At 32.6% G+C, this 258,251-nt stretch overlaps 25 protein-coding genes and 3 pseudogenes across 40 annotated transcripts; 11 read left to right on the plus strand and 17 right to left on the minus strand.

The window, feature by feature from the left end:
- Positions 1–6,389: 6,389 nt before the first annotated feature.
- LOC114424754 lies at positions 6,390–60,984 on the minus strand (annotated as a pseudogene).
- LOC114421396 (protein EXORDIUM-like 2) lies at positions 38,441–39,860 on the minus strand. The gene has a single exon (XM_028387291.1). The coding sequence runs from the start codon at positions 39,752–39,754 to the stop codon at positions 38,840–38,842; it is 915 nt and encodes a 304-aa protein (XP_028243092.1). The 5' UTR covers positions 39,755–39,860; the 3' UTR covers positions 38,441–38,839.
- A 123-nt stretch (positions 60,985–61,107) lies between the features above and the next one.
- LOC114424755 (spermidine coumaroyl-CoA acyltransferase-like) lies at positions 61,108–62,501 on the plus strand. Its single transcript, XM_028391589.1, has 2 exons — positions 61,108–61,831; positions 61,927–62,501. The coding sequence occupies exons 1-2, from the start codon at positions 61,108–61,110 to the stop codon at positions 62,499–62,501; spliced, it is 1,299 nt and encodes a 432-aa protein (XP_028247390.1).
- An 8,392-nt stretch (positions 62,502–70,893) lies between these two features.
- LOC114424349 (metacaspase-3-like) lies at positions 70,894–73,211 on the minus strand. Of its 2 annotated transcripts, XM_028391191.1 has the most exons (5): positions 72,661–73,211; positions 72,218–72,551; positions 71,810–71,933; positions 71,510–71,692; positions 70,894–71,078 (listed from the first exon to the last, which is right to left on the minus strand). In XM_028391191.1, exons 1-5 carry the CDS (start codon positions 73,088–73,090, stop codon positions 71,010–71,012), a joined length of 1,140 nt encoding a protein of 379 aa, XP_028246992.1. In that variant the 5' UTR covers positions 73,091–73,211; the 3' UTR covers positions 70,894–71,009. The 2 variants fall into 2 exon arrangements, with proteins under 2 accessions (XP_028246992.1, XP_028246993.1); XM_028391192.1 differs by lacking the exon at positions 70,894–71,078 and having other exon boundaries at positions 71,516–71,692; positions 71,806–71,933.
- A 2,013-nt stretch (positions 73,212–75,224) lies between these two features.
- Positions 75,225–80,769, minus strand: LOC114424306 (metacaspase-1-like). 5 transcript variants are annotated; one of them, XM_028391148.1, is made up of 8 exons: positions 80,522–80,768; positions 80,269–80,415; positions 80,090–80,147; positions 77,404–78,345; positions 76,355–76,685; positions 76,147–76,264; positions 75,890–76,072; positions 75,226–75,611 (listed from the first exon to the last, which is right to left on the minus strand). In XM_028391148.1, the coding sequence occupies exons 4-8, from the start codon at positions 77,948–77,950 to the stop codon at positions 75,552–75,554; spliced, it is 1,239 nt and encodes a 412-aa protein (XP_028246949.1). In that variant the 5' UTR covers positions 77,951–78,345; positions 80,090–80,147; positions 80,269–80,415; positions 80,522–80,768; the 3' UTR covers positions 75,226–75,551. The 5 variants fall into 5 exon arrangements, with proteins under 5 accessions (XP_028246952.1, XP_028246949.1, XP_028246951.1 ...); XM_028391150.1 differs by having other exon boundaries at positions 77,404–77,973; positions 78,083–80,147; XM_028391151.1 differs by having other exon boundaries at positions 75,225–75,611; positions 75,890–76,057; positions 77,404–80,147; positions 80,522–80,769.
- Positions 80,770–84,263: 3,494 nt separating this feature from the next.
- Positions 84,264–92,470, minus strand: LOC114421397 (probable protein phosphatase 2C 9). 2 transcript variants are annotated; one of them, XM_028387292.1, is made up of 6 exons: positions 92,214–92,470; positions 91,942–92,038; positions 89,319–89,558; positions 88,798–89,074; positions 86,108–86,262; positions 84,264–84,903 (listed from the first exon to the last, which is right to left on the minus strand). In XM_028387292.1, the coding sequence occupies exons 2-6, from the start codon at positions 91,975–91,977 to the stop codon at positions 84,763–84,765; spliced, it is 849 nt and encodes a 282-aa protein (XP_028243093.1). In that variant the 5' UTR covers positions 91,978–92,038; positions 92,214–92,470; the 3' UTR covers positions 84,264–84,762. The 2 variants fall into 2 exon arrangements, with proteins under 2 accessions (XP_028243093.1, XP_028243094.1); XM_028387293.1 differs by lacking the exon at positions 92,214–92,470 and adding an exon at positions 90,277–90,375.
- Positions 92,471–95,722: 3,252 nt separating this feature from the next.
- On the plus strand, positions 95,723–99,628 carry LOC114423185 (tobamovirus multiplication protein 1-like). Its single transcript, XM_028389837.1, has 11 exons — positions 95,723–95,992; positions 96,434–96,524; positions 96,614–96,666; positions 97,451–97,543; positions 97,643–97,714; positions 97,824–97,896; positions 98,087–98,132; positions 98,215–98,278; positions 98,440–98,493; positions 98,578–98,655; positions 99,339–99,628. The coding sequence occupies exons 1-11, from the start codon at positions 95,825–95,827 to the stop codon at positions 99,429–99,431; spliced, it is 885 nt and encodes a 294-aa protein (XP_028245638.1). The 5' UTR covers positions 95,723–95,824; the 3' UTR covers positions 99,432–99,628.
- A 1,181-nt stretch (positions 99,629–100,809) lies between these two features.
- Positions 100,810–112,281, minus strand: LOC114421399 (calmodulin-binding transcription activator 2-like). Of its 2 annotated transcripts, XM_028387294.1 has the most exons (13): positions 112,033–112,281; positions 109,399–109,518; positions 108,849–108,964; positions 108,589–108,677; positions 108,245–108,287; positions 107,405–107,582; positions 107,130–107,255; positions 106,424–106,734; positions 104,756–105,262; positions 103,642–104,333; positions 102,626–103,205; positions 101,357–101,680; positions 100,810–101,272 (listed from the first exon to the last, which is right to left on the minus strand). In XM_028387294.1, exons 1-13 carry the CDS (start codon positions 112,070–112,072, stop codon positions 101,159–101,161), a joined length of 3,240 nt encoding a protein of 1,079 aa, XP_028243095.1. In that variant the 5' UTR covers positions 112,073–112,281; the 3' UTR covers positions 100,810–101,158. The 2 variants fall into 2 exon arrangements, with proteins under 2 accessions (XP_028243095.1, XP_028243096.1); XM_028387295.1 differs by lacking the exon at positions 109,399–109,518.
- A 6,479-nt stretch (positions 112,282–118,760) lies between these two features.
- LOC114421402 (alternative oxidase 3, mitochondrial) lies at positions 118,761–121,148 on the plus strand. The gene is made up of 4 exons (XM_028387298.1): positions 118,761–119,183; positions 119,428–119,556; positions 120,161–120,649; positions 120,968–121,148. The coding sequence occupies exons 1-4, from the start codon at positions 118,881–118,883 to the stop codon at positions 121,025–121,027; spliced, it is 981 nt and encodes a 326-aa protein (XP_028243099.1). The 5' UTR covers positions 118,761–118,880; the 3' UTR covers positions 121,028–121,148.
- A 1,317-nt stretch (positions 121,149–122,465) lies between these two features.
- On the plus strand, positions 122,466–125,781 carry LOC114421401 (ubiquinol oxidase 2, mitochondrial). Its single transcript, XM_028387297.1, has 4 exons — positions 122,466–122,925; positions 123,227–123,355; positions 124,138–124,626; positions 125,345–125,781. The coding sequence occupies exons 1-4, from the start codon at positions 122,596–122,598 to the stop codon at positions 125,402–125,404; spliced, it is 1,008 nt and encodes a 335-aa protein (XP_028243098.1). The 5' UTR covers positions 122,466–122,595; the 3' UTR covers positions 125,405–125,781.
- A 2,066-nt stretch (positions 125,782–127,847) lies between these two features.
- LOC114421403 (copper-transporting ATPase PAA1, chloroplastic-like) lies at positions 127,848–146,825 on the plus strand. 2 transcript variants are annotated; one of them, XM_028387299.1, is made up of 17 exons: positions 127,848–128,377; positions 128,467–128,520; positions 129,154–129,307; positions 131,447–131,521; positions 131,667–131,944; positions 132,835–133,068; positions 133,456–133,554; positions 133,849–133,998; positions 134,923–135,069; positions 137,251–137,301; positions 137,390–137,562; positions 138,286–138,418; positions 138,758–138,867; positions 139,123–139,363; positions 139,969–140,172; positions 141,698–141,778; positions 146,114–146,825. In XM_028387299.1, exons 1-17 carry the CDS (start codon positions 127,958–127,960, stop codon positions 146,333–146,335), a joined length of 2,826 nt encoding a protein of 941 aa, XP_028243100.1. In that variant the 5' UTR covers positions 127,848–127,957; the 3' UTR covers positions 146,336–146,825. The 2 variants fall into 2 exon arrangements, with proteins under 2 accessions (XP_028243100.1, XP_028243101.1); XM_028387300.1 differs by having other exon boundaries at positions 127,849–128,377; positions 138,770–138,867.
- A 1,061-nt stretch (positions 146,826–147,886) lies between these two features.
- Positions 147,887–153,688, minus strand: LOC114421404 (potassium transporter 7-like). Its single transcript, XM_028387301.1, has 10 exons — positions 153,194–153,688; positions 152,672–152,900; positions 152,334–152,582; positions 152,088–152,138; positions 151,436–151,696; positions 150,777–150,829; positions 150,557–150,671; positions 150,196–150,450; positions 148,859–149,381; positions 147,887–148,427 (listed from the first exon to the last, which is right to left on the minus strand). The coding sequence occupies exons 1-10, from the start codon at positions 153,458–153,460 to the stop codon at positions 147,887–147,889; spliced, it is 2,544 nt and encodes an 847-aa protein (XP_028243102.1). The 5' UTR covers positions 153,461–153,688.
- A 3,104-nt stretch (positions 153,689–156,792) lies between these two features.
- LOC114421405 (serine/arginine-rich splicing factor SC35-like) lies at positions 156,793–160,991 on the plus strand. Of its 4 annotated transcripts, none has more exons than XR_003668529.1 (11): positions 156,793–156,981; positions 157,068–157,146; positions 157,235–157,314; positions 157,400–157,466; positions 158,068–158,136; positions 158,949–159,158; positions 159,250–159,466; positions 159,573–159,714; positions 159,979–160,184; positions 160,291–160,450; positions 160,542–160,991. XR_003668529.1 is itself a non-coding variant. In XM_028387302.1 (8 exons), the coding sequence occupies exons 1-8, from the start codon at positions 156,906–156,908 to the stop codon at positions 159,576–159,578; spliced, it is 804 nt and encodes a 267-aa protein (XP_028243103.1). In that variant the 5' UTR covers positions 156,793–156,905; the 3' UTR covers positions 159,579–159,882. The 4 variants fall into 4 exon arrangements, 1 of the variants encoding a protein (XP_028243103.1); XR_003668530.1 differs by having other exon boundaries at positions 160,291–160,401; XR_003668528.1 differs by having other exon boundaries at positions 160,291–160,978.
- A 2,323-nt stretch (positions 160,992–163,314) lies between these two features.
- LOC114422245 (heavy metal-associated isoprenylated plant protein 28-like) lies at positions 163,315–164,914 on the minus strand. The gene is made up of 3 exons (XM_028388502.1): positions 164,522–164,914; positions 163,799–163,871; positions 163,315–163,703 (listed from the first exon to the last, which is right to left on the minus strand). The coding sequence occupies exons 1-3, from the start codon at positions 164,525–164,527 to the stop codon at positions 163,507–163,509; spliced, it is 276 nt and encodes a 91-aa protein (XP_028244303.1). The 5' UTR covers positions 164,528–164,914; the 3' UTR covers positions 163,315–163,506.
- A 1,874-nt stretch (positions 164,915–166,788) lies between these two features.
- LOC114422244 lies at positions 166,789–167,666 on the minus strand. The gene is made up of 2 exons (XM_028388501.1): positions 167,258–167,666; positions 166,789–167,155 (listed from the first exon to the last, which is right to left on the minus strand). Exons 1-2 carry the CDS (start codon positions 167,601–167,603, stop codon positions 167,022–167,024), a joined length of 480 nt encoding a protein of 159 aa, XP_028244302.1. The 5' UTR covers positions 167,604–167,666; the 3' UTR covers positions 166,789–167,021.
- A 1,341-nt stretch (positions 167,667–169,007) lies between these two features.
- LOC114424756 lies at positions 169,008–171,740 on the minus strand (annotated as a pseudogene).
- Positions 171,741–172,821: 1,081 nt separating this feature from the next.
- Positions 172,822–175,146, minus strand: LOC114422265. Its single transcript, XM_028388538.1, has 4 exons — positions 174,931–175,146; positions 174,551–174,768; positions 174,291–174,364; positions 172,822–173,162 (listed from the first exon to the last, which is right to left on the minus strand). The coding sequence occupies exons 2-4, from the start codon at positions 174,764–174,766 to the stop codon at positions 173,069–173,071; spliced, it is 384 nt and encodes a 127-aa protein (XP_028244339.1). The 5' UTR covers positions 174,767–174,768; positions 174,931–175,146; the 3' UTR covers positions 172,822–173,068.
- A 9,605-nt stretch (positions 175,147–184,751) lies between these two features.
- On the plus strand, positions 184,752–190,488 carry LOC114423166 (pumilio homolog 1-like). The gene is made up of 5 exons (XM_028389801.1): positions 184,752–186,863; positions 186,950–187,112; positions 188,004–188,167; positions 188,802–189,060; positions 189,336–190,488. The coding sequence occupies exons 1-5, from the start codon at positions 185,218–185,220 to the stop codon at positions 189,441–189,443; spliced, it is 2,340 nt and encodes a 779-aa protein (XP_028245602.1). The 5' UTR covers positions 184,752–185,217; the 3' UTR covers positions 189,444–190,488.
- Positions 190,489–190,860: 372 nt separating this feature from the next.
- LOC114423121 (adrenodoxin-like protein 2, mitochondrial) lies at positions 190,861–194,483 on the minus strand. 3 transcript variants are annotated; one of them, XM_028389744.1, is made up of 7 exons: positions 194,334–194,483; positions 194,172–194,218; positions 193,096–193,211; positions 192,051–192,157; positions 191,497–191,546; positions 191,296–191,378; positions 190,861–191,199 (listed from the first exon to the last, which is right to left on the minus strand). In XM_028389744.1, exons 1-7 carry the CDS (start codon positions 194,389–194,391, stop codon positions 191,085–191,087), a joined length of 576 nt encoding a protein of 191 aa, XP_028245545.1. In that variant the 5' UTR covers positions 194,392–194,483; the 3' UTR covers positions 190,861–191,084. The 3 variants fall into 3 exon arrangements, with proteins under 3 accessions (XP_028245545.1, XP_028245546.1, XP_028245547.1); XM_028389745.1 differs by having other exon boundaries at positions 194,180–194,218; positions 194,334–194,419; XM_028389746.1 differs by lacking the exon at positions 194,334–194,483 and having other exon boundaries at positions 194,180–194,313.
- A 2,426-nt stretch (positions 194,484–196,909) lies between these two features.
- Positions 196,910–203,812, plus strand: LOC114421406 (protein LNK1-like). 2 transcript variants are annotated; one of them, XR_003668531.1, is made up of 7 exons: positions 196,910–197,026; positions 198,451–198,804; positions 198,917–199,265; positions 200,254–200,943; positions 201,544–201,692; positions 202,957–203,041; positions 203,239–203,365. XR_003668531.1 is itself a non-coding variant. In XM_028387303.1 (7 exons), the coding sequence occupies exons 2-7, from the start codon at positions 198,587–198,589 to the stop codon at positions 203,556–203,558; spliced, it is 1,635 nt and encodes a 544-aa protein (XP_028243104.1). In that variant the 5' UTR covers positions 196,910–197,026; positions 198,451–198,586; the 3' UTR covers positions 203,559–203,812. The 2 variants fall into 2 exon arrangements, 1 of the variants encoding a protein (XP_028243104.1); XM_028387303.1 differs by lacking the exon at positions 202,957–203,041 and adding an exon at positions 203,466–203,812 and having other exon boundaries at positions 203,239–203,374.
- Positions 203,813–205,841: 2,029 nt separating this feature from the next.
- On the minus strand, positions 205,842–209,776 carry LOC114421408. 2 transcript variants are annotated; one of them, XM_028387305.1, is made up of 4 exons: positions 209,387–209,776; positions 209,174–209,300; positions 206,737–206,899; positions 205,842–206,336 (listed from the first exon to the last, which is right to left on the minus strand). In XM_028387305.1, exons 1-4 carry the CDS (start codon positions 209,612–209,614, stop codon positions 206,114–206,116), a joined length of 741 nt encoding a protein of 246 aa, XP_028243106.1. In that variant the 5' UTR covers positions 209,615–209,776; the 3' UTR covers positions 205,842–206,113. The 2 variants fall into 2 exon arrangements, with proteins under 2 accessions (XP_028243106.1, XP_028243105.1); XM_028387304.1 differs by having other exon boundaries at positions 206,737–206,905; positions 209,387–209,773.
- Positions 209,777–212,970: 3,194 nt separating this feature from the next.
- On the plus strand, positions 212,971–222,355 carry LOC114421410 (endoplasmic reticulum-Golgi intermediate compartment protein 3-like). The gene is made up of 13 exons (XM_028387307.1): positions 212,971–213,302; positions 214,415–214,488; positions 214,953–215,036; positions 215,219–215,299; positions 216,685–216,765; positions 218,079–218,171; positions 218,466–218,645; positions 218,781–218,848; positions 219,970–220,021; positions 220,591–220,644; positions 220,752–220,838; positions 221,316–221,382; positions 221,860–222,355. The coding sequence occupies exons 1-13, from the start codon at positions 213,161–213,163 to the stop codon at positions 221,949–221,951; spliced, it is 1,155 nt and encodes a 384-aa protein (XP_028243108.1). The 5' UTR covers positions 212,971–213,160; the 3' UTR covers positions 221,952–222,355.
- A 1,670-nt stretch (positions 222,356–224,025) lies between these two features.
- On the minus strand, positions 224,026–224,160 carry LOC114424841 (annotated as a pseudogene).
- A 1,118-nt stretch (positions 224,161–225,278) lies between these two features.
- On the minus strand, positions 225,279–228,438 carry LOC114421411 (3',5'-nucleoside bisphosphate phosphatase-like). The gene is made up of 5 exons (XM_028387308.1): positions 228,002–228,438; positions 227,313–227,437; positions 226,804–227,118; positions 226,544–226,713; positions 225,279–225,857 (listed from the first exon to the last, which is right to left on the minus strand). The coding sequence occupies exons 1-5, from the start codon at positions 228,338–228,340 to the stop codon at positions 225,442–225,444; spliced, it is 1,365 nt and encodes a 454-aa protein (XP_028243109.1). The 5' UTR covers positions 228,341–228,438; the 3' UTR covers positions 225,279–225,441.
- Positions 228,439–236,916: 8,478 nt separating this feature from the next.
- Positions 236,917–238,657, minus strand: LOC114421413. Its single transcript, XM_028387309.1, has one exon. It carries the CDS (start codon positions 238,407–238,409, stop codon positions 237,255–237,257), a length of 1,155 nt encoding a protein of 384 aa, XP_028243110.1. The 5' UTR covers positions 238,410–238,657; the 3' UTR covers positions 236,917–237,254.
- A 1,579-nt stretch (positions 238,658–240,236) lies between these two features.
- Positions 240,237–242,467, plus strand: LOC114424757 (3-hydroxyacyl-[acyl-carrier-protein] dehydratase FabZ-like). The gene is made up of 4 exons (XM_028391590.1): positions 240,237–240,350; positions 240,432–240,562; positions 240,661–240,805; positions 241,833–242,467. The coding sequence occupies exons 1-4, from the start codon at positions 240,237–240,239 to the stop codon at positions 242,082–242,084; spliced, it is 642 nt and encodes a 213-aa protein (XP_028247391.1). The 3' UTR covers positions 242,085–242,467.
- Positions 242,386–243,716, minus strand: LOC114421414 (chlorophyll a-b binding protein CP24 10A, chloroplastic-like). Its single transcript, XM_028387310.1, has 2 exons — positions 243,423–243,716; positions 242,386–243,114 (listed from the first exon to the last, which is right to left on the minus strand). The coding sequence occupies exons 1-2, from the start codon at positions 243,647–243,649 to the stop codon at positions 242,565–242,567; spliced, it is 777 nt and encodes a 258-aa protein (XP_028243111.1). The 5' UTR covers positions 243,650–243,716; the 3' UTR covers positions 242,386–242,564.
- A 9,801-nt stretch (positions 243,717–253,517) lies between these two features.
- Positions 253,518–255,817, plus strand: LOC114421415 (non-specific lipid-transfer protein-like protein At5g64080). The gene is made up of 3 exons (XM_028387311.1): positions 253,518–253,987; positions 254,695–254,721; positions 255,393–255,817. The coding sequence occupies exons 1-3, from the start codon at positions 253,633–253,635 to the stop codon at positions 255,575–255,577; spliced, it is 567 nt and encodes a 188-aa protein (XP_028243112.1). The 5' UTR covers positions 253,518–253,632; the 3' UTR covers positions 255,578–255,817.
- The last annotated feature ends 2,434 nt before the right edge of the window (positions 255,818–258,251 follow it).

The following is a 258,251-nucleotide window of genomic DNA, read 5'->3' on the forward strand; positions in this document are numbered from 1 at the left end:
TTTTGACAGAAATTAATCATATCAACCAAAATATGATATTCAAATAGAGATATTTTCAAAGAAAAAAAATGTTATTTTTAATTTATATATTACTCTATCAGTTTTATTAGTCTATCAAGCTCACAGGAATTCATCAATTCAAATAAAAAGTCTTAATGCTTGACTAAATAAGGAAAGTACTCAATATTATTTATCAAAATTTTTTGTTACCAACTAACATAAAAAATAAAATTTAAAAATTAATAACGCTTAATTATTTTTTTTAAAAGGGCATATTAAAAAGAAATAAATAATAATTTATTGTGGAAAGGCAGATTAAACGAAAAATGTAACTATAATTTAACATTTTAAAAAAATAAATAATTGTGTTTGTGTGTTTGAATTAATTTATTGCTATTGATCAAATTATTAATTATATAAACAGTTGTAAAAAACATTTTCTAAAAACATCATTACTTTTTTAATAACTGTTATTTATATTCAAACGTACACTTATCAAGCAAAAATCAATCTAATAAAAACAGCTATCTTGTCTTGGCATTTATTCGAATATGTACACTTGAACAAAATGTAATAACACATCTGAATAGTACTCATCACGTTTATGAGTTAACACATTTTGTTATAGGAGAATTAACACATTTTTAATATATAATTTTATCACATCTCTATTATTAGTTAAATTTTATAAAATTATAAATGACACTTGTTAAAATAATAGTGAGATTCAGAAATCAAATTAACAATAAAATATATTTAAAACATATTACTAACAAATCTTTACCAAAAATACCTAAATTGCTAAATTCATTTGTATTAGAAAAACTTACACTTACTGTGGGAAGGAAGCTCGTTATTAAGGATGGCAAATGGGGGTTTAGGGGTGAGAGTTTAAAAGAGATTGAGTGCGAAAAGTTAAAATCCAACATATTATCTCAATTGGGGTGTAAAAACCACCAACTTTTATATATATATATATATATATAAAAAAAGATTACTTATATACTTATGTGACAAACCAAGTACGTATGAGAGGTAAAACATTTCAAATAAAACCAAAATTTAGTTCAGAAGTGTTCACAATACACTGTATGCACCCAAAATACAAATACCGAGAATGATCGCCTCCCTTCTGCCGACATTAAAAAAATGATGGATTTTCTCGCGTTGGTTTTTATACATTTTGCTTTTTAAATCTAAATTACAACAACGGAACCATTTTTGCTCAATAAATGGAGAATACATTAATGAGGGGAGGATCCTCTAAACAAACTTGGTGGTGGTCAGAACACATTAGCCACTGCATGTGATACCCGATTCTTTTTTGGTAAGGACTAAGAAGAGCATCTGATACTCGATTTATTACCCGGACATAATATCCAACCTTTTAACTTTTGTATTACAGTTTTGCCAAAAACCAATTAAGGAGTATTAGCATTTTATTATATATTTAATAAATCCTCAAGAGTATGATAGTTTGATATGATTGACCAGATTATCAACACAGATAACGACTAAAGTTAACTTAGTAGTGGGAGAATATTGAATAGTTTATACAAAATCTTCAATTTTAACTTTATTTATCGTCGTTGTGTACCTCAAAAAAGAATATCAACTGTCTGTAATTTTAATATAATAAAAATTTTACTTTTTATTTGAAAAAAATATTTCTAGCAAATATCTTAGGGACATATTTTTATTTAATAATTAAAAAATTAATTTGAAATTTTTTTCAAACAAATATTCTAAAATTCATTTAATATTTTAAACAAAGTGTTAAAAACATCTATCGAATTTCATGCTTTAATTCAATAAAATAAGTGTTAATAACATATTTCTTACAAAGTCTGTTGAATTCCATTCTTTGTTATTAATTGAATTTTATTAGAAACAACAAAAGTTCACGAGTCTCACATTATTTAATGGACTCCACTTAATTATGATTTAACTTGTAGTTTGCAATAAATCTTAACTAAAGTGTGTGTATATATATATATTGTGTTAAAAAAGTTCTTTACCCTCCTCTAACGCAAACTCATGTCACACATATCATTTACCTTCAATTTGTGTGAACAAAAAATCAACGTACACACACTGAAAGAGTTTGTGGCCCCATTAGCATTAACTTAAAAATGTTTAATATTTCGATTTAATAATTAAAAAATGACATCCACACGAAATTAGATATAGCTATAACCTACTATAGTATTCATTTGTGTTCCCATATTTTTTGAAAGATATCTATGGAATCATACGTAAGATGGCAACTTTAGACTTATTCTGTTATTCACGTGTCTGGATATAGATACATGATCTGAACTCCTTACCCACAGTTCTATATGATGAAGGATCGGAGTGGATACAAGCATAAAATAATTAAAATTTAAGTTTTAGATTCATTAATAAAAAAGTTATTATTTATTTTTATAAAACAAAAAATATCACATATGTTTAAAAAATCATATTTTTTTTAGTAAAATAACTTATCATGTAAATCTCATTTTTTTAAAAAAAATACAATATATTTTAAATCTCACTCATCGTTACATCGAACATGCAGGCATCACCCACTAACATACCCCTCAACTTGTAAGCTGGAAAAAATATATAATGAAAAAAGGTGGAAAGAAACTTTATTAACTATAACAGATTAATCTAAATCAATACGAAAATTCACTCTCATTCTTAAAGACATTATAATTTTTGTACGTGCTTTCATTCTCGGACATTTATACATCTTTCTTATTTCATGACACATATTTTTCTAAATTTTATATTAAATATTAAAAACACTTTTTTTCTCTTTACTCTAATAGTTGGTGGCATGTCAATTTGCATTGTCCTCCATTAATGACAATATTATTAACATATTTTGCTTGAAAGAAAGTGAGTGCATGTGGATGGCATTGTTGCCGTAATTCGACCGGAAATTAAATGTCTTACGGAAGTATAAATGCAGCCAGGCAACTTATATGTATATATATCATTTCAAATTAAAAGTTTGAATTGGTCTTCCTGTTTATGCGAGAGTCAATTAATTCCACATAGTCATATGTATCACAGTATCAATTCCACACATCTTTTAACTATTGAATTTACACCCATCCATACCAGTTCAACAATACAAATTGGGCATTAATTTATTAGAGGTGTCATTGTCTTTGAAATTAATCATTGTTTCTAGCAGACAAGGCTATAGGTAACCTCTCATTTAACTGGTAGATTAAGTTGAAACGTAAACCTAGAAGCGATCACAAAAGATGGTTCCATTATGTCAAAGAGGTTTGGAGCATTACTACGAGAATCATCGAGGAATTATAATAATTAGCACAATTAATCACTGCGTTTTTTTTTAAGTGAGCACAACTCACTGTACTCATAGCACAATTAATCACGGCGTTTCTCTTTAAGTGAGCACAACTCACTGTACTTCAGAATTATCAAGGAATTATTGACGGCTTTTGGAAAATTAAGTAGGTAATATCGGAGGTTAAGTGCATTTTAACCCTTAAGATAGAACCTTAAATCATTAATTATAATAAAACAAAATTTAAATAAAATATAATTACCATTATTTAACCTTAATACAGTGAGTGGAAACTGTTTTAGTAATTTAAAAATGTGTGGATAATTAATATTTTTTTATAAGAAGATTGTTAAAAAAAAAGTCTAAACTAAACTATTATTGATAAAAAAATCCAAAATATATATAAAAAAGGTATTTATGTAAATTTATATTTAATAAAATTACTATATATTACATTTAACTAAATTTATTGTAAATTTAACTTTTTTAGCTCATTTTGGTTTGTTTTTTTTACTAAATTAGAAACAAAACTAGTTGAATTTTGATAATTTTCGTGAGAAAATTATAATAAAATGAAAAATGTCTTTTTATTCTTCAAAAATCGTTTTATAAATTTAAAATAATAGATTTTAGTTATATTTAACATAAAATTTCAAATTGAAGAACTTTTGGAATTTATTACACAATTTATACTTATTCTAATTTCAACTATTTATTAATAGGAAAATATAATTTCACCTCAAATGAATTTATTAAATTATGAAAATATATTAGAGGTATAATATTTTAGTAGGTTTGGTGGACTGTTTTATGGAGTGCAGTTTCCTGGAGCATCTGGCAGCAGAGGAAAGATTTGATTTTTCGGGGAAAGATGTTGGATAAAAAGGCAATCTTGCATAAAATAATGTTCTTGTTTGGTCAATATGGTTAAAGGCATATCAGAAGGGTTTTTCATATTCTTTCCTACAGTTGAATGCAAGTTGTTTGTTAATTGATTCATCTATTTGATGGGAGTTTGTTATCTGTTGGAAGCTATAGGGTCTGTTGGATTCGTCCAATGCTGGTAGAAAGGTGCTTATAATACTCAGGTTTCGAATCTTCTCATTTACATCTATTGGATGTATATTTTAAGATTCGTTCTTTTTGGTGGATTTTAAAGGTGTTAGTTATTGTTGTTTCCTGTTTTATCAGGCCGGTTAATATAGGAGTGCTGGATTAATGATGAATTACGGTGTATCACTACTAGAAAAAAAAAAAATTTAGAATGGACAATTCCGTCACTAAGTGCTTAAAATTCCGTCACTAACTCAGTGACGGATTTTGCGATGAACCCAACTTCGTCAATAAAAGTGACATCACAAAAAAAATTAGGAATTTTGTAGCCCATCACAAATTGTGACAGAATATTCCTCATTATATATATATATATATATATATATATATATAATGGAGGATTTTTACTCTATGTAACTTGTTCTTCGCACATCTTGTGCATATATATGAAATTTCAGTTGATGAAAATCTTAGAATGACGTAGTTGTCTTTTTTAAAACTTTAAACAAACTAGTCAAGTGATTACTATTTTATTTTTTCATTTAGTATCTTTCTTTCCTGACTCTTGAAGAATGATAAAAAACTTTTTTTTTGTGCATGGCTTTTGACTAAAGCCGCCTGATTTTGATTCCTGGCACGTTCCTTATATTAATTGGGAGCATATGGAACACGATCCTCTACACTTGTAATATAATTGTATGATCATGCAGTTCCATCTTTTATAAACTTGCAGTTTAGTTTTATAATTTAATGTATAAAAAAAATTGTATGATGAAGATTTGTTCAGTTGTAATTTCAACAGGGAATGCGATTCCGAGCATATAAATTATATACATATATACTAGGATTCCTGCGCGGCTGCATCCAGCGATGCATATAATGCTAAATATGTTTTCTCCAATATAATAATACATGAAAGGCACATTTTTATGATCCAGATTTTCTGCAATTGTTCTATATACGACTGTAAAGAATTGTGACCCATATTTTGCTTTTTTAATATTGTTACTTGATTGTGTTATCATTTTTATCATTTAAATAAGTGATGAGATTATATTATTATTTTAGCTTTGACTTTTTTATCATTTTCTCTTTTTTCCAGAAATTTTACCCCCAACTTTCAAAAAGTGGCAAATAATGACCTTGTATCAATTGTGCACTAATTTTTTTATTTATTTTCTCTTTCCTCGTAAAATATATAGACTTAAATGAATGTTAATTAAATGATCATTTTATTTAACGAAATTTAATTTGTTGGTTTACCATTTTTTTTAAAAAAGTATATATATATATATATATATATATATATATATATAATTTAATAAGTTTGTCTTGTTCTCTCATTTGGTAAAAGACATAACCTAATGTTAATTAAAAAAAATATAGAATTTAATTTAAATTCAGATTTTGATGGTGACTTGTCAAGAGAATCTCTTGGCGGCTGATGGATGAAGGTCCATATATAGTTTGGTTTGAGATTCCAACAGACCTATAAAGCTAGGTCACGAATCGTGATTGACAACATGGTGAAAACACTCCGTTGCTATCCTCTATCATTGATCTACATCTTAATTCTCATTGTTCTGAAATGGGGGAAGCCCCTACCTCAACGACAATGCAAGACACAAATTAAGTGGCTAAAGAGAATAGACAGAAGGAGGCACTGATTGTGAGAGGACACAAATGGTATGGTGACAAGGATATTAACGAGATTAGATATACAAATTTTAGAGAGAAAAAGAAAAAATTCAATTATCTTGTTTACATAATTACGTTAACACTAATAAAATTGGAATCACACTATATTGTCTTTTTTGGTGAAGAAAGTCCACAATATATAGTTATTGTTGTGTTTGACCAAATATTATTTCTCCTTTAAAATGTACTAAAGAATAATTAATTTTTTTGTTATAAAAAATGAATTTATTTTTAAATATTAAACTCTAAGGAGAAAATATAGATTCTATTTCTGCCACATAATCATCATCATTTTAACCACATGAATTTCGCTGAGGATAACGCTCAGAAAGCAGAAATATTAAGAACACTAGTCATTTATATAAACGAAGATACAAATTAATCTAGATATTCTCTACTTTCGTTTCGTTGGACTACGATAGACTATTTAATATCTCTCGATCTCTCACATATCTATATGAAGATGAAAATGATTTTTCTCCTCCACACTTGAACCTGATTCTTCAATTTTATATAACTTTAACTTCTTGCAAAGGAGTGGCGTTGGGATTCTGCATGATAAGTATTGTTCGCTTAGGAGAAGACCATGATGACATGAATGATACAATGATTGGCTTTAGCTTCTCAGTAGTTTTGATGTTAATCAAAAAGAGAACACGATACACAATAATCATCCCTAGCACGATTCCAAGATCAACCCATTTTGAGTAACTCGTGTTCACTTGCCACACATCTCTTAGAATCTCTTCACCACTAATGTAGCCACCGCCAACATTATTCGTAGCAAATCTTAGTCCTTCAAACTCGTTTTTGAACATTCCTTGATAGACATATCTATGGAATGCAATATAGAACATAGGGTATTTCCAAAATGGCTTAGGAAGATCATTTGGTAACCTAAAGAACCCAGCACCTAAAATCATGATTCCTTGAATTCCAGCACCGGTTATGATACCCGTTAGAAAGTTGGGGACAATGCTTGCAACTATCATCATAAGGCCCTCTACTAACATCAGACAAGCAAAGAGAACACAAATGAAGTATACAAAGTGCTCAAAGTCTTTCTGAAGACCAGGTAGGAAATATGCTATAACCCCAGGAATGATTGAAACCAACAACAAGTATGGGATTGATGAAAAGGTGTTCCCAATGACAAATGCTGTGACACTATAATGTCCATTTAGTCTTTCTCGTTCAAACACCTGGACTAATGGCAAAATGAATAAAACAATAAGTAATCCAGTAACTACCTATATTTATAAAATTGAGAAGGATTAAATGTAATTTAATTTTGCTCTTTCATTTGGATTTTTTGTTTCATGGAATATTAAAATGAAAAAGTTTCACTTTCATCTCTTAGAATATTTCCATTAAATCAAATTAGTTTTTTTTTATGATTTACACAGTAATTCGATCAACTTGATAATATACAACAAATAATTTGTCACGTTTAGTCAAATTACCTCAAGTAGTGCAAAAAAACTTACTAAAGAATTATTTTGGACTAAAAAAATTATTTTAAGAGACTAAAATAAAAATTAAATTTAGAAGAGATACTAAAACCAATAATTGAGATGAGGAAACAAAATTATATCTTATCCATTTGAGAAATAACAAATTAAATGTTTGAATTACCTTCATATCCTCCACAAAGGAAGGGAATCCACCAATGGTCATGAAAGTCATGAATGAAGACACAAACATAAGAAATGAACCTCTTTCCTGACAAAATGAAAAGTGACTTTTGTGTTAGAAGATATTAATTAGCTAAACTAAAAGCTAAATAATGCATAGTGAGTTACTATAATTAGTCATATATCATGTGTTACTTTTCCACTACTATTACCTGAATTGAGCGATAACTTGAACCCAGATCACAGAAAATAGTGGCTAAACTTATAGCCAATGCAATATAAATGGCAAGGCGAAACCAGTAATAGCCTAGATCACGATACATGTTAACGCAAGATCTTTTGGTTAGAGCAAAGCACTGATTAAGGAAGCCAGCATGCCTTCTCTTGTTTGTTGAACTGGTGCTCTACAAACCCATGCAAGTTAAATGTTAATAAATTCATAATTAACTTTGAATCAAATTTAGGTACATGGTATGAGATCTACTTAGCCGTAATTAAAGGATACCTTTTCAGTTAGTACTGCCACTTGTTTCTGAACTTCTTGGTTCATTTCAGATGACTTATATGAATTTACAAGGATGCGAATTGCTTCTTCGGTGGGTATTGTTTCTGTTCCTTGTAAATTCAACTCAGTGTCCTGATAAAAAAAAAAAAGGTATTTGAATCAGATTTCTATGAGTTAATTCGTTGACTACAATTATGTTGCGGTGCAGAAAAATTGAAATACAAAAAAGCACCAATTTCATGGAAGCATGTTCAACTTAGTTAATTACCTGATCAAAATCCTTGTTTATGGTTTTCAGTAAATGATCAGATGGATTCATGAGAGGAGGACAAGGAAAATCATTTGAAGCAAAAAACTACATTGAAACAAAAGCAGAATTAGTAAGAGCCAAGAGAACATTAAAATTAGAAACGAACAAAAAAGTAGCACATAAAAAAAGGACTAGTTCCTAACCTCTTTTGCAGCGGAAGCAGGTCCAAAGTAAACAGTTCTACCTGAAGACAGAAGACAAAGGTTGTCGAAAAGTTGAAAAACTTCACTACTAGGTTGATGGATTGAGGCAATAACAGTTCTGTGAACATCATCTTTTTTATCAAGGGTAGCAATTCTTTTCATGACATAATAGGAAGCTGCACTATCAAGTCCACTAGTTGGTTCATCAAGGAAGAGAAGTCCTGGTCGTGTTAGAATCTCAATGCAAATGCTCACTCTCCTCTTCTGGCCCCCACTGATTCCTTTAACACCCCACCCTCCAATTCTTGTGTTAATGGCATCTTGAAGACCCATTTCTCTGATTGTGAAATCTGCTCTCTCTTTCTTCTCTTCTTTGGACATGGTATCTGGTAATTGGAGTTGGGCTGAATAGTGCACTGCTTCTCCAACAGTTAAGGTTGTCAGTAATGTATCATCTTGTGTGACATATGCCTGTGGTCACATCATGGATTCAAAGAATGGTGTTAATTGATCATGTGGATACTTAAACTAATTAATTAACATTCTTATTTGTTTTTGTTGAAGAATTTTAGATTTTGTGTACGTACTGAGGTTCCATATGCCAGTGCTTGTTTCCTCCCGTTGATCAGAATCTCCCCCGTTTGCCTTGTGTTGGAACCTAGTCTCCCTAGAATAGTTGAAAGAGTATAATAGTTGAAACCTTGTAGGTAAGATTCAGTTCTTAGTTGGGAGCATTATTGAAGAGAACTGATTTGCCAGATATGGTAAAACAACAGTTCTTATTTCTGAACATTAAAAAATATTACTTTTCTAGTACAAAATATAAATATGTGAAGTAATAAATTTAATTAATAAAGTAAAAAGTTGTTAAAATTGTTAAATATATATGATGTCTACCGAAAGTGAGTTAAGAAGGAACTATTATATTAGAGACATATTCTAATTAGAAAGAAGTGAGGGTATTGTTATATATATGAGTGTTTCTCCCTCGCGGATTTTGGCTTGGTTCCTTCAGTTCACATATGATTCCTTTGTAATAATGAATCTGTTTGGCCGAAAATGGAAATTTGTAGGAAAAAACGGTAAATGGAAATTTGTAGCAAAACGCGTCCGTCATCGTAGTATGATGCATGTATGAGGGAAATATTTCTTCAGCAAAAGAGGGATGGAAAGATAAGATAGAGTAGATAAGATAATTAGTATGGAGAGAGAAAATAATGTCGTAAAATATACGGAGCTAGTAGTATCATTCAAATGTTACTGTATGAGTTATGGAGGCGATTTTGACTTTTGGTTTTCTGATTTGACACTCTACCTCCCCTAAAAAACTTCAATATTCACTCAAATCATTTAAGTGTAAGGTCAAAAGAGATAATTACATCTTTAAATTAGAGTTTGTAAAGTTAAATTTTGAAATTCAAAGAGAGAATGATGTAATTTAAGTAATTTGCTTTTTTAGGAGAACTTAAGTAATTTGTTCCTCTAAAAAAAGTAATTTGTTAAGGAACGAGAGCTAGTTTATTCAATTTAATTTCATTTAAAAAATTGTTTGAGTATTAATTTATGTTTAAAAGCATTTGCGTGAAAAATAATTTGAACATGATGCATAATATTCGCAGCTGAAGACTAGTTAGACGAAGCAACAAGTAGAATGTCTTTTCCAATTTTTTTTACTATACAAATCTATATTTTCCTTTCTATGTAGAAGAAACAAAGAATAAATGCTACAATAACAAATTCTTTTTGGTACACTCTTTACATGAAATCGATTAAATTGAGAATATGACTCAGAGTGGACTCACATTTAATAGGTATAACATGAATTTTTTCCAATAATCAAGAGTATATACTAACTAATTAACAGAAAAAAATAATTGGCAACCCTATGCACATAATATCTTCCTTGATTATTATATTAAGAAAATATCATTTTTTCATGTGTGTTACCCTTATTAAATACTTTAATTACCAAAAAGTCAAAACATTAAGACTTGTGTATCTTTTATGTAATAAATATATTTAAATATATTTTTTTTCTATTTTTTTTCTTAATTATTACTCACAGACATATTACAAACCCCAAAAAAGTTAAGCCCTTGTGTTTAAAAATATAATATTTATTCTAAACTTTAAGCAACAAGGTTGCTTGTGGCATGGTTGTTAAACTCGCGATTTAAATTGTAAAACCATATGATTTTACGATTCTACTAAGGTTCGACGAGTTAAATTGAAAGTAGAATAGAAAATGGAGTAAACTCATCCGATTTAGCACAGTCTCGGACGAGTTGGTTAGAATCGCGAGTCTGCTCCAAATCTGCAGGTTTACAAAAATCTAAAACGGCGTCGTACGAAAACCCCCCAAAAATGACTCTCGCAACTCTGTCTACTCACTCACTCTGTCTTGTTCAAGTTTGGTTTGGGTGGTGAGCTACTCGCATCGTGGTGATCCTTGTCATCGCTGTCGTGTGGTCGTGTTTCCATGCTGGACTACTGGTCCTCGTCATCGCAAAAGATTGAAACTTGACAGCCCTCACTTGTTGAAAGCCCTTATTTCATGACCTAGCTCCAAGCTTTGCTCCACGACGCTAAGGTATTTTCTTTCTCAAAGTTTCTCTATTAATTGAAACCATGCTTATTAAGGGAGTAATTGAATAGCATGTTGCAAACAACCCTATATATCACTAGAACCTGGTGAATGAAGTGAATTTTATGCATGTTAGAGTCTTCTTAATTATTTTTTTTGAAAAACAATTAATATTCCTTTCCAAATTCTTGAATGATTCTTCCATTGTTGCATAATTTTAGCATAATTGTTTCTTATGTACACTCTTTTCTTTGTTGAGAAGCATAATCCTATATGTCATAATTGTCTTTCTGACCAACCTTTAAACACTATATAACGTGCCGTCGATTCTCGATTCTTCAATATTCTGCGTTGTCTTCTCTCTACTACCACTTCACGAGGGCCATCAATGATCCTCTTCCTATTACCCTTCCCATTTGTTATTATGTGCCAACATGTTTGTGTTTCAAGCCCATTACAAGACACACTAGATCCTGTCCCTATTACATGCCTAAACGGCTGAACCTATAACTTGCACTCAATGTTCCATTACTTGCAATGTTACCAATCTGATTCTGATATAATAATGAAGACTTGAATAGTGATGATGATTCATGTACCACCACAGCTTTTACTAGGAAATCCTCGAAAGTCATTTCCCCATGTGTTTGCTGCCTTTTGAGTAGTGGCTCATTCATGGCAAGGCTATTGTTAGCTTCATTGTAGTGTGGTTGGCTTTTGTGGATCTAAAACCAAATTTCATCCACAGTTTTATTGCAAATTGGGGGAGGGACAGATAATGGCTGGGAAATGTTGGTGGGTTCTGATGCTACTACACTTTTACCCTTTGCAGCTTCATCAAGGGTGGGTAGTGGTGGGTTAACTTGGTTGTTATCATCAGAGTTCCAAATGCTAGAAAGGAATTCATCCATGTTCATAGATCCTAAGCTCTTTACATTCTTGCAATAGAACTCATCAAGGGTGAGTGAAAGTATTGAGTTTTGTTTGCTTAGTTGAGAAACAAATCTACATTAAATCAAGTGCATCAAATCAATAACTTGATTCTAATTTTCAACAAATCTGCATGAATTTTTAACCAACCCACCTTTCCCCAAAAGAACATTAAAGAAAGAATAAGAGAAAATAAAAGTATGATACAAATTTGAAAAGAGAATCTGAATTGAAAGAGGAAAATAAAACTAAAAGCAAGGGTACCTGTTTACGCTGAAATTTGGTAAACAATCGCTAGTCTAAGTTAATTGCTTGCGAGATCAACTAGTGAATCTCAGGAGCATGTCATTTGTGTGTTTGCTTTAGATGTAAAGCCGTTAATGTTCATCATTGCAATAAACATTTACTGGTTTGAGACTTACAGGAAGTAAAATTGTTTGACAGGATCGAAATGCTGGAAGTAACTCGACAAAAGAAAAGTAAAATGCAGAAATTAAAGGATCCGCGAGTTCATTCGATCGAATGAACCATTTAAAAAGACAGGAATTATAAAATGAAGCGTAAATTGCATTGCATTTGAAATGTAAAGTTTACAGAAACTTAAAATGGTTCACAAACATACATTCTCCTTGCGTACTCGTTTCTCTCTGCGCTGGGTACTTTGAGTATATAAGGATTTGTAAAAATGATTTGCGACCTCGAAATCTGACTAAAAAACTGCTATATATAGACATTCGAAAATAAACTACCCTAACGGTCGAACACTATCCTAATGCCAAGTGTCCTGCTACGTATACCTTGCATGCATATAACTGCTCCTTAGAACGGTTATCCACATTGCTCGAAGTCGAACTGATTTTGTGAAGTTTTGTCAAAAATTACGCTAAGTCCAGAAATCTTGCCGCATTGCCTTCGACTCGACCATACGCCCGCTCGACTCGCCCAATGGTTCGAAGCCTACCTTCTTGTCTTTTCGATTCGAACAGTATCTAACAAAATTCGAATTTAGAGCATATTTTTAGCTCATCAAAAATATGGGCTAACAAATTGCCCCCAAAAAATGTCTGCTTCGATTCGAGATCGAAGGAAGATGAGAAGTTGACGTTTTTTCTCTTCTTCTACCAGTTTTCCTGAAACGGCGACATGATGGCACGTTTACTGGTAACCGTCGCCTCGATCTCCCACTTCCCATCATTAATTCCACTTTTCTAGGCAGAGTGGGACACGTGTCACGCTGGGGAGTCGGAAGGGAAATCTGATGTGATTGATTTTTGACCCTTGATTCTTATTATATTGTTTTTCCCTTTTTTAAAATGAAACCCCATAAATAGCGCCAGAAACTCCAGAAAAAACCCCTTCAGCTTCTTCCAAAACCTTTCTTCCTCTTTGCTTCCATTATTTCCGGCGAAACTTTCTTATTTCCAGATACTCGTTATTCCTTTCATCATCAACCCCACCGTATCTCTGAGCTTTGCCATTGTTCTCCGTGAGTCCAAGCTTTTACTCACTGATTCTATCAGTTACCAAACCCTTCACGAGAAAATCATCCCTTTTCAGATTTCTTACAATGTCGCAAGGACAAGCAGTTCCGTTTGCTGGGAAGTGGCACCATTTTACAGTCAGGACTGATGGAGAAAAGGTGGTTCCAGAACCACATGGTGACGCCGAACAAACAGAAACCTGGGAATCAGAGGTGATGATCCCTTTCGCAGTGGAAAGAACAGTTTACGCTTTCGGTGGACCCCTGCCAGACCAAGAATCACTTTCGAGTACAATGAACAAGGTATTTCCCTGCTACCCAACTTGCGAACCTAGGATTTTTGATAGTGAGCCTTACAACTTTAATTGTTTAAGCAAACCCCACAAACTCTTTCGATCCGCCCCGTCAATAGCCCATAGGGATTACCTACCTTGGCTTGATCGAGTCGAACAAGCGTATGAGGATTTCTGGAAGACATATGGCATCTTTGATTTGATACAATTCTCTCGATCTGGTCCTGAATATCGACCAGAAATGCTGATAGCAGCTATGCACTTTTTCGAGTCTTCTACCAACACCTTTCAATTTAAATGCGGTATGATGACCCCCACTCTCTTAGATGTAGCCGCCCTCACAGGCCTTAGGCCTAGCGGAGAAACTTATGACCCCACTAATTCTAGTGACAATATCAAGCTAGTATATAAGGAGAATACCTTTTCCAAATATATAGCTGAACACAAAGGCCCCGTCGAAGAGGAGGTTTCTGATGAAGAGCACGTAGCCTTCTTAACCCTGTGGCTATCCCACTATGTCTTCTGCACGAAATCCCTGCAAGTAGCCAAAAGATTTATTCCAATGGCATTACAAATTCATGAAGGTCAGAACTTTGGATTTGGACGCCTCTTGTTAGCAGTGCTATACGAATCGCTTGGTGAGGCATGCGATGATCTGAAGAAATCGAAGGATGGGTCTTCCTTCTTAGTGTCCGGGCCTATGTGGCTTCTCCAGTTGTGGCTTAATGCCACTTTCGAACAAGAAATGGGATTAATAATCCCACAAGATTATGCTGAAGAAGTTGCGAATCGCTCGATCGAAGGCCAGAGAGCACTTCGATTAACACCCAAGACCTTAGATCAAAACCCACAAAAGCTGTTCCTAAAGTATATGAGGATTTTTCTGAGCTTTGACAAGTTTCTTCCCCAACATGCTCCATTCATTAGTCGAGAGGTTGGCCCGGCCTGGTTCACTGACTATTTTCCTGCTGTCGATCCGGACAATGAAGAAGAAGTGAACGAAATATGGTCATTTTACTTGAATCCACAGATCCTATCTTGTCGTACAGGTGTCCAATCGAACTATTTAGGCCTGGTTGGATACCAGCCTAATTTGGTTTCAAGACAATTTGGCCTCTCGCAAATCCGTCCTAAAAGCTTGTTCGAAGATCCTCGAGACGTTATAAGAGGGGCCAATCTTTCGGAAAAGACTTTCAAGAAGTTTTTGAAGATTTCTCTTGATGAAAACTATGACCTGCATCCTTTTGAGTTCAACCATTCCCACTTCTGCACCATGGGGTTTGTTACTTGGTGGGAGAAATATTATTCGACCCGTTCAGTTGGAGACACTACTATCATGATCTCCAGACTTGAGAGTGGTTTTACACAACCAACGGTCGAGAATATCCGCTCAAACCTTCAAGCTCGAGGTATTAAATTACTTTTGACTTTCTAAATTGATATGTATTTTTGCCTTTTCTAATATTCTTACTTTCAGGCAAAACAATCATGACGAAGAAAAGTGCTGAAACGTCTCGGGCTGATGTGAGACCCAAGAAACCCACTGGGGTGAAGATCCAAGAAGGGAAACAAGAAGAGAAGGTGACTCTTCTGAACTTATCTTCTACTCTTAACGTCTTGCCTCATATTTCTTTATTTTTTCAGAGTCAAAAGAAAGATGATAGCATTGATACTACCACGACTTCAAAACGCTCGAAGCATGCGGTCGTCGAATTAGACGAAGAGAAAGATGCAAGTTTTATTTCTAATGTCAATATTATAGCTTTCTTTCAAGTCTATATTCTGACAATTCTTTACCCTCGTAATGCAGGAAGAAGAGGAAAGACCTCTTATAAGAAAAAGAAAGTTACCTGCGACTTCGACCAAGTCTGCTGAACAAACAGAGGCAGGCAATTCCCAGGCTCAAATGCCTAAGAAGAAGAAGAAAGTGAAGCAGGTCGAGCCTACACCTTCTGTGGCTATTGAGGGTGGTGAGCCAATCAAGAAGAAAAAGAAAAAGACCAAGCCTTCAAAAGAACAAGGTGACAATCAACCTGTTGACGTCCAACCACCTTCGACCGATATTGACGTCACTGAGGTAGAGGCTACTCCTTCTATTGCTGAGATGAGCAACCCTGTCGATCAACCGGACTCACCCCAAGAACAACCTGCCGCCGAGGTATCATCCTCTTAAATGTGTTTTAATCATAGCTTATACGAAACTATTTGTTAACCTTTTTTCATGACAATTCGAATCAGGTACAACAAAATGTTTCTGTAGAAGAAATACCCTCACGTGCTCGAACATCTCCCGCTCCTGAGACGGATGCAGTGAATGTTGAGGAACAGGGTGAAGATCAAGGCATTGGATCCAGTAGTCCTCATGGATCGAGTCAGAAAAGTTCATCCGAAGAAAACTTTTTCGATGAAGAGGTCATAAAAGAGGCTGAAGCTGGAGGTTCGGACATTTACCCGGCGTCTTCAACATCTAAGCTTTCCGCTAGCATAGGGATCGCAGAAGATACATTCATTCAAATGCAAGACGAAGACCCTGCTGCAGCCCTTCGACTCCTGCTGAACACAAGTCAAGCCAATACCTCAAGTGAAAAGATTCCTGGTGCTTCGTCCTCATCTGATGCTGAAATAAACTCTTCAATACGCCAAGATTGCCTGCTCTTGAAGTTATCAATGGAATACGCACGGGAAGACGTACTTAAATCCATTAAAGAGAACCCCTCTGCTGCTTTTGGTCATCTGAACTTTTTGAAGAAATTGCACAACCCCCTTACCTCTGATGAGATTCTAGGCAAAGTTATCCAAATCGAGTCCATTATCGATCAATTTGCAAGTACTGTGCAGAAAAAACGCGAAAATGGCGCCAGACTAGATGCCCAGAAACAGGCACATATCCTTCTGCTCGAGAAAGCCCGAGCTGCTCAACATGAAGTCGAACGTCTCACCAAAGAGGCGAAAGAAGGATCTTCTGAGATCAAAGCCTGTGATGATAACATCTCCTCCTGGGAAGCAACTATTACGGATTTGCTGTCTCAGGTCGATAATCTAAGGCAAAAAATTGTGACAGAGCAGGCCAAACGCAAGGAACTCCAGGAGAAGGCCGCTAATTCGATTCAGAAACTGGTTGCTGAAAAAGGGAGGGAAGGCCTAAAGGCCTTTAGCGCATCTCAAGCTGTAGCAGATGAGGCGAGAGTTATGGAGAGTGCTGACCAGGTCTTAACTAAAGAGATGACCACCTTGAAGAAACTATATGAGGACTTAGTCATGCATTAGTAGAACTTATAATTTCTTTATTTCGAATTCTGTATTTCGATTCTACTTTTGATGTAATACTGACACAGGCCCTTTTGTGGCAATTTACTGTTATCGCCATTTTTATGTTTCCAGTATTTCTCTCATTCTATGCTTATTTTAACTTCGAGCAATGTTGGTTTATATTTTTTCAAATACTTACCATTTATGCTCAAAGTACGTTTCTGAGGAGTTAGCTCCTCTAACTCATAAGCACCATTCGAATAGATCTGAATTATTTTGAACGGTCCTTCCCAATTTGGGGACCATTTGCCCAAGGCTCGATCCTTACTATCCATGGGCAGGATAACCTTCCAAACTAAATCTCCAATATTAAAAGTTTTTGACTTCACTTTCTTATTATAAGCTTTAGCAACTCTTTCTTTTTGTTTAGTCAAAACCTCTAATGCTCTTAATCTCTCCTCATCTAAATCAACCAACTCATCTGACATCATTTTCCAATAATGGTCGATTGGAATGTCCATTTGTTTTTGTACCCTGGCTGATTGCAAATGTATTTCGACCGGAAGTACAGCATCATGCCCATAAGTCAGTCGAAATGGGGTAGTATTAGTGTAAATCATGAAGATTTTGATGATATCAAGAAGAATTTGCTTGAGAAAGAGGGAGATGTAAATCATGCAAGCTTTGATGGTGTCGAGAAGAAATCACATGTTTGTCATCATCAAAAAGGGGGAGAATGTGAATGTATGTATACATGATTTTGATGATGTCAAAGAAGAATCTAACAAGGCTGCTTCAAATGATAAGCATTTGCTTCAAGAATAATTCAAGATTGCTTCAACAAACAAAGCCTTGTTTCAAGATTCACTAAAGACCAAGCCTTGCCTTAAAACAAAGTGCTTTCAAGACATGCAAGGCTCTGGTAATCGATTACCAGGAAGTGTAATCGATTACCAGAAGACAGGGTTGAGAAATAGCTGTTGAAAAAGGTTTTGAATTTGAATTTTCAACATGTAATCGATTACCATATGTCTGTAATCGATTACCAGCAACGAAACTTTGGAAATTCAAATTCAAAAGTCATAACCCTTCAAATTATAACTGTGTAATCGATTACACAAACATTGTAATCGATTACCAGTGGAAAGTTTTCAAAAAAATCTGCCAACAGTCACATCTTTTCATTAGATTTGTGAATGGTCATCAAAGGCCTATAAATAGGTGACTTGGGCACGAATTTTAGACAGAGAGTATTTTTGGTCCAAAATGTCTTATCCTCTCAAAAGACAATGAGAGAGATTCCAAAAGAACTTCATTGTCAAATGCTCTCTCAAAAGAAATCCTTGGCCAAACACTTGCAAAATCTATAAGGATTCCTACATGATCTTTATTGTAATATTCTTCTCTTGAAGAGAGAATTCTTCTTTCATTCTTCTTATTCAATGAGATTGGTTAAGAGACTGTGAGTCTCTTGTTGTAAAGGATTCCTGAACACAAGGGATGGGTTGTCCCTGTGTGGTTCAGACTTTGTAATGGATTTTACAAAGATAGTGGAAATCTCAAGTGGGTTGCTTGAGTACTGGATGTAGGCACAGGAAGTGGCCGAACCAGTATAAAATTGTGTTTGCATTTTCTCTTCCCTTAATCTTCTTTATTTATTATTGCTTTATATTCATATTCAAGTTGCTTCATTTGAATTAATATTCAAGAAGATTGTCATTAAGGGAATTCATAACTTAAGTAAAAAGTAAGATAGATTTTTTAATTAGGGGAAAAGTTTGGAATATCTTAATTCAACCCCCCCCTTCTTAAGATATCTGAGGCCACTTGTCTAACAAGTGGTATCAGAGCAGGATTCTTGTATAAAGTTTAAAAACTTCAAGAATAGATATGGCATCATCCAAATTTCCATTTTCTGAGGGAAATTCTATCAATAGGCTCTTATGTTCAATGGTGAGGGTTATCATTATTGGAAAACCCGAATGCAGATCTTTATAGAAGCCATAGATCTAAAGATATGGGAAGCCATTGAATTTGATTCCTTTATTCCTACAATGGTAGAGAGAAATGCAACTATATAAAAAAAAACTAGAGAACAAAGAAGATGATGATGAAAGAAGAAAGAAGAAGATTCCTCTTTAGCCCCAAAATGCTAAGTGCGATCAACTTGGGCACATGAGATTCAATTGTCCTGTGTTTAAAAGAAGAATGGAAAAATCCGACAAGATGAATTTCAAAGAGAAGAAAGAAAAGAAAGGATATATCACTTGGGAAGATAATGTCATAAATTATTCAAGTGATTCAGAAAAGAAAATCATAAGTTTGGGTATCATGATGAAAGACTATGAAAATGGAGAAGAACAAAGTCGATACATTGATAGCAATTTCTCCAAACACATGGCATGCATCAAAGTTTATTCATATTTCTCCCCAAGATAAATGAATATGTGATTTATGGAGACAACAAACGAAGGCCACATTTCTCCCCAAGAAAAGTGAATATGCGATTTATGGAGACAACAAACAAAGGCCACTTGATCAACAACCCCAACAAGTAATATCAAATGATACCAACAGGTCACTTGTCTTTGATTGATTACTTTTGATGCTTGTTTTCTACTTGAGTTTAGACTGTCCTTGATGATTGTGATTGAATTTGATTGACTGTGTTTGATGATTGATTGATTGTATTTTTTATTGTGTGTTTGATTGTCTTTGATGTTTGTTCCTGATTGAGTTTTTTGATTGTTTTTAAAGAATCTATTAAACTTTTCAAATTAGTTTCATGTTTTAAGAAAACTATTTAATTTAGAAAAGGAAATTTTGAAATTGAAATTTGAAATTGAAAATTGAAATTTGAAAAGTTAAATTTGAAAATTGAAAATAAAAATTTGAAATTTGAAATTAAAATTTGAAAGTTGGAAGTTGGAAGTAGTTATTGGAAGTTGAAAGTTAAAAATGGAAGTTGGAAGTGGAAGTTACTGGAAGTTGGAAGTTGGAAATGAAAGTTATTGGAAGTTGAAAGTTGAAAATGGAGGTTGGAAGTTGGAAGGGGAAGTTACTAAAAGTTGAAATTGGAAGTTGGAATTTAAAATTTAAAATTTAAAATTTAAATTTTAAAAATTTGAAATTTGAAATTTGAAATTTGAAATTTGAAATTTGAAATTTGAAATTTGAATTTTGAATTTTTTTTTAATAATAGAAATTATTGTGTATAGTTAGTTGATTGTTAATTTAATTAATTTGATTTGAAATATTTGATGATTGATTGTGTTTGATTGTGTTTGATTGATGTGTTATTGTACTTGTTTTTGCTTGATTAATATTGAATGATTGTTTTAATGCCTTTTGGTATCACTTATTCTCATACATTGCAACAAGTGGTAACATCTTTCTCCTTTCTATTCATGATTTGTTTTTGATGTTGACAAAGGGGGAGAGAAAGATAAAAGATAAAATAGTAAGAAAAATTATCTATTGTTTTATGAGACAACTTTTTATATATGAAAAATATGGAATCTTCAATTGTCTCATATAAGCAATCATTGTAAAACCAAGGGGGAGTAAACTATATGCAAATAGATATTTTCTTTGTTGTTGCTCCTAACCTACAGGTGGTTGTCATCATCAAAAAGGGGGAGAATGTAAATCATGAAGATTTTGATGATATCAAGAAGAATTTGCTTGAGAAAGAGGGAGATGTAAATCATGCAAGCTTTGATGGTGTCGAGAAGAAATCACATGTTTGTCATCATCAAAAAGGGGGAGAATGTGAATGTATGTATACATGATTTTGATGATGTCAAAGAAGAATCTAACAAGGCTGCTTCAAATGATAAGCATTTGCTTCAAGAATAATTCAAGATTGCTTCAACAAACAAAGCCTTGTTTCAAGATTCACTAAAGACCAAGCCTTGCCTTAAAACAAAGTGCTTTCAAGACATGCAAGGCTCTGGTAATCGATTACCAGGAAGTGTAATCGATTACCAGAAGACAGGGTTGAGAAATAGCTGTTGAAAAAGGTTTTGAATTTGAATTTTCAACATGTAATCGATTACCATATGTCTGTAATCGATTACCAGCAACGAAACTTTGGAAATTCAAATTCAAAAGTCATAACCCTTCAAATTATAACTGTGTAATCGATTACACAAACATTGTAATCGATTACCAGTGGAAAGTTTTCAAAAAAATCTGCCAACAGTCACATCTTTTCATTAGATTTGTGAATGGTCATCAAAGGCCTATAAATAGGTGACTTGGGCACGAATTTTAGACAGAGAGTATTTTTGGTCCAAAATGTCTTATCCTCTCAAAAGACAATGAGAGAGATTCCAAAAGAACTTCATTGTCAAATGCTCTCTCAAAAGAAATCCTTGGCCAAACACTTGCAAAATCTATAAGGATTCCTACATGATCTTTATTGTAATATTCTTCTCTTGAAGAGAGAATTCTTCTTTCATTCTTCTTATTCAATGAGATTGGTTAAGAGACTGTGAGTCTCTTGTTGTAAAGGATTCCTGAACACAAGGGATGGGTTGTCCCTGTGTGGTTCAGACTTTGTAATGGATTTTACAAAGATAGTGGAAATCTCAAGTGGGTTGCTTGAGTACTGGATGTAGGCACAGGAAGTGGCCGAACCAGTATAAAATTGTGTTTGCATTCTCTCTTCCCTTATCTCATTTATGTTATTGCAATCAATTTTGTCTTGCATGTTTATAGAACATTATTAAATTGATTGTTGTTGCTTCTTCTGCATTCTAAGCCTATCCCTCTTACGATTATTGAGGCCACAAGGTCCAACAATTAGTTGATTCCTTAGGAGAATTTCTACATGCCCATAGAACTTGATCTAACGTTTTATTCCAATTTCTTGGCTTTTGGGCAATGTGTTTTTTAATCAAGTTAATTACAATCTTATTGGCTGCTTCGACCTGACCATTTGCTTGTGCGTAATATGGTGTTGAGGTTAATAATCGAAAGCCAGTTTTTTGGGCAAATTCTTGCATTTTTCGTCCAGTAAAAACTGAACCTTGATCAGTGGTAATTGTTTCGGGAATACCATACCTATAAATAATATAATTTTGAATGAAACTAATTACTGCTTCCTGATCAACATTTGGCAAAGGGACTGCTTCGATCCATTTTGTAAAGTAATCGATACCAACTATAATATAACGCTGGTTCTTAGAAGAGGCAGGCTTGATTTCACCAATTAGGTCCAAAGCCCATCCTCTGAAAGGCCAAGGTTTGATTATGGAGTGTAACTCACTAGCAGGTACATGCTGTATCCCTGCATGCTTTTGGCATTCCTGACAGCCTTTAGCAAATTCTATGCAGTCTTTTAACATCGAAGGCCAATATAAACCTTGTCGAAATAAAAGCCATTTCATTTTATGGCCTGCTTGATGTGATCCACAAGCCCCACTGTGAACATGGGAAACTGCTAAGTATGCTTCTGATTCACTTAGACATTTTAGCAACACTCCTTCTGCAGTCTTTTTAAACAAATCATTTCCCATAATCACGTAATTTAAAGCCCTATATTTGATCTTTCGAGCCACATTACCTACTGGATTTTCCAAATATTCAACAATAGACTTTCTCCAATCATTATCCAACATATTGTCAATGGCCAAAATTTGAATTTTTCCCTGGAGATTATCCATGCTTTCATCTTCATTATTTTGTGGTGTACTTGCCCCCACAAGTTTTGGTATTGGCAATTTAGTGCTTAATGGCTCTGGTAATTCCAGTTTATCTTTTATTTCGATCAACTGAGTTAACTTTTCCTTCGACATTTTGTACCCTGAAGCTATTTGGGCTAAATCATTTGCTTCTTGGTTTTCTTGTCGAGGTATATGCTCGATGTTAATATAATCGAAATGATTCAGAAGAGAACTTGCCATAACAAAATATTTTGCTAAGTGTTCACTAACACATTTGTATTCTTGTGTTAATTGTCTCAACACTAGTTCTGAATCACCCCTTATGTTAACATTTCTTGCCCCCAGGCTAATTAAAATTTCAAGGCCTGTAATTAGAGCCTCATACTCAGCCTCATTATTAGAACAAAGCCCTTTGATTTTATATTTGAATTTAGTTGGAACTTTATTGGGGGATATTATTAAAACTCCAATTCCAGTTCCATGTTTGTGTTTCGAACCATCGAAATACAAAATCCAAGGCTCTGTATCGACATAGTCTTGCGGCATTTCGACCACTGAGTGATCTACAATAAAATCTGCCACAATTTGACCCTTAACAGATTTCAAAGGCTTGTACGTTAAAGAATATTCTGTTAATGCTAAAGCCCATTTTCCAATTCTACTATGTAAAATAGGCTTTGACAACATGTGCTTAATAATATCATAATGAGAATACACATAAACATCAACAGGCTTTATATATTGCTTAAGTTTTGCACAAGAAAAATACAAACAAAGACAAAGTTTTTCTATGGCAGTATATCTAGTTTCTGCATCATTTAGTACACGACTAAGATAATAAATTGCATGTTCTATGCCATCATCATCTTCCTGAGCCAACATGCTACCAATGGTTTTGTCAGACGCAGCAATATACAACTTCATAGACTTGTTTCGACTAGGAGGCATTAACACGGGAGGCTTGATCAGATATTCTTTAATTTCATCGAAAGCCTTTTGATGCCCTTCATTCCATTTGAATGGTTCATCTTTCTTGAGTCGAAGTAATGGCGAAAAAATCTGAGCTTTGCCACTTAGATTCGAAATGAATCGCCTCAAGAAGTTGATTTTTCCTAGCAAAGACTGAAGCTGTTTTTTGGTCGAAGGAGGCTTCGTCTCAAGAATAGCTTTTGTCTTGTTTTGATTTATCTCAATGCCTTTTTTATGTACCACAAAACCAAGGAAGTCTCCTGCACGCACACAAAAAGCACATTTTAATGGATTCATTTTTAATCCATGTTTCCTCATTCGTTCGAAAGATTGCCTAAGGTAATCCAAATGGCTATCTTCTGAAGAGGATTTGATGATTATATCATCAATATAAACTTGCATAAATGTGTCAATAAAATCATGAAACATAGAATTCATGGCCCTTTGATAAGTGGCCCCAGCATTTTTCAACCCAAAGGGCATAACTACCCATTCATAAGTGCCTAAAGCACCTGGGCATCGAAACGCTGTTTTTGACACATCATTTTCAGCAATAAAAATTTGGTTATAACCAGAATAACCATCTAACATGCTTAAAAATTCGAAGCCAGCTGCCGAATCTACCAACATTTCCGCTACTGGCATAGCATATTCATCTTTAGGTGTAGCATTATTTAAATCCCTAAAATCTATGCATACTCTAAGAGTTCCATTCTTTTTAATGACAGGGACTATATTTGCTAACCATTCGACATACCTGGCAGATCTGATGAATTTACACCTCAGCAGCCTTTCGATCTCTTCCTTAATTTTGGACATGATTTCTGGTGCGAATCTTCTTGGTAGTTGTTTTACTGGTCTTTTTCCTTCCTTAATCGGTAATTTCATTTCGACCATTTCTCTGCTTAATCCAGGCATTTCGTGGTAATCCCAAGCAAAACAGTCTTTAAATTCTCTAAGAAGAGGCACCAGCTTTTCTTTTAAACTTGAGGTGATATTGGCACTGATATAGGTTGGCCTTTTTATCGAGCCATCTCCAATGTCGACCTCTTCCAAAGGATCTTGAGCCTGCATCTTTGGCGCCTCACTTATGGGATTTTTCTCAAAACCCAGCGGCTCATCATCATAAATACAATCCAGTCTTCGATCCTTTGCTTCTTTGTTTTCATGATCTTCGATCTTGGCTTCAACTGCCATATTTTGTTGAGATTCAGCCTCAAAGGCCGTATTTAGTCTATTTTCGGCCATATAAGCCGTAATTCTGGCCCATGCAGTGGCCTCAGCCATATTAATCTTCATATATATTCCACCCAGTTGGTGGAATGACTCCATCTTCAGAGGGAACAGCATCAATTTCCTCCCTCTCCCATATAAACCCATAGGTAGGATGGAGTTTGACAGAATGGATAACATTGTCACTTGATTCGACAATAGCCTCCTTATCACCACAAGGTGCTATGTTAGCCAACTTTTTGTCAAAGGTTTGTGCAGTAACATTATCGACCTCCGACTTATAGAAGCTTTGATCCGCCTCTATATTTTCAACAATCCCATCCTCCCTCCAGATAATGAGTTTCTGGTGAAGGGTAGATGGCACAGCCCCAACTCCATGGATCCATTCCCTTCCTAATAGCAAGTTAAAATTAGCCTTGGACTGTATCACCAGGAATAGAGTTGGTCGAACTATACTGCCTACAGCAACATCTACTTGAATGGCTCCCAAAGAATAGCCAGTTTTACCCTCATAATTCGAAAGCACAATGTTGTGGGCAGATAGATCAGTGTCATGTTTCCCGATCTTGTAGAGCATAGATCGAGGCATTAAGTTGACAGCCGCTCCTCCATCAATGAGCACTTTGTTGATTCCAACATTCTCAACTTTTGCCCTGATGAAAAGAGGTTTGAGATGACTTTTCATCTGAAAATCTGGCTTTTCGAAATAAGCTAATTGTTCTTCCACACAGCCATTGTTCATAACATAGTAACATACTGGCTTTGGGTCAGCCATATCAAAATGATCGAACTCACTTTCGATCTCAGTAACTTCAGATTGGACATCATATTCAGATGGCAAGATAGATACCACACAGATGACATCAAAATCTGGTTCAGAATCCAGTAGATCCTCATCCTCCATCTTATCTTCATCCACTGGAGGCAGGAGCCTCTCTTTTACTGGCCTCCTAGATACTTCTTTATACTGGCCCGTTTGCAGATTCTGTTGGGCCAATTTCTTCTGACGCTGGAACCTGCGCCATTGGGTCCTCGTCATAAGATTCTTTCCTTTGTAATTGTTCCTATAAGAGTACCTATTAGCCTCCTGTGGGCCAATTTGCTTCGTTCCACTCGAACCACCTACTTCCATGGCCCCTTTGTTAAACCTTATGAGTCCCTGGTGCATCCATTTTTCGACCGGAACTGAACCAGGAGGAGCGAAAGTATTCCTTCGACCAGACTTCTGATTAGTGTTCGACTGCACCATAACCCTTTTGCCTTTATCGAAACGTTGGTTCTGCTTTGCCCCCTTGTTAACAATTTGGTATTTTTTGAGGCCCTCAGTAGCCTCCCTATCACATACTGCACTGCAGCGTGGGCAGAGCATCACATTAATCTTGTTTTCGAGTTTGCATCTGTTCAAGAAATCAATTAAATCCTCCTCAGCCTGAGGATATACAACCTTCATTTGTTCGTTGTAATCCTCTTCAGATATGCCCTGAACTTGCACCTGAGACAACTCCATTGCTTCGACCATCATTATTTCTTGGGGCTCCGCATAAAGAGTTTCAGCAGCCTTGGATGTTTCAGCATTTGCCTGGGCAACCTTTGGTTTTTCACCAAATTTGAGCCTCCCTTCGTTAAGAGCCTTTTGAACCAAATCCCTGAAAAGAACACAACGTGAGGTTTTATGGCCAACGAAATTATGAAATTTACAATAACCCCTTTTCCTCTGTTGTTCGATTGGGGGTACTTTCAAGCCCTTAGGAACAACAATTTGGCCATCTGTGACTAATAAATCAAATATTTCATCACATTTAGTTATATCAAATGTATAAGTTTTAGACACAAATTTATCATTTTTAGGTTCAACAGGGTTTTTTCCATTGGAAGGTTTAAGGAATTTACAAACATAAGGAGGTCCAGGTTTTAATTCGGCTACATCAACCTCATTGTCTTCGATATCTTCATAAATAATATCGAACTCCTGGTCACTGTCATTGGTTTCGACATATGCAACCTTTTCCCTCTTGTGGAACTTAGAATTTCTAGCCTTTTCAGCCTTCAATCGTTCGAGTTGTCGAACTCTATCAGCCAATTGAGCCATATCCCTTAAATACTGGGTATCTAATTTCTTTCTAATCGAATAGTCTAGGCCACCAGCAGCCATTTCGACTAATTCATGTTCAGGGACTTGGGTGAAACACCTTGCCTTTAAGAGTCTGAATCTGTTCAAATAATCATCAATTGATTCAGGTGCCTTACGTTGAACGCTGGCTAACTCTTTAAGGCTTATCTTGGACTGTCCCATATAAAATTGCTCATGGAAAATCCTTTCCAATTGGTTCCAATTATGTATGGAATGAGGAGAAAGGGTTGTAAACCATGTGAAAGCATTTTTAGTTAAGGAATTAGGGAAATATCTCATTCTTAAATTTTCATTATTAGCCAAGTCCCCTGCCTCGACCAAATATCTAGCAATGTGTTCGACAGTGGACTCATTTGTCTCTCCTGCAAACTTAGTAAACTTAGGGATTTTCACACCCCTTGGTAACTCTGCTTGTAACACAAACTCAGATAATGGAGACACAAAATTGGGCCTATGTAAACCCAAATTCAAACCGTTCTGTACTAAAATTGTTTCGACCATTTGGGCCAAGTTATTCTGCCTATCGAAACGGTTTTGTTGAATATTCCCTATTACTTCATCAGCATTTTGGTTTCTATTTACCAATACTATACCAGGGTTTGGTTCGACCTGTTGGGCTGGTGGCTCCATGCGTGCCACTGGTTGTGGTGCTTGAGCCATTTGCATCCCTGGATTGTTAGGCATCTGTATCTCTTGGACAGGCGCCTGTATTTGGATCTGTCGAATTGGTGGTTGCTGTATAGGTGGTGCCCCAAAAAAGTCAGCAATTCGACTTATTTGATTTGTTAACATTTGGTAACTGTCATTTGTATTTTGAATTAAGGGGTTAATAACAGTTCCTATTTGTTGTGTTAACATGTTAACCATATCATGGTTACTTTCATCCATTTGTTGTCTGAGTGACAAAACGGATGTATTGGTTAAATGTTGAGGAATTACCCTACCTTGATTGCCCGCTACGGATCCTGATGGAGAGGACATATTAAGATTCTCTATATTTGGTTGAGAGTTTTGCAACCCTGCCATCAAAGATGTAGGCATGCCATATAGAGGGTTTTGAGGCGGTCGAAAGGGACTTCCACTGGGATTCCCTAAACTAGGGTTATTCCATGGGGCAAAAGCAGACGCTGACGTGGTCGAACTTGCCAACGTCATGTTGGTCATGGGAGAAGTTACCCCTGTCTGATTCATAACCGTCGAAGCGGTCGAACTTATCGTGCCAACAGTTTGGTCAGAAATTGCTCCTATGCCAGAATTTATATTGGCATTACTGACAGATGTCTGCGTTGGTTGCCCCTCCATATTTGGAAGGTCATTGTTTCGATTACTTGGGGGTGGTCTAGCCATCCTTGAACGAGTTTTGAATTCTGTTAAGTGTGGAACAGATTTCCCACTTCTTAAATGCATACAAGATCAAAACAATTAAGAATGCAATAAACCAACTGTTCTAAACAAAACTTTAATAATAATTTTAAAGCCAAACACAATTGACCGGTCCCACTGGGCGTGCCAATTTGTTTACGCTGAAATTTGGTAAACAATCGCTAGTCTAAGTTAATTGCTTGCGAGATCAACTAGTGAATCTCAGGAGCATGTCATTTGTGTGTTTGCTTTAGATGTAAAGCCGTTAATGTTCATCATTGCAATAAACATTTACTGGTTTGAGACTTACAGGAAGTAAAATTGTTTGACAGGATCGAAATGCTGGAAGTAACTCGACAAAAGAAAAGTAAAATGCAGAAATTAAAGGATCCGCGAGTTCATTCGATCGAATGAACCATTTAAAAAGACAGGAATTATAAAATGAAGCGTAAATTGCATTGCATTTGAAATGTAAAGTTTACAGAAACTTAAAATGGTTCACAAACATACATTCTCCTTGCGTACTCGTTTCTCTCTGCGCTGGGTACTTTGAGTATATAAGGATTTGTAAAAATGATTTGCGACCTCGAAATCTGACTAAAAAACTGCTATATATAGACATTCGAAAATAAACTACCCTAACGGTCGAACACTATCCTAATGCCAAGTGTCCTGCTACGTATACCTTGCATGCATATAACTGCTCCTTAGAACGGTTATCCACATTGCTCGAAGTCGAACTGATTTTGTGAAGTTTTGTCAAAAATTACGCTAAGTCCAGAAATCTTGCCGCATTGCCTTCGACTCGACCATACGCCCGCTCGACTCGCCCAATGGTTCGAAGCCTACCTTCTTGTCTTTTCGATTCGAACAGTATCTAACAAAATTCGAATTTAGAGCATATTTTTAGCTCATCAAAAATATGGGCTAACAGTACCTGAACACAAACAGAAGGGAGAATCTGAATTTTGAAACAGAGATAAGGAATTGGAATTAAAAAAATATTAGAGAGAAAAGAAGGAACACCAACAGAGTGAAAGAAAGGGGGAGTACTGAAGAGAAGGGAAGGAATGGTAACACTGCAAACTACAAAGAGTCAAAGACTTTAACTGTCATTGGTAACATTTAAAATAACATTTGTTTCACTCGATCTTGAGCATTACGAGTTTATGATTTGAGTCAAAAACTTTAACTATCATTGGTAATATTTTTTTTATTTGAATAAATTCTTACGAGTTTACGATTCGATTTTATGAGCCGAGTTTACGGAATCTCCATGATTCTATGTAGAATCGCGAGTCTGATAACCTTGACTCGTGGTGATATATATATTATAATGATCATCTTGTTATTCAATCAAGAAATTAAATATCAAACATTTTGAGTTCTCAAAAAAAAATTGAAGTTTTATTTTTAAGTTATTGAGAAAACATTAATTCTCACAGGTGAGGTAATTAACCTCCAAAAAAAATCATGCAATAAAGTTTCAGAAGCTTCATCACTTTGATATATGCATACCTGCTAAGGTATCAAGAAGTGCAGATTTTCCACAGCCAGAAGGACCCATTATGGCCAAGAGTTGCCCTGGCTTGGCATAACCAGTTAGACCCTCAAGAATTGATTTGCTCATCTCATTCTTTCCCACAGAAGCAGTCACCCATACATCCTTCCATGTCAAGCACATACCCATCTCTTCTCTCTCATTATTATTCCAACTACCTGAAGTTTCTCCTCCTTTGGTCCCTTTTGGTTTTGGAGCACTACATGTTTCTTCTATCTCCAAAGTAGTAGCCTCAAATCTTGAGCTAGGGTTAATTTCATAATGACTAAGAGCAGGTGAATTAGATGAGAGAAGGGACGCCATTGTTATTGGTCGGCAACAAGGGAAGTGCAGTATAGACTAGCCTTCTGAATGGATTTGTCTGAAATCAAATCAAATACTGTATATATATATACAGAGAGAGATATTCTGCGTGAGGAATTTTAATTATCATGTGCGGTTCAAAATTTTCTTCTCATGTTTTGTTTGTTTTAAGAAAAATAAAATAAAAATATGTTCAACATGTTTTTAAGGATTTAAAGTTCGATCGACAATATGTAAGTTGAAATGGTAAATACATAAATTAACAAAATGACTAGTCATTTAAGGATCTGTATTGTACTATATAAAATGCAGCATGTGGCTTTAATTCGATGACAGGAAGCACATACACCACACGTTCTCTTGTTTGTTTCCCAAAAAATCACCTCAACGAGTAAAATAATGAGTTTTATTGGCATTTATAACTTTATCAACACTATCTAGCAGCGTTCTCTTTCTAATTCTTTCTTTACTCTTGATTAAAATTTATAAAAAACAAATTATAAATTTTAGTGAGTGTCATTTTTTATATTAAGAGAGAATGATAAATAAAAAGTAAGATCAGCTAAAATCTATAATTTTCAATAATATATAATAGAGAAAGTGTTAAGTTAAGGCTTTGTTTGGTTTATTGTGGAAACAGATTAATCGATCTGAAGTGCTTGTGATAGAAGTATGTGATTGTCAGAGTTTCAGTTTCATGAAGTTTATTGTGTGTGTGTGATTTTAATTTTTTTCGTTTGGAGTGCATAGCAAGCATTTAAAAAGCATGACGGGAATCAAAGATAAATTTTGCGAAATTCAGGACAGGATTAATCATCAAGTCATGCATGATAATAATATGAACTTTCATTTAATGTCGAAATTAACCTTGTAGTTCAACAATTCAGAAAAAATAGAGTAAATGATCAATATTTAGTTTATGAGTTTATATTTTATTGTCATTTTAGTCTCTTTTTGAATTTTTTTAAAGTTTTCATTCAAGTTTATAAAATTAACTTATTTTTTTTCATTGTAGTTTCTAAAAACTTAAATGAAATCCTTAAAATTTGTAGGACTTATTGAATTTTTCTTAACTTTAGAAATAAAAATAATACAGCAAACTGGGGTTACATTGAGAATAAAAAATTGAGTATTTTAAAATTAGGAAGACTAAAACCTGTCAAAAAAAATTTGAAAAAACTAAAATTGAATTAAAAAAATTTTAAAGGATGAATACATAATTTACCATTTTATTTGATCTAAATAGATAGACAGATAGATGTAACTGTTGTTGCTTACGTATTCTGCCTTCTTTTCTAATACGTGTCTCTTTGAAAATCTAAAAATCTTTCCCATTTCCATGAGGCAGAGCACAACCAGAAGAGGTTCGAAAGTGCAATGAAGAGCCATCTTAGCTGTGGGTAATTTTTAACGTTTGAAGTAATGGAAAAAAAAAACGCTTTAAGTAATGAAAAAACACAAGCTTATTAGGTAAGTGACGCAGGTACACCACGTGTCAAATTACCAGCATTTACTTATTTGCCACAAATGATTTTGATTAAATAATATTGAACAAATTACACTCCTCTTTCTCCCGAGAATAGCGTTTATCACTATCGTGCTTCTTCCTTATTTTCACCTTAGAGAAATACTCCCTAATTTTTTGAAAATTGGTTATACTCGCACTTCCTACGTCATTATAGAGTTCAATCCATTAAAAAAATGTGTCATTTCCGTTGCACGTGGTTGTTTAATTAAATATTTGGACACTTATGCCCTTAATTTTCTCATAGAACTTGTTAAAAGGGGAGTCCATGAAATCAAAAAATCTGACAACTTTTTTGCCATAAAAAATCTGCTCGTGATTCTTTTATGTGTTTCAATGGATCATTGAAGGTTTTTTTGCTGTCTATATCTCTCCATTATTGCAGTATCCTTCCTCTCCATAGTTTTTTTTTGTACAATCTATATTGCCCTCTTCTTCAAGTACGTTTTTTGTGTGTTTATACGGGTGTGGATGACTTTTTTTCCGGGTTATGGAAACACACTATTTGAGTTTATTATTTCTATTGCGTGTTGATGTTGTGATTTCTTTCCCAAATGAAAAATGACATATTTTTTCATATTATGACAAAAATTTTACGTTGTTTTGTTACCGATGTAATGATAAAATATATAAAAATAAAAAAATTGAATGGTAAAATTTGTGAAAAAAAAATTAAGTAGTAAAATCCAAAAAATTATGAAAATTTGATGGTAAAATTTAAAAAATAAAAAATGGAGTGATAAAATTGGTAAAATAATAAAAATTTGGTGACATAATTTACAGTTAAGTCTATTATAAATAAATAAAGGAACCAAATGAAATGACCATAATGAAAATAATACAATCCCACGGAAAAAATAAAAAAGTATGAACAAGAATGTGGGCCTGTTTAGTTCTTATGGACGCATTAACTGTCATATATGCCAGCATTTAAAATTTATATGAGCCCACACGTAATTGTAGGTCGTAAATTTAGAACCCAATAAATAACGTACCCGCAAAATTTGTGGTTCAATGTTACATTTGACATAACAGCTGACATAATTGTTGACAGAAAATTTAAGACTGATAAGACTTAAGAGCATCTTCGCTCCTCTTTGCTTTGCAAGTTCTTAAATTTAAGAATCGAAAGTAAAGTTGTACAAGGACATGAATAAATTTTCTCTTAAAACACCTTAAAAGAAAAAAGAAAAGAAAACAAATATTTTTTAAAGCTAAAATTAACTCAGATTAAAAATTATCTTTTAGAAAAATAAATTTATGCATAAATTAATTTCACTTTGAAGAAATTTATTTTATTTATTTATTTAAAGTGTTTCTAGATAATTTTATTTAAATATGTTGAAATTGTCGATTGCTTATGAAAATTGGTGTTTAAATGAATATTAATAAAATTGATTTACAAAATTAATTTTGAAATGGCATGATCTATGTTTAGGTGTATTTATTATAAGATCAAGTCAAAAATAACTTAGTAAAAAAAAGTTATTCTCTCAACAAAAAAAATTCAAAGCCAAAATCAATTATAGACTTAATCAATTCTAAACTCTTATCCAACTTAAAATCAAACATATGAAAATTTGTCTAAAATTAATTTTATTGAATCAATTTTTAAATATGAAACCAAAGACACATATAAAGAAATATGATCAAAAATATAATACACCTAGTTGGATATTGATATTGGTACTACCACTTTTACTAGTGACATTACCTATGAGGGTATCTTTTAGTTGTATTTCCAAATTATCCCTTAGATGGAAACACAACGAAAACATGTTTTCATTAGTAAATTGGGCTAAAAAAACAATAAAATTATATTTTTATTATGTTTTATTTTCTTCACCCTCATTTACGTAATGGAACACAGTTGGAAATTTACAAAATGAAATTATATTTTTTCTTGTTGTTTTTATTTCTTTCACACCAAGATGTGCAACAAAAATAAGATTATGTTATACATTGTTTAATGAAATTGTATTTTTGTTGTTGGTTGAAAATCCTCATTCCTTCCTCTCCTCACTACAATCACTCATTCCCCTCCCTTTGCACCTTGTTTGCCACATCTCTTGCGACGCTGACAACATCGTAACCCTCATTTGCAACCCCTCTTCCCCCTCCCTTATTCGCCCTTGTGTGTACTCTCTATGTGGGTGGGATAGGCGTTGCAGATATGGACATGGGTGAGGAGGTTAACTGAGCAATTTATAACGATGTGCTACTATCAATAATAATTTAGGTAGTGTCGATAGCAATTCCCACCAACTTTTCTCTGTTGTGACCATCATAGTTATTAGACTCAAATTAATCATTAATTCGATTGAGGTACTGGATCAAAAGTCGACCACATAAGTCACTAATTGACTTGTATAACTCGGTATGATTAATAAAAAAATTATACATTTATGATATATATTAATTTATGCATTTATTCATCAAATAGTTATGATAGCTTAGTGGTATGATGGCAACTATATTTTTCAAGGTTACAGGTTTTGATCCAGGGCATAACTGGATCAGTTCAAGTCTGATAACACTGCTTCCAATAACCCACGAATATGTGGTGCAAGCTTGCTAGGGCCCAGTGATATTCACCCAAAGCCCAACTCCTTCACCCCGGCAAGTCCAGCACCTAGACTCCTCTAAGCCCAACAATCCCAAGCCCCAAGCCGGCCAACTACTAAGTTCTTATGAGTTACATTATTGAAGTGGAAAATTGTTATACTTTTAAAGTTGATATGACATAATAGGACCCATATAGCTCTTAAAAAAAACAATAGGACCCATAAAAAAAGTTAATTAGTTATGTAAAATAACTCTAATTTAATTGATAGTTGGAGATACTTTACGTAACTTACTGGCAAAATTCATGGTTCAACAATATATTTTTTCTAGTAACCAAAACGAAGAAAGGCAGGCAAGAGTGTGTGTATGTCTTTGTTTTTTGGGTTTAAAAAACGATTGTGTAAAATAAATTTCAAAAACTACTTATTAAATAGTAAAAGTATGGAAAGAAGATGAGATAAAGCAAGCAAGATCATGAGTGCCAGAAAAACTAAAACAACTTAGGGTATGTTTTGCTAAATAACTAGATTAAGCACTTATTGAATAAATGTTTATCACGTAAGCGTTCATGTATAATTTGTTTTTATTAAATTATTTTTCAAATAATAATAATAATAATAAATTTTTAATTTAAATCTACATAATAATAATAATAATAATAATAATAAATATAAATTAATGAGTTTATACATTAGTGAATCCAAATGGGTTGGATTTGGTCGAATTTAACCCAAACATAAAAAATATCCCATGTAAACTGTTTGAATTAGTTTAATCAATTCAGATTTGGAGGTGATTCATATATGAAAACCCCTTAAATAAATAAGTTCTAAAAGAAATATTACTTTTGAAAATAATTGTATTTTTTTTTGGATAACAGTTGTTAAAAAACTATTCTAATCATATGAGCTTATTTTCTTGGATTAAAAAAACATATTTAAAGAATAAAAAATAAAATTAGTTCAGTTTAAAAATAAATAAATTAAAATGAAAGTTTTTAATTAAATTGAAATATAAAAACCTGCATTTGACATTAGTGTTCATTTCTCACATTTTTCACTTTCTTTCTCTAAAAAAACACATCCTAAATGTTACAATTATGCAAAACTACATGGTATATAGTATATGTTTAGTCAAAAGAGGTCATTTGCGTTTCTCAGTCCTGCTTCATACTCAACTTTTGTACTAAATTTGGCAACAATCTACTATTTACTTTTCCATGAAATAATATTTTCACTCATGAAGACACAATATCCTAAGGTAACCACTGCAACAGTTTCTTGCAAAGAGTTATTACATGTTTGGTTTCCAACTGAAAATGCTGTGACTATAATGACTGCTTTTTAAACATAATTTTCTAACGAATTTTTAAACATATTCTTATTTCATTTGGCTATCATAACTGCTTTTCAAGTGTAACTTCCCAATAAATTTTCCCATCCCCTGAATAAATGTCAATTTACCATAAAATGCTTTACTGATATGGAAAATATAACATCCAAAAAATAATCTAATAATTATTTAGATAAGAATATCTAAATATATTTTATAGTAAGAAAAAAGATAGATTAAATTATTTTTTAAAAAATATTCATTTTTATTTTTATTTTAAAAAGATGTTAGTATAATAATACACTGGATTGGTTAAAGATAATTATAATTAAAGATAATAGGAATAATAGATAAAGAAAAATCAGTTAAATAAATTTCATATTACATATTTATATAAGGGTAAATAATTTGTTATCTTAGGATTACACATATAAACAGTTTCTCTTGGTATCAATGAATTGTTTAAGGATTGAGAGAAAAAAAGAAAAAAAAAAATCTTTCAACGCAATTGAAAAGGAGAAGACAAATATCAAAGAGCACAAATTTTTATAGATACCCATTTAGAATGAGAAAGAGATGTTAGATATTTTATCTATAACGGAGAAGACAGTGTGATATCGTTACATAAAATATGAGTTCATAAATCTTTTAAAGAATATGAAATTTACATTGATTTTGAGAACCAAAGAATTGAGTCTTTTGTCTCAGAATCACCATTGGAAATAGACGATAATGTACATTTTATCATAAGATTATAATGTTAGATATTTTCATCTGGGATGAGAATGATATTTATCTATAGATATCCCATTTAGGATGGGAAAAAGATTTTTGATACCTTTATCTATGATGGATAAGATAGTGAGATGTTATTGTATGAAATATGAGTTCATAGACCCTTTAAAAAATATGAAATCTATATTAGTTTTGAGAATCAAAGAATTGAATCTTTTGATTCTAAGAATCACTAAATTATGCATATTTATTTAAATATTTTATTCATTTAGAATTTCATGAATTGTGATTGTTTAATATGATTTTTTTATTGGTGTGTAAATATATACATATATAATCTTATATTAAATTTATTGCGGATATCATGATTGATTTTCCATATTATCACTTGACTGAAAATAACACTATTTGTGAACTCTTATTAATTCTTTATTCATTAATATTATCATCTCATTATAAATGTTATTTTCAGAACAAGAGAAAAAAATTGTTTAAGTTTGAGGAGACTTCAACACATAATTTTCTTAGTTACATTTATTTGAGCTTAATTAATATTTCAGAATAAGATGCTAGATGTGATCACTTATATTATATTTTTAGTATTCATTTAGTTTAGATACTCATATTTTGAGAATAATATTTTTACTTATGTAAAAATTTATTTATTAAAAAAATATTTTCATATTATTATAATTTTAAAATTTTATATTATTTTGATATGAGTTGTTATTGTAATGAAAGACTACAGAATTGTCCACTTCTGTTTGCTTAAGTTATGGATAAAACATAAAAAGAGAATGATACTTATCGTTAATCAATTATGTCCTCTACCATTAACGGAGTTTTTTGCTTAGATGTTTGGATATACTATTTCCTGCTAATAAAAATGTGTAGGAACTGGTTGTGATCTGAGGCTTAATGCTATATTGAAATTTCAATTCCTTGGAGGGACCTAATAGGCTAATACTGTGACTCTCTACACTGAATCTTAGAAAAACTTACATTTACACATTAGATTGTGGTATCTAGCTTGAGCCTTCTTAAAGACAGTCAACTAACAAAGAGAGTGTATCAGATTATAGGTATTCATTCTATTAATTTCCTTCACATGCATAAAACAGCAATGACCAACTTGGCCAACTTTCTCACAAAAACATTCAAAAATGTGAAAGAACCTACTCAAGAAAATACGTTATCTATAGGCATAGACCAGTCCCAAGTTATAGTAATGATTTATAATAGATTCCAGAGAGGGTAAAATCAAATAAACCACTAACCTGTATAAAGTATTAAACGCCCAATTCTCAAATTATATATTTAAAACTTCATAATTATAAAATTTTCATATTTTAAGATACTCTCACTTTTCTTGAATAGAAATTGCTTGGCATGGACGGGAAACAGAAAGAGACATATGTAACACCACCCATCAGGGTGTTCTGCTTAAGGCCTTGCCATTATCTCCTTTCTACGTATTAGACCACCAATCTTTCACCTTTTTGTTAACAAAATAATAGCAAAAGCTACCTCACTCACCCCAATCTTCACATTCACAATCACAAAGCTTATCTGAAATATAATTGCAGAGAAAAAAAGGACCCACCAAAACCGTCTAAACAACGACACCCCCATAGCCTTTTACGCCTAGCTAGTGAAATTCGTTCACTACACCACCCCAGCCAAAATCATCATTACCGATAGATACCTCGCCATAATGGTCTCCTAGCCCTCCAACACCACAAGAAAAAAAAAAATCACCATCTTTATTCTCAATTACCATAAACAAACAAAAGGACCAACCATATTAATCCAACACCGCTTCATTCCTCAACCACCACCACCTTACTTTACTTTACCCAAACACAATAATAATTCATTCATAAAAATCCCACTATTCCATTCTTAAAAATTACATAAAAACAAAGCTATTATAAATTTTAATCAAAGACCTAACTTCACACCACAGTTTAAAATAAAAATATATCACATTCATGATATCCCTTTTTTTAAAATCTTATTCCTCGTTTTTCATAATTTATTATTTATACAACATCCCAGTTCTTCTTCCTCTATAGTCTTTAGCAAAAGAGAATTTACACGTCTTACACGTCACACTAAACGACAAAAGCAGGCTTACAGAATATAGAAAATTTAGAAACACTCCGAAGTCCGAACCAAATCCATCACCACCTCTATTATCCATTCCCTGCTTCCGTTCCCATCGACCAATATCTACAACCATTACACAACCTCGCCACGTGGCAGTCTTCAGACGAGGGTCTTGCATGTCGAAGTCTGCGGGTCCCACATCGCTGGCACGAGATACCTCCTTCCATTCGCACCATGCGCATTGTAACTCGCCCCGGTTGCCTTATCCACGAGAACCCGACCCGGATAACCCGGGTACGACCCACTTCCGAAAACACCAGTGCAAGCCGAAACGGCCTCTAACGGCGCCGTTGGGGGACCCTGGAAGTAACCGTTGTTGAAAGGGTTGGTAACTGTGCCAGCGAGAAGCGTGGCCAAGTTAATAACCATTCCGTCAACCCCGGCGTCGCCGTTAGGAGAAACTAACGGCGGCGTCTGGGGCCCGTAAATCGGTTGGTGGAATGGCCACGCGCATTGCCCGGGGCACTGTGTTTCGGAGTTTCCAACCCAGATATATGCGGTTCGGGCATTACTTTTAACGTTCCGGGTAGAGCCGTGGGTCCCACAGCGGCTCATGCAGAAGCCCTCAACGGCAACGTCCTTCGCCGTTAAAACCACCGTTATCGAGTTAATCTCGTTGAACTTTGACGCGAGTGCGAGGAGATCTCTTCCTTTGAGATTTTTCCCTAGCGTGTAAGCCGGGTGTAGGAACTGCATCCCTACGACGAGCGCAGGGGATCCTCCTCCCACCTTGTACTTCTCCGTGGTTTTCCACCACGTGGCGGTCGAGGGGAGAGGCGCGTTTGGCGCGCTGCTTAACGAGTTTATGAAGTCCACGATTATGGACCGTTGGATCGGGGTGAAGGTGCCGTACCAGATGAGATTGACGGTGATGCGGCCCTTCAGGAGCTGGCCGTTGTGGTACTTGAGGACTAGTGGCTGCTCCTCCACGAGCTCCCCTACGGTCAGTAGGGGAAAGAGGAGCAGCGTGAGCACCGCAGAGAAGGCGAGGGCAATGTTGTAATTTAAGGTCATTTTTTGTGGATTAGAACGATTGAGTCAGAGAGTGAAAGCAGAAGAATAAGAAGATGAGAGTGTTTGAACTCAAGTTTGACGATAGACACGAGTGGAGAGAACGATGGAAACGGCTATTTATATACCTGGTCAGGGGGGACAGCTGTGGCCAAGGATGTGTCAACATCTTGAGCCTCCACGTGGAGCTTTTTCATTGGGCCTTCTCGTGCCAGCCTGTCAACGTTTGAACTTTGAACCGGATGACGCCGCGGTCTACCGGTTTTTCTTTTTTAATCATGCTTTTGGCCATTTTTACCCTACTAATCAAAAACTTTAGGTAACGTTATTAAATGTATAATAATTTGTGCATTTTTTAGAATTATTTAATTATTAATATATTTTTTTTATTTAAGGTTGTTTTAATAAAAAGTTGTCAAAGTAAGAACTTATTAAAGAGAAACTTAAATCGAATATAATAAAAAAGACAACCACAACTTTTTATAAAAGATTTCTAAAGATAACAACAAATATAGTATATGTCAAATTTAAATCCGAATGGAACAAGGAACTTACAAAAAATAGTTTCTTTCTGTAGATACTTTTATATATAAAAAAAAAGTGACTGTATTTAAATATTTTAAATCACACAAAACTATTTGATATTTCTTACACTTTCTTTAGTTCTTTACCATAAAGATAAAATACTAGTATGTTTTTCTTAACACAAGTGAATGTAACTATTGTTTTATCAATAATATAGTATACATTTATTAATTATAAGTTATCTCTCATTTATATTTAGTGTCATTAAAAATACTATTTAAATTATTTACTTTTACCTTATGAATATTTCTAAAATAAAATACTCGTACTATTATAAGAAAGTTTAAAATTATTTATTGCGATTACTGATTTGACCTTACTCTAAAATTGATTTCTCAATCCCGAGAATGCTTTAGCATGCATTTCAGCGCAAATTTGAACCTGAGTACGTGGGTCCCATGGGGAATTTTACACGCAATATCAACCTTAGGATATGAATAAACGGTGAGATAGGAGCCATATAATTGGAATGGGTTCCAGTATGATGCAGTCTGCATCGGGGTTGATGAAATTGACATCATATGCAGAGTTCGAGGAAGAGTGTTTCAGTAAAATTTAACATAGGCGCGCATGAAGGCTGAAGCTGTTTGTCCGTTCTTACCAAATACATTAAATAAAAAAAATTAATTGCTATTATTATCATAAAAAATAAATATTGCATGCATAGCATACCACTATAAATCTATAATGTGATTTTAAATTTTTTTTATAATAAGATTTAAATTAAAAGTGTGCTTAATATTTGTATAAAGCTTAATTTAAAATATTTCTTTTAATAATTATTATTTTATTAAATATTTTTAGTTATAGTTTATTTTAAAATGACATCATAATAAAAGAAACATAACATATTAATGTTTATTAATTTTGTTTGTAGGAATAGTTTTGAAAAATATATTATTTTAACACAAATTTAACAATTTTAATTAAATTAATTATTTTTTAATTCTAATGAATTAATTAATTAAACCTTATGATAAAGACCAAATAAAGTATAATTTTTTATATTTTCAATTAATAAAGAAATTATTGTTACTATAATTTTTAAAATAATTATAAAAATAAATAAATTTATCATATACATATATTTTTGTTTAGATGACAATATAAAATTATAAAATTACTTTTTCGTAAAAAATATTATAAAATTACTGTATATTATTAATATATAAACTTTGTTCTTATTATTTTACACTTAAAAAAAGAGATAAGAGAATTAAGTATAACATTTATCTTAAAATAATTAACAATATTTTATTCAAAAAATAATTAACACATGAAATAACTTAAAAATAATTTTATAAAAATAAATAAATAATTTTTAAAAAAATCTTATAATTAAAACCAAAGATAATTCTTTTTTATTATGAATATTTATGTCATTTGTATTTATATGTCTTTCCTTTCATGTTCATTTTTATCAAATACTTGTAGTCTACCAAATTGTTTCACTTTCTATTTTTTTTTTTCTTTTACATTCTTTCTTCTTAATTTCTTTGCTTTCCATTTTCTTTCTTAAACAAAACTTAATAATCAAATTCAAATAATAATAAAATTAATAATAGCTTCCCGAGGTTATCTCAACTTTCAAAACCATGCCCGTGGGTTAGACTGTGAGCTTAGGGAGTTAGGGGTAGGTCGTGGGGGGCCAGAAGGAAGCTGATTCGAAGATCCTAAATAGGTCAGCGTATTGAATTATAGTCATGTTTGGCAAAGTAGCTCCAAACTAATAGTGATATTGAGCATGGTGGGTGGTCCTCCCACCACAAAAAAAAATTTAAAAAAAAATGAGATTTTCATTTTGATCTTTTCTCTAGCACCCTCTTCTTCCATCTTTTTTTTTCCCTTTGATTAGATTTGGGTTGCCTTTTTCTTTTCTTCAACGACACTTTCCTTTTCTTTTTTCCTCTCTTTACTTTTTTTCTTCTAACGTTTTGCAAACTTCGAAGAACATGTGTGGGACGGTGCCGGCTCCATGAATTTGCCCACGCATGTCACAAGGAAATAAATGGATATTAAAAGTTTTGTGATGGCCTGTTGTTGTTAGAATTGAATGAAACAAAACAAAAATTCCATCACAATCTGCACTGCATGAAGCAAGAAAATTTAATGCATGCGAGGAGATGACGATGACACGAAGGAAATTTTGAGGATGGAAATAAAGTATCTAAGTGTATCACACATAATAGGAAAAAGCTACATACCCCAATGTGTTAATAAATATTGTATACTCTTAGTATTTTAAGTAGTGCTGCTTCAAAATAATTTCATATTGAATGCATATTTATAGGACACTAGATGTAGATATAGGTTGATTCTAAGGAAATTTAAGTTGATCATAGTGTATTATAGTTGAAAAATAATTTTGCTTCTTAATTACATGATCAAAAGTTCAATTTTTAGGTTTCCGTATATAAAAAATTAAAACATATATTAAACGATGTGAGTTCTTTAAATGGATGTTAATATAAAAATTAATATTACACTACCGTCTTTAACATATCTTAAGTTTAGCCAAAAAAAGAAGAGAATTTAAGTTGGTTTCTTTGAGCTCCATGGTTTTTGAGACTGACACATATATAAGACCCGATTTTAAAGCAAACAACAGCTAGCACGAAAGCTAAGGAGGCTAATAAGGTGGATGCTTCATTAGTAGTATACTAGTAAGCACTGCTCTTAATTAAAAATTTCACATCCTTGGAAAAAAGGAAGGTGAAGAAGGGGATTTGAATTTGAAGTCAAGTCTCCACTTTTTCTTTTCTTAGCCTCTATCAATTATCATGTTGTAAGTAAAAGAGAGAATAAGAACAAGTTTCCCGAAGAAAAAGGTAAAAGGGACACGAAAGAAAGAAATAGTAGCAGCTAGCTAGTTTGTGTGGATAAAAAGGAGAGCAAGTGGAGAGTGAAACAGAAGGAAAAGGGTCACGTGTTGCGTTACTGAGTAGCCAAATAAAGAAAACACGTCGTCGGCAGCACACGGAGACAAAGGTTTGGGTTTGCTTCAAAGTTGAAACCATTGAATAGAATAGAGAATAGTATAAAGAAACTGTTCACCCAAGCGATTCCAAATTTAAGTTTTTAATCAGAATTTTGTGTTCGATTTTTTATTTACTAATGAAGTTGTAATTAAAGATATTATTTTACCACTAACATAAGTCGATTCAGTACTGTTCAACTTTTGTTACACACTTATACTATAAAAGAAAATTAGCTGAACGTCAAATATAAAATCCTAAATGCATCCTAGTTAAAAAGATAATGATGAGAATAACAATTTAATTAATTTTCTTTTGCAATGAACCAATTAGGACCCATTTGAACACCACAGCACTGGATAAGCCACAAAATGTCTTGCCAGACTTAGTACTAATACTCAGCCACATCTACGCGTCATTGCCTTGCCAGACTTAGTACTGATACTCAGCCACAAAATGTCTGCTCCAACTGGACAGGTTCATTTAACAAAAAATAAGTGCATGAATGGCACAGTTATCATGTCCAAGTCCCATTTAAGTTGTGACGTAGATATCAAGTGATCTGAATCTCTTTATTTATTATCATAATCAGTAGTCTTAATATTCTTAACTAGCTTTTAAATAATTTTGTTAAGTGTAGAATAGAAATATTGATTTTTAAATTCACTATATGTTAAATGGTTTTTTAATTAAACACTCAGATAACTATTGCGAACATACAACAACATTATTATTAGTGAAGAGAGGTACTTCATGTCTCTTTACTTATTTTAACTAAAAATAATTAAAATAAAAAAACTAACATAAGAATAATAGTTATTAGAAGAAAAATAATATAAATTTAAAAACTGACAAAACATAAAAACGTGTATACTTAATAAAAATATTTTTTTTATTACTAGTGAAAACTTAAGCATTATCACACTTATGTGTCCGTATTTTTATTTTGTTATCACCTTTTTTGTTTTAATTTTTTTTCAATTTATCATATTGTGCATTAATGTGTGTTGCAATAGTATGTAAAGAGGGTAATTCATTTTAAACAAGATATTAAATATCTATTATTTTAAATTTTATGTTTGGATAACAAATTTAAAGAAATTCTCCATCCAAACACATGGCTAATGTAATATGTTAGTCTTTTAAAATTCATTATATTGAATACATAATACATGACTAATTTAAAAAATATTACTTATTTTTCAATGAAATTCAGTTTTGTTTTTTTTTAGAAAATAATAAAAAGTATAAAAAAGCAAGCCTACAAATTAGTTAATTTGGTTTTAATTTTTCTACATGTTCCTTTGTTGATTTAAAACATATAAAATTGACTATATGTATAATTGATTGAAGGTTTTTCTTTTTTTAATTTAATGTGAAAAGTTTATGATTCACTTTAATTTAGTCAAGTTAATAAATTATTAATATATAATCACGTTAAATTCAATTATATGTAAACTTAAAGTCAGTTTTAGGTTAGGTACCAATAAGAGTTAATGTGTTAACAAATGAAGAGAAAGAAGGCTATAGGAGAGAGAACAATAAATTGAAAGTTATTAACTTGTTATGAAGAAAAAAGTGTTAGAGGTGTAACAAAACTTAGAAGAGGGGAGAGTGGTGTTATTGTTACCTGATTGAATCATCTTCTAATTTTTTGAGAAAAAATTGAATTTTATTATAAAAAAGGAAATAAACCTGTGAAATTGTAAATTACTTTTGTGTTATTCCATTTTATTTTTCATTGCATCCAGTATTTTCTTTTTAGTGATACAATTATTTTAAACTTTCAATAAATAAAATTATAAGATCAAACTATGAAGATGCGATAAGATTGCATCCACTAAAATTACAATTAACTATTTTTTAAATTTAAACGTAAATCAATTAAATAATTATTTAAAAATTGTATAAAAAATCATTTATTTGAATTAAAGTAAAAAATATGGAGTGCTATTTTTTTTTTTTTACATATGATTAATCATTAATACATAGAGTACACTTAAAATGAATACATGAAACTAACAAAAAATATAAAATCATGTTAAATGTGTTGTTTCTTCTTTCTCTATAACTTGTTTATCTTTTTTATAATTCATTTATCTTTGTTCCATGGTCATTCTTCATCTTCTATTTCTTGTATTTTTTTCCATGTTTTTCTTTGTTGTTTGTTCTCTTGATTTTTGAGTATTTAAATTATCCATATTTTATATCAACTATTAAAAAGAAAGAAAGATTTCTTAAATTAATGCAAAAAAGAAATTAATAAAGAATATAAAAAGATAAATAGAAGGTTGACAATATATTTGAAATGAATTATGTATGCAAGGGGGTTTTGTGGTGGATTAACAAGAAGAATAAGATTGAGAGAATAATATAAAATGGAAATTAAAAAATAAGAGAAAAAAGGTAAGATTGAGAGAGAAATAAAATAAAATAAATAAATGAATTTCTTAAAAATCAAAGTTACCCCAAAATCTTATAAATTCCTTCGAATTTGATTTCTATTCAATTGCTTAAGCAACCTTTTTAAAATTATGGAGTTGTGATAAACCTAAAATGTACATAAAATACTATAAAAAATTAAAATTGATATATAAATAATTAAAAACAATTGTATCATACCGTGTAAAAATATTTAACATCCAAAGGCTAAACAAAAAACCCAAATATAAATTAAGAAGAAAGTGACAATAAATTAAAAGATAAAAATAAAAAATTGTATATGATTAGATGTGATGCCTGAAATTGCATGAAATCACAATAAACAAAATTGGGTCCTGCAACATTAAAAATTGAAAAAAAAAAAATTTTTATTCATTTGTTATAGAAAAGGGAGGTTGAAAAATATAAATCAGTATTGTAGCAAATTCCTCAAGTGAAGGGGTAAGATAATTTCTTACATATAGTTGATATATAAAGCATGCTCAAGTCTACAAATTATGTTGAGGATCAAGTTGACTGCAAACAACTATACAATTAACAGGCAAATTTAATATTCAAAGGATGAAAGGATGAGTTTATAGGAAAATTATTTCTGATTAAAAAGAATAAAAGAATAAAGACAAAATAAAGAAAAAAAAATAAGTAAAAGAAGTAAGAAAATATAATTCATCAGTGAAATTGAAATAGTCATCTATTATTAGTAACAAATATATTAAAATGATAAAGCATATAGTTTTTTTTGTTATTGTAGGGTTTCTTTTCTTATAAAATAAATACATGAATTCTTTTATATAAATTATTATTATTATTATCATCATCATTATTATTATTATTATTATTATTATTATTATTTGAAAAGATATGTTGAATCGATAATTTTTTGTGAAAAAATATATAGCTCTTGCATGTCTTGTCTTTTTAGTTATTTTTATATATAAGAATTTAAGTCTAATATAATGTAAATATAAAAAATGGTTATCATCAAATTGCATGTCAATATATAATTTATGATAATGAAATTGAATTTAGGTTTGATATTTAATTTTGACAGATTTAGTGTTGATTAAGAATTAAAAGTCTTATGCCTTGGGCTATGTAGAGAATTAAATATAAAATTAGAATTTTGAATTCAATTGCAATTTTACTGTGTGGTGAAAACAATATAGTTGGGCTATAAGTGAGTAAATATTTGCTGTAAAAAAAGTGTGTAAATATTTGAGTAAAGAATTGTTTCATAATAGTACGTTCAAATTAATTACATTAAATCACTTGTATTGAGACCCAAATCTTAAATTCTTAATAACATCCTTACAGATCGAGTGGAATTTCTTTTATATTGAATAATCACTAAAAAAGAAATCATTTACTAAAAGCTTCTTATTAGACTTGCTCCCATTTTTATTGAATCGTTAATATAAATTTTGTGAGTCAAAATATAAATTTATATAGATTTTGTGAGTTTCTATTAATGATATAATACTATATGGTACTAACAATTAATTTTATTTCTTAAAGAAAAATCAAATTATTTGATATAGATAACTTGAGAATATCTCTCTCAATTAGGTAATTCCAAATTATTGGGGTGGAATATTCAGCCTCCTTAACCCTACTTCTCCATAATTGCCTCAATTTTTTCCCAAATAGAAAATTGGAACCTAACCCTATACATATCTCATCAGGGTCTGAAAACCTACTCCCACCATGACAGTTTTTTTTTTTTTTTGCTTCCAAATATAATGAAAAACAAACATTTTTAACATAAATTTATACATAAAAAAACTTTAAAACACAAGTTCTGAGAAGTACAGACGTTAAGTAGCAAACATTGAGTAGAAAATTTGATTGTTATAAGGTTCTCTTTACTCGTCCAAAAAAGAGAAAACAAACATATAAATCAAACGGTAGATTATCAAACAGGTGAATGCCTAATCACTAAACTCATACTTTTTTTTTAATTATCAAAATCCAGAATTATGCTACGATAAATTGAGAAGTACAATCTCAATTGGATTAATTGACACTGAACTCAAACAACTAAAACAACACACTCCACTATATTAAAGATAAAAAAATAAAGATAATCAATCAAAACCTAAGTACAATCATCAGAGTCTAAAATAAGAATAATTATATTTATTTCTAAAAAATTCTTCCGGAATAAAAAAAGAAGAAGAAGAAAATCTCACCAAACTAAACCATTAATGATAACACCATAAACAACAAATTTATCTGCGCAAAAAGTTACCTCACAATATATGTGAGAAATCTCAGTTTAGAATCCTGAGAGACTTGGATGATATTGAATTAGTGACAAGGTTCACTCCTCACTGCCGATGGCACTTGTGTTGGATATGTCCATTTCACTTTCATAATTTGAAAATAGTAGCCTTCATTTATTAATTGTGATACGATAATTATTGCATGCCAGCGGGCAATATTACCGAGTTGATATTTATACCACCAACACCGATTTCCATAACTTTCAAGAGTTAACTTTATTTCGTTGCCATTTAATTATTACGAGAATATTTTTTTCCTTTAAATATAACATACGAATATTAGTTTTGAGTGTTTTAAAAAATTGTATTATATATCATATAATAGTTATTTTATTATCTCATAACAAGAATAATTTTTTTTTCTATCTTTATATTTCTGAGAATAAAAAAATAATTAGTGAAACAAACGCTCCCTTGGAAAAGAATTTTTTCCGGGACATCTTGGATTATCTGTTTAGTTTCATTTTTGGATTTTATAGTATATCTCTTCTTTCTTCAATTTGTACATATAAATTTTGCTTAATTTCATTTTACATTTATTTTATCGACATTATTTTTCCTTCCAATCAAAATCATAGTTGTGCATTAAATTGATCGCCCGGTTGGTTGCGGTCTGGCGTGCAAAGTGATCAGATTTGTGTAGCTCATTATTTTAGGGCATTGTGACTCATGACCTACGGCTTTGCATTTATGAAAGGGGGTCTACAATACGTGCAATATTATTATTGTACATTCCTATCATTGGAAGAGAGGGAGAGGCATTTAATATTTAATAAAAATGAAACCCACCAACATCAAATTGGCACACCCATTGTGACCTTAAGGGGGAAAGAAAACAAATTAAATTGAAAGAACAAAGTGAATCTTATAATAATGCAGGAAATGGGCACCTCCAGCTGTCTTACAATTTCAGGCATTTTGAAGTACAATTTATCGTAGCCTATGGCTTTCTTCTCATCTGCTATGCGTGGTGATATTCACATTTAAATTGTGTCCAATTGAGACTTTGGTTTTGGGGGGACCATGGCATCTATTCTCAGCAAAAAAGGGTCAAACAAGTTAAAAAGTTTTGGGCGTCACCTAACCAATACAACTGCAAGCTTGCAAGTGTCCAATTCTTTATATTCGGCCACTTTTTTCACAATTGGACGAAGTTGTTGAGGTGGTGGTGGTAGTAAGGCCAAGACAACTTGAGAGAAAAGCTTATCTTGTTCATAATTTTGAGGACTTGTTCTACTACCTTTCGATTTTGGCTTGTTTTTTCTCTTTTTGTCTTCCTTTTTTCTTTGTTCAATTCAGAAGAGCAGCGAATCAATCCCTAATTATTTTAAGTTGTAAGAAAATAATCAAGTGCTTTTTAAATCAAAGATAATTAGGGATTTTTTTTTTTAAACGCCTAGTATTTGGAAATCATATTGAATATAATCTCATTCATGTTGATTTGGAAAGAACCACTTAACTCTCCTCTATAATGTATGATTTTTTTAGAGAAGATAACATCTGAAATTGGCCTATTCCTAAGGTGATCGAAGAAGTACATTAAATGTTCTCTGAGTGGACCACCGTCCTTAGATTTATTATTAAAAATTTAAATCAATGGTCGAGATTAAAGTTAAATTATTATTAAAATATTTGTCCCTGCCTCCTTCACCCTATCCAAAGAATTATATATCTACCAGAAATTGGGAAGTGTTCAAAGCAAAAATAATATGCTCACACTAAAATATTGCAACCAAACTTCATCATCACAACTTTGTCTTTACCTCCTTCACCCATCCTTTTATTTGACGGTTTTATATTGCTAAATAGTTTGTAGAAACACCTTAAAATCGTTAAAAATATCTCAAATCAATAATTTTATTACATAAATGTTATATCAAACTAGTTGAGATGACAGGTAATGTGATTATCACATTATTGCTTAGCTCGATGATACTTGATGTGAATGATTAAAAGAATGTGACTAATAGTTAAGGAACTAAAATTGATAGGAAAAAAATGTTATATGACAAAAAGTAAATTTTGTAAAAAGATGAGAGATTAAAAATAATTTATACAAAAATATTACACATGGCTAAGCTAGATTTTAAATATCAGTCTACACTCTGATTTGAATAGCATCATCAAAATTTTTAAATGTTCACAATTGCAATTGGGACCCCATTGGTTGCATTTGTTCGTGATTTTGCTGCAATATCCACAAACATGATGAAATTGCAATGCAACTGTGACCGATATTTAAAACCTTGCACATGACGATCACATAATACTATGATAGCGTAGGTGACTTTCGTTTCAACTTATGACTATCACATTATTACTATACTTAGTAATAATGCTGATGACCGACAAAAAAAAATTAACAAATAATGAAAAGTATATGACTTTTCTTTTTCCGATAAACATTGATATGAAAACATCACAATGGATCATAACATACTAACTATATTGACACCTCAAAACCAATTGATTATCTACCCTATATCAAAGAATTCGTTCCAAAAAATAAGATTAAATATATTTTTTTCCTTGTAATTTAGTGTTTTTTTTTATGTAATTTTTTTTTTCATTTTAGTCTTTGTAAAATGTATTTATTTTATTTTTTGTCCTCTAAGCACTTTAGATAGTGCTTTGAATAGTAAAAAAAATATTTTAAAAGTAAAAAAAATATTATATAAAATATTTTAAGAATGAAAAACAAAACAAATAAAGACAAAAGTAAAAAAATATTAATTTAAAAAAATGAAAATAACATTTAAGCGCACCTTTCTTTCCTATATAAAAAAAGATATTTAAACAAAAAAAACAAAACATAACAAAAAGATTGGGGAACCCAATGCTTACAAATAAAACGAAGGAAAAGTATATGTCTAAGACGAGTTATTTTTACAAAAAAGTAAATGAAATTAAAAACACGTTTAATCCAAAATAATATATACATTACTCACTATTTTTTTAAAGGTGTGCAGTATGTGTAGTAAGTAGTAAGCGCTAAGCACTATGCAGTGCTATGCAATGAGCGAAACATACATCATAACAACAGTTGCAAAAATTGAAGATGCACACAAACAGTAAGCCAATAATTTAGATTTGAGACCCTAAATGCTTAGTCACCCCTACGACGACCGACATCACATTTTTTGGATGTCAATTTAACATGTACCCAAAGCTACTTTACAAAAACTAAAAATAAAAACAATTTATTAAATTTTTAATATTTATATGTTTTATTTATCATTTAATATTTTCATTCTTCATTTTTTTCAAATTAATCAACATTGTTAACTTGATTAAGTTTATTTGAACTACTTTTTATAGTTAAAAAGAGGGAAATTTAGGAGGAAGGGTACAAGTCTATTCCATTAATGATTCGGTTACGTGGATGATTGAATGGTGTAATATTAAAGCATATTTAAATTCAAATCCATTCAAAATGAAAATAAAAAACAGCTAAAATAATCTAAAAATCAAATTAATTTTTTTTTTCTTTAATTTTTTTAAATGATTTTTTTAAACTAATTATTTTGATTAGATTTCAACTTTGTGTTTTTGATACTAAACAAAACTATAACAATTATGTTATTTTAGTATTATATGTATATAATTTGAATATCATAGTGTTAGTATATGAAATTTATTTAATATGTTATTTTTTAGATAACTTTTTAAAGATATATATATTTGATTTAAAACATTTTTATTATAGAATATTTAACCTATTAATAAGTTTTGTAGTTTGTTTTTAGTATTTTTTAATATGATTTAATTTATAAAAGTAAATATATATATAAGTTTTAATAAAACTAATATTTTAATAAAAAATATAAAAATCATACTGAACCAAATTATATATATCTTTTAAATTTAATTCAGATGACTTTTTCTTGAAAAATCAAACCTCGAATATCCCTACAACATACTCTGGTAGCTTCATAATTGAAAGGAAATTGAGTGTCAATGACCCATCAACATGGAAGAAGCTGTATTTGAAAATAGAGTCAAGCTTAATTAAGCAAGTTGCGAAATGACAGCTAAAACACCAATTAAACTGATCGCACTTTTCCACTTGCTTGCTCAGTTGCTCACAAGTCCAATTCGTATTATATGAATTTTAAATTAATTAAACTTAATTATGTCTCCATAATAAGCAGTTAATTTGACTTGTTTATTTATTTTTTAATTTGATTAGTCACACTGTTTTTGTCTGTCAGCTGCTTCCTGATTAAGAGATCATCACTGGCCAGTATGTTTTGATAGCTACTGGATTTTTTTTGTTAGGCCAAGGGCAGACATTTGGACTAATTAATCACATGACGTAATTATCTATGTATTAATTTAATCTAATCAAGTGATCTTTCAAAACTAAGATATCTCTACCTTTGTGATTTCGAAGACCATGCATGCATGAGCAAGGCAATGTTTTTTTTTTTTTTTTTTCAGGAAACAGCGTGCTTAATAACAGTGAAATTTGAACATTAATTAGAATAAATAGCAGTTGTGGGAGTGCGGAGAGGTTCAAACTAAAATAATTATTTAGGACCCATTATATTACACTTTCAATTTGGTTTCTTCTTCTTCTTTCTATGAACCGGAAAAAGGATTAAAATCAAAGTCTTTTAATTTGGTCTATTGAAATCAAAGTCTTTAAATGAGAGTAAACAACCCATGGGGCCACACACATTGTATTAGGAAAAAAAAAACTAAAAGCTCCCCAATTTGGTTTCTTCTTCTTCTTTCTTAGGAGTCACCATAGGAATATGAGATCTCAGTTGAATGCATCATATCACTTGTATATACAAAATTAAAATATTATAGATACAAACAAACAATAAAAATGAGAGAAATCCATTTATAAAAATAAAAAAATATTTTACTCCCCAAATTTTCACTCATTTTATGTTTTTTCCTTTCTATTTATTATTTTTATTCTCAGTATATAATTTACCACAGTATTACTTTTATCTTCTTCTTTTTTATATCCCTCTCTGTCTCTCAAGATATATTCACCTTTCTGTGATAAGAAAAAATATTAAAAAAGAAGAATAGAGAGCTGTGATTGACGTTTGTGTGCTAAATTATTTTAGCTGAGTTACGGGTACGTATTTTTTTTTTCATAAAATAATTTTTTCTTGTAATTATTTAATCTTATAATATTATTTACTTTTATGAATTTTGTTAATGTCATTTTTAAGATACAAATTAAAGAATTAAACTAAAAATTATTGAAAATAGTTAATACCTTAAATTTTAAAAGTATTTTGTGTATTTTTATTTATGTATTTTTCATTACCTTCTTTTGTTTGACCTCTTTTTTTTCTATACCTCTTATGACCCTTATTTTGGCTTGCAACCAACAGACGTACAATATATATTATTAGTCCAATAAATACCCTAGTTCTAGCATGTAAAATATAATTAATTAAGTGGACTTGTTTTATTACTTACAGACATTATTAAATTAAGACATTTGTTGGCTCACCAAACTTAATTAATGCAAAAGAAAATACTATTCCTATTATAGTTTTTAACGCATGGCTGCCTGGCTGGGGCCTGGGGATTCGATTGTTGCTACATTATTAGAATAATCCGAGTCTTATCTTTGATGCTTGCTTGGTTTGCTTCTAATTAATCTACAAAGGAAAACAACATTATCTCTTTCTGAATTTTAATTTTCCTCCCTTCCCTCTCTTTCCGCTTCTTGCTAATTAATGCAACCAGTGATGCACCTACATGGCTGTGAGGGTGTGCACTTGCACCCCCTCATTTTTTAAAATTCATCAAATTTGTAAATAAAATTTTATATTTTTATATTTTATTTTATTTATATTTATATAATTGAACCCACTAATTTTATTTTTTATAATTTATACTCACTGACTTAGGATCTTGAATTCGTCACTAAATACAATGATTGTGCATTGCATTCATCATGTCATGTGTTCATAATATATGATGATAAGAAAAATGCTTACTTCTACATATCTCTGGTACAATGAAGAACTTAGAATTATGAATTTCTTTTTTTAAAAAATGTTTGTGCGGTGATGTATTTTATTAATAAAAAGAAATATTCAATTAACTTATGACTAATTATAAGATTTCAGGTTTGAGATGTGGATAAAAAAATGTGACTAAAAAGAAATTTTTTATCAAAAGGTAGTCAATCAAAATTTTCAAAAGGATTAATTATTAACAGAATACTTTATACCAATAACATAATTAAAAAAAATCCTACATTAAAAACCCAACATGAACTCAAGATAATTACTTAACACACCTTATTCTTTATTTTCGTGAACCCCAAGTGCATTATGAATCGAAAAATCCGTAATACAACTTATTACAAATATGTTGTCCAATCTGTAATGCACTTTACGTGCATGAAATTAAATAATGAGTTGCGTTAAGTATCGGTAAAGCCCAGAAGATTGGCTCTACCCTTAGCCTATGATTGAATGCGTAGCTCAGCTGAATGACTGTCTTCTGTTCTGAAATTTCTTTCTCAGACTTATTTGAGAATTTAAAAACTATTATTGATGTTTGCATTAGTGTACACTACAAACGCAAACTTTCTAGAAAAAATGTATCCTGTAAATTTGTGATCGTGCTATCATTTTATTTTTAATTATATTGAACATGAATGGTGTGATCTTTCACACATTTAATGTTATAAAATTAAGATTAGATGAATATGCGTTCCTCGTTGCTCTGCCCAACATGATAGTTTCAATTTAAATTGGACTTCTCGCAACCATTGTTTAACATTTTGATGTCTTGCTCCAATGAGTCTTGTTTGCAGCTAGTTGAAAAGTTTGCTGGTACAGTCCAATGACTACAGCAGGAGGTAATGGATAAGTTTTGATAAATTTTTCTTTTAAAAAAAATTAAACGAGTTTTTCTTTAAATTAAAATTAATTTATACAAACTCTATCGTATTAGTTTCTCTAAAAAATTATGATAGTTTCTCTAAAACGAGATCACGAAAATAGTTCACACTTCACAGAGATAGCCCCACATTTGCCTATTTGGTAGTGATTCTAGTGAATATCCCAATCCATATAAATTTTAATAACAGTAAACTATATTTACTTCCAATTATTTAATTATAACTCTTGAGCTTCAAGCCTTCATCTTCTCCTTGCTCTTAATGATTGCCAAGAACATAAGTCTATACAAAACAATTATTCACACCAAGATAGCAAGATCAACCCATTTCGAGTGACCCATTTCCACTTGCCATATCTTTGTTAGTATTTCTATATCACTTATGTAGGCACCTCCATCTTGATCACTAGCCAACTTCAGGCCAATAAACTCATTCTCGAACAATCCTTGGAAGGCATATTTGTGGAAGGAAACATAGTACATAGGGTACTTCCAATTAAAATGGTTTTGGAAGATCATTTAGAAGGCGAAAGAATCCACCAGTTAAGATCATGATTCCACCAGAGACAGTGATGCCCGTGTTGGGGTTGGGGAAGATACTTGAAACCACCACCACCATGAGGTTCTCAACCCACAATATGCATGCAAGTAGCACACAAGAAAAGTGTAGGCAACGTTCAAGTCCTGTGTGAAGTCCAGAAAGGTAATAAGTGATCACTCATGGAATCAGTGACATTAGTACCATGTATGTAATAGGAGATAATGTGTGGCTAATGACAAAAGCAGCAATACCATAGTGCCCATTCAATCTCTCACGCTGAAATACTTGAATCAGTCACCAAAAGTAAGTTAGGAATACTACCTGAATCAGTCACCAAAAACAAGTGGAGAAGCCTTAATGGAGTGGTAAAATTCACAAAATTAAAACTTTAGTGGTAAAATTTGCAAAATTATTAAAATTCGGTGGTAAAATGTGCATTTAGCCTAATATTAATCAAGATATGCCGAGGCAAGAAGCTTTAACCGAGGCACATAAAACCAATACACAGTTCTGCACATTAAAAGCTTCTAACAAAAGCTAGGCCCCTATAGGTACTGCAAACAAATCCTAGTAATTGATCAACACGCACCATACCACCATAAAACCAACACTTTTTTTTTATGAAAGGTATTCTCCAATCCTAATAAAGAGTAAATTATTAATTTAGTCCCTGAAGTATTACTCTCTCCTAAATAATCCTTAAAGTTATAAAATTGTATATTGACAATCCATCAGTTTAGTCCTTACGTTGATATATTTTACTAGCGTAGGGATAAGGTACTAATTTGAAGGATTTCTCAATACTTGAAGGATTATGCAGCATATTTTTAATACTTTAAAGATTACTTATACAATTTCAATACCTTAAGTATTACTTAAGAGAGTATATAGTGCCTGGAACTAATTATTTTGATTAATTGTATTTTGAATAAACAGCAATAGCCTTTTACCTTCATTTGCTTCACAAATGGAAGGAATCCACCAAGAAGGGTTATGAAAGTCAGAACTGAAGCAACAAAAGAGACCAGTGCCCCTCTAGCCTGAAATATGCTTAAAGATAATTATTCTAATGAGTGATGAGTTATACTTCAAATGTCACACTCTGGTGCACTTTATGTGCTATTCTGCTTTACCTCGATAGATGCATCACCTGAACCAACGTCAAAGAATATAGTGCCAAGACTAATAGCTGCTAGAACAAACATAGCTAGACGTAACCAATAATTGCTTACATCACGAAACAGATGCAAAGAAGATCTTCTCATAAGAATGTGACACTGAGTAAGAAATGCAGTCCGTGTTCTGTTCCTCTCCATGAAACCAATTTCCTAAATTCATCCAAAACTTAGTCCTTCATGTATAAAATACTTGTTCTATACTAGTTATCTCATTGACTTGAGTTCACCAAGGGAGTAATGTGATATTATACTTACACTTTCACCTATTATTGCTACTTCTTTCTGAACTTGATTACTAATTTCAGAAGATTTATAGAACTCTACAAGGATATCAACTACTTCTTTGGGTACTGTTTTGTGGAAGCATTTTTCATCATCCTGGAAATAACAAAGATAAATCAACTATGTTTTGTTGCCACAAAAGTTTGAGGTTAATTCAAAAGCATTGAAATCTTTAAGTTCTCACCAGTTTGAAATCTTTGTTTATGATCCGCAAGAAATGATCAGAAGGGTTATGGAGAGGTGGACAGGGAAAGCCATTTGAAGCAAAAAACTACATTCAATAACAAGTACAATTTATTGATCCAAAAATTGATCAAACTACTTTCTATATCATCCAAACAACATTTTTGAACCTTGCATTTGCAAATTAAGAAATCTAGAAATCCTATTTTAAAGAAAAATAAAGATAATTATTCATAAAATAAGATGCAAAAAGAAATTATCAATAAGTATTAATTTTATAATAAATTATTTAATAATCATATCAATCCTATTTGATTGAAAATGTAAAAACTATTATATAATGCATAGTTGTTAAATACTATATATCAAATAATACAAGAATTTGATTGAAATTAAATGGTTCTTTAAGAAGGAATAAAATAATATTTTGAGGAGAGAAAATAAATTAGAAAATTATAAAAATTAAATAATGAATTTACAATTAAGGATCTTCCTAGTAAACACACACAAAAAAAAAAAGCTTCCTAGCCTTGAGTAAAGTTATGCTTTTTATGGTGAAATGAAATTTGTTGGAAATCATAAGTATGTTTTGGTCGGTTCCAATTCTAAATCAAAAGTCATTAAATGAGAGGTAAAATTTATTAAAATTGATACTTTTTAATAGATTTCAACTAGTATATAGAGAGTACATGTTAAGAGAGAGTGATACTACCATTTCTCTTTATTATAAGAAAAAAATGTTATGTACTAACAATATAAAAATATAAAAAGATTTATACAATTATTCAATCATGTACGGTAAGTTTATTAACTTTTAAAATAATAATATTAAAATAATTCAAATAATGATGATTGATTGGATGATCATGTAAAACTGTTTTACAGTATGTATGTGAATAGACATTGAACTCTTAATTTATCATAAATAAAATTATTTTGTTTGCAAAAAGATATTTAATTATGTTATTGATAATTTTATGTGTGAGACAAAAATTATATTTGTTTTAAAATTTTAAAAATCATTTTACTCTATTTACATAAAAATCAATGCCTTTTCATTTATAGTCAAGTATAGGTTAAAAATAATTTTTTTTAACTAGTATAATTTTAATATTACTAGCTAATTTTGGAAATAATTTTTATTAAAAATTATTAGAAAGTTATTAAATAGTACGAAAAAATGTATTACAAACTTATAAATATTAGTAAAAATGTTTTATTTTTCATGTAGCCAACGGTTTTGTTTGGGGTCATATCTTTGGGCCTTTTTCATAGAAATGGGTTAAAAGTAAAATTTAATTATCATAATAGGTTGGTCAATAAAATTAAATATCATTAATGACCTACTTTTAACTAATTTTGAATAGTTAATTAATTATTCTTTCTTGAATAAAATAATTATCTTTCTCTTATTTATTTCACAAACTCACCTTTTATTTCACAATTTATGAGTTTTTTTTAATGTCACACATTGGGAAGAAACATATAACTTTGAGAAATGAGGACAAAGAAGAGAATCACACCCAAAATCTTGATGGTTGAATTAATCATTTCAAATTACACAAAGGAAAGCTTCAATTCTTGAATTTGTTTAGGCAGATTATAACATTGGTATGTTGTGTTATTTATAAATGAGTTAATTATGGTAGACAAATTATATATGTTGCCAAAAGTATTTGATTGCAAATTTGACTCTTTTCCCTTTATTAATCGGAGAAATAATATATGTGGTAATTAAATACCTTTTATCCGTGGTGTGGAAGAATACCACATCTGTTTTTTTAGTAGTGACATAGTAGTGGCATAGTAGTGACATAGTTTATTAGTAGTGGTCTTAGCTGTTAGTAGTGGCATAGTTTGTTAGTAGTGACACTTGCTCGCTGTATTTGAATAATGCGTGAATGTAATAGCCTATATAAGGACGCAACAATAAGGCAATAGGGAGATGAATTTGAGTCAGAATGCATTAGTGTAGAAGGAGGTCCCCTGTCCTCAAAACAAGGCTTACAAAGTCCTTTATTCCTAAGAGATTTCCAACAAATTTCAGTTCACCATAAAAACCATAACTTTACCCAGGGCTAGGAAGCTTTTTGTGTGTTTACTTGGAAGATCTTTAATTGTAAATTCATTATTTATTTTTTTATAATTTTCTAATTTATTTTCTCTCCTCAAAATATTATTTTATTCCTTCTCAATGAAGCATTTAATTTCAATCAAACTATTGTATTATTTGATATATAGTATTTAACAACTATGCATTATATAATAGTTTTTACATTTTCAATCAAATAGGATTGATATGATTATTAAATAATTTATTATAAAATTAATAATCTTATTGATAATTTCTTTTTCATCTTATTTTATGAATAATTATCTTTAATGTAATAAGAAGATATAGATAAACATGAAAGGTTTCAATGAAATGCCTAATTAGTAATTAAGATATTTGAATGTCTAAATATCACTATTAAATAATAAATATTAAAAGAGATAAAGAAATAAAAAGTGCGGGTGAATTTAAAAAGGTGGAGCGTGTTCATTTTTTAGAATGAGAGAAAGAGCCTTTGATTTTCTTTTGGATGGCAGATGAGTTGTTGAAGGCTTCTTAATTGAAGCTTCTGGAGAGTGCAAGGACACGTAGCTGTGGGAATGCCAAAAAAATATACTAGAGTGCAGCTATATAGTTGCGTAAAATTACAAAAATTAATTATCATTTAAATAAAAATATATATAATATGACATTATAAATATATGGGATAACATCTGTGATCCAATCGAAATTTTTAGTGAGATCATTGATGAAATAAAAGATTTGTAGAGATCTTAGGAGCTGAAATCACATGTGAAACACAAAAAATGACTTAAAATATTTGGAGTAATCTTATAATTGAAGATGCTCTAAGAATCAAAGCATGACCTATTATATATACATGGTGAGAAGCCTCTTGATATGTTCTATTTTTATTTTTCTTTTCTCCTTTTCTACATTTTTTATTTTTAATTATACAGTAAATATTAATTATCTTATTAATATTATTTTATTTTTTGTTATATTATATTATATTATATTTCTGTAAATAAATAATATTATATTATTAATACTGTTATATTAATCATATTATTATGTATACATAAAATTATATATGAGATATTTATCACATTTTGACATTCATATTTTCAGCTTCATATTATATTATTAATACCATTATTTTTTTTAATATTAATACTTTTACGTAATTTTTAAAAAATATTAAAAGAATTTCTTATTAAAGGTGTCTTCCTTTAATTGTTTTTTTGAGAAAAACATAAGCCGAATGTCTATAGAACTTGTGCATGCTGCAACCATATATTTTATTTTATTTTTAAATATTACATTTGGTGCTTATTATAAAGAACAAATGCATGGTGTGACTTGATCCAAACTAAAATGTGTTCAGTAATTATAATATTGTTACAAAATATCCTTATTTAAAGTTATTCTTAAAATGATATAAAAGTGAGAGAAACACAATTTATCAATGATTGTTAAATTTTTTCATTAGGATAGTTTAAGAGAAAAAGAACAATGTAGGATAAATTTAATACTTTTAATTAAATTAATCAATTTTAATTAATTTTGATAAATTAATTAATTAAATTTTATAATGACAAAGGAGATGTGTCTTTGTACTTACGTGAGCTTATTGCCTTTAATCAAGATATATATGTGTATGTATATTATAATGTATTATATTCTTTTTTATCAACAAGAATTAAAAACAATATCAAACAGTTTATAATAATTTATATATCTTATTCAATCAATTAAATTAAACTTTCTTAACTTGAGAAATTATTGGAATTTGCAAGTCACAATTCCCAACTTTACTTGATGCATGTTTAGATTATAGCTATATATTTCAATTGAAAAAGAACTGGAAGAAAATAAAACTATTCCTCTCTTCATAGTTGCTATCGATTCAAGAAAAACTCACATTTCTGTGGCTGTTTTCTTAATTCCATGGCATATGAGAATGCAACCCTCACTGTTGCTAACAGAGAGGTCATATTCATCAAACCTTCAAAACCCACTCCTAGAACCATTCTTTCACTGTCTAGCATTGACAATGATCCCGAGAACAATATCTTCATGCAAACCCTTTATGTATACCAATCTCCAAATTACAATTCCCCTAACACTACCAAACTTGACCCTGCAAAAGTGATCAAAGAGGCCCTCTCAAAGGCTCTCACTTACTATTATCCTTTAGCAGGAAAATTAGTAAAACATGCTGATGGAAAACTCAGAATCAACTGCAACACCGAAGGAGTTCCATTCATAGAGGCTATTTGTAACTGCAACCTCTCTTCTCTTCGTTACCTAGATGGCAACGACGTCGAAATCGCGAAACACTTTGGGATCGATTTTCCTTCTCAAGATGAATTTGGAAACCAATATCCTTTGGTTTTCAAGGTGATTAAGTTTCTCTGTGGGGGTTTCATCTTTGTAGTGGGGTGTTCACACGCTGTTTGTGACGGAACTGGGTTATCTCAGTTCTTACGAGCCGTAGCAGAACTTGCAAGCGGAAAAGCTGAACCCTCTGTGAAACCTGTGTGGGAAAGAGAGAGACTAGTGGGAACATTCACTAGTCAACCCTTGCGAAATCCCATGGACAAGGTCTTTGTTGCAGTTTCACCGTTTCTGCCAACCACAGATTATTCGCATGAATGCTGTAAGGTGGACGGTGAGAGCATCACAAGACTCAAGATGAGTTTGATGAAAGAAAGTGACCATGGAGAAAGTACTGAGAAAAAAGGTTCACAACTTTTGAAACTCTAGCTGCGTACATCTGGAGGTCAAGAGCCAGAGCCTTGAAACTGAGCTACTATGGTGAAGCTATGCTGACTATCATAGTGGGGGCGAGACCACACTTGCAGGATCCTTTGCCCCTTGGATATTACGGAAACACCACCGTGGAAGCATGCGTTACGTTAACAGTGAAGGAGCTGAACGAAAGACCACTCTTGGAGGTTGTGAAACTCATCAGAAAGACCCTAAAGGAGGTTGCTTTCAGCAGTGATTATATGAGACACTCGATCAACAGTATGGAAATGAAACCAATGAAGTTTAATTACGAAAGTGGTGCAATATTGACTCTGACAGATGCGAGACATTTGGGTATGTTGGAGAAGGTTGATTTCGGGTGGAAGCAGCCAGTGAATACAATGCCAGTCCCATGCGACATGTTTGGAATTTCAGGTGTTTGGTCGATCATGGCTCCTAGTAATTTGGATCCTTCAATGAGAGCTAGTGGAGGAGCTAAGGTTTATGTTTGCCTACCTAGTGCTACCATGCCCAAGTTCAAGGAAGACATGAAAGCTCTTACACGTATCCAAAAGAGAAGTTCTCTATGATACTCTAAAAAAAATTGAAGGTTTTGTATTAGAACTCTCAGATTTCTCTTGGTACTAAAATAACTCTATCCAACATGCGTATCCATCCTTTTGTCTGGTTTCCTTCTTTTCCATTTTTATCTTCATGCTTAATTAAGTTGTTTGATTATTAATAATGCATTTGATATGTTTTATTGTCTAGTAGCTAGTTGTGATAATATGTTAATGAAGGTCCTTTCTCTCACTTAGCTTCAGTTCAGTGTGAAGAAGAGAAAGGAGATGAACCCGTGTTTTTCGATGCCCTGCATCTGCTTTGCTCTTTTTCTTTTTTGTTCACGCGTGTTCTTTAAGTTTTATTGTGCTCTGGAATTATCGCATGTGATGTTGGGACATCAAACTCATTCATCAATAACTATACCCCCCAACCACCTCCCTAAATAAATTAAGGTACGATTAAACGAGACAAATGAAAAAAAATATTAAGTATTATGTTATTATGATATGACGACAAAGATAAAAAGAAATTATGATCCATATTTATTATATGTTTAAAAAGTGATCTTATAATTGGTGCAAAATATTCACTCAAGTTTGTTGATATACCTTCAAATCTATTAGAAAGTTAAATATCCTAATTTACAGTAGTTATAAAAAATTGTTAATATATAATAGATGAAAATAAAATAAAAATAACTCTTAAATCTCACATATATTAATTTCTGTTCTATTTCTTTCTTCTTCACCTTATTTCTTTTTTACCACACAATTATGCCATGCTAATCAAAGAGACCTACAAAGTGATATCACTAATATTGGCAACAATGATTAAATTTGAAGCTGTATTTACTAAGAAAAATGATTATTGGATACCCTCTTATTAGGTGTTTACCTCATGGGAGAAATAGAAAAAAATGTTAACATGAAGTTTGAAATTTATGGGTGTCCAAAAATATAAGCATGTGCTTAATAAAGCAAAGAATATATATATCCAAGTTGAAAGACGACTTAGTATGTGTTTGGGGTAACGGAATGGTGGAAAAAAAATTATGCGAACTCCATGGTAGAGCAGCAACAAGACATTGTTGTTTCTCAAAAATTCTGATATCATAGTTTTTCCCCCAAAATTGATTCTCTGTATCCAAACACACACGCTTAAAATATTTAAGTTGAGTGGTCATTCTCTGTTTCAAAAAAACCAAAAATATTTCTGATCCTTAACTTTAGATGTTTCAAATCTCCTATATTTGGTTTAATTTATTTCCAATAATCCTGCCTAGGGTAGCTTTGCGATTCTTAGTCGGTCCCAAGCCCGGATAAAAGGAGAGGGTTGTGTTAGGCTTTCGACAGCCAACGTTAAACTTTGTCGAATCTCTATGACATGGATCAATTACGTAATAATGTGAATGCTAGGTCGTTGCCCGGAAGCAACGCGCTGTATGGCTCGAGTACAGTGTCAAAAGAGCAAAAGCCGCTGCATCGCCGCCCGGATGTAGTGAAAAGTAAGCAAGGGTTCCCACATTTTCGTGAACGGGTGTGGGTAAAGAAGCTAGTTCATGACAGAAGGATTCGCTTTGGTATATGGAATATAGGCACACTTACTGGAAAATCTATGGAAATAGTGGATGTTATGGTGAGGAGGAAGATCAATTTTATGTGCCTACAAGAAACTAAGTGGACAGGTGAAAAAGCGAAAGAATTAGACAACTCGGGATTTAAGCTGTGGTATACGGGAAAAATCCGATCAAGAAATGGGGTAAGGATTATTGTGGACAAGGAGTGGAAGAAGGATGTCGTGGATGTAAGAAGAGTAGGAGATCGTATCATAGTCTTAAAATTGGTAGTGGGACATGACACCTTTAATGTTATTAGTGGGTACGCACCTCAGGTTGGGTTAGCAGAACACTTTAAGGTAAAATTTTGGGAGGATCTAGAAGGGGTACTTCAGGATATACCCCAAGGAGAGAAAGTTTTCCTAGGAGGGGATCTCAATGGACATGTAGGTAGCGTGGCTAGAGGTTTTGAGGGGGTGCATGGGGGTTTTGGCCTAGGGGAGATGAATGGGGAGGGTAAATCCATCTTGGAGTTTTCGGAGGCTTTGGATCTTTCTATAGCCAATACATGGTTTAAGAAAAGAGAGGAACATCTTATCACTTACAAAAGTGGAGGGACATGTTCTCAGATAGATTTCTTCCTTATCAGGAAGTCTGATAGGAAGTATTGCTTGAACTGTAAAGTTATCCTGGGAGAGAGTTTGACTACCCAACATAGAGTTTTGGTTATGGATGTAAGAATTAGAGATAGGGCAAAGAGAAGAAGTCCTATGGTAGCACCAAGGATCAAATGGTGGCACTTGAAGGGTGAGAAACAGGGAATCTTCCAACAAAAGATATGGGAGGGTTGGTGTGGACAATCACAAGGAAGTGCAAATGATATGTGGAACAAGATGTCCTAAGAGATTATTAAAGTGGCTAAAGAGACGTTGGGTGAATCTAGAGGTTTTGGACCTAGGGGTAAAGAATCGTGGTGGTGGAATGAAAATGTTCAGAGCAAAGTTAGAGTAAAAAAAGAGTGTTTCAAGGAGTGGTCTAGGTGTAGAAATTCTGAAACTTGGGATAAGTATAAGATAGCTAGAAATGAAACCAAAAAGGCGGTGAGTGAGGCAAGAGCCCAAGCTTTTGACGGACTATACCAAGCTCTAGGAACCAGGGACGGAGAAAGATCTATATATAGGCTTGCTAAGGGTAGAGAGAGGAAGACTAGAGATTTGGATCAAGTCAAGTGTGTTAAGGATGAAGAAGGCAAAGTCTTAGTGCATGAAAAAGATATCAAGGAAAGGTGGAAGGTGTATTTCCACAACTTATTTAATGATGGATATGGATATGACTCTAGCAGTCTAGACACAAGAGAAGAGGACCGGAACTATAAGTACTACCGTCGGATTCAGAAACAGGAAGTAAAGGAAGCGTTGAAAAGAATGAGTAATGGTAAGGCGGTGGGGCCAGACAACATACCTATTGAAGTGTGGAAAACTCTTGGAGATAGAGGTCTTGAGTGGCTCACCGAACTCTTTAACGAAATTATGAGGTCAAAACGCATGCCGGAGGAATGGAGGAGAAGCACGTTAGTGCCAATCTATAAGAACAAGGGGGATATACAAAATTGTGCAAATTATAGGGGAATCAAGTTCATGAGTCATACCATGAAATTATGGGAAAGAGTGATCGAACGGAGATTAAGAAAGGAGACTCAAGTTACTGAGAATCAATTTGGTTTCATGCCGGGAAGGTCGACCATGGAAGCGATTTATTTATTACGGCGGGTGATGGAGCAATATCGCATGGCCCAACAAGACTTGCACTTGATTTTTATTGACTTGGAAAAAGCGTATGATAGAGTGCCTAGAGAGATTTTGTGGAAAGCTCTAGAGAAGAAAGGGGTTAGGGTTGCATATATTCGAGCTATCCAAGATATGTATGATAGGGTATCGACTAGTGTTAGGACACAGGGTGGAGAGTCAGACGATTTTCCCATCACAATTGGTTTACATCAAGGGTCAACCCTTAGCCCCTACCTTTTTACCTTAATTCTGGATGTCCTCACGGAACAAATCCAAGAGATAGCGTCGAGATGCATGCTTTTTGCAGATGACATAGTCCTCCTTGGAGAGTCGAGGGAGGAGTTGAATGAGAGGTTGGAAACTTGGAGACGAGCTCTAGAAACACATGGCTTTCGCCTAAGCAGAAGCAAATCGGAGTATATGGAATGTAAGTTCAACAAAAGAAGGAGGGTTTCTAACTCAGAGGTGAAAATAGGAGACCATATTATCCCTCAAGTCACACGGTTTAAATATCTTGGGTCTGTAATATAGGATGATGGGGAAATTGAAGGGGATGTGAATCATCGCATTCAAGCAGGATGGATGAAATGGAGAAAAGCATCGGGGGTGTTATGTGATGCAAAGGTACCGATCAAGCTAAAGGGAAAGTTTTATCGGACTGCGGTAAGACCGGCGATTTTGTACGAAACAGAATGTTGGGCGGTCAAGAGCCAACATGAGAATAAAGTAGGTGTAGCGGAGATGAGGATGTTGCGGTGGATGTGTGGTAAGACTCGACAGGATAAAATCAGAAACGAAGCTATTAGAGAGAGGGTTGGAGTAGCGCCTATTGTAGAGAAGATGGTGGAAAATAGACTTAGGTGGTTTGGGCATGTAGAGAGAAGACCGGTAGACTCTGTAGTGAGGAGAGTAGACCAGATGAAGAGAAGACAAACTATTTGAGGCAGAGGAAGACCCAAAAAGACTATAAGAGAGGTTATCAAAAAGGATCTCGAACTTAATGATTTGGATAAAAGTATGGTACTTGATAGAACATTATGGCGGAAGTTGATCCATGTAGCCGACCCCACCTAGTGGGATAAGGCGTTGTTGTTGTTGTTGTATTTCCAATATTACATCTTTTAATCGCTGGCAACAGTCTACACGGTTATAAAATCTCACAATTCCTAATTTTCTGATGAGATAGAATTTATCATCATCATAGTACAAACCGCTTTGTATACACGTCAAACATCTCGGAAGACGATAGTTGTGGCTCCTGCTAATCCATTATAGTACAAACATTACACATTATGGTAAGGATGTTCCGATATGAAGCTTTATGAGAGAAAGTAATACCTGTCTATTCAACAACGAAGCAATTGGGCCATTTAGTTGCACTATGCCTGTTTTGGTCCTACCGATGGTTGAACGCATGTAACTGAGCAAGCGACCATAGCTTACTTCATTGCCACTTAAAGCCCACATGAATTCATGCATGAATCTTCAATTATCTTCACACAGTTATATGTAAGAACTTTGCATGCTAATTACATACAGGTATCTACGGAGGTTTGATCTTCCCATGTGTTATAACCTTCCCTGCTATTACCCAAGAAACAAATTCAATTAAAAAAAAGAGTGAAATATTCAGTAGGTCCCTAAGCTATTTAAAATTTTTTCAAGAGTTTTTAATTTTTTTTAATTGAGTCTCTAATATATATATATATATATAAAAAGCATATCCCTAAAATTAGTTTATGATAATTTGAAATCGCCGGAAAATGACAATTTATGATTGTTTTAGAAAAGCTAAAGACTCAAATTGAAATATATATATATATATATATATATATTTATATTTATATGATGGAAAATTCAACTAACAAAAACTTTAATTTAAAAACCTGCTTGGAAATTTTTAAATATTTCAAGAACCAACTTGGTAATTTAATTATAAAAAAAAAGCAAATTAAAGAGGTTTTCATTGTTCACAGAGCAAGCATTCCCAAAACTGACCTATTCATCTTGCACACAAAAGCTAAACCAAGAACAGTCCCACTATGGCATGCATCAATAAAGGCATGGAATTTAGCACCTCGTGGTAGTGGCCTAACAATTGCAGCATTAATCTCATCATCGAGTATCTTTCCCTGCTCTTCATAATCAACAGGACATATTGCTTCGTCAAACCCATCAATCTCATCCCCATACATATTCATTTCCAGTGTGCCATGTCCTGAGAAGTGGAACACCATTGAATCCCCTGATTGGCTACCCTCAATCAGCCATCTCATGGTCATTTGAATGTTATATTTCGTTGGGGTTCTTAACTGGTTTCTCTCGTCTCTATCATCTGTGGATAGGTTCTGAATGTTTAGATATGGCATGAAGAAAATAAAATGATACACCGTGCTTTAGAAGATGTGTAAAGTAAAAGAATAAGGATATATTTACCATATTTGATCTTCCCCTTAATTCCTTACTTGCAGCCCATTATCACAAACATATGGATATTGATATTTATTTGGATTAATTACTCATTTTGTTTCTATATCTAACTAATCAATCTTTACATATTTAGTCTCTACACCTAAAAAAATACTCGATTTAATTTCTACACATACTTTTTAACTTGTTTTAGCTTTTATAAATATACTTTTTAATTTATTTTAGTTCCTACCATTTTGATGATACAAAAAGTAATTAAAACATATTCAAAAGTATATATATGAGGACTAATATGAGTAGTTTTTAAATGAACTATGTACAGTTTATATATATGATTCGTATAGGAATTAAGATTTTAAAAAATAATCTGTATAGTGATATGAACCACAATATCAAAGTTTTTTTAACTGTTCACAATCACAACATGACTGCAATAAGGATCGCATTTGTTCATGAATTATTGCATATCAACAAACGTGATAAAACTGTAATTGAAATTTAAAACCTACCAAAAATTAAATGAGTAATTAAACTAATTTATTTTTAAAAGTTAATAGGAAGTATATAGGAACACCTGTGAGCATGAGAATGGAGTCACTAAGAAACCCAAACTCCTTAATCAGGAAGTATTTCATGCATTTTACATCATTCACGGAGCCTTTTAGTCTGTAACTCTTTCCATGATAGCGAATTCGACATAGCACAGCTATCTTTGAGCCATATATATGGTATGATGGCCTTAGTGACTGAGGAGGCTGAGGATAATACCCAAATTGATTAGTTGTCCCATAATAACCCTGATTGATGTTAACCGAATTAGTCATCATGGTGTTTACATGTTGGAAAATCAATGTTCCTATAAATAAAATTACTCACCCTCACAAAGGATCATGAAAACACAAACCCTCACAAAGGATCATGAAAACACAACAAAGATTATACTGTAAGAAAAATCATAACAAATACAAGAATTTAACGTGGTGGTTCAACACCTCTTGTCTACACTCACTGAACCGTCTCAAAAAATATTTCACTATTACAAAAATAATTACAAGATTATAACACACCCTAAATAGTATATCACTTTACAATTCAAGTATCCCACTCAATAGTTACAATAAATGATAACACTATCACACAAAGACACTTTTCTTTCAACAAAGTAACTTTGTTTCACAATCTCTCTTCTCACACACTCACTATAATAAATAAGCTCTCTGAAAAATTGAAACAAAAATAACTTTTAATGCATTTATTCAACTAAGGTTCATCTAATAAAATATAATATTCTACTTTACATTTAAGTCACCTAAACCTTAATCATAAAAATCAAATTTTCAATATGCATATACTATGTTTTGACTTAAAATTCTATATTACAAAACCTCTAAAACGACCTGCAAAGTGATGAAAGGAGTGAAGGCTTGACTCCATGGACCTGCCGCGGTTCGAATGTGGGTGATGCCACTGCACACTGGACACTCAAAGACACGAACCTCTGTTAGAAAGCTATTGCAGAATGGTGAGGCCTAGCTACGAAGGGTATTTTCAAATGTGTGGGGTGACTCTTTTCAAATGCATGCGCCTATGAAATTCAGCTTCCGCCATCTATTTGGAGAGGACAATGCAGAATAGGATTCCAAATTCCAATTCCTTTTCTAATGGAGAGTGAATATATTGATTTGCTTGTTTTTCGGTCGAATGGACATTACCGTTGATAAAGAATCAGGACTAAGGAACCAATGAAATATAGCTTTCTAATTTGCTCGTATCCACAAGTTAATTACACCTTTTTTCATAAATAATTATAAGAAAATAAAATGATCATGAGAAGAACATCGATTAATCTTATTTTTTTTGTATAATTTCTCCAATGAGGTGTGTAAATTGATTTTAAGTTTTAACATATAGTATACGAAGTTTGATTCATTTGGTTTTCTAAGAGATTACATAGAAATTTATCTGAAGAGGGAGTTTGTTGCAATATTTGATGATACATAGACAAGAATACCAGCATATTCCTGCGATTTTTGTACAGTGGAACTAGTTCAATAGTTTTTCATTTTTTCACTGCATGGAAGCCGATTTCCTTTGTTTTTTTTCAAATATAGTTTCCAAAAGTAGAAAAAAAATATGCTGTAGATTTTTTAATTGAACTCTTTGTTTCTCTTTAACAAATTAATTAATTTCCATTTCATACTGACATTACCTCCGCTTTTTATTAATATGTACCTCAAAAACACGTATATTTATATGAAATTAAACATGATGCTCTTTAGGGGTGTGGTTCAAGTATAAAGGACCTTCTTCTCCTGGAGTTAGTGTAGCTAGCTGATGTAATTGTCCCTTAGTTTGTTTTTATTCTGCTACCTGGTGTAATGTTTGACAGTTTATTTGGGTCACATTTTGTGCCTTTTGAATAATGTTTGTGTTTGTCTTTCAAAAAAAATAAAAGAAAAAAATTCCTAAAATTTGATATCATTAATAATTAGGATATGTATAACAGTTCTTACAATAATTTATACAACATTATTTCAAGATGTTGTATGTAAGCAAAGCAGGGGGTACACATTTGTAGTTTGGAATTGGCTTCAACATGTTCATTTCACATGTTCTAATATACCATAAATTTCTGGTTCTTAAATATGTTACGAATCTCAAATACTTCATTTAATTTATTTTGAACAGTAGTACATCTTTAATCTCTGTCAACAGTCTACACTGTTAAAATCTCATAATTATTTTCCAACGTGAATTTACCATCATAGTACAACCCGGGTTGCGTACACATCAAACTCCATGGAAGAGGATAGCTGTGGCTCCTGCAAATCCTGCTCCAAGCCATTTATAACACTAACTTTATACATTATATAGTAAGTATTCCAATATGAAGCTTATGAGCCTCGCGTATTTTATATTAAGCTAAAATAAAATTTCGGTCTCTTTTTTATATTTGAGGCTTTAGTTTAATTTAGTCCCTTGAGTTGAATTCTTTTTTTACTTTAGTCCCTTAAAATTTTCTATTAGATCAAATTGGTTCTTCTTCTGTGAATTTATCGCATTAGTTTGGACAACTTAAACTGTAGCATACATCACTTCAGGCAAAGTTGATACTTTTAGTGTCATAGTTTAACATGGATGTTAGAAGGACAAAGTGAAATTTTTAAAACTTAAGAGATCAAATTAAAACTTAAAAAAAAAAAAACTGGATCAAAATTTTATTTTAACCTTATATCAATGTATATGTGAAAGAGAGTAATACCTGTCTTGAGGCAAAGATAAAATCTGTATTAAAGAGCGAAGCATATGGGTCATTTGGTATCCCACGGATGATAGAACGCATGGCACTGAGCAAGCGACCATAACTTAGTCCAGGTTCATTTAGCATGGTATAGATGAAACTATAAGTAAAGGCGCCAGTAAACGCATAGCCACCACTTAAGGCCTACACAAACCAACCCACATGAATTCATGCATTAATATATTTAATTATCTCCACACAATTATAATATGTAAGAAATTCACATGCTAATTACAATTAACCGGGAAAAATCTTACATACAGGGGTTTCTTTGGACGATTGATCATCGTGGCAACCTGAAATACAAATTGCTACCCCTCCACTTGTGTCTTTATTAGGTCTACGAACTCGATAGTATTGATAATCCCATGTCCAATAGCCTTCCCTGCTATTACAGTAGAAAAACATTCAATACACACACAAAGGCAAATATTAAAGAGTATGGTCTTGTTAATCAGTACAAGGATATTGATTAAGAAATTTAAAAGAAAAAGTATTTATTATGAAAAACATAAAAAAAAAACTTAGTAATTAATTTTGCTTATTCAATAAAAAATATTTCTTGTTTTAATTACTTATCCAATACCTTGAAAATAATGATTAGCATTTGTCTAAAGAGTATGATACATATTTACTGTTGATAAAAGAAGCATTAATTCCTAAATTGACCTCAGGCTCCAAACATAAGCTAAATCAAGAACAGTTCCACTATGGCATGAATCAATAACGGCATGAAGTTTAGCACCGCGTGGTAGTGGCCTAACAATTGTAGCATTAATCTCATCATCAAGTATATTTCCCTGCTCTCTGGAATCAACAGGACATATTACTTCGTCAGACCTATCAAGTTCATCTCCAGACATATCCGGTTTCTGAGCGCCATGCCCTGCGAAGTGGAACACCAATGAATCCCCTGACTGGCTACCCTCAATCAGCCACCTCATGGCCATTTGAATGTTATATTTTGTCGGGAATTTTAGCGGGTCTCTCTCCTCCATATCATCTGTCAGTAGGTTCTGAATGTTCAGATATGAAAATGAAGAAATGAATAAAGCTATACTATTTATGTGTTTCAAAATGTTAATATATCATAAGAAAGTATATGGAAACACCTGTGAGAATGAGAATGGATTCCCTAGGAAACCCACAATACTTAACCAGAAACATATTCATGTTTTTAACATCATTCACGGTGCCGTTTAGCTGCTGGCTATCCTGCCCATGATAGCGAATTCCGCATAGGACAGCCCTCTTTGGGCCAAATACATTGTATGATGGCCGAGGATAATACCCTAATTGAGGTGTCGTCCCATAATAATAACCCGGATTTCTGTTAACTGAACCAGGCATTATGGTATTCACAAAGCTTCTGAGACGACCTCCAAACTGATGAAAGGAGTTGTATACTTGACTCCATGGACCTGTGGAGGGTCGAATCTGGTTCATGCCATGGCACACTCTGCACTCAACAACACGGACCGCTGCCGCCGGAACCATTAATACTGATCCACACTGGTTACATCTTACTTGTCTACTTGCCATTTTATTTGTTTCCCTTTCTGTTAGAGATTTGTGATGAGGCCTGTGAAAGAATGACTTGGGTATTATTGGAAACTAATTATGAACGGTGGCTTTCCAAATGCGTCTATGAAGTTCAGGTTCTGCTATCTATTTTGGATGGATATATAGGGATTTCAATTACTGTTTTGGTGGAGAATAAATATATGACTTGCTGCTTGTTTTTCTTTCCAAGGGACTTTACCGTAGATAAATTAAAGAATCAGGAATAAGGAACCAATAATGAAATGTAGCTTTCTAATTTGCTTCAATGTCGAATAAATTCTTTGGTAGGGTTAGGGATTCCTGTTGGAATAAAGTGTAAGCTGAAATCTCGCATGAGTATAAGTGAAAAAATTAAATATTATATAAGTAAAAAAAATCCATAAATTTAAGCGTTTTTGTTAAGTTGTGATGTGAAGTTCCCTTGAATAAAAGTGAAAAACTTAAAAGTACAAGTCAAATATAATTACTATTTGAATAAAACAAGGAAAACGAAAGCCCACACCGGTTCAAACACCAATCCAAAAATACATTCAGGGAATTGTTTAACACACACCCCTTTTAACTAAGTATACCGTTTATTTTTAACAAAAATACCCCCTCACAGAAGCACATATCCATTGATCACAAAATATAACGGAAACATGTTTCCAATGCAAATAAATGATACAAGTGCATTTGCTATGAATGGCATTGTAAATTCAACAACAAAATATGTCTAACATAACATAAAACAATACAAAGCACTACTATCGTTAGAAACAAACTAGTGGCAATAACAAAAATGAACAACTGAAACAAAGTTGTAATTAATTATCGTCATGGTGGAGTCAAACTAGCAAGAGTCTCTCATTGGAACTAGTTGATCGCTCTGGTTGATGCAAGCACTACTGTCGTTCTTCCCATTGCCTCTCTATTTAGCTCTACAACTGAAAGTTGTAGGTAGTACTTGGTTAGGCTCTAAACGGTGACCAAAACATTGGCCATTAATGATCATAGGTGGAGTCATACCTAAAAGGAAGCAATTTAAAAATAGATAAAAAATATAATGATAACACAAAAATAATAGCATTACAAATCATATTATAAAATAAAAATATAATATCACAAAAAATATAAAAATATAATATCAGGTAAAAAAACATAATAATAATAGAATAACAAATTATAATATCACAAAAATAAAAAAATATAATATAAGGTAAAAAATATCACAAAAATAATAGTACATATTATATTATCATAAAATAAAAATTATCATATCACAAAAAAATATAATAACTCGGGTAAGAAAATATCATAAATATAGTATTACAAATATATTATTATCATTTGAAAAATATTTTTAAAATTAGTATTAATATTAAAAATTTAAATGTGATACAAATGCAAAGCATGAAAAACATGTTTTCGTTTTGCATTTTGTATGCATGCAAAATAGAAATACATACAAATTGGAATTGCATTTCTATTTTGCATTTGAAATATGTTTTTGTGGGATATATACACAATTAAAACATATTTTGTTGTCTATACGAATCACAAATATGTATTTTGGTTTTAGTGATATAAAAGTAATTTACTTTTTATCAAAACTGAATTAACTAAACATATTTTCAAAGTTTTCATTCAGAAAATAAGAAGTGAAAACGACGCTCCCTAAAGTTGTGTTTCCTAAGACAATGTTTCCTCCTAAAAATGTTATTTAAGGCTATGGTTTATTTATATTTTTGATCAATTTTCAAATATAATTTTTAAAATAAAATGTGTTTTGACAAAAATAAAATTGAAATAATTTTTAACTCAAATTTAAAATTATTTTACATTTAGTTTCAAAACCAACAAAATAGGATTTATAAATTAATTCTTTAGTTTCAAAAAAGCAAATTCTCACTAAATTGATAGCGATTATTCCTATTATTACACCACCACATCAGCATTGATCACCATTGTACTATCCACCAACTATCATTACCAACAATCAATGACACTCTATGCTATTATTGACAGTGTAGTTGTCGTTATTGATCACTAGTAAGAGACATCTTTAAACTACTTTTAATCTGTAGAAAGCTTTGAAAATAAATATATTTTGAAACTAAAATTTAAAGAAAAAACTAAACTGAATTTTAAAATTAAAAACCGGTTGCAGTTTTAAAAAATTTTAAACTTACAATTAAAATCGGCCTCGAATGAACCCTAATAAGTTCATTTTTGGTGTAGTAAAATCCCGATATTCTACGATACCACAGCCATTGGTGCTGCGCTTGAAATTGAATACAAATACTGATCCAGACCAATGAATTAAAACGTAGTACATACAAGTGCGGAGTGCCGTTTTGTGAACTCCTAGTTATCAGAAAATATACTAGGTGGAAATGCTCAATTCAAGTCCTTGCAACCAATTAACTCATAGCAAGATTGTCTTTTCGAACTTGCATTCTCACAATTTGAACATTGTCGTAGAAACATCAAATTTATCTGATGATGATAAAAGAGGATCCTGCAATGTGTATTCAGTTTCATCATTAAAACTATATCTCGAACTGCTTATTTATGACACTTTATATATAAAAATAATTGGATTAGCTAGGGATATAATAAATCACAATTGATGGGGGAAAAGATTATATATGAGATATGCTTGATGAGCCTCGTGTAGGTATATGTTGATAAAAGAGGATCCTGCAATGTGTATTCTAATGTTTTGTTTGGTAAGTAATATATATCACGATTCCCTTACTTAGAAATTAGTGACAATAAATGGTGATGGAATCCAACCTGTGCAATTCTACGATTGAAGATATGTTGCAATATGCGGTTATTGCATCTGCTTCGGTTAATCTTTTTAATTTCGTCATGCATCTTTTCTAGGAGACCCCCATAAGTTATTCCAGGGTATTCTCTGATTGTTTTTGTGAAAAGATAAGTCAGAACACCATTCATTCCCTTTCCACCAAAAACCTACGTATTAGGTTGGTCAAAACCCACCATGAGGTGCAAGTTAAAGAAAAAAAACTCCAAAGTTTAATTCTTACTGAGCTATCAGCAGCTGTCTGACTATCTTCACAAGCACTAAGACAAATTGCCATTCCTCCACTTGTATGTTTTCTGATGGGTTCTTTTGAAGGGGGCTTGTTATCCTCCCAAATGCCACTACAAGCATACAATAGACAGATTCAAATTGTTTTAAGGCAATGCAAACAGAAATTCAAATAGCAAAAAACAAAAAAAAAGTGCACTTACCTTTCATGTTTATAAACAAACAAAAGATCAAGAATTGTTCCACTATGACAAGCATCAACAATAGCATGAAGTGTGACACCTTCCTTTAGTGGCCAAACTATGGTAGAATTTATTTCATTGTCAATGATCATTCCTTCCCTCAAAAAATCAACAGGACAAAGAGTCTCATCAAACCCATCGATTTCATCTTCTTTGAAATCTGGTTGTTGCAAACCGTGTCCCGAGAAGTAAAAGAGCAATGAATCTCCTGCCTGACAGTCCTTCACAAGCCAGTTTAAGGACTCCAATATGTTGTGTTTCGTTGGTATTAAATTGGCATTCTGCTCTTGTTCTGCAATATTCATTTTATTTTTTTAAATGAAAAAAAATTATAACACATTGGGGGTGTTAATTAATTAGAACATGAAACTGAAAACATGCAGGTATTAGATACAGGATTTTTCTAACTTATCCTAAATATAAAAAGGAGGTTATAAACAGTCATGTCACATGCCGATAAAAAAAAAAAAACAGTCATATCCCAGCTGATTGCTGATTGCTGATTGCTGATTTGATGTACTTAATACTTACAATAAAGTACGTAATAGAATCAATAAGCTGTGATCAAGTTATTTAATCTCATTTTTACTAAGGAAAAGTTTGACAGCTCCATTAGATACTTGTCAAGGAACAACTTAGTGGTGCAACAACAACTATATTAATAATTGCACTCTCATTAATAAACCTTTCAAATTGTTTTTTTTTTTTTTTAATTTCTTGATAGGGACCTTTCAAATTGTTCTTATTTTTAATTTGTTGACCGTAACCTTTCAAATTTTATTGTTAACTAAATTTTCAATTAATTTCTATAGTATAGTCTAATTAAGAAATATATTGTTCCTTATAAAGTGTCAAATTACTAGTCTAAGAAATCAATTTCTACTGTGTTTACGAGCTTTCAATTTTAATTTGTTAAGCCTTAATACTAACTAGAAAAGATAAAGAATAACTGAATAAGTGAGAAACCAAGATGAACAGAAACATATAATAAATTTCTAGTAATAATAGACCTGTGAGGACACGTATGCACTCCTTTGGAAACTTAAAATTCTTGATAAGCAGTTCCTTCATGTTACTAATGTCATTAATGGTTCCTTTGAGTCTGAATTTCCTTTTTCTGTAAGAAACTCCACAGAGAACCGCACGTTTATTATATCTGCTAGTGCTAGGCAAGGCTAAGGAAGAAGAGGGCATTGAAGGAGGTAATAATGACCCACTCAGCAAATTTCCATTTTTCTTTGAACTTCCTAGATCTCCAAGTTTCAACAATTTGGCTCCAATTTTCTTCACTGGACGGCATATTGCACATTCTTTCTTTAAACCATGTGGTCCCAAAGTTGAATTGCTAACCTTTAGGCACACAGAACAACGGTGTAAGGTTGTTCTTGAGGGCATTAAACAGTGACACTCTTCTTTGCAACCCATGCAGATAGCTTTTGCTTCTCCATTTGGCTGAGAAATAGAGATATTTTTGGAGGCATAGCAACCATGCATAGAAGTGCTTGTGGGAAATAAAACACCCTTTTTGTAACCTCTGCATTTAGATGTAGCTTCCATCGCTGAAGGTGTTGTAGTTTTCCCTGTAGGCCAAGCATGTGAGCAGCATCAAATTTTATGATGCAGACTTGCAGGCATAGACATTAGACATGGTGAAATGAACAGCATAGGTGGTTCAGACTAGGCTCTTACCTCTCACCGTATATATCAGTTCTTGCACTTTTCTTTTTATTCTCAAAAGTTATGGTGTACTAGATCTTCGGGATTTACCAGGGTTACAACATGTCTCAAGACTCACTGGGATCATCCACCAACAAGATCTCCTATAGCGGAATTCAAAGTCGCGTTCTTATAGGATATTCGAGTTTGATAAGTGAACCAACCTTTGTTGACATATATGTTCATCCACTTACCTTGACTTTAAGTAGACTTTTCCAATGGTTGAAAATTGTGTTCTACATAATTGACAATGTATTAATGTTTTTTTTCCTTTTAAAAAAGAGAGACAAATATAGAATCCAATCCTACTGTTGGTTGAAAGTTGCAAGATGCTTGCTTACTTTTAACAAGTCTAAAGGTTGTTATTCAATTCTCCAACGTAGGAGAACCCCACACAGTGAGTTAAGGACTTTATTAAAAGAATAGAAACTGAAAATTAAATGAGTGGGAAATCAGAAAATGTGTTGTGAATGCCGTATCTCATTTGCGTCTGAGAAAAGATATGATTCTGATCTTTATTCTCACAATGATAGCAGCAAGAACCAGATGCTCTTAACTTTTATTTCTTAAGTTGCTTAAATTGGTATAGTATAATTTTCTTTTTCTTTCAACACCAAAAAAAAAAAATTCTAAAACAGTCTGGCTTCCTACTTGGTTTGACCCATTGGCTTCTATAATACTAAAACCTTTAACAAAGACGTTTCACTATATATGATTGAGTATATAAGTGATGTTTTATGCATCAGAAGAAAAAGAAATCGTTTGGACTACAAATTAGCATATCTATCAACTCACGTTTTACATTCACCTACCTCTAGGTGTGCCAAAGATTAAAGATTTTATTTCTTCTGTATGAAGTCACTTGAGACTGGATTACTGTTAATTAAGAATATATACTGGTTCGTGTACCAATCGTATTATAGTAGAAAAAAACGATATTATCTCTAGAAGGATTTTAGTTTAACAACTACGCAAGTCGCATCTAATTGAGTACATGGTGTTGATTGAGAAATAAGAATAATGTATTTGAATTTTATTTTTTGATATTTAATTAAAATAGAAGAAGAACAAATACAAAAAGATTAAAGAGAAAATTCAATATAATAGGCAAGATTTAGTAAGTATCGGAATCCTCTTAGCTCTCCCTTAATATAATCTCTTTCTCTTTAAACCTCTTTCTATTTTATGATTGACATTTAATTTCTCTAATATAGTTTACCCTAAATTCCTTGGTAGGTACACTCGTTATTTCCCAATTACGGATCCTAATTTCTTAGGCGAGCATAATCAGTAATAAGCTCCAAGGTTAAGAAATCACAAAGGAATATTAATTCATATAATATAACCTTATTCCTAGGTGCAAGATTTATGCTATTATTGAATCAACACGGTTTAAACCCTAATCTTTCTATTACAAATGAAAATGAAAATACAATCCAGAAGAGAGTCAAGGGAAAATTCAATAACTCAAATCACATAAAAAGATTCAGGATTCAGATAACAAATCAATCACAAAAGGTTTGAATTAGGGTTAATCCTAACCTAATTCTAAGAAACTTAATTGAAAATACATAGAGCCAACAAGGAAATAAAAGGAAGCAGGGAATAAGAAGTGTGCATAAATCTTCAAAAACCGTTCCCTCAATTATTAACGTCTAATGATGAATCCTCAAGTTCTCTCTCACTTCCAGTCACATAAGATGTCAATGAATGATCCAATAATCTTTTTTATTTAATAAAAACAAAATTTTGCGGCTTATGGACTACAAAAAGCCGCTAGGCACCACTTTTCTGCGCCAAGTTCGAAAACTGGGGATGCGTTGGCTCTAGGTCTAGGTGCAAGTCTTATTGGTGCTTGAACAAGAAAATAAGAAGAAGAAAGAAATGATCTGAGAGTTTTTGTTATAAGCTCAGATTAATTTATGGGGAAGTTAATTTGTAGAAACTTTTTCGTAATTTAGACAAGTTATATGTATTTACCTATAAAGATAGAATTGCATGAGAAGGAACTCTTCCTCTCTTGTGTTGCTTGGTGCGTCTGAGTGAGAAAGTGAGAGAAAAAGGAGTTAGATCTTAGAGGTGATTGCTAAGAAGGGAAACTCACATTTCTGTCCACTGTTAATATGTTATCTCAATACCATGGCATACGAGAATGTTACCTCACTGTTGAAAACAAAGATGTTATATTCATCAAACCTTCAAAGCCCACTCCCACCACAATTCTTTCACTGTCTACCATTGAGAGTGTTTCTGAGAACAATTTCTTCTCGCAAGCCGCAATTCCCTTAACACTACCAAACTTGACCCTGCAAAAGTGATCAAAGAAGCCCTCTCAGTGGCTCTCTTTTACTATTATCCTCTTGCAGGAAAGCTAATAAGACATGCTGATGGAAAATTCAGAATCAACTGCACCTCCGAAGGAATTCCAAGGCTCTCTTTTACTATTATCCTCTTGCAGGACAGTTAGTAAGACATGCTGATGGAAAATTCAGAATCAACTGCACCTCCGAAGGAATTCCATTCACAGAGGCTATTTGTCACTGCAACCTCTCTTCTCTTCATTACCTAGACGTCAAAATCGCAAAACACTTTGCGATGGATTTTCCTTCTCAAGATGAATTTGGAAACCAATATCCTTTGGTTTTGAAGGTGACTAAATTCCTCTGTAGAGGTTTCATATTTATAGTGGGGTGGTCTCACGATGTTTGTGATGGGACTGGTGTATCTCAGTTCTTACGAGCCGTGGCAGAACTTGTAAGTGAAAAAGAATAATTAAGTAAAACATGATTAATTATGGAAAATAAATGTAAATTTACTAAAAAAACCTACTTATATGCACCTATAAAAGATAAGAGATAAGAAGAAAAAAACACACATTAATAATTTTAAGAAAATATAATTTCTTATAAAAGACAAATGTTAAAAGAAGGAGAAGCAAACATCAAGATCAAGAGTTATTCATTCTCTTCATTATCTTTCTTATCTTTTTTCTTTTTATTAAATATTTTATTCTTGCAATTATAAAATTTTCATGACAATGAGAGACTAAACCTCTTTTGTTGAAAACTTCATCGTCAACTATTCTTGATGTAATTTCTCTTTCAATCTATTTGTGAATTACAGTTATATTCTTTTCGTGTGTGTATAATATTATTGTTTATGACTTGATCACCTATTTGTATGATAAGTTGTAGGGGTAACATTGAAAAATACTATTTTCTAATAGAATTGAGATATCTAAATAAAGTCATCAGGTTTTGTTTAGCGTGTTATGTATTTTTATTCTTAATGCAATTTATTATTTTAGCTTTACAAAGAGATTTGAAAGAAAAAATAGATAAATTAAGTTATTTCATGCAGAAGACCAAAACTAGAGTATATTAATAGGTACAAGTATAAATTAGAATAATAATAATTAGAAAAAAATCATTAACATTACATCAAAGAATAGTTCTAATAAACTAAGTTTCAAAGAATAGTTCTAATAAACTAAGTTTCTAACATTCTCATCTTTTAAATTTTCTTTTATAATAATATTAGATTTTCTCATATTTTTCTATCATTAATTAATTAATTTAAATTTTTATTTAATTTCTCTTCTTTTATTAATATGATATTGATTTACTAAGAACAAACGAGATCTCTGTGTATTCAACGTTCTAACTTCCGTTTTTTTTTTCCCTTGAGAATGAAAAGTCCTCATCCTCACCCGCAGCAAGCACTTTTTCTTTGTTTGTTCTTTGTGCGAGTTCAGTGCTTCTCTGATTCATAGTGGGACCCGCTGTTCATTAATAGGGGTTCTTCCTTTTCTATCTATTAGGAACTGTTACGCATTGATGCACTTATCAATTTAGAAGCCTGTGTGGGAAAGAGAAAGACTAGTGGGAACATTTACTAGTCAACCCATAAAAAATCCCATGGACAATGCCTCTCTTGCAATTTCACCATTTCTGCCAAGCACGGATTTTTTGCATGAATACTGTAAGGTGGAGAGAGAGAGCATAGCAAGACTCAAGATGAGTTTGATGAAAGAAAGTGGCAATGGAGAAAGTACGGAGAAAAAAGGGTTCACTAATTTTGAAACCCTCGCTGCGTACATCTGGAGGTCAAGAACCAGAGCCTTAAAACTGAGCTACGATGGGGAAACTATGCTGATTATCATAGTGGGGGTGAGACCACGCTTACAGGATCCTTTGTCCCGTGGATATACGGGAATGCCATCGTGCAGGCATTTGTTACGTTAACAGTGAAGGAGCTCAACGAAAGACCACTCTTGGAGGTTGTGAAACTCATCAAAGACAGCATAAAGGGTTCTTTTAGCAATGATTATATCAGAAACTGCAGAAACGAAACCAATGAAATTTAATTACGAAAGTGGTGCAATAACTGTTTTGACAGATTGGAGACATTTGGCTATGTTGGAAAAGGTTGATTTTGGGTGGAAGGAGGCAGTGAATAGCATGCCAGTCCCTTGCGGGTTTGTGCAGGATCCTGCCTCCTAGTAATTTGGATCCATCAATGAGTGGAGGAACTAGGGTTTATGTATGCCTACCTAGGGCTGCCATGTCCAAGTTCAAGGAAGAGATGAAAGCTCATAACAGTATCAAAAATGCGTAGGATTGCAATCGGAGACAAGTTAAGAAATGCACGTGTATTAATTGTTTCTATGTTCCCATCCTTTTGGCTGGTTTTCCTTCTTAAATAAAGTTGTTTGATTTTTGCGTTGGATTACTTCTGTTTTGTTGTCTAAAAGTTGTGAAAATATGTTAATCAAGTTCCTTTCTGGCACTACCTTATGTTCAGTGTGAAAGAAGAGAAAAGAGATGAACCAATGTACGTTGACGACGATGTGATGCATTTGCTTTGTTGTCATTTTGTTCACTTCTTGTAAGAAATGTGTGTTCAACCCTGTTAGATAGAGAAATTAACACCGCCTATAGTCATTTTTGCATTTTCATATATACATTAATTAGTTAGGCATAGCAACGCGGCAGCTTAACTATTTTGTTTTATAATAAACGGGCTTAAATATTTCCTTCCTTCACTTATTTATGATAAAAACAAAAAAAGAAGACAAATATAGGTGTGCACCCACCCAAGTCCATATAATTTGTAAAAAAGTTGTTTTAAAAACATCCCTAAAACATTTTTTCCGTTAACCCCTACCATTAGAAGTTGTTAATATCGGAACCACGATTCCGGCAACTCCTATTCCGATGACCAACCAGAGTTTGGGGAGTAAGGGGTTTAGAATAGTGGGATTTTGAGAGGGTTTTAGAATTGGTGGTGGCGGGTGCATAGCTCAGAAAAGAAAACACAACTCTCAAGGAAGAAGTGGGATCACCAGACTGTTTATGTGGGCCCTTTTTTATCATATATTTCTGCTCTGAATAAGAGAACACGGACATTTCTCAATCATGGGTCATAGAATAATTTTGTTATTGTTTGAAAATTTTGTAATAAAAAATATCAAATACATTTTTTTTAATAAAAAAAACAACATTTTTTCACATTTGAATACTGTAAAATTTTATATTATTATACCAACTTTATCGATTTAGTTATATTTATTTGAATCATTAACTCTTTATTTTTATTTTCATATCACATCATATATTAATTATACAAATTATTAATTTCTCATTTCTTTTTCCTAATTCCGTATCTATACAGTTATACCTAAACAAAAAAAAAGGATTATTTGAACTCTTCTGTCTTCTTAATCAAACAAAATGTCTAATAAAATCTTTTCACTTTCTTCTCCTTTCACCACTTCAATTGAACTAAATGGTCTATTAATTCACTTAATTCCTGTAATATGCGATCATTTCGGTTTTATACCTATTAAAAAAATCTTGTCAATTTTGATGGTAAGTTTAGTTCCCTTAAAAAATCATACCAAATGATGATCTCTAATTAGTTGAAAATATAAAATATCTATAGTCCTTAAATTTTAAATTCTAAATTATAAAATGAAATCGACACTCACGCATCATCAGTACACATGAAGCGCTATTTTCTCTTAAAAATTAATCAATAGTTAGTCTTCCATTTGTAAATACAAGAAATAAGAAGTACCAGCAACGATTTTTCCCGGCAAACATCTCAAGAAGTAACGTTCATCAATCATCTAGATTTAATTCAAGTAGCTGAATACTTTGAACAATTGAATTGATAGAGCTTTCAAATATACCCCTCAAAAAAGAGGAGAAAAAATGGAAAATGGGAGCAAAATAACAATTTTATGTCTCAAACAATTGCTATACTCGCTTGAATTGTAGCCAGATCAAGCAAACTCAAGCTAGGGTCATTTTCAACTATAGCATACACTCAGTTTAAAACAAATGCACAAATCCCATGTTCAATGTATAAACTGCTGCCATCTTCTTCACACTGCTCCATGACATAACAATGCATATTTGAAAGAAAAATTATGATGGTATGATTCTACACAACGAGGAAATCAATAAATACTAAACGGCACGGCCTAAATTCAAGAACTTAAATTTTATATTTTTACATATGAAGGGATGGGACAAAACCTATTTTTGCAGGAAATTCCAAAATGATAATGGATTTCATGAGTATGGAATTGCATCTTGATATGTAGAATATATATACCCTGAATTTAGAGAGTATGTATGTTCCCTTTTTCAACCCTTGAAACGAACTACAATGCAGGAAATATCATCCTTACTGTCTCTGTTCAATGCCTCAGTGGCTAGTTGTTTCGCTGCCTTTTGTGGATCCTTTATCCTTCTTGCAACATCAACAGCTTCTTGGTTTGCCATTACCTGGAATAAATGAAAAACAGTAATGCTATATTGTGCGAAAATTAATTGCACGAACTGTACGAAAACAAATGCTTAAATCTAATCGGTTGATTTTAAATAAGAAATTTTAAAAACAAAGCCTTTGATCAAAGGTGGTGAGTGGTTATCAAAATATTTGTATAAGTACAAATTCGCACCAATGAGCATTTTCCAAATGAAAATCTTAAGTGCATGAAATAGTTATTTACAAAAAAAGTAATGGTTTTTTACTTGCCTAATTCCCTAATGGACAAAACTCAAGAGTTCCTTAGGTGTTGTTTAATGCATGCTTGTGTTGTTTGATGCAAACTTTTAATTATGTAGATTATCAATATTGAACTCTAATTCTGATTGAAGAACAACACCTAAGAAACTGAATCTAAGTTTTGTCATGCCCTAACATTATCATTTTTTGTTTCATTTTTGTTCTTAGGTCGTGATTGGATAAACTCCTCCATTGTATGAGAAAAAAAAATAAGCAAGTTACTCCCATAAGCTAAAAATAGCTTATGCATAAGCTAATTTTTAGAAGCTATCTTAATTAGCTTTCTCAAAAGCTGATTTTAACTCATGCATAAGTTAATTTTACCTTATAAGGGAAGTTTTTTTCCTTCTTCTTATCTTCTACAAGTTTTTATCAAAAAGTTTATCCAGACAAGGCCTTAGTCTTTTCAACACCCATTCCAATCACTAACCCACTGAAAATGCTAATGGAACTTGCAAGTATGACATCAAATACGAGCACATGCACAAATCACAGTGCACTCCTTTTAGATTAGTATTTGAGGAAAAGAGAAGTGATAATAGCACACACTCTAGCATTCTTTTTTACACACTCTCAATTACTGACAAATTTATTAGAAACTACAAAATCATGTATAAGGCTCATTAAACTAGGAGTGAGACCCACATAATTTAGTGATTCTTAATAAATTTTAAACAATAATAGTGTGTTTGGAATATTATGTTATTAGCCTTTCTCTTGGAGAAAATATTTGGGAGGATAATGAAATGAAATCCTAGATGATAGTTGGGACTTGGGACAAACTTTGGGATCAGAGAAAAAATTTGGAATAAAAATGAAATGAGATTAGTTGTAGGACACAAAAAATCTACGGTAAAGTTAAGGAATGAAAAGTGCAGTTTTGCCTTCACAAAAAAATAGACAAAGAGAATAATCAAAAACCTTCCATAGACCATCACTAGCAAGTATCAAAAGCTCAACATCTGGGGTAATGTCAGTATACTGAATGTCAGGATCAGATCGCAAGTGCGTTTTGAGGTTTTTGTCTCCGAAAGCTCGAGAAACTGCTAGCTGCCCATTCACTCTTGCAACATCTCCTGAGATAACCCACAACATGAAGAAATTATTACAAAATAGAAAGCATTCAAACAAAAAGGAATCACTACAGTATTTTTCACACTTATATTGCGTGATCAATTGACCTTGGTGTAAATTTGACACACCTGTTTATACTACACAATAATTTCCTATAGAATGTAATTTTTATTATTATTTATCTTAACCTGTTAATGTGATTAAATGATTCTTTATTTATGTCAAAAATACTAAATCATTTCAAAGTAATGTTATAGATATAATTTATATGATAAAGAACTTTTAATTTGATAGTAATTGTATAATAAAGTTATCATATAAAAAATTATTCTTGTGATATATATATGTATATAATTGCTTATATGTCAGATCACTCCAACCATGAACCTTCCTTGAGTTCGGTTCTTACAACCAAGAACTTCAGAAGCAACTCTAGTTGGAGTTAGCAAATCTGAATATTTATAACTTTTTGCAAATTTTGTACATGAAAACTGTTACATAATCTCAAGTCAATATGGGATAAAATCTTATTCAATCAATAAACCGAGGTAGAGAAATGCTAGTGACTCAAATGTAAATTGGCATAATGAAATTACTATTTTGTATGCATTCATATTCTCTTTCATAAGTTGGCAATCACATTCAGTTACAATCACTACCGATGAAGTGTATAGTACACAAAAAGAAAAGGGGCTAACAATGGGAAGGACTATTAACAATACGAAATTTTTATTTTTTTTTATCAGCATTAAGAATACGAAATTAGAGGTGAAGAACCAATAACCATTTTTGTAACAACAATGACCATTTGGAAACGTTAAGTGGACCTTTCCATTAATTTTGTATTGTTGCATTAATTGTCCCAACAGTATATTTCTTCTGCCTTTTCCATAAACTGGGAACTAAAAGTCTAAACCAAAACCTAAATGGACCTTCTCATACCCCCTTCTTTCTTCTCCGTTTTATAAGCTTCACAACTTAGCACTGTCTAGCTAAATCTTCAGGTAATTCCAACAATCCTCAAATGGTGGCTTTCCCTAATCCACAAGAAAAATGTTGTTTCTAATGAAATAAATTCACAGTATGCACCACACACGTATTCTCCATTTTATTCATCACACTTAGAGTCCAAACTCACCAAGTTTAGCAACAAATCAAATCTGGTTAAAGGGACAAAATCCTGACTGGATCATATGAAGGAATACAAATATGACTTCTGACAAGTATTAAAATCAGGAACAATATCAGTAATATCGACAAAAGGACTTGGAAAGGTTAATGGTACTGATGTTGCCTAGTCAAGAGATGACTATTGTTATTTCATAAAGGAAGTACACCTTAAATATACTTAAAGGGACTGGGATGTTGCATTTAATCCAACCAATAGTCCTGTGGAGCCAAATAGTAACTTATTTGTTTATTACCTGATCAGTGGCTATATTCAAATCCTTAAAGCTATCAGAGATTAGGCATGGCAACAGGGCCCGGACCCGTGGGGCCCGCCCTGAACCCGCCCCAATTTTGACGGAAAAAATCCGAATTGACCGGGGTCGGTGTCGGGATCGGAGTAGGGATCGGGTTTTCCCGATAGTCAGAGTTGGGTTCGGGGTCGAGGATGGAATTATTAATACCCGCCCCGCTAATAATTAATTCACAAAAATATCATTACATATATATAACACATTAAAACATGAAATTATTAGATTGAATTTTATGCTAGTGTTGGATTGGATTTTATGTTGTCATGTACAATCTAAAAATATGTTATGGTTGTTATTTAAAATTATATTTTTCATTTTATGAAAAATTATATTTTTTAATAAAATTTTATAAATATGTCTGAGCCGGGGCAGGGCGGGGAAAACCCGACTCCGTCGGGGACGGAGATAGGGAGTAAATATACACCCCCGTTGGGTTTCGGGGGCGGGGGCGGGGGCGGGGGCGGGGAGGGAAATGGGAAGTCGGGGGTGGGGGTGGGGGTGGGGTAAGCAAAACCCGACCCCGACCCGCCCCGTTGCCATGCCTATCAGAGATTGGTTTGGTTTGCGGAATTTTCTTTTTTGTTTTCACTAATAATTGCAAAATTATTATCTTGCTATGCTTTCTTTCCTGTTTTCAAATTTTTGTGTAGAAAATGGTGAAAACAAAGGACCAAACTAAACATCCCTTTTGTCATGGGAGTAACAAGTCAGTTCACAATCCCCATATACTAGTAACTGGGATGCTGCTGTTCGAGTTTTAAGATATACTAACAAAGCACTGGATCAAAGTTTATTGTATGACAATAAAGGAAAGTAGGAAACAATCAAAAACTAGGATATTTTTATGCATAAAGTACAATATCATTATTTGATCAATTGTTTACGGTAAGCTATGACCATAGCTACCAATGAGCTTATTTGGATAAAACAATTACTTCAAAAATTAAAATTCAGGGAACATTTAAGATATGTATGAAATCTCATAGTATGAAAAGATAAATCAGCATTGTAACATCCAAAGCAACAGCTCATAGAACACAGGGTTAATTGAAGAACCTGGCATGTTTGAGACAAAGCCACCTCTGGTCTCAATGCTGCCCCGCTCAGTATTGGGTTCATGATCAGTTGACATCTGTCCAGCCACCCCTCCCCTTGAAACAACAGCTCGTGAATCTCCAACATTGGCTACCCATAATTTCTGATTATTTATGAGAATTGCAGTTACTGCAGTTGATCCTCCTCGCCCCAAATCAGGACTGTGAGAAAGAATTGCCTGATCTGTTGTCTCATATGCATTAGAAATGGACATGAATGGATCATTCCAGAAGTCCTCCTGGGTAATGAATCACAAATTCGCAATCATAAACATAGTTACAGCAAAAGGCATTAAAACTAAAATGACTTATCCTTTTATATGGTTGATATTGCAAAAAAAAAGTATGTGAAGTTGAGAACAGAAAGATAATTGTCATGCTATATGCAGTATAAGATAGGAAGGACGCAAAATCCTTTTTCCAGATAAATCAGATGAGATCAAGGTAATAAATGCATATCTTTGGTTTGATTCAACAACTCACGTCCTTCAAGATGTTAGAAAACAGATGCTTTTGTAAATAGGCTGGTACACTGTCACCCAGGTGTCCATCATATATAGCAAAAAGCCCAAGCTCTCGCCCTTCGAACTGGACAAATTTTGCTACGTGATAGTCCTCCATCGGGTGGTTTGCTTTCCCTTTAACTAGGCTATAGCCATACTTGACTGAGGACTGACTGCTCTTGCCTTTGCCAGAGTTACATGAAGAACGCCCTCCAACCACCTAAAAATAGAGAATTTAAAATACAATAACAGAGAATATATTGGTCTTGTCTTTTTTTAACATTTTAATAATATATATTAAAGGAAAGAAAAACTTTACATCTGTGATTACCAAAAGAGAACATAAGTTGGAAGATATCACTAAGACAAAGTCAGAAACAAAATTAATGATCTCATATTCACTAGGTTGACTTGAACCAACTTGTTTTCAGGTTAACTTAAAAAAAACTAAAGTCATTTTTAGGCCTTCACTTAATAGCTTAAGCTTTTAGGACAGTTAATTGACATGGCATCATCTCTGATAATCTGACTGCATCACTATATCTGCTGCTGAGTCAAAGAATCTGACACTCCTACTGTTTGATAACATTTGTATTATCCAATTGGTTGCACTTCTCCACCTTGTAACGGACTTGTTTGGGTCTTATTCCTGCAATGGGTGTTGTTTTATTGCCTGTGTTTAGCTTTATTTCTCTCTCTTTTTCCTCAAATTAACTCCTTCCTAAATGGGTTTATCTGCATTCGCCTTCTTGGGCTCATTTCTGTCCATTAGGCTATATTATAGCTACTTGGTTCTTATTCCTAAATTGGTTGGTATTTTTTTGGCTGTTTGTCTCAATTTGTTAGCTCTATTGGTATGTCATTCATCATGTCCTCTTCCTGATGATTCTATCTGTTTATCAAGCCAATTCAGAAGATTCAAATTTTCTCATTCCAACCATCAATTGCTCTCATGGACATGCATCATGCCAACCATCAGTAGCTCTTCTGACAGAACATTATTCCAGCCATCATCATTTTGCAGTACCGCTGTGAGTCTGTTTGGGAAGAAAACAATGGAGTAGAATGAGAATTCCAATCATAAGGAAAAAAATTCTTCCAACCTGGGGTCAGATTCAAATTTCCAAGGTTTGGATACATATTGTATGACAGTTAAGAAAGTGGAACTGCCCACCTTTAATGGGGAAGATCCAGTGGAATGATCACCAAGGCAGAAACATACTTTGAACTTTGAAGTGAAAAATACTTCATAAGAAGTGAAGATCATATTGGTTCAATCTTTTGAGAGAAACAGAAGATGATCTTACTCGGAATTAGTGCTCCTATGACCAAGTGGTCAAGAGTTTATTCTGTGCAACCTCTATTACATATACAACAAAAAAAAAAAGTCTCTTCCCACCAAAAGAAGTCAATTACCTGAATCATAAAATACAAATATGTTCTTTTTAAATCCAAATTATGAGAAAGCCCTTTTAGATATAGGTTTTTTCAATGTTTTCTCTTGGAGTTTTCCTTGGTCTTCCATTATCCTCACTTTTGGTCTATCCTCCATCTAATCAATGCTTCTTACAGGGGCTTCAATTGTTTTCCTCCACACATGGACAAACCACGTCAGGCAAAAGATTGTGTCATATTTTCCTCAATTGGAGGTATTCCTACTTTCTCTCTATAATATCCATTATTAATCCCATCTTATCTAGCAAGTACATCCATCCTCCAATTCTCATTCATGCAATACTTGTGCTCTGGTTGGCACTTCATCACCCAACATACCATACCATAAAACATATTTGGTCTTATAGCTATTTAGCCAAATCTCCCTTTAAGCCTGATGAGCACCTATTGATCACAAATAACAGGCATTTATCCATTTCATCCACTCTATCTAAATTTCATGTTTTACATCTCCAACTTTCCAGTCACTTTGCATGTTAATAGAAGATACCAAAACCACATAACCTTTTAGTATAGTATGATTGCCAATTTTCACATCCAAGTCAATGCTAGCACGTGTCCAAGAATTTGCATTCCATATACTCTTTCTTTAGCTTAATCGGAAATCATGTGATTTGAAAGCTTCTCTCCACAATTTTCATTTCATATTTTGACTCTCTCACTAGGACTATATCATATTCAAAAGGCAAGCATTGAGTCACCAGCTCCTAAATATACTTGTTAAGTACATGTACATCCAAAAACAAGGAAAGAAAATCCTTGAATTGTAGGAACATTCTTCAAGACCTCACTATTCTTTATAACTAAATGCCAGCATGAGGTAAAGAAGGCATGTGCACTGTCTAAAACCATTGTTATGCCTCTACTCAAAAGCTTAAGCTTTTAGAAGGGTTCTAGACAACTGTTATTACACAAAAACAATCAATAAACAAAACATTTTTCATCAAGTAAGATTAGGAAAATAAAATTTGGAAAAGTCTCAAACCAAGTCAATTCACAAGCACATCACCAGAACTTGATTCTCAACTCTCAAGCAGCCATTAAGCACATGACATCATTACATGGAGATTGATTATTTCCTATATAAAAAGAGAAGCAAAAAAGAAAAAGGAAAAAAGAAAATATTACAAAGGGAGAGAATTCCTCACCTGACTGAAAGAGCTGAAGCAACAAAGACTATCCATATAATCCAACCCCACCTCAACTTTTCCGTCTATCACTCAACATCTAACTCTTATCACAAAACTGAAAAAAAAAAAACAACTCAACGTGAGAGAAAGTCCAAAACTTCCCAAAAAAGGAAATTCCAAAAAAAAAGCCGATCAATAAAAAAAAAAAAAAAACAAGCAATTCAATCACCCCAGAAAAAAAATAAAAAAGGGGGGAAATTCCGAACATGGTAATCAAAAAACTCTCTTACCGATCAAAAAATCCAAACTTTTCCCTGGAAAAAGATCTGCAAGGAAAGTGGGTCGTCTCTAATTTAGTGTTGAAGGGTGAAAAAAGAGGGGAAGAGAAAAAAAAAAAAATATATATATATATATATATATATAAAGAAGAAGAAGTGTTATTTATTTATTGTTTTTGATATAATAGGAATAGGAATAGGAATATGGGGAAGGTTGGAAGACTAGACAACCGTCTGGTTTTGTTTGAGAAAGTCTTTGTGATGTGTTGTGTTGTGTGCAATGGAATGAATGAATAGGGGCCAAAAGGCATAGGTTGCCCTTATTGACTTTTGCAGTTTCTGAGTGTCCTTTGTTTTTATTGCTGACACTGTTTGTTTGATTATTACAGCTGTTTTTGTTTTGAAGGATTCACCTTCACTTCATAACATAGTTAGTTCCTTCCTTCCTATAAACCCAACAACGAACGAGCCTAATTGTATTGTAGTATTTTTTCGTTTTGTTTTGGCATTGGTTAATGGTTAGAGTTTCTCACCCCTGGCCTTGGGGAGTTCGGCCAAATTTTTCAACCTACATATATTCTCTTTCTTGCCGCACATACAAAGCAAATTACACAACAATACTCCTTTGTTTACTAACAAGTCATTTTCATTTATTCGAATAAAACTGAATTTATATTTTTTAAATAAAGTCTCGAATTTATATTTGGACAAAAAATATGATTGAAAAAATGAAATTTTGCTAAAAAAAAGTATTCAGTTAAGATTTCTTGGACAAAAATTAGTTGGTGAAATTATAAATATTTTACGCTTACAATATGAATTGTGCGAAAAAAAATTACCCCTTTGTTTAGTGGAGTGGTATAAAGTTATTACAACAATGACTTCAATTATGAAGTGCAGCAAAAAATATAATTGTCACTCTACTATTTGTAAATGAAACCATAAAAAATTTTATCCTAATATTGTCCACACCAATTTACCCGAAGGAACTGATGTATTTTTAAGAATTGAATAATCAAATTAAAAATTTTAAAATTTAATACGAAATTGATTCATTTAAAATAAATTAAGGATAAAATTCATAATTAAAACACATGTTTATAAAATTGATAATATTTACGAGAACATGATTCTTAAAATAAAATACACTTAAAAAACGAATCCTTTTGGTTCTTGCAATATAGTGTATCTTTCCATATAATGATATTTAGAAAAGATTGGATCTGGTCAAAGATGCAAGTTAGATTTTTCGCTCGGGTCATTAATTCTCCTGCCCTCCCTGCCACCTCTGAAGTCTAAATACAAAAGTATACAAATCTGCAATTGACGACAAATAAATGTCAAGTCTCGTGGGTTAATTTTAGATGCAGTTAAAAGATGGTGGCATGCTAGATTCATTCCTATAATAATAGGCACTGGTATCAGTTTCTCATAAACTTTAGTTCAACTTCTCTATTTTATTTTATTTTTTCATTTTAACTTAATCATCTCACTTATCTTATATCTCTTCAACCTTTCCCATTACTTATGTATGTTTTCAAACTTTACAATGGGTGAATTGTCAATATCCCAAAGTGTAATTTAGTATCACTTAAGTACTTCAAAGTATAAAAATTTCAATATTAAAAGATTTTCATTAAAATTAATATTTATACTTGGGTGATATGCTATTTGTTTATGTGTAGTTAATGATGTATATGTGCAATCCACTGCATATATAACAACCGGCAATATACAAATGACAATCAGATGAAAGACTAAAATGATAATAATTGAAGTATAACTTGTCATCAACATGTAAAGATAGTTTAATTGGTTTAAGAAACTCAATTAAAATCATTTTTTTGTTGAGTTTCTTAATTATACTTTTAGAGACCTTTTTAAAATTTTAATACTTTTAAAAATCAAAATAACAATAATTTGTAGCATTAAAGTGATTATTTATCCATTTTACAATAGGTCCCCTACACAATCACCAGAGAAAATTAAATGATTAAATTGCATTATATTAAAACTATTTGATGAAAAACACGTGTTTGGCCCCTTAGCGCCTCCATGCGTTTCCAGTAAGAATTACAGTGTGGCAAGTAACTCTAGTTTTTTTTTATCCGTAGTAACTCTAGTTACTTTAGTTGAAAAATTGTTTTTGTAATTTTTCATCAGAATTATTTAGTTTGCTAATTTTTTGTTATTGGGTGAATTCAATCATAATTTTAAAAACTAAACCGATCTGTCTGATAATACACCCCAGAATTGAACCAAAAACCTGAAAATTATTTGATCCCATCAAATTATCATAACTAATTATAAAACTAAGGACATAATTAATATATATATATATATATATATATATATATATTACTTACATGGATTCATGTGGTTCAACTATTATTAAAAAAAATCATCTTAAAAGGGACAGAAGGAGGACTTAAAATATGATTATATCGAACTCTAATAATTGCACATAAATAACATACGTAGAGAGGAGTATTTTCAGTATCATTTTTTTTAGGTTAAGCATCTGAAAATATTACAATTTTTCAGTATTTAAATGAAAATTACACTCAAAAGAGTAAGAAATCTTATAAGAAAAATTACTTGTTAGTGTAAAATAATTTTATAAAAGATAACAATATTTTTTCAAAAAACATAAAACATATAATGTAAATAATGAAATTTTTAAAATTTTATAAATATGAACAATAAGATAACCCAGTTTAATTGGTTTAAGACCATTCGTTACAGATATCTTTTATATGTTATAATTTTACTTTGCTCCTGTTACGAATGTTAGGTTTGGAGTTATAAACCTTAAGATTTTTGTGAGTTTGTTGCGAATAGGAATGTTTTCTATATGTGTTATAGGCTTATCATTTTTAATTAGATGATAGTATAGAGATAAACAAATTCATTTTAAATTTTATAAGCGCACACATTGTTTATTCAGCAAAGAAAACATTTTTTAACTCGATTTAATGACATATTAATAGATACTTGTATAAACATTTTCACAAAAAGTATATCAAAGATGAGTTTTTTATCAGTAAAAATTAAAAATAATAGCAAATAATTTATAACGACTCACATATTTTATTTAATTAACTTAAACTTCTGAACCGTTGACTCAAAGATGAGTTTTTATAGGGGGAAAAAACCCACTAAAGGCCTAAGTATTTTAATAATTAACCCACCCACATTAGGAATATAAAAATTAAAAAACTTTGGTGCACGAAAGGGTCAACCATATGTGCACTGATTGATCGGAGGAATATGATAGAGTCAAGTCAAAAGATAAACCCTTTTGATGAGACAAAACCAAAAGTTGTTGTTGGCAACTTGGCATCAATCAAACATCATCGTAGTAATCCCTTCAAACAAAGCAAAGCATAGTACCATGTCCTCTGCATAATAAACGAATATGCCACGACGTCACACGTGTAAGACGGGACACCTACGTGTACGATGTGGGACATAGCCACGTGACATTCCATTAACTTCTTCCCATGTTGTACACCGAAAAGAACTTCCCCTTTTGCTTCTTTCTTCTTCTTTCTTCTTCTTCTTGATTCTTCATTGTTATTAGAGTAATTAATAATTCCTTTGTGATTGTTCCAAATCCAATTATGGCATTTGGACTCAGGACAAAGAGCTTTGGGTTCATAGAAGGAGAGGCTCATGAGTTTGTGGGTGCACTTCAATGGTGGAACCAGATTGATTACTCAGATCAATGGCAGAGAGGCACTTACTATGCCCTTTGTGCCGCTTATACGTTGGTCTCCTTTGTTGCCCTGGTTGGTATTCTTCTTTCATTTTCATGGAAAATCTTGAGCCTTGAGAAAAATGAACAAGTTTTTTTTTTCATTATGGCCTTGGATACGCATTGTTTGTTTTTTAATCACTTTATCTGTTTTGGCTTTGGTCTGAACTTATATATACTACACAATTGACACCACCCCATAACATCAAATCCCAACAAGGTTTGAACTTTAACCACTGACCAGATTTTGATGATCCAGCCCTGATGTTTCTCCATCAGGGTCATTGTTTTGCAACCCCTATGAACCAGTTTAGCTTAGAAAACATAGACTTCTCTTGCGAAATATGAACTATTATCTTTTGCAGCTTGAGATGTGAATTTAGTGAGGAACTTGGTAGAATGTGTGCTTATGGGTGTTTGTTTCCAAGCCAGATTTTGTCAAAGGAATCAATAATCATAACTTGTTTATTCTCAGGTGCAACTGGTACGAATTCAAAGGAGGGTACCTGAGTATGGGTGGACAACGCAGAAGGTTTTCCATTTGATGAATTTTGTTGTCAATGGATGTAAGTAAGAGTAGTGAATACTCTATAAACAGCTCTGTTAACTTATTTGTTTTGAATTTATGCTTGATGAATCCTTGTTACATTTGCAGTGAGGGCTGTCCTTTTCGGTTTTTACAGAAGTGTTTTTGCAATTAGACCAAAGGTATTTTTTCTATTCTTAAATAGTTAAATCTCACCTACTGGAATTTATGCATTAATCCCACTTCATTTATTGCGTTGGTGCTTGGTAGGTTAGGGAAGTAGGATAAAAATAGAGCATATCGTGTCTTAGGTTAGGGTTGGATATTGGGTGTCTAAATTTGGAATGAAATATGGATTATGAAAATACTTTTTCTTAACCATATTATTGATACAGAGTGTAGTGTTTTGTAGATTACGTTTCAATTGGTCACTTCCCTCTAATCATATTTTTTTCATTTAAAAGTCTCAAATCCCAGAACTCCCTTAAAGGATAGTCCAATTGGACGTGACTATGAAAATACTTTAGTTTCGTCAACATTTTTTTATGTTGTGTTGGTAAAGAACAAAAGAGCATGACTTTAGAGTTCTCGGTCAATTGTATTTTCTTACCAGAGTTTATGAGGTCCATTACACATTTACAGTTTTCCACTATGATTTATAAAACAAGTGAGTTTTTGTTAACTCTTTCTCATAAATTGAAAAACTCATCTACTTGTTACCTTGAGATTGCCTAGGACCTTAAACACTTGATGATCCCTCCCAAAAAGAATAAAAAAACAAGCAGTTTCATAAGGAAATATGTAAATAACCTGATTACCTGCAAAATAACAAATTGACAGCCCTTTTGCTTGCACTTCATTTTTCTTTTTTTTTCCACCTTTTCTTTTTTCCCGTTGACAATTCAACTTATATCTACCTTATTTGTTTCTATTCATGTTCTGACCTATTATCATATCGTGTTATAGGCACTAGAGCAGGTGCTAATGGAGGTTCCTGGTCTTCTGTTTTTTTCTACTTATACATTACTTGTCTTGTTCTGGGCTGAGATATATCACCAGGTATGTTTACTTTCTTTTGAGAGAACTACATTAACAGTCATTTTTTTTGTTGATATGTGGTAAGTTATATTCCATTTATGTGCCTCAAATGTGTTTCAGGCCAGAAGTGAACCGGCACAGAAACTTAGGCCATCTTATTTTATTATCAATGGTTTTATTTACTTGATACAGGCAAGTGCACAATCTTGTTCACCATTCCACCATTCTAGTCCTTAAAATAAGAATTCTTACTAGTTAATTTAATAATTTTATTTTAATCTTCTCACCCTGATAATAATAGGTCTGCCTCTGGATTTACATGAGTGTAAGCAAAACTGCAGCTGGTTTGGAAGCTGCAAAACTCCTCCTTGCAGGTTATTTCTATCAACATTAATTATTTTAGTTGATGACTTTTTGTGTCAAAATTTAATTTTCATCTTGCCCTCATACATTGATCTTAAAATTAAAACTAGAATGAGTATATATAATGAATTATTACTACTCAGAAACTTCTCATGTATAGTTGTTTGGTATTGTGACCTTTGCTTTAATGCTCTTTTGCAGTTATATCATTCTTTGCGGCTCTTGCATTTTTATTGTATGGTGGAAGGTAAGCTGCTGTCTTTCAGATGGCACAATCCTTGTTAGGTCATATTGAACAAATGAACACTAACCTGCTCAGAATGTTGTAGGTTGTTTTTCTTGTTGAGACGCTTTCCCATAGAATCCAGAGGCCGTCAAAAGAAACTTTACGAGGTTTGTAGCTAAAGTATGAGTTGCTTTATGTTTTTCAACCTTAGAGAGGAAGTATATCCTTAAATATCACATTGAGACAATGTTCCAAGTGAGGTAAAAATTGTTTGATGACTTAAAAACTCTGGCAAAAGCAGTTGGTGCCTAACTTTCCACCTTGGCAGGTTGGATCTGTTACAAGTATTTGTTGCACTTGTTTCCTGATAAGATGTGCTTTGGTGAGTTCCTTCACATTTAAAACTATTCCATGTATTTGAATATTTTTGTTTTCTGAAAAGATTTTGTTTTCACCTTTAACGTAGCTTGCACTTTCTGCATTTGATGAGAATTCAGATCTTGATGTCTTGGACCATCCCATTCTTAACCTAATGTACTATTTGGTAAGTCAACATCGTATTGTATTTCTTAGTCAGCCAGGGAGGAATAGGGAATCGTGCTTAGTTATATATCATGTGACTGCACATTAAATTAAATTGCTCTCCTAAAATAATGACTGCTTTATATGGTGTACTAAAATATCATTTGATTTACTAAAAAAAATAAATGTTAGCCGATGCATTAAAGTCAAGATTTTTATATTATTATTCAATCACAATTTGATTGTCATATATGTATAAGTTTATAAGTTTGTTAATTTATTAAATAATTACCTTAAAAATCATATTGTCATTATATTGTCTTTGGATTCAAATATAAGTTTGATGGATTTAAATATAAATAAATTTTAACTAATTCAACTTTTTGTAATGCTATTATTTAAAAAAAAAAAAAACTCTTAAATTCAAATACGTGCACCATCTTCAATAAATATGATTAAGGATAGATCCGAAAATGTAATTCTTAGCTTATATTACCAATTATGATTTCCAGTAATATAAACTAAGAATGCATTGGAACTAGTATCATGTGTAAGTGTTCCTCTAGGAATATACTTCTTGACACTCTCAATATGCGAGAGGGACTTCATATACTTGATATAAAGATCAATATTTATAATATTTCATGCTTAAAAGACCCTTCTATTCTAATTCAGCCTGAATGGTTCTCTCTTTCTTGAGTGCAGTTGGTAGAGATTGTTCCATCAGCGCTGGTGCTCTTCATATTGCGTAAGCTGCCCCCGAGGCGAGTTTCTGATCAGTACCACCCCATTAAATGAGTTGTGCATTTTAAATTCTCTCTGAAGCCAGCAATCTCTCCCTTTTTTGTCCTTTCAATAGATCTGAGTTGGTGCATAACTGTTCTGTATATCCATAATTTCATTTGTTCAACTAATGCCGTTTATTCTCTAAAATACATCTACTTTCTCTCCCTTTTTTGGAGAGAGATGATTTTTGTCTTTCTAAAGCTGAAAAGTAGTATTTTAAACAGCAAATGTCCACCAAACTTTGCACCTCTTCCAACAACACTTAATTTTATTTTAAAAATAAATAAATCTCCTTTTAACATAATATTTTCTAATATTAGTTAAAATAAATTAAAATTTGCAAAATCACGACTAACACATTTAATAAAAAGTAAAAATCAATTTTGATCAAGTTTAGTTAACAATAAAGAGTTTGTTTAAAAAAATGTGTTAGGATAGAAATTATAAGGTGGTTTAGGATTATTATGGTTTTCACTAATTCTACCAAAAAATAGTATATATTAATCTTTATATGATTGGTAATAATAAAAAGTGAGAATTACATTTTTTATATTTTTAATAAAGTTTACTTAACAATAAATAATGTATTTAAGGACAATAAATAATGTATTTAAGGAGTATGTTAGAATAGAAACTATTAAGTGATTTGGGATTTTATAGTCTTCATTAATCCTAAAAAAAATGGTTTTAGATTCTTTTTATTTTTTGTTAAAGAGTATTAGTATTCTCCCTCGGTTGATTGAAATAAGAAGAAAAAAACATATACAATGATTTATTTTCTTTGGGTACATACAGTATTACCAAAAAAAGTTTCTTGTGTTAAATCATCACTTAAACTCAGATTTTATAATCACATAGTCTTTAAAATGGAAAGAGTATTCTTATTTAAAATAAGTATTCATAAAATTGAATTCTTTTTTATTAAATCTGATGTTTTTTTACCTCAGATCCTTAGTATTACCTTTTTCAAAAGCAAATTCAGGAAAAATAATTTTTTTTTAATTCATAAATTATATTTTACTTTAACATTCTAAAATAATTAATATAAAACAGCTTTTTTTTGTTTTTTTTCCCACAAGTCTTTTCTTTCATATGCAAACACGATCGAACACTAATTGTGGATATCTCTTTTAACGAAGATTACCTTTTTTTTTTGTTTTTTTTTCTCACAAGTCTTTTCTTTCATATGCAATTTTTTCCATTAGATCCAATTCTCATTAATTAAAGATTAAATGTAAACATCCCTTCTAATGAAAATTCAAAACTTAATTCACCACGTTTTGAGAGGCTAATATCTTCCGTTAGACTTTTGACCCTCTTGGTACTTAAAATACTATTTAAAATGGAATAAGTATACCAAAAGCAAAACAGAAATTATAATAAGACTAAATTTTTAAAAAATGATACAAATTTAAGAATTAAAAACATACTTCAATCTAAATGAAATCATCCTGTCATATACATAATCACCATATATAAAATTAAACCATGTATATTATATATCCGAACTACCAAACCTGAACGCATTCTAGGTTCCATAATCTATTATAACCCACCCTTGGATCTAACTAGTTCTTTGCTAGAAAACAGGAAGACCTATGATCCAAGGAATTCTGATTGTACATTATACATAAATATAAATATATACAGCAGCACACGATGTTAGGATCTCTCCAATGCCAAATAAAACCAACTGGCCATCTATTTACCGGGGAGGTGGGTGGAGCAACAGCAGAGAATCAATCGAAAGCTATAGGTAAGAAATTTTCATCATCTAAAAGCATGTCAATATCAATCAAATCCTCCACACCGTCGACTGTCTCTTCCGAATTTATCAAATTCAAATTACCTCCCTGGTAGACATCAAAAGAACATATCATTAAGGCAAGTATTGATCATGAGTTTATACGTAGGGCAAGACATAACTTAGAAAATACCTTGGTTTGACGGAAGTCCTCAACTACATTTAGCACCCGCCGATATTGAGCCCGTGCCTCTGGATACTGAACCATGGACTTCACCCGTGAAAGGGCCTTTTTGAACTTCACTTCACTTTGTTTCCTTCCTTCCTTGAGGTAATCATAGTCATCCTGTTTCGGAGATTCGCTTGGTTGTTCGGGGACCTTGTTCTGGGAAGCTGGTCGAAATCCACGTAAACCACTGCCCTTGCGTCTCCAGCGTAATATAACCTTTTCCAGGATTCCCACAGACCAAATGATTGGTTTATACTGCTTCCTGACCTGGTGACCTCTTACATGGGCCTTGAACACCATGGACTCAAGTCAGTAGAAGGATGCATAAAATGTACCAAGAGCACATATAAAATATTAAACACAGAAAAAGGGAGCTCAATCTCCAGCCTTCTACGGCAACCAGACTGCAAATACTTCAGAAAGAAGAGATGGAAAAGACATCAACAAGAAATGAACGGCCGCAAAACATGATTTCTATTAACCTCTGATTTCTTTACAACTGGAAATCATTATCAATATTGACACCCAACGTGATCTCTATGTGCGTGCAAGTTATATATATATAAAGGGCAAACAGAGATGGGGAAGTATTTGATAAAAAAGGATTTTAGCATTCCTCCCGAAGTTTTCATCAATTGAACCCTCCAATGCAATGTTATCAGGTGAAACTAAATAGCAGAATAGTTGATAGGATGTTCAATGAGAAAACATTAGTTTCTACACCTTCCATAAATTCTACATTTTAGTTCCTACATGAACAAACATTTATGATTTGATCCCTGCTGTTTGGCAACATTACAATATACTAAGTATAAATATATAGAAATTCTAGTGATTATAGACTATCTTTATATAATAATATAAATAAGAATAAAAATAAAAATAATAATATGCAAGGTACAAATAGTAAATCGAGGTACGGTATTAGATACTGCCCCTCTCTACTTAACACAATAACATCATTTTTCATTTTAGTCATAAAACGAAAATTTTACACTTTATTTTGGCCCCTACACCGGACAGATCCATTTTTAGTTTTGGTCCCTATATGAAAAAACTAACACCTTTAGGACTTCATTAGGCAGTTAAGGACAAATATGTAAGCAATTTTTCACGTAGGGACCAAAATGTAGTTTTTTTTCATGTAGGGACAAACAAAAATGTAGCAACTAAATTTATAATTTGCCTTGTTAAAAATACAGACAGGAAAATAAAGAGAGCAGAACAATGAACCTGGATTTTAACAATTCTTTGGCGAATAATCAAGAATTCTTTTCTCTTCGTCCAACCACGAAACTTTTTCTGTATTTGTATTGCAGCAGCATTGGCTAAACCCTCTCCTTGACCAGATCTGCACGCCTTAGAAGCTAGGAGAGAAAGAGCTTGTTGATCTGACAATCCAAATTCATCATCTTCATACAGAGCTAACTGCTTCCTCTGAAATGACTGCATTCTGAATACTTGATATATACGATCAGCAGCTTGTGTAGCATTACGGACAGCATTAAGAGAATCCTTAAGGCAGATATCATCAGGTATATCACCATTAAGCACAGGTGTCGCAGTTCGCTCTGAAACTGTCTGCACTACTTTCATTCCTGAAGTTTCTTTCCTACCATCTTTATTTTCATCCATTGTGAGCGATTCGAGGTGGCTAGTTAATAATGACTCAGCAAGAAAACCAGAAATTCCTTTGTGGCCTTTGCTAGAAGCAAGATCTGCAGGTGTTCTACCCAAAGGAAATTCGGGACATGGATCTGTCAATGCACCAGCGGCTGCATCCATGGAGACAAGGACAGCAACTGTTCGCTCTCTGAGCAGAGGACAAATAATAATATTAGGAACCAATTCATGTTATGCTGAATGAAGATAATATATCTGAGGACATTTTGAAAAGGAATACTCTAATGCTGAAAGCATCACAGAATATAGCTTTAAATTTGTCTGTAACTAACCAAAGCAATTGCTTTAAAATTATTTTTGAACAAATTCACATGTATAAAAAATCCACCAACCTTGGCATCAAAATAAAATAAAAATTAACAATTAAAAAAAAAGAGAAGACATTTCCTAAAGGAAAGGGGCTAGAATTCTCATACCACCTAATGGTTTCATATTTAATCAAATCCAAAATTCCAAAACTCTGGAAAAAGGAAATAATCAGGGTAGCAAAAGAGGTTTCACCCAGATAATTAGTTCCAACATACACAAAATCAACTCAATACAATTAAAAGAAATTAGGTCTTTACCGGCCACAGAATGCAGCCCAGTGTAGAGCTGTCCATCCATTCACGTCACGGAAGTTGATATTGACTCCAGCAGTTATGATAGGATTTATAGCCCAATCATAACCAAGAGCAGCAATTAAGTGTAACACGCCTTGCCCCTCTTCATCTAATACAAGAGGCCCTTTACCAGTTTCAGTAACTTTGTGAAGAAGCCATGAGTACAACTTCTCCTTAACCTGCTTGTGAAACATATGCTCCTTCAACTTCTGTTGTGATATATCCATCTCTGCAGTTGTCTCTTCCTTACTTGAATATTCCTCTTCCTCTTTCAGTGAAATAAGCTTGAATATTAAGTTTCTTTTATCCATATCACCCTCAAACACTTGATTTAAAGTGTGCATTGAGTTTAACGAAAGTAACCCCACCAGTCGCAAATGAAGCTCCATTTCACTTGAATTGTTAAAAAAATCTGGAAAATTTATATTTCTATCGAAGCCCTCTCTGTACTCAAATTCCCGAACTTCACTACAAGCAAACCTATTGGAACATGTTACATAGAAGGGAACCCGTCCAATCTTATGAGGTGGAGCTTGACAGCACAAAATTCCATCAGCTAAAACCTCAGCGGGAACCTCCACTTCCCCAAACATACAGGACCAGTTACATTTTGCCACCACAGGTTGACTCTTTAAAAATGTTCCAACAATCAACACCTGTATAGTTTTGAATAGGATAAGATATAAGTCAAATTACAGCTGACTTCTCTTCATTTCATATTTTGGTAGAAACCCATAGAAAAATGAGTGAACCATTAATATGTATAAAACTCCAAAGCAAATAAAGAATATCAACAGGATACTGGATACACCATGAAATACAAAAAATATTCAGTAACAACGAGAAGAGATACATGTTGGGAATATCCAAATAAATAAAGAACAAAACTATATGCATCTGACCTGAAAAAAGGCTGTCAATATCCAAGGCAAAAAGATATAAATCTAAAGTAGAATCCAACTGCCATACATATTTAATTACTTATGCTCACGACATACAAGAAAAGGAAAACAAACTGCACAACCATAAATGGTTGCTAAAATATATATTATAATTGTGTGAATCTCAGACAAATTACCTCAATTTCTGATTCAGCATAAGCCCATTTAGGTGAAAAATCGTTTATGCTAAACAGCTGGTCTTGAGACAGGGACAGGTGCAATGATGTATCATCTATCACATCCCCACATTCATCTGTGCTCCATGAAATACCAGGGGAAGACTGCATATGCAGATCATCCACACCTGCAAGTTCTTTGGTCATCCACCTAGAGAAACTATCAACCTTCTTGAGGCTCTCCTCTCCATCCAATAATCCACGCCTCATGGTCAAGGCATAATTGATACTTGCTTCACCAGGAACTTCATACGCAGAATTGGATTTCAGTGCAGGTTGAGATTGCCCATGTGTATACTGCTCTTTTAACTCACCATTAAAAGTGAACAGCTCAGGATCAATTTCTGGGCCTGCATTATTAGTTACATCCCCCAGTAAACTAGTACCATAATCAGATCCAAATTCCAAACCCAATGATTGGGTAAAGCCCCAATTAGGCAATTCTCCAGTATTGTCTTCAAAAGGAATCTGAATCAACAATTAAAATAACAAAATGAAAATAGTTATACGTCATTGCTAAATCTCACAAAGTAGTGCAGATTAAATTTTTTTATGAGATACCACTACAAGTTAAAACATCAGGGTTACAGATCAAATATAAAATTGACACCAAACTAATGCAAGGCCACTCCCTCCATCAAACTACTAAATTCTCATCTCAGCAGATTAAATAAGGATACATTAGGACAAACATAAAGTAAAAAAGAAAGTCTAGCAAAAATTTAAGATAAGCACTACTATGTTCTTTAGCATTTCTACGAGTTCAGAAACAATTCAAAACATTCAGTTCTACACATGTACACCAGTAACAAGAAGTTACGAATAAGCTCTATCCTAATTCATCATTCTATTGTATTGCAACTTAATAAAAATTTAAAATACATGGCTAAATGACTAACTCCCTGGAAAGAAACTGTATATTCCCAGGCCACTTTTTCCACAAATCCATCTTCTAGAATCTCTTAATATTCTTTTGATATGAAGCAACAGCTCCCACAAATTCTCACCTTCCCTAGCTTCCCCTCCTCAAGCAATTCTTTTCAAAGATAAAAGAATAGGTGAACCATACACACCTCATCAAGCATAAAGTCCATTAGCAACAACACAGAATGCACTTAAAACTTAATCAACTAGCATAGTAGTCAGTAGCGGGTAATAGCACGGAGAACCCCCCCCCCCTCCCCGGGAAAAAATGCTATAGCCGGATAATGGATAGCGTGATGGTCACTCTATTTTTTGCACTGCTGGAAGTTGCAAAACAGAGGTTCATGACAGGAAGTGTTGCAGAAGTGCAAAACAGAAGCAGGTGCTCTAGAACAAAATTATAAATAGATTGCTAAGAAGCATAAAGATTCGATGCCTCCTCTGAAAAGTGCCCAGTATTTGCCGTGAAATGCACCACACCATACCATGACTGCCCTTGGAGGAGGAGCAGGGTGCCGCTCCACCACAATTGCAGAAACTATGGTTTCTGGGACAGAAAATTCCATAAATTGTCCCATCCAACAAGATAGCACAACTGTTCCTAAGAGAACCTCAAGAATACTCATATTTATGCTGAGACATCAGATATATGCATGCAAGCAAGAGTACACTACTGAAGATATAGCGAGAAATAACAGTAAGTACCTGCCAGTTTGATTGGACAGGCTGAGCGCCCCTTTCCACTTCAGTGAGGGCAATTTTATGCCCTAAAAGGTTGCCTGGAACAGTATGGTTTTTGTCAAGTATGTTTCCCATTGCACTTGATGGAATGGATGTAGATGATACAAGAGAAGGATCAGCATGCTTTCCTGCAGACTGTTCCATGGCATTGTCCCAGGATGCAATGCCATGTGCTCTCTGACCCTCAATGTAAGTAGTATCACTAGCTCTAGACTTATTCCCCTGAACATGTGGGATATATTCTGCTCCAGAAACTGGTAACTGCCCATGATTATCTGAAAACGTTTCAAAACATACAACAAAATTCAAATGTCAAATCCCAGGAAAAGCTTATTAATCAGATGTTATTTAAGATATTAAATATGTGAGAATATACAAAAAAAAAAATCCAATATCTTGATTGTATCTTAATTTAGAGCATCTAAAGACTAGTTTCCATATTTCCTTATTTTCTTGTGATTTGTTTTCCTATTTAAATAGGGATTAGTATTTTGTGTTTTGTATCACTTCTGAACACAGGTAAAACATCATATCAAATAAAGTTGATATCAGTATCAATGTATTCAGTCTCCTGATCTCCTTTTCCTCCCTCTATGCATAAAACTATAGAATTTAAACAACATAATCATCTTAGAGACTAAGACCAATAAGAATAAAAAGATGAGATAACCTGAAAACGGATGCATAAGATAGGAACTATTTGAACGAGCATGAATCTTATCCATCGGACGATCATTCCCCAAATTTTGTGATTCACGATAGGAGTGTAATCCTGAACTTGCTTGATGAATATCCTCTAGGAAGAAGTTTGATTAAACCAGTTAGACCAAATGGACCAAACACTTGAGTATGGCATAATAGTAAACCATGATATTTAAAGCATTGGCACGTTAAATTCAGATCAAAAGAATTAAGTGTAACAACCATTAAATATATCAGAGTTACCTGAATCAGCATCTTCACATAAAGATGTCAAAGTGCTCGTTGGGCTCATGGAATCTGTACTTCCTGAAGGCACACTACCATAATTTCTGGGAAAGCCAGATGACAAAGAACTGCTCTTCTGGGAATCTGATGTAACCTCATCAGAATATGTTTTTCCACCAATATTGGTTTTGTTAACCTGAAAGACGAAGAACCCAGAAAACACCTATTAATATTAAGTCAATAGGTCATCAATGATCAAACAAGTGAATCAATATTGGATTCAAAAGTTTTCTGCCTGATTTCAAGAATATTATAGAAACAGAGTTCAGGATCTTTTCAAAATGATTATGCAACTTACTCAATATCATCAATTGGGGTTTCTGAAGATTAAAAATCAAGGATGTCTTCTCTTGGTAAAAAGTGAAAAACATAAATTTAGCAGCAGACCAGCAACAAATATTGCATGTTAGTATGCATTTGGTGGATGTTCTTAAACATTGCTATCCAGGCTTACAATTATGAAGCACATTCTCCAATCCATGATGGTAAGAAATTGAGAAGGAAATCAGATGGAAGATAGATTATCTGTTCACATTATACTCAATGTTTAAGGGAAGGAAAATAGTACTTGTACAGTAGTACACTAGTACTCTATTTCCTCCATCAAGTTTAGAGGGAAGTCTTAAGGATAAAAAAACTCCAAAGACTAGGCTTGAGCTACTAGATGTCATACACAGTTACACACTCGGGTTAAAATTGCACCAACAACAAGGCTGTGCAATGATATATTTCTTGCTCTAGTAAGGAAGCAAAATACCTTAATAAGAAAGTGCGAAATAAAGAAAACAAACAAAATACCTTAACATCCAAGTAGTGGACAAATACTATATGCATCATATCCCTGCAGCAAAACAAATTCACATTCTAATTAATTTTATTAAAAATAAATTATTTCAGTAGAATATTGGGAACTAAAAATTTTTCTGAGAAACACAAAAACAGTCAAGTCCAGTAATATATACTTGTTATAAATTAACTATTAACTGACTCCAAATACAATTACAAATATACTTATGCTACTAAGTAGTAATGCAGTACTTAGTAAGAAATTCAGACAGCAACTGCCATGGATAATATAGTACTTCAAGTTCAACGACAATTAATAAACAAAAATGAAATGTAAACCAGTTCATCGCACTCACAGTTCAAGCATCCAATAGCTTCGCCTCTGAAAATTTTCATTTTCTTCTCCATGGGCATAGTAGCAGTGTAACACATCAACACTTCCCACCTAATTGTTCAAAGGAAATTACAATCTCAGCAAGTAATTTTTTGGGGTATAAAGAGTTGTTTTCCAATTAGAGAAAAACAAACTAAAATAATAGGAGTTATAACATATATATATATGATCTTATAAAGATTTTATCAATCACAAACTCAACAAAAGAAATTTCATGCTTGCCTTCAACTTTTCATGTGCTTCCTTCACAGTCTTTCCATCTTTTTTCTTTCTCCAATTATGTCCATCTTTTCTAAAGTACCTTAAAACCTTCCGATCAAATAGAAAAAGGGAACCACCTGCAATCATCGAATACATGAAAAGATGAATTAAAGTTAACAATGAAGCAAGATTTTAGCATGAGCAACAAAACTATCAATAGTACCCTAGAAAATACAGGCATGATTACAATGTATCAGGTGCCCTTTGCAGTGAAGCAAAGATCCTATGGGATCTAAAAGGTTGGCATGTATAAGGTTGTCAAACAACTTAAGAAAGACAAAATATTTAAGTATTTCATATTTTTGCTGCAAGAGAAAAACAGATATGTCCAACCTCCATGAATGGCATCTATAAGGTTGCCAGACAACCTCAGAAATACCCAGTTGCAACAAACAATTCATGGAGGATTAGTAATTTTAAGCCTTTTGAGCAATTCAATCTACCCATATATGGACAAGACTGGCATAGGTGGCATTAATAAATTGATCGGTAACATATGCAGAAACCATACTTGGTGGCCTGTTAGGTGGTTCTGATGTGATTTGAAACATCCGATAATTACGAAGAATTTCACATATTTCTGCAGGGCGCAACCACCTATGCTGGGCTTCAAGTTGTAATTGCTGAAGATCTGCATATTGATAAATAATAGAACATGGCATTCACTTAAATATTGGACTGCTATATCATCACATGCACAATGCAATGACTGAGGCAAACCTTAAGAATCAAACTACAGCTACACTAATCATATCAATAATAACTTTAATTCTTACAATCTCACATGCATAAGAAATTTGATTTATTCATGTGTAACTATGACTAATTCACTTTAGGAGATGTCATACAGATTACTGCTGCTGCTCGTTTAAAATTTTAATGCCATATTATCCTATTCATTTGATGCATTGATGAATAGAGGATCTAGCAACCACAGTGTCAACACGCTAAAACAACAACTACCAAAAGATTTTGCTATTAAAAAATAGGCAGCTACAAATCAAATTCATGGGATGAGAACTGTTTGGAAGAAAGTGACAAGTAGTTTCAGTTTGAAGCTTTTACAAGCTGGTAATATTGAAAAGATGTTGAGAAAATTAACAACGTAAGATTCAAAACTTGTTAGCACTTAAGAGGCAAGTCACTTCAGGCTACAGATCAATTACCCAATATATAAGAAGAGAATAAAGTCACTTCAGGCTACAGATCAATTACCCAGTATATAAGAAGAAAATAATTTCATGTCTCGAGTTTCGAGGCTTTAGCAGTTGGTAGTCTAAAGCATGCAACTGGTTCTATCTGAGTCACTATAGCATGTGGAGTTATGAGCAGGTTCATATTTAATTAGGGAAGCAACATCAAGAGACTTAAATGGATCCTTTGGCAATTGAGAGGTAACAGCTAATACATAGTCACGTTGTTTTAAAAAGGGACACTCAGTAAGGTTGTATTAAAGTATACTTATGTGGAGCTTTTGATAACAGAAGAAACACTATTGACTATGCTTACACCTTGGGTGGAAGGGCTTTAAGTTGAGCATCTCAACTACAAATATTGTTGTCTCTTCCAATCACAGAAGCAGAGTATGTTGCTCACGTAGGGGTGGAAGTAGGCCAGGACACCCGTCGAGGGCCAATGACCCAGCCCAGTTAAGGCCAGCCTATTTAGCAACAAATTTTTTTTATAAAAATATTATTATTAATATGATGTATAATATTATTATTATTTTAATCAAAAAAAAAACTTCGTACCCCATTGCCCAGAGGCTCTTCGCTATGCGAAGGTATGGGGGAGGGATGTTGTACGCAGCCTTACCCTTGCATACGCAAAGAGGCTGTTTCCGGATTCGAACCCATGACCAACAAGTCACCAAGGCACAACTTTACCGCTGCACCAGGGCTCGCCCTCTAATATTATTATTATTTTAATGAAATTATAAAATTATTTTAGTGGTTTGACAATTTGAATCATTTTAATATTTAAAATAAGTTAATTTCTATAAGCATAGACAGGTATAGCAGGAATAAGGACTATTTTCTTTTGGTGGGGCTTAAAATGCTTTGGTAGCGTATCACATGTAATGTTTTTAGGTAAGTTTTGGCCACATCCTGTGTTTAAAATTACCTTATTATTTTTAATGAAAACCTTTGGATTTGTTAAAGGAAAAAATTATTTTTACACATCTTAATATGAAACAAGCCTTTAAATAGACCAACAGGACAAACAGGCTTACATAAAGGCCAGGCCCTGGCCTAAAAAATAGGCTCGTGATGGGCAACAAGCCGAGACTTGGACTATAGAAATATATAACAGGCCAGGCCGAGCTTAGGTAAGGCCCAGCCCGGCCCAGTCCAGCTCATTTTCACCCCTGTGACAGTAAAGCTAAAGCAAGCAAAGAGATTATCTTGCAGCAAAACTTTTCCAAGAGAAAACGGGTAAAAAGCAATTACGCAGCTTATTCTTCTCTGAAATTGTCAAAGGGAAAGGTGTCTAATCTCTTGCCAGGCATATCTCTCATCGCATAGTGAAAATCCAGTGAGGACGTAGCCATAGAAGAATTTCTTTAAGCCACATAAATTTGTTACTATTGAGAAAGCAGAGCAGAATATAGTTTGTTATAGCATTCGGAATAGAGATGCAAACTGCTACTGTGATACAAACCCAATTTGTAGCAGACACATATTGGCTTTTCAGCCAATTAGCACATAGTACCATACATATTTACAACAATAATAGCTTCTATAATTCTTCATCATTGAAGCATATACTCTATCCAATGCAAACCAATACTAATCCGAAGTCCAAGCCATTCACACCTAATAGACAAAGTCACATAGATGCCATCAAAGACGCTTCTTCATTTTCACCCAAAAACCCTAATTGAACTAACCAAGTCATTTCCAATAAAAAAACCTAAACGGATTTTTCACGCACAAAAAAAAGAAACCCCCTATCTATTAACTCGTTTCCATAATCCTACAACCAATAATAAAAAATTCACGAAGTCAGGTTATGCGAGGCGAATCGTTCCGACAAAGAATCAAACAACAAGATCAGGCATTCTAAAACTCTCAATCAAATATTAAACTCTATTCAGACAAAAAGAAGCAGAAAATCAAACGAATGAATCAGTAAAAAAAGTGACCTAATCGAGGTCCCAATCCGAAAGACGAACGCTCCGACATGGCGAAGACCGAAGAATCAGAGAGAGAGAGAGAGAGAGATCCACGCGTAAACGTTGAAGGAGTTAGCAGTATCTCAATCAACACACACTTTTTTGCTTTCGCTCGTTCGTTCTTACTTTCTTTCGCTCTTTCCAGTCAGCTTCTTTTCACACAGTGACGTGACGAAGTGAATAACCCGGACAGGCGGGACAGCTACCACCTATATTTTTGCTTCTTCCGTTTTTTATCATATTTTATTTTATATATATATAAGAGGTTATAAAGAATTTAGCTTGGTCTCTATCTGGCTCATAAGAGGTTATGACGCACTATTGACAAGATTACTTGTATTCTTATCTGGTATAAAATTTTGTAGTATAACACATATAACATGTTTGAACGAATTTATCTTTGATTTTATTTCACATGCAATATTGATAAGATTATTTGTATTCTTATCCTCCATAAAATTCTTAAAAAATTATTTATTTGAATCATAGTCTAATATGAAATGTTGATAAGATTATTTATGTAAATTCAAAATTGATTAAATTGAATATAATATGAGTTCAAGTTAACTCATTTAAATATTATATATGAGAGGTTATAATAGATCTATTTTTATCTTACATGTAATATTAATAAGATTATTGTGTTTTTATCTAACAAAAAATCTTGTAATATAATATACAAAATAATTTAAAACAAAATTATCTTTATCACACAATATTAATAAGATTATTTGTGTTTTTATCCAACAATCTTGTACTACAATATATAAAATAGGTTAGAATAAATTTATCTTTATCTTGACCGGCAATATTGATAAGTTAGTTCTGTGAAAAGATTCTTATGATTATCGCGCTCTAGGAAGGTAGCCTTAATAAGCGTGAGGAAGGTAGTCTTAATAAGCCTTAATAAGTTAGTTCAAGTCTCATGATGAATAAAAATAGTGTCAAGATAAACTATATAAATAAAAAATAATCCTCACAAGTCGATTTTGTAGGATTAAGTTAAACTCACAAATCACTTGACTCTCATCTTTCTCTCCTTATAAAAAGGAGAAAGACAAAAAAGAACATGCATACGAAAAGGCACAAACAAAGCAGCACCACCCACCCTCTAATGGAGTTGATTTGATGATAAGAGAAAGAAGAAGAAAGAAATAAGTGGGTTTGAAGTCTTCTTAACTATTAACAAAAATTAATAAATTAATAATTAATATTTATAAATAAAAAAATCAATACTTTAAAACAGTATTTAGCCTACACAAGGCATTATATAAGATAAATTTAATTTCTATAAAACCCGTAGAAAATGACTTTTGATTGGTGCAGAATAATGATACAATACCATTCATCAATACTTGGAGTATTATTTTAACATGCGTATTATACAGAATAAATATTTTTATATAATTATAATTCATAATATTTTGAATTCATAATAAATAATTTAAATTATGGTAAGATTACTTTTAATAATTAATACTTTTTTAAGAAAACTATTAGAACTTAATTTGAAATAAAAAAAAGAGTTTACATTAAAATAAATATATATAATTAACAAAATGAAGTATATAAATAAAGATAAAATCAGTTTTTATTTGTTTATGAGTAAAATTGGGTTTTATTTAAAATGTTTAATAAAAAATTTCTAATTAATTGTAAGAGCAATGTATAAAATGTATCTTGAAGATAAATAAAAGGAACAATGTTGAAATGGGAGTATCTAATAGGAAAGGTGAAAATAATGAAAAAAATCGTTTCCTAAGTTGAGAATTTTAATTTATTATTGTGTCTCGAAAAAAAAATTGAATTATTTATTCCCAAAATGTTTTTGAAGCCCATCATTCTTGGACGCGTGGCGATCGGGTAGGTGGATACCCGGAACCGTCCGTTTTCAACTTTCAAAGAATGCACATGCATCTCTTGGCCTTTTTTTTTTCTCTCTTAAGAAAAGTAAAAATAATTAAGAAGTGCCCGATTTATGCCGCCACATACCGGACTGATTCCGCAGTCTGCAGAGTTTTTTAGTTTCTTATTATAAAATTATAAAAAAATTAAATATTTTTAATCCTTTAAAGATAATTATTTTCTAGTCTTTAAAAAAATAATTTGTCTTTATTAGTCTTAATTTTTTTTAAAAGTTACTCTTAATCCTTCTTCGTTTAATGTTGATGATTTTACTATTTGTAATAATTTTTAATCATTATTTTTTTAAATTGATTTTTAACGATTTTAAATCACCAAAATATTTGATTAATATGGTTTGGTGACCGTTATTTTATATATTCTGTGGATTAAAAAGAAAAAAATAAAATAAATAGGTATAAAATTATCATAATTTTTACATGTTTTGACGGTTTTAAATTGTCATAAATTATTTTTAAAAAATAAATTAAAAATTATTTTTTATGGTGATAAATAATTACAAATTATGATACCGTCAACACAAAGAATGAGATGGACTAAAAATAACTCTTTAAAAATTTCAGGAACTAATAAAAATAATTTTTTAAGGACTAAAAAAATAATTACTCAGATTTAAAGAATTAAAAATATATTTAAGTCAATTATAAAAATAGTATTTCAATATTTTTTTACCCATGAAAATCAAAATTAATATAAGTGAATTCACTGGAACATCCTTACTCAATCAAAAAATTTATTTTATATAAGTATAATTTGTAATTTATAGTAATTGAATATTTTGAAATATTTTTAATATGCACCTTAATTTCATGAAAATTTAGGAATTATAAGTATAATTTACTAATCAACGAAAAAAGTTAGGAACACATTCTTTCAAACATATTCATTTTAATTGGTTAAAATTTATTAAAAATTATAAAATAAGAATAGAAAATTATTAAATAAGATGTGAAATCCATAAAATCTTATTATTTTCAATCATTTTAAGGTAATAAAAAAAGAGTGTGTTTCTAACATTTTTCTACAATTTACTCTAATTTTTTATGTATTTGTTTTAACTTTTCAAAATAACTAAAATTTGAAGAAATATGAAATGTTATTAAAATTAAATATATTTAAAATATTTTCTCATAATCACACATGATATGATATGATTGACAAATAACTTTATCCTTTAAATATGTGATCATGAGTTTGATGCTTAATTTATATATATAGAAAAACATCTCTTAAAAGAAGTCAACCTCTTAGATAAATATTAATTATGGAAATATAATAATCATATGTTTGTTGAATGGTTTTAAAAGACTAGCTAGGGAACAATATAAAGTTTTATGATGTAATTATCACATTTATATCCGTTCAAAACTAATTTTATCTATCAAAATGATTATTTAAAAAAAATTATTCTTAATTCATTTTCCAAAATTTATACTGAACATGATTTTCCATTTTCCTATTCTCATTTGAAAAGGTGAAAAATTTATAATCTTGTAGGGACGAAAGTTATTTCTGTGTATACCCAATAATGTAAAATAATTTTTCACTTTATTCTTATTTGATCTCATTTACTTATTATTTAATATTTTATTTTAAATAGAAATAAATTTAAAAATATTTAAAGTAATAATAAATTTTTACCAAACACCTTCAATAAAGATAATATTCTCAAAATTCACATAAATGGAAAATATTACTCCTGATAATATAATCAAATTTGTAAAAAAAAAAAGAAATCATTTACAATGATTGTTTATATAATTCATTTAACTTAAAGCATAAACAGATATAATCATAAATATAACATCAACGAGAATCATCCAAAGGATAAAAGATTGAGAAATAAGATGAAAAGTATCAAAAACTACACTGCTCGAAAAAAGAAAAATAAAAATGGATAAGAACATGCATGTTTTAATTAAAAATGTTAGCTATTGTGTGTGGCAATTTGGTTTACGAGAAGCCAGTGTTGTTAAAAAAATGCTTAGAGTTGGCCTAATAATAAGTGAGATTTAAAGTAAATTGAAAAAAACATTTTACTTTAAATTAAATAATTATATGTTTGGCTTTTGTTTATTAACATATGTAACTTTTTTGTTTTATGAAAAATAATAATAAATAATTTTGATTAATGAGCCTAGAGTTTGAATTTTAGTTGTTTAACCATGAAATCAATATTAAAAATAGTTACGTGGCATTACCTATTTATAAAAATTACAAATAACGGAAAATAATATGATGGAGACACATGTAATCTTCTACTAGTGAAAATTACTTTGTTAAGATGTCAACACATGTTCCACATCTTTATGTTTTGAACTCTTGATGACTATTTCAATTTCTCAATTCCTCAATAATTATTTTTCGAAAAAACTTGATACTTGAGTTGTAGTTACCCTTAAACTTATCCCCTAAGATAATTTTTAAAAACAAATTAATGTAAAAAATGATAAGAAATAAAAAAGATAATAACTTGGTAGTAGTTTCACCACTTCTTTTTTTACAATAGTAGTTTTATCACTTTATTTTTCTACTTTTTTTTTATTAACAATGAAAAAAATCATATAACTTCATTAAAATAGGAAATATATAGAGGGCAATGACATTATGCATTTTCTAGGAATTTGTAATATTTTTTCTTTTATAAAAATATTATAAATTATTTCTTTGTCTCTTTTGTTACTATATTGCGATAGTGATCATGAGATAAGTTTTTATTGAATATATTTATATAAAAAAATTATATTAAACATACATGGTGGTCCAAATAATGATCGATATGGTCTAGATCATTACTTTTATGTTTTGTTTGGATAAAAGTATAGCAGAAAGAAGTAGAAGAGAAGAGATAATTAGAATAGAATAAGTATATATGAAAGGAGAATCTCAATAATATGGCATTTGATGATTTTGATCGCATACAGACAAAGGATAATCTCAGGAAAATAAACATGTTATCAAATGACTCATTTTTGTACCCTTTGTGTAATCAAGCTGAAGAGATCACAATATACTTGGTCTTTTCTTGTAGGTTTGCTAATACACGTAATCATCTTAAAAAGAAAACATTTGATTGTTTTTTTTATTATTTCTTTTATTTCAATAAACACATCAAATTTAATATAATTATATTAAGATAATTAATCAACATTAAAATAATATTTTAGTACATTTCATAATCGTCAAACAATAGAAAGGATAAAAATTTGTTTGTAACTTTTGTATACTTTTTATCCTGTATCTAAATATGTATCAAATGCAACCAAATGATTAATTAGATACAACAACTTATTATTGATTGCTTTAAATATTTTTAAAAAATGAGATAATTATCCCTCCTCTCCACTTAAAGCTTCCACTATTCCACATTCTTCTTTTTTCTCCTTCCATTTTCTTCTCTTGATCGATGGAAGTGCAAAATATTTGTTTGAGAAAATGATTTTACAGAGCTCCTTTTAGGGTGATTGTGAATTTTTTATTTTTGACTTTTAAATATAATTTTCAAAATAATATACATTTGATAAAAATGAAGTTAATTAAAATAATTTTTAATTTTATTTTGAATTACTTTCTCATTTATTTGTTTTAAAACAACACTTCATTCTTATGTTTAACAATAATTATTCTTCTACTATCATTTTCATTATAATTGTCATTACTAACATGGTACCATCACCACTTCACAATTGTTACTGATAGCATGTTATCCCACCACCACAAATGTCACCAATTGTAAATGTCAAATATTACTATTCACACCACCAATTAGGAATGGATCTACACACAGAGACAATTTTTTCGACAAAGTTTTATAAAAATCTTAAAGTAATAGGCATTGGTTCATTAGCCGCCGTCATAAATTAATCTGGTATGTAAAGAATCTCTTATCAATCCTTAAAATATTTTGAAATTGGGAAAGTTGGCCATGTATGATTTGGCTTCTCCTTACCTTGACTTCTTTCTTTCTCCCCGCAGCAGAAGACGTTGTCGTTTATTGGGACAGATTCAATTGGTCCAGGGAAGCAAGTCACCCTTGAACAAAATAATAGTCAACATAACAGAAAAGAAAAGTCCACCGTCACTTCGTCCATAGTAGCACTTAATGCGCGTAATTAGTAATTGCAGTCCAAGTTGATTAATCAATCATACGGTTCATAAGCATGTTGCAAAAAATATTATATGTATGTTGCAAAATAAATAAAATAAAAATAACAAAAGAGTGTATGGTATATGCTATTTGTTTTATTCGATGAGTTTTTTTAGACTTTTAAATAAATGTTTTTTATAAATGTTTTTTAATCAGAAATAATATATTTTTAAATAAATAGATTTTTTAAGTCAAAACAATTTAAATAAATACACTAAAATAATACAAAATTACTTATTTTATTAAAATAAATATTTTTTAATAAATAAATTTAAACAAAGTAACTAACTGTATATGATTTTTTAGCTTCATGAGAGAGAAAAATGAAACATTAAATATAAAAATAATTATATTCATGATTGAATTTAAAATAAGATAACTATCAAAATTGTGTTGGTCCGATGAGATTGTTTAACCATTTTAACCTTGTATCAATTAGATAACTAAACATTAATAGATAACATTTTTGGATAAAAAAAATTAAGACAAAAAATTTCAAAACTCCAAATACATGGGCATGTGGTTGTAAGCTTCCCCGACCCTTCTCATTCTTTTCTGGCGGCGGCGAACTTAGAATTGAACACCAAAATTAAATATTTAATATTCTGTGTATATATAAACCTCCAATCCTCAACCACTTTCAGTCATAGATCAAGGTTTGATAAAATATTGTACACATAAATCTAGCTCCAATTCCTAATCACCTGGTTAATTTCTTCACATAGAGCTATCAAGATCCAACGTTAACATGAAGAATGTTTTAGTAAGGTCAGCTGCGCGAGCTCTGCTTGGCGGCGGTGGGCGGAGCTACTACCGCCAGCTCTCAACGGCGGCGATCGTGGAACAGAGACACCAGCACGGTGGCGGCGCGTTTGGAAGCTTCCACTTGCGGAGGATGTCCACTCTTCCAGAGGTAAAGGATCAGCATTCAGAGGAGAAAAAGAACGAGGTCAACGACACCAGTAACGCCGTCGTTACGAGTTACTGGGGAATCACAAGGCCCAAGGTTCGTAGGGAGGACGGGACAGAGTGGCCGTGGAACTGCTTCATGGTAAGAATCCTCGAAAGAAACAACTGTGTAATACGAGAGAAATTATTACATGATCTCGGATAGTCTTTACTTCCAGTTAATTCACACGCGACATATAATTGAGTTCTAGCCAACTCTTTTTTGTAAACTGAAAAACTCAACTTTATGTTATGTGAAGATTGACTAGGATTATGATATGTTTATATATATGTCGATGTCGATGATGCCTGAAGTCTGAACATTGTTTCCATGATGTTGCTCGCAGCCATGGGATAGTTACCACTCTGATCTGTCAATAGACGTGACCAAGCATCATACACCAAAGTCATTAACGGACAAGGTTGCTTTTAGGGCTGTCAAGTTTCTAAGGGTTCTCTCTGATATCTACTTCAAGGTATGTGCTACTGCTATGTTTAATAAGAATTGTTTCTTCAATTTGATATTCATAGTAATTATATAAACATGTGTATTTCTACTTGATTAAGCTAAGTTCGAAGTATAATCATTAGTATTCCTAATTAAGACAAAACTTAGATTCAGAACTAGAGTTTTACTATAGAAATTCAAGGTTCACATTAAAATTAGCATAAGTTACTATAAGGAGAAGCTCTCATTTTGAGTAGGAAAAAGACATAAAAAATACTCAAAGATTTTGTCCTTTATATTAATGTTGGATTGTAATTTGTAAACCAATTTGACTGAAAAAAGAACTATAAAAATTATAACAATCTGATTTTTTTGAATGCAAATGTGATTGTAGAAGAGTATTTTTGGCCCCATTTTGTCCTTTATATTAATGATTTGGATAGAAGTATGATACTTGATACAACATTATGGCGGAAGTTGATCCATGTAGCCGACCCCACCTAGTGGGATAAGGCGTTGTTGTTGTTGTTGTAACTTAACAATCTGATTCACTAATTCAATGTTGACCACTTGCTTCAAATTATAGAAGAACTTTTTGAGTAATGGTTTGTTTTGAATTATTATATTTTTAGGAACGGTATGGGTGCCATGCTATGATGCTGGAAACAATAGCAGCAGTTCCAGGAATGGTGGGAGGGATGCTGCTGCACTTAAAGTCTCTGAGGAAGTTCCAGCACAGTGGTGGATGGATCAAGGCACTGCTCGAGGAAGCGGAGAATGAGAGGATGCACCTGATGACCATGGTGGAGCTTGTGAAGCCCAGCTGGCACGAGAGGCTGTTGATTTTCACCGCGCAGGGTGTTTTCTTCAACGCCTTCTTCGTGTTCTACCTCCTCTCGCCAAAGGCGGCACATAGATTTGTTGGTTACTTGGAGGAAGAAGCTGTGATTTCATACACTCAGCATTTGAATGCCATTGAGAGTGGTAAAGTTGAAAATGTCCCTGCCCCTGCCATTGCTATTGACTACTGGAGGCTTCCCAAGGATGCAACTCTCAAGGATGTTGTCACTGTGATTCGCGCTGATGAGGCTCATCACAGGGATGTTAACCACTTTGCTTCTGTAAGTTTCCTTTTCGTCTCATAATGGACAACAACAAAAATTGTTAGGAACACATTCTTCAACATATTTTTTTTAAAGAAATTTAACATATTTTCTTATTAGTTGGAATATAATTTATTGAAAACTATAAGATCCCAAAATAAGTTCATTAAATATCACCTGAGATCCACGAAATACTTTCAATAGTTCCAACTAATAAGAAAAAGTATCTTGTTAGCATTTTTCATCAAACACTTCTAATTTTGTACCTTTTCATTGGGTTTGTTTCACTTTGCTCTGATTCAGTCTTCTGAATGCTTTGTGTTCTTCTTCGTGCAGGATATTCATCATCAAGGGAAGGAATTAAAAGAGGCTCCAGCTCCTATTGGTTATCACTGAGTCATTGTTGTAAATTTTTTAACAAAACGATATCTAGCCTTTGCTGTCTCGAGACTTTCTAGCTATTTTTACCATCTGGTTCAATAAAATTTATTTTCAGCGAGCACTTTAAAACCAGAAAGTTTATTGAGATCAATAGACAATAGTAGGTGATACTTTGGAGACATCATACACACAACTTGTACTTCACCTGCACACCTTACCCGTTTCATAAGATCACAAAAGGGAACAGGAAATAAGCAATAAATTCACCTAGATTCTATAGTTAAATAGCTCTAGTTTTAGATAAAAACACCTGGCTATCAAGTTTTATCAACAGAGCCAGGGCAGAATAAGCATAATCATTTTAGATAAATGCAATGCAAATAGCTGGCATGAAAATGATAACAGAAAAAGGCAAAGAGAAAAATAACCAAATGAAAACATAAATAACTCAAAGGGGTTTAAAAGCCTCTTGATTTTATGGTAGACTGAAAATAGGAAAATAATTTAATAAAAGCATCCTGATCTTTTAAAAAAACTAAATTAATAAAGAGAAAGTGGCCATCACTGTTTGGGAATACACCAAACCTTGCCTATTCTACTACATAACGCAAGTGGGGAGAGTCAGAGAAAAATTGGTGCTAAACAAAGACTTTTTTTCAACTATACGCAAGTGACAGATCATTAATGTTAGGAATCCCAAATAAATATGTTCTGTAATATAAGCGTAAGTGTTTTTTTATGCCATTTATGTAACACGAGAGGAGAGCTCGCCATTTTATTTTTTTTAGTATGAACGAAGTTTTCTTGATCGAAAGTCAAGAATTAATTTTTCAAAATTTTGAGATTTATTCAAGAGATTAATCAATTTTAGTATATATTTTTTTAATATACACAAATTAAAAATCAAACACATAATACCATATTTGAAGAATAAGATTATGTATCAAATCATATTATACTGTGTAACTCCCTAATGATTTCAACAAATAATAATCTATAAATAAATTTAATATCATCCTACAAACAATAGGATAATAGAATTAGTACAAAGATATTGTAGGACAGTTTAAATTTTTATCCATATCCTATACTATCCATATTCTGCTCAAGGTAGTCAAAGACTCAAAGCCAGACATCACTCAAGCTATCGGTCAAGACCGAGGACCACGATATTTGCGTTGCACTGAATCTATTCCCGTTCTTACCGCCTTACTCACTCCAACTAGATGCTCATTTTAATTATGTTTTAGTAAATTTTCGTGAAGATGCTCTTACAGTTTTACTGCTTTTCCAAAAATCTGGGCGCGTTAATGGCCATTGAACAACCTTCACTCGTTTCCCATCAACATCACAGCCGTTGGATATACCACATGCACTTAATCAACGGTCAAGATCCTTTCTTGCCGCGCTCACGGCTCACGAGACACGCATGGGACCGCAACTAACTTTCCTTATCGTTTCTTTTCCCTCCATGTGCGAGCGCTACGTTTCTTCTTCAGTAACCGCAATTACACGGTTCAATGAAAAGTCGGTGATAAACAAACGAAGTCTCTGCAAAACGCGATCGATTCTTCTGTCGAGAGATGAAGCTCACTGCACTGAATTCTACTGTTCGCCGCGCTCTGCTCAATGGCCGGAACCAAAACGGTAACCGCCTCGGTTCAGCGGCGCTGATGCCGTATGCGGCGGCGGAAACGAGGCTCCTCTGCGCCGGAGGCGCGAACGGATGGTTCTTCTACTGGAAGAGGACGATGGTTTCGCCGGCGGAGGCGAAGCTGCCGGAGAAGGAGAAGGAGAAGGAGAAGGAGAAGGCCAAGGCCGAGAAGAGCGTGGTGGAGTCCAGTTATTGGGGGATTTCGAGGCCGAAGGTTGTGAGAGAGGACGGAACGGAGTGGCCTTGGAACTGCTTCATGGTGAGGATTCTGTTTCTGATTACGAATTAATTTTTAACTCAATTTCTTAGCGTCGTTGATTACTTTATGTTTATGTTTATCACAAATGCATTATCATCGAGAATTTCCGTATGCGGATTTTGATGTTGAATTGTCGATTATGAGAGTAGATGTTTGCTGATTGTTGTGTTATGCTTATGAATTATGTGATTCTTGGAATATTTTATTTTATTTTATATTTTGAGAAATCTACTGATTATTAAATGACCTGGCTATGATTTTCTTTGAATGCTTATGAGCTTGATTTCTTTTGTCTGTGTAGCCGTGGGAGAGTTATCGTTCAAACGTGTCCATAGATCTTACTAAGCATCATGTGCCAAAGAATGTTCTGGATAAAGTTGCTTACAGGACAGTGAAGCTCCTGAGAATTCCAACAGATTTGTTTTTTAAGGTGTGTAAATTGCAATGTCACTCAATTTTGAAATATCCTATGACTTGATTCATAACTAAAGGAAAAAGAAGGAAATAGTTGAGGGTTGCTAAAATTATATGTTCTTAAGTCATGTTGATCTGTTTAGTTTAATTAGAACCGCTCAATTGACTCTTGATTTGATAATCAAATTTGTGTCATTTGTACCTGAGTAAGGTATTGTTTAGTGTTTGCGTGTATACTTTTATTTTGGCTATTAGTAAGATGTTTATTGATACCGTTATATTTTCTGTTTTCTTATTCTTCCTCTATTACAAATTATATGATATTTAAGGTTTAAATTTCATAAAAAATATTAGGTAACTTTCTCATATATTCTTCATTTCTATAACTAATTACTTATTTATTCTTCTTATACAACACTCCCATTAGGTGCAATATTCATTAAGGGTAATCTTGAAATAAAATATTTAATTTAATATTAATTTTATAAAATGACATCTATTTTAGAATATTTTTTTTTCTCTGAATTGCCATATAATCTTAAACAAAAGGAGTATTATTTTATTGATTTTAGCTTCTTCTCCAAAACCTAATTTTAACTAATCCATAAGCTGATTTTAACTGAATAAACATTTTTCATTTTTCCTTTTTATTTCTTTTTCCTAAAAGTGCTTTTGTAGAAATTTATCTGACCAGAGTTGTACATGTTGCAGCTTCCTTAGAAAATTTTGTCAAGATATTCATATTCTTCTTGGTGGTGGTGTCTATTGTCGTTCATTATTTTCCATACATGTTTTCAGAGACGGTATGGTTGCCGTGCAATGATGCTGGAAACAGTTGCAGCTGTCCCTGGCATGGTAGGAGGGATGCTGTTGCACCTCAGGTCACTCCGTAAGTTTCAGCAAAGTGGTGGTTGGATCAAAGCATTGCTGGAGGAAGCAGAGAATGAGAGAATGCACCTAATGACTATGGTGGAACTTGTGAAGCCTAAATGGTACGAAAGACTGCTGGTTCTTGCTGTACAGGGAGTTTTCTTCAATGCGTTTTTCGTGCTTTACATACTCTCCCCGAAGGTAGCTCATAGAATAGTTGGGTATCTTGAGGAGGAGGCTATACATTCTTACACTGAGTACTTGAAGGATCTTGAAAGTGGTGCAATTGAAAATGTTCCTGCCCCTGCCATTGCAATAGACTATTGGAGGCTTCCCAAGGATGCCAGATTGAAAGATGTTATAACAGTCATTCGTGCTGATGAGGCTCACCATCGAGATGTGAACCATTTTGCTTCTGTGAGTGTTCTTTCTCACTCGCTTAATCATCTTTTTGCTTGTCTTAAAAGTTAAAACAGCGATGCTTCTTCAGCTCCACCAACTTATCCACTAAAATTGTTATTATGATATATTTGTTTTATACTTCTTTCATTTCCATATTCTCTCTGACTTATACTGAATTTTATTTCTTGGAACAGAAATCATGAAAATTGTACATTATATAAGGTAAAACTCACAAAGAATAATAATATGGCTGACAGCTAAATGGGAATTCTTCCCACAATCTTCTAATTGACCCTGCCTATAATTTCAATACGAGGGGCATGCAGCCGACGAGTGTGCAAGCAGCTTTGGCTGCAGAAATTTATTACTGCCAGAGAACATACATTTGTTGTCATACATAGTTGAATAGAGACAAAAAGTATAGTTTCATTTTTCACTACATTCACATAATGAAGATTGTTTTCGGTGGGACCCGGTAACCACCTAAGTGGACAAGATGTTATATGTAAGATATGCTTTGTAGTTCTGATATGTTCTTTTGGCCGATCTAGTACTGCTATGTTTTGTGTTCATCAGAACTTAGAAGAAAGTGAGCTGGTACATTATTTGTTTTAAAACAAAGGTTAATTAGTTTACAGTTTACTTTATTTATCATATCAAATGTGTCTCCGGGTTGACATTGCTTTTGCATTAGTGTTCCTCTTTTTTTAATACAACTATGTTTTTCATGCAGGATATCCACTTTCAAGGTAAAGAACTACGGGAAGCACCGGCTCCTATTGGTTATCACTAGTCTTTATTGCCACGGATATGAAATTACCCCTTTGGTGTGAAATTAGAAACCTAGAAGTACGATTGTATGCTTAGTACAGAATTCCTTTAATTCAATCTTGCTGTTGGATATAACAGTTATACTATATACCAATGATTCTATAATACAACCTCATCTGAGAACCATGTTTAATGTGATACGATAACAATTTAGTTAAGTACTTTTTCCGCAACCGGAAAGTTTGAGGACAATGACATAGAATGATGAATTGCTGTTCATTATTATATTTGATGAACTGCCAAGTATGGAATGGAAACAGTAATTTAGGTAACTGAATGATTGATAAGGTGTGATTTGAAGTTCTGGAATAAAACTCTGATGCTGGCAATGATTTTACATTTGAGGACTCATTTCATTCTCACTTCCTTTATGTGTGTAGACTTTTTTTTTTTTTTTCTCGTTTGTAGACTTACCTCTTAATCTTTAATGGGCTTTATCTATTAGAAAGCAGGATTTGCATGCTTTTAATATTAGATTTAGATGGATCTTCAAAGAGGTAATGAGATGAGGATACTAGGGGTGCTGAAGAGGGACTGTGTCTGAGTTATGTGGGCATTGTTTGTTGGGTTGCAGTTGCACCTCAGTCGCATATATGCTTGTTTGATGAGTAGTGAAGCTACTTGAATATTTTCGTACTGAATATGTACGAAAAAGATATTTGTAACTTTAGATATAAATGTCATTTTGCGGTTATTTTTGTTTTATTATAAAGTGGACTCAAAATTTTTATTAAAAAGATTCATAAACTCGTAATGTCTTCAATTACTTAAAGACACAAACTACTATGATTTGTTTGACTATTATTGATTACTACTTATTATCTCAATTAGATATTTTTAATATTTTTTTTTTCAATTAGACATTCTTAATTTTTTTTTTCTTTTTCACTTGGAAGTACATTTTACACATACTTGGTCAACTAGAAAAATATATCTCAACTATTTGACATCGATTTTTTATATCTTTACAAGTATATTTAATATTTTTAATCGCCTATTCGATTTAACTTAAAATTATTCTTAAACCATTCAATTTATTTGTTATAAATTCAAAATATAATTTATATTTAAAAATATTTATTTCTTATAAGTTTCAGTAATATATTAATTTTTTAAAAAATATATATAAGAAGAGTAAAGAAAATTATGGACACTTGATTTGAATATTTATTTTCTGTTTTTATTTTTAAACTTTCAAAATTTAAAAAATATATATCGAGAAAAAAAGTATCTTAAGGTGTCAGTGTATTTTTTACTTCTTAAAAAAAACTAAAAATATTGATTTTTTATTTTTGGTTTTGGATTTATTTTTGAAAATATTTTAAAATAAATTGTTTTCTAAATTTTAAACAAACTTATTCTTATTCTTATTTTTTTAAAATGAAAACAAAAAACTCCAAAATTAAGCACCAACTTATTGTATTTCTGAGAATGTGTTATTCTAGGGAATATTACATAAGAATGTAACTTTTGGGTATTTAAAAAAAATTATATTGGCTTTCTATGAAATACCCGTTGGAAATCTTTTTAATATTCCTAGACATATTTAAAACATGTGCTTGATTCACATTTTTTTCCCCTAGAAATTTATGTTATAGTTACTAAAATATCTTTTATATTTAAAAAATTATATTTTATATTAATCACCGAAGTTTTCAATTTTTACATGGTTCTCGTACGACTCGATGCAAAGAATACGTATACATCACACATAACTAAAAACTTGTGAGCATAATAAGCATAACTCATTAAAAAACAGGCAACAAATAAATCTAAGGACAATTATATGTACAATATTGTTTAGACATAGATGCTATATTTCAGTCTATTGTAACAAACTTTGGGTACCATGGCCACTTACATAAGCAATACGTGTGAAAAAAAAGGTATGTATTATTTAGTAGATGGGTAACGAGATAGCGAGGATTAATAACATGGGTATAATAGAATTTTTATACAATAAATATAATTTCTACCACATTATAAAAAATTCATATTCTTAGTATTAAATAAAAAAAAATCACACTCTCATCCTCATTTTATGTAAATAAAATCAATCAATATAAAATCAGTATAAACACAAGAATTTCATTTTCCTAGAAATAAAAAATATTTTTTAATTATCTTCTAACAAAAATTGAAATATATATTCTCATTTTCATATTTCAAATATTCAACAAAAAAAATCCACATCTGTGATACAAATACTCTTATAATACACATATCTATATCAATATTTTTTTAGACATATTTATATTAATGATAATGTTTCTTCTTCTGAATATCAATGATATCTAGTAGTAATAAATAACAATATTTAATTAAAAATGAATAAGAAAAGCCCGGCTGGCGCCGAGTGTGAACAAAAACGTTTCTCACGATAGTAAAAGTCTCTACCAAACAATATAGTGTGGACGACTTGCTATTTATTATTTAGGATAGGCAACTAGTACAAACTACAAAGCGTGGGAAGCGTGAGGACTCTTCTCTGTTCTCTTAAGTCCTTCCCATTCCAATGGATTCTGCGTTCTCCATCAACACCACCGCGCAAGTGGCGCTCTTCAGAGCGCTCCACGGTCATCTCCACCGAGCTCCTCAACGCGCCTTGCTCCGCCGCAACCTAAAATGCCTCGTTACTTCCTATAACAGCAGCAGCAACTGCTGCCGCATTCCGTGCTCTTTCGGCTCCGTGCCGTCGCCGTCCTCGCTTCGATCCTTCCGCGGACTGCTCCCGCGAACGCCGCGCTGCATTTCGAGCTCCGCGGCTTCCTTTGCTTCTCCTGCCGGCGGTGGAAATGGCGGCGCTGGAACCGGCGACGGTGACGGAGGTGGCGGTTCTGGCGGTGAGTCTGGAGATGCTAATCTCAAACTGGTAGGAGACGCGTCTCAGGAGCTTTCCGCACTTTCGCCTGATGTTATCATTCTCGATGTTTCGGTGTGAACTGTTCACTCTGAGTAGATTTTTTATGTTATTATTTTTTTTTTAGTAAAATAATAATTTAGTTTTGTTTATGTCTGTGATAGGGAATGGTATGTGGGGGATGTGCGGCGACTGTAAAAAGGATACTGGAAAATCAAGTAAGTTACTGAAATTTCGATTTGACTTGGCTTATAATCTAAACTTTACTGATGCTTCCATTATTTTATAAAACTGTTTATCCAGTTGCAGATTGTTGTTATGACTTTTAAGATAATTATTATGAAAGTCAATAAACTTATCATATATGATAATTTGCGATTAGATGATTTTACCCGGTCAATACATAACTTTTTTTTTTTCTTCTTTATTTATTTGCATGATAATTGGTGTTATGTTGGTGGTGATGGAGGCATTCTGCCACGTTTACACCATCCATTAGTAAAGTGGATATTACGAGCATTTCATTTCAATAGTCTGTGTATGTTGTTGGAGATGATTAGCATTAAGCTGGAAAAATCATGCTTAGGCTTAGTAGTTTGGTGTCTGATAATTCTTAATTTTAACTTGCTTTTTATTACACTCGTTTATAAGAAAAAAAAAACCTGAAAGCTAGTTTGTATAAAAAAAATATAAACAAAGAGAAAAGTTAAGGTGGATAACAAAGAGAAAAAGAATATATACATATATATATATATATATATATATATTTTTTTTTTTTTTATTTTTATTTTTCCTTTTCAGTAATCTAAATCATGATTCTTTACTTTTTTATGCAAATGGATGTTGCACAGCCACAAGTGTCATCTGCTAGTGTAAATTTAACAACAGAGACAGCAATAGTTTGGCCTGTATCTGAAGCAAAAAATGCACCAAATTGGCAAAAGCAATTAGGGGAGGCACTTGCTGAGCATTTAACTAGTTGTGGCTATAATTCTAGCCTTCGAGGTATATTTTCAAGACCACAAGTTTAAGATTATATACACCTCATTATTGTCCATTTCTATATTTCCAAATTCTCATCATCTCTAAAGATTATTAGCTGTTATTATTCCTAGTCCTTGTTAATATTAGTATTTAGTGTTAATTTGTAACGGTTTAATTGTACTCCATGGACTGAAGTTGAAGCTAGAATTTTGGTTTGAAATTCTTAAATTTGTGTGAATATAAATGACCAGCAACTGATCTTTCTACATAACTTCAATTTGGGAACAATCTGTGCTAAGCTCTTTCTGGAGTAAGAATAAGATTTATAAGCATGGGGATACCTTTTGAATTGTTTAATAGACGTACCATGCAACATTGGACACATTACTCCTCTGGCTGTCCACTTTGCAGTCATTACTTCAAATGAGATTAGATATTACCACGTGTTGTAGAGTTTCATTTGATTTACATGAAGTTGGCGGGTTAAGTGGCAGGTGAAGAAGCTAGCTACTGAAGGAGTTATTTCACCATATAAATGCAAAAAGTGGTTGTCTGGAGTCAATGGTATGCCCTCAATTCATGAGGTTCTAAGTTTTAACACATTGCCTTTTGTATGAGTAAACTGTTTTCAAATCCTATATCCACCCTACTTAGATATATAGGATAATTTAAAAACCATTATTCATGTTATAATTTCTCACTTCAGTAGGTGAATCTCCGTGGCTTCTTGTGATGGGTATTGGAGATCCATGTCCATGTTCAGGCGCCCCTCCATGGTGAAGAATTTGCTGATGTTGAATCTGATACTAGCAATCCTCTAGTTATCTTGAATTTTGAGGACTCCTATTTGCTTCTATGATAGTTGGAATTTATAGTTTTGTATTGTACCCAATTAATGTTTCCAGCTGCTGTATTTTATTTTTACCTGCTGTAGTATAATAGACATGTAACACCTTTATTATTGTTATAACTTATATTGTTCTCCTTTCATGATGTGTTTTTTCTCCTCATCATTGAGTTCTTTTTATCATGTATTAAGATAATGACGATTCAAGCTTTTCTGCTATTTGTTTTGTAGCGTTGAGAAATTTTTATTTATTTATAGGCCATATTCCCCTTGTCCATATTAGTCTACTCTTACTAGCGAAAAAATGATTGGGAAGATCAAGATAGAATATATTGCAAGTGTCTGAGGAGAATCTGGTGTAAATCTTGTCTGTTGCTATGAATTGCTTCTATTTTGCTTTTGTTTTTGGGTCCTTACTCCTTAAGAGGCTATATAACTATGGGTGCAGGGGCACCCTGGAGGGTAAGGTGGGTATTCTGAACTGTTACTTTTGCACCTTAGATGGCATGAATCACCACCACCTCATTCTTGATTACCTGGGTGCACATCTTTCCTCAGTAGTCGGTATATTCTAGGAGATTCAAATTTTCTGTTGAAATTATGGGGATTTAGGTATAAAGGGGGAAAAAGAAGAGAATAAAGACTAAATATTTTGAGATTGATATTGACTTGATATAATGTGATGTATTTCAATTAAGATATTCATAAAACCTAGAGAACTAACCCTTATTTGTACCAATCATTATCCTGACTAAATATGAAACAATTCATGAGATAATGAAACAAGGTAACCAATTCTAAGAAATAATGAGGAAAAAGGGAAACTAATCCTAAAAGATAATCTAATATGTTCTAAAAAAATATATAATATTAGATTTTTCATATATTCTAACATTTCCCCCCGAATTTGTTCATGTGAAGGCCTGATTGGAATCATAGCTTATTCTGCTACTTGAGTGAATAAAATATTGATTAAATTACAAAAATAAAGGAATTTCTTGGTAAAAATATTTTCTGATGAGGTCAATACTAGGTAGGTGCTTATTAACCACTAACCAGATGAGTGGTTAATGTTCCTAAATTTGAAATATTTTTACCAATAATTGTTTAATGGTAATTTTCCTAATATTTTTTGGAGAAAGCAATCAGATACTAGTCATTTATAAACTTTATCTTGGTTCAGATTATAATTTTCAGAGTGATTAAATTCTTCTGCTAGGTTGAAGCTTAAAGCTTGTATATGTAGTTTAAATCACACCAGCTTTTTCCTTTGATGTGTTTGATTGCTGATCATTCTGCTCCTGAAAGTGCAGACTCAACAAGAGACAACTTCCTCCAAATTTTTGAAAGGAAGATGGAGGAAAGACATAGACAATTAAGAGAAAGTGGTAATCATCTAATAAAATCTTTCTACATTAATGTTGCAACAAGAGCCAGCTTATGATATTTCTGAGTGGTTCTCTGATGATTCATCGGTTGTGACTTTTGAGGCTAATTGATGTGCTTCCTTTCTTTTTTATATGCTGTTCGAAGGTCGTGAGCTAGCTGTTTCTTGGGCTCTATGCGCTGTCTGCCTTGTTGGCCATTTCTCTCATTTCTTTGCAGCAAAGGCACCATGGATCCATGTATTTCATTCCATTGGGTTTCATCTTTCGTTGTCTTTGTTTACGTTGCTTGGTCCTGGCCGCCAACTTATCCTTGATGGCTTAAAAAGTCTTCTTAAAAGGACGCCAAACATGAACACCTTAGTTGGTCTCGGGGCTTTATCATCATTTACAGTCAGTTCATTTGCTGCCTTGCTGCCAAAATTGGTAAAATGCCTTTATGAAGTTTGTTATCTCCATCCTGTAATGTTGGATTCAATTGGTTGCTGGCTACATTTAGTAACACATTTATCTTAAAATAATTAAAGAAAATAGAACACTCAAATTTCTTTTGTTGCTGGCTTTGTTGTGGTCTGTCATTTAGTTATATGACTATACAGTTATGCCAAATTTATGATTGCTATGTAGCTATTGTTTGCAAGATTGCTATTCCCTAGTAGTTCACCGATTACTATAATATGTAAATTCCCTTTTGGTTTGTTTTTCTGGATTGGGCAAAATACTCTTTGATCTCTTTTATCAATTCACAGATACATGTCTATACACATGTTGGTCCCCAGCTTTCACGCATGCATTGCTCATGCTCAAGCAAGTTGATAGAGTCAGTTATATTGATCCAATGAACTGTGTATTTGTTCACCATAAATAAAGAAATAATAGCATATCGTTCCTCCATAGTCCATGTTCATGGTCATCATTTGGTTTGGTTTTAGCCCATGCCTACATCTTATTTACATTACAATGCTATAGTTTTTCTTTTTCATTTTGGTTAAAGACTAAATAATGGTGGATGTGACTTAGGTTGATGCTTATTTATCTACTTTGTTTGAATAGTGTTCTATACTTCTATTAATCTTATTCTCACATAAGAAAAAGAATAACATGTTTATGGAGTGGTTGGAGTCCCTCGCATTTGACAGTCATGAGTGGAAACCAACTGTTGGTTAGAGTTAGATGCACAGCATGTGCTTGCTTGTACATATTAACTAGAAGCTAGAAAGTATATTTGTTTTGTGAAATTATGCAGTTGGATTTGTGATAGTGTATGTAAATATAAATTTAATTGTGTTAAATGATCTTTTTTAATGTTTATGCAGGGTTGGAAGGCCTTCTTTGAGGAACCAATTATGCTAATTGCATTTGTCTTGTTAGGAAGGAATCTCGAACAGAGAGCTAAGATTAAAGCAGCCAGTGATATGACAGGACTTCTTAGTTTATTGCCACCAAAAGCTCGCCTTCTTTTGAACAATGGGGAAACAGAGGTTGGCTCGGTTGTTGAAGTTCCTTCTGACAGTCTTTCTGTTGGAGACCAAATTATTGTATTACCTGGAGTGAGTAATATCAGAATCTACATATTATCGGATACAACCCTGTAGCTCTTTCACCCTTTTCTAGTTTCAGAAGAAGCTTTAGTTGTGTATTCTTTCCAAATGGATGTTTGTAGTAGTGGGATAAAAGTATCAAGTGAACTATTGAAAAGAAATATGGTAACAGTGATACACATTTTGTCCACAATTGGGGAAAGGTGGAAAGAGACATTACCCATATAACCACTTTCTTTGTTTTCAAATTTGCAAACTATGATGATCTTTGTGCTGCAAAACCGTTGCTAACAGCATTTTGAAGTTTGAACTCACTCTTAGATTTTGATAAGTAATATGCATAAAATGTCACATCTATGTAGCTATTCCTTTTAACCCATATATCCTTTTTCCTAGGATCGTATTCCAGCTGATGGAGTTGTGAGATCTGGTAGAAGCACTGTAGACGAATCAAGTTTTACTGGTGAACCACTGCCTGTAACAAAAGTACCTGGGGTACTTTCTATCTCAACATATTCTCTTATAATTTGAGATTTATTTGGCTTTTGACACAACTTGTAGCTTTTATTGGTTCCTTTGAGCACATGCGGATGCTGTGATCATTGATTCTAAGTTCATCAGTGCATTGTGTGCAGTTTATCAGTAAAACAAGAAAACCATTTTACATATTAATGCATGATGGGCAGACTTCATTTTCTGTAGATATGATTGACCCCTTCACATTTCTGTACCCGTGGCAGTACCGGACAGTTGATTTTAGCGACTGATTGATGGGTTTTATTTCTGCAGAGTGAGGTAGCAGCTGGGAGTATAAATCTTAATGGAACTCTTACAATGGAAGTGCAGAGACCAGGTAGTGAGACTGCTATGGCAAACATTGTTCGTCTAGTTGAAGAGGCACAAAGTAGGGAAGCTCCTGTGCAGCGGTTGGCTGACAAGGTTCTCCTACTGAATCTTTTATTAATTAATAGCAAGTTTTGTTTTGTTTCTACATCAAGTGGTCTGGCTAGTTGCTGAAGTTAGTTTCTGCAAATAGTAATGCAGATATACAGATTTAGCGTTGTAATTGATGCTCTCTTCTGGATTGGAAGAATATCCACTCTTGATAAATAAGATGTAAAGCTTGAAGTCTGTGCAGGATTTTGTATATAAGCATTGATTTATTTTTATAAATTTATTTTAGAATTAATACCCCACTGTGGGATATCTTAGCACACTCACCCATGCCATGAATTGGACATCTTGAACGTGAAGTTTGTAGAATTAGACGTCTGTTGGTGGTGCAACATCAAAGACTGGATAGGCTATGATTTCAAAAACTTAAGCCATTAGGTGAAGATACATGAATGTTTTTTATATTACATCTCTAACACACCCCCTCACATAGTAGCCTTCCAGACTCTGAATAATGTATAGGTGGCAGGAACAATGACATTCTCCCGATACTCAACTTTTTATTAGAAATATGGGGACAGCAAGGATTGAACTCTAGTAATAGAGACTCTACTACCATATTAGAAATGGACTTATTAGGTGTACTTTGGCTGTATTCCTAGTAGACATGGAACATTTGAACATTATCCATGGATGTCTTTATATTTGCAACCACATTATTTGTGGGATTGTTTCATCTGACTTCCCTTTTTTGTTGAAGCATGTGTTTACTTAGGTGCTGAAAAACCATGTGCCTTCCATTAGAGCAATGGCAAGCATTGTCATACTAATATCCCTCATTGTGGTTGAAATCTTCTTATTAATTTGTCTTCCTTTGTTCTTCTGCTTTACTAAACTGAGTAGTGTTACCCTTACAGTCCTACATACATCTTTCACTAAATTGAATAACATCATTTTGTGTTTATCCAGGTGGCTGGACACTTCACTTATGGAGTGATGGCAACCTCTGCTGCCACATTCACATTCTGGAGTCTGTATGGCACACACATTTTACCTCCTGCTTTATATCAAGGACGTGCAGTTTCACTGGCTTTGCAGCTTGCTTGCAGTGTTCTGGTATGTTTTCAAATGCTTTCCATGAGCCATATATATATATATATATATATATATATATATTCCAATGTGTATGTTTACTGTTGAGGCACTAGGCAGCTTGAGCATATTTTGCCTTCATCTTTATGATTTTAGAAAATCATAACTGTAAAATAAGAGAAAATATAGAGGGATAATAGACTAAAACCGCGTGTCAGAGTACACAACGGATGCTTGTTTATATAGACAGGTAGTATTGATTAACATAATTGGCCCAGCCCAAAAATGTGTTTTGCTGCAGCAGTCCTGTCCAATGGACCCATCCTAAATATGAAGTACCAATCTAAAGATTATTCTTGTTACTAGATGGTGAAGTTGGTTTTGGATGGGCTGTCCCTACCATGGGTGCTAGTGGAATTGATAACTCATCCTTCCAACACACAAGTCACTATGGAGAAGTAAAATTCTTTAGTTTTCTTTTCTGTAAGAATTTTTAGGCAGCATTGTTTGTTATTGGTTTTTTTTTCCATTTTTTTTACCTCTACTGTATTTTAAAATAAATAGGAAACAAAAGCTTGCACAGAATAGCATACAAGAAATACTGATTTCATTTGGATTTCATTTGATCACTGTTTTGTTAATATAGGCTCAAAAGTAGTTCTTAGATAGCATTTGGCCCTACTTTTATGGGCTTTTCTTCTCCTTAAAAAGAGCAGCAAGTCAAACACAATTTTAAAGAAGCTCTAAAAAAAAAAAGGAGCTTCCGCAAAAGCTGATTGCAGTGGTCTCTGTTCTTCTGTTCCGAAAACTTCTACTCCCTCAAGGACATGCATGCCTACTATTGTCTCTCTCTCACTTGCCAATACCCTTTATGTTCTTCAACAGTGCAAAATGTTTGCCATAATTCACAATGTTATTGGTACTGCCAGTTTTAGTAAAATGTTTTAGGTATCTCATATTCTTTGTGTTGTTTGCTTTCTCTTGATAATGAAAGAGGGGAGGGGATAAAGAAACAGTCACGTGTGGTTTAGTGGATCAACCATTTTTGGTACCAATTACCAAATAGGCTAGGATGTCAGAGATTTAGGTAGTGAACAAATTAGTTCAGAGTGCATGGGATGTCGAACTTTTGGGTTGATCTTCATTTGTGGATGAGTTTGGAGTGCTTGCTAAGTGTTTTTTTGTATTGAAGTTTGAGTTAAGCTAAAAAAATATAAAATTACTGTTGAAAATCATTATATAATATTCTGATTCTATTAATAATAGCGGTTTATTGGAACATAACCTTTGATTTAGAGGAAACAAAATATCCTCTAATTAATTTAATGAACCTATGGTGGGAATCCTTAGCATGGTCTGGGTTAGTAGGGGCACTCCCCATTAACCCCAGATCCCATTTTTTGCAGCACCAAATCGGGATGAATGGAGGGCAAAGAAACAATAGGTGGCAGTGTTGGTGGGTAGCGCTAACATGGTCAATGTGGCAGCACAGAAATAAGATTCTTTTCTCGAACGAATCATTCAACGCCTCTAAATTGATGGATGATGCTTTGTTTGTGCTGTGGTCTTGGCTTAGAGCATCGGAGACAGACTTCAATATTCACTATAACTATTAGTCTACCAATCTACCAATATGTTTTTCAGTAGATTAGGATGTCTGTTATGCTGTAGGGATGTGTTTTGGGAGGGTTCATAAAGCCATGAGGCTTTGTTTATGTATTTTTGGTCTTGGTTGGAGCCCACCATTGTTAGGTGGATCCACTATGACTTCTATATCTCCCTTGTAATCATAGTACCCCTGGTACTGTTATTTTAATATACATATCCTATTTTGCTGATCAAAAAAAAAAAAAAAAAAAAAATTTAATGAACCTATATAAACACACATCCATTGTGTACTCTGTTACACAGTTTTTACTCAATTATCCCTGTTTTTCCTCTTTTAACAATTACCAAACAGTTTTAGCTTTATTTTTGAAAGTATTATTTTAAACTTAAACTTTAAAGTAACTTTTTAAATGAAAAAAGGAAAAGAAAAAGCACAGCCAAGCACCATCTTTGTCCAAGTAACTGATTCCTTTTATATAGGGAATTGGAAGGCAAAATTAATTTTGAAACTCAGCCTTGCTGCCCTTTCTCTTTCTTATTTTCCTTAATTGAAAAGAGAAAATGAGCCTATTTTGAGCCTTTAGTGTATTGATGCAGGTTGTTGCTTGTCCATGTGCACTTGGGTTAGCCACACCTACTGCAGTGCTGGTAACATTTTCATGGAGACCACATTTATTATCACTTAGTTATCATTATGTTTGAACTAAGCCATGTTGTACACTTTTGTGTTTAAAAGGTTGGAACATCTTTGGGAGCTAAGAGAGGATTACTTCTTCGTGGTGGAAACATTCTAGAGAAGTTTGCCATGGTAGACACCGTTGTGTTTGACAAAACAGGGACCCTCACGGTTGGTAGACCTGTTGTGACAAACATTGTCATTCCTATTTGCATAAAAAATGCAATTTCAAGGTAGTGTAGGGCAAGAAATATTTGTTCATTTATCATAATCACTTCATTTGGAAAGATTCTTTTCTAAATATGTGAACTTTGTCTATCTTTCCTCTACATTTTACACAAGATATCCATTCTGCCCTGGATAACTAAACGGGTTAGAGAAAAAACTGTCTAGTTTTTCTGTATAGAATCAGCTCTAGGTTCTGGATAGGAGGAACTAAATGGGTTACAGGAAAAAGCGTAGTTAGACATAACAATAAGTGGGGAGCATTTTTTTTTCTAAAAAACTTTAAGAAGAATCTTAGAATGTAGGTTTGACCTATCTCAACCTTAAAAAATCAGTTTGTAAGGTGAGGATTGCTCCTCACTTGTATACTCTATTTTGACACTATCTTTAACCAATGTGGGACTTCAACACACCCACTTTTTGCCTATGGCTACCTGCCAATGTGAGACTTCAGCACACCCCTCTTTGCCCATGGCTACCTGCCACAACTAAGGTGGGCTAAGGATGACCACAATTAAAGTGGCTTTCCAACACTCCCCTCATGCTCAAGGCTATCTGCCTAGAGCGTGATAAACACAAAGAAAAAGAAATGTCGTGTTTTGTGAAACACGAATATAGTGAGAAATCATATCAGGTTAAGTAGTATTTGTACTCTTAATTCATGATTTCTTTTGCTGCAGACTTACAGTAATGCAACTAAAAGGTGATATAACCTTGCCTTTCTTATGCAGCCAAACTGAAGAAAATGCTTTGTCTGATGTTGAAGTTCTAAGGTTAGCAGCTGCAGTAGAAACAAATTCAGTACATCCAGTTGGTAAAGCGATTGTGGATGCTGCTCAGGCTGCTAATTGTCATAATGCTAAGGTTCTCATTTTGTTTCTTGTTTATGTTTCAATTATGTTCTCTGCATTTGGGGTTTATCTTATTGCCTTATTCAAGCATTTGTGCTTTCCCTGTTGACATGAACATTTTATGATCTGTTTAGCAATTGAACTACTATCCTTTTCTAGAAGACGTGTCAATGGGTACTGCTACACTTTGTTTTACTACCGTTTTAAAGTCAGTATTTTGGTAGTCTGGCTAATTAACATGTATTGTAGAATAGAAACCATGGAGTTTTAATGTATGCATTTTACATTTCAAGTGCATTAGCTTCTTGTCCTGAAATTTGTGAAGATAAAACTGCTATCTTATGCCTTACAGCAAAATTTACAGGTAAAAGATGGAACATTCCTGGAAGAACCTGGATCTGGTGCTGTGGCAACAATTTATGACAAAAAGGTTTCTGTTGGGACATTAGAATGGATTACCAGGTACTTAGTTTGTCCAAGGATACACAATATAGTATGTTCCTCAATTTTTTTTTAATATTTCTCATTAATTTATTATAAAGAGGATATTTCCTTCAAACAATTGCAGCATACCAGTGTTTGCTTGCTTAAGACCTAGTCCACTTCACTAAGAAACTGGCAGCTTTCATTGTATTCTAACAAATATATTTATTATATTTGTGAAGAATTTTTTTTATATAAATTTCAAACCTTCAGCAGGTGATTTACTTTGTGCAGGCATGGAGTTATTAACAGTATACATCAAGAAGTGGAGAAGAGTAATAATCAATCCTTTGTCTATGTTGGAGTTGATGATACTTTAGCTGGCCTAATTTATTTTGAAGATGAGATAAGGGAAGACGCAAGAGACGTTGTTGATAGATTGTCAAAGCAAAATATAGGTGTATACATGCTATCAGGAGACAAGAGGAATGCTGCTGAGCATGTTGCGTCCCTTGTTGGAATTCCCAAAGAGAAGGTAAAGTGTTTTCGACATATTATATAATCTTTCTATATTAAGGTCACCTCTACGGCTGAGATTTTGGTGCAATATTCAAAACGTTTAGAGGCGACTGTTAGAAATGACAGTCTACATATGCTCATTGCCACATTGAAGAGTTCCTCCATGGAAGGGTAGCTGAGAACTGATGGTTGCTTGTTCTATAGAATCAAATCTCCCTGCTGTAAATGATCTTCAGCGGCTTTGAATCATCAATTGCTTGATTAGTCAGAAATTTTTACTTGTTCACTTTTGAATTTTGATGATAAGATACAAGGGTGGAGCTACAAACTCTATCTTGTGCATAACCCTCCCATGCTTAAACACATGAAGTTTTATATTCCATTCATTACAAGCTTGCAGATATTGAAAGTAACAGCCATTTGAGTTGAAGTTACCGTATGTAAGCTCGTGAGCTAAATTTGCTGGCTATTTGGGTTTTAGCTTAGATGTTTAGATAGATGTCTTAGGTCTGAATTCTCGTGTACCAAAAAAATATATTATGCTTGTTAATCATTTTTTAATTTTTAAAACATGGAAAGAAAATTGTTTATTCAATGTCTTAGATATTTTACCATTTGCAGGTGCTATCTGAAGTAAAACCAGATGAGAAAAAGAAGTTCATAAATGAACTACAGAAAGATAACAACATTGTAGCAATGGTTGGTGATGGAATTAACGATGCAGCTGCTCTGGCTTCTTCACATGTTGGTATTGCATTAGGTGGAGGTGTCGGGGCTGCTAGTGAGGTGTCTTCTATTGTATTAATGCGCAACCAGCTCTCACAGGTCATTATTATTTACCTTAATTTTTTCCTCAAATTTACTTAAAATACTCTTATATTTCTCAAAAACTATCTTGTTTCTATCATATTCAATTTATTGTTGCAGTACTTTTTTATTTGACTTCATCTGTCAACCATAAAATTTATGTTTAAAGGAAATCTACTATGTGAAAATGGCATGTGAAAAATCCTTTCCTCAATACAGAAAGGTTGAGCTTTTATCATGATACTTTTGCATCTGGATGCCTTTTGCTTATACATGAGCTGATCTTCATGAATGTGGCGGAACATACAAGGGGCGAGGGGGAGCCATGGCCCCCCAAATTTTCCTGGAAAACATATATATATGTAGACATTTCTAACATCATGTCCCCTCATTAATATAATATTATTTTTTTAATATGTAACTGATAAAAAAGTTAACATAACTTTTTAAGATTTAGCCAACCTGTAAAATTGAATATATATGAATCCTTTTCATATTATATTATATTAATATACACGTATATTTAAATACAATAAAATGTGCTTTTATTTTAAAAAAAGTATTTGGGAAGCCAAAGTTTCACTTGCCCGAGACAATACTACACGCTAAAGGGAAAACAAAAATTTTTGTTCAGCCTATTGGTTGCTTAGCTTAGCAAGTGACAAAAGAGATGTGAGCTGCATAAGTTGGTTGTACATGGTCTATTAAAAAGAACGAAAATAATTTTTGGACACTCATGCTAATCAACACTCAGAGAAAAATAAATAATAGAAAAAAGTTATAAATATAATAGGTATTTGATATGACGAGAGAGAGATTGAAACAAATGAAAGGTGCTAATGAAGTGTTTGAAATATTGAAGTGTTTGAATATCATTATCCTAAAAGAAATGGGTAAAAAAAAGGAGTGCTCAAAGCTTTGAAGAAGAAAAAAAAGTAAAGAGTGTTGTGCTATTCTTAGATGTTAGAAAATTTTCTTCTCTTAAATAGTTAAATATCTTTAGAATTGTTTTACTCTCATGTCTTAACGTGACATTGATCAGTTTGTTTAAACTTATTTGTTAAAAAAATACTGATTTTAATAATAAAAAAACACTTATTCTAAAATTACTTATTTTAAGTTTAAACAAACTGGTCACTTTCTTATTTTAAGTTTAAAAGGCACTTATTTTAAAATTACTTATTAAATATGTTGTTCTTAGCTGTTGACCTTGTCAAAGAATCCCTTAGCTTATAATCACTTTTAACAGTTTAGATGACAAATTCCTCAGAACGTTGCTCAAATATAATATATAGGATTGGAAGCCACTTTTTGCCAGTACATTTCATATCCTTAGAGACATCTGAGAGTGGATTCAAAGTAGTTGATTTACATGAAATATGTGGGATGTTTACTTCAATAGCAAATGAATGTTTTGGTACTGTTCTCAATGCCTTTACTTTTATATGGACACTATATGTGCACCCACAATACTTTTTGGATGTTTATTTAGATAATGGAATGTATATATTATTAGACGACTAATCTGTTTATTTAATTGCAGATAGTTGATGCCTTGGAGCTTAGCAGACTGACCATGAATACTATAAAACAAAATCTTTGGTGGGCTTTCATATACAACATTGTAAGTCTTCTGCTGTCCAATTATATAAATTGATCGGCATGTTTGTGGGGTTTGTATGGCTAAGAATTTTCCACATGCTTAATTCATTGCCATACTTTCCGGCCTACATTTTTATAAAATTTGATTTTTGTTTCTCATAGAAAAGTTGGCTTGCTGAAACGTGGAAAATGTTCTTATCATTTTCTATTACGATGATCAACAAAAGAACCTTCCAGATGAAAGAATATAACTTGTAAAATGAGAGAAAATATAGAGGGATAATAGACTGAAACTGTGTGTCAAAGTACATGGCGGATGCTTGTTTATATACACACATAGTATTTTTTTTTTTTGATCAGCAAAGATAAAACTATATATATATTAGAAAAGTACCAGAGGTACTAAATACAGAGTTAGACACCATAAATATGGTTCCTCAATCAGGCAACATAAGTCTGATTAGGAACCAAAATATGGGAAGAAAATACATGTGATATGATCCCAAAAAACACCCCTACTACTGCAAAAAATGATGTTTGAAGTTACTGGACCAGTGATTGAAATGAATAGTAAAATCCTTCTCCAAATTATGAAGCCAAGTCCACATTAAGAAAGTGGCGTCTTCAACCAATTTGTTTCCATCAAAAGTCGCTCCAGAGAACAGAATTCGGTTTCGAAGCTGCCAAGTAGACCAAGTGATAGCCAACCACCAGTATTGCCACCTCCTATTCCTTCTACCATCTTCTTGCAAAAATGAGTACTGCATGAACAGCTGTTTTGTACTCAAAGGCATAGCACCTTTGAGATTTATCCAGGACATAGAATCCCACCATAAAGGTTGGATCTTACTGCAGTGGATAAAAAGGTGGGAAGCATCCTCCTCCATCCTTCCACAAAAGGGACAATTTAAATCAGGAATCTGCACTTGTCTAGCCTGCAAGTTTGATTTTGTAGGTAACCTATCCCTAAGGAGCCTCCAAGCAAAAACCGCTATCTTACTTGGAATCCTAATTTTCCATAACACCCGGAAACAATCCTCTAAATTCTCCTCTGCAACCCCTTCCCATAACACTTCATAAGCACTTTGAGTAGAGTAAATACTCGACTGATCTGCTACCCACACCCACCTATCAGCCCCATGAGTGAGAATAACTTGACCATCAACTTCAGAGAGGAAAGTGATGGCCAAATCAACTTCACTATCAAACAGCGGTCTTCTCCAAATAAAACGCCACTCCCAAGAGGAGTTAATATGCTCCCCCACTTGACCAATTAGCTGCTGCTGCTGGGAAGAAATCAGATATAGCCTAGGATACTTTTCAGCTAGAGATTGATCATGACAAATCCATCTATCTTCCCAAAATTTTACCTTATCCCCAGCTTCTACCTTCCATTTGAATTGCTGTTGAAGACTTATACCATGGTGAGAGTGCTGAATTGCTCTTTTTAAATCCCTCCACCAAATGGACTGCGTGTTGGCTCTTCCTTCTTCAAGTAAACCTCTCCAACCCCCATATTTAGCCTCCAAAACTGCTACCCAAAGAGACCCTTGGTGCTGCATAAGGTTCCACATCCATTTACCAAGCAAGGCCAAATTAAAAGTCAGAATATCTTTGATGCCTAAACCCCCCTTGTGTTTAGGAAGACACACTTTCTCCCAAGCTATCCAAGCAATCTTCTTGCTGTCTTGACCCCCTCCCCAAAGAAAACTCCTTTGAAGCTTGATTAATCTGTTGATAACTGATTTTGGTACCCTGAAAAATGAAAAATAATAGATAGGAATAGAGGTAAGTACTGATTGGATAAGAGCCATTCTCCCCCCAAAAGAGATAAACCTCTGCTTCCACCTAGCTAGCCTTCTCTCACATTTTTGAATGATTGGTTCCCATACACGAGCTCGCCTCGGATTAGCCCCAATAGGTATGCCAAGATAGATAAAAGGAAGGACCAACTGACTACAGTTCAGATAACTAGCTGCCCTTTGCTTCCAAAGGTCATTCATTCCAAAAGCTCCAAAGCTACTCTTAGCAAAATTGATTTTTAAACCAGAAACCAATTCAAAAGTTCTAAGAATAGCTTTAATAGCTTTCAGATTATCCAAAGAGGCCTCCCCAAAAAAAATAGTGTCATCCACATATTGCAAAAGGCTAATGGACACATCACTGCCTGAAATATTAAAACCTTTGTACAGGTTATTCTCCACAGCTGACCTCATCAAGCCATTCAATGCTTCAGCAACCACATTAAATAAAAATGGAGCAAGAGGGTCTCCTTGTCTAAGACCTCTTTGGGGTAAGAATTCCGATGTGGGGCTGCCATTTATGAGGACCGAAATAGAGGCAGATTTCAAACAGCCCTCCATCCAACTTATCCATTTAGGGTTAAAACCTGTTCTGCTTAACATATAAAACAAAAACTCCCATGATACCGAATCATAAGCCTTCTCAAAATCAACTTTGAAGATGCAACAAGGTTTGGAACTCCTTTTAGCTTCATCAATCACTTCGTTAGCTATAAGAACACTTTGGAGGAGATGTCTTCCTTCAATAAATGCAGCTTGCGCTTCATTAATAATAGTAGGCAGCACTTTCTTCAATCTCTTAGCCAAAATCTTTGCCACGATCTTGTACATACAGCCTATAAGAGATATAGGTCTGTAATCATTCAAATAAAGCGGGTCAGCCACCTAAGGAATTAGGGCTAGGAAGGATGCATTACAACCCCTAGGGAAGACCCCGTTGACATGAAATTCATCTAAAAACCTAAGGACATCAGGTTTAATCAGCTGCCAAAAATTCTTGATGAATTTAAAATTAAGTCCATCAGGACCCGGACTCTTGTCACTACCGCAATCCCAAACTGCCGACCTCACTTCCTCCTCCAAAAAAGGTGCCACTAGCAAGCTGTTCTGATGATGGGTAATAGATGGAAAATGAATGCCATCCAATTTAGGCCTGTGCAGATCTGATTCTCTGAATCTTTGAGAGAAATAAGCCTTAGCTTCCTCCTTCACTTTAAGAGGTTCAGTTGTCCAAGCGCCATCCACCATAACCCCTTTTAGAGAGTTTCTGCTCCGATTTGCATTTATCAACATATGGAAAAATTTGGAATTGCAATCTCCCTCCTTAATCCACCTTGACCTTGATTTTTGTCTCAAAATAGACTCATGAGCTTGGGCTGCTACCCAAAGCTGTTCCTGCAGCTTCTTCCTTTGCTGAACTTCATGATGAGATAGCTGCCTTTGATTTGTGTCTTCCTCCAGCTTCCTTTAAATCAGATCCTCTAAATGAGATATCTTATCCTATAACATCATTATACATAAAATTCTTGATTCTCAACACTCTCCCTCAAGTTAAAGCTTATTGTTCCCAACTAATAAATAAAAACATAAAATTGAGTTCCACCAAAAAACAATGTTTGAAAGACAACTCAAGGATGTTAGCAAAGTCGGGGAGTATTGCTAGAAAGATAGCATTGCCAAAGAGCTGGAATAACCATCAGCCAAAGAAATTTATGGCAAGCAAAGCAAGCAAGTTTCAACCTTCTTAAGAACCTCATTTGGAAGCTTCAAACCAATATTTTGAAGACAACTCAAGGATGTTCGTGAAATCAGGGAATATTGCTAGGGAGAGCTGGAACACTCATCAGCTTAAGTAAATCCAAAGCAAATTCTGATCTTAAAAACCACATTTGGAAGCTTCAATCAAATATTTTGAAGACAACTCAAGGATCTCGATGAAATCGGAGAATATTGCTAGGAATAGACAGCTGAAACACTCAACAGCTTAAGTAAATCCAAAGCAAATTCTAATTTTCTTAAAACCAAGATTTGGAAGTTTCAAACGAAGTGTGGAGACCCAATTATTCAAACTGAAGAGACGAAATCATCATAAAGTGACAACGAAGAGAGAGAAGTCACTCAGAAACACGCTAGAAAAGGACAACAACAAAATAGGCAACTTTAGTGCTATTTCTTTTGTCAAACCTATGAACATTTTTTCTTCTGTTTTATGGATTGTGAACCTTCTTTTGGCATCAGATACTAGAAGCCAACATTACAAAAACATATCCAACAACAGTTAGGCATAACTTATCAACTAATCCATGCATGATTTCCCCGTTTACTTTGGTTGTCTTTTCCTTAAAAACATGGTGCTGATTTTGGAGGAACTTGAGTTACGACTTGTGCCATAGTTGATTTCTCTCTTACCAAATTCAACTGTATTTTTAGGACTGATACTTTTTGTTTTGTTGTTTCAATGTTTCTGTTCTTATTTGTGATTTTGGAGCATTTGAAATACTTTTTTATTTGTTATTCAATCGTCATGGTGTACTTATACCTCTATCTTTATACAGGTAGGAATTCCAATTGCAGCTGGAGTGTTATTTCCCATAAATGGGACTGTGCTAACTCCATCAATTGCAGGGGCACTCATGGGGTTGAGCTCCATTGGCGTAATGACTAACTCGTTACTTTTGAGATTCAAATTTTCGTCAAAGCAGAAGCAAATACATAGCATATCGCCAAAGACCAAAATCCATGTGGCCCAAAATCAGAAAACAAACCACCCTTATTAGATGTTGGATGCAGGCACACAGCAACGCAATGGAAAGGAAGTTCCCCTCCTGATCTCGGGTCAGGTAGAACATTACAGAAGTATACACTTTTAACCTTTGATTTGAGGCTATCAATCACCCAAGGATGAAAAGAAATCAGTACAGATGAGAATTTAGATGTACAAAACAGAAGTGCAAGAATCACACCATAAAGTGAGATGGGGTTCAAGTAACTGATGTAATGTAAGAGAATAAATTAGATAACTCATTGCTGGGGGATACTTTATTTGATTCTCAAAGGTCTCTCTTTAGGAGCTCTCTTGCTGTCTTCTTTAATCATAAGCTCTGTGGCAGCTTTTCACTTATGACAAGCCCATTTTTCCGTTGGCCTTTTATTGTTTATAAATTAGATCTTAAAGTCTTGATTCATGTTTTAAATGTCTTTCTAGTACATGAATCTTTGAATTAGAACTAGACTTGTGTTGGGCTAAGATCTGTTTATATTTCTGTATTTAAATGTCTCAAAGTCTAGTCAATTTACTTCTAGAATACACCTATAATTTCAAATAAAACTTTAAAATGTGTAGATTGGGGTGAACCATTGAGGGCGATGGTATTGTTTGACTTCATCTTAAAATTAATTGATATTATGTAAAATTCTCAACAGATACAAGCTACACCTTGAGAATTAAGACAAACGATGCGAGACTTCTTAACACCTCAAGATGTCTCTTAGAATCAACAAGCCTACCTAGAAGGACTATAAATATTATGTTAGATTTCAATCATTTGACATTAAGTGAAATTGTCCAATAAATATATAAATTACACCTGAAAATTGAGGCAAGGGATGTGAAACTTCCTAATAAATGTATTTGTTCCTCCTTACTTTCAATTTCCAAACTAGTGACTTTAGTGTTAAATATCAAAAAGTCTTATGTTTATCAACTGTCAATGTAAAAAATTATCAACTAATAAAAAATTATCATTAGTACAAGTTTTAAGATAATTATTATAAAAGTCATTACATTTGGTAGATTGTGATTAAATAATAATGTAAACTTGCATTACAATGCAGAAGCTATCTTCTCATAAAAAAAACAAGAGAAACTTGCAACGATGCAATCTTCAAAGAGGAAGTGTAATCTCTTTTAAGGTTTAGTAACTAAAATGCCTCGTAAAAGATGAGATTAGGCAAACAGTTAACACAAACTAAAGATAGTTGGATTACACAACTCGGTGTTCATCATGTTGAAGTGGAATTTGACACATCCACAATGTGTACATAACAATCTACAGTTTCTTTTTTTTATGACAAATCTACATTTATCAGTTTCTTTTTTACACAAAGGTATGCCAATTCCTTATATCTACAGTGCAAGCTCACAACCATGAACCTTGAAACAATTTCCAGATTATGAGCTGGAAAGATATTCAGCAATTTGAGGTGCCAAAAAATTGACAATCAAGCAATTAAAGAGCACTGCAAAATGAGAGTTCCAAGACCAACTCACTGCTACCAAACTATAATTCCATATTACCTGTCAATTGTTTGGGTTGGAAAATTGATGGTCAAACCATGTAGGTCATGCCAACCTGCATCAAATGTGAATGGGGTACACTTAAATTTGTGATCCCCCTTCGGCAATTCTTTCTCAGAAAGGCATAAAAATAGTTTATAATTAGCTTCTTGATAAACCATGAGTCTTTTCTTGCTCTTATATCTCCGTGACCAAGAAGATAAACAACTCCAGATTCTTTAGCCTTGCGTATAAAAGATAGCTCTCTTTCAAGACTCTGCTCAGCATCAACCACTGCGGGCTTAGGAGATTCAAGGTTTGTCTCCTCCGATGTGCTTGCTTCAAAATTGGGTATGGGTATGGTTGTATCATTAAAATCAGCCAGAAGAGGAACACCAAGTGAATAAACACTCCCATTGGGAGCTATGAGAACCCTAGAACCAGAGTACTCATCCTCAGAGTCAGTATCATCATCCCCTTCACTCTCAAGCGACCTCTCTTGAGCCTCACGACGTATAAACTTCTCTAGGCTCTCCATCAGCAGCTGCTCAAAAGTTTGGTGATTTTCTTTGCGAACATCTTTGTAACCATACCTGTTGAAGATATAAAATTTCTGATCAGAGTTTTAGGATTGACAAAAAAAAAAAAAAACACTTTAATTACAGGGACAGCATATACTATAGGGAAAATTACAAAAAAGACGTCTTAGTAAAAAGTATTCCAGTTTATGACTTGAAAGAGTGGCTGAGGAGCAACCATTTATCAACTCAGTTAACCACTTATTAATTGTTCCTGAACTAAGTACTTTTACCAACAATCACATCTTTGCGACTTTTCCTTGTATGATTTGACTAAATTATTCCCTCGAGAGATGTCCATGTAAAGCTATAGCACATTTCCAAAAGTAATACGTAGGCCTTCTTTTTCACAATCCATTCAATTTTTCAAAAGCTCATACCTCAACTGAACTAGCAAAGGTACACAATACACAATATCTCAAAATGTAAAATATTTAGCTTGTTACCTGGCAATACAGCGAAATATATGATAGCTTCTCTGGCAAACTCGCCGAAAAAGGAACCTTTCACTTTGAGGCACCATGGGAACTGGAACATACTTAATACTCACAAATATGATCATAGAGTGTATTGCTGGAAGTGTGGTTAGAAAATGCCCAAAAATGCCTGGAATTCCTTTTACCAACTCATTATAGAGCAAACCAATCCCAGGAGCTCGTATTGTCCCAAGATTGCAGCCTAATTCTTGCATCAAATCCATTGACAGCTTTTGCTTTACTTCAGTTTCATACTTGAGCTTGCTCCCATAATTCCATACAAACATTATAAAAAACATTATTACAGCAAAGACCAATATAATCCAACTTCCATCTGTTACACTCCACAAAACTGATGAAAAGAAAGTCAACTCCAATCCCAGGAAGACTACCGCAAAACTCAGCACTACAATGATGTGTATCTGCCATATAAGAAGCATAACAAGAGTTACTAAAATAGTGGTCATCATCATCACCCCCAGCTCAGCAATGCCTGAAAGACGACAAAGGAACAAGCTGAAAACAAATGCATATTTTATATAATGTAGTACAATAATAATAAAGGTAAATTCAGTGCATAACAACCAAATATTAACTCCCTCCTCCTGTCTAAGATGGAAGAATCAAATTATTATTGATGTATTCATTTTTACAAATTTAAACTTAAAGGTGAAAGCATTTCCTGAAGTAGACAGTAGGTTTTCAATGAGGATTGGTTTGACCGCTAGGATCAAACAGCATAGACATAAAGTTCTTGGATTTTTATTCCTATCGGTTGGTATGCCCTTGTTGAAACTTGTGACATGTTCTAACCTTGAAATGGGGTAACCTGCCTGCCCCCAACTATTAAATACCAAAAAAACAGAGCAATGTTTGATCATATCCATTTGGAATAAAATGATAGTTCCCACCTCTTAAAGGTGTTGTGAATGCAAGCAAAAATACCTTTATTTGTAAAGAATGACATTTTTCTGAAAATAAAGTCAGTTTTGAAAAACAGCATAATGATGATTTTCATACACTTTTAAGGGTTTTTTAAAAGAAAATCGGTTCCTCTTATACAAGGCTCCACCTCCACTATTACTATTCTTCAACTATAGTTGAGAATATCCAAGTGAAATCATAAGAGAGAAGCTCAATGTCTTTCCAAGTAATTGCAGTATCTATAAGCAACCTGTTATATACAGTTGGTCCCATTGAAATTGTGACATTATTTACAATTTGACATGCAATATGTGTATATGGCTGATAAATTTAACAAAATTATCTGTGTAAATAAAAATAGAGAAATTGAAATAAATCATTACCATATGCATTTCCAATCTCATCAATGCTGGATATAGAACAGACAAGCACCAAAGAAACAGCCAAGAGAAACCAGTTTATGACAGGAATATAGATCTGGCCCATGAATTTCCGAGAGGTATGAATTATTTTAAGACGAGGGAAACAACCAAGTGCAGCTGACTGTTTTATACAAGAAAATGTGGCTGTTGTCATAGCCCGACTTGCAATTAATGCAGCAATGTTAGCAACGAGGAAAGTTGGCCAGAATGCACCACCTGCAAGCACAAAATAGTATTACATGAAGATTCTGTAAAGTGCAAAGACATATCACTGAAAACATTGATAAAGGCTAGTACAGAAACTAAATAAACTAACACTTACTTGGAACAGAAGAATAAAAGGCATTACCAGCATCAGCATGGTTTTCCATAAGGTATGCAGCTTGACCCAAATAACCCAACAGTAGGCACGGTAAAACAAGAAATACAAATGTAAGCTACAAACAAACCACCATCAGTTACATCAAAATATTAGTTGATAAGATACAGAAAGTAAAACGGAAACAGAAGTTGTCAATTATAACATAGACATCATTCATTACCTGAACTGATCGTACAGAGAAATAGCAAAGATCTGCAAACATAGCCTCAGAGCCTGTAACAGGATCCAGTAACAATGTTAATCAGCAGTTCAAATAAATTGTACGTGCCAGCAATACCTAAATGCAAATTGCATATTCACCACATTACAATATCAAGAGATTTTGGTTTGGGGAGCAGAGGATACTGTGACAGTGTTAGATGTTCACAGGGAATATGCCTAATAAAGCCTCAACAGTAATCTTTTTCTCTTACACCACATAAAGGAAGATCCAATACTGCAATGAACCCTCAAATTATGATAAAACTCATTAGGAATGTTATTCCACCTCAGATAGATAATGAACAGAAACTTAAGGCCTATTTGTTTTACATCAAGAATCAATTTCCCACACCGAGCACATTTTCTGATGCTAAATTTGTGGTTGTGATTAATATTGACACACACAACAGTTCAAAATCATTCCTATCAAAATCAATTCTACTCAATTTTAAAACATTGGGTACTTAGGCATTGGCCATTGCAATTGCTAGCAAAGAATTGGTTTATAAATACAGAACAACAGACACACCAACTGAATCAAATCCAAAAATATACATGACAAGCAGAACATGTATAACTAAATTCAACATATCCATGACCCTGCATATATGTGCTTACCAGTTGCACACAGAAGACAGCCCCCAAGAGAATACCATGCCTTGGTTGGATTCCTTGCAAAGAAATAATATATATGAATAGGATTAAATGCCCTCAAGACACTGCTGTCATATTTGACAAGGTTGTATATACCAATGCCCGCAAGAGAACAAAACCATATAAACAAAGCAGGTCCTACAGCAAGCCCCACTTTACTTGTTCCATACTTCTGTACACTGAACAAAATGACAAGGCAGGCAACAGAAATCATCACCACTTCATCTGCATAATAAAGGAAAAAGAAGAAAAGATTAATCCAACTACAAAAATGATACTAAAATTACAATATTTAGCCACATTCTGCTACAGACTCCACCAGGATTACCTAAACTATAGGAAACACATCCCATATTATCACACTTTGGTTGGATTGACATACATAGCATAAGCATTCTACAAACACAAGACTGAATTTGGTCAATGCCAGGACCAGAAAACTCAGACAACATTAAATACAAAAAGGAAGCCTAAAAGCTATTACTGTTATAGGAAAAGCTACAAAAAATTATTCCAAAGAGGAAAGACAGAAGTCTAAGTTCTCTGGATTTGTCTGTAGATAACATCAAAATTAATAACTATTAAAGATACATTTGCTAATAGGATAGCACAATACCTTGCTTAATTGCATCTACCCCAACTTTCAAACCATTAAGAGATGATAGTACTGCAGAATGAAAAAGATATAAAGTAAGAATTAATATGAAGAAATGGCTATTGAAAAACAACAGAGGCCAGGTACACAAGCAACAAGATGACGTTACAAGTATGATATTAGTAATTTAGTATCAGTCCAAACACATTACAACAAAAAAAAATTCTGAAGAAGTTATAGAATACATGCACAACAGCAGTAAGCAACCTGACATTGCTGGTGTAACAACCCCGTTAGCCATCACCATGGAAATACCAGCAAGAACAAATAAAAGTAGAATCTTCTTCAGAGTCACTGAAGTCTCTAGTCTTTCCTTGATTTTTAAAGACCTTTCAAGCTCGGCAGATGGCACCTTTAGCCTAAAGCCTGATATTCGGGCATCCGATCGCAACTGATTGGGAAGAAGACTCACCTTAGCATTTCGACAAATCAACGAGTACAATGCAAACGTACCACCTGCAGTGGTTTTAAAACAACCATAAACTTGAGTGCAGAACAGAAAACAATACTGAAGAATTATCTTTAAAACACTCCATTTAATATACCTTCCCCGTCATCATTGGCCCACAGAACAACAAGGACGTACTTCACTAACGGAATCAGGATTAAAGTGTACAAAACAAGCGACAAGGCTCCGAGAATATCTTCATTTCCATTAATAGGAGCCTTCCTAAACATAACACTGAAGGTATACAAAGGACTTGTTCCAACATCGCCAAACACAACACCGAGAGTTTGAAAAGCTAAGACAATTCCTTTTCCCACACTAACATCCTGAAACAGGACACGAGCAATAAGAGAATAAAAACAACACAAAACAGCACATCACTAATAACACGTAATTAATCCAATCCAATGCTTCCAATGTGGAAATTAAGCTAGGGAATCAAGTTGTTTTTTTTGTGGAAATCAACTAATCAAGCTTGAAAAGCCAGCACAATCCCTTCCCCACACTAACATCCCGCAATAAGAGAATCCAAACAACACAAAAACAATGCTCAACAGTGACATCACTAATGAATCACTAATCCAATGCAATGCTCTTCGATTTAAAGTTTGGGAATGACCTCGTAGTCGTTTCTGTGAGCGCCGGGAACCTCGAGGGCTTCGACGTCGAAGGAATCGATACGGGGACCGGTGCGGACGAGTCTCTGTTCAGCATTGTCCTCGTCGTCGGAATCAAACATGGCCTGGTGGCGCAAATCGGCGGCGTCGAAATCCTCGATCTCGGAGGGATCCTCCTCGTCCTCCTGGAAGACCCACCGCGATTCGGTCGAGTCGAGATCGTCCTCGCCGCCTAGCGAATGGTGACTTTTCGTTTTAGGGTTTGCCATGGAAAATGGGTATTGTGCTGATGATGATTATGATTATTGATTGGAATTGGAATGAAATGCAGTGCGGAACTGCAGAAGAAGGTGTTTTTTAGTCGTAACTGAAATTCAACAACTGCAACATGCGCTTTGTGGTGCAATGGAGTAATTCACAAGCACGAATTGAATTTTTCACGTACCCAGAATCTAATCTATTGATTGACTGTGAATCTTTATTAAATAATAATAATTGTATAAAGGTACCATTGTATTGATGTTTTCCCTTTTTGAGAATACGAAAGGGGAAAGAAAACACCCTTTTACACACAGGTATTATTTCAATCAATCTATATTAACCCATCCAACTAAATCAAATTAAGTAAGGATAAATATTTATTTTTATCTTTTAATAGATAAATAGATGATAAATTTATTCTTAAATGATTAAAATTTAAAATTTAATCTTTAAAAGTAAAAACAAATAAAAAAATACCATAAACTTATTTGATCGTTAAATTTTATTCGTTGTCGTTAATGAGATAAGTGATACAGATGAACACATTTGTCACAAAATTAATTATCAGCCTGGTTATACTAAATAAGTTAAATGAATATGTCAATAAATTATCATTATTCAACCTAAATGTTATAAATTTTTTGTTAAATGAAAATGTCAGTCATTATTTTTACGTAATTTTTATTTTAAACCAAAATGTCAATAAATTTTCATTAGACAAAAATGTCAATAAATTATCATTATTGGATCAAAATATCCATAATTTTCTATTGTATCCAAATGCAGTCATTTTATTGAATGTAAATGTCAATATTTTTTTGTTGAATCTAAATCTCAATATATGTTTCTATTAGACTAATATGTTAGATCTTAACTATTTATTAGTAAAACAAACATACTAATATGATTACATAAAACATTCAAAAAATTAACACAAAACTAAAATATGATACAATATTAAAAATTTAATAAGAGACTTCTTCCAATAAAATTTCAATTAACGTCATGGAGCACTTTTGTTTGGGCATTTTATATTATTGTAAATTTTGAAACAAATTATATGATATATACATAGATGTTAAAACTAAGGTTGCATTTGGTTTGTTAAGAAGACAGGACAATCACGACAACAACAGATAAATAGCTGAGTCACATAATAACTTTTCGTACCGTACACGATTTGTATTTTTACTTTTGTTTGGACAAAAAATTGTATCGAAATTTAGTAAATTACAAGTTTTTGAGTATTTATTCAGTCCATTATTCTTTGGTTTGTACTAACCCTCAGTTATTTTTTAATCAAATATTGGACAAATATTTTTGTATTATTTAGTCTCTTATTTTTTAGCGAATCAAACACACCCTCAATATCTACATAAACAACACTTTTTTTTTAATAAAGCAATATATATATATATATATATATATATATATATATATATATATATATATTATTTCAAATGAAAGTATAATAGACTTAGGATGAGATAAATTCATAAAGTAATTATATATTAAATTCATGTTTAAATTTTGCAATTTTTTAATTATCATTTAAGTTTACCTGAAATAAATAAGTATATTTGCATCCTAAATGATAATAAATGTAAATTTGTTAAAACTATTTGTTTTCTTTTTCTATTTTTAGGCAATTTTTTTATGCACAAATAAATCTTCTTCTTTAAAGAATAACATTACAATTCTGTTTAAAATATAATTACAATTAAGGCTTTTCATTCTTTCCAAGTTTGTTTAGTGCATATCATATTAGTTCCACAAATTCAAGCCGAGTGAGTCACACATCAGTTACCAATAAAAAAATAGTAAATAGTCATTTTTGTTTCTAAATGTGTAAATAGATGACAAAATTTCTCTCCCAATGATTAAATTTAAAAATTTGGAAAAATTTATCCTAAAATTATATTTTACGCTTAAATAAAATGAAATTTGGAGTTTATCAAATTAATCTAATAGAAACACATTGATATTTAATTTCAGCAAAAAATGACTGACATTTACGACAAAAAAAAAATTACTCACATTTTGATACAATAGAAAATTATTGATATTTTAGTCTGATAATGATAACTTAGTAACGTTATTGTTTAGTTTAAACATGCAAATGTTTTGGTCCAAAATAAAAATTACAGACATTTTTGTGCAAAAAAATTATTGATATTTTTGTCCAAAAAAATACTAAATTTTTTGTCCAACAAAAAATTATTAACATTTAGGTCCAATAATAATAACTTATTCACATTTTGGTCAAATCTATTCCGCATGACTATGTTGACAATCAATTATGTTTGTCTTTTATTCTTGGCATTAGTTTCCATTAACAAAATTATGATATGGCAAACAAAATGATAAAGTCATTTCGTCATATCAGCATAGAGTGTCATGTCATCATTAATCTACAAGAACTAATATAAAAATAAATATAATTTGTAAGAATTAAAACTAAAAAAAGACATTTTTGTTGGGATGAAAAAAATATGTCTCAAACTAAATATTATAATAAATGCATAAATATTAAAACAACCCTCAAGATAAATATTAAAATTTGTACATTTAATAATGTATTACAGTTAACACTATCAAGTTTTCTTGTAATTCTTATTATGAAAAATTACTTACCACCACTGTGAGTGCCTCAATCACCATTTCTACATTATCATTATAATCATCGTCATTATTACATTGTTGCGAACACCACCGTAGTCAACATCATTATTATTACTATTGTTGCTTTCTATCGCAATCATTGTTGTCATTGTCACCAATATCATTACTTTTTTTATTGTTGTTATCACCACCACTATCATTATCGTTATCTTTACTTTCATTACTATTATCATTGTTGTCACAATTATTTGTTTGAAGGGGATGAAGGTTGAAGCATGAAGGAAGACAACAGATAAAAGAGAGAGATAAGATAAATGAGTTAGAAGATAAAAGAAATGTAAAAATTATGATGTGGATAAATTAATGTGAAACATTTATTTGTGGTCTTGCAAATATGTTATTATTTTGTTTTAATTTTTAAAATTTTTGTAATTATAAGTTAATGATGGAATAATATGATGACATCATCATTTTTGTAATGAATATCAGAACGAAAGATAAAATAAACATAATTTATGAGGATTAAAAAAAATATAAATATGAAAAATAAAAATAAATAAATTAAAAACATGCAAAAAAAATATTTAAACCTTACAAAAATCATGAGATTATTTTTTATTTCTTAAATGTAAAAAAAAACATTTTAAAAAATGTAAAAAAAATAAGAAAAGAAAAGAGTTGAATGTGAAGATAAAATATAAATAGAGGCATAGGCAGAGCGAGTATTCAAGAAGATTCTGCGGCCAAACGTTTCCTAGCCGAAACCCTAGCTAGCTCTTTCTTAATCCATAATCTCTCTTCTCTTCTTCTCTTTCTATCTGCAAAACAAAAATGTCTCACTTCGGACGTTCGGGTCCCCCAGACATTTCCGACACTTACTCTCTTCTCGTTCTCAACATCACCTTCCGTAAGCTCACCCTTTCTGTCTTTTTTCTCTTCACTTCAATTTTTCTGCTAAACCCTTAATCTAACGTTCGGTATCGTTTCGTTCAGGTACCACCGCCGACGACCTATTCCCTCTCTTCGACAAGTACGGGAAGGTCGTCGACATCTTCATCCCCAAGGATCGAAGGTTTTCAATTTGTTTCCCTCCATTTATTCATACGTTGTTTGTTTATTTGTTTATCTGATGATTATGTACTTTAATTTTTGTCGTGAAGAACTGGTGAGTCAAGGGGTTTTGCATTCGTGCGTTACAAGTATGCTGATGAGGCTCAGAAGGCCGTTGAGAGGCTCGACGGTATGTATGCTTGTGGTTTTTACGAACGAATGGTTTCGTGTGATTGAATGTGTTTCGTTTGAACGAACGAATTTTAACTATTCAGGGAGAATGGTTGATGGTCGTGAAATAACCGTCCAGTTTGCGAAATATGGGCCTAATGCTGAGAGGATGTAAGTTCCTCACTTGTCTTTGGTTATTTGTTTATTTGTTTGTTCATTTTGTAATTGTTATCCTGTCAATTTTTACCGTCGCATTGTTTACTCTATTGTTGGGTGGATTTTGCTTTTGTTTTTCTGAATAATGAAAATTATTTTTATAGAATTGTTTTGCAAACCATTTTTCTATTTGGAAGTTTTTGCCGTTCTCCGCTACTCAGACCATCACCATGGTGATAGCTTAATTTAAAAATCTATTTTACTGCTGGTATGTTTGGGATTTGCACTCCCAGTTGTTGTTGTTGTTGTTGTTGGGGGTGAGAATGGAATGCCTGGAGAAGGAAGGTATTGCTATATTATGTGGGGTTTGAGATGAGAGCTGCAATGATTTGAAGAAAACGAAATAATCCTTTACTAAACAAGTTTCAAAACAATCAATTTAAGAAAAGCTCCCAAAATAGACTTTTTTATAAAAACCAAAAAAAAGTTTGAACAATAATCATGCCGGCCTTTTGCTTCAATATGATGACTTTCTTCATTTAATGCATGATGAAGTATGTTTCTCAAGGATTCTTCCGCATTTATCTGTTACTTAGTTGAGTTTTTCAAATTGCAGTCACAAAGGAAGGATTATTGAAACATCCCCGAGATCAAGGCGATCAAGGAGCCGTAGCCCAAGGAAAAGGTTTGCTGTTTTTAAATTTCCTTGCTGCTTCTAAAGTGTTGTGATTTTAGTGTCTTGAGAACTGTCAAACTACCATTGTGTAATTACTTTTCTTGTTGATACATCAAGTTGGGCAAGCATGTTTTGATTGTGTGTAATGAGTTGAGTGTTATGTTTCAGTTACTCATGTTTTCTTAGCTTTTATTTTTATGTTGTGATGGATGTCCACAGTATAGCTAAAACCATCTTTTGAAATATTCAATGGTACATCGAATGCTATGTTTTTGTGACAATCAAGCTATGTTTTCATGCAATCTAATTTTGGACTTCAATGAGATGTTATGTTACTTTTCTGATTTCAGCTCTTTAACTTTTCTAATCAGAAGAACTTGTACAGCATAAAATAAACTATGTTCGCTGCTGTGTTGAACCATGCTTATAGTATATTTCACTCAATTCCTATATTTTTTTAAAAAGTAAGCAGGTAGTTTTTTGCTGATTAGCCTTTGTGAATGCCTGAATGCTTTTCCCCCATTAACTATCATTTGTGCCATTATAAAGACAGTAGCTAGTATAAAATTATGTTTGGGAGATTTTTCAATAGAATTGTGTTTGGATTATCATATTCTCTCAAATAATTTTGTATAATTTTTTTTCTCGAAAAAAGCTATTATTCTCCAAACAATATCAAACATGCCAAATGCCATTTATCTGATCACCTTGAAAACTGCTTTTAGTAATTAAAATGGATATTTGATAGCCAATATAGTTTGGCCATTCATTTTTTAATTAACAGGCTGGAGAAATGGATTGATTGATGTCTTTATTTGCAGGCATCGTGATGATTACAAAGATCGAGATTATAGGAGGCGAAGTCGCAGCAGAAGTTATGATAGGTATGAACGTGACAGGCACCGTGGGAGAGACAAAGATTATCGTCGCAGAAGCAGGAGCCGTAGTGCCAGTCTTGATTACAAGGGTCGTGGTAGGGGACGCTATGATGATGAGCGTAATAGTAGAAGCCGGAGCAGATCAGTTGATAGGTCTTCAATCATTGATAGCTAGCTCTTTCAACTGTGTTTTTCCCCATTTATTATTATTATTATTTGACTCTTTCATTTTTATTCTCTGTAGCGGCTCCCCTGCACGGCGCAGTCCTAGTCCTCGAAGGAGTCCTTCCCCTCAGAGGAGCACTTCCCCTCAAAGGAGTCCTTCCCCTAGGAAGAGTCCACGGGGTGAAAGTCCTGCAAATCGTAGCCGCGATGGGCGTTCTCCTACCCCTCGCAGTGTCTCACCACGCGGTCGCCCTGATGCTTCTCGAAGCCCTTCCCCTCGAAATTCAAATGGGGATGTAAGTAATGTTTGTCTTAAAGAATGTAGTAACAAAATGATCAACTTTTTAGTCAACATGGTATCTTGTACATACTGTGACTTTTTTTAATTATGCTCTCTTGCAGGAATAAGCTATGTTCTTCATGAAAAATTCTGGAGACGCCGGACTATTGCACCTGTAGCTGTTTTGCTATTGTTGGATCTTTTAGTCTATGTGAATGATCTTATCGGAGTCATTGAAGGATTTTATGATCTAAGTGCTGTTTGGTAGGGTCAGACTTCCTGATGTTTTGAATGGTTTTATATTTTGACTTGCTATGTCGTCTACTTCGGTGTTTGGTAACTATTAGACCTTGCAGTTGACAGGTTAATCTCTCAGTTTGAGGGATTTTGCCATTTTATTTTTGTTATACTGTTTGCATTTTTCTCTCTCCATATCTCCGTTTTCATTTCCCAATTTATAGTAAGGAATGGCTGTGATCTAGTTAAAGCTCTGTTAATTTATGTTGAACAACTTATTGGGTTTTATAGTTATGATCGGGAAAAGTGATGAGAGCATGATAGGCGCATGTTGACTTTGTTGCTGTTGATGCTGTTTCTATGTCATTGATGATTGGTCGCGAATTTGATGCTGGTTGCAAGAGTATGCTGGTTTTAGGACTGTGATTGTTTTACCAGTGTGCTGATTAGACAGACAATTAGTTGACTTGGTTTTTTCCTGAATGATCTGATCATTGGTAAGCTCTTTTGGTTTACATTCTTGTTTCTTCTGGGATCCCTCATATCCATTGAGAATTCTGATCTTTGATCTCATATCCGTGTTTGGTTTTCATTGGGAAAAAGTTTCCTGAAAAGGATTCTTGATGCTGTGATGAACACGAGTTGAGCATATTTTGTCATGTAGCTGATGCCTCGTAGGAGTTGGACCTGTCATTTGTAGAGTTGGACCTGTGGGTACTAAATATGAACTTTAATGTGCTGGTGTTTATTTCTAGTCACAGTGGTAACACCTTCATGGTTTATTTTTAGGGTATTTTAATCAATAATTTTTAACATTGATCTTTCAAGATTATAACATCTGCTACTTAATGTAGTGAGATACAATTGTTGTAGCACACTGCTCCATGACACTGTAGCTGTGAGGTGGTAGCTGATGCATCTTTAATAAGAAATGCATGTGTTCGTGAATAATTTGAAGCACTAACCAATTACTGTAGCTGACTGTTGCTGCCCTTTTTGCTGGGATCGGGTTGGCAATGGTATTAGCGGTTGGTACTGATGATGGCTGTCTAGCTGTGCTGCTGGTTTCTGTTGATTCCAAAGCCGTGTGACAGAATTGTTTTTCATTAGTGATTTGGTTTTGTAGTCTCAATTTCAGTTATTCATTAATTCTTATGACACAGAGTTATCACACTTGTCTTTTTTTGCTTTGATATTGTGATAGCTATTGCAACATTGTGTTGTGTTTACTGTTTTGCAACTGAAATGATAACCAATGTGTTTTAGAGACGAGGTTCTTTTAAATTTACAAGTTTTCTTGGGTTGTTGGTGATCATTTCAAACTTTTACATTTGAGTGGCTGCCTGTTATATGTCACAAGAAGTATTGAAGAGGTGCTTGCTGCCAAATCTTGCATACTAATCAGCATATTAATATCTTGTTAAGCTAATTTTAAACATTTTAGGGTTTGCTTTATGGTAATTGGATAAAGGTTTAGTTTTGAGGATATTGAAATCTCGTTAGGCTAATTTTTCTGTCAAGATTATTGTGTTCTTATTCTTGGTATAGGAGTCAAGTGAGTGCATTGATTATTTTGTTAAGTTCGTTGATAAGCTCAGCACACGACCAATATGAAATGTTCTATTTTCTTTAGTGGAGACAATTAATGGCTTCATATTTTTGTAGCAGTGGGGGAAGCTATATGAAATTGTAGTGGGATGAAAATACCCATTATCAATTTGATTTATGATCCAGCGTTATTGGATTTTTGCATATGTTGCGTTGCTTTCTAGATTTCAGAGTATGTTGGACGAGAATAGGAAATAGATTAATATCCTGTACTAGTTAACTTAAGATGATGTATTGAATATTGAGACTCAGATTTGTTATCTACGTAGGGAATGTCACTAGCCTTATCAATTGGACGAGGATGTGTGGAGAGTCCCCTCCGACTAGTTGAAAAATCCTACTCGATGTTATTGACCATATAGTAGTGGCGACGGTAACTGAGTTCCACTGCACGTCTTAAGAGTCACGTGAATCTCAATAACACTGCTAAACCCAAGCCAAATAAAAGTCGTGTTTTAAATATTGGAAGAAGAGGAAATTAAAAAAGGCGTGTGATGAAAATAACACCATCAAGGAAGTATAGGAAAAAAGGACGTGGTAGTTTTAAAAAGGTAGAGAAAACAATTACAGATTACCTAATCAAACAAAGGTTTACGTTAGGGAAATGTTATGATGGGAATATCCAGATATAGATGTCAGTCAGAGCTTGAGAAATACCAAGAAAATATAAGTTGGAGAGACATGGGTTCATGATAGAGGTTTCTAGGCTGCAAAAAAAGATGCCAATGGGAGTGTAGGGATGTGAGAATGTAGTTTTGACTGATTAAGTGGAGTGACAGTATGCTATGATTTCACTCATTGTAGGGGTTAAGTTGTAATGACTACGTAGAATGATTGAATGGGTGAGCAAATGGGGCTACAATAATTATAAACCCCATTTTGCTAAACGTGATAGTTGTTTATTCATTAACCAAATGCTTAACTAAATGTCCGAATTTCTAACTAAATGCATCAATCCAATAACAAATATTGCTGCTGTCTTATTGATGGTAACATTATAATTAGAATAATGCACTTCAAACAGATTCCGGCTACTAACATTAGCATATTCAAGCATAGATCACCGATAACTGCATAACGAATATATACCAACCAAGTGTTGTTCGTTAGCACGAAAGAAATATGCACGAAATGCCCGAATAGTGACAGTTTTTTAAAACAAGTATTCTTATATTTGATTGAGTAGTGACCAATTCATCGTCTAACCAAGAACAGGAGTAATATCCAAAAACGTATCACAAATTACCTAGCAGTTACCTCATCTAGTGGGGGGTTTTGGATAAATTTATCATTGTGTATAAAAAAAATGTTGACACATCTGCTAACCATCTATAAACAACTCCAAGTGGAACTTCCCTTGATCAAAGCTTCAAGTTCAAGTCTTAATGATAAAAAAATATAATTAAAAGAAAAAATTCTACTAAAGGTAACTAAATTTACATGTGAAAATTAATCGGCAAAGATGATGAATATTTTGTACTGATTGAAAAAAAAAATCTATTGACCATTAATATAACAGTAAAAAATGATAGTATGGATTCATTAATACTTCTCAACTTGATGAGTTTTTTATGAAGGAAAAAGACACTGATAATTAAAATAGAATTAAAGAAGAGGTTGTGAGGAGTGTCTATCATACGGCTTTAAACATGTACTAACCGAAGAGTTGGTGTACATTATTTTTTTATTAACTGTACACCTATATTTTAGTTTCTTAGGCCCCTAAAAAAAGGTTCTTAGGAGAAACTTTGATTTTCATACTTATTTTATAATTTTGTAAGCAAATTCTTAAATAAACTTGTATTAAGTTTACCCGCAAGAAAAGGGAGAACAAACACCTGTATATGGGGTACATGACTTGTTGGAACTAGGAACTATTTATGTTAAAACGAGGTTTCAAAGTGCACAATTTATGTTATAATTTTTAAATTCAATTTATCCTTCCAGGGCATGATATCATTCAGGAGTTATTTGCAGTTGAATGCAAATCCGAGTTTCAAATTTGTAGCAAGACTAGAGTCTAGAGGCCTCAAAACTTAGTTGGATATGTCTCTGTTACACTCTAAAATATCTTCACTGAACATTGCGATTGGTCATGATTTCTATGGAAATGAGAATACAAACTAACGTATAAATCTATCATCCCACACAGAACATGAGATATTAAATCCCAAAGAAAAAGCCCCCCAAAAGAAAAAGAATATATCAAATTTAGAAGAAGTTGAAGGGGTTGAATCTAAAGTTGGCATAATTGGAGCTGACATAAGCATTGAGCAACTCATTCTGAGCAGACCAGAAGTCAGCTTTGAGACCCCCTCTCCTAACTGCTTTTAGGATTTTGTTCTTGTGTGTGTATCCAGTCACTACTACTTTCTGGCAATTAGTATCCACTTCCACTTTTTCTATCCCTGCATAAACAGTACCACACATTAATACAACCACCAACTCAGAAATCAGAATTATTGTGACACTGATTAGCAAAATCCGTTTCAATTAAACCAACCTTTTAATTTTGAGAGGCATTTCCTTAGTCTTTTTTCATGTATGCAAACCATCTCCACTTTTAACTCAACAACCTGCAAAGCAAAACAGTGATTGAACATTATTCAACAGATTTGGTTGCAAATTTAAGAAAGACTCTGCGGAGGTTAGACTACCCTTTTGTTAGCTAATTGCATACATGAGACTAGTATTATTTCCCAATTAATCAGGCTATGATGATACCCTTTTTAGTTCATTTGGTAATCATTTTTTCATAGAGTATGCATGATTTCATTTATTAATTTAATAAATAGAATCATCTATCAAGGTTTAAATCGTGATCATGATTTCGTTGAATTCCTTAATATTGTGGACATGTGGTCACAATTGCAGTCGCATGACAATCACAGACATTTCAAAAACCTTAATATTTCGGCCAAAATCATAGTTGTGGATTATTTTTTAAAACCTTATTATCCATAATTATTTTTTAAAAACCTTGTAATCTATGATGCTTATATGAAACCTAAAAAACACCCAATCTTGTATATTTTTCAGCATAATTGTTTAAGGTCAAATATGCAAGAACTAGAGTTTTTTTTTAAGGCACAGTAAAATTTATTAAATAAAGAGCATAGGTTTGAGCACAAGAGTGACAAGATGTGTCAAAACCATGAAAGAATGAAGGATAACATCTGAACAAACCATGTAACAGTAATGAGATTAAAAGTTATGGGAATAATACCTCCATGGAAACTGCTGTGAGGAAATGATGCTACAGAATGATGATTTGGAGAGGGAAGACTGACCAGGAGTGAAGGATAAAGTGAGATAGAATGATTTGGAAACAATTGAAATGAGAGTTAATCAATGAGACAGAGACATACACACAAGGTTATTTATATGTTAAACCGAAAGACAAGATCAACTAAAGTTAGAAGAAACATTAAGTGGGGGAATGTCTTGGGTTTTGAGTCTGCTGGCTGCTTAAGCTAGTAATATAAGGCAAAACCACAAGCTTTTTCAGGACACAAACACATTAAGCTTTAGAATATGCGACACAAGCCTCGAGGTTTTGGATCCACGAAAAGCAATGAGTGTATGAGAATTTGAAATCATTGGCTTTGACAGGTCCAACATGGCTTCTTTTTTTTTTTCCCTTCCTTTTGACCGAAGTTTTACTCAGACAGAGAGGAAACCAAAAAAAGAAAGAGATCAGACAAAGAACTCTTGGATTTGATGACAAGTGCATTCAGCATGTTGAACACCTGGCACATTAAACGTAACTTATATCTCGAATCTGTCCATACCCATATTAAATAGATTCTTTAAACATAAGAAAATTCAAGTAAATTGTAAATACGTTCTTTAAACCTTAGCCATTTGCTAAGATTTGGTGTTAGCGTTATTTCAATGTTATTTTTATTTTATAAGATTATAAGGTTAACTTGACGTTGAATGAAGAAGAAAGAAAAAGAGAGGTTGTGGAATTAAATCTCTCTATTAATAAAATTTAACAACTAACATTTATCAATAAAAAAATGTTATTTTTATTTTTTCTTAGTGATATTTAACTATTTACTATGGTTACGTTGCTTTTATCTTTTTTAAATTTTGATGGATGTAAATAAATGATATGAAGATTAGTAATGTAAGGAGAGAGGATTTGTCATATAGGGAGAAACAAAAAAGTGGACAGTAAAATGCTTACTCTGCAATGTGTGCAGCAGGCTTGGTATATGAATAAAGTGGATCAATTCTTTTCTTGTTATCTGACATATGGTATTTCATTTGCTTCAATGTGGAGCACATAGGAAAAAGAAGTACAGATCAGAAAAGAAAAAGAGAATAGAAACGTCTATGTAGACAATGAGAATGACAACAGGAAACAGACCAAGCAGCAAGTTTGGTATATAATTTAGTTGATGTACTTTTTTGCTTAACCCACACCATATTGATGTTGATGCTCGGTATACGAGATTTCTCTCACACAAGAACTTTGGATTGAGGTCTTTTCTCACCCGTTACAAGAGAAATTTTTATGTTATGGAAATAATATTATATCATAACAAAATAAATACAAATTTACAAACCGTTCGATGCTAACTTTCATGCAATTAATTTCCAACTCTAAAGGATCCTGGTCCCACTACTTCATTGTAATGCTTCCAATGTCTATCATAAGATTCTCCTTTGCTCAATACTTTTCTTTAGCTGCTATTACTAGTCAAGGAAGATCGTTTAGCAAAGTTGTAAGAGTGAAGGACTAAGTTAAAATTAATTTCCATTAACTTGCTTTACTTTTCGTTTTGGATTTCGGTGACTTAATACAAAGAAATATTAACAATATTAGCTTCTTTCTTTTCTCTTGGGGAAGAATTATATCTAATATATTACGACTGGCAAAATAGATACATATAATGCACACAAAAAAAAAAATCCATATCCAAAACTCAAATTTAAGACAGAAATTAAATAGCAACAATTATGTACTAATTAATCCACATGGTTTGATATTAAACTCTTCTCCTAGTAGAGTTTAAGGAAAAGCATAGAGAAGACTGTAGGGAGTGTTTTTACAAATGTTTGAAAACACTCATAAAAATAGCTTATGATATGTCAATAACCTGTTTTCAGCTTATTTCCAAAAAAATCTTGGATAACCGACAAAAACAACCTAAAATTTAAATATAAACAGTACATCTCTTCTTTGATTAAATAAAAACAACTTATATATAATTATTTTCCCGATACACTGATTCCACAAGAGCTTAATTAAATTATTTACTCAAACACACACACACACAAGTTGCGAGGAAACTTTGTATCCTATGTTCTGAAATTTGAAGCAATATGATCGATCATGATGTATTGGATATATTCATACAAACAGTTAAACACCAGCATGGAATCTATCTCAATTAATTCAACAACATGCATAAATTATTATAAATTTCTAATACTATTTTGAAAAGAAAAAAAAGTTCAACAGCTGCAAAATTGCAATTTACCTCGCACTTCCCACATTATCTTCATTTGGCACAAGTGAATCACCAGAGAAATTAATCATGTAAAAAAAAAATTACTCCTATTAACATTCATATAGGAAAAAAAACAAGATTTGTTACAGTCTTAAGATAAGAATCTTTCACTCACTAGCGTATAATTCAATTTACAAAGTAAGAAAAGAGGTGAATGGTTAGGGTATTAAATATTTAACCACACTTCAAAACAAAGACTTCTTTCTACTGAGACGTAGAGAGCGATTCCTTTCCTCCAAGCGTTCGAATTATAGCTTCCAGAAGTTTAATGTCCTCGTCACGCTTCTCGATCTCTTCTTGCTTCGCACGCAGCTCTTCCATGTGCAACTCAAACACCTCTGTTTCAAAAAAAAAAAAAAATCAGAAACGATTAGTTTTTTCGATCACAGATGACAGATCAGAACTATTCCAAACCTAAATGATGATGATGATGATGATACTTGTGGTGTTTTCGAGTTCGGCGGTGAGTTGTTGAGCGCGCGATTCGGCGGATTTCTGAGCGGCCTCGGCCTGGCGCTTCTCGGAGCGAGCGCGGGCGGCGGCGGTGATGGCAGCGTCGACCTCTCTCTCCAAGGTTTGGACTCGTTGGTGGAGGAGCTTGATGGAGCGGGCTTGGTCGGCGGCGAGGGAGGCTTTGGAGAAGGTGTCGTCGTCGACGAAGACGGCTTTGGTGAGGAGAAGCTTCTGGAGAGAGTCGAGATTGGAGGCCATCTCCGTCAGATTCGTCATCGCTCCGCTCCATCGCTCTCCTTTCTCGCTCTCCCCCATCGTCTCACTGCCCAACATCAACCCTGCCTTCTTCTCACTCGTTAATTCACTTTAACTTTCTGCTGCAATGAATCTCACACTCCTGGATTTTTATTAAAAAACTCCAAATTTTGGTGGATTTTATTTCTTATATTTTTTTAAGAGATTTCTTATACTTATTCAATTAGTTTATGATTTTATATTTTTTAATAAATTTTAAAAAATGCATTTTGTTTGTGGTGTCACTTTTCTAAAAATAAATAACATCGATTTAGTGATAAGAGATTTGATTAATACGTGTGAGATCATGAAAAAAAAAATAACATTCTTATAGTGAATTTTTTTTTAAAAAGGAGAAACAAAAATATATCTCATCCATACATTGTTAAATATTAATTTCATTAGTGCAAAAGATAATATTTGAGTTAATGATAATTTGTGTGTTTGAATTAAAGTTAGTACACTTTATTATTTATTTATCAATTGAACTTGATTTAGAATTAACATTATTTTGCAAATTTGATTTTGACTAAAATTAAGTATGCACACGATTTAGGTTTGGATAATTTATCACCAAAGTGATTGTATTAAAAGAAATGTTATTTGTATGATATTAATCAAAATCGTCCTAGGATTTATAATTACTGAAAAGGACATGACTTTTATAATGTAATTTCAATGTTTCCCTTTTTTTTAATTTTTTAATCAAAGTAAAGTAACACCATAAACGTTGTTATATTTTTATAAGAAAAAACTTTTGCTGATAGTAGGTTTAATTAAGTTTTATAGTTCCTAAAAAACACTTGTAAATTTTACATTTTATCCCTCATTTTATTTTATTTTTAAAAAAAAATTCACCAAATAGGTTGTAGTTTTCGTTTAATGATAGTTGACTTAATTATAGTTCTTAAAAAACTTGCATATTTACATTGTGGCTCTCAACCTAAACTTAAAAATGAAGACCCACGCATTTTGAAATAATATTAATTGGTATAAAAAATTTCCACATATAATGACCATAAAAAATTTACTTCCTCAACCAAAAATTTTGATCTCTAGTTTCCCTTTTATATCTTTCACTCAATGGGTTGAGTTAAATTAATCATTAATACAGCATTTGAAAATGAGGATTAGTTGACAAGTTTTGAAGTTGAGGTACATTCTTAGTTTCTTACAACAGTACAAAGATAAACTATGATGTTGTAGCCAACTTAGGGTGTGATTGGAAACCGTTTGAAGTCTTGTAAAGGGAAATTTTCACTTTCCAATGCAAAAGAAAACGTAGAAGGAATGGAGCTAATGAATTGGCATTCGGTTGAACTCAACTGAGTTCCAAACACACTAACAGGAAAATCTGAAGCAATTTCAAAATTACTGATCTCAATCGCCATACAAGAACAATGAGAGAAGTAGAATTTGTGGATATGCATGCTTAATTGTGTGTAAAATACGAACAAAATTTTCCTTTCATTTACAAAGACTCAAGAGAAACAAAGCAAGAATTGACATTGGAGTTGCTACTTCAGAATCAACATGTCCGATCTTTTCTTACTCTATAACCTGAACCTGTTGAGATTTCTGAAGAGTTGACCAAAAATAAAAACCAGATAGGACAATTCAATCTGTAATTCTGTATAATAAAGACATGTGAAACAAAAACAAATTTTCAATTTACAGGCATAAGGATACCTTCCACATGCTGTGGATTTCCGAAGCTATATACAAAAGCTGCCAAGCCATACAAGTTTACCATCAGAATACTCCCAGGATAAAACAGCAACGTCTATGAGTATGAACATCGAAATATAGTGTCTCCCTCTGCAATTCAGGCTCCCTCCAGGCATCTGTGGATTGGATTTATGAGAAAACATTAGTAAAGAGTAAAATGAAGATATGCTGAAGAAATTTGAGATTTAAAAAAATATATAGATGAGTTCTTTTATCTGTAATGGAAACATTACTTTGCTGCTTGGGATGGGGGTGGAAGTTGGGGGTTGGTACTTATCTCTCTTTACTTAAATTCCACACCCGCAGCATAACTGTACCATCAGTCAGTGAAAAAATGCAGCAGCCAAGCAGGTTCGAACTCAGAAGTGCAGAAAAGTTTATGCGAGACTGGCCATATGAATGATTTTCCATAGGAAAAAGCTTTCTTTCCCTGATTAAATACATTGCGTAAGTGAACAGCAATTCTGAAAATTTTCATTTCTGATGGTTTTAATTTCCTATTCTACAGAATACATATATGATTAAATACTTTCTAACATGAGGATGCTGGTGAAAACCACTTCAATGCACATGGTAATGTTCTTAAAAAAGTACAAGTTTCATTTGATGGCATCGGAACTTGAGAAAAAAATGGCTTTCTTCATTCAGATATGCATATAATTAAAATGCTACATGCTGAGATTTTCCCAGGATATTCATGTGCTAAATGCTAAGTAATATATGCAGGTAGTCTGCTTAACAATGTAGGCGTTCTCTTTGCTCTCTCTCTCTCTCACACACACATACATGCACATGTTTCAAATGTTATTTTGCTCAGGTTTTCCCAGGACATTCATTTACTATTTGCTAAGTAATGTATGTTACTCTGCTGAATAGTAAAGGCTTCCAGAAAGATACAAGAGAAACCACCAGTGCCTCCAATAAGTTTCTGAAAGCTACGATGTATGACAGGAAATTCATCATGTTTAGCAATGCAATTGATAATCAAATATAACTAATTAAGAACTGCAGTTCCAGGCAGAAAGAATAAATAAAGGAAAAGAGACACAAGAATAAGGATTTAGGACCTATATTCAATTCTGTAGAGGATTGTTGAGCTTGTAACTGACTGTATATGGGAAATAATGGCAGCGGCACAGACATCAGGCATCAAACACCACGTATAGAAACTTCCCATTCTTGCACTTTCCCAGCCAAATCATGTTTGCCACAGTTCTTCAACCCATCAGTAACCATGTCAAAACACCGCGAAATGGGAACCAACCCTATCTCTGTCATTTCAAAGATATAATTCGCCGCCTCAACAAACTTCCCAGCACGACCACACATGGTAATCAGCATAGTATAAAGAGGGCGGTTAGGAGGATGCGCCTTGGCCTTCATGTCCCCAAAGAAGCAAAAAGCATCATCAAATTGCCCCCTGCTACACAAAGCCTTAAATAACAGGCGCATACAAGCTGGGAAGGGGCTTGTGGCCATCATCGACGAAATTATTCAACAACCTAAACGCCTCGTCAATCATCCCATCCTTCGAAACAGTGGGAACGAAAATCTTATAAGTGTTAACATCAGGAGCCATCCCCAAAGCACAAACCTCATGATATAGATCAACACAAAACCGAACATTCTCTTTAGAAACCGTTTCCACCACAGCATTGAAGGTTCCAACATCAGGAACACTCCCTTGCTTGATCATGTTCCTCACCATTTCTTTTGCGGATTCGACGAGAAGGTCGCGGCCGCGGACAGGAGGGTTGAAGCATTTGTCACTCATTTCCCTGAGGAATAGCTTGGCCTCGCGAAGTTTCCCGTTGGAGCACCACGCATTGACGAGGAGCGCGTAGGTGGTTTTGTCCGGACAGAGGCCCTTGCGGCGGACGAGGGCGTAGGCGCCATGCAAGAGTTTGTTTGTTGTGGTTGAGAGACTTGTGGAAGAAGTTATAAGATTTACTTAATAATAAAAAAGAAAGGGAAAGACAAAGATAAAATTCTTAGTTATGAGTTTGTCGAAATTATGGGTTGAGAATCTTAGTTTTTTTATTTTTTTCATTTTAGAAAAATAAAATTCTTGGAGAATAATATTTTCAGGAATGTTTTTTTTTTACTAGTTTTCCATTAAAACTTTGTTGAATGATTAAAATAACTGATAAAAATATTATGACACTTTAATTCCTAGGAAAAATATATCTAACCGTTCTCAATATTCAACTATAGATTTTATTCATTCTCATGATTTATTCTCTAGGACATGAAACCAATCATCTCCTTCGCTTAACAATTAACATTTTTCAATAAAAAAAAAAGACCTGAGGAGGGCATTGTAGAGAGGGAGGGTCTGGGGCAGTTGAGCAGGAGCGGGGATTTGTTGAAGACCTCGACAGAGGCGACGGCGGAGGGGGAGAGGGAGAGGCGGTGGTGGAGGGTGACTTGGCGGATGAGAGCCCACATGGACTGGTAGGTGTTGGCGCGGGCGAGGGAGGTTGGGTACGGGCCCAGTTGAAGACTGGTAGGTGTATAGTCTGGTTCTTAAAACGTCCTGGTCTTGTAAAACCACTTTTGTCCTAGTAGTCTTTTGGACTGTTATTTTTAACATTATTCAATTTACTGGCTTAAATTACGTTAATTTTCTCGCTTGTTCATAGCGGAGCATTTTTGCGCTAAGGAAAACACTGAACCGAAAGTTGTTACTCAAAAAAAGTGATTCATACTAAGACAGAATGGAAGGGGAAAATAGCTTGATGTGAAAGAGGATACATAGTAGATGTGTATGATAAGACTTATTGTGAATTTCCCCATGATGCTTTGAGAGAGACACAACTTCATGATAGTGTTTCTTTAGTTAAAAATTTCCACTTTTATCCAGGGTCGTTCGATAATGATATCCCTCTTCTCCAAATCTTTTTTTCGTGTTCCAGTGGAAAGATTGGTCCATGCATTTATGTTGTAGTTGCTCATAAACCGTGGAAGTCGAATTCGTTAAGGATGGCCCTCGTAATCGTATATCTCCTTTTTTTTTTTGCCAACAATTTTGCTCTCCAGGTTGAAGCTCTGAGTCTGACTAGGCAAATGAATGAAATCATAGATCATTTTGGAGCTGTTTTGTGATTCTTCAGGAAAATTGGTTAATTAGAAAAGAAAATGCTGAATTTTGCAAATATATTTATTCGAAATGATTCAAAGATGAAGAAGAAAAATAAATGAAGTTTCTAAATTGTCAATTACCAATTATTTTTTATAGCTTGAATACCAAATAAAATTATTGATAAGAATAAGACTAGGCTTTTAGTATCCAAGAAAATGAATCACAACGGAACTTGGTTCAAATTCGTGTATTTCACTAATTAGCAGATTTTGTCAAGTATTTGGTGTTCCATTGATGCATAAACTGGAGTGGATTCAGTTCACATAACACGGGTTTTTATCATTTATCCTTTAATTTAAAATGATAGTATAAATCTGAATGAGTATTGTTTATTTAGCTTCAAAGGAACAATTTCTTTTATAGATGAAAAATAAATAGGCCACGAGATCAATTGTAAAGCACTAAAACTGCTATTCTTCAATGGAAATAAAATACCGTATCATTCCAAACTTCATAAATTTTAGTATTTTACCCACCAACTTCTTCATTTATCTTCTAAAGCAAAAAATCCCCGGATCCAATGATGGCATTGCTTAAGAAATAAGGAAATAAAGCATTACTACCAAATGGACCTACTTACGGGTGGCACTGCACACGAACTAACATCTGCAGTTTCACAAACAGCTTGATTAGCTTAGCTTGTACTACCTTTCTGTTCACCAGTATTACCCTGATTTGGTTTCCCACCACAACAAAAGAAGTGTGGAAGCCTAGCACGACCACAACTCCTGCAGAATAAACGTGAGGTTAATTACTCACGTCTGAAGTGGAAAAATTAAGTATAATATTTTAATGTTTTGGCAACAGTATACGATGGGCATACGGTTAGTTAACCTAGCTATGCATGTCATATGTAGACAATAGATATGCATTTTGAATTTTATCAGTGCAAGCATGTCATAAATACTTCACAGGCAGTAGATGATGGAATCCCACAAACAGATATATGGGAAATACATTTTAAAATTTACCCTCCCTTCCTTCGGGTTCAGAGAAATACTAAGTGAGCTTCTTTGATAATGCTGACTCAGCTAAAAGATGGCCTAAGAAATCATGGACGGGGCTAGTCATGAGCCAGGTTGAAAGCAAAGTCCAAACTCTATTTTCTAATGTTTAGAAATTTTTTTGAAACTCCCACATAGATATTGAAAGCTCTTTTTACAGTGGAATCCATTGTCCTACAAGGCTACAACACGTGGTGAAAAAGAAAAACCAAGTGTGATTAAATATTTTACATATAGGTACTCTAGTTTAAGTGCTACCAATTCTTTGATTTGATGATTCTCAACTACTATTTAGAGTTGTCCTCCTTCAACTTATGTGTCAAGAAAATTTGGAACAAAATGATATTGTCTGCAACTTTCTAACTTGAGTGAACAGTTTGAGTAGCAGTAGAAACAAAAACAATTTTAGTTATTTGCTAGCTTCATACAATTTTTAAACAAAACTAGAGCATATTAGTGACTTTATAGACTAATTCCTTTTGAAGTGGTCGCACATTGCAAGATAGAACCCAGTTAATGTGATTTGAGGGTAACGATGTGACTAAGCAAGCATAATAGTTTAGGGGAGTGCAGTGTAGGAACTCATTCAGGCTTCCTCCGGGTGTTACAATAATTTTCTCTTTTCTAGACTGTTTATTTGCAGGTTTGACTTTGTTCATAGAAGACTAAGTGCGTGTTTGAAAAAAAATCGCATCACGTCATATTGTTGCTTCTGAATCATTTTAATGTTTTGACGAGGTTTTCCTGCCTGCCTTAACATGTATCCACGACTTGTTTCCAAACACGCTCTAAACAGTTTCATTGCACTTCAAACTTTGGGGTAGTACAAGCATCAAGGATAAAGTGTCTTACTTGCATAGGACAATCACAGGAATAGGTTTTAGAGCTTTTGGTCCATTCCTTATTCCTCTTTTATGGGGAGAAACCTGCAAGCCAAACAAACAAAACCATTTTTAAAAAATGTAAAAACACGAAATGGAAACAATAACACAGTGCACAAATCATTACACTCACGCCAATCTTGCTTAAAACACCACATCACATCACTACACTCTATCTATTGATATTCCCAAAAGTAAAATTCAAAAACGACAGAGAAGTGAACTGGGTACCTTGCGTTTTGGGACAGCCATGAGCTCCATGGAGCTCCCATAAGAGAAACTTGGGGGGGGAAACTCGGGCAAAACGGGTTGCGGCGACCGAACCCCAAGATCAATGCTTCCAGCTAAAGGAGGAGATTGGGGCACCGACTGAATCCACCTATTGAACCCTAAAACGCTGCTCAATCTCCATCTGGTGCTCCTCTCAATCGCGAGTCTCGCTGCCATAGCTGTGGTTAAACAACATCAACAACATGTAGCCGTTGAAGATAGCCATGAATTGGTGAAGATTTTCAGAGGAAGTGAAGCGAACGCGAATTTGAATAAAAAAAAAATATTGACAAATCGACCAAAAAAAACAGGAGAGAGGAAGCATTGAGAGTGGGAGTTACCAGATTAAAACTGTGGAGGAACTTCGATGCTTGTAATTGCTGATTGGATTAAGCGAACTTAATTAGGGCTTGGAAGAATGGAGTGAGTATCGAGAAGCTGCATTAGTTTGAGGTGGTGTTCGTGATTGCTGCAAATTAAGTGCCACTCTCCAAACCCTAACACGACAGAGGAGGAAGATAACAGGGTAAACACAAAAAACACACAAAAACCCAATGTCCAGCCTAAATAAAATTTTAAAAGGACATTTATTGGGTTGTTTTTCTTTCTATTTTTAGTGTAATTTATACTAATTTTATAAAAAAAATACATAATTTGGACTTTTTGAAAACAAAAATAAAAACAAACGTATGTGATAAAATATTATTACGTGAAAAAATAACATTTTAATAATTAACAATTAACGATTAAAAAATTATTATGTTGGGAGATTCAAACATAAAAGAAATTAGCACAGTTCCTAAAATTAGTGCAATTTTAATACAGTCCAAACGAGAATAAAATTCCATTTCAATATGGTACTACAATTTTAAAAAAAAATAAGTCACTCACGTCGATTAAAAAACATTATGGACTTTGACTTCATAAAAAGTTAATGCGAATTGCAAAGAAGACCTATTTGATTAGACCTTTAAAAGAAAATGAAAATCTCATATCCTATGCAGAAAGATTGTCGCTTTCAACCGGTATATTATATTCGATATCCCCACGTTGATAATATCTAGCAACTAGCAACAAGAATTCCATAACATAGTGGACCAATTCTCTTTTTGAGTCTCAAAGCAAACACATAGCTTCTCTCTTTTATTTTTGGTAAAATGCTTCTCTCTCTTTGTGTGTGGGTTTAAATATATTATGGTTTTCATAAATGACTTAATTTATATTTTAGTCTTTTAAAAAATTATAGTGATTTTAGTGTTTACAAATTTTAAATTCTTTTTTTTAAGTTGCATAAATAACGTATCATATATTAAGTTGCACAAATTTAATTATGTAAATAATATAAGTTTAATTGTGTTTTTTAACCAAAGGTCTAATTATACAAATAATATCATTTAAGTACAACATAAAAAAAGTCACTTAAGTTTTATTTATTTATTTTACTTTTTAACAATATATTATATTCTTTTATAGTATTTATCGTAAAAATAATTGTATTTTTCTTATTTTAGATAAAATATTTGAGTATCATATATTTTCTTTCTAATATGTAATATATTGTTATTATTTTAAAAGTTATAAATAATTTGAGAATTAAAGATTATTTATTAACCTCAATGAGTCAAACTTACTAACACTATATAAGGAATTGATAAGTTAATTTCTAAAAAATTCTATCTTCTAATTATAACTTTTTATATTGTATTTTTTTTCTCGTCTTTATTCTTCTTATTGATGTTTGAGAGATTCCAACATACTTTTCTTACTCAAGTACAAGAGTTCATATATATCAAGTTGTGCCAAAGGTCTATCATAAAGCTTTGTTATGACACAATATTTTTCTTCTTTTATTTTTCAACCACCACAATATTTTTCTTTTTCTATTTTTCAACTATTTGAAAGTAAATTATTTTTCAATATTTTTTTAACATAATTTATTCTTCAACGTTGTTGGGTACTATTACTGTAAACGATAATTTAGTCAACATGATTTATTCTAATTTAGTCTATTTGTTGAACATAATAAGAATAATGCCTAACATAGATATTAATTCTTACTATAAATTCATTAGGGTTCTTAAAAATATGTGTATTTGATGATTGTTGTTTATAATTTTGGGTCGTTTAAGAAAATATTTAATTTATTTTTATGTAACTATATTTTTTATATGTTCTTAGATGAATTCAAAAAACACTTAATTATGAATACATAATATAAATTTTAATGTTAGTTTATAATTTTTATATTTGGGCCCCCAGTTGTTAAATCATCGATTCGCCCGTGTATTATATGGTGTGCAGTATTCCCACATATTCAAGCCTTTAAGAAATTAAATTATTTATCAATTATGTTAGATGTTGTTGGTAGATACTTATATATACTAATTAGGAAATAAATAGGTTTTTATTGAAAATTACAATTACAATGCATTTTTATACCTTAAGGTCAATTACTATTTTCAACACACATGTAATATTAATTTCAGCTCAATCATAAAATAATTAAAACTTAAACTTTAGGTCCATCAACAAAATTATTTTTATTATTAATTTTTGTAAAATAAAAGTCTCATATACTAATAAAAGTTTACATATGCCGAAATTTTTTTTTACTATATAATTATCTCATTTAAAATCAAATATTTTTCTTCAAATTTAATTTAGGTCTTACCTAGTATTGGATTGGTCATATATAATGTCATGCTATCATGTATTATATGGGTAACTAGTTAACATTCTCTCTCCTTCTCACCTCTTCATTCCTCTCCTCTTCTCTTTTTTTTTTGGTCTGAATAATTTTTTCTCGTTCTCTATATATAACAAATAACAAATTATACAATAACAATACACTTTTTAATATTTATTAAAAAAGGTGAATTTAACTTCCTAGCTATTTAATAAATGTGATTTATAATTTTATGATTTCTAATAATTTTTAAAAAATAATTGAGAGTATATTGCTAACTTCTCCTTACATATAAAACTTAAAGTTGATTATAAAAAACATCATATATTAATTTATTCTTTAATTTAAAAAAAAATATTTATTAAACCTCTTAATATATATATATATATATATATATATATATATATATATATATATATATATATATATATATATATATAATATTAGTTCATCAACGAGAGTCAGATCTAATAGAAGAAAATTAATACGGTGAACCAATATTTAAATCTCCATTAAGGTTAAAAAATATATCAGCATTTAGTATACTTGTTAGACCAATACCAGTATCTAACAATACTTCAAATAAATTTGTGAACATACATGCAGGAAAAAATTAAATTTAATCTTGTAGTTAAAGTGTGAAGTTAAATGTTTATATTTTATTATTTATAAGGACAAATTAATATGACGAGAAGATTAATTCGAATACACGGTAGAGAAGAAATTAATAGTTCATATTATAGTTTCTGAATGAAATGAATTCATACACCATTCTCAATTTCTCATATCTAACAAAATATCCTCATTGCATTTTCCACCTAGTTAACACATCAAATTTAGCTCAATTTATTTCTTCAAAAGCGTAAACATACATTAAAAACGATGAAGTAAAGTCATAATTGCTAATTAAAATATTAACGGTTAAATTATAATAAAATGAGTAAAAAGTAAATTATAAAAAATTATCTATTACTTTTTTTACTAACAATTATTATTTCATATTTTCTTCTTTAAAATGTATCCTTCAAGCTCACATCTTGTACCAAGCATGATATAGATATACAAACATTTTCTAATCAATTATCAAAATTCTTCCCTTTAAATTGATTTTTTCAAGAAAAAAATGATTATGCACTAACGAACATTCAATCATAATTAATTATATATAATAAATTTATTAAGTTTTATGATAATTACTATAAAAATTATATTAATGACAAATCATGAGTGAACAATAATTTAAGAGTATTTAACATTATTATCAGTGCATCACTATAATATTTTTTTTAATATAATAGTTGTCTTTCAAATTGAAATGGTCAAAATTGTGAAAATAAAAATGTGGTGTTGTGCACGCACTAAATTTTCACTAAATATAACACTTTACACTGCTATTGACTAGCCGGCACATGCGGGGCAGTGCAAATTCTAGCTTTCCTTCAAAGGGAATGAACAAAACGACTTTTGCAACCTTCTCGCATTATTAAAACAAAAAACACCCAACAGAATTTCAAACTTTCACTTGTCCATAATTTGCCCTTTTGGAAATCCTATATTGCTAAACGTGTCCTTCAGATAAGTTTTTAACTCAAAATTAATGGTTAATATAAAATAATCTCACTTTAATTTTTTTATGAGTATCTCACTTTAATTTATTTATGTACGGTGGTGTATATGTCCTTTATTTTGTGATTATTAATTATATCAGTTAAAATTTATTAAAAATCATAAGAGTAAAATTTATTCAATAAAAAGTAAGATTTACGTAAATTTATGTTGTTTTTAATAAATTTTAAATAATAATAAAAATTATGTTTAAAAAATGATTTGAAGAATATGTTTTTATATCTCATCCTTTAGTATTTATTATGTTTTACAAATAGATTTCGTGATTTTTTTTATCTTCTGAAGATCTATTAAAAAAATTGTTTATTTTTACCTTTTTATTAAAGGAACTAACAGTATTGAAATTCATATGAAGCTGGGCAATAATTAAAATCGCATGCTCAACTATTATGTCACATTAATATTTTCCATCACTATTAGACGGAACATGGTTAAATTGTGATTTTAATTTCTCAAAATGTCACAATTGACATTTTTATTTAGTCACGTTTTTAAAAAGTAATAATGAAACATGGTTGAAATATAACTTTAGTTTCTCATTTTAAAAAATAAATATTTAGTCGTAAAAAATAATTTCGTTCTCGTGTAATTTTTCTATTAGCATTTTGTTTATTTTGCCTGTTCAGTTTTTGTTTCTAAATGGGCGAAGAAGAAATATTATTGAAGGTACCAGAGATACCTTAATATTTTGCCTGTTAAGTGTCTATCTAGTTTTAAAAACTGTAAGACTACATAGAAAAACTTGTCACGTTTAGAGAGATTAAATGGAAATTTTGTTATATTTTGAGAGATTATAAAGTCACAAAAAATTAACGGAATACTAACAGATTGACCACACGAGAAATGAAAGAGTTTATTTATTTTTTGTTAATTAATAACCTATAAGTTTTTATAACATGAAAATTAAAAAATCAAATATTCTATGTGAAAAATGAAAACAGAATAAAATTTCTAAGTTAGTAAAAATAATAATTAATAAATATCATATGAATATATATACATATACATAGAGAGATAACTTTTATTTATTTAAGATTTATAAGTTTTTTTAGTTTGTTACAAATTAATGTAATTTCAATTTATATATATTTTTAAACAATGAATAAATTAAAATTTTGAAATTTTAAAAAAATATACAGGAAATAAATGAAAAGATAGTAAAATAAATTAAAATAAATAACTAAATTTAAAATATAAAATTAAAAAAATGTCATGTGTAATGGAAGAACTTTAATATTGCTAAAAATAAACATTAATACTATATATAAATTTTAATTTTGAAAACCATGAACATAAAATTGATGAATTTAGAATGCGTGAAAATTTCAACTTCAACTGTCCTACTATGTGCTTTATAAGAACAAACATTTCCAAAGTTAAAACTAGCTTGAAATGCATGTCCAACTAATTATACACCTTTTTTGAGAGAGAAAAAAATAATTATATAATTGTGAATTGCTATATTTGATCATAAAAAATATCAATCATTACTGAGTAGGTTTAATTCAGTTGATTAATTTGAATGTATATGAATATGATAAACACTTTTATCTTTGATTCTAACTGATAAAAAATAAAAATAAAATACCAGTCACTTAGTTTACCGCGGTCTTAAATAAGACCTCTAAAAATTACACATTTGATATAATTATGAAACTCCAAGCTTGTCTTTCGTGTTTGTGATATTTAATTCTTTTCAAGTGACGGAGAGTATTACCGTAGATGATAATTGATAAACCACACTTATAATTATGGATCGATTTTTGCGTGAGTCTGATGATAAGCATTTTTTTTTTTTTTGAGGGGGATGATAAACATGTTAAAATATAGTTAGGTTATACATAGAAATTTGTAGTATTAATAATTAATAATAAGATTAGACTCTTACTAATAATTACTAATAAGATTAAACTCTTCTATTTATAGGTAAATTGTAGTTTATGATTTATAAACTTTCGACATTTTATAACTTTATGTGTACTAAACACATTATTTCAAACCTTAGCCTGATCCTTATATATTTAAATGCGTGATTAACTCAATACACGGTAGATTATTATAAACATACGTCTCATGAAGTTTAATTTGTTTTAAAGAAAAATTAAGTATGTTTAAATATATTTATGATTCTTACACTCAAAACTACAATTATTTTAGTAATGAAAAAGTTAAGAATTTTTATTTATTACAAAATCAATTTTTATCTCTATGAAAAGAAAATTTAAAACATACCAAAAGTCCCTAACAATTAGCATGTTAAACAAGTACAAAAGCAATTTTCTTCCCGCAATTTCTAACACCAATTTTTCTTGAATTATTCTTCTTTTCACTTCACACGCTTAGTGAGTTGGCCATAACTTATTTGGTTGGAACGAAGTATTTACGATTTTATTAATGATTATTCTCGTCAAAAAATTTAATTGATTACTTTTAATAGATTTTTTATTTTTTAATCGCATTTTTTTATCTTTAAAGCTCAAACTCTCTTGACCTTCTTTCATGGAATCAAATTTAGCACCACTTAAACCAACAAATTAGTAATAGTGAGTCCAACATAACTGAATTCATGGCCAATTCCTTCCAGTTTTTGCGAGAGCTTGACTTCATACGTGACTAATCTAGTTTATTTTCTTTTTTTCGAGAGAACGTAACCAATCGAGTTAATTAGTTATAAATCTGAATTTTCTAGTTTGGATAAAATCTGAATTTGTATTGTACATTTAAAAATGTTTTTTAATTAAAAAGGTATAAAAAGATACAATAATATTCTTTTTACGTTGAAATAATACAGAGTGTAATGTGAATATTATATTAATAATATATTGATTATGTTTGTGAAATAGTGTTGATTGTTAGTATCATATACTTATTTTTTTTAATTCAAACACCTGATATTTTATTTTATTAAGAAACACAAATTAAGAGAAGGTACATCCTTCAAAATGATTTAATCCAATAGAAATGGGACTTCCTTAATAATGCAACATCTATTTAGGAAATGAAGCTAAATAATGAACAGCTTAATTTCATTGTCTTTTTGTAAATGACTATTTGCTTTGGAAGACTAGTAAAATAAAAATAAGAAAAATAATTTATTCAATTCATTCTATATTATTTATATCTGATCGAATTAAATCAAATTTAATATTATATTAAAATAAAACCATAAATATCTTGATATCATTTATTATTTAATACGATTCATTTTTTATATAATTAATTATTATTATATTGAAAATAATATTCCATTGTTAGAAGTCAAATCTTTGAGAAGTAGAATACAAGGGACAACTTTCCTTTCTACATACCCTATTTGCAAATTTATAAATCCGACTATTGTCATGTGTTTAAAGGGCCCAAGCTTGGTCTCTTGTGATTTTATTTTTCATAGTTTTAAGTTTGTTTTATATAGATTTTTTATTGATTTATTAGTCTATTAGCCTACTTAGAGGTGAGAAATGCTAGCAATACACTCACCTCAACACACACACATTCTATGATTGATTTAAATTTATTGAAAATTACAAAAAAAAAATATAAATCTCACATCTTATTTAATGAAAAAGAGTTCTTAAATAAATTGTGAGACCCATAAGTTTTTATAATTTCAAGAAATTTCAACTAATCAAGAAGAGTGTATTTAAAAAAGTGTATAGTGTGTTTTTAACATTTTTCATTTGGAGATTCATTATACCCATTTAAAAACTTTAATATGAAACATAACTTTCAACCAATCAGAGATATTGTGTTAAAAAAAATGTGTCAAATTGTGTGTTGCTAGCATTTCTTGTTTAAAGATGCATCATACCTACCTAAAAACTTTGATATGAAGTAGAACTTTAAGCAATCTAAAAGCCAATTAGGCCTAAAAAAATTATTTGGTAGGCAACAAATTAAGGTTAGACTTTGATTTTTTTCAAACAGGTGAGTCATATTTAAGTAAAGTCTTGTTCAATTCAGCCAATTTTTACTCCTACCCAAGACCAAGTCATTCTTAACTAACTTCACTTAGTAATTTTCTATAGACATTGATTTTTTTTAATCTAATTATGTTTTGTCCAATCAAGGACAACTGGGAAATACATAATCCTTAAAGTCATAATTTTTTTAATGCTTCCTTAAAGTCATAAGTGCTTGTAAGTTTTAATATCTAACTTTATCTTATTTGATTAAAAACAATACCAGAAAAGATAATTGTCATTTTTCATAATATAAATGATTCGCTTGTGACAATATATAGAATATCCATCATATTTATTTATGACTAACTTCTATTGAAAATCTAGTTGATCACCTTTGGTAGGGTGATCTTGTTTAAGGGAACCAATACAATACTACTTGATTCAATAACTTATTAATGATAAATATAATATATATGTGTAACTTAATATATTGTCAATTATTTTAACAAATAATATCTTAGAAAATCATAGCTTTAGGTGTATAACTTTGCATTAAAAATGGTGTAACAAAAACATTACATTAAAAAATACATAAAAGCTAATCCTTTTAGATATAAGTATATATATTTTTACATTAATTAATTGATAATATAAATTTAGAGATATCTATCTAAAAACTTTAATATGAAATAAGACTCTAAGTAATTTAGAAGTCAAGTTAGGTGTTAAAAAAAGTCATATTAGACCTAAAAAAAAGTTTTTGAAGGTAACAAGTTAGGCTTAAGTATTGATTATTCTTAAGTAAGTGAGGTCTATTTAAGTAAAGTCTTGTTCAACTCAGGTTCAAACTTAGATTATTCTTAACTAACTTCACTTAGTATCTTTTTATATACATTGAATTTCATCAAACTAATTATGTTTTGTTTACAAACTCTCTTTGGTCTCAAATATAAGTAAAAAAATCATGACACATTAACTAAGAAATTTAATTAATTACCTTTAATCATATCAATTCAATTAAAAAATATTTTTTCTCAACTTATCCTTCATTAGAATTTGATATCAAGGATATGAAAAAGTTATTGAAACTAACATCTCGATTAAATAAAAGATATTTTAAAAAATAGTAACATTAAATAAAATAAAAATAGTTAAATTTTTATTATATTCAAGACCAATAAAATATGTTTTTTTTATTATATTTGAGACCAAAGGAAATATACTATAATTAATTAAAGATATTATAGAAAAACAATTAATACCCCACATAATTAGAAGATGATCTTGAATAAAAAAAACAAACAATAAAGTAAAAATATTCATATACACATGGAGACAAATGTAGTATATATGTGTCCTAATATACTCTCAATTATTTTTAATAAATAATGTTTTAGAAAATTATACCTTTAGGTGTATAAGTTTACATTAACAATAAATAAAAAAATATATAAATATAAGTATATTTTTAATTAATTGAAAATATAATTTTTTTATATAAAAAATACATGAAAGATAATTCTTTAAAAGAATAATCAGGTGTGCATTAACAATAAAGAATATTAATATACAGCCGTTGATTTTGTAAAAGAAATGTATTAGTAAGTTATACCTTTCATGCATTTACAAAACCCCCAAAATAGCAACGTATAACTTAATTGAAATATATAAATAATGTAAACTTCACATTATCATTTATTAAAAAATTATTATATAAGTAAAAACCAAAAATTATTAAATTTTATATTAACTATATAAAAAATCATACTTAAAATAATTTTTAATTAATCCATATTGTAAAAATATTCACTCTGCCGACCAATAAAAAATCACGTAAAATATAATTTTAAAATGACGATGGTAAAAACCGTGAATAATTTATGATTTTTATACTATAAACCAGCACAAACACATACACGACAGATATATTGGAATTAATATTCTCTTTCTCTCTATAAATATGGAAATCCCGTAGCGTCTGTTCTTGCTTCAGCTTTAATGGCCTGTGAGACTACGCTGAGTGTGTACGCCTACGGTTCCCAGTGACCGCATGTAAATCTTCAATATTTGCATGCTTCACCAACTCCCCTCAGACATTACCCAAATAACAATACTATGATTTTCTTTTCTCTAAATGCAAATGCAAATGCAATTCCAATTCTATTCTTAATAACAACAATAAAAGGACCCAACTTTCCCAGTTTCTCCACCCACTGAGCCCAACCCAGATGGCCAAAGACTCTTAATTTCTCAATGGGTTGTCTTTTTCACTCTCTTTTAATCAATATCTGAAATGGGGTTTTTCTTTTCTGATTCATAGCATAGACTCCTCTCTCTGATTGTTCTTTCATTTGTTGTTCTGTTCTTTTTTTCTTTTTTCTTTTGTGTTGTTCTGTCACTTGTTTGTTGTTGAGATGGGCAAAGAGATGTTGGAGAACGTGAAGGATGATGGGGGGCTCGAGGAGCTCGAGATGTTGCTGAATGAGATCCCTCAGGCAACATCACTCAATCTTTACCATGGGAAATCGCATCATCATCATGATGTTGTTGTTGTTCATCGTGGTGATGATGATCATGATCGCCATCATGATTCTTTTGTTGTGTCTCATGGAATGTGTGATGATTTCACTCAGATTCAGTATCCATCTGTTTCATCCCCTGTGAGTGGCTTTTCTCTGCAATCCGATGGCTCTTCCTCAAGCTTGTTCTCTTCTTCTGGCCATGCCTTGTCTGATACTGGATCACCAACCCCTCCTCCATTGGAGGATCTTAAATCCACCACCATGCCTTCTTCTTCTCACCCTAATAACCGTTTCATCACACCTGATTCAACTACTCTTATGAGGAATGCCAATGGAGGTTTTGTTGATGAACTTGGAGGCCTGTGTGCCAATTTGAGTCAAATGTACATCAGCAATCAGCAGGAGAGCCCTTGTGATTTCAAGGATGCTTCAATGGCCATGCATAGGCCTAGGCCTCCTCCATTTCCTGAATGTGTTTCCTTCACTGGAAATGGTCCAAGCAATAATGTTCAATATCATGGGGATTCTTACAGTTTCAGGAGAGGTTCTTTTGATTGTGTTGGTGGTGTTCAGTCCCCTCTTTCTTGGACTCCTGTAAATCACGATGCCGAGATAAATTCGGCGTTAATGGCTAAATTTTTTGGATCAAGACAGTGTGCCAAAATGTCTTATGAGACAATGCTTTCTCAATTACATGACTTTAGTAGTTCAATGGATCATCATCGTCATTCAAGGCAGCTGCTGGTGGATAACTACTATCGTGGAGGAAGTGGAAATCAGCCACCGGAGTGTACTGCTTCTCTGAGCAGAAACCCAATGGTTGATGCTTTACTTAATGCACAGAGGAATGGAATGAATGTAACTGAAGAAACAGGCATGTCGAGATCGCCTAGCTCTTCTTCCCGGGGTATTAATTTAAGACCTTATTTGGGTGTTCAAGATTTACTGCAGTATAGCCATTCCCTGCCTAATTATAGTGCAAGAGCTGTGCCTCTTTCAAATGCTAGAATCCTACAAGGAAATATAGATGCTATTGCAAGAGAGGAGAGCTTCATCATACAAGGTGAAGGTGTAAATTATGCTGCTAGCATAGGTTTGGATCGTTCTATGTATCATAGTAAGGCTGTGGTGCGAGACACTGGCTTCGCCAGGCATTTGAAGAGATCAGAGTTAGACGTGCCATACCAGGTTGTAGGAACTTATGACAATGATAGGGGTGCTAGGATAGGTTGCTCCTTTCCTTTGTTACCCAAGTATAGTTCCCTAGCTGAAGCTCAAGGTTATATATATTTAATGTCCAAAGATCAGCATGGCTGTAGGTTCTTGCAGAAAATGTTTGATGAGGGTACACCAGAAGATGTTCAAGTGATATTTAATGAGATAATTGATCATGTAGTGGAACTTATGGTGAATCCTTTTGGAAATTACCTTATGCAGAAGTTATTGGATGTATGCAATGAAGAACAGAGGATGCAAATCCTACTAATAATTACTGAAGAACCCGGGCAGCTTGTCAGAATCTCTTTAAACACTCATGGGTAATGGCACAACTTGTGAACCTACTGCAATATTATATACTTGTCTTATATTGAATTTGACATGACTTCTTTATTTTTTTTATCAGCACTCGTGTGGTACAGAAGCTAATCGAGACTCTCAAAACCAGGCAGCAAATTTCATTAGCTGTTTCAGCTCTTGAACCAGGATTCTTGGCTCTCATCAAAGATCTAAATGGAAACCATGTGGTTCAGCGTTGTTTGCTATGTTTAAGCAATGAAGATAACAAGGCATGAATTCTATCTTTCTCAATAAAGTTTATAGATTGGATAATAATCTTGTGCATGATGTTTTTGTGAGCGAACAGAAATCTGTATGCTCATCTCACTCTTGTTTCTATTTTATAAACTTTTTAATCAATGATAACTGATCATCTCATGTGAAATAGAACTTCGTTGTTTTCTTACATATTCATTTCATTCTGAAAGCTTTTCTTCCTTAACATGCAACACTCTTGTCTAAGTTATGATAACAATAATGGTGCTTTTAAAAATGGCGTATATAAACTTTAAATGTCATTATGTGAAAGACATGCTTTTGCCACCATAAATTGAGCATGCTATGCTTGCAGTTTCTAAGCTACCAAAGTTTGAGTTTATTTGTACCATGGACTAAATTTACTAAATGTTCTTCAAGTTTTATCACCAAGAATGAATATAAATTTATATAAATGTTATGTGTTGCTCTAAGATTCCGATTTTGTTTTGGAGAAAAATTTGAATTGATCAATGATGTATAAAACAAACACCACTCTAACTGCTAATGCTTAGGTCAGCAGAAACATTGCTTGTGAAGGGTTATGAATTTATCAACTAGAGTATCCTAGTACAATTGTCCATTAGCTAATTATAAAAAATTAGACAACTAGATTTCGAATGGCCTTTACATCCATTGTGAAATTAATATCTACAGGGTTAGTTAAAAAGACCAATATTATAGAATAGGGATCAATGAACAAAAAGAAATAAGCTTGTAATGATCTGGATTCTGGGATAAAGAGCTTGTGAACTATGATTGAATTGGTGTGGCTCATTATTGGAGTGTGATGAAATGTAGAAGAAATATGCAAATTGATATCTCCTTGCAGAAGTTATATTTACCCTATTATTTGCATTCCGCAGTTTATATTTGTTGCTGCTGCAAAGTATTGTGTTGACATCGCAACTCACCAACATGGATGTTGTGTTCTGCAAAGATGCATTGGCCATTCAAATGGGGAGTATCGAGAAAAACTGATTGCAGAAATATGTGCTAATGCACTTCTCCTAGCTCAAGATCAATTCGGGTAACGAAACATAATTGTTTATAAAGCACAAGATTCCTTTCAATGGTTCTTCTTCTTTTTCTGTTTTGAATATCTACTTTTCCATCCACAATTTTTTTTTCTCTTTTCTGTTCCAGAAGCAAGAATCTTTGCTGTAGTCAAATGTCTTTGGCAATTGTATAAATGATTTTAAGCCATTTTACCAGAGGCCAAGTTTAGTGGGGACTGGAAAATGTGGTGGTCACATAGTATCTGTTTTTTTACATTTTCTTCTTTTAGATATGTCCATTCCTAGTGCTAGGCTGGTCTGCTGGTGAGTCACTAGGAAAAAGTGAATAGTACACTAGGAAACAAAACTGTTAATAACTACTGGATCTAAATTACTGTGTTTTCTTTTTTATAAAATTCAAATTGAAATTCATATGTTGTTATACCAGTTTTAACATCTCTATTGATTCTGAACAGATTTCTTTCTGCACACATTTTTGCTTTTGTCTTTGCATGGGACTCATGTTTAACAAATCAAGCCTGTTTGATCATTTCTAATAAAGCACCAATTCTGTGTTGACCTACTTTGGAACTATGAGATAAATGCTTCCTCCAACACTCTGATTTTTCTACCCTTTCATCTCTCTGTTCTTTTTGCCTGCTGCAGAAATTATGTTGTTCAATTTATCTTGGACTTAAAGATTCCATCTGCCACAGCATGCATAAGGTTGCAATTTGAAGGCAACTATGCGCACCTATCAAGACAGAAGTTTGGTAGTCATGTGGTTGAAAAATGTCTTGCTGTATTCAATGATGAGAATCGATCAAGAGTCATTCTTGAACTGCTCTCCATGCCTCACTTTGAACACTTGCTTCAAGATCCACATGCTAACTATGTTGTTCAATCAGCTCTTCGACATTCTGAGGTTTGTTACATGACCACCTTATTTTGCTTTTCACTTTTGATAAATCAATGACAGTATAATAATCAGTTCAAAATCTTGTTATGATACTATCTCTTTAGCCAACAATTGCTGTCATCTACTAGTATGTTGTGATACTACACTTCCTATTTTATATCAGTAAAAAGTGCATATAATTTTTGTACTCATATTTTAGCAGTTTATGGGCTTCATAAATGAAAGTTTTGATCCTGATCTAGTGGACATTGCTGTTTCTTTTTCTTTTCCTTCTAAATTAGGGCCGTCTGCACAATTTACTAGTTGAAGCAATTGAGTCCCACAAAGCCATTTCTCGAAACAGCCCGTATTCCAAGAAGATTTTCTCGCAGAAGCTTTTGAAGAAATGATGTACAATCTCCCCTTGTGCAAGAAGGGTTCTTGTTCTGTGTCAAAGAAATCTTGTCTAGGTCTGCCACAACAACGTATTATAAATGTTTTGGATGGTTATTTAACTGTAAGTTAAATGATGATAACCATACAAATGAATTAAAGTCTGTTTACAAGTGCTTGTCCATCTGCTCAGCTAATTATGGAAAAAATGGGAAGAGAAAAACAGAAGAGCAGAAATTTTGCTCACATTTTAGATCTTTTGCATGCACTATTTCTTGTATTTAAACTTATTGGATAATCTTATCATGTTAGTTATGCTATTCTCACTGTGAGAATGTACAGTGTATAGAACTTTAAACTTTTGCTCTGATTGTATAATAATATGAAGAACGTTCCCAGTAACCTTATTTCTTTTCATGGTTACAAATTTAAAATACAAACATATATCCTCACTGTTACTGTTTAACCGGGGTACACGTTTATGACGGCATCATTTGGTTTGAGCGCCTATTGCATTTTGTATCGATGGTTGGTGCTGTCAGTAGGTTTCCAGTGAGCTCAAGTCATCAAGCTTCGCTCGGGTCCGACCAGCACTGTCGCCTCCTGATTCTGGCCTTCTTTTGGCTACCAGACCTCCCAGGCATCTCTCTCCCTCTCTTTCTGCTTTGTTCCTAACCTTACCTTTTATCAATTCACATGTTTTCATTGTTCTTTTATGTTAGGGTTTTGATTCTTAACTTGGCATATTAATTGTAATTTTGTTGCAGACAAGCAGTGTCATACTGGACATGCTCAAAGCTTTGTGCATTTTGTTTTGTTGCTGGAGCGGTTTTTGGTTACTCGCGCAGGGGACGAGTTAAATGTGGGCTTCCAAGATGCTCAAAAAGCTTAGCTGAAACACACATAATTCAATGATTCTCATTACAGGTAGTCATTTGGTTGGAATTAACCTTCATAGATGTAAAAGAATAATATCAATTTTGTGAAATTCTTAAACGCTCCGATATTGTGCTTCATACGGACTTTGGAATGAGTTTCAAGGTCGCAGATTCAATTACTTATGCACAAGACGGCGTGTTAATTTCTGCTTGCTGTTACGGTTATTCAACTTCATTTAACTCGGTTTGCTATAACTTCATATGTGAATTATGATCACGCTGTTCTCGAGCATTCCTGGTCAAGGATGATGAATTTTACCACTGTCTGATGTTTTGTGTTGAGTTGAGAGGGTTCGATTGATACCAAGCAATCTATAAGTCCAAACTGCTGTTGTATCCACGTATTTCCCCCTTTTTTTCTATTTCCATTTTTAGTTGATATATCATATTTTCACTCAATTATAATAATATCATTTTGTTTTACGTTATTTTTATTTTAAAAAATCGGAAGAAAAAAAAGGCAGAAACAAACCAGCAAAAATACCCTTATTATTGGTTAAAAAAAAATAACACAGTACAAGTAATTTATTGACATGCAAAAGTGTAGCCCGTCCAAAATTACAACATGATCTCTTTATATATATATATATATAGAGGTGCTCCGTGAACACGGAAAATACAAAAATAATGCCTATGATATCAATAAATGCTAATTTATCTAAATCGGTAAGGATACAAAACTGAAAGCGGCACTCTTTGCATTGAACCCAAAAAAATGACTCAATGTGGTTTCGGCACATAACCATCAACAGCGAAGTTCCGAGTGGCAGCAGGAATAGCTAAACGAATTCCATCAAGTTCAGGTTTTGCAATCACTTGGCAACCCAGACGTGATCTGCATAGTTCCCAAAATTAGTCAAGGTCGAATTTGAGGGGGACAAAAACGGAAAACCAAAATTTCAAATCCTAAGTTCATGGACAGGAAACTCACGTTTCAGTAAGCCCAAAAGCTAGATCCAACATGTCATTTTCCTCATCAGTTGGATCTTCCAATTTATTGTATTGTTCCAAGTCCTGCACAAAATTCAGTAATTCAACCCTCTTGTAAATGGAAAATGGTATTTCAAAAAAATTAAATAAAGTTAATTTCAAGCAACATTTCACTACATAGATCAGATCACTCGTGATGTACCGTGACTATAACATGGCAAGTTGAACACGCAATCGAGCCTTCACATGCTCCTGCAATAACATCAAGTAAGAAATCAGCTTAGGCAAAAGGACAAGTAAGCTAAATCAATAATGAATATGCTATGAGCAAATTGAAATATTATGTGGCACACGAGATGGGTCAGCATATCCAGCATAACTTCATAAGCAAAGAAGAAAGAAGACAATGTTCTTCTCAAGTGAACTTGTCTCTAGAGTAGGCAAGTAAAAGTGTATTCAGCCTTCATTTGATTTAAAAGTGTAGTGAGTCTAAACCCATTAAAAACAGTCTCATTTTCGGGGAGCTTTTTCCTAAGCAAAGGCAACACCCAAAACAAACTACCACAATGAAAAGTGATTCTAGCAAAAGTAACAGCAAAAAACAAAAAAGATTATCCCAATAGGTGGGGTGGCTAGATGGGGATCAAATATAACAAACGTGCTATGTCAAACATTTAAAAGAAAAAAAACAGAGCAGTATTCAGAATACCAAAATCTTGAGGCGAAGTAATAGAATTCTAAAATCAAAGCTCTTGCCTTCTAGTTCAATGTCGTTTTCATGAGCTGCTTCTAACATAGACATTCCAACAGGGACTTTGATATGCTTCTCCTCACCATCCTTGTCAATAAAAGTTACAGATATCCTGCATAATGTTGCCTCAAAAAGTAAGGAGCAGAATGACAACTGTGCATTTTTTTTTTTAATAAACTCACATGATAGGATCTCGAAATTAATGGTTTGGATAGAAGTATGGTACTTGATAGAACATTATGGCGGAAGTTGATCCATGTAGCCGACCCCACCTAGTGGGATAAGGCGTTGTTGTTGTTGTTGTTGTAAACTCACATGATATAAGCAAGGTACAATAGTAGTTGTGCATTCTGTCTCAAGGGAAACTGATCACTGATATGTAGGTTAGCATTTAATAAGCAGGTCGATTATTCAAGGAAATATGACCTACTGCAACAACTGAGGCTTAAAGATTTTGCTATTCTTGCCATTTTTGTTAAAGTATCAATGTCAAGCAGCAACCTAACTCCTGTTCAGATATCATATCATACACCCATGGTAGACAACATGAAATCTTAGAGGAGTGCTAAACTCAATATTCACCTGACATTAACATTAACATTCTCTACATTTTGAAGTTCTCAACTACCTTAAAAAATTTAATCATTAGAAGAAAAATATATAGAAGTAAATTTCCAACAAGCTCAAGTACATAATGTCAGCTCTTAAGTCTTCCGTTTTGGGGGGATCAAAATATTGCATATGCTGTATGATAAATTAGCTACATAGCAACTGAACTTATAGATTGTACTCTCAACAACCACTTATCTAGGTTCAATGACCAAATCATGCTTAGCTAGAAACAAGAAATCAGCAGTTAACATCTAGTCTGCAAAGTGTTGCCTGTCAAAATTACCAAATTTTGCATGGGTGTTTTATACTAAATGGTTATTTTTTAAGAGCCTATAATCTTCACCAAACAATGGAGAAATGATCTATATGCTATGTGACATATTTATAAAAGGATCGCATAGTCCAAAAAATCTGTCATCTCAAATTAAAAGAACTTACATTTGTTCTTGTTCACTCCCTTCCTCAGTAGTGTTGTTAGTAGTCATTGTTGAAAGGAAATTTTGCTTTTCTATCATGGCTCCCTTGTATAACTTAGTAAATGAATGCTGTTGAAACTATTTTAAAAGAAAGCACAAAATAATTACTCATAAAAACAGAGATAAGCATAAACCAATGCTGCAAGAAAGTAAAACTTTAATAAAACAATTTCTCCAGTAATCCTAAACCAAATAAATGGGCACAGAATTTCTAAATTTGGATTGCACAAGCATTTGCCCACATAGTTGCGAATTTGACAAATACTTAGAATGCCAATTATTATAAAACCCTCGGTAATATAATCTCTCCTCACTCCAATCTAGTAACTAATTTTGATAGAAAGACTTCCAGATTTCTGGGTTTGGGTTTACTAAATGCTAATTTTGGTCTGTCCAAGAATCCAGAGACAACCAAATCCCTTCTAGAATTACCTACCTATTAAGATCAATATAAGAAACCAACCAATAAGCTTGTAGAAAAAACTGTAAAACAATGTTAAATTTATCTACATCTTCAGAACAGTCAGAATCAGAAATAGAGAAAAACACTGCACAGGTTGGGGTCCATTTTTTCCAATCCTCTGCTAACCACAAACTTGTTGGCTATTTTAGCTAAAGAGTGGAGAGAGTCCCTTATACTGATGGGAAAGGTTAATGCCATTATCATACTCCCCCGTATTTAATAGTACTTATTTCATCAAAGAACAGGTCGCATCACACTTCAAAAACACGAACACTCACCTTTTCACAAGACAATAATAATAATAAAAAAAAAACTAAACTACAGATTACATCCAGATTCTCTTTCGAACAAAGCTAAAAATCTCAGACTAGTGTCTGTCTCCCATGCTAACATCCATCAAGCAAATAAACTTATTTGTTTCTATCTATTTGAGATCGTAAAAAGCAATAATACAATTTGGAAACCGCAATTAATTAATAGTTTAATACAACGATTAAAAACAAATGTAGCTGGTCCAGATTGTCAAACTTGACAGAAATTGAATACTCAAATTATAATTTCATTTAATGACTAACCACCGTAGGTTGCTTGTAATGATATCTTGCGCTTCGAATATATCCAACTACTCCACGCAAGGATGTCAAATACAAAAAAGAAGAATAAAATTAGTAGAATATGTTCAATACAATTCATGCTATGAACTATGGGAGAATATTAATAAGTAGAAGAAGAAGTACTTGTGTAGAGGTGTTTAGCGATCGAAGCTCCGACTCTAGCTAGTTTGGAATTTAGCATTGTGATTTTAGGCAGGGTTTAAGAAACCCTAAAATTGCAGAGGAAAAAAATAAATAAATTGATATATTAAAAAAAGACAAAAAAAATATGTAATTTGAAAAATTAACTCTAACAGGCAAGAGAAACCAGACAAAACAAGGCACCACTGACCTTTTTTTTTTATCCGAATCCTGATTTCATTGAATAAAATATATAAAATCGTTAACCATTTTTTACACTCCCTCAATACAACGAAATTATCATTTGGTTGTCTAATGTATCACAAAAAATTGATTTCTTTGTATATTTCAGGGAGTAGCCAATAGCAACACCCACTTCTTGAACGCTTCAAAAGTCCAATCACTTGAAGTCCAAAAGCCCAACCATGAAATTATGCACAACAAACAACTTATTCATTTTAGTTAGAGAAAGAAAAAATGTCCATACACAGTCAATATAAAATATCTTATACACAGACAATCAATTATGTTTTATCATGTCACTTTTATTGCTTTAATTAAATCTAATAAAAAATAATTGGAAAAAGGAAACAAATTGTTGAACGTTAATAAATAAAAAATAATTGATTTCATTAAAGCAACAATTTATTTTCGTTGAAGAAGTACTAAAATTGTTTCCTTTTTATTTTTCCATGAGATTTTCCCCATCGAGCAAATGGAAGACTGAGGAATATTTCCTAACCAAGACAGATGGTAACATCCTATGCAAAAAATCTAAAATTGATCTCGTATAAAAAACCCCATTCAAAAACATCTTTCTTGACGTGAATATGCTTGAAAGCTCCTTTTATAAATCATTTTTTCATATTTGGATCCAGAGTCAGATCTTTGTAGAGATGTGAAAATGGATTAATTTAACTTGTCTGAAACTGGCATACAAATATGTTGGGTTAAATTGGATTCATTTTTTATATTAGATTGAAAATGTCACAATTTATTCCTAAAGATTGTGGGTGGGGTTGGTTTAATATGCCAGAATTAAACACAAAAAGTTATTAAAAAAATGGGTGATTCTTAATTAAGATGATATTTCAAATAAATAATTTAAACATAATGGACTAGTTTGTTTAATTTTTTTTTTGAAATAGATGATTATTTTAATAATTTTATTTTTAAGTGTGTTTGTGTAAACTGTTTGTTTAAAAAAAATAGTTTTTTGCTTATTTAAAAATAAATTCTATTTGCTTCTTAAATAAACGTTCATATAAAAAAATTATTTTAAAATTATTTTTTAAAAGTTTAAACCAACTGACTCAATATCACAATCATAAGAATCTCATCCTGCTAAATTGTCCCATACATGTTTCTTTAAGTTATTATCAATAGTTAAATAAATGTAATGTAGAGAAAAATAAATGAAATTCATAATGTAATCCACCAAACATCATGTCAAACAAAATCATATTTAATCAAACAATCCATCAAAACATTAAAAAAAAAAAACTCAACCCAGCAACACACAACTCAATTTAATCTATGGTTTTGACTAGTTGAATCCACTAGCTATGTGAGCTAGGTTATTTTATTAACTAAAGCATCCAAACACATAATCTAATCCAAACTTGTTTTGATGAGTTAAATGGATTAATTTGTCATGTTCCACTCATTTTTGGTATCACTCAATCTTTGTAAAGTTTAAAATATTTATCAAATCAAATTAAGTTAACTTGACCAATCCAATCATCTAAATCAATCAATAAATTTTATTTAGATTGGTATGATTAACCAATTCTTTTCACTATAAATTCAAATCAAATCATAAAGAGAAATACTAGAAATATTTTTTCTCACTATTTTTAAATTTCTCTTTATTTCTAGATGATTTTTTTAGAATCTCTAATTGTGATAGATTTTATTTCTCATTTAATTACTCTTTATTGATTTAGAAGTAAAATTTGTCAAAATTAATATTTTTTAATGAATTTTGATCAATAGAGTATTGCCCTCACTCCTCCCAAATAATTTGTTCGATTTTCGTATTTATCTTTTCGAAACAGATGACCCAATCATATAGTATATTGAATGATAGACATCATCACACTAGGCGGTTTCAAAGGTTGAGAAAAAGGAATGAAATATCTTTCAACTTCCAACATCCAAGTGGCGATTTTATTAATAACTTAATGCAGCATGCACTCATAAAATAAAATAAAAGGTTTAACGAAAAAAAATTGAATGACGAAAATGAGAAGAATACCAGGGAAAAGAAAAATGTATTTAAACTAATAAAAAAAAAAATTCTATTTCCATTCCATCACGAGGAATAAACAGAGTGGATAAATAAAAGAAATAGTATAATAATAAAATATTCTACATGGAGAAAAAAACAGAGTGAAGAACGAATGAGGAAGACGGCACGTGCGGAGTCTAGTACGGAGTTTTGTTACCAATGGAGAAGGGTACGTGGACGAATAGAAACGCAGGAACTGATCAGATCTCAGTGCCTACCTCCCATCCACGAACTCAGAGTTTGATGTCCACGTGTCGATCTCTGCGCGATACCTTTCGCTGCAATTCCAAATAACATAACATAAAATAAAATATTAATTAAAGAAAAAAAGGAAAACTTGTGCCCCAGAGTTGAGTTCGACGGAAAAAGAAGCCTCTGGAAAGTCCTAGAAATCCCAACCGCAGAGGTGAACAGAAAACTCCGAAAATTTGGTTCTCTGATTACCCCTGGCTTAGCTGGATGTGGATGCTAAAATAGTTCTAATTTCTGTTTTTTCTTTTCTTCTAGTTCCGTAGCTTTTTTTTTTTTTTTTTAATTTCTTTGATTTATGTAATTTAAGGTTTGGAATAGAGTTGCTATTTGTCTGTTTTTGATTTATGATATGCTTTGTGATTTTTTTTCCCATTTTTTTTCTTCTGGCAACAGGCCAGTAATGGTTGCATAGTTTAGTTTTTGTGATTTTATTTTATTAATGATGTGGCATAGCAATAGAGTTGGTGCTATAATTTGTTGCCAAAGAAATTTCTTCTATTTAAATTCGCTGTCTATTGTGAACTTGAGCTTGGGATGAGCTTCTACGTTCTAGATCTTCAACTTTTAGCGTTTGCCTCTTTTGTTTGTGTTTTATTTTTGGGAATTTATTGTGGTGTATCTTACTGGAAAATATTGTGGTATAAGATCATAAATGAGTAGAAATTCAGCTTTCTGGGATTTTGAGGGTTCTGGTTGTTCAAAACAAAAGAGGATAGTTATGATTGCTATGAGGGGCTTCTTTCATGAGAAAGGGAATGTGATTTATAGGCAAATGACATGGTCACCTATGTTTGGTTATAGCATATGATGATAGGGCATAGATATGGTTATATAAATCTCCCCGGCTAATTTGTTGTTCTGTTAAACACATTTGTTATTGGTCAAAGCTAAGTTGGCATCATTAGGAATGACAAGCATCTTTATGTTTGTAGGGGTGTTGAAATAGGAACAGTTTGGGTCCTGTTTTGTAAAGTACCAAAAGTTAAGGCTATAGTGTTTCTTCGACTGAAAAGGGGTAGAGGATTTAGACTACATTTGTTTTCTCGTTGGGTTTGAGGCAGCATGCATTACAAGGCCCATCCAACGGCTGTACGTAGAAGGAGGGGGGGAGATCCGTTGGTGAGCATCTGTTCGCAGGCTTCCCAATGGATCTCCTAACATGCACTTAATTGAACTATTTGACAAATTCCTTCTGTTTGAACTGAACTCTCCTAATTGGACAAGATTATACTGATGATGAACAATGATGTCATTAAAGGAAAAATATATTTTCATATCATACCAGGCAACCTATGTTGTCTGGTATGATATGACAATCATTTCCAGGGAATATTAACAATATATTTACTCAATATTGTCATTAAAGGAAAAATATTTTTCTTCCATTCTACTTGCATCACTTTGTTTTACCTCTCTATGTAAGTTATTGAAATCTCTGAAATGATTATCACCTTTTTTGTTACACTATTTATTAGGTTTGATGATATGTTTTGTGAGGATTAATTATTATGTCCTTTGATGCCAGGTTATCTTATTTAATCTTCTAATTATCTGTCTTGATGTTACATTATGTCTCAGGGTAGGGAGGACTTGCTAAATCTGAACCAGAAAGAGAGAACAAAGAAGGCTAATAAACCTGAAGATCTGTTTTCTCCATGTGATAGTGGCTCATGCAAAGAACATAAAAACCTAACTAACATCAGATAATACAAGGATGTCTGATCATTGTTTGAAGAGCAGCAAAGTAGATTCTAGTAGTAGTGAGCTTTGTGCTGATGATACCATCTTAGGAGACAAGTGTGTGGTGGAGGATGACAGTGTGTCTCAATATTCAATCAATCACATATCTCAAACCGACAATGAACTCAGCTTTCTTGATAATGATGGGTGGCTCGATATCGGAAACTTTGAAGATGTTGATAGGATGATGTTGTAAGAAATTCTCCTATGTGACTGAAGTATTTTCACCATTCACTTTGAATGATATGCTAATCAATTCATCATTATCACCATAACTATCTAAATCTTATTTTTAAAATTGCAGAAGCTGTGACTTGACATTTGGAATGGGGAGCCTCAATAATGAAGAGGAGTTCTGCTGGCTCCGGTCTTCGCAAGGAACTGAAGGATCTGATGATGCATTGAAGTCTGCGTTCAAGTTTTCATCTGCTGAAGCAAGTCCGTTGAAAAGTATATCTGATTATAATATAGACACAAATGAAAACATGGAAGGTCTGCCAATTAATGACGGGAACGTTAAAGCATCTCCTATTGATAAAAAATTGAGGTCTCCAACGAATGCCAATCATGATGGAATTCCTTCTTCACTATCAACATTCGATGAATCAGCCATGAAATCTGGTAATGCAGATGACTTGATGGCGAAACTAAAGGTTGGCTACCCCTCATTTTTTTTTGCTATTTTGATTTTCAAATTGGGTTGAGGTTCTGAATTTGAAATTATGTTGTGACAATTCTCTGTGGATTCTTTTATCAAAATACACACATGGAGACAAACATATACTCATAAAATTGACCCCTCAAAGGCATATAACGCAATAAGTTTGATATTTGCCTCTAACCTTGTGAAAGTATTAATGCCATTGAATTTAGTAATTGAAGTCTGATATTATGAAAATGCTATGATGTAGGCACTAGACCTGACTGTATTCGGCAATTCAATGCTTTAATGTCAGTATTTATGTACTCAAATTCAATTCAGTGGATATTCAAATAGCTTCTTCATAGAATTACCACTTCAAAAAAGGTTTATACTGTATAAACTCAAATATATTTCTATCATCGTTGACTCCTAAAACATAATTTTAGGAATTGATAAAACTAACGTATGTCAGTGCTAGAACCCAGAAGGCTCCTCGCTATGCAAAGGTATGGAGGAGGGTCATTGCGTGCAGCCTTACCCTTGCGTATGCAAAGAGGCTATTTCCGGATTTGAACCCATGACCAATTGGTCACCAAGGCTCAACTTTACCGTTGCACCAAGGCTTGTCCACAATTTTAGGAATTGATATTCTATAGAAATTGAAATCCCTAAACATTTTAGTTTATATTCATGTTCTAGGAATTTGTATCCTAATTTGAGTTGTAACCAATAATAAGTGTGCAACAAAGGGAATCAAGTAGTTACTTATTTTGTTTGATGTAAATTGTGTTTTTCAATAATGGAAAACTGGCCTTGACCAGTAGGCAATACTCAATTTCAGCTGCTTAATTCTTTGAGTGATCTGTTGCATTCATCTGACATATGGTTTTTAGTAATAGTGAACAAATCTGACTGGCCAGTCTATTTAATTCAGGTGAACTTAAACAAATAATTTGTCTCTTAATCTGGATATCACAAACAGCCTCTTTATATGACAGATGCAAGGAAACCTGTCAAAAACATCCGCAGGAAAGAGAAAAACTGGCTACTTAGAACATGCTGATTCTGATCTTCCTTATGCTCAAGTGGAGCAATATGTAAATCTGAAGCAATCTTTTGGAGCCTCTTCCAGTGGGGTCACTTCACAGGATAGCATCCACAAACACAGACCAGACATGGATTCTAATTCTTTAGGAAATATACAGATACAAACTGACCTGATGGACCCAGACTATTGTCATACTTCTAATTACACTTCCCTCTTTGCAACCTTGTCTGGATCTAGGTCTGAACATGATGGACATCCATCTCCTTCTTTTAAAGAATCGTCATTTGCATCAAACATGGAGAGTTCTCATGCTCATAATTTGGATGCTGTTTCCTTGACAACAAAAGATGAGAGAGAAAATTTATATTTTTGCCACGATGCACAGCTAATAAGTCCAAGGTTTAAAAGTGAAAATATGGAAAATCCCGTGCCATTCAAAAGTCCAGGTTCAGCTCAGAAGGTAGGCCATCAGTTTGAAAATGAGAATGAAGGCCATAGTGAAGTCGGAGAAATTAGCATAAGATTTTCACAAGAAATAGACTCATCAAATGTGCAGGAAAGCTCATCTATGAGCTCTGCACTGGACGAAGCCTCACTTGAAGCAACTAGCTTTCGCCAACTGCAACAGGTCATGGATCAGGTATTTTAATATTTTGCAATGTTAAAGTTTGATTCTGTATTATTTTCTTGGACTATGAAATCAAAATTAACTTACCAGCAACTGGCTAATTTTGGTTTATTCATCATGATGGATTTTCTTGCCGGGGCTGTGTTAACATAACATCTCCAATTTTGCTTGGCCGTATAAATGTTGTAAATTTGGTGCTACTGAAACACCGTATGATAGGAAGGTAGCTGCCAGTGTCAACCAAAATCCTGGGATCTGGCTCTTTTTTATCTGAAAATTTTCATGCAGTGGGATTTGGTTTTTCAAAAATTAGAATGCACGTTAAAGGGAAAAGTATCGAGTTATAACCTTTGATTAGAAAATCAATGGCTGTGTTTGAGATAAACTACATGCACATGTTTAACAAACTATTGTTAAATTTATTCTCATGATTTCCCAATCAACAGTTATTACTTTGCACTATTTATTCTTCAGTACACCCCTCATTCTAGAGGAACTAAACCTATGTTGTGATGCTAAGAAAGTTAATGCTTATGTATCCTTATCGCTGGAAATCTATTTATCAATTGATTAAAAAATACTTTCCATAACGTAAAGTTCACTTGGTTGCAGTTGGATATTAGAACTAAACTATGCATAAGGGACAGTCTATACCGCTTGGCTAAAAGTGCTGAGCAAAGACATAATGATACCAATGCAAGTGGTCAAATTGGTGATGATGTTGAAGCCTGCAAAGCAGTAATGATACAGGACTCAAACAGGTATCACTCCATTGATTTCTTGTTCAAATTGATATTTCTCTTGGGTCTTGACTTCTAGGCAACCCCCATAGACACAATGCAATGCTGGTGCGACGTAATTTTGAGTAGGCTTGTTGTTTGCTTATATGCCACTTTTAATGTACTCAAACACATAATATATTCTTTTTAATTTTTAGTCATCAGGTTTATATATGGACATGTGAAAAGTGAAATATTCATGAAACGGAAAATAAAATATTTTTATGTGAAAGGACAGTATTGTGAGTTAACATATGTTGTTACATAAAACCTTTATTACAGTATATCCATGCTGCCCTTTCCCTCCCACCCCCTTTTCAAGGCATGGAAAATTTAACCACCTTAATTGGCTACGGCCTAGGTAGATACACCCAAATTGGTATATCATAATATGAAAACACTGTTCTGGCCAAATAACTTCAAGTGTTTGAACCTATGGTAAATGCTGAAGGCACATGCTCTCTTTTTCCTGAATTTAATGCTTTAAATATTCTTGTAATTTTTTTTATAAGCTAAATTATATCAAACAGAAACTTACATTGAGCATAAGAATTTCTCAACCCAAGTTTATATCGATTACAGACATTTTGGCACACAGCTGAAATATTCTTGTAGTCTCGACTCAAATGTCTTACCTATTGCGCTAAGAAAAAGGAACAGAGCCTTGCATCTTTTTTCCTAGTTTGTTTCTTTTAAAAACTTTTCCTTACATCACTAGAACTTCATTTCAACCATTGATTTGAATCCCAACAATAGTACAGGTAGCATTGACGTAAAAGTACCGGGTTTTAAATGAGTGCGTTGTAGAAGAATGGAATATGGGAGATGATATAAAAAGTCTCAAGATTGACAGAGCTCAATACTAGATGTTAGTAAGTAGTTAAGTTGATATATCTGGCACTACCAGACCATATTTGGTATCATATGCTATTAGGAATCTCACTGGCATGTTAGGAATGATAAATAGCCACTCACCAGTAAGGGGAGTGTTTTAAGTTTTAACAATCTCATATTGGTTGTGTTGTAGGTATTTTAAATTAATGCCTATTTTTAATTACCAAATTTTTAGTCTTACTTTAGAAAGTGACTAATCTGCTTAACTTATGCTTAGCCTTTACAATTTGATGCTTTGCACATCTTTATGTATAAAGTAATAATATTCAGAAATTGTTCCTTCAAGTTTTGTTTTATTTTTCTCTGGTTAAAATTTAAATGTGAATTAATTGGAGCCTTTTAAAACATCCAGGTTTGCATTTATTTGAAACTTCTGCTCTTCCTTTCACTTGAAATATTCTGCAACCTATCTTGAACTTGGAAGTTCGTCTTAGGATGTGAGTTATATTTAAAAAAATATATAATTTTTTTTTATTGTTACGATGGACAATGAAGTTTCTTAATAGAAAGGAGAGGAAGAACACAATTTTATGTTTTCCCTCCGTTCTTTGTTCTTTGTTCTTAGCTCCTATCCAGTATTAATATCTGTAGAAATACGATTTTTATCTATTAATCTTTTTTATAACATCTTCAGGTGTACGGGATTCATGAATATTGAAACTGATACGAATCCCATCGATCGAACTATAGCACACTTACTGTTTCACAGGCCTTCAGATCCATCAATGTTGCCCCATAATGATCCTTTACCTTTCAAATCCAGTTCCATGGTATTCTTTAATCAATTGTTAACATGCTTTAACTAACAAAGTAGATAAATTGTTTTTTGTTGGTAGTCTCATTTTCTGGTTTAACTGACAGTTACATGGATCGGTGATCAATCCAGCAGTAGAAGTGACTGAGAAACAGGTTTTTCAGGAAGAATCTTCTACTGGATTAGAAAAGTCGTCTTAAAGGGTAACATCTTCTGAAAAGAGAAACAATGTCTTACGTCTTATTTTAAAGTTAGTCATTGTATCATATCATATATGATGTATAATTATTCGGAGACTTGCTCAGATCCCTTTGTTAGTGATTCATTTTTTTGCATCCGATACCATTTTATTGGTGCATAAATGGGGCTGATCATCAATATAAAGGGAGCGTATGAGATTTTTTTCACGTGAAACTGAAAGATATAATTTTCTAGTGTAGGTTTCTTTTATTTATCAGTAAAGAAATTCATCTTAGTTGATTATGAATTATCGTAAATTTTATAATATTATCTTCAATTTTCACGGATTAAAAAAAAGAGACTATAATGAGACTTTATCATCTTAGTTGATTATGAATTATCGTAAATTCATCTTAGTTGGTTTTCTATTTTGATTCTTTCGAACAAATTATCCTTTTCTTGAAATAATATATTATTAATAACTGATCTGTTATTCACAAAAAATAAATAAATTAATAACTCATTTGCTATTTACAATAAATAAATAAATTAATAACTCATCTGCCAAAAAAGAAATTTAATTTTACTATACAGCCCCTAATAGAAGGGGGAAGGATAAAATTGAAAAAAAATAATAAATATTTTTTATATTATAAAATGACATAATTTATAAATAAAACGAAATAACAGTTATTCCAAGATAGGGGGAGTAAATTCAAAAATAGCATCCATTTTTTTGCATTTCGTATTTAGATTTTTATAAACAATCCAAATCTCGTATTTAGGCACTGCATTTTGGCCAATGATAAGTTCTCAATTTCACTTCAACTGACCTATATATAAATTGCCTGCACAGCTTTCGTCTATGTCAACTACTTTTAATCCTCTTAATAGCTTGTACGTTAAAGATTAAATTTGGAAAGAAAAATTCATATTTTAAATATTCTCTCAGAAAACTGATAGAATAAGAGGATGTCTAAGGTGGATCACTATGCACAACTAATAATGACTCTAGATTAATTTATGATGCAGAGTCTTATTATACAGCCTCTGTACCGAAACTTCATCATTCTTACTTTTCTTCCTTCTCCGACCACTCTTCCACCGCCTCCGGTGGCTCTGTCGAGACGCACCCACCACCGCCCACAAACGTCGCCGTCTCCCTCCAACCCTCCTCCACTTCCCTCTCCGCCTTCATCCCCAAATTCCACACCCCCACCGATGGTAAAAGAATGTGGAGCAGAGAAGAACTCCACTGAACCCCACGCCGGGTTGCATGCAAATTCCGACCCTTTCTTCAAAGATACACAAACCACAGTCTCTCTCCAATTTCCCTAACATAAAAACCCACTTTTCCCTACCAATGTTTTCTTTGAATGCAAACATGATGGCACAATACTCCCTACGGTGATTGAGAAAGGAATAGAAATTTTGTGTGTTGAATTGTAAAGGAGTGGTTCTTATTGGAATCTTTGTACATTATTTTTTTTTCCGAACCACAATTTCTTTCAGTTGATTGTGTTGTGCAATTTCTTTAACTTTGAATTGGGTTGCATCTTAATTTTGATGGCTTGAATGTTCTTCTCTGTTATTAATTTTGAAATTGCTTTCTGAATTTGAGTATGGCTTCTCCATCTGATTTCCATCACTGCTTTTATGAATCTGATTTGTTGTTTTGTTTCATCTAAAACAATCTTGGATCTGATTTTGGGGAAGGAGCGCTGCCTGTAGCGTTTGGGGGCGGTGGAAGAGTGGGCGGAGAAGGAGGAAGAATAGGAAGGATAAAGTTTTTAGTACTGAGGGCGCTGTTTGTGGGTGGTGATGGGTGCGTCTCGACGGAGTCGTCGGAGGTGGGGGAAGAGTGGCCGGAGACGTGGAGGACTACAGGAGAAAGAAGGGTATAGGTACAGTACAGATGGTATATAAGACGACTTTGCACCAAAGGTTTATCTAAGTTATTATTAGTGGTGCACATTGGATCACTTGTAAAAGTGATCCACCTTAAATATCGTCATAAAATAAATAATTATTTTTAAAAATAAATTAAACCAAACATACACTTAAATGGTAATCTCGTCTTGTGATATGTCCACACATGCAAGGATGCACACACCAAACAAACTTCATAATTTGAATATTTGACGAAGAATAGGACAGTTGTTTTTTTTTTTAATTTAAAAAATATAATAATTTAAAATAACTAAAAAATTGAAATGAATTTTGAAATATTTCTTAAAATTCATCTTAAAAATGTTTTTTAAGTTTTTTTTTAATCATGCAACATGCCCTAAAAATTGCATTTCTGAAGGAACAATTCTTGTATGATTACAACACATAAAAACAATAGAGACATTTAGTAGTCATGTTTAGATTCAAGAGAGTCAAGAGAGATTTCTCTCTCATCGAACAAAAATCTAACTTCAGCTACTAATAATACCATAATTTTAGAGCCATATGTAGCAACTTGTACCTGCTGGCATTGATAACGACGAAGTTAATTTGTTGATTTAACAGCATAGTCCTAAACACATCACATTCTACCAGGTAACTGGTAACTACAAGGAAACACATAATGCTAATCAAACTGTTGCCTTAGATGCATCTCTGTTTCACTTTTCCAGGTTGCATGGGATGATTGACCCTTCATCCTTTTAGATTTTTCCTTATCTTTGACAGTTGATCCTTTCTTCTTGGATTCTGCGCTTGTATCATCCTTTGGAGGGCGATCACCACATACAGGGCAGACCATTCCGCGTGCATTGGAGTAGGTCTTGGGAATCCCACACTGCAAACACATTCTGCAGAGAAAGTGAAGTACTTAGACTACCAGCAGCAAAAAGAAAAATCTATCCATGAATATGAGATAGAGTAGAACTGTTGAATTTAGAGGAAGATAGAACTCTGAATATTTTAGAGAGAATTTAGGAAATGAGAATGCTTTACTATTCAAGCAAATGTCTTACATAGGTTCTGCAAATCATCCATATATATAGACTCCTAGATAGACTTAGTGGAGACTGTTTACTAGACTAATATGAAGCGAATGCAACTCACAAGACACTTAGTGATACATGAACATACCATTTCCTAAGTGCATTAACTGTTATTATTTCCATCACCTACTGTGAACTCGCAAAGGAGCTTTTATTTTATGTACAGACCTACGTACAGCACTACTTAATAAGGAATAATGCATACCTTAAAAGGTCTGCAGCATCTTCAGCATTAGGATTTGTTGCAGTTGGCACCCGCTTGCCTCCTTCTGATGTGCCCAAGGCAGCTGATGTTGGTGGTTGGCTACCATTGATGTCACTTCTTACTCGCTCATGAATCCCAACCAGTTGAGGTTTTGCCTCTACCACTGCACCTATATGAAATGTATCATAAATGAATAGTCTTTCAAAATGTATGGGAATGTAAATCTATACTTATTGAACAAGATTAAACCCGCAAAAAGCAAAAAAAAAAAATGAAGATTCTTCACTTTATTACCAGCTGAGTTAACATGTCACAGCACTGTAATAATCCCTACGAAAAAATGATTTTAACTGCCCATTAGTTGTTTTCCCTGGTAAAAGTGAATTTAAGATATGTCAACTAAAGCAACAACACCCAGAAGCCTTTTGAAAGGGAAACAGCCTTTCAAACTTGATAGGCAGTCATGCAATTAATTTATTTAGTTTTCTTTTAAAAAATAAAGCCAAAATCAGAAACATTTCTATCTTTTGTGTGTGCATGTAAAAGGGTGATTTATTTAGGAAAAGATCTATATCAATGTTATCAGTGGCAGATGGCGGAAGGCCAAAAATTCCGCCATATAGACACGCAATTGCGGCCAATGGCACCGCCATAGCAGGCCTCCCTTCACAAATTGCCTATGGTGGTTGGCAAAAATCTGCCACGCCATTCCGATATACCGGCCATGGCGCTGCCATTTAACAACATTGATCTGTATAAGTATCTTCTTAAAAAACAAACAAAGAAACAGCAAAAAAGTCGAGCTACCTAAATCCTTGGCACTTGTTTTAATTTTTTTTATATTATCAGAAGTCTCAACTCTCAATTGATGATGGAAGGCTCAACACTCAATTTTTTAAAGGGGGATCAGCACATGATAAGAAGTTGAAAAATACAAGTTTTTATTAAAAAAAGGAAGTAATTATTATATCGAAAACACAACAATCATTCAATGTTTGATTTTTAAGTAATTTAAAGCTTTTTAATAGGGTATATGTAATGCTTTCCAATATGTGTCAATGGGCACCCAATAGAAGCCCTATTTTATGACATTTAAGTTTGATGTTCTGAATCTGATGATCATTACTTCCAATATGTGTCCATGGGCACTCAATTTTTTACAGGGGGGTCAGCACATGACAAGAAGTTGAAAAATACAAGTTTTAATTAAAAAAGGAAGTAACTATTATATCGAAAACACAACAATCATTCAATGTTTGATTTTTAAGTAATTAGAAGCATTTTAATAGGGTATATGTAATGCTTTCCAATATGTGTCCATGGGCACCCAATAGAAGCCCTATTTTATATAACATTTAAGTTTGATGTTCTGAATCTGATGATCATTAACCTTAAAACCTAACTTATATAAACCAAAGACTAACATAGAGAAACTTTTAGTATAAAAAAGGATTTTATTAATTTTAATCCCGGTACCATTCATGACAAAAATTGCACTAGAGGACACCAATCAAATAATATGCCATGTTAAAAATCAACATCTTTTACGGAACTGACTGGTGTTGTTGTGTGACTTCTGGAGTGATCAATTAATGTGCCAGTCAACAAAGTTAAATCCACACGATAAACAATTTTCTTTAGAAGCAATTGTACATTTGTACAGCAGGAAACTATATCTGCCATTCACATAGATGACCATATTAACCCGGGGTTATAGCACGGACACGCCTCCTTATTTTTATTTTATCGACGATGTTAGTTGTTACTTGTTAGTTTGTTGGTTTTTATTAGCAGGAGGATTTAAACTCAACCTTTATTCCCCTCCCTTCTCCTTTCACTACCAAGTCAGCCTTGTATCTCCACATGCATCCTTATTTCAATCCAACCGAAAATTAGGCTCAACAGCTGAACTTATACAAGTGAGTGAATTAACAAAATATCAAGTAACAACTCGACAAACCAGAAAAATATTTGCAATTCAAGTGTCAATAGCCACACCAAATTCACTGAATACTCTTTCTAGTTGTACACTATAACAGATCTAACTCTAAGTATGCAAGGAAAAGCTTCCCAAAAATCAATGCCAAGTGCCAGCGTCCCATGAATAGCAGAATGTATGTAACGTTGATAAAAAAAAATTTGAGACTTCAAAGTGAATTCTTGCTTTGCTTACATAACACCTACACCTACCCTCCAAATCAAGCATACCCTTTTACACCAAGAAGCCACAGCTTAGCTTAGAAATACCTTGGTCTTAAAATTACAAATTATATATTCTCCACTTTAAATCTTTTCAATATTAGAGAAATTAATAATTTTTTAATAAAAAAGGACAGGGATTCTACTTCTAAGCTCTTAATTTCCCCTAATCCTCATTAACCAAACAAAATAAAATAAAATTCCCAAGTAAAAAAAAAAATGGTGCAATGAATATAACCTGTGGGTAAATCCTTCTTGTTCTTGCGGCGCCTCCTATTGGCATGCTTCCCTTGTTGCTCATCAGCGTCTCTTGAAGGTTTGTACTCTTCCACACTATTGTTCAGAAATTGGGGCGGTCCTGCAATCTTCGTTAGGGCAACAACAGAAGATTCAATAACGAAGGGGCAAATTCAGCAATTCAAGAGGGGTGGATGAGATGGAAGTTAGTTACTTCGGAGAAAGCATCGAATGCAGAAGGAAGACCCGAGGCGGAAGGAGGATTCGGAACGTGGTCGAAGATGGATCTGTCGCCAAGAGAAGGGTGGTTTGCGGCGGTGATGGTGCCAGCGGCGGCGTCGTCGTCGTCGGAATCTTCGAGGTCGGAATTGTGGGGTTGGGGTTGGTCTTCGTCTTGTTCCTCTTCTGCGGAAGAATAGCCTTGAATAAGAGACAAGCTCATTGTGTTTGACTCGAATGAACGAACGAACCCTACTCCTCTATTGCTGTAACACTACAGTCTCAGTTCTCACCCAATTCAATACATCAACCATGGACATGGCTATATGACTGTCTCGGATTTGGCACTCGTTGATTTATTTATTTTCTAGTAACATTGCAGGGACAATTTTTTTTTTTTTTTCTAGTGTTTTTTCATTTTGCTGGGTTAAGCTTGAATATCTTTCAAAACTTTCACTTGTTTCTTCTGTGAAATAGTATATTTTAGTCATAATAATTATAAGAGGAAAATGATTATTGGTGAGTATAAAAAGTTTTGTAGATAATAAATAATTATTTTAAAATATAATTTAAATTATAATTTATGATTGAATGATAATATAAAATTAATTATATATGATAATTTTTCTCATATCACTATTAACACCAAAATTTATTAATACATGCGCATTAAACTTTAGTTACAAAGGTTTAATGTATATAATTGATGACATTTTATCAAACCTGTCACAATGATTTTATCTTATTAGACACTTGTATAATAATTTTAAGAAACATTTTCTTAACAAATATTGTGAATAACTGTCAAAAATCATGTATTCATTTGGAAAAAATAATGGCTTACCTAGGATAAAAAGAAATGGATGATTAAATTTGCTGCAATACAACATTAGTTTATTAGGTTTGTTTCTGCCTTAGATATTGTAATGTATTTAGTGTTTTTAATTTTTTTTAGGTACGCACATGAATAATTGACACATGTTGGTTTGCAAAAGAATTTTTAACCATAATAATTGGTTCTAAAAATCAAGCTTATGAAAAGTGTGAATGGTGGATTCGTGTTTTTGTCGATTCCTCCGGTGTGAAAGAAAAGAATAAAAACATTGCATGGAAATACAATTTTTGGTTATAACAAGCTCAACAAGTCTAATAAGGTGGCTAATTATTAAAAAAAAATTCAAAAGTAGGCGTTAAACTCTAATTCTCGATATCTTTGATTAAACGAAAACAACTCGTGCATTAGTTGCTCTACACATTAGGGGGTCTTCAATTTATTTAATTTATTTGTCTAAAAATTGTAGAATGAAAGATAACCTAATAGGAATATATTAAACAAAACGTCAATAACATGTTAGAACAACCTACATTGTCCACTTAGAGGATTACTCTACAGTTCGAAACCACATATAATATAATTTCACTGGGTTTCAGTTACTTAATTAGCTCTTAGCACTAGAGGATTTTTTCTTGAAGAGGATCGTCCATCAAAAAAGAAAATAGCATATGGGGGCATGAGCACACATGGCACACCCATGGGGAAGTGAAAAATTGTTCTAGATCTTAACTACTAACAATTAGATGGGCAAAGAAATTATCATTTGTATCAGTTCATTGAATTTCACAATAATTAATTTAAAAATAATATTTAATCTCAATCATTGTGTATACATAAAGAAAAAATAATTTTGAGAGTATTTGTTTTATCGAATTATTTTTCATTCCCAAGAATTACATCTTCAGAAATATTATAATTAAAAATTTTATTTTTTTCTCATATATAAAAATGTGTTTGGTTAATTTAAAACGTTCCTTAAAATATTTTTTAAGTTTTATGATAATAATTGAAAAATAAAAATAAAAATGAAACTTATGATGAAATTAAAAAATAATTTGTCATATTTCAATGCAAATGTTACTTTTTCACCATTAACACTAGAATAAAAATCAGGTGAATATAAAATATAATTTTCTTGAGAAATGAAAAATACCTTTAAATATTTTATAATAATCTTCTAATAAATATAAGAATAAATATTTTTATTTTCATATTTTCAACGATGTAAGATGAATAAGGGTGGGTAAGCGGGCCGGCCCGTCCTGTGTAAGGTCCACTCGCATAAGTCCGCATTGGTAGCGGACCGGGTCAGTCCGCCCCGCTTCTTACACGGACCAAATAAATTGATCCACTTCACCCCGCGGACCCCACGAATCAAACGGGTCGATCCGTAAACCTAATTGTGAACCTAATTTTAAAAGAATTTCAATTTTAATAAAAATATAATATAATCAAATTAAGTTCAATATAAATGTAAATAAAATTTCAATAATTAGTCAATTACATCAATAAAATAAATAATGTCTTAACAAAATAAAATTCAAGCAATAAATCTAAAATATGAAATTTAAACATTTCCAACAACAAATGATTTCATACTTGAAGTAGCTTGAGTCTTCTCCATCTCCATATCTTCATCTTCTCTTCCTAAAACTCGAAATAATAATAAATATTAGAATAAAGTCAAGTTAAGTGATTAAAAGACAATAATTATTACATATTATTTACCTTGTATATCAAATCCTAGTAACCAATTTTTAGTATACATAAAGGTTTGTACGTTGTCAATAATAAGCCTAGTTCGATATTTTTTAGCACACGTGAGGAGAAAAAATATTTTTAGTATGCTATAATGATAACGACTAGATATGAGCTATTTTTTATAATAAAAATATATTGAAATATCTATAAAAATATTTATTTAACAATTATTTTTGACTTAAATGATAAAAATTGATACTTTTATTATTTATGACTTTCAGATATGAAAATAATTAATTAAAAGAGAAAAGATCGAGAAAATATAAAAAAAGAAAATTTTTAGCAGGTTATCACTTATTTTCTTTATCTTAATCTTTTCTTTCTGTTATCTTTTATTTTTTCTTATCTTATCTTTTTTATCTTTATATCTTTATCTTATTTAATATATTTCTTTATCGGTTAAATTAAAAGAAAAGTTTAGAGTGAAAAAGAAAAAATCAAATTGATTGAGAATCATACAAATTAAACTTAATACGGACTACGGGTAACTTGCGGACCCAGAGGCCAAACCTGCATAGTGTGCGGGTTAAGCGACGCGGGCCCAAAAACATGACATAATGATGGACCGTTTAAAAAAATTGATCCGTAACTTGCGCGGACCGTAGACCTCACGGATCAGTCCATGGATCTGGACCCGTTTACCCACCCCTAAAAATGATTCTATGAAACAATCAAACCATTGCATTTTTGGAGAAATTTCCACCTTTAAACCAATAGATTTCTAAATATTCGTTTTTCACCAATCAAGCAAACAACCTATTTTAAGAAACCAGACAAATTAGTTAATATGCTATTTACAGTTATTGAACGTAATCAACAATTCAACAAGTCTTTTTTATCCACTTTCAGATATGATACTTTTTTTTTGATCCGTATAATCCCTTAAATTTAATTTCGAGAATTCATTTCCAAAATTAAAATGTTCAAAATTACCAATCAATCGAAAATTATTTTAGAAAAACAAAATGAAAAAGGTGCTATAGACGGCATGTTGGACTGAATTGACCTTGAAGAAGGAAGGGGTCATTCATATGATCCCGTGTTTGTTTGGGTCTTTTCTCAATTCTTCAACCAACCCATTCCTTCCCCACGCGTCATTCTCCGGCCACCGTCCACGACGGAGCGCCGTTACCGCTTTAATATTTCCCCAAAAGGCTTCGGCGACCGCCCGTGATGGATAAAGTCTTCAACAAGCTCCGCAATTTGGACGCTTACCCAAAAGTCAATGAAGATTTTTACAACCGCACGCTCGCCGGCGGCGTCGTCACCGTCGTTTCCGCCGCTGTCATGCTGTTTCTCTTCTTCTCCGAGCTAAGTATGGCCCCCATCTTCTTCTTTTTCCTTTTCATTTTTTTGTTGAATGTTGTTGGAACTTTTTTTTTGTTGCTTGGTTGGGAAAGGTGGGAAATTTAAAAGGGGGGATTTGAATTTCGTGGATTTTTAATTTTGGGGTCTTGAGAAGATTGTGTCAATAATCTATGTATCCTGTGCTTGACAATTTTGTTGCATTGAGCTGAATTTGAAATATCTTTTTATCGAGTTGTGAGGGAACTTGAGAAATGAATGTTTTTTTTTGGGGGGGGGGGGGGTGGAATGAGAGTCTTTTCACCCTCTTTTCTCTTCCAGGCATTATCATGTTTATAATAAGTTGATGGTTGAGACTTGAGAGTTCCAAGGCAATGAGGGCTTAGATCCATTGTTTCAATCATGTAATGAATTGATGGCATGTTAGGGATATCCATTAAGATGGGTTTGTTTGGACTTTCTGTTGGGTGCATTGATTCATCTGACAGAATTTTTTTTTCTGATAATATGACTTGAGTAATGACTCTGTTTGGACAAACTTCTCCATAAGCCCTTGTAGGACTAGAAAATCAGAAGGTAGAATGCATTTAATTTCTCCATAAGCTGAAATCAACTTATGCACCTTAGCTTTTGGAGAAGTTAAATGAAAAGAGCTTCTATAAAAGCTAAGTGCATTGGTTGATTTTAGCTTATGCGAGGAGCTCAATTCATTTGACATTCTTATTTTTCTTTTGCTATAAGTGCTTATGGAGAAGTTTATCCTCTTAGGACCATACTCAATCAGTGAAGCTCTAATTCTAGTGCTACACTTTTATCCCCTTAAGCATATTTTTCTGCAATAATCATATGATGTGGTCATTGCTCTGGTTGTGGAGATTTAATTGCTGCTAGTTTTAGGGATAAAACGTATATACCCAGTCTTTAAAAAAAGCGTGGGATTTATCTTCAATAAAACATAGTTAGCTGAGGCAGTCTTTTGTCTGAATCATTACCTTGCTTTGACTACTGCCTTTCCCATTAAACTTCAATAATATTATCTGTTACCTTTTTTTTTTTGCTCAGCATATTATCTGTTACCTTTTTTTTTTTGCTCAGCATATTATCTGTTACCTTTGATTGCAGGTTTATACCTCTATACAGTTACGGAGAGTAAGCTTTTGGTGGATACTTCAAGGGGAGATACCTTGCACATCAATGTAATTATTGTTATATTTGCAGTGTAACTTTTATAGTTTTATTTAGCTCTTCATATTCCATGTCCAATCTATGGACCATGTTATGATTCATGGATTGTACAATATTATTTTGTGATTTAATTTAGAGAAAAAAGGTTGTCACTGACAGTGTTAAAATTTTTACACCATCATCTAATCATAGCCCACCATGTATGATCATATTGTTGACTTTTATGGTAATTACTTTAAAAGTCATATTAACCCTCAGTGCATGACCATTAAACTAGTTTGGTGATTTGTTGTTGGTAAAATTTGTATAAAAACCATTATTCCATTTTTTTTTATAAAAAAATTCAAATGATTATGCAAGGGTTTGATTGGCCGTGTTCCTTCATATATCCTGTAGGTTTGCCAGCGTTAGCCTTAATATAAACTGTACATTTTCAGAGTAAAATTTTGATTCTTTTCTGCCCTTGGAAATGCAGTTTGATGTCACTTTTCCTGCTGTTCGATGTTCAATACTCAGTTTAGATGCAATGGATATCAGTGGCGAGCAGCATCTTGACATAGTATGTTCTGCTTAAATTAGCTTTTTATCAATTAATTTTCAGTTCCTGTAATTCTAACTGCATATTTATACTTCATTATTCACTGCTTTCTTTCTTATTATCTATCATTCCCCAAGTCTCATGTTCATAGCGTTCTTGTTAAGTATTAATTATTATTTACACTACACTGTTTTTATTTGCAGCGACATAATATAGTGAAGAAAAGAATTGATGCTAATGGTAATGTGATAGAAGAGAGGAAGGATGGAATTGGTGCACCAAAGGTTAGCTGAAATACTCAGGCACTTTTTTTACTGCATTACAGTTGCTTGCGTTGTGTTTACTATAGAGTTTTATCTATTTTGTTGTTAAATTGCCTTTAGAATATTTACTATTTACTTTTAAAGGTTGCATCTTATGTCTTGTATGTTTTCAACTGAATATCTATGTTCAAAAGAGTGCAGCTTCTCACTGAGGAGTTCTTCTAATGTACCAATTTATAATTCACTGTAGTAGTAGTGAATATTAGGTAGTAAAGTGTTAGCAGGAGCTTAAAAGAAAAGTGTAGATCAGATCAGAATGTTGAGGTAAATTAGTGGATATACAAGAAAGGAGGAACAAATGTATTGGGGGAGAAAGTTGGAGTAGCACCCATTGAGGCGATGACTAAAACTCACTAAAGGTGGTTGTGGTTTGGTAATGTGAGAAAAGTTAATCAAATGGAAAGATAGTCCAGCTAAAAGATGTATAGGAAGACTAGTAAATGTTGCACTGAGCTTCTTGGGAATGAAAGGTCTTATGTTTGTGTTTCTTATATCTATAGGGATGACTAGTAGTTGGTGAAACATGAAATGGAAGATATTAGAATAGAGGTTTTGGCCAGTTAGATACTTCGTGTTAGCTATCAGCTTTGTAATGTTCAGATATTTAATGTGAAAGAATTTTAGCATAACTATAAGCTTTCTTACTTAAGACAGGAATGAAAATATGGATGATAGCATAATTGTTGCATATCAATGAAGCTCTTACAGACTTTTCTGTGAGGATCTTGGACTTCTGCTCCCAAAAAGAACCTTTAGGTTGGATGGTTGTAACTGGTTCATTGCTCAAAGTTTTTGAAAAAAGACTCTTATTGCTTGGATTTGGCATTGTATTGCTGAATCTCTATGATCATGTTTCTTGTAGATTGCTTTTCCAGCATCATATTTGTTCTCCCAAGTCAATAATGTTGTTCTTGCTTCTTGATGGTTAAAGGAAATATAAGGTTCTCTAGTCTAGTTTTAGTTCTTTTATTTGATTTGTGGTACTTAAAAGATTATACACAATATTGAGTTGTCTACATTTGCAAAGACTGCATAAGGCATTTGATCACCTGATGCGTTTGCCTTGATGAGAATTTGTTTTTGGATCTTGGTCCCTTCATTACCAATAATGATTGCCATAATTTGAAGGCAACTGTTGTCGATACCTATGAATCTGATGGGTAGACTTTAGTTATAATAAGGCTAGTTGTCTCAGACCCCTTGTTTCTTTAAAAGGAGTTGAAATCCATTTTTCTATTCTTCGTCATGTTTCTACTAATTTTTTATGTTGTCATTTGAAAGATAAGGTCAATATTCATTTATAATGAATTGACTTTTTCATTTCCTGTATATCTTTCTTAATGCAGATTGAGAGACCCTTACAGAAACATGGTGGCAGACTTGGACATGATGAAAAGTATTGTGGTTCATGTTTTGGTGCAGAAGAGGTACCTTCGACCATTTACTACACTTAAATTTGCTCTAGTTTTCTTATGATTTTGTAACTACCATAACATGTGTTAGGTGTCAATGTGGACTGACAAAACTTTAAGGCTTTGATGCTTTATAGATATATCTTTTTTTTAAATAAAATTGGTCTGAAGAATTTAAGGCTTTAAAAAATAAGTAGGAGAAATTAAGTATCAAGGGTAGTGGTGACAGAATTTGGTGAGATTTAACTATGAGAACAACTTTTGAGATCTAAACAGGGTAATCAAAGGTGAAGATTGCCCTTAAGGCTCTGAGTTTTTAATGCCTTGTGGCAAGAGAGTCCAAAAGGACCAGGCCTCATTAAAGAAAGATGCTAAAAAACCACAAATATTTAACTGTCTTGCTTAAAAAAATTGTTTCTCTCTATTATGGACGTGAAACATAAATCAGTGCATGTGTCTTTTGTTTTACTCTATTATGCACAACTCAATTCGTTTAAAGAGGTGATTGACCGGTATGCCACTGTTCTTTATACGAAAACCCAAGGACTCTCATGGAGCATTGTAAGTAAGATGCTCACCCGGATTGCCTCTGCTCTGATGTAAAAGTGCCATTGAGGCACACTTTGTGCCACCTTTAACTACACTGGATGTAAAACAACTAGACATTTGTGAGGGTTAATTATGAACCAAAGACAAAGGATGGATACTGGATACTTGCGGGAAAGGATATTGCTATTGAACACTGTTTGGCTGTTCTTGTGAAAATTGCTTGGAAAACATGTTCTGAGATCTTCATCTTTGTATATTAACTGTGTTTTCTGTTCCGTACTTTACCCATCAGTGACAGTTTTGCCTTGGTGTATTCTATTTCTGTTCTATGCCTCATATGTCTAATCACATCAATGTTCCCATGTTTGTTAAGTTGAAAAAGTAGAAAGATATACTATTTCTGTGTGCTTATTCTTAAACACCAAAATTATCTTCACTGTTATTTTTCAGTAACAATGTTAATAACAATAATAAATTCTAATAGCACTGATTTACATGGTTGGGATGCTGGATAATATTTTTGTGGCTTGACTAACGCAACAGCAGTTTTTCTTGAATGATCCCAGAATCGTGACTGAAGTTTATTAGTAGCTATTATTATGCTGAAGTTAAATTTAATTATTATCATCAATGCTTTCATTTGAGTAGTCCAATATGCTGGCTAAATTGTATATTTTACTGTGTATTTGTACACTTTCATGTCAGTGCAACTTATACTCTCCAATCGTTTCTTAATTTCTTATACGTCTATGCTTTTTCTCTCACTCGTTCTCATGCAGTCAGATGAACACTGTTGTAATTCTTGCGAAGAAGTGCGTGAAGCATATAGGAAAAAAGGCTGGGCAATGACAAATATGGATTTGATTGATCAGGTTGACTTCATACTCTTTGTATTGCACAATAAACACTGAAACTTTCTGTGGATTCAAATGCCACAATTATGAGGCTGTAGCTGTACACATTTTGTTTATGTTGTTGTTGAAGCATATTTATTATAATTTATAAGAACTTGAGAAGGCTCCACCGTACCTTTGAGCTTTTGGCTGAATGAAGTCTGACATGTGTGTTAATTATATTGGATTTGTGTACTTTGCCCTGATGTTGAATTTGTAGTGGGAATTTTGTAGGAGGTATATTGCATTCTGACACTTTGGTTTTGCTTTTAGTGTCAAAGAGAGGGTTATGTGCAAAGGGTAAAGGATGAAGAAGGTGAAGGATGCAATCTTCAAGGATCTCTTGAAGTTAATAAAGTAGCAGGAAATTTTCATTTTGCAACTGGGAAAAGCTTTCTTCAGTCTGCTATATTTCTGGCTGATGTGCTTGCTTTACAGGATAATCATTATAATGTAAGACAGAACTGGTTTTTTATTATTCATTGCCTGAATTGTGTATCATATTCTGAAAACTTTGATAAATTTTCGATGCTTCCCTTTTGCTTGTAATCTCATGATTGATTTTAAAACATATGGTGTATGATGCAGATTAGCCATCGGATCAACAAATTAAGTTTTGGTCACCATTTCCCTGGATTGGTAAATCCTCTTGATGGGTAATTTTCTTCTCCAGCAGATGCCTTTATTTTCTGGTGACAAGGATGGCATGCCACATAGATGTTTTCATATACTGGGATTTTTAAATTTGAATCTAATTCCATTGATTGAAATTCTAAAGTAAATTACTTTCCCCTCTATCATAAAATAAAACTTAAATCAAATTTCCATTATATAAGTAAAAACACTATAACTTGTAAGGTTTAAATTATTTTAGTGTTTTGCATGTTTCCTTCCATTGCAAAGCACTAAAATGAAAAGCAAATATTTTCTCATTCTCCCAAATGGTCATTGGAGAGCTTCAGAAATCATAACCAAACAGATTGTAACAGATTTGATGAATAAGCCGTAACTTCATGGATAAAGTACAGCCAATTTCCATTTGTTACCCTTATTCAACCCTATTTGTTGAGAACAAGGAAGCATGCAAATGTCTGGATACGAAGATGAACCTTTAACTCAGCTACAGCAAATGAATGTGTTCTTCCCATTCTCTCAACATATAGGGTTGAAAGAAAGACTTGAGTGCAAAACATCCATTAGCTTATAGCTACACTTTCAAATCTATTATGCACACACACACATGTAATACATTTTAAGGAGCAACTCTACCTAAAATTTAAGCTGTTAGGTAAAGGCATAAGATTGGTTTTATATCTCTTTAAAGTACACTTTTTTAACATACTTTTCAATTTTCATTTTATTGCTGCAATGAAATTTTGCAGAAGCTGTAAATTGTTTATTTATTTTCCACTTTCTCTTTACTCTCGTTCATGTGATTTAGCCACGAGTGCAAAGTTATTTTGTCATGTATTATATATTCAATGAATGATAGCTGTTGGAAAGTCGTCTTAATTGCGGTCAACCCTTGCTTGCCTTAGTTGGCTTCTTCAGGGGCTGCCTTAATTGCATCCTCAAGGGTGGTGTTTAGTCCAACATTGAGTAGAGATATGACTTTAAGAGAGCTTATAATGCTTGGGCAATGCTCACTTTACAAACTGGTTTTGTGTGGTTGAGTTGGGTCCAAGTTGAAATTCTAAGAATAGCCTTTAAAAAAAATGCTGTGTAAATTTTTCCACACTCAACCATTTAAAGTCTCTTCATTTTCTTCTCCTTGCAGGGTAAGGTGGGTGCAAGGACCTACTCATGGCATGTACCAGTATTTCATAAAGGTTGGTAGTTGGTACTATCAGGGAATATATTCCTAATTAAAGATTTTGTTTGCATGTTAAGTTTATTAACTAATTGCTTGATAATGATGGTAAATCCAATATATTTAATTTTTATCTCACTATTTTGGCTGTACTATTACTTTGATGGAAACATAAACATATCGAATTTTCATGATGATACTGCATCCAGCATTCATGTCTTTTCTTTACTTTTTGGGGGGGGTTGGGAGGGGGGGTTGAATATACTGCATTCAATTCTGATGTGTTAATGCTATTATGGATTTCTATTATGTTATTACTCTTTTATCTCTTGTAGGTGCACTTCTTATAACATCATATTGCATTTTTTTCTCTTTTCTTATGGTTAGTATACTGCATTCATTTCTACAAACTCTAGTCTATTATAGTATTTGTCCTTCCAAAGCCATCTGAGAGAACCTGCAAAAACATCTTGAATTTGCTTCAAAATATGCATCCAATGTTGTTTTTATGCTTTCCTACTGTTTGAATATTGTGCATGCAATTATGCACCAGGTTGACACTTGTTTGGGCTTGTGTACACATTGCAGGTGGTCCCTACAATATACACAGACATTAGAGGTCGTGTTATCCATTCAAATCAGGTATTGTTAATATCATGAACATACTGTCATTTCATGTTTTGTTTTATACCTTCATTCCATGTTTTGTGGGATAATGCTTCCGTGGCATAATATAAGTTATTGCACAGTATTCTGTGACGGAGCATTTCAAGAGTTCAGAGCTGGGTGTTGCAGTTCCTGGAGTTTTCTTCTTTTATGACATATCTCCAATCAAGGTAAAATTGCCTAATTTTACTAGCATATTGCATAAAATGTTGATGTTTTTTCTTCTTCCCTTAACTGCACTCAAAGTTTGTGTTTTCCCACTTTAGTTTGATACAGCCGGGCATGCATAATAGTCTTGGTCTTTCCTATTAAGATAACCTTTTAAACATTTCCTCATATAGTGAATGGGGCACATTTGGGGAATTGGGGTTGAGTGCTGAATATTTTTGCACTGTATATGAATGGTTAATTTTCTGCATCCCGAATTTTATTTTCCCCCTCATGAACTTGCGTTTCAGATGTTTTCTTCCATCCTGTGAATTTCTTGGGCTCTGTTTTGCTCTTTTGATGCTCTTCTCTCTATTTATTATGCGGTTGATATAAGGACCTAACATCATAGTTCTGTTGATGCATATTGTCGTGCAAGTTATAGAAAAAGTGCATTTTATGATTGGATCTCAAGTAAATTGATATGTTTTATGTTGCAGGTCAACTTTAAAGAGGAACATACTCCATTTTTACATTTCCTGACCAATATTTGTGCAATTATTGGAGGTAATTCCTTGTTCTCTCTATCCACTCCAGCCTGGAAAAGATAAGGGTGATAAATTAATTTCTTATCAAATAACTACATGAATATAGTTCTGATATGTCATGCTTTGTTGCAAATCTATACATCGTTGGCCCCGACTCAGATAAAAGAGGTGGGAATGGGATGTGCTGGACAGTAGTTGGCAACCAACATAAACCTGTTGAAATCTTTATTATATGGATAGTCCTGTGCAGAGTTAAATGAAAGAATTTAACTGAAATGTACGAGTATAAAGATTTTTTACACTATCATTCAATCATAGATTGTCATATAATTGAAAATTACGTACTTTTGTAATAATTACTTAAAAAGTTATATCTAAAGTGATCTCTAATTGATTGATAGTATTAAAATGTTTACAATGCACAGTCTATCAAAATTAAGCTCTAAGTTTTGCTTCACACTACTGATTGAAATTGAATTTCAATCTTTTTCTGTAGGTGTATTTACTGTTGCGGGAATAATAGATTCATCGATATATTATGGTCAGAGAACAATCAAGAGGAAGATGGAGCTTGGAAAATTTACATGATGTGGTCAAATTCAGCATGAGTGCTCTAATTTCCTAATTGAGTCTGCTTTTGACGTATTTGGTTGGCTGGTGCATTGAGTATCGTTTATAATATGGTAGCATATGCACATAATGCCAAGGGTAAGCAGAGCAGTAGGTTCAGTTGATGCATGAAGTGTATTTTTTGGATCATGATTTTTCCTTTCATTTATAGCAATTTCAATTCAGTTGCTACTTTGGTGGCTTTTTAATATACGGATGAAGATGAGGAATACAAAGAGTTGTTGGGAACTTTTTAGGTATTTTTGCTGCATAATACATGACATGATTGATTATGCGTAACATACGGTTCTTGTGTTGCTGTTCCGTGCTGTAATCTAGCCAATATTTTCATTGAAGTTGAAGAATTTGAATCTTTTGTCGCATTTCCTATCAATTTAGTTAATGTTCACAATTAAGGGCAGCAAATTCGTTTGATATGATGAAAAATGTTTCAGTATTTTTCGTTTAACCCACTGTGCTTATGGTCCATTTAGTTTGGATTATGCATGATTTTGTTACGTTAATTTTGTTTTGTGCTGATTCAAGTTCCTTTATTTTTTATATAAAAAATAGACAAATCCAATCCATCTATTTCTTTTTATATTTATCTTAAACCTCCATTCTAATTTATTATTTAAAATATTTACAAATTAAATTTAATAAGTTGTTTTAATTCTTCAGATCTAAATTTACCAATTAAGACATCATATTTTACTTCAAATAAAAAGGAAACTCAATTTTCCTTCCTTAATAGATTTATATTTTGACCTCTAAACCATCTATTCAAGTTTTAATTCTTCAGATCTAAATTTACCAATTAAAACATCATATTTTACTTCAAATAAAAAGGAAACTCAATTTTCCTTCTTTAATAGGTTTATATTTTGACCTCTATACCATCTATTCAAATCTTAACTTTATATTCTAGAGTTTTTTATTTTTTTAATATCAGACTTTATTAAAACTTTGGCCTCTAAATACTTAAAATTATCCCATACTTTGAATTCATTGTAAGTTCCTAAATATTTGAATAGAAATAATAACTTGAGCGTTTTGGGTAGAAGAATTTGCGCTGGTCAAAGTAAAGTGATTTAAAATGTAATCAAATTTATACATCAATGTTCAAGTATATATAAATTGTTGTAAACTTGCCTTCAATTTTCACATGTAAAAAAAATATTAGCAGAAATTGATAATTTTCTTTTTTTTTTTTTGCAAAAACTATACAAAATGATTTTGCATTATCCATGTTAAATTTTTTGATTTTTTCGATCTTCTAACTTAAGATTTTAAAGTACTACCACATAATTTTTTTTAATTCTTTTAACTTAGGATTTATCCAATAAAGTACTACCACATTAATTCGTCAGTTCGAACTAGAAGTTTTCCTGTTAATAGTGTTAGGTAGCAATGCTGATTTTGAATTGATAATCAATTATACAAAAGTTTTTTTTTTAAGGAATACAACAGTAAAAAACTTAACCAAACAAAATATAGCTAAGTAATTATGGTATTAAATATAGATAATTAAAGCCTCTCTTTCATGCTCTACAAACTTTGTTAATATTCTCCAAATTAGGGTACTCTAGGGAATTGGTTTAATCTAGTTTAAGAGAAAAAATGATTTTTTATTTTTAAAAGAAGACAATTTAATCAATCAAAATAATTTGATTCAGTTTGTCTCCCTTTTTTAATTTAAATCTAATTGAGTGCGTGTAATATAGAAAGACCTGCCGAGTTCAAATGATTGATTCAAAGGAAAAAGATGAATCGAACAAAAAATAAAAGGAAAATTGACTATCTCAACCTTGTTTAGCACTGTTAATAATAACAATAAAACAAAAAGATATACATCTAAACCAACATGTTGTGCCCAACGAAAACAAATTAAATTGTAAAAGTTTAACCAAGAGTGTGTTTGTGTTTAGATGGAGAAATTTAAAATTCAATTATATTAATTATAAATATTTCTCTATATTTAGATCCGATTAATATTTTAAGAATTTAAAAAATCCGATCAATATTTTAAAAATTTAAAAGATGTACGCACTCCAAATGAAATCCTTCCAGAAATTCTCGATAGCCTGTGCAGCACCCAGGCCTACGAGGGGGTTTGGAGTTTGGAAATAATTTTCCACCAGCAATAGACGCGCCTCCGTTAGAACCTCACTAACTGCGCAGAGACGATTTCTTCTCTCCCGAGAGTTTCATTATATAGGACACTTTCATGTTTAACAACTTGTCTCGTCTTCGATATGGGACTAAAGTGACTTCTTTTACTCTGCAACCAACTCAACATCGATGTGGGACTAAAAGGCTCTTTTTTTTTTATTCTTCAACATTTGCAACCCAGTACTTGTAATAATACTCGTTCTACACTAGTTGTGTCATCCAATCACTCCAAGGTGTCCTTGTCTGAGCATAATCAAATGCCATTATTGTAAACAGCATGTTTTCCACAGCAATTCAACATCTAGGACCTTTCAGAAATTTCCCACTCTAACTTAGGATCTTATCATGCAAGATAGACTTCGATTTTCAATTCCCTTACACAAGGCTCCTTCATGTTAATGCTTGGGTAGCTTAATTGTAAATGGGAGAGATTCAAATAGAGTCTGATTCCTCCACCACTATATGTGATGGGGATATGAAGACTATAAGAACTGTAATATTTGAATAGAGATGCAATCTGTCAAATCTTCTAGCTAGCACAAGCTAAGAGCTTGTTTGCTCTGCCGGTGAAAGTGAGATAGCATGAAGTACAAGGCAACTCCAGCGCAAAAGTAACAAAGGACATGCTTCTCCAACCTCCATTTGTGGTTGCCTAACCGGCAATCTAAACTCACTAAATTGCTCTCTATCACTACCAAGAGGAGCTGTATAAACATAAACATGTTACCTTCTAAAAAGATACTTGCGTAAAACTCAAGATAGAACTCCGTAAAATTTTGAAGTAATTTGAAGGTGAAATTTCATTTAGTTTTTCTTTAGAGTATTGATTCAGAGTTCTCTTGTGGCCATCGGATTCTTTAGAAGATTACACAAACAATTCGTACAATTTTAAAGTACTTTGAACGTAAAACTTCGTTAACTTTTTTCTTCCGTATTGATTCAAAGTGAGTTCTCTTGTGGCCCTCGAATCCTTTAGAAGATTTACACAAACTACTCAATAAGAACGGCATCCAAATTTCGAAACATGTATCAATCATTGAAGAAGGAAACCCTCCTGTTTCAATTTTTGTACATACAACCTTTTCTGACAAGTTTGCATTAAGAAAAAATAGAGAAAAGAAAAATACATCAGTGTAGAAGATAAAACAATAATATGAGAAATGTTTGCTCAATGGTCATAGAAAATTTTCAAAAAGAATCAATAGACATTTGAACTTGACTAACAAATTTAATATTAAGATTTGGCTGCCAACAATACTGGGAATGATTTAAGGTGGCATATCAAGTTACACAACTTTTATTTAGTCTCTATGAGAACCTGAATTCCTCCCTGACTAACTGAAACATTGGAAAGCTTCAACTTGATAGCTTCAAACTCTGCATTTTCCATCTCCTGGCTAGACAACCAGAGAGGTAAACAATGATCAATCAAGTCCTGTCCACAACTAAAGGGTGAACCTCCCTTAAAACTCCGGGTTCTCCCAAACCTAGTAATTGTTGCTAGGTTAGAATCAGAAGGCTCCTCAGCATAACACTCTAATATCTCCCTGATGGCATTGCACCAGATAGGCCGAGCTACCTTAAGGAAGTCATGCAACACTATCACTGGAAGGTTCACACTTCCCAGCTCAGATTCATTGTGCCCCCCTCTCCCATGATAGTCTGACCCTCCAATCTTTAGAAGTCCATAGGCATCAGCCAAGTCACTATATGCTGCACACCAAAAGCAAAAATTAACATGCAAGAATTTGTTTCTATTTGTTCTTAATGATATAATTTCCCATCTCACAATTGTAACCTCATGAATGCAGTTGGATAAGATTCATTCAACATGCGTGAATGCTTCCATCATGCATATTAACTTTATGACTAGATATGGATAACCTTCAATGGGAAATGCTAGCAACACTCTTTCTAATACATGCTTTTTAAGACACTTTTGATGATTGACTGGACTATATTTGAAATCACAAATTTATATGGGTCCTAAAATGAACTCTTATTCATGATTTTGTAGTTTCCAAAAAATTTCAATCAATAGAAGAGTTAGAGCATGAGTTACTAGCACTACTCCACCGTCAGTTTATCTTCAAGTCTACAATTTAATGTGCTGAGGAGCTTTTTTTTTTTTCACAGTGGACTCAACTTTATAATAGGTAATTCAGATTACGAAACAGTTGAATAGGGTAAGTGGAAGGAGGCAGAGGAAAGGCATGCAGTACAATTAGAACAATTATGGTCTCTGTTTGGAATAAATCTGAATAGAATTATTGTTCAACTTTTGAGTTTTGACAAAGGTACTAGGTTAGGTTTTACAAGGAGATTGATAATCTTAAACTACACAAATAACATCATTTTAATGATTAAACAAATGAAAAATTATTCAACTGAGCATTTACCTGCCAGCCTTCCATCACTTTTGTAGACCTCCATCCCATGAAGACCAGCTTCTTTTAACCTTCTAACAATGGGAACTGGATTTTTCAATGCCCATGGATGAGCCAGAACAGCAACACCCCCAGTATGACTAATCATTTTTATTGCTTCTTCTGCCAGAGGCTCACTTCCCCTGAAACACAATTGTCACTGCCTTAACAATTATCCCTAACCACACAAATAGTTACAATACAACCAACAAGAGCAAGCAATGCAATATTACGTGGAGTAAGCAGGTCCACCGTCAAAGAGATACCGAGCGAAGGCTTGTCTGAGATTCTCTACATAACCAGCTTCAAGCATGGCACGGGCGACATGAAGCCTCCCAGGGGCAACCCCCTTGCCGGCAATCCTGCAAACATGCTCCCATTTAAGAGGCAACTTGAGCTTGTTCAGTTTTAAGACAATGTTCTGCGCACGAAGAAAACGTCCATCCCTTATATTTGATAGAAACTTGTCCAGCTCCTCAAACCTTGATGGTCCAATACTGCTGTAGTATGCTAAAATGTGAACTGGTTCCTCTACTTCAGAGTCTCCTCTGCCAGTGAATTTGCAATTGCAACATTAGTTGCATGTAGAGAAAGGATATTAAGCATTAATTGATTTTGACAATTATAGTTTATAAATTACCTGCTTTCCATCTCTCAACAGAGTGAAGCAACACAATAATACAAGTGCCAATTCATTTAAAAAGCATCAAGAATATGTAATATTTTTTATAAAAAAAATCACCTTGGAGAAAATATGGTACTAATTTCAACACCTGGGATTATCTTGATGCCATATTTACGAGCTGATTCTACAGCTTCAGGAATGCCTGACATAGTGTCATGATCTGTCAGAGCAAGAACTTTCACCTGTTATTATGAGCAAATAGTATTAATTAAAAAAGGAGCCTATCACTAAAAAAGGAAACCCTATGCACAGCAGCTGATGCCTTGGGCAATCCTCTTTTACCATCATGGGTAACAACAACTTTGAATTAACTGAAAAACACAATCCATAATAAAACATTGAAAATAACCTTAAATTTCAGTCATACCATCATCTCTCATTAAATAATGGCAGGGATATTAGCAAAACATCTTGGTTGAAAACGCACATATTTCTAGAAATTTTCAAATAAAGAAATAAACACTGATCCATTGTCTGACTCTGGTTCTTTGATTTGCGGATAATACCAAAATGAGAAGTTAAACCAAAAAACAACGAAATTAAGAGGGCGGCCTATTTCTCTTCTGTTAATAACAAACTCACTTATTCTGCTGAGTTTATTATAATATTTTGTTTTGTTTCTGGCCATGTATGAACAAAATAACTAACTGTTTTTGAGCTTTGTTAAAAAAAAAAAGATAGTACTTTCCAATAGGCTAAGCATAAAAAACACGAACTTTAATAGAAGAGAGAATATTGAAACTTACGCCGTTGATGTGAGCTCTTTCAACAACTTTAGAAGGGGAGAAGAAGCCATCGCTGAATTTGGAGTGCGAATGCAATTCAAAGAGGAGCTTTTCCCAGCCTCTCCCTAGAGGCTTCTGAACACCAAAATCATCGACAACACAGGAAGCAGCAGAAGAAGATGAAGACGAAGCAGAAGGGTGATCCAAGAAAACCCACTCACTCACTAACTTGAAGGCCAAGACCTGTTCGTGGGTCATCTTCTTCTTGCTCCCACCCCTGTTCTTCTTCTTGTTCTTCTTCTTATTGTTATTAGAATTGGAATTCCCCGTGGTGCCCTCAACCGCGCACCCATCTCCCATCACTGGCGGTGCAGAAAAGAGTGAAAATTTGAGGGAAAGTTTGATTCTTTTTTGGGGTTTGTCAAAATTGTTAGGGTAGTAACATAAACAAGTGTTCAGGTCACAGGTGTCCTCAAGGTTATGATCAGACAGAGACAGGTGTACCCCAATACTCTCTGCTTTCTTTCTTTCTCCCCACTAATTTCCAATCAACTAATTAATTAATGGTGCCTTCTCTTTTAATTATTTTTTAAAAAATTAATTAAATTTTTACTTTTAATTTTTGAATAAAATGTTGACCAATCAAGATTTTTTTTTCACATCTTTTCTTTCTTATCATTAAGATACACTAATAAATGATGATGTGATATTTTCTGATATTGTCTAGTGTCAATTTTTTTAACTTTTTAATTATTTATTGTAGTTTATTTTTAAGATTAAATGATTCTCCAATTTTTTCAAAGTTCACAAAAATTGATTGTCCAAATTTTACTCCTCTTTGAACCAAACTCATTTCTTACTCATTGACCAAAAAAACTAGATCATAGGAGATAGATAACTATCATGCATCACCTGTTTAATTCATTCACCTTTTACTTTCTTTGCTCTTAACCCTTACATTTTCCTCATTTCTCTCTTCTCTTCCACGTCCTCTCTCAGACCCCATCTTCCTTTGAGCACAAACCTCCCCGCCACCGGCGCTTAAATTCCCACTAGCATCCTTCCCCATCTCTAGTGACTGGATTGACGTCCCCATCGATGCCTCATAGCACTCATTCTTATATAAAAATAAGATGATTAAATTTAAACCATATAATCATATATAAATGATTAATATTAAATATGAAAAAGTTACATAAATAATTATATGATATTAAATTTTAATCATTTATATTTAATTATTTCATTAATATATAATATAACTTCCTCTCATATATATATATATATATATATATCAAACACAAAATCAGCACCTTATCACTGCCACTGAAATCTCCCTACGCCCCCACACCTCCTATGAGCAAAGTCCACCTTGTCACTAAACCACTTCCCTACAACACCACCGAAAATTCAATCATTAACTCCGATTACTTAAAACTAAGGGACTAATTTGATTCATAGACTAACTCTTCGTATAGATTTGGTTTTAATTTTTAAAAACCTACTTAACCGTATCTTTATCTTTCAAGGATCAAATGATGCTTTGCTCTTATCTTTATTACATGATTACATTAATTTATTTTAGAATAAATATAAAAAGGTGAGATTCATTAAGAATAAATTATAAACAAGTTCTATATATACCCTTAATAACACGACAGAAGTTTGTGTAAAAAACCATTGATAGATATTTTATAATAATAAAATGGTAATTCCAAGTAAATTAAATAAATAAACTTAATTTTCCTGTGCTTGTTTTGGGGTCCAATAGGCACGTTAAGTATCAAAATCATGCCAATAAATTGAAATAACACAGAAGATAAGAATTGTAGCTTCTCCCAAGTAGTAAAAAGGGCAACTAGTGGGGTGTCACTTTCAAGTTTCTTGAAGTAGCTTCTAGGTCGTGTTGGAATACATTTGACATGAAATTATAGCTAAACTGCTGTAATTAAAGCCGAACCAAAGATATTAATTAATGAAGTGACAGTACAGTCTTAATTAGAAAACTAGAGTTAGTTTTTGTTAACCACTAAACTGCTTGTGTGTCTTAACTCTTTGACTTAGCTTAAACAAATTCTGGTTTAATTTTGCAGGTTTATATTATTTGTTTGAACGCTAATGCATGTAAGTGGCAACCCAGATGTAATGATTGTGACTCCAACAACTCAACTTTTAAAATTGTATAAGGCCAGAGTTTTTCTCGATCTGCTTACCAGGTCCAGGCTTATCTCGATCTTCTTGATATTGTTTTTTCTCATGGCCTTCAATTCATTCAGTCTTTAGATATAGTTCCATAATTAGCAGTTTTTCTCTTTAAATTTGTTTAAAACAATGATATTTATAATTAATTAATTACTAAATGATATTATTTTAAAACACTACAATTATTTTTAAGTAGTTCATATTATTCATTCAAAAGATCCTCATCATGATACATGCATGCAGATTGATTTTGCTTTGTGGTTTGTTTTTTTCCTCAAATTCATTTGTAAGTGATGCTGTGCATGTGAGTCAATGTCTTGGTCGTTTTAGCTCTCCTTTCTATTCTACTTTTTTCATTATAGCCTTTTCCAGTATTTCTCAGTTTTTCGTACACTGTAGCCCCCCCCCCCCCCCTCCTCTTATCTCTTTCTTTATGCTCTCTTCAAAAGAAGCCATTTGTTCTTTCTCTTTCTCATGTCAAACAAAGCTGCACTCTTCCTTTCTTTGGATCAAAATTCTGTACACAATGCTAGCTAGGGCCAATGAAGTGCATGCAGGACACAAGTGGTATCTTTGCCTTCCAGAAAAAAGGACACTTCATCATGAATATTGATTTTGTGTGTGTGGACCGCAATCGTAAAAAAAAAATATTTTCTGTTGTTTTTGTAAAGTAAAAAGGCTCACATATGTTAAATTTTTTTGCTTATGTTGACAAAAAGGATCAACATATACTTCTTTTTTATAAAGTAAAATTTTTTATCTTTTAAATATGTTTTAGGTTCCTCTCACCATTGAACCAGTCCTGGATAGGGGTGTTATTGTCATGCCATTTAATTTATGAATTTCCTTCTTTTCTGATTGAAGAAACAAAATATATATATATATATATATATATATATATATATATATAGACTAGAATATGAATCATTTAATTACTTTTTTTTTCTTCAATTTTGACAAGATTTAACATAAATAATCTTGATAATATATAGATATAATTCAACAATTAAATTAATAAAAATCACATTTTAGATCAAGTTATAAAAATAATATAATAGTTATCAAAGTTACATGAGTATAATTTGATTTTTCTCTCTCTCTCACACACACACATATATATATATATAACATGAACAAGTAAAAATAAATTATGAAGAAGAAAAAAAACAAATAATAAAAATATTATTTGATGCAATTAGGACTCATTTGAACGAAAAAATAATAGTAAATGAAAATAGAACAAAGTGTATTAGAATAAACGAAATCCGTAAAAAAGTTCCTCGATGGTCATACAAATTTATTGACGAATTGGAACAACTGGAGGGAAAAAATGAAACAGAGAATTATCAAATTTGTACTAGAAAAGTCAAACGTGTAGTCATTTTGACTAATAAATCTACATTTTTTAAGAAGTATCATACTTATAATCCTACAAGAGATCCTGATAACGCTGAAAAAAAAAATGAATTGGCTTTATATTATACTCGTGTAACTTTGATAACTATTATATTATTTTTATAACTTGATCTAAAATGTGATTTTTATTAATTTAATTGTTGAATTATATCTATATATTATCAAGATTATTTGTGTTAAATCTTATCAAAATTGAAGAACAATAAAAAAGTAATCAAATGATTCATATTCTAGTATATTTTAAAATATTTATATTACGTCGATTTGAATTTATATAAACGAGATAACAAATAATTTTGGATTAATATGAAATTTTATATATGTAATTTATATGCAAAAAAACTTTTAATCTATCATTGAGTTTTAAGAAAATATTATTCAATTAAAAATTATAAAATAATATAATAATTATCAAAATTATATTGATATAATCTGATTTGTCCATATATATATATATATATATATATATATATGAAAGAACAATGATTTGTTTATCAAGCTCATGAAATCCCAAAAATGAAGGGAAATAATAAGTACAACTATCCCAGAAATATGAAATATGTATAACATGTTCACTCCATCACGTGCTCTGCTATGCTATATGGACTGAATCTTAATCAATACTATTTAATACATACAGCTCCTCATGATCATGCGCGTGGCATGTTATAGTTGCAGTCTAATTTATATGCAAAACCGTTGGGAACGTGACTGTTTTCTTGTGAAAGGATATTTTGCATAATATATATACCTTGGACAGCTCTCTTGTGCAAAGCATATTTACCATTATAAAAAAAAAAGCTGAAAGTACCATGTCATCACTATGTTGAGTAATCTGAATCAGATCTAGGATCTCTATATAATATGCCAATACTCAATTAGTGTCTCAGTACTAGAAGGCATCTAGGGCATATATATTGGACAACATGAGGGTTGCATACTGCAATGCAATGCACACACACAGAGAAGAATAGTGATTCCATTCAGCAATGCAGATCACAAAGTTATTTTAGATTAAAGTTTGAATTTTGAATAGTATTATATATCTCTATCAAGACAAATAGATCGCCCCTAATATTAGCATATTATAACTACTTTGTAATTGAGGTTTAGTATATTCATCAAGCATTTTATAAAAGTCTAACAAATCACATGTGTCCATTTATCTCCTACTGGATCCTTGAGTAAATGGAGAGGATATTTTTTCTTTATTGTTGGGAATTGTCTTTTCATGTAAGACAATGGTCTCATCTCAATTTAATTAGTGATTGTTTAGATTTATGTTATAAAATTTTAAATCACATTGAAATAATTATTATGTAATATATGTAATGTTTATATGTTTAAATTTTGAGCTAAAATAATTTAAAGTAACTTGATCAAAATTTTGGTATTAAAATTTATTATTATTTTTTTAGAAAAAAACATCGATCTGAACACAACTTAATTTACTTTTATCAAACAAATGCATGTCAAGTTCTCATTCCTTGTAGATGGTCTAAGATGATGATTTCATGAAGATGAGACAATGTGATGATAGGATGCATAGCTGGCATTTGCTTGTATGTGAGTGAATTTGTGATGTACCGATTCAGGTTGGGAATATCCTGGATCGGTAATCAAGGCAAGGAACATTATAGTGTCCTCTGGTTTAAAACCTGCACCTGTTGAAAGATGGAAGAGGAGAATGGAACATTAAAACGCAAGCTCTTTGTAGGCACTTGGCAGACAGGAGTTAGTTGCTTGCTTGTGATGTGAGGATTTTTGAAGTCAGTCTGCATACACTGACTCTGTAGGAATCATATATCAGCTTTGTTTCATGTTAAAAGTTGTATGCATGTGGGAGCTCTTAAAACCCTAGCTAAGCAGCTAGACCTTTGATAAGTTCAAAAATCAAACCATCAGAGTATTAATTTCTACTTTCATGGTTCTGTTCCAGTAAAAGTACTTCGGCTTTAGGGAAGAGTAACACCAAAAAGTACTGAAGTGCATGACATGCAATTGCAATATATACACTACTTCCAAATTTAATGTAAAAAAATAAATAGAAGCATTTTTTTTAAATATAAAAATATATGACTACTTTTCAAATGTATTAATTATATATTTAATTTATTCTAGAGTTTATTAGTAAAATATCCATTCATTTTTCATAAAAATATATGCATTTATTGTACTATCATCACATAAGTCATACTTATTACTATAAAAAAAGTTTAACTTAGTTGGTGGAGTGTGTATAAGTTATTATATACCTCTTAATATGGTATTTGAGTCTGATTCCTACAACTAAAAATACTCATTACTAAAATAAACATAACAGAACAAAACCTTGACGAAATAGGTACTACTTAATCAAGCAAAAACACTTTACTGCTTATAATTAGTGCACTTACGTACTATTATATCTAATTACATAATTGAAAAATAGTGTCAGCTCTCAGACTTAAATGCTACATATGGGCTATGGCAATGTGCGCGGTTCTCAAGAGTCAAGGGCACCTTGTAACAAAATTATTATTATTATTATTTGGTACGTAAAAAGTTGATAATTCACACGTAGTTGAATCAAGATGCATGGACACAGGGTGGAGACTAACTAACACTATTAAATGGATTATTCTTCTTAGATTGACTTTTAACTTTAAAGAGCTTTTAATTATAAAATACGACTGAAATGGTTATATTATGAGGCAAAAATGTTTTTACACGTATTTAGACGAGGGGAACATTATACAAGAAAGTTGAGTTTATTCATTATGTAACATGGACTTAGCCCAAGCCCAGTCCAAAACAAACTTCAATGGAAGAAATGGCCCTGATAATTTCACCGACTCTTCATTCCTTCCCCAAGTACAAGCACTAGGCCCGCAAAAATAGTGGATTATTTTTTTTTTTACGTCAAATAGTGGACTTCGAATCAAGTGACGCATGCATCTTGCTTCGATATAGCTGGAGTAACATTTATTTAATGTAAAATTTGGAAAATATAGTGAAGAATGAGAATGAGCAACACATTGGAATGGAAATGGGACCGATGGTGAAATTCACAACATGCTCTCAGTTAACCAGTAAAAACAAGGCTGAGACCTAAATTCACATGTAATTTCTTTTTGCAAATGCTTTAGGAAAATAAAAGGAAAAATATTTTTATTAGGAAACAAAAATGCATTTCCCTCATGAGTTTTAAATGCGTTCTCATATAATTTCTAATAAAATCTTTCCTTTTTAAATTTCTTAATCAGTGAGCACTAGTTTACAAGATCCTTTTATTTTTTAAAGTTTGAGAACCAAATTTATTGATAAGAAAATATAGGACCTTGACCACGTACATAGAGTAATATGCAGTTTATCTTATTGTGTCTGCCGTAGTGTGATATATTCGTAGTCTGATCTTTCCTTCTCATCAACTTTCCAGAGCAGAGAAAATAGCAGTAACAAGCTCGTTACATTAATTCCTAGCTCACTGTCTAATACCATAAACCTTCAAGATGTAGGCATAACAAGACCAAATGTCGACACTATTCGCTGCACTTTGTTACTAAAAAACTGGCATAAGATGACTGCAATCATCCTCGACAGTGTCCTCACTGATGTCTACAATTTCTTAAATGTCGTAAGGCCTCAAACCCCCCAAAATATCCAGCTTCCGATAACTAAACACATCATGAATGCATCCTCAGCAACAACACATCCAATGAAATCCATGTAAATTAGAAACAGTTGCCATATTTTATCCAACCCATCTAGTGGTCATACAAGAATGTTGCATAGGATAACAGTCAAATAAGGAGGCAAAAGAAAATCAGAATGATGCTTATTGAGGAAAAGATGGTAGAATCATGCTTATGATGGTTTGGTAGATATCAACCATAAAAGCTCTTCAAGAGAACATTAAATATGGACTTTAGATCTAAATGGCCCCTCTAGAGACTTGGTTTTCGATAGAACATAATAACATTGTTTGTTCTAAATATAAAAGACCACACTTAGTTGGAAAAAGCATTGATATGTATTATAAAAACCAGTGATTGGTCTAGTAAAAATGTATACCATACTTCAAAGATCCTCTATTCTCAAAATTTCACATTTCTATTGTTGATATCACACAATCCCCTCTAACATCCGTGTTCTCATTCCATTCCCATCTTTGATTTTGATGGCATAGAATGTGTGATGCTAAAGATCATATACAGGCCAAGAATATGGTCAAGGTACAAGACTTGCATAATCTTACCCCCCTTGAGCTAACTTTTGGGATAAAGTTTGGCTTAATCCATTTCTAGTATAGACCTTTCTTGCACAAACAGCACCAATAACTGCATGAATGAGCTATCTATATCTTAGTTTATAGTGAACCAAGAGACAATAGAACACTACATTTTAATACCTAAGCACTGGTATTGCATCTGATAACAAGGAGGAAAGTCAAAAGTGTGCCCTTCACTGCTAGACAAAAGGACTGAAAAACATTTTGTTGTACCAGGGCTTAGAAGCCAATCCACACTGCAATACTGAATACAAGAGTTCAACCTCCATGGATAACAGGGTAGCAGAATTGAGCGAATCAAAGTTTCTACTTCCATCACAAAAAACTGTCATCAAACTGACTACTCACTTAAACTTAACACTTCTAGATCTGCAACTGCCATACAGTATGAAATTCAAATTATCCCAGGGAGAATTATTCATAATATTTCTTGTAATGAGTACAACAGTAATTTTTTGACATTGTAAATTTCCACTATAACCTACTGGCAAAAATCAAAGAAACTCTAAAAGTTCTTTGCAACATCCTCTGTTAGAAAAGAAAATCATAGGTACTACTGTATTTTATGATATCAGAAATTGAAGAGATACCCAACCTGGAAACAGTAACAGAAACATAAACAGCACAGGAAATTTTGATCCCTCCATTCTAATCAAATGCCCCTTCTCTACTCTCTTATTTTTTAATCCCTCCATTCTAATCAAATGCCCCTTGCCACATAGAGGCCTTGCAGCAGGGTGCGTGCATCGGGTTGTTAACCAAATTCCCTTCCCTTCTTTCCCTTTCATCCTAAAATACACTTTAGAAAACCTGGTAATTTTAGGATGACTATCATACTCAAAATTTGATGCAATTGATTCTAAAGGCAGAAGATCATTTATGGTTGTAAAAACCAACAACTGCCACAGGAATACTACACATTCATATATGATGATTCATATACAATCTTCCAATGCTAGGGAAAAACCAACCACACTGTCGGAAATTCACAGTCTAGGGAAAAACTGAAATCTCCAGTAAAACCAACCGCAGCAAAATCACAAACTCATTTAGAACAACCCATTCAATTTCCTCAATCTCCAGAGTACAACAATAATTCAAAGCCAAGACCACACAACTATAATCAAACAATGGCACACACACAAACACAAAGGAAGCTCAGCATAATTCCATCAAGAAACAAAGCCAATACAGCTACCCAATCACTCGGTAGAAAAAATAAATAAATATATATATGTATACTATAACCCAGAACAAGCAAAAAAATAATAAAAGATAAAATAAAATTGGCATCTATGAAGTTTCTATTATACAAACACAAATTGTGCTTAAAGTATGAAGACCTACAGTAATAGTACACAGCAACAGCAACCTCCTCCCCATTCCTCACTTGGAAACCAGAAGAATCTCCGGCTTCTTGGCCTTGGTGGGCGTATTGGCATTCGAGTTAGTGACGGCATTCGCCCTGGCAGCCTCTCTAGTCCTCACATCAAGCTGAATGAGACTCCTAGTGGCGAGTATTGCCTGCGGCACCAAATCGTGGGAAGCACGGGCGTACAAGCACCGCACCGCAAAGGAAGCAGCATCCTTCACATCCTGAGAGTTCAAAGGCCCCAATAAACAGTGCCCCAGGATTCTGAGCGAAGGCTGCAGAATCTCCCACGGCAAGGGAATCCTCTCCCCTTTCCCTTCTTCCAGATAATCGCCATCGCGAATTCGAACGTTCTCAATGGCGGTGGCGAAATCCTCGATTTCGCCATTGCGGTCGAGCTCGTTGCGGCAGGGACAGTGGGCGGAGCCGGCCCAGGCTGCGGCGAATTGGCAGAATTCGAGCTTGGACCAGGCGGGCATGTGGGAGATCTGGGAGAAGAAGGAGTGTAGCGCAACGCCGACGATGGAGGCGCGCTTGGTGGATTTGACGCCGAGCTGGGGTTCTAAAGGGGGCGAAATGAGTCCAACCGAGGGTGTTGAGGCTAGGGTTAGGGTTTGGGATTGGGGTTTGCGGAGGGGCGCATGGTAGATGGAGGGGTGGGAGAGGTCGGGGATTGTGACCACGAGGGGTTTGCCGTTTCGGGATTTGGTCTCGGCGGCGTAGAGGGCGAGGAGGACGGCTTCGAACCCGGCGAGGGACGGCGGTTCAGGGGAGTGGATTCGGGAGAGGTAGAGGCCAGAGAGGAGGGGGACGAAGGAGAGGACGACGAGGCGGAGGTGGGGATCGGAGGAGAGGAAGGTGTCGTAGAGCCAGTGGCAGAGGGGGTCGGAGTGGGAGCCGGAGAGGGAAGAGGAGACGGCGGCGTAGGCAGCGGGGGAGGACAAGAGTGAGAGAGCAGGGCGGTCGGAGTCGGCGAGAGAGGAGAGGGAGTCGGAGGAGGAGGAGGGGAGGATGGCGGCGAGGGCGTGGATTCGTGAACGGGCTTTAGAGACGGATTCCCACCATGAATGCATCGGGTCTGAAGAAGAGGTTTTATTGGGATCGGCGTTGTTGGGTGTGGGCGTGGATGAAGACGGGGACGATGATGAGTCGCTGCGGTGGAACTCCATATGCTCCTTCTTCTTCTTCTTCCACACACACACTCCTCTTCTTCTTTTACCTTCTCTCTCGCGACAATTTATTTATTTATAGATTTAACTCGAGTAATAAATTTTAAGTAGTAACTCACTAACTCATCCAAATAAATCACCTTAACGCTTTGCTCCTTCATCATCAATTCTTCCTAACTGGAATTTGCTGGATGATCAAAGTAAAATATTCTCCTCTTCCTAATTTCCTTCTCATCTTTCTAATCCAAATTCACACACAAAAAATCCAAATATTCACTACTTATTCCAATTTGGAACATCTTCGCGGAAAGTAAATTCAAATTTTCTAAAGAAATAGATACAACCACCATTACCTTCAAAAAAAGAATACAAACATACAACATATATATATATATATATATATATATATATATATATATATATATGTGTGTGTGTGTGTGTGTAAATATTGGCTATCGTTGTGTTCTTTCTTTTTTTATATTCGAAAAGTACTTTCAGTTATTTTTTATTTTATTTTTATTCTTAAAATATTTATTTAATTTTTTTTTATTACCTTTTTAAAATATATCCTTTTACCGTTACTTTTTTTATTAATTTTATCAAATATTTATAATTTAATAAGCTAGCTTCAAAATTTTCAATCATCACTTAGTTTTTTAATTTTTTTTACTAATTTTTTAATTAGTTTTATTAAACATAACCTTTGTATTTCAAGATTAAAAATATAATTTTTTAAAAAACAAAAAATATATTTTTATATACGTAAAGATAAGAATCAGATTTTACAATATCTTACCCAATTTGTATTAGTTTCACCCTTCATCTAAATTGCTTTTTAATTTTATAAAGTGTTTTCTTACAAAGATCCCATTCTCATAATAATTAGTCTTATATGGTCAAATTAATACAAAGTCCTTGAGTTTACCAAAGTTGTTGGTTATATTTGGTTAAAATAATTAAAAAAATTAGTTGAAAACTAGAAACTTAACCGATGGTTGGAAACAAAAAAATTATTGAATAAATTATAAATGTTTGATAAAATTAATTATTGAAGTGGATAAAAAGAATAAAATGAAAAAAAAATATTTATTTTAAAATGTTAGTCAAGAATTTTGATAATATATTAAGGATAAAAATAAAAAAATACAAAAGAGTTTAATAAACCTATTAAAGATAAAAATGAAAAAAAAATATAAAACTAAAAACCCATTTCAAACAACACTAAAGTTATTAAAAAATTGTTTATTAAACACTAGTGAAACAAATTTTTAAAGGAAAAAAAAATTCACTAAAATAACTTAATCGACCGATATCTCAATAATAAAAAAGAAGTCAATATCTCAAATCACAAACAGCAAAGTTATCATTTCACTACAAAATATTATTGCCACTAAAAGACTTTGTGTCTTGTATTAGATGATTCAAACCATTTTAGACCCCTTATAACATTACCCCAATAATAAAGCAACAAGTAAATGTTTAATACACGTCCTTATTATGATAGAATTTTTATTGACTAGAGCATTAAAATTATTTTTATTGCTATTTTTCATATAGCCTCAACCATGCAAGAAGAAGACCCATTAAATTTAGAAGATTTCATATCTTTATCCATTTAGAAGACCCATTTTGTTTATTTAAAAAGTTTTCATTCTTTTCTATTAAGTAACAAACATGGGGCTCTAAGTTTTACACTAGTGTTAGGTGGCAGGAGAGCAGAACCTACTTTATATTACTCCATTAGCGGTTGCACACTTGCACTTGCAGCATTGTTACTTTCGCCCATCTAACATCTTTCATAACGATAAATGCATCCAAGTTCAAACAATGACAACAACAGTCTCTGCACTCTCCAACACCTTCTTCATCTCTCAGATTTCCCAGCTCGAGATTTCAGCCTCTGGCTACCCAGTTGAGGAAAACAACCTGCTACAACATTTTGTTCTCTGGATGCTGCAAATGATCCAAAAGAAAACACCCCAATTGAATTAAGTATGCATCTTTGTTTTCCTCTCATGATTTTTGGACTCTCTTCAGTCTTCACCTTCCATTTTCTTACCCACGTGGTTTTCGTGTTTTGCCATTGTTGCTGGGTACCCTGCGTTTCCAACATCATTGGACATCAATAAGATTCGTGACATTCTGCCGCACAGGTAAGTGTTTAGTTTTCTGTTTTTTGAGTTACGAATGCATCCTTTGACCGTGTTTTTCGATTTTGTTTTATTTTTCTAAATCCATTTTCTTTATTCAGGTTTCCATTTCTTCTAGTGGATAGAGTGATTGAACACAATCCTGGAGTTTCTGCAGTGGCCATAAAGAATGTGACAATAAATGACAACTTTTTTCCTGGGCATTTTCCTGAAAGACCAATCATGCCTGGTGTTCTCCTGGTTGAGGTAAACACTATGCTGACCCTTTTATATTCCCTTTCCTTTTCTCTTGTCTTCTTGCCTGAAACTATTTGATTGTGAAAGTGTAAGTTCTGTGCTTTAATTAAATAAAATATCTGTTTGATGTTTTAACTTTGAATATCAGTCTATGATAATTTACATTTACATGGTACTTCAGTTGTATAGTTGGGAAGTGAAAACTGATAACTTAATTTGGACTTTGGATACAATACAACCTCCCAGTAGTAGTTCATTCGAAACTTTAAGAACTCAATCTAGATCAACTTGGTTTCCAGTAAAGATATCTTAAATTGTAAAAATGCTGGTCTGATTTCTTGTTTTTGAAAATTTGGAGCAATAGCAAGCGATTTGTCAATTTTGGCAAGGTGGACTCTTCTATGACATTCTTAGTCTTTTGAATATCATCGCATCTACTGAATTTCCCACTGGGGGGTAAAAATAGAATCTACAAGATTGTAGATCATCGCATTTACTGAATTTCCCACACTTTTTATTGTTTGAATATCATAAAACGAATGGTGTTACTATTTAAATTTGGAGTAATGTATCTTGACCCCTGCCACTCAAATGCAAAATTTGGAGATGGAGATTGATACGTAATTTTGACTAAGTTAATCTTCACATAATTTCAATGATTGTGAATAACAGAATATGATATGAATATTGGTGAAAGGTGACATTGTTGCTTGTTGCGTCAAGTTTCCTCTGCTTTTCATTTATGACTTATGCTTCATAGGCATGAAATAAGCGGCGTAGTGTCTAGCTTAGGCTTTGAATGCAAGAAAAACATCAGCAAGATTCCAATATCTGCCCGATCTCTAAATAAAGCTAATATTGCCCCTTCATCTTGATTAGGTCAGGGTACTATGTTACCTTCAATTTCTCATTAGACTTCTTAACTCATTTACTGCCCTGCTGCTTAAGATCCAACTAATGGAAGAGCTTTTGTGTTAACATTGACAACTGGTGCCTGTAATTTTCTAAAGGTTCTGTTGAATTATCTCTGATGCAGGCAATGGCACAGGTTGGTGGCTTGGTTATGTTGCAACCTGAAATTGGAGGTTCTCGCAATAATTTCTTCTTTGCTGGAATAGACAAAGTGCGATTTAGGAAGCCAGTGATTGCAGGAGACACTTTAGTTATGAGAATGACACTTATCAAACTGCAAAAGCGATTTGGAATAGCAAAGATGGAAGGGAAGGCATATGTTGGAGGTGAAGTTGTGTGTGAGGGTGAGTTTCTGATGGCAACTGGGAGCGAATAATTAAGACAAACTTCTCCACCAAAAAAGAAAGAGCTGGTTCTGCTGCATTTAGTTTAACCCTAGATTATTTTTTTACTGATGAACATGATCACCACCATTTGAGTCATTCGATCTCATGTACTTCTCAAACTCAGATTTCTTGCAAAATAATTATTTATGGCAGTCCAAGCTACCTTTGCATGTGTGTTTTTCCATGTTGCAACTGGGTATGATAAAGCTAACAGATATTTTGTGTGAAATTACAATTAACATGGCCCAACTTGCAATTTTCAACTATCACTGTCCCTTTCACTCCATCTGGTTTTGGAAATGAAATATAGATGCAAGTATTTATACGAGTTGTCGATATTATAAATGTATAATGCAGATACAAGGTGAATGCATCCAAGATTAGAGCATAAAATTTGAAACTTCTCAAGGGAGAAATCTGGCTGTACAGGACAATGATTCAAGTTGTCTCCCTAGTGTACATTATTTTGCTTACAAGCCAAGAGCACCAAGGGGTGTCTTGCCCTGGCCAGCCTCAAAGTAGAAAATCAGCATAGCCAACATAGCAATCCTAGCATGCTTAATCTCAGCCAATTTCAGTCTCTCTAGCTTGTCGGCATCCGGAATGTAAACGCCATCCTTGATAGCTCCAGCGAATCCCAAAGGGTCAAAGAATTTTCCTCCAGGGTAGCCTTGTTCACCAGTAGAGTTGCCAAAGTTCTCAGCAGTTTTTGACCATGGAGTGGCCCACTCCACTGACTGAGAATCTGGGTTGAAGAAGTCCACCCATCTCTTGCTCTCAACCCACCCCATTAGGAGCAACTGGGTACCTAAGAGAGAGCCAAATGAGAAAGGAGCAATTGCATTAGGATCAGCTCCAGCCTCAAACCATGGAACTCCACTCCATGCCTGCCCAATGAAGATGCCTACAACTGCAGCCATTGCCCACCTCCCATGAATGAGTTCAGCTTCTCTATACCATTTCAGGAATGCCGGGTCCTTTCCTAGTCCTAGTGGGTCAAAACCATAGTCACCTGGTAGCCTACAATTGCAACATTCAACAAAAAATGAATCCATCAAACTCTTAACACTCTTGGAGGCTTAACTGGCTAATGTAATGACTATGATTATCAAGAAAATCAAACTCTATTTCTTTATCCAAAACCTTAAGACATACTACTTCTGGTCCTATATATAAGAAACAAGTTACAGTTTAAAATACACTATCATTGAGCCATTTCCTGACTAATGTGAGTGAGACTAATTACTCATACTTGAATTTCCAACAAAGAATATAAGAAAGAAAGGAGAAACAAGAGATAAATTGAATAGATAGATGGTTGAACTTACGAGCCATCAAGCCATTCTGGGTCTATGAAACTCCCACCACCTTTTACAGCGGGGATCCATGACTTCTTTGGTGCAGCAGCAACTGCCACAATAACTCTTTTAGGACTAACAGAAGCACCAACTTTCCCTCCAATGCTAGCAGCAAGAAGGGCATGGCTCCTCTTTCCTCCACACAAGAAGTGAGATCCAAACCCGTTTAACACAGCACTAGATGTTGCAGCTGCCATCTCTCCTTTTTCACCTTAGTATAGCCTACTTGAGTTTGGAGTTTTCTTTGCAAAAACACACTCTGTTCTTATATGTGAAGTGGGAGAAAATCTGAGGGTGATCTCATAGAATGCCATGTAGGACTATGAAATCTATAGAAGAAATCTCAAACTCTCTTGGATAGATTTTGGACCAATTGGAACTTGGTCTCCATCCCAATTCCCATGTTTCATACATCCACGTGGATCACCTCCAAACCACATATTATATTTTGGTCCATTTTATGTTTTATAGTGTCCATCTTTTTCTTAAGATGAATAGTTCCTAGCAAAACTAATTTGATGAAGATAACGAGAATCTTTTTTTTTTTTTTGCTTTATTTACATAATAGTAGTACTATATAAAAATTATTATAAAAAATTATTTTCACAGTATGTCATCTCTGTTTAAGTTATTGAAAGAACTATATAAGTATTAAATAAACCCGTATTATGAAATTTCAAAATCTAAAAAAAAAATCCAATAAATTGCAAAGAAAATACAGAAAATGTATTTTAAGTCAAACATACTTTCTAATAAACCAACAAGATTAACTTGGATACATGAAACCTACTGGGATTAAGTTAGTGGAGATGGATTGGGTAAATGTACGAGTATTTAGATTTAATTCTCGTTGTCATCATTGTATACCAAAAAACTTGGATACATGCGATTTTAAAAAATAGTAACTCAAGATATAAAATGTGTTTCAAGAGTACAAGCTCATTCTGAGAAACAAAATGCCGTGCTTATGATGACCTTTAATTTGGCATTCTTCACAGATAAGAAGTACCTTCAATTATATCCAACTCCAAGTCACTACAAGCTGGCTTTAACCATGTTGAAATCATCTTTGCCTTTCTCTTTTGCTTCGGGTTAGTTCATCTTTGTAATTTGTAGTGCATCCATGTAATGAAAGGTGAAGAAATTCATTGGGCTAAATATTTTCTCCAACACCTGGCATGCCATGAAGATAGGGTTGTATATTATAGGCACAATTCAATTTTCTATTTTTTTTATATATATATAAGGTTAATTAAAGACACACACACACGGACTCAACGAGAAACAGATAGCATTTTTTCAAAGATCGATGCTCTATGCAAACAAGCACAATTTATAACCAGACAATGGGGCTCAATATCTGGCTCACCTTGTGCTAACGAAACCGATCCATTCTACCACTCATTTTTTGTCCATCTTCTACTATTCTGATCCATTTCCTCCATTTCTCATGATATGGAGGTGCAGGAAGCAACACTCTAAGATCAATCGCATTAATCCATTCGCTTATGCGGCCCAAACTGTGAGTCATAAGGTGTTTTAGGGAAATTACTTAATGCATCTCATTATTTTCTTGGTACACCCATAGACTAAGATCTTGAATCAAAATGGACTATTATGCCCTTGGTAGTGGTTTTCCACACCTCACTGCCACCAGAGACAGTGTAGCGGAAGAGAGACGCACTATGGAGAAAGAATCGAAGAATAGCCATCGTGAAATGGAGAGCATTCGAGAAAAAAGTGTATTACGGAATGGATAATTAGTAAAATACTAAATCATACAATCATAATTGTTCATAACTGAAACCCAAGACCCTTTAAATAGCGTCCTTTAAACTCTTTCTTGCTAAAAACAGACAAAGCAATAAAGGACAAATCACAAGCATTACAATTGTGTAACTAAATAGAGTTTTATGATGTTTACCATCGGGAAAAAAAATAATTATGATATTTTTTTAGATTAAAATATATTTTTTATCCATGTAAATATTAAAATATTTGGAATTTGTACTTGTAAAAATTTTAATATGTTTTTTTAATAAAATTATTTTTATTTCATATCTCACAGTACTTTTTTATAATTACTGTTTTTAATTCACACTTCTCACTTTTCCCAACCCTATCTCTCTAGTTGCAAAAATTATTGTAAAATGTGAACTAGAAGTAGCATTATTCTAGTTGTAATAATATAATCTAAGTATGAAATGGCCCTATCATCAAACTAATGCATCATCACTGTCATCTATTCATGCATGGGATGGGATGGGATGGTTTGAAAATCAAGAACTAAGCCATATAATTTGATCAATTAAATACCCAATTGGGAGCTTTCCCATAAATCCCATGAATGATTATGGGAAGTTGTTGGCTGACAATGCAACGACTTAAAATAACACAAAGTCCAGGTCGTCCAAAACTCTATTTATACCTTTTTCATTTTTTGTTGCATGCATCAATGTTTATCTTTTTTCTTTTGCTTTCGGGGGCACACAACGGCACAAAGTATAATAAGTGTTGTGTGTTCCCTTTTGGCGAGTATCGTGGAATTTGCTTCCATAATTGTCACTAATTTTTCCCGTGCTTGTGATTCCAAATCATTATAATCATTTGCACTCGCCGGACCCAATCTCATAATTATGTGCACTGTGCCATTTTTTCAAAGGTTTCAAGTCAAAAAGTTTTCAACAAATCAACTAAGAAAATTATCAAGTAATTATCTCACCTTTTTCTTTTTTATCAGAGACCACGAGATATTTTTTAATCCTTTTAATTAAAAATTAATTTTATTAAAGGAATCAAATATAATTCTCTCGCTAGAAATAATTTTCTCAGGTATAAATGTAAATTGATCTCTCCCTTTCATTCTGTGCAGTGTACAACGTAGTATATATCTTTTACAGACCAAGGAAGTCATATGCAACAAATTTGGAGTTTGAACACCTTTCCTCTCTCTCTCTCTCTCCATATTCTCTATCATGCACTCTTTGTTTGATGTCCTCCTTCGGCTTCGATGTGTGGCCAGGCCTGTCTATGCTCAACAAATTAAAAAGATACGAATAATATGTAGTAGTACATAATCCATATAGCATGGTTGAAAACTAACGTGGGAGACATTTTAGTTAGGGGACCAGACCAAATTATCATTCAAGTTGATGATCATCATGTGAACGGCTCAGGCTCACTTCATATCACTTTCCTCCTTTTTACTCTATTTTATTTTCAATAAAAAAAAATATACATTTCTTATTTGTCCAAAGTTAATAATATATATCATTTTTTCCTATACCACAAGTATATTTGATTGGAAGTAATCATATTAGAATAAGACTATTATAAGTGATAAATTTTTTCTTCAAATATTTAACATAGTTATATATATTTGATTAATTTAGAATAATTACACCCCAATTGATTCACATGTTTAATAATATATGTTGCTTAGAAAAGAAATTCCATTAATTGAAATGCATTATTTTAAAAGTTTTTAATTTAGAGTGATTTCTATAAATTTTTTTAAAAGATATCAAAGAAAAACTCGCTATGAGATAACTATGCTCTAAGTAGTAAGTAGTAGGTGAGATGGGCTCAATTTAAGAAATGATTATGCTTTTCATTAGTCTTGGCATGTGAATTGTAATTCTGTCCTTATTGTTTCATTTGGCCGGTGCACGAATTCAAGGATCAAGAATGAATCCAACATATGTTTCATACTATGTCTTCATGTTAACAGTGTAGCTTTGAAATTTTACTTTCTGAGCTTTGATTGACATTCATAATAAGTAAGGACAGGATTTGAGTGGGTTTTTTAGGTTCTCTGTTTTAATTTCTTTTAGTGTATAAATTGATTTATTTTGGTGGACTGATTAAATAATTCAATTTCCACTATTTATTCAATAACACATAATTTTAGCTTAATTTCTTTATTTTTTTATCCAAAAAAACACTTTTTTTCTGGTGTCCAATGATAATAATGAGATTTAAATCTAAGAATGCGGATAAATTGTCTAAACTTCTTACTACTAAATCAATTATATTCAGTCAAATGTGATTAGATTTAATTTCTCAACAGTTAATTTTAGGGCCCACTCAAGATATTTTTAAGTCTGAAGTAAACATTGAGCGAGAGTAACAAAAAAAAATAGGAATCTTAAAAAAAATTGTTTTTCTCAACCAAAATGAACCCCATGCAACAAGCAAGAAAAAAAAATACACCTTAATTACCACTACAATTAAACCAACTAAATAATAAAAGTTGTATTCATTTTTTATGATTGAAGAAATTAAAGAACAAAAACAAGAAAAAGGAAAAATTACAATCTAATGAAGGATGTACTCCTATGCTTCTAGCATTCACTAGCAAAATATTCCTCATTTGAACCAAACAAGCATCAAAGAACTACATCAACGAAGTTGAAGAAGAACCTTGCCTCACCAACCAATATGCTTGAAAGTTATATTACAATCCAACAATTTCAAATTGTTAATCATGTTAACAATAGAAACATAAGGATGAAGACCAATATCTTGTTGATCCAAAAGTTGAAGAGCCACGAGCGAATTAGGTTCGCAATGACATTCCTGAAACCAAACATCCCAAGCCATGATTAAACCATGTACAATTATATGTAACTCAGCATTCATGTTTGTTGTGATGCCACAAGAACTTGAGAAGCCTTTGAGCCAATGGCCAACTTCATCCATAGTCCGAAGCCCTTGGATTCTCGAAAGAATTATTGTGATAGCAATCCTAACAGCAGCACCTAGCAAGCCCATGAGGACACAAAAGAGGCCCAATGAAGCCACAACAATCCTAGCAATTCCTCAAAAACACGGTTTGGTGAGAATGCACAATTTCTTTATCATCTCTTTGTGTGGCTATATGAATTGCTACGTGTGTTAGATTCCATTTTCTATATCCATGTCTTCTTGTGTCTATATGACTATATGAATCGTGAATCCTCCACTTTCCAAGCATCTAACTTTTCTCGATGTTCCTTACAACCAAGAGTGAAGATGAAATTCTTAATTACTACTATTGTAAGAGGAAATTTCACACAAATTCTCACATTAAAATAGCACTAGAAGAGTAAATTAAACAGAATAAAACTTTACGTCCTATTTTATTATCTTTGGTTTCACCCCCTTTTATTAGAATTAGAATGAACTATTTTTTTAATTTTAGGTTCTATTGTGTTCTATTTCTAAAACGCAATAGGCATAAATTAAAATTTGTATATTCTGTTTCCTCCCATTCTAAATCCTACCTAAATGAATAATACAATTTAAAATCCACACAGTTAGTATAAAATAATACAAATAACTTGAAACAAAATACTTTGGAATCCTAAAATTTTAAAAATATAAAATACCAAATATTAATTAGTACTCTTGGATAATAAATTAAAAGAAGAAATATCCTAAAAGCATTTGTTAGCCAAACTCATATAAAATTAGTCTCGTATATAAAGGAGTAATTTCCTTTCTCGCATTCTCTTCGTCCGTCGTTGGATCCAAAGTGGTCGAAGTTGAAGGTGGCAAACAAGGGTATATATATGCCTCATTATTAATGTTTGAAATGCCTCGGTGTCTTTTGCCTTGTTCCTTGTTCACATTGAAAATTGGGGTCAGGACTTCGTAGATTCTCGCCATTTCTTGCACAATTAATGGATCGCATTACTCAATTTTGGAAAGCAGTGGAGACTAAACGTTTACTTCTTTTCCAACTAGTGTAGGTCATCTCACAAAAAGTAATAGATTTTAAGGAAGAGATACGGGTATAATAAGTCCTAATCATAAAAAAAGATAAATATGATTTGTTTTTTTTTAATTAAAATTTATTTTGTAAAAAAATTATTTTGATCTTTTAAGTATCATATTTAAATTAATGTTGTCCTTCTCAAACTCTTATTTCCTTCTTCCAAAATAATGATCTTTTTAATTTTTTTTTTCAAAATAATTGTCCTTTTAATTTTTTTAAAATTATTTTTCGAAGATCAATTAAGACTTGCATCTTAAAGAGATATTTGTCATAAAAATAAGTTGATAAATATATAGTAAAATATAGACTAAAATATAACAATGGTCTCTTATCTTATTTTTTATTGTAAATTGGTTTTCTAACTTTTATAAATTCTTAAATGATCTCCTTACTTTTTTAATTTATAATAATTATAAATTTGAAAAATGATACATTTTTTTTTTAATTTTTGAATATTATTTTCAACTTATTTATTTATTTAAGATGTGAAACTTATTCTATTAAATTTATTTATATAAAACTATATAAATTAATTAATGTTTGAAAAAAAATCATGAATATAGTAAAAATCATATGAAAAAAGAGTATCATAAGTAATAAGAAAAGAAAAGAATGTGACAATAACTTTTTAGTTGTTTGTAAAACTTACTTTTTATGTTTTTTTTTAATTCGAACCTTAATTGATTTTCATAGTCTTTAGTAGATGATCTAATGTGACAAAAAAATCACGTGTTGAATCAATAAAAACATATTTAAAATTGTACCAAAAATTAAAAAACAAATAATTTTTTAAAATAACTAATTTGTCGTGAATTAAACAAGTAAATGAACTATTTTAGAATTTATAAAAGTAAGGAGATCAATTTAATACTAAAAATAAGTTAAGGATCATTTGTATTTTAACCTAAAATGTATTGTTGTTGATTGTTAATGGAATAATATATGACAAAATAGTTTAAAAAAATTAAGGATATTTTATTATAAGTTTGTATCACTTAAATATTTTTTAATCATAGTGTCACAATCTTAAAAGACCGTTATTTTAAAACAAAGGTAGTATTATTTTCGATTTTGTGATTTTTTTCTTAATTTAAGACATGATTTTTTTTTCTCAGTAAATTCACCTGTATAGAAACTATAGAACTCAAAACGAATGTTATGTGACTTTTAAAAATCTTGCATGGTTTGTGTAATTTAATCCTGACATTACGATAAAGAGGTTCTTTCACCAATCTTTAGGCATAGTAAAGGTTGAGGTTCCCGAACTTGACCACACTTCCACAAAAAAGAAAAATTCAAAATCCAATCCTAGTGAAAGCAAATTTTATCTATGAAAATAAAGTTGGCAGATAAGATCTAATTCTCAAATTTTACTTTTCAGATTTGCGAAATAAATAATTCTCGTGGATTTAAAAAATAAAATAATATTTTATGATTTTAAAATTAAATTAATTGATATAATTAATCTAGTGTTATATTCCACATTACGCGAAACCATCAGAGAGTACCACTAACTATTTTATTTTTTTTGTAACATACCACAAACTAATTGACTAAGCTGAAGCAAAATTAAAAGTAAATTACTAAAATGAGGTTATTTTGAAACACCTTATAAAAGTGGGCTTTATTTTTGTCATGTTATACCAGAATTGATCAATTAAACAATAGTTCTTATATCACGTGACTTTTCTTTTACTACCACCTTTCTATATATTTAGGCGTTTAACCTTTTTTTTTTTTTATCTCAAAATAATATGTTTTGAAATTTTAAAGTTTAATTGATAATTTATTTTTAAACAAATCCATTTTTAATATCTCACCTCTACCATGCATCAAAGATTATGGAATCAAACAAAGACGTGTTAGTCGATAGTAATATTGAATTTCTATTAATAATTTTGTTAATATATTTATATTAATCTTAAACATCTAAAGACATGAGAAAGGGTGATATTTTGTTTAAGATTAAATTATTCATTTGTTCCTTGTAATTTCACTATTCGTACATTTTAATCTTTATAATTTTGAAAGTAATTTTTTAGGTCCTATAGTTTATATTTTAATTATCTTTTAATTCATATAATTTAAAAGTGATATTCTTAATTCTTATAGTTTGTATTTTAATATTTTTTTAGTTTCTATATTTTAAAAGTGATATTTTTAGTGTATATAATTTGTATTTTAATTATCTTTTAGTTTTTATTATAAAAAAATAAAATAATTAGCTACAAATTAGTTATAAATTATCAACTAATTTTTTATCACAAATTATTTTACGATAAATTAGTTACAAATTACTTGCTAATATTTTTATAGTTAATTATAATTGATAATATTATTCATGATTTGATAGTAAGGACTAAAAATGAATTAAAATGTAAATTATAGAGACTAAAAAATCACTTTCAAAATATAGGGACTAAGAGAGAATTAAAATGTAAATTATAATAATTAAAAAACTACTTTCAAGACCAAAATTAAAATGTAAACTATAAAATTAAAAAGTACAAATGATGAAATTATAGGAATTAAATAATAATTAAACATATGAATAAATAAAATTAAATAAAATATTAATTATATATTAAATTAATTGTATAATATAATAAATATAAAATAATTAAAACTTATATAAAATATTAATTATATATCATATAAATTATATAAAACTGATGATTACGTAATATATTTATTATAAACTAAATGGTTATGAATACAAAATTTTATATAAAATATTAATTACATAAACATAATAATACAATAAAATATTAATTACCTGTATATTAATTATAAATAAATAATTAAACATAAATAAAAAATAGTATTCAAAATTAAATTAAATAAGGTCAATTTCAAAAGGCATAACGCATTAAGAAAAATCTTCTCCAGCGTCTTTCTACGTCGCATAACTCTTTGGCATCAAGCACCATACCATTCATCAACTATAAATAAATTTAAATAAATTACAGTACATTTTTCTATTCTTGTATTTTCATTGTTCTTATAAATTTTTCAAAGTTATTTCACTTTTGCAGTAAAAAAAATAAAAAATTCTCTTTTACTATATTTTAATTGTTAGTGATCAATTTGAAGAGGAGTATGAGTGTATGACAAAAAAGATTCTACTCTAATAAACTTTTGTGGAAGAGGTGAAGAGGACATGTGCTTACTTGCTTTTTGCACCCCACTCAATGCCATGACCACGTGGTAATGTAACTCCCCCTCCGCACCTCCTTTTAAAAAAGCACCCCTCTATCTCCCCCATAACTCTCGCAAAGTTGAAAACTTTTCAATTTTTTTCAAATGCTTTTCAAAAAATCCGGTAAAGCATCAATCTTGTAGTATAAATGTATAATTTATTATTGAACCAACATTCAATACATTATACTACAAAATAATTTTTATTATTCAAAAGATAAATATTTAAAAAATATACTAACGATACATTTTCTTAATATTATTTTAGCACACTCTATTAAATTTAATCCACTCAATTCAATAAATACTATACAATTAAAAAATCATTAAATAATAAAATCCACTAAACTTATATTTCTCTTAATAAAATTTAGCTAATAATAGAAAACATGTTTAAAAATATACTAGATAGTAATGAGATTAAGATTTCTCATATTATAAAATAATATTTCTACTTTATTGTTATTTTTCTCCCAATTTATTCAACAAATATTTGTGAAGTAAATAATTATTTTTGTCCCTAAACTTGTAAATCAATAATAATTTAGTTAATGAAAGAATAAAAATTTTAATTTAATCTCTAAATATCTAAAAAAATATAACATTTTTAATATTAAAAATACAACTTAATATTAAATTAATACTTGAACATAATAACAACATGAAACTATTACATTTTAAAGACTAGAGCATTTTTTTTTATTCCAACTAAATATTACACATTTAATGTTGAGTTTAGTTAAAAGGATAAAAGTAGAAAAACGTATTTAAATTAAAATAAATATAAAACTATGAATCCCTCATAGAAGTGATAGAACTCATGGATTCAACCGAACACAAAATCATAAAATAGTCAATTGTTTGTTTGAAGAGAAAGAAAGTGAAAAAAATAACAATAAATTAATATAATATTTATCTTTTTACATTTTATTTTAATTCAAGAAAAGTATTGAAATCCACTTTTTTCTGCTCCATCAAACACATTCTTACTCCAGTCCTATGGTACTTTTTTTTTTTAGTAAAAAGATTTTCAATGGTACTTCCTCCCTATCTTCAAAGTAGAAAGCCCATGGTTTTAAGATATTCCAGAACGGAACACGTTATTTACACAATTACACTTGGTCTCTCTCTCCATTATTTAACCAACACCCCAATTTCAGTTCAGTTCAGTGTTTCACATTCACTTTTCAGTTCCCACTCCCTTTCTCTCTCCCCAACCCAAAAATGGCATCAAAATTGACCCTCATTGCGTTGGTTCTCGCGGTGGCCCTGTGCGCCGTTGATCTAACCCATAGCGCATCAGCATCCTCCCCTCACGCGCCAGCGCCCTCCGTGGACTGCACCAACCTCGTCCTCACCATGGCCGACTGCTTGTCCTTCGTCACCAACGGTAGCACCGTCACCAAGCCAGAGGGCACATGCTGCTCCGGTTTGAAATCTGTTCTCAAAACTGCTCCGGCGTGCCTCTGCGAGGCTTTCAAGAGCAGCGCTCAGTTCGGCGTCGTTTTGAATGTCACCAAGGCCACCTCTCTCCCCGCCGCCTGCAAAGTTTCTGCTCCTTCTGCCACCAACTGTGGATGTCAGTCTATTACTATTACTACTAAACTTTCCTCCTTTGTTTTCAATGTTTTTATGATGCTGTTGTCACCAAGTATTCGTTGTTTTTCGTTGATGATTAATCTTCGTTCTTCGTCAGAAAATCTGATTAATTTTAGTGGGGTTCTCCTACTTTTTTTTATCCTTGAATCAAGATCTTGTTTAAGGAAACTGAATCTTGAATCAAGTATCAGCCGTTCCTTCCAACGACTTGTTGGTGCCTGCGAGAACGTTTATGGATCAAGTTTGTTGTTTTAGACTGTTGTGTTGGTGGAAGTTTTCTTTTTAATGTTTTTTCATGTTCCTGTGAGAACATTTATGCATAAAGTTTGGTTTTTTTACTCTGTTGTGTTATGAAAATTTTCATTTTTTATGCATGATGTATGAGATGGATGGATCACACGTTGTCTTTCATTTTCATGCGATTTCTGTGTTACTAGTGAGAAATATACTGAAATAATAATTATTAATAATAGGATTCATCATTATTTTTTTATGTCTATTATTTTTATTTGTCTTATTTTTTTGAAACATCACACTCTACTAATGGTGGTACATGGGGTGCCCTGAATTTTTATGTGTGTATGTGTACATTTGATTTTGGATATTGGTCTTAATTTTCACACATCAGCCTTCTCCCTTTGTTTTAGGTCAGTAACTGTATTCTTTTTTCTTTTTTTTTTTTTGCAGTGTCTGAAACGCCTGCTGCTGCTCCTGGTATGTTTTACCACTTACCGTACTCTTTTTCTACTTTGCTGTATACAAATTTTGATGTGTTTTTTCATGTTAGAATTTCCTTTCAAATTACGAAAAGGGTCACATGTTTTGTCTTTTTCTGCCCCATAATTGAACTTCAATAAATAAGAGCCATATCTGATTTTGTGGTTTTGTTTATTTCTTTTGCTGTGGATAATTTAAAGTAAATAATAATTATATCATAGCTGTTTATTTTAACGGTCTGTTTCTTATAATTATGCTAATGATATTGCCGGCTTAAAGAATTCTCGATAATTTACAGAGATATGGACTTATTGCCACGCTGCTATCGTTTAACCGCTTAGGATTTATTTTGTATGCATTTGACTATATTGAGAGCGATCTGATTTTCTACGTATGTTTCTATTATACGGACTTTGGAGACAACAAGACTTATATTTTCTTTTTTAATTCTGAAATGTAAGGACTTAAAGATGATGCAAAGAAATATAAAATTTGAAAACCAGAAGTTATTATCAATATCTTATATCATTATAGTTTCCTCTTGTACTGTTTAAGCATTGATACTTCATTTTAATTCTATGAAAAATCTAGACCATTTTGATAACCGGTTAGACTAGGAAATTACTGGTGCTTCTAATTGAATATTTTTATTATTATTATTTTTATAGCTGGAGGCCTCTCTCCACAAGCTTCTCCATCTCCTCAACAAGCAGATGCTTCAACTAATGGTCCTGTAAATGAGATATCTCCAGCACCAGCACCAGCCCAAGGGAACACAGCATCAGCATTATTCCCAATTTCTGCTGGGTCCTTGCTTCTTGGCATATTGGTAGCCACATTCTCAGGCTTCTGAGAGGAGTTTCGTTCCATTTTAAGAGTAGAGAGAGGTGCCATGAGGGATTATTATTTTGGTGTTTTCTTACCATTGGAGCTCCTTCTATTCTATGTTTGACTTTGAAGTAGATACCATTCATTTTGGGAGTGACTTGAACCTATTTAGAGGTTGTACCCGCATTTTCATTATATTATATATGAGTCTATTTATTATAACAATTTGAGTCGCCATATTATATTACTACTATTGTTTTTTTCCCCTTCTTTGTTGACAATTGATAATAATAAGTACATGTGCCAATGTCACAAGGAGCGACATGCTATGGTGTATGAGCACTACCAGTTAGTGCTAGAGACTTCTTTTCAATCATGGTTTTCATAGTCACAACAACCAAACCCTCTTTGCAAAATTATTAACTAGGGGATACCCTCATGATGATGGGTCCTAGTTCCTTGTTTAATTTTAATCGCAGAATAAGCTCAAAAGCTAATAATTTTAAGCGCAGAATAAGCTTAAAATTATTACTGTGTTCTGGTTTGTACTTTTTAAACTGAAGTTTGCTAAAAGCAAAATACTTTGCTCTACCAACTGGTATTGCCTTTTTGTGCTGTAGAGATTATGACCTTTAGAAGCTTTGCAAATCATTGCTGCCATGCGGCGACCCTTTATATGGGCAGAAAGGCATTGTTGTATTGATCTGTTTGTAGCTTTTCGGCGCGTGCTTGATAAAAAGAAAGCCAATGCAGTGCAGGATTTTTTCTTTTCGCAAAGCTTTAACAGAAGAAATTGCTGCACTGCATTATTAGTGCACCATTCTAAATTGAGCCTTAAAGTGTATGATATTCAGGGCATCCTTGGTTTTGAAATTGATTCTGAATTTGAAATTATTTTTAGATATATTTTTACATGTTTGGTTAAAAGATAATTCAAAATTGATCTTGAATTTATAAATGATTTTAAGTTGAAGTAACTTTAAATTTTTTTTATTAGATTCAAAGTTTTGGATTGAAACTTACTCTTAATTTTATAATAAAACATCCAAATATAAATCATATTACTTCAAAATCAATTTTACAAAATTAATTTTATTTAAAATCTATTTCATTCAAAATCAATTTTATCAACGTTCATTCAAACACACACTCATTCTCATTCTCTTCATTCTCATTCTCTTACATTACTTCTTAGTGCACTATTCTAACACTCATTCTCTTACATTGCTTTTTAGTGCACTATTCTAACCTGAGCATCAAAATATATTTACAAGTACTTGTGGGATGTAGGAATAACTATGTTGGTGCTTACCTCTATGGACATATAAAAGATGAAGGTCAAACACTAAGGATAAGAACAAGAAAATATAGGTAGGTCATAGAGAAAGAAAGTATCTAACAACTTCTGCACTTGTACATTTATTTTCTTAAATCTAATGATTCTAATGAATAATTAATTTTATTTGTTAGATTTCAAGAAAAGAAATAGTTAAATGAGAATTAATTAAAAGTTATTCTTAAAATAATTTAATCTTTCCTCTCTCCGAGAAGGAATCAAGTTTTTTTTTTAATAATTCTTAATTTGTATATATTGTTTTATTAATCTAACTATTAAATATGTTGATATTATCAATAATGTGCATATATTTTTTTATAGATAAATCAATCATTTTTGTTATGCATGCTTACAGCTTTACTTATATTTTTAAAAGGTCTATTGTACATTAAATTAAATTTATTTCATAAAGTATCAACTAATTTTAAAAGTTTATAAAAAAATTTGTATACTTTATTTACTCGATGAGAACATTTATTTGAGTTGTTGAATTAATGAAATTTTGAAGTACTTATTTGTAGTATTATTATTAGTTAATTTATTGGTATTTTAAGCAATGGATTTGAAGACACTATGCTTGTTTTCGAAATGCTTTTGGCTGTTATAGTTGTTACAACTTTACTTTACATGATAAATTTATGAGTACGAGTGTTGAATTTGACTGAATTTTTGTACTGTACTAACTGAAGAGTATTCTAAGTGGACCAATTTCTAGGTCTTTTAATTGTGGTAATGTTATTGTAGGACAGTTAAGATGTTGTAAATTAGAGATGAAATATTTTAAAAGAAGAGCAAAATAGTATGATATAGATGACAAATAATCTTGTTTTTAATCTTCGTATTTAGAGGGATTTGTGCCTTAACTCTAGATCGACTGAGAAATGCTCAGTTAAAAAAATCTTTAAAATATATTTTTAACGCTGAAGTTAATGGTGATTTTATCATGCCCAATTCATACATAACATACATAAGACATTCTAACTCTCAAGAAATATTTGCATAGACATACACCTAGCACATGAGCCATTTTTTTTTTTTTTTGACAAAACCTAGCACATAAGCCTTAGACACAACCATAATGTAAGCCCAATTAATACATAACATTAAGAAATAAAATATTGTACATGTTAAACATAAATACTACCCTAATATAGGGTAAATTTTACACATCTTTTTAATTTCGATTCAGATTTATTTTTCTGGAAGGAATTTATTTAGTTCGATTCAAATTTATTTTCTAAGAAAAATCTATTATTTGGTTTGGGCAATACTAAAGGTGGCCCATTGGGAAGCTAGAGCAGAACCAAAAACATGACAAAAGTAGATGCTAAAATCTCCTTTGATGACCCATGTTAGCCAAATA

This window comes from Glycine soja, chromosome 8 (genome assembly GCF_004193775.1).
Source record: "Glycine soja cultivar W05 chromosome 8, ASM419377v2, whole genome shotgun sequence".
Lineage (NCBI taxonomy): Eukaryota > Viridiplantae > Streptophyta > Magnoliopsida > Fabales > Fabaceae > Glycine > Glycine soja.

Excerpts from the sequence above, each read along its gene's own strand:
- LOC114421405 (XM_028387302.1), top strand. The coding sequence starts at position 156,906 with ATGTCTCACTTCGGACGTTCGGGTCCCCCAGACATTTCCGACACTTAC. Across the intron at positions 157,147-157,234 it reads TTCATCCCCAAGGATCGAAG|AACTGGTGAGTCAAGGGGTT; the intron begins GTTTTCAATTTG and ends TTTGTCGTGAAG. Across the intron at positions 159,159-159,249 it reads CGGAGCAGATCAGTTGATAG|CGGCTCCCCTGCACGGCGCA; the intron begins GTCTTCAATCAT and ends TATTCTCTGTAG.
- LOC114421415 (XM_028387311.1), top strand. The coding sequence starts at position 253,633 with ATGGCATCAAAATTGACCCTCATTGCGTTGGTTCTCGCGGTGGCCCTG. Across the intron at positions 253,988-254,694 it reads TTCTGCCACCAACTGTGGAT|TGTCTGAAACGCCTGCTGCT; the intron begins GTCAGTCTATTA and ends TTTTTTTTGCAG. Across the intron at positions 254,722-255,392 it reads AACGCCTGCTGCTGCTCCTG|CTGGAGGCCTCTCTCCACAA; the intron begins GTATGTTTTACC and ends TTATTTTTATAG.
- LOC114421401 (XM_028387297.1), top strand. The coding sequence starts at position 122,596 with ATGAAGCTCACTGCACTGAATTCTACTGTTCGCCGCGCTCTGCTCAAT. Across the intron at positions 123,356-124,137 it reads CAACAGATTTGTTTTTTAAG|AGACGGTATGGTTGCCGTGC; the intron begins GTGTGTAAATTG and ends ACATGTTTTCAG. Across the intron at positions 124,627-125,344 it reads ATGTGAACCATTTTGCTTCT|GATATCCACTTTCAAGGTAA; the intron begins GTGAGTGTTCTT and ends TTTTTCATGCAG.
- LOC114423166 (XM_028389801.1), top strand. The coding sequence starts at position 185,218 with ATGGGCAAAGAGATGTTGGAGAACGTGAAGGATGATGGGGGGCTCGAG. Across the intron at positions 187,113-188,003 it reads TAAGCAATGAAGATAACAAG|TTTATATTTGTTGCTGCTGC; the intron begins GCATGAATTCTA and ends TGCATTCCGCAG. Across the intron at positions 188,168-188,801 it reads CTAGCTCAAGATCAATTCGG|AAATTATGTTGTTCAATTTA; the intron begins GTAACGAAACAT and ends TGCCTGCTGCAG.
- LOC114421408 (XM_028387304.1), bottom strand. The coding sequence starts at position 209,614 with ATGAGCTTGTCTCTTATTCAAGGCTATTCTTCCGCAGAAGAGGAACAA. Across the intron at positions 206,906-209,173 it reads CAAGAAGGATTTACCCACAG|GTGCAGTGGTAGAGGCAAAA; the intron begins GTTATATTCATT and ends CATTTCATATAG. Across the intron at positions 206,337-206,736 it reads GATGCTGCAGACCTTTTAAG|AATGTGTTTGCAGTGTGGGA; the intron begins GTATGCATTATT and ends CTTTCTCTGCAG.
- LOC114421399 (XM_028387294.1), bottom strand. The coding sequence starts at position 112,072 with ATGTCGGAGCGTTCGTCTTTCGGATTGGGACCTCGATTAG. Across the intron at positions 108,678-108,848 it reads AAGCACATGAAAAGTTGAAG|GTGGGAAGTGTTGATGTGTT; the intron begins GCAAGCATGAAA and ends TTGAACAATTAG. Across the intron at positions 101,681-102,625 it reads AAAGAATTGTTAAAATCCAG|GCCCATGTAAGAGGTCACCA; the intron begins GTTCATTGTTCT and ends ATGGTGTTCAAG.
- LOC114421413 (XM_028387309.1), bottom strand. The coding sequence starts at position 238,409 with ATGGAGTTCCACCGCAGCGACTCATCATCGTCCCCGTCTTCATCCACG.
- LOC114422265 (XM_028388538.1), bottom strand. The coding sequence starts at position 174,766 with ATGGCAGCGAGACTCGCGATTGAGAGGAGCACCAGATGGAGATTGAGC. Across the intron at positions 174,365-174,550 it reads TGGCTGTCCCAAAACGCAAG|GTTTCTCCCCATAAAAGAGG; the intron begins GTACCCAGTTCA and ends TTTGGCTTGCAG. Across the intron at positions 173,163-174,290 it reads CCTGTGATTGTCCTATGCAA|GAGTTGTGGTCGTGCTAGGC; the intron begins GTAAGACACTTT and ends TTTATTCTGCAG.
- LOC114423121 (XM_028389744.1), bottom strand. The coding sequence starts at position 194,391 with ATGCTAAATTCCAAACTAGCTAGAGTCGGAGCTTCGATCGCTAAACAC. Across the intron at positions 194,219-194,333 it reads CGCTAAACACCTCTACACAA|TTGGATATATTCGAAGCGCA; the intron begins GTACTTCTTCTT and ends TGCGTGGAGTAG. Across the intron at positions 191,547-192,050 it reads AAACGACATTGAACTAGAAG|GAGCATGTGAAGGCTCGATT; the intron begins GCAAGAGCTTTG and ends ATGTTATTGCAG.
- LOC114423185 (XM_028389837.1), top strand. The coding sequence starts at position 95,825 with ATGGCATTTGGACTCAGGACAAAGAGCTTTGGGTTCATAGAAGGAGAG. Across the intron at positions 96,525-96,613 it reads GAATTTTGTTGTCAATGGAT|TGAGGGCTGTCCTTTTCGGT; the intron begins GTAAGTAAGAGT and ends TTACATTTGCAG. Across the intron at positions 98,279-98,439 it reads GTCAAAAGAAACTTTACGAG|GTTGGATCTGTTACAAGTAT; the intron begins GTTTGTAGCTAA and ends CCACCTTGGCAG.
- LOC114421403 (XM_028387299.1), top strand. The coding sequence starts at position 127,958 with ATGGATTCTGCGTTCTCCATCAACACCACCGCGCAAGTGGCGCTCTTC. Across the intron at positions 128,521-129,153 it reads AAAGGATACTGGAAAATCAA|CCACAAGTGTCATCTGCTAG; the intron begins GTAAGTTACTGA and ends GATGTTGCACAG. Across the intron at positions 131,522-131,666 it reads TAGACAATTAAGAGAAAGTG|GTCGTGAGCTAGCTGTTTCT; the intron begins GTAATCATCTAA and ends TGCTGTTCGAAG.
- LOC114421411 (XM_028387308.1), bottom strand. The coding sequence starts at position 228,340 with ATGGGAGATGGGTGCGCGGTTGAGGGCACCACGGGGAATTCCAATTCT. Across the intron at positions 227,438-228,001 it reads AAAGAGCTCACATCAACGGC|GTGAAAGTTCTTGCTCTGAC; the intron begins GTAAGTTTCAAT and ends TCATAATAACAG. Across the intron at positions 225,858-226,543 it reads AAGTGATGGAAGGCTGGCAG|CATATAGTGACTTGGCTGAT; the intron begins GTAAATGCTCAG and ends TTTGGTGTGCAG.
- LOC114421402 (XM_028387298.1), top strand. The coding sequence starts at position 118,881 with ATGAAGAATGTTTTAGTAAGGTCAGCTGCGCGAGCTCTGCTTGGCGGC. Across the intron at positions 119,184-119,427 it reads GGCCGTGGAACTGCTTCATG|CCATGGGATAGTTACCACTC; the intron begins GTAAGAATCCTC and ends TGTTGCTCGCAG. Across the intron at positions 119,557-120,160 it reads TCTCTGATATCTACTTCAAG|GAACGGTATGGGTGCCATGC; the intron begins GTATGTGCTACT and ends TTATATTTTTAG.
- LOC114421414 (XM_028387310.1), bottom strand. The coding sequence starts at position 243,649 with ATGGCAGCTGCAACATCTAGTGCTGTGTTAAACGGGTTTGGATCTCAC. Across the intron at positions 243,115-243,422 it reads CCAGAATGGCTTGATGGCTC|GCTACCAGGTGACTATGGTT; the intron begins GTAAGTTCAACC and ends TTGCAATTGTAG.
- LOC114424755 (XM_028391589.1), top strand. The coding sequence starts at position 61,108 with ATGGCATATGAGAATGCAACCCTCACTGTTGCTAACAGAGAGGTCATA. Across the intron at positions 61,832-61,926 it reads TGAATGCTGTAAGGTGGACG|CTGCGTACATCTGGAGGTCA; the intron begins GTGAGAGCATCA and ends TTGAAACTCTAG.
- LOC114421410 (XM_028387307.1), top strand. The coding sequence starts at position 213,161 with ATGGATAAAGTCTTCAACAAGCTCCGCAATTTGGACGCTTACCCAAAA. Across the intron at positions 215,037-215,218 it reads GCGAGCAGCATCTTGACATA|CGACATAATATAGTGAAGAA; the intron begins GTATGTTCTGCT and ends TTTTATTTGCAG. Across the intron at positions 220,022-220,590 it reads TGTACCAGTATTTCATAAAG|GTGGTCCCTACAATATACAC; the intron begins GTTGGTAGTTGG and ends TACACATTGCAG.
- LOC114421404 (XM_028387301.1), bottom strand. The coding sequence starts at position 153,460 with ATGGCAAACCCTAAAACGAAAAGTCACCATTCGCTAGGCGGCGAGGAC. Across the intron at positions 152,139-152,333 it reads TGTTACACCAGCAATGTCAG|TACTATCATCTCTTAATGGT; the intron begins GTTGCTTACTGC and ends TTCATTCTGCAG. Across the intron at positions 150,830-151,435 it reads CTGTCTTCTGTGTGCAACTG|GCTCTGAGGCTATGTTTGCA; the intron begins GTAAGCACATAT and ends ATCCTGTTACAG.
- LOC114422244 (XM_028388501.1), bottom strand. The coding sequence starts at position 167,603 with ATGTTGGGCAGTGAGACGATGGGGGAGAGCGAGAAAGGAGAGCGATGG. Across the intron at positions 167,156-167,257 it reads CGAACTCGAAAACACCACAA|AGGTGTTTGAGTTGCACATG; the intron begins GTATCATCATCA and ends TTTTTGAAACAG.
- LOC114424757 (XM_028391590.1), top strand. The coding sequence starts at position 240,237 with ATGACAACAACAGTCTCTGCACTCTCCAACACCTTCTTCATCTCTCAG. Across the intron at positions 240,351-240,431 it reads ACAACCTGCTACAACATTTT|TTGGACTCTCTTCAGTCTTC; the intron begins GTTCTCTGGATG and ends CTCTCATGATTT. Across the intron at positions 240,806-241,832 it reads CTGGTGTTCTCCTGGTTGAG|GCAATGGCACAGGTTGGTGG; the intron begins GTAAACACTATG and ends TCTCTGATGCAG.
- LOC114421397 (XM_028387292.1), bottom strand. The coding sequence starts at position 91,977 with ATGGATAGTCTTTGTTGCTTCAGCTCTTTCAGTCAG. Across the intron at positions 89,075-89,318 it reads TTTCTAACATCTTGAAGGAC|GAGGACTTCTGGAATGATCC; the intron begins GTGAGTTGTTGA and ends TTCATTACCCAG. Across the intron at positions 86,263-88,797 it reads CTTTGTCTCAAACATGCCAG|GAGATGTTGCAAGAGTGAAT; the intron begins GTTCTTCAATTA and ends GGGTTATCTCAG.
- LOC114421396 (XM_028387291.1), bottom strand. The coding sequence starts at position 39,754 with ATGACCTTAAATTACAACATTGCCCTCGCCTTCTCTGCGGTGCTCACG.
- LOC114422245 (XM_028388502.1), bottom strand. Across the intron at positions 163,704-163,798 it reads ATGCCTCTCAAAATTAAAAG|GGATAGAAAAAGTGGAAGTG; the intron begins GTTGGTTTAATT and ends CTGTTTATGCAG.
- LOC114424306 (XM_028391148.1), bottom strand. The coding sequence starts at position 77,950 with ATGGAAGCTACATCTAAATGCAGAGGTTACAAAAAGGGTGTTTTATTT. Across the intron at positions 76,686-77,403 it reads GTGCATACGTGTCCTCACAG|AACAAGAGCAGAATGCCAAT; the intron begins GTCTATTATTAC and ends TGAATATTGCAG. Across the intron at positions 76,073-76,146 it reads AGACAGCTGCTGATAGCTCA|GTTTTTGGTGGAAAGGGAAT; the intron begins GTAAGAATTAAA and ends CCTAATACGTAG.
- LOC114424349 (XM_028391191.1), bottom strand. The coding sequence starts at position 73,090 with ATGGCAAGTAGACAAGTAAGATGTAACCAGTGTGGATCAGTATTAATG. Across the intron at positions 72,552-72,660 it reads ATCCATTCTCATTCTCACAG|ATGATATGGAGGAGAGAGAC; the intron begins GTGTTTCCATAT and ends ACCTACTGACAG. Across the intron at positions 71,693-71,809 it reads AATCGTCCAAAGAAACCCCT|GCCTTAAGTGGTGGCTATGC; the intron begins GTATGTAAGATT and ends TGGTTTGTGTAG.
- LOC114421406 (XM_028387303.1), top strand. The coding sequence starts at position 198,587 with ATGTCTGATCATTGTTTGAAGAGCAGCAAAGTAGATTCTAGTAGTAGT. Across the intron at positions 199,266-200,253 it reads ACTTGATGGCGAAACTAAAG|ATGCAAGGAAACCTGTCAAA; the intron begins GTTGGCTACCCC and ends TTTATATGACAG. Across the intron at positions 201,693-203,238 it reads ATGATACAGGACTCAAACAG|GTGTACGGGATTCATGAATA; the intron begins GTATCACTCCAT and ends TAACATCTTCAG.